Source organism: Neopsephotus bourkii, unplaced genomic scaffold (assembly GCF_033783945.1).
Source record: "Neopsephotus bourkii isolate Nb327-2 ecotype Australia unplaced genomic scaffold, CSIRO-AGI_Nbou_v1 NB_1589, whole genome shotgun sequence".
NCBI lineage: Eukaryota > Metazoa > Chordata > Aves > Psittaciformes > Psittacidae > Neopsephotus > Neopsephotus bourkii.
Genome location: NW_026902065.1, coordinates 3,098,919 through 3,310,503, shown reverse-complemented (window position 1 = coordinate 3,310,503; position 211,585 = coordinate 3,098,919). Strand labels below are relative to the sequence as shown.

Here is a 211,585-nt window from a genome sequence, read left to right as displayed (position 1 = left end):
GGGCTTTTTCTTTTAAGTGGAAAATGAAACATTTTTTAGTGACATGTTGGAGGTTACAGAAGATTTGCCTCTTCAGAGAGTTACTGTTAGCCTTGCAGTTTATGTGCTTTGTTTCCATTTTGGAGTCATTCTACTACAGCACACATGTTGCAAGGTGCATTTGTACTGTTGCTAAACAGTATTATTCATTTCTCCCCTAGCAGCACCATGAGCTGAATCAATGGCTCTAGCATGTGAAAATGACATTATCCAGCCTAACATATTTCAGCCAAGATACTTCTACTGCATGAGGATGCTCTTGTACAAGGCTGCCAAGGAGTCCCCATATATATGTGTCATGATGTGGTTGCCAACATCAACCTTCATGGACACAGAAGGATTATAATAATTGTCCCTGGAGGATGATTTGTACTGGAAACCACAAGCTCTGTTACCTATTGAGCTCACTACAGACAGGCTTTTGTGGAGAAAGGGTCTCTTCCCACTCACCTATTATTCAGTCTTTGGGGGTTCTTTTTGGTCCTTCTCCACAAAACCAAAAATAAGTGAAGTAGGTTAAGAATCAAAACCATGAGAAATTGTTAATGGGGAGCTGTGTTCTCCCCTCTTCCCCAGTACCCCAGAATAACTGTCTGAGGCCTGAAATTGCTCATTAAGCAGCTAGGTGCTCAATAATAAAAGAAGTGATGGAGTCAGAAAAGGGTCAACCCTTTTGGTGACAGAACTAATCTAACAGCCCATTTCATCTCCAGAGGAGGAGTGGGAACCTTCTTCTTTACGTTGGCTGGTGGAATTCCAGTACATCCCCATGTAATTTTAGTTTTAAGGAAGGTTTACTCTGTCTTCCAGTTCACAGTGGTTTGGAAGGAAACTGTTTAACACTAGTACTCTTTGCAGCTCCAGTATAGTATGGGTGTGCTGTATAGAGCCAGAATGACTGTGTCTCCATGGTCTGGTGACTCAGTAGCTGGTTTGAAGGCTTTTCAACACTCCATAAGCCATGAGTCTCTACCTCTGCACTGCTCTAACATAAAAACCAAATAGGAAATCTCCATCTGCAATCAGCACATCTATTGCAGGTTCTTGTTCTTGAGTGTTGGTTTCTTTACCCCTCACCTGGGGGACAAGGGGTGGTTTTCTTGCTGACTTGGAGTTACAGAGGTGGTGGCCCTGCCCCACAGCTTCAAAGAGATGGTGGTCGTGGTGGTGTTCACAGGAAGGGCTGGCCATCTTTGTTCTGGGACACTGGGCTGCAGGGCAGGCAACCACAACAGCAACTTCAGTAGTTCTCTGGATGTTGCAGGCTTCTGGAGGAAATTTCAACAGTTTGTTTCCTTGTGGCTTCTTATACTCATTAAGCCTAAAATCCCACAGATACAGTCTTGTGGTAGCATTTGGTCCTTTCTATGTGGTGGGTGGAAGTACAGAGATTTGTGGATTAGTGCTCAAGGGGATGGAGACAGAGAGAGACAAATCTTGCCCTTGAAGATCTTTGTTGTTAAACTTTAAGTAAAACTTCATCTGAATTTTACATTACATGGGAGAAAGAACCAGCTTTATCCACCTGGTCCATGACCATTCCTAATCACCAAACTTGACAGCAAATGCTCCAATGTCGTTTAGTAGAGCATCATACTGAGAGACTCAAGTTTTCTACAGCAAAATTGCTTTTAGCTTCAATGGTATAAAACTTACACAGTAGGGAGAGGGCTCCTCTCACACAGAGGCGAGTCAGAAGTGGAAAGCATTTAAACACAACAAGGATTTTGGATTATTTTTGTTACAATTCCAGTATTAGCCAAACCTCAAGCTGGATTGGCATACGATGGTACCAGTAGCAGTCCAACTTTCTAGGTCATCCTGAGCCCTGCTGGATTGGCATACGATGGTACCAGTAGCAGTCCAACTTTCTAGGTCATCCTGAGCCCTCTGCACAATGTGGAAACTGCAGATGCAAGTGTCGAAGAAACGTGATGAGGTCTCTTGCTGTCTGGAGATACTGGTGTCTTCCCATAGGTTATACCAGAAACCATCACTGCTACTGAAAATAAACACCTGCCTTTTAAATGGCTACGGTCAAGCCAAGACAAATACAAGACAAAGCCAAATAGGGTATGTGAAGCCTCAGCAGAACTGACTGTTCAGGACTGTGATATAATGATACATATTTCACTGGAGGTGGGTTTCTGTGCTCAGAGTGGAGATGAGCTGCCTCTATGGATCAGTTACTTAATCCTGTTAATATAAATAGAGATTTTTTTTTGTTGTGATGACACCAGTCTCATGCCAGCTGGCATTGAAAGCTGTCACTCTGGTGGGCAGACAAACCAAGTTAGGAACTGCTACAGGAATTGATTTACCTCTCATGTAGGGTAAAACTATGTGTCACAAGGAAGCATCATGCAGAATATCAAACTCCCTCTAAATTATACCTGCTTCTCAGCCTGGACAGTGTGTTCAGCCAGTGTGGCTTTACCACTGCTATCACCCAACACTGAGGCTCTCAAAGCTAACTTCAGCATCTCTGCTTGGCACTTCGCTGTGCTATGTTGTTTCAGAGCACAGGCAGAGATGGAACAGAGGAAGGCTGCAATGTGCTGCAAATAGGAAAACCACATCCTCGATCAGACAATACCGATTTTACTGTCAGCTACATCGAATGAGGGACCTGACTCCTGCTCAGTCCTGCCCTATGGTCAGTACCCAAGGCTGACCCTACATTGATTTCTTCCAGCCTTTCTTTCCAATCTTGTCTTCATAGGAGCGTTAGTTTGTTGTTGCTAGAATCTTTTAGAAGACTCTGAAGACCAAACAGTTTAAGCTCATGTGACTTGTTAAAGTCATAGACAAGTGTATAATTGTGCACAGCCACCCAAAAGGGGTGAGACTGTACTTGCCAGCCTGTGCAATTCAATCAATCACACCCATTAATAACCAACTTGCTTACAGAAAGCAGAGCAGTAGCACAGTTTTCAACTTTAATAAATCCTCACAGAAACTGTCTTTGGCTTTTTCTTCCCTTTCTCTTAACAAGCTACTCCAGGAGCACAGCAGAGCTGTCATTATTAACTTGCCTGAAAATTGCTGAACATTGCTCATAATACCCAAGCCTCTGGTGTATCTTTATATTGGTGTGTTTCCTACAAGAAATAACCAGTTTGGTATGAGTCCAGAGCATTTCTGGTTATGCAGCTTGGCATACAGACCAAGAGTTCTGGGAGTACATAGGCACTGGCTAACAAGGGCTCTTCCTCCAGGAGCTGTGTGAAATTAGAGCTTCATTTGCTTTTGCATGTCGAATTAGAGCTTTGGTTACAAAATCTGCGAAATAAGTGTTTGAGTTAACTTAGCAGAATGAAATCTTGTTTTACAGACACATCTCTGTTTTAAACAATGCTGCTTTTTCAAAGGACAAAAAATAGTGTTACTATTCAAAAGTGGGAAATGGCATTATTTTTCACAGTGGAAAATGTCACTGCTGTGCTGATAGCTGTTGACAGGTACTTGTCGCGGCTGTGTGCTGTGATGTGCTAATTATTCTGAAGTTCAATCAGGTGGCATTTTGTGTTTTCATTTCAACTGTAAAAACACAGTATTTGTGACATGTTGACAAGTGTGTCTTTAATTGCTCCATGGATATCTTCCAAGCTCATGTATTTTCCACTTACTTTGTGAAGAAAGTTGCGTAATTAAGCGCCAAAGCTACAGAATGCATTGCTCATTACTGTATTTTCATTTCCTCTGCAGTGATAGATGCAGAAAGCTGACAAATAAGGAACTCCATCTTACATGCTGAACCTTACCTCAACTGGATTGCAAAGGTGGAGAGGTCTGGCTGGTTTTGCAAATCAAGGTGATGAACTACCCATTATGACACCCGCTCTTTGTTCTCAACCTCTCTCTGCCTCACTTCCCAGCACATGTCTAGAGTACAAAGCAAAAGGATCCAAATTAATTATATATTAAATACATCACCTAATATGCATCTAAGGACGGACTTTCTCATTTGTACTGCCCCCAATTCTACCTGTTGTCTTCCTTTCTTATTTCTTTGTTTTTGTTCATCTCATCAGTGTCAGGGTTACGGTGTTTACTGCCGAAAGAAACCAAATGTTGCAGTTGCTGGAAGCAAATGAATTGGGCAGCTGTAACTAGAATTAGAGTTGGGCTGTCTCTAAGTCAAATGATGTTTTGCCCTGAACTCAAGGGGTTCTGGATCTAAACAATACAGCTATTGACTTTGCAGGTACAAAATGCATCATGTCCCTGGTAGGAGATGAGGATGATATATGAGCTGTTAGTCTGCAGCTGTATAGGCCTGGACTTGGTGACTCTGGAACTGTCTTCCATTCTTGCCTCTTATGGACCTGGCCAGTACTGTAAAGCATGGGAAGGAGGCAACTGACAGAAGGCTGAACCCAATGTGAAAGTTATTTACAGTAATTCCAGTTTTCAGTAGTGCTGAAAGCTGCAATATTTAATCTTAGCAAAGAGAGTTAGAATTCAGACCTACTGTAGACCTAGTATGGTAGACCTAGTAACCAGGATGAGATTCAGGAGAAAAAAGCATCAAGATTCAAGGCCAGGTTGTATGGGGCCTTGGGTAACATGGTCTAGTGGAAGGTATCCCTGCTCATGGCAGGGGAGTTGGAACTTTAATGTCCCTTCCAATCCAAACCATTCCATGATTCTACTATGTACCCTTTTTGCCTTGCAAGGATATTCTTCAGCTGTTCCTCAAATCAGGGATAAGATGGTGTCCTTTGGGTGCACACATGCATGATGTTGGCATCAATTTGGATTCATTACATGCAATTGTACAGAAACGATAATTGTGACACTCGGGTTTGTTTCTTATCTATTGGGTTTTTGTTTTGTTTTAAATACATTAGGTGGATTGTTTTAAAGACAGACACATCCATCTATTTCCTTAGGTAGCAAATAGTCTAAGTGTAAATTAGGTTACATTTTTGCTGCTGCATGGTTAGCAGAGCCCCTAAGCCATCCCTCCAGACCCAGGAGTATTCAGACTCATAGACACATGAGACCAGCCCCAAAGCTACCACTCTGCAACAGGGCTTGTTTTTGTCTTCTCAGAAACTGTCTATATCAGAAGCATCAATGCCCCTCACAGCATGATTCATATTTCCTGAGAACCTGTGACAGGGAGGAATGATGAGCTGGTGGTAAAAGTCATTGTTGTGGCCTTTTCTGCTTGATCTGGAAGAACCAGATGTGGTTATAACTCAAAGAGCTTTTTTCTGCTCTCCTTTCCTGTACTGCCTACTGAGTTGGCTTGATTAGCTGCTCTCTGGGATCAACTTGCCTGTCCCTCGTGGTGGTATATCAACATGCTCTATCAGAAGTAAGTTTAAACGTACCTGTTTGAAAGGGAGATAGTTAGCTATGCCAGTGTGAAGGTGGATGTGGGAGCTTGCCTTCTGTTTCTTCCATAGTGTTCAGTGATAGAGCATGAGGGCAATTTTTGGTGAAGGACAGTTCTACCTCATTAATTCACACTATGTTTAGAATTTAGAACAGCCAAAGTGTTTGAAGGTCCAGCTAATCAAGCGGTTCTCTTCTCCATCTTCCTGTTTAACCTTATAGTTCCCTGCTTTTTCTTGGCTAAACCACTTACACTTCAAGCAAGCTGGGAAGCAAAACAAGGTCTTATCTGAAAGGGACAAACTTTGGGCCTAAATTGCAGCATGCCTTTTCTGGAAGTTGAGCTGGCGGAGGAAAGAATTTGCTATTCAAGTTACAAAGTTATGCAACATCACACTGAGCTTGCCAGCATCCTCCAGGGAAGAATATGCAGCCAATGTTTAATATTTATAGCCTAAATAAAGTACAGGGGCAATAATCTAATTAAAAACAAAAAAACAAAAAAACAACAAAAAAAAAGCAACCAAAGAGGAAATTGGATATAATTCTCCTTTTCCATTCTTTCCTGCTGCAAGGACCAGCTACTCTGGTATGAGAGACATCCTCATCTGAGCCTTCTGTTTTTTCTTTTTAAATGACCATAAAGTTACTCTGTTCTCCTTTTCTGCCTCCTGCTGCTATTTCTTTAAAAGCTTTTCTCCTTGTAAAACTAAGTAAAATGGGTTTCATATGTAGGCTCTGACTGTGATACTTGAGGGAAAATGCATTAGAATCACAGAATCATAGAATAGTTAGGGTTGGAAAGGACCTTAAGATCATCTAGTTCCAACCCCCATGCCATAGGCAGAGACACCTCACACTAAACCATGCCACCCAGGGCTCTGTCCAACCTAGCCTTGAACACCACCAGGGATGCAGCATTCACAACTTCCTTGGACAACCCATTCCAGTGCCTCACCACCCTTACAGGAAAGAACTTCCTCCTTATATCCAATCTAAACTTCCCCTGTTTAAGTTTAAGCCTGTTACCCCTTGTCCTGTCACTGCAGTCCCTGATGAAAAGTCCCTCACTGGTATATTGGCAATGATCACATTATGATACACAAGCTATTCCCTGCTTCCCCCAGCACTGTGACAATTTTTTAGTATAATAGCCAGTGAAATGGGTATCTTGTGGTAGCATTAGGAAACATGAAAATACTTACCAGTGCAATTGCCGTGGCTCTCATGTAGCATGTGCTGTTTAATGTCTTTTGCTTGTTCAGAACTGTGGTACAGTCTTAGTACCCTGCATTATGCATTTCCCTGTATTTAATAGACAAACCAGAAAGTAACTGTTAACATGTCTACACAAGAATGTTTTCCATTCACTCCAGGTTGATGGAAAGGAGCCATTTCAGGAGTTGTGGACTTTTGAATCTCTCTAGTTTATGTTAGGTTTGTTTATTCATGTAATCTTGTCCACGTCCAATGTTCTTCTGAGCAGCGCTATGCATGAAAACAGACAGGCAAAGATCCTGAGGCTTCTACATACAAACACCTGGGCCCAGAGCAGGCAAACAAGCTTGGAGTTGATCATATTTTATCTCAAATATGCTGTAAGAGAAGAAAATATCACTGCTGTGTCAAGAGCACTTGGGGGGAGCTGCCATACTCTGGAGATGGTGGGACCACAGAAATAGACGAAGTTTGCATTGCATAGCTTGTACTATACCTGTTCTGCATATGAATGGAGGGCTTGAGTCCCTGCACTTATCATTTTGGCACCCTTCCTGCATTTAAATATTACTTTGTCAGGCCTTTCAGCTTTTAAAAATATAGTGATTGCTGTTCTTCAAATAGCTGAGGAATACAGAAGACATACCTCCTTCAACCAGTCCTTGTGCTGGTATTTTGAGGTAGTACTGGCATGAGCACTGATAAATATTTTCTCTTTCAAGTGGTCTGGCTGCTTGTGGACTTGTTCTCCTCCTTGCTGGAGTGTGTAGGAAGGAGCCAGTGAACCACCCTGCACCTCCATGGTGGTCTCTGGCCTTTGTGGTTATGACCTGGACTGGCTGCCTTCGTGTTGTGAGGTTTCAGCAGTCCAGCGATGCAGTGGATGCTTGCCAGCCCTGAAAAACATCACATCTCTTATGAATGACCCATACCAACCATCCAAATTGCGAGCTGTCTTTCTCAAAATACTGAAGATATACAGATATTGCCAATATTGTTGTCCATCATAAATTGATAATATTTGGTCTGTGGGTTTTATTGAAAGAGAAAGCACTTATACAGTTGGTCCTTGGCCCATATACAGTTCAGTGGAAATGCTTCTGGTGTGCCAAATCTGGCATATTTGAGTGATATTCTGCCCTGTAAATAATTGTTGTGTAGCAAGTTGGGGTAGTTATATATGTATGCTTTAAAGATTTACAGTATTTTCCTACAGAAGGTGGGGAGACCCTGCATATTTGTACTAAAGGCTGTAATATTTTCTATGCAAAGCAATTCAAGGTCCATCCTTGCTTTATCAAGGAACACTTGGTTTAGGGGGCTGGAAGATTATCTCACTGTGCAGATGTTGAAGCGGAAAGGTAAACTCTATAGTGGTGGTTGTGGTTTGTAGCAAAGGCAGCTACACACTTAAGGATTCACATCTGGATTGTCCCATCCCAAGTCCCTGCAATAGAGCAAACCATGTGCTTGCTTCAACACAATTGCAAATGGCAAAATCCAACCATAGCTGCAGTTGTGCCTGCAGAATAGTGGGAGATGTCTAGAAAATGTCAATGTTGCTGAGACACCCAGAGTGTTCTGCTGCAAACTTCAAGCATGGGTGAGAGCTGGGTGAAAGAAATGCAGTTAATCATGAGCCTAAGCATGGGCTTTCTCTGAGGGTCATTCAGCTGCTGTCAGTGAACCAACACCAGAACAGGTTTTAAAGTACTTGGATTAATTTAATTAGGATCCTATTTAGTGTTGCAATGTTCACAATGAATGTTTTCCAGTCTCATTTTTTAATAAAGATCTCGGCTGCAATTATGGTAATGGCAATATAACAGCTTGTTGGTTAGTGATATGAGGCCTCATTTATTTTTTTTCTACTTGCCTCATTTCATCAGCCAAAACCAAAACAAAGAATTGGGTACTAGGATACAAGGTTCTTTGCACAGATGTGAATTATTTGTCTGCATACAGTCAAAGTAAGGTATGTGAGAACAAGCCAGCCCAAAGCTGAATCAACGGCTGTAGTTACAAAGACACTGCTGTCTTAGTCTTCTTAAAAGGTTCAAACTGAATGGTAATAGTTTTACCAGTCAGGTTAAAATGTGAACTATTGTTAGTGAAGTTAGCTGGGATCCTTTCAGCCTCACCAGTTGTACCTGCTCAGAGTTAAAAGGTCAAAGACTTGTACTTCAGATGAGGATTCATCTCCTAATAATGTGCTTCTAATCAAGGGTAGGCATAAGGCTCCCTTCTGTAGCTGGTGTAGAAAAGATGAGTCACCTACAAAGGACAATTCTTCCCACTTTCCATAGACAGATGTCAGTGGATAAGGTGACTCCCCTTGTTCTGCTGATGCAGCCATAGGCAGCCTTTTGGAATCTGCCCCAGGTATAGACTTAAGTCTGATAAAAAGCTCAACTATATCATTAAGCAATCTCTGGACTTTCTCAGGCATGAGCAACATCCCAGCCTCTTGAGACAGGGTGACACTTGTGCTGATCTTGTACAAAGTCACTTCTGGCTGGTATTGGGTGTTGAATGCCTGGAACATCACTTTAGAGGTGGTTGGCCCCATCAGTGAGGGTCAGTAGCATGCCCACACTTCTGCATATTTAACCTTATTCAGGATGTGCAGAAGTGACAGCAAGGAAGGGAAGTCACGCACCCGCTCTCTGGTGTGAGAGCTGGGGAACCGAACCAGCTTGTGCCTTTTGCTTGCTTTCTTTTTTCTTTCCTTTTATTCTCATCTTCCCACCCTACACACCTGACTGGTGCTGAATACAGTCCAGCCCTTGGGGAATGTAACATTCAGTTTTAGTAGCAGGGAAATGATCACGCAATCATAAAAAATTGATGGCTGTCTGAAGCAGCAGTTAATCTTGCTGAGAACTGCATCATTAACCTACAGCACAACGTACACATTACAGACATATTTATAAATGGGAGAGAGTGTAGACTTCAGTTTCTAATTTCCTTCTTGTGGAGGCTCATAAAAATCACAGGGAAAACACTGCCTCTGACAGACTGCTGTGCCAGACTTCTCTGCTTCTGCTGCTCCTTTCAGGGGAAGGATGGTTCTCTGTGGCCGTGTTGGTGGACTGGGACAGAAGACGGACCTTTGTGCTCTTCCCTACTGACTGGGTGACATTGTGATCTCTGTAGGGAAGCAAGGCATTGTGCAGACATTTGACTCACCATGTGCAGCAGCCTAGAGCTGGGTGCAAGCCATCTCTTAGGTGCAGTGGTGCGAATAGTGGTGATCCCAGGCATGAAATGCTGAGCCTGTGAAGCATTGGTCTCCAGATGTCTTGGCTGGACCTGGACACCCTGAAAAATACTCTTTCTCATCCTGTTTCTGCAATGCTGTTCAACTGGGATGTTGAATTTCCTGTCTCACCCTCTCAACCCCAATAGAAGGCATTTGCCACCTCGACCCTCTCAGTCAAATAACTTTATGAGTGATACCCATGATGTGGCCTGAAACAGTAAGTGTGTCCTGAGCCTCACATGAGGTCACATCATTCAGCATAGGAACAGGAAGTGGGAAACGTCCAATAAATGTTGGGTTCTCCCTGCATTGCATTTACTATAAACAGTGGTTTAATATCTGCCCCCCCCCAGTAATGCCACACATGATGTCCTAATACAGTGGAGTTAGGGTTGCTTAAGAGGAATTTTGCAAGTTAAAGGAAGAAATGGGGAATATTCTGATCTGTGGCAAAAGAGAGGAGGGCTCCCAGTTTTACTGCAGCTGGGTATATTAAGCAATGCACTTCATTGTCTTCTTCCTGTTCTTCAAAGACAGTGACATTGGCTGGAACTGTAAAGAGTGAAAAGCAGTAGCTGAGAGCTTACTGTCAACAGCTGTGTGCATGTGTCATTACATATAACCTCAGAGGTTTTTCCTGATAAGATGCAATCTGTTTGCCATTCTCCAAGTTTAGCAACCATGGCAGCAGTACTCTGGTTATGCTGTGGCCTTATATAATTCTAAAACACACAAGGGAGTGGACCAAAAAAAATCACTTTCCAGGGTCTGTTGAGTTCTTGTAATTGAAATTCTTATTTCTCAAGCATACTCCTAAAATTTCCATTTCCCCTTGTACATTCACTATGGAAATTAATTTAGCACAGAAAAGTTATGCTTGGCAAAAGAGAGACCTGTCTTTGGGAAGTTTCATAGTGCAACCAGTCATTCAAACCAGACTTTGCTGTCTCAGCAGCATACTTGTAAACAAATGGGAGTGAATAGAGAGCTTAGAAATATCCCTCTTCCTAGTTTTTATTTTTTGTTTAGAAAACAAACAAAATGGAAAGATTTCTTTGCTCAGGGAAAGAGAGGACTGAAAGTTCTAGGGCGAGCTGAGCTTAGTGCAGGTAGGAAACATGTGCCTTACTGATGGCCTGTGTACCTGACGTACAGAAGCCTGCTATTCAGATGGACCACTCCTAAACTGTCAGATAAAAGTATTTTTCATCCACCCCAGCTTGTCCTCTTTAACCACTGACATATGTGTCTTAAGGGACTTACATATTAAAGAAAGAATTCTACAGGGCCGTGCCTGTCAGTAAACAGAAGGGAGGATGTTTTAGGCCACAGATCCACCCAAGCATCCTCACAAGCTCCGATGTTGCATTCAGGGTTTTGCTGGACCCACATGTCAGTGCTGGTGTGGTTTGGGGCTTGTTTCCTCTTTCATGTGAGACAGATCCTGCCATCTTTCAGCAGTAATACAAGTTCCACAGTCAGATCGTGATAGAACTCCTGTCTTGGTCAGATCTATGATAAATAGGAAGTTAGTGGGTCCTAACAGTCCAGCCTGATGGTTCTGTCCCGAGAGTGAGTAAATTTGCTGTTGGCAAGGGGGGTTTCTCTATTCCAGGCAAATATCTGCAAGAAACCAAACTGGGTCCAAGCCAAAAATAATTACTGGAGGTTTAAGAAAGTATGTCAGGATTTTGCCCTATGATCCTTAACAAGAAAGAGAAAACTCCTTTACCTTGCTCTAGATGGGAAGCTTATTTTTCTTGTAGCAAATTAAATTAAAATGACAGAAGAAAGTATAGGGAGCTATTAGAGATGGTAGCTCAGTCTGACCTTTTCCACTCCAAAATCTAATCCCAAAGCAGCAGGGTTCCTGGAAATCTAATCTTTCCTTTGAGGCTCCTTAATTATGTGATCATGCAAGTGTTGGCCAGCCAAACAGTTTACCCTTCCTGCATGGCTGCTGTTCCACTTAACAATGGAGCCTCAGAGAATAGTCAGTTTAGAATTTAAACTGAAAAGCTGTAGGGAATTTCACATATTATAACTGAATTCACTGCCACACCTGTTTCTTCAGCAAGCAAAAATAGGTGTCTGTATAAGCACAAAGAATCATCTAGCTTTTGGAGGGGTAGGGTATTACAAATAGCTACGTTGCTGGTGGTACAATAGCAATTTTGATGAGGTAGATATTTTTCATGGCAAGTATTGTATATTCGGTATCTACAACCACTCAAAATGTCTTGGTGGCAGGATGGTGAAGCCAAGTAGCTCCAAGAGCTGAAGGGAGAAGGCACTTTAGGCACAGGTCACTGTCAGGAGACCACTGCTATGGCTCTAACACAGGGTGAAATAAGGCAGAGCAGGAAGCTGGGGCCAGGGTAACCCCATGATGCTGGCAGGAGAAGCTACTCCTTCCACTGCTAAGGCTTCAGTCCTGACAGCAGTCCTTGCACCAGCCTTAAGGGCTCCTCTGCAAGGCAGCTGTACTGTGCAGGCAAGATGTGCTGCTGTGTGCTTGCACTCAGCCTGTCCTCCAAATGCACAGTGTTATGAAAACTGTATTATCTCCTCCTGAAAGTGGATGATACTGAATACAATGGCAATATTTTTTACTTGGCCTTATGGTTTTCTGTAGTGCCAATGGAAAAGTGCAGCGGTAGGTACAGCATTTGACATCCTTAGAGGTTTTGTGCCCAGAAATCTTAACAAGTGGAATTTGAAAATTTTGAGCATTTGGAGTTTTGCGATGCAGCCTTGTTGGATGCAAAACCATGCACCACTACTGGCCACACTACATATGTACCCTTATTTCTGTCTCAGGAATTGTGCTTGTGTATTTCCCTTGGAAATACTTGTCCCTGAATGATAGTGAAGCACTGGGGTAGATTATCCAGGAAGACTGTGTTATCCTCAGTGCTGGAAAGGTCTTTAAGAAACAGCTAAACAACTGTCCATTAAGCACAGCGTATACATAGTTCATCCCTGCAAGGGCCAGGTCCTTTCCTGCTCTGCATTTGTAAACTCTGTGTACAAAAAGTTCCTAGGGAAATGTGGAGATGCCCACTGTAGCATGGACATTTGCCTTGCAGCCTCCCTGCAAATAAAATCTTCCTTGACAAGAAATATCAGTCCTGGAAAAACCTCCTGCTCTTCAGAATAACCCTCTCTGTAGCCTGTCTCACATCCCTCTCAATGACATTTCTCTGTTTCTGCGGAGACAAGGGCTCATCTGTAATTCTCAGTAGAAGTCTGCATTATAAATACTATCTCTTCTCTGCCAAAAGGTGAAGGTGGGAACAGCAAACTGGTTAAGAAAGGTATTTTGTTAAAAGTGCATGTCTCTGTATGACAACGTGGTTTTGGAGAATATTCTGGTTATGAAGAGTGCTTTCTCTCTCTGCCAGGGAGATTAAAATACTCTGGTGTGGGCTTCTCCCTCACCCACTTGCCATATCCTAAAGCCACTATATATACTCAGTGTTGTCTGTTTCCCTGTCCTGCTCTGCTCTGGTTGTGGCTTATGGGCAAAGCTTTCTCATCTGCTCTGAGCTCAAGCTAATAGTAGCAGAGCATACAGCCCAAGCACAGACTGGGAACATTCCCTATCTTACACATCTCTTCCTGATCTCTGCAGTGTTCCCCTGAGAAAAAAGCAAAAAAAAAAGAAAACATTTTCAAAGGATTTGTTATGTCTGGGGCAGGAAATAATTTCAAACCGACCCACTCATCCCACCCATATTAAAGCTCCCAAAGGCCACGTGAGTGATCACATGTGAATTAGTAATATGAGAGAATGTTTACTCGGAAATCACAGGGAATACCTGCTAATTCCTTTCTCAAGCTGTACATATGGTAAAAGCTACTTACTTCTAAAGCAGTGTCACAGTGTCTGTTGAGGGGCTTGGTAAGTGCCTCGGGGTTTGTGGTATGGGGCAGTAGAAATGCCGTGGTGTTAGTGGTAGTTGGCTCACACCTACTCAGGTCAAGGCCTGGTTTTAAGATTAGGTGAGCATAAGATCACGGGTGCTGCAATAACTCTGAGATGCTTTGATGTGACAGCAAGGACCATCTGAGTGTATTTATCAATGTGAAATGGCAAAAAGAAGAGGCAGGCTAAAGGAAGCTTTGACTGTGAAGCTTTGTTTAGGCAGACACAGTCACCTTCAGACAGTATTGTTATACCACTGCTTTAGCAGCTTCAGCCATAGTCCAAGAGCAAAAAAGCCCTCAGCTCTTCACCATCTCAAAATACCCCTTAGGTAAAACAAGCAAAGCTCCTGTATCCCTGAAATAAGCTTCAGGTTGTAGATAGTTATTCATTATTCATTCTTTCATTCTTTTTGCCCAGCAGCTCAGGTTTCCGCAGGAACCTTCGAGTGAATTACACAGAATTACTTGCTCTTCTCTCCACTTCCTGGTGGGGCCAATGTGAGTTCATTGTGGAACAAGGCAGCAGTAGCACTCGACCACTGCCTCCGCTCACAGGCAGTTATCCCATGCCAGTGAGCATCAATGAGTGGAGGGTGCGCAGCACTCCCTTGCTGTGTGGTGTCTGTACCTTGAATCACCCTTGTGATGTGAGTAACCCCCCTTGTACCAAGGGCTTGGTGGAAGGGAGACCTGTCATGGTTGCATCTGCCTGCACCTCAGAGACCTGAACATCACAGATGATGTCTGTCCCCCACAGCCACAGCACACAGCCAAGACTAGTGATGGGACTCAGAATGGAAGCACAGAATCATTAGGGTTGGAAGGGACCTCTGGAGATCATTCAATCCAACCCCTCTGCCAACACAGGGCCACCTAGAGCAGCTTACACAGTGGGTTTTGAATGTCTGCAAAGAGGGAGATGTCAACAACCTCCCTGGGCAGCCTGCTTCAGTGCTCTGTCACCCTCAATGTAAAGAAGGTCTTCATGTTGAGGTGAAACTTGTTGTGTTTTAGTTTATGGCCTTTCTCCTCTTCCTGTCACTGGGCACCACTGAAAATAGCCTGGCACCACCCTCATGGCATCCACCTTTGAGATGTTGATCTCCGTTAATGAGATTCCCTCTCAGGCTGCTCTTCTCTAAACAGGCCCAGCTCCCCAACCTCTCCTCATAAGAGAGCTGTTCCAGACCCCTGATCATCCCTGTGGCCTCCACTGGTCCCTCTCCAGCAGCTCCTTGTCCTTCCTGTACTGAGGAGCCCAGAACTGGCCACTGTACACCAGGTGTGGCCTCACTAGGGTGGAGTAAAGGACAGAAACCCCAGCTTGTGTTTTTAGGTGACTTCCAAGTTCTGGATGGGGACTGAGGTGGCAGCAGGTCTGTTTCACTGGCACGCTCTGAGGTGGCGGCAGTTGGCCCTGAGGCGGGTGGCCTGTAGCTCCGCTTGACATCACTGTCCCTGACAGGTACCTGCAGCATTATTGCCGCCATTAAGCGGCGGGGCAAGGTGACTTCACACCCGAGCTCTGCAGCCGCAGGTGACCGGTAACCATCCTCCCGCCGGGACAGCGCGGTGAAGCCGGGGTGCGCAGGGCAGCACCATGCAGCTGTACCAGAGGGCGCCCGCCCTGCCCCGCCGTACCGCCAGGTGGCGCCACAACAGCGCGGCCCCGGCCCGGTGGTGCTCGCGGGTCTATCCCGGTGGCTGCTCCCCTCACAAGGGTTTCCAGCCGAGCCAAGGGTAGGGAAAGCCCGAAGGGATCGTTTGTGAGGGGTGAACATGGAGAGGAAAAGCCAAAGTGAAGCTGCACGGGAGGGAGGCAGGTGGTTAAAAGCATTAGAGGTGCCCACAGAACCTCTAAGGGTGGGAAAATGCGCTGTCCCCTCTGGGGTTCTGCACAGGAGCAGCTTGGGTTTGACTCTCTTCCTCCGGCTGCTCTTCTTAGGGCTGCACCATTCGGTTTTGTCTGTGCCTTGATCTGATCCTGCTGCCCTGTTGTCCCAAAGGAGTGGGAAGCTGCAGCTTAGCAAAAGGCCACCCAGTTAGCTCTGATCCTGGGCCTCCCTTCTGGGCACAGCACAGTGTAAGGGGAATTCCAGTCTCAGCGTATAAGGCTTTGTGTAGGTAAAAGGGCAAAACGAAACTAATTTTCAGGCCTGCATCCTTATTTTCTATTCTTTCACCCTCAGGGTCTCTGTTTTTCATTATATGGGGCAGGCCCTGGGAGCCTGCAAAATTCCCTAGTGCCTTAGGGGTATAGAAACACGAGGCTCTCCTTCCTTTGTGGGGATATCTTTAGTAAGCCAGATTTTGCTGCTGAAGCTCAGCACTGATTTCTCCCTCAGACTCAGAAGCAGCATTTAGAATTCCTCACCCCCAGTTTGTATCTGCCTGGGAGTGAATTGAAGCTGCTCCTTTGGTCATCAAGGGTTAAATGAAGGGGCAGCACAGCTCTGCTTACCTAATCTAGACCTAACATAGCATCCCTCATGCTCCATGTGTATTGCAGCCCTGCAGCTCACACTTTCCTCCCTGGTGGGGAGAGAAGAGCAGTCCTTTCTATCCTAGCAAGCTTTAATCCTAGGCGATGTGATGGAGCAGCTGCTGGTGCTGGAACTGCTGCAGCCTGTCTGCCCTGAGCTAAGCAGGCTGAGTTGGCACCAGCAGCATGCTAAGATGGTTCCTTAGGGGAAAGTCAAGATTAAAACTGTCCAGAGTGTTGTATGCAGCAGTCTGTGGCTGACACTCTGGAGAAGAAAGGAGGTTAACCAGTCACAAATGATGTCTGGAAGAGGAGGGGGAAGATCCAGTTGCCTAATCATCATCTTTTACCTGGAACTCTGCTCATGTATGTATTGACCCATGGTCACCTGCAGATTGTAAACCTTCTGGGAGAGGTGTTGTCTTTTTGGTAATTCATTTCTTTTTAATTGTGTCCAATACAAGACACTGTGGCAGCTTTTTTCACTGATTAGAGACCTGTAATGACACCATGGATAATAAGGTATGATGAACATTGATTGCTAAAGCAGAGAGTACAGAAGATAACAAGAAAGGTGTTCAGTTCAGCATCACTTGGAGAGTAGACGGGCCAGACCATAAAGAGCTTTTAAGGTGCTACTGACTGTGGGTGATACTGGAACAGTGCAAGGAGGCAGGTGACTACTGCTGTAGGAGGAATAGCCAAGGTTAACACAGGCAAGTTCATTGGGAAGCAGGCATTTAAATGCCGTATTCTGGCTTGATCTCCCACTTCTGGTTAGCCCACAAGTCTTTACTCTTTCCTGAAGCATTGGTCGTGCCTATGGCAATTCCCATTTTACCTGAACTTTGGGGGTGAAGGAGCTGAGGCACAGAAGGTAAAGCACTGACCTTACACAGCATCTTAGTAGCAGAGGTAGAAGCAGAATGAAAGTCTGCTGATGACATTACTAGCAATCTTGTCATGCTAATACTACTTCTGTAGGGAAGAAAAGACAGTATCTGAAGGGCATGATGGTGATATATCACTCTGTGTGAAGGATAGTGCTAGTCCAGAATCCCAAGATCCTTTTAGTGTGTACTGAACATAAATAATTTGCATGGAAGTCAGAGGAACAAAGAATTGCACCAACTAGCCTTTGAAAAATCGCCTTTATTAGACCAGTCTTGCTAAAATTGCTGGGAGTAACAGATTCTGAGATTGAGTTACTGAATTAGTCTCAAATGGAAACTATGACATCCAGCCTTAAAGTGGAGAAAATTGGATTTAAGAATTGGACCTTGGGCATAGCAGGATATCTAGGAAGTTGCTGTGCTATGGCGGATTAACTCATATGGAACATGGATTTCATGCTGGTGAACAGCAATGTAGTAAATGTTCCACAGAAACACTGCAAACCAAGGCTAGAGAAATTCCCTTTAAAGAGGTGACCCAGGTGAGAAAATGCTTTGTAGACAAGTAATCTGCTGCGAGCAAACTGCAGCCCTGGAGGGCCACGGTCACACACACAGCTGTGTGTGGTATCTTCCCAGTGCATGAAGGAGAAGGAAGGAAATGGTCTTTCAAACAGAGCAGTGAGGGTGGAACAGGCAAATTCCATGGGTTTATTAATGTCCTCCTAGTATCAGCTTGCTTTATTCACACATGAGAAAAAAAAATCCCTTATTATTGCCTAACTCACAAATAGTTTCTAATAGTTTCTAATCTCAAAGAATCCAATTCTGTAAGTATTTTACATGGAAGAAGGATCTCTTTGAGCAATACTTGTGATCACCTTTGCTTGTTGGGGTATAAAGGAGTGTAAGGATTCAAAAGACTAGTGCCTAAAAGACATTAAGGATAAGCAACAAAAAGAAACCCACCCTTAGAAACTCTAGAAAATACTTTTTCCAATGGACTTCCCTACTGATATGCTGTATAAAGAAATACAGCAGCTTTGTGGTATTAAACTAAAGGTTGTTGCTGGTTTCTTAGAGACCCATATTGCAGTTCTCCATCTGCCTACTGTTTTCCATATTTATATGTGGTATTAGGGCTCTCTCTAGAATGCAGTAGTCATTTTTGGCACTAGTTATCAATATATTCCTTAAAATAATCAAATGAGGTCAATGTGGGTTTTTAAATTCTGGAATATAAGATCATAGTTTCAGCATTTTGTAGTTGCTCCCTGTAGAGTCCACATCCGTTGGCAGAATCCTGGGCTAGCTGTCAGTTTTAGTGCAGACTTTGTACACATCTCAGCTGACTTGACTTGATCCATCTCCCTGTCTCAACTCCTTACCCACAAGATGGAGGTGATAACACTACCCCATATGGGTCACACAGGGATAAGTGTAATCAAGAGACTGTGCAGGTGTTATTGTATTAACAGCCACAAAATACCTAACATCTCTTATCAAAATATGAAGGTTAAGCAGGCGCTAATGCAATCACACCCTTGAAAGGTAGCTAGTTTGCATTCTTTTAGCTGATAAAAGGGAACAGTGCAGTGCTTTGTCCAGTTTCAGACCACTCATAAAGAATGCAGTTGTATATTATGAGACTTCTTGTCAGCTGCACAATGAATTGCAACAGACATAGCATGTGGGTATGTAATGCTATCTGAAACGCTAAGGATTGGATTTTCAACAGAGCTCCACACTCGAAATGGAGATTTGGCATTTTCTAAGGTGTTCATCTTCCATTGAGAACAAGAAGAGACTTTGGGAGCTTAAGTGCTTCTGGCCTCTTTACAGCAGCTGAGCTTTCTTAAGACTGAAAACATGGAGGAAGGCTGTGTGAAATCAAACTATAAAGGAGCTCAGAGCAGCAGCACCCTATGACCTGGCTGGCAAAAGGAATAGCATGAGTGTAACATGCACGGTGATGGTGAGAGGGAGAATTATCACAGAAAGAAGACACCTGGATTAGAGCTTCAGAAGGTTAATATGCTTGCACAAGATAGAAGTTGGTCTCTATGAACCGCAGTAGCTCTTCAAAGCTCTTCTGTTTGTTTTACCAGTGCTGTGTGCATCACTATTGGCTTTTTTTTAGCAGTATATGTGGCATTGAAGTCCTAATCCTGTTCTGGCTAGGGTCAAATTCAAAGGCTTTTCCCTGCCCCATCCCCTTGAGCTTCTGATATGGCTTTTATTGTGAGGCAGTCAGGCATTATACTGATTCCTGGGTATAAAAATGCACACCTACATTTTCTTGTTATGAGAGGCATCCTGCTTTGTTCACACACACTGACCACTCTTGTAGGAAGTTTTTTACTTTTGGTTGGAATGAAAAGCTTGGAAACTATCCAAATGATAATTTTTTTTTCTGTTTCTCAAGTCACTGCTCTTTTGCTGCTGTTCTGAAACTGCATCACAGATGTGCTGAAATACCAGCACACACTGAAGTGTAGCTGTTGTTCTTTTGGAGCACCCTCGCTTTGTAGGTCTGCATGCCAGAAACAACATGCCCACTCTCTTCTTCTAGGTGGTCTTCTGCAGAGGGAGCCAGATCTCACCAGTTAAAATTAGTGTGGTATATTATGCCTTCTATCAAACAATGGGTAACTGCGTCTGTTTCTATAGAATACAAGTTTTCAATAGACTTTGCTCTGAGTTCCTCTCAGGTCTGTATGGATCCTCCCTCCAGACACTGCCATGTTATGTGTCTCTTTACTCTTCAGAGGAACATTTGCCATTCTCTATGCTGCCATGCCGCCTTCTAGCTCTGTGTCTCACCTTGAAATTCTGACCTTCTAGGCTGTATAGTGTGTCAGTAGTAATGGTCACTGAGGAGTTTCAGTCATTGCTGTGTTCCTAGGTGAACTACCTGTCATGAATGGAGAAGGCCACCAAACACTTTCCTTGAGGAGATAATTCTGGTAGAGATTAAGCAGTGGTAATGGGTGGCTTTTTTATGTAGATGAAAACCTTAGCAAGGGCTTCACAAGGTGATTTGCAGCAGTAGCCACACAGTTCCTTTCCTCCATCCATGTCATCCCTGTGTGCAATCCCACTTTATACTGTACTCCTCAATGTCTATTTCACAGGCAATACCATGGATTAGACACCAAGCTATGAAGAGCTGATATATTCCTTCTGTGGTGCAGGCAAACCAGTTTTATCTGGAAGATCCAGTCCAGTGTGCATATGGGAATTCTGAATTCACTTCCTCCTCTTTGTAACTGAAAGGCTTTAAACTGAAATGCCAGACACCATTAAACTGACACTTATTTGCCTTCTGTCTAAGGTAACTGGTAGATCAATTATTTTGGTTGAGAATATATTTTATGCTAAATACAATATTTTGCAGGATAACTGGCTTGAAAACATAGGAGAGTTTAAATGTTTTTCTTTGCAGGTTTTATGTGCAATAAAATGATGACTGGTATCAAATAGGTGTAATTTAATTTTTATGTGACTGTTTCTTCCTCTCTGATTCTCAAATAAAGTGCTCAGTACCTTTTAAAAAGCCCACCTGCACTAAGAGACTGCATTTTGTTGGCCTCAAGAGCACTAGTTTTAATTTGCTAACAGCAAAAATATCTTTTGAAGGAGGATTATATAAGCTAAGAAACATTTTTAGAATGGGAGAAAGTGAAATAGCAGGCAGTGAGCTCCAGGAAATAAACTCAAGCATAGGACAAATGGGTGCAGCCTAATTGTGCATGCATCCTCTTTTGCAATGTATGTTCAAACTATCTGAATTGTGCTCCTTTTGCTTGCTGCACTAGGGAGGACTTCCAGCCTGATCATTCTGCTGACCCTGTGTTGCAGCTAGCAGGAAAAGCAGAGTTGCTACTGCTCTTTAAATGGTGTTTCAGCTTCTTTAAACCATTTGGTCCTGCTCTAAGGAATCTCTCTGGCAGACTGTGTTGCCTTGCTCTTCACTGAGGCCAGGGTGACCTTCCTCCCCTGTTTCTTTCATCAACATGCCCAAGACGCTGTGCAGAGAGTAGTCTAAATATATATATCTAGAAGTGTAGATGTGGGAATTGTAGTCTAAGCTCAGCAATGGGAACCTGGAGATTGGAGACTTCCCTTACTGTTGGTGCCCAGACCATGCATGAAGTCAAGCAAGGGGGGCAGGATGGTACACATGGATGAATGAGAAGCTTCAGACAAACCCCAAATGTAAGAAGGAAGAATACAAGAAGTGGGAGCATGGACAGGTGACCAGGAGACACTGTGTGTGCTGAAGCCCACCTGGATTTGAATCAGGTGAGGGTGATGAAGGGCAACAGGAAGAGATTCTACTAGTACATCTGTAGCAAAAGGAAGAATAGGCAAAATGTGGGCCTGCTGCTGAATGGGACAAAGGACATTGAAAAGACTGAGTTATGTACTGAACGCCTTTGCCTTGGTCTCTACTGGTTGGAGTTGCCTTCAGGAATCCCAGGCCCCTGGGACCAGAGGCAAAGTCTGGAGCAACACAGACATACGCTCAGCAGTGGAGGATCAGGTGAGGGAACATCTGATGTGTGTACATGAACCATGCATACATAAGTCCATGGGACCTGGTGAGGGAGCTGGCTTATGTCTCTCCAAAGCCACTCTCAGTTATGTTTGAAAGGTCATACTGATCAGCAAAGGTTCATGAAGACTGGAAGAAAGCAAATGTCACTATCTGCAAGAGGCGCAAGAAAGAGGATCCATGGAACTACAGGCTGGTCAGGCCTACCTCAATACCTGGGACACTAATGGAGCAGCTAATCTTGGAAACCATCTGCAAACATATGAAGGATAAGATGATCTGGGGTAGTCAGCATGGATTTATGAAGGGGAAAACATATGTAGCCAATCTGGTAGCCTTCTACAATGAGATGACTGGCATGGTGGGCAAGCAGGGCGTTGTTTATCATTACTTCAGTAAGACTGATAACACTATGTCCCACTGCATATCCTCCTCATAGACAAATTGATGAAGGGCTGAGACTTCCAACCCTGGTGTTGAGAGCTGACAGGTGTCCTTAACACCAGTCCTGGCTGCAGGGGTTGTTAATACCTACATTATTACTGGATAATCTACTTAGCTGTGGGCTCCAGGTGGACATAGCCACAAAATTAAGTAAGGAAAGAGACAAGATGTCAGATTGCAGTCTCCTCCACAACACCCTCTGAGGATGGCTTAGCACTGTATTCCTTGTCTTGAGCATCTCTCTATCCCCTGGGAGCATGAAGATCCCTCTGTAGGGATAAAATGCCTAATTCCTTTCACAGATTTATTCCCCAGAAGACCCTTGTACACAGCTGTGGTAGTGTTGTGTTACTTGTACATTACCTGGTTTTCCAACATGAGGGTTTGCTGAATTGAGTGTATTTCTCTGAACAGTAAAAACCTGGAAGCCATCTCCTTTATTCTCAAAGGATGCATGCCCATACAACTCTTACTAATATACATAAGGGTTCAAATAGTTAAGGGTTCCTGAACTGAGCTCATGGTGTACTACAAACAGTAAACCAAAAAATAATCCTACTTTTTTTGTTGCCATTTAAATGGCTCAGTTAGACCATCTGCTCCTGAAACAGCTCATGTATTTTTGGATTTGGTTATGAACTGACCACAGCATTGCAAACAGCACTCATCTGCAAAGATAGCTGTTTATAAACACAACATGCGACTGGCAAGGGAGATGTGACTAGTCAGTGTTTTAGAAGTCAGATGGGAATGATAATGACTTCAGATTGGCACAGTCACATCCTTGTCATTTCACTTCACTACCACCTAATTTGTGTAAAACAGGAAAAATCTTAAATGGCTGTTACCATAACAGGGGCATCCAGTGAATCCCTTATTTGTGGCAAAGGAAAGGAGTCCTTCTAAGGTGACTTCACTTAGCCTTCTGTGATTCACATGGGATGTAGAATTACAGCATTTGTTCTTAAGCAGAATTACAGATGAGACCAGAGACTAACTGACAGCTCCGTTATTTCTTCCTGATGTGTTTCATTAATAGCCCCTGCACCTCTCACCTCTATGAAATTGGCAACTAGTGAGGTGCCTGTAAGAGGCTAATTGCCTCCAGAGTCAATTGTCCTGGAGCCAATTGTTAATCTCCTGGTGTTAATTGCCAAAAGCAGGAGAAATCAAAGTAGGCAGGGGGCAGAGGAGGTGCATGCATAGTAGAGCTATGGAGCAAAATGCAGGTGTTCAGTTTTGTTCTGTGACAACACAGCAGAGCTTAGCAAGTGGAAACGTGATGAGGCAGTAGCTAAGTGTAAATCCTGAATGTTGTTCTGCATTTTTTTATTCACCTTCAGATTGCTGTCCTACTGGCGAGTTATAAAACAGGGGGGTGAAATCTGGGCCTTGAGGAGGTCAAATTAAAATGTTAGAGGCTTAACTGGGGTGCCTGTGCTACTTGATGTTGGGATGACATGAGCAGCATTGTGATGGGTTTGGAAAGGAAGAGAATGGAAGTGCAACAGCTGTATAATTTAATTCTTAGTTTTGCTGTGGCTTTTCAATTTTGTGTTTCCAGGCAGAACACTGAATTTAATCCTAGAGTGAAATGAATCTCCAAACTCTTCTAATAACTTCAGTTCAGTTGATCCTGTCTCCATCAAGGTGTATCTATAGTGTGTTTGGCTCGTGCTTTTGGATCTGGGTTCCTAATGTAACGTGCTTGAATGCCTTCCTGAGAAAGAAAGTGAGAAAACTGTTCTATTCTTCAGATAAACTAAGATGCATAAACAACTGTGAAATTATACATATTTTTTGGCCAAAAATCTCTCCTGTGTTTATTGTTTGTTGACAAGAGGGAGGTATTTTGGTAAGATGCCTATTTTACACATAATCTGTTGAAAAATTCCTGCTAGGCTCCTCTTTCAGCCTGTCAGACTGATGGCTTTTGAGCATCCCACTTTACAGCTTCTGTCTAGACTAGGGTTTGACCTTTTGTTCCTGGTGTCAGGTGGTGACTTCCAAGAGCTTGAGTGTGCTGCTGTTGGGCAGAGATGGAAGTGGGTGTTCCACTAACCTGAGCAGCTGGAACATCTGTTGGGGGGATAAAATGATCAGATTAGTCGCCTGTCTGGATGCTTGAGTGATAAGAGTTCAGCTGGGGGGCTCGTCAGTATGTGTGACAAATGTTTTGTCTCCCAGTTTACATATAATGATGTTTCTTTAAATATGTACAGATTACTTTAGAATAACTTCAGATCTATTTTTTTAATCCTTTTTTGTTTGCTTGTTTTGTTTAACCTGCACCTGGAGGAGAAGAAAATAGAAATCTTCTGCGACTACTGTGTATTGTAATGGATCTTTTGCAAACAAATAACAACAGTGATTAAGTGAGCTTACAAACTCTGGTTTGGAAACTGCCTGCGTAACTCAAGGGACTGAGAAACTGTTGGGGAGGGAATGAAAATTACAGTTTTTGTGATGCTAATAACATGAATGTTGGGGGGGGAGTAGAAGGAGGTAGGATTACTGCATTGGTAGCATTAGTATTAGTGAGCAGCATAACAATAATGGATTCAAAGAGCACCTCTGTAAAATACACTGTTTTGATTCAGATTTCAAGTTGGCTGCAAGCTGTACTTTTAACACAGTGTAGATATGCTGAAGAGCCATCTACAAAGCCCTGCCCTTCAGCGTCCTTTTTGCTCTGTGTAATAATAGTTGCTAACATGTATAGGAGCTGCGAAGGGGGGTGAGGGGAAGAGGAAATAAGCTTTGTGACCCAGTTTCATACACAAATTAGAAGACTTAATTTGAGGCACAATCATTTCATCAGGTGTGTGTCGCAACTTCAGCTGGCAGGATGATTGGGTCTCTTGAGAGAGAACTTCATTTTCATTTTTTTTTCCCTGCCCTAAATGCAAAGTGACTTGATGCTTGCTTTAGTACACACAGATTTAGCACCTGCTTTAGCACTGTGACAGGGGTAGTTACACAAATTATCAGAAATTCATAAATAAAGGAAGGAAAAGCACAACAGAAAAGGTTAAGCTAAAGGCAAAGTCTGCCACTGGGCTGCGTTATTAAGACAGAACCTGCCTTTTCTTTCTTCCCTGAGCCCTCTACCTTCTGGCAAGTCTGAAACTACCCAGTGTGACATCAAACAGAAGCAACAACGTTTCAGGTATTTTAGGAAACTCTCCCCTACGGAATTGAGAGATCTTCTAAGGGAGCTTTTCTTAACTGTCCTTGATAATGCAGTAGGGAGAAGTGCTGTAACCAGCCTTCACTTGTCACTTTACTCTTGCCTGCTACCAGAAGAGGAAAGGCAATCTCCTAGCATGCTGCAGGATTAGTTGCTCCCACTGAGGACCAAAGCACATGAGGTCAGCTGCCCTCGGAAGCACAGCGCTGGCTGCCTGTACCTGAGTACCTGTTAGTGTGTTATACCATAAAGGCTTGTACACCTTAAAGAGGACTCTGCTAGAAGAAACCTGTGGTTGGCTTTCAAAAGGAAGAGCTCTGATGGGAAGCAGCTAGGCTGAAAAAAAAAAAAAAAGCAGAAGCAATGATTGCTATTGCTTAGCCCTTCTGGAGGAAAGGATGGTGTGTGATTCACCAGCCTCATGTGGGATTTGTGCCAGTGGCATGGATTGCTGCTGGTTCAGTTCTGTAAAGCCTCAAATCTCATTTCAGTAAAACTTGTGTTAATGTGCTGTGCACACACGTCTAAAATCCACTTCCTTAAAGTGCTTTCTGGTCATGGTTTATGTTCTCTTTAGAATGAATCACAGATGGTTTGTTGTTTGGTTGTAGACTTTTCCCCACCCCCTTAATCCCATCAGTTACATGGTGGGCTAGCAGGCTGCGGTTTGAACTAGGTCTGTTTAATTTTGTACTTCACAAACTGGTGGTAATGTGGAAAAGGGGGTAGAGGGAAGTTTTGTAGCCCAAACACCCACAGGATGCTTATATCCACTTCTGCAGTGTATTGGACTTGTGTCCAAGTTTCGATAGCGGGAGGGCTGCAGGGGTGAGAAGAGACCAGGGCTTCCCGCATGCCAGATGCAGCTGGCTCCAAAGCAGACCCACTGCTGTCCAAAGCTGAGTCCGTCAGTGGAGCTAGTGATGCCTCTGTGTAAAACATGCTGTGTAGCAGCTGTGAAAGAGAGGAATGGGAAAAAATAAAACCCTGAGAAACACCGCTACAGACACCAAGGTGAGTGAAGAAAGAGGGGGAGGAGGTACTCCAAGCCCCAGAGCAGAGATTACACTGCAGCTTGTTGTGAAGCAGGTTGTCCCCCTGCAGCCCATGGAGGACCATGTCAGAGCAGATATCCACACTGCTGGCCATGGAGGACCCCACACTGGAGCAGGGGAACAGCATGAGGATGAAAGAGAGGCAGAGAGGAACTGTTACGGAGTGACAGGGTGGTACTTTCAGTATATCAATTCGATTTTCAATAGTCCAGATTTGAAGTTCTCTCACTCAAATGGGCACTACCAATAGTTGTTCTTTATCAAGTGATTCAAAGTCCTTTTTGGGTCATTGGAAAGGATAGTTTGCAGTTGCATTGACAGAAAACTTTCTTCTCAGGGTTAACTAAATGGTTTTGGTTTGTTGTTTGTTTTTTTCCAAAACCAGTATGTCTTTCAAGATGCATTTTCAACATTATTTGATTTTGAGATCACTGAAAATGGAATTAATGCAGGTTTGAAAATCATCGAAGTTGTGAACTTCTGCAGTCCAGACTACATATATGCACCCCCTATTAGTTTTACTTAAATATTGACTTCAAGAAAGTAATAAGGCAGCATGGAGCCCCCAGAAAGCAGGATACAATGAATCCTATATAGCAAATGGCCATTCTTCTTCCTGTGCAAGGCTAGACAGACAGCTTAATGGTATTCATTCCTCATCAGCCTTTGATAGATGTTGTAAAGTCAATATGGATATGTTATCCTAGCCCATCTCCAGGAAGAGATAAGCTTTGATAGAATTATGGCTCATGTTTTGTAAACCATATCTCAAACCATACCAGAATGGATGAAGAAAATGTGCTGTAGTTGCTGCTGTTGCTCTGTAAGGAATTGTTAACTTGCAGTTCAGAAGAAAGGTGACATAAATATCCCTTTTTTCCTTCTAGACTGCTGAAGGAAGACTTACCAAATTGCTTAAAACTTTAAGGCTGTCTAATTGTGCTGAGTTTTCTGAATATGGTTAAACTAGTAGTGAATGCAAAGCTTTTCCTTAGGTCACAATAAGCTTCACCATGTCAGCTGTGGTTTTCCATACTCAGCTATCAACAGGGTTTGTAGATTCTCTTTGCTGAAGCTGCGTCATGTTCTCCTTTGCAGAGACTTCATAGCGCAGCTGGAACTGTAACTCCTGTGTAGGCAGTTCATAGGAATGGGGAGCCACACCAGAGGGAAAGGTAACTCATTAGACAGATGCAGTACTGGTGGAGTGACGAATGTGTGAAGTGATTTGGAAAAACTGTCTTTACAGGTTGGATAATATTATTTCAACAGCTGCTGTGTGTGATTTATTATCTCTGTTCTCTCTCCTGTAATATCACCTAGACATCCTTTAAATAGAAAGAGTCCCTGAAGTCACACCTTTTAATTGAGGAGGGATGGTGAAAGAGAAAAAAGCCCTAGCATTTAATTAGCTCTAGAAAATGGTTTTCTTTTAGATGTGTTTCTAAACTCCTTATAATCCCATAGCGCTTTTCAGTTAAGCACCTCATAGCACTTCTCAAGCCTAAGGTCACTGTAGTGTAGACAGTGAGAAAAGTCCTACTTGTAAGTATGAGTTGCTACCTCTCCTGTTCAGTCTGATGATTTCCAGTATTGCAATTGTCCTTTGGGCACAAAAACTTCATTTTCAGCCTTGGATCTGTTTTTTACACCTGTACTTGTACTGACTTCTACTGGGAGATTTTTTTTTCTCCCAGTACAAATGTTAGAGGAAGGAGACGCAGGAAAAGCATAATAATGTAAGAAGTATGTAACTTTCCACTTAAGACTATGTTGACCTGCTGTTGATTTTGGAAAATCTTCAACATGTGCAAGTCCTAAGGACTTTAAGCATACCTTTAAATCAAATATGTGTGTGAGTTGAACATGTAGTTATGCATGTAAACTAGAATGAAAAAATTGCATACAACTTTTTTCACCACTGAAAAATGAAAAAAGGATTTTCTCAGTATTAATTGACTTCAGATGGTCTCTTGAACTAGTTCCAGGTAAAGGAGATATGTGTTTATCTTCAATTTTAGCATGAAAGGAGAAAAAGAAGAGAAAAACAGGATTTTCTGGCAATCATAATAGATTAAAATCTTACATGAAAGTACTGAGTATTAGGATAGGGTTAAAACTTTAATTGGGAAACATTTTATAAAGGAAAATGTTTATCTTTGCACCTAGTTGGATTTTTTTTGCTGTAGAAAAAGTACAAGGGAAGAGAGGGCATATTATTCACTTAAAACAACCTCTATGAAAATTAACATGCTCGAGTAACAATCAAGGATGTGACTCCCATTTTTGACTACAAGGTATTTTGTAAGGTAGGTGACAAGAAAAGTGGATATAGTGCTGAACATTGAGTAAGAAAAGATGAGATTTACCAGCATTTCCTTCAAAAGAAAAAGAGATATAGAAGGCTGTATGGGATTTGTTTCATCTAACTTTCCCCATGTGCAATACAGGTGTCTGTAGCAGAGCTAGATACCCAAGAGCTTTTCAGTTGATGGGCACATTTAGGATATGATTTATCTCATTGCACTTTAGATGTCTAAAACAGCTCAAATGAATTAGTTGTGTTATGTAAATGTGTATCCCTTTCTGTGGACTAACCATGTATCAGCATTTGACTAGCTGGAGACCAGCTGGGTGGAATATAAGAGTTGGTGAGATGGATCTACTCTAGAGTGACAATAGTAATGGTTTTGAAACAGACACTTCACAGAAAATACCAGCAATTTATTTATATAGTCAGAAATAATTAAAGACTGTTTCAGAAAAGCCAAACAATTACATAAGGCAGCTTTAAAATCCCTAAACAGAGGGGATCATTTTGGTTTTAATTAAAAAATAAACAGAATGGCAACAATGTAAGTAACTGCTTTGCAAGTTTCCTTTTACTTTTATGGGGTAGGGTAGATATTTTTATTGTGTCATTCCCCCCCCCCAAAGAAAAAAATTAAAATATTTCTTCTATGATTCTCTTCATGCCTTCTACAAAGATGCTTTTTCTTTTTCAAGTATGTGTTTATTCCTATTCAGATGGACTTTTCTCCTCCAGAATAACATCTAAGCCACTCCAACTCTTGCAGACAAATCAGTTTGCTCCTGAAAGTAGCTTGCTTGGATTTTAGCTGAGAAAGTGCTGCAGGGTGAATGGAGCAAGCATCCTTATGTTTTGTAAAGTGTATGCAGTTTGTACTGTGCTGGTGGTGTGGTGTCTCTGCTAGCCAACAGCTACTGCATCCTACCTTCCTGGCTACTAGATTTTATTCTGAGACCCTTGTGTCTAACGAGCAGCGTAGCAGGATGCCAGCAATATGTTCTGAAGAGCATGAGTAATCCCTGGTGTCTGAGAATAGAATTAGGATGAGCAACCCTAGGAAAAACCAGTAATTCCGTCTCTTTCAGCCTCTGTTCATTCTGAGTCACACTTCAGATGATGCCCCAAGGTCAGTTGAAAAAGAAATCTGAATTCCAGTGCAGCTTAAGGGTGCACTGCCATTGCTGGGAAAAGTATTTGTCCATTTAAAAGTCCTCTTAACAAAGGCAACTATCTCAATACATAGGAAATCTGCATGGGCAGAAGAGCTTGCCTTGCTTGGCCCTTACATTTGTTAAGTTCTACTCTGATAATTTCACTTCATAAAAAATGTCCTTAACTAGCAATGTGGAATACTGTAAAGGAAGTGCACACAGGGTGAAAAAACAACAAAGAGAGCCGAACTTCAGTGGAACTTGGCAAGTATTTCAGTTTCTGCTTTGCCCAGGAATTTGTGTTGGCTGCTTTGGTTGTAGCTGTGGTGACAGGACACATTGGAATTTCTCTTGGATTTGATTTTTGGGGGTGTTCCCCAAGTGCAGCCATATGCATTGCAGGACATAAGCCAAGCTCTAGCTAAAAAATGCCACAAGCAAATGTCAGTCTTTTGGCAGACGTGACCACTGCTACCTGTTGCAGGGCTTACTGGTGTTTTCTCTAAAGCCATTTATGTGGACCACTGGGTTTGATCCACTACAGCTGCTGATCACAGTGGGCAGAGGTGTAAGCATCCATCACCTCTAGAAATTGCATTCTACAAAGCAAAGCTTTAAAAATCACTTGCATGCCCACATCCTATGAGTCTTTTAATTACAAGCTTTGCAATTAATATCACAGTAATCCTGAATCAACCACAGATTCTGCTTGTAGGTCCTACTCATACATCATGTATTTCTTCTCCCAAGTGCTTCTCTTTATGAATTTAGTTAAGCAAAATGTATGCTTGTCCTTTCATGTAAGACTTAACCATGATCCTGTATTCTGCCACCTTTAAATCAAGCTAGTTCTACAACAGAAACTTTTGTCAATTGTGAAGTCATTTAAATCTACAGCATTGTTCTTGGTTTTAAGAGACACAAGCATGTTCATCTAATCTTGTCAGGAAACTGACTTGAGGAGCCCAGCTCAGTGTCCTGGCAAACCAGGTATGAACCCTTTATTAGAAAGAAATTCTGTACTTTTGAGGATGGTGAGGCCCTGGCACAGGTTGCCCAGAGAAGCTGTGGCTGCCCCATCCCTGGAAGTGTTCGAGGCCAGGCTGAACTGGGGCTTGGAGCAACCTGGTCTAGTGGAAGGTGTCCCTGCCCATGGCAGGGGGCTGGAACTGGTTGAGCTTTAAGATCTCTTTCAATCCAAACTATTCTGTGATTCTGTATGATTGTTCAGGTAATACACATTGCATTCTTAGAAATACTGCCTCTCATCAGGCTGGTTTGCATCACCTGGGGGTCATCCAATCCAAGAAGCCACAAACTTGATGATGAAATCCTCTCTGAGACAGGAGGAAGCCAGCTTGGGTAGCAGTGTGACATTAGAACAATGTATTTTAAAAGATGTGAGGGGAAAAAAAGCTAACCCTTATATTGCTGGAGAAGGACGCTGGAGATCTGCCTCTAACCAAGAGTTAGACACTGCAACATGGGCTTTCAGGTTGCACAGGGTATAAAGGCATTAAGGCATTACCTAAGTCATCACCATAGAAATTGCAAGATGCAGAACAAAGAATTTCCAAAATGCAACAGATTTTCCAGCTTTGGGGATATGTTAGGTAGGGGGCTTTCTTGTCTGGAGGGAAAAGGAAGAGGGCAAGAAATCTGCTTAGCTCCAGAAACGAGTATCTCTTAATTTTCTATGGTGGTAGCTTCCTGCAGGTGGGTGGCCTTTTATTCATGCGCACAGTGAATTGCTGACTAAGGATAAGCTTTGTCCTACTTCCACTGAAATCAGCTGGCGTAGGGAGGCTCTCAGTGACTTTTTTTAATGGGATCAGAATCACTATCTTAAAATACTGTTACCATATATTAACAGAATAACATTGCTAAATGCATTTTGACTGACAGGCAATCCTAGGTTGCAGTACAGGGCCCTACAAGGTATGAAGTAGGGGACTGCCTGACCACTACCATGGGGCTTCTTTTGTTTGACTTCCTACCTTCAAGACAGTGCAGTTTAGGGCAGCTGACCAAACGAAAGGACTACTGGCTGGTTGGAATCATTAGAGCTATGTGCTTTTACTGCAGGGGACAAAAACCAAGACCTGGTCTCTTTACAGTACTTTACAGTATAGATGGTTTAGGCAGAGGAAGTTAAAAACTATCCTCACAAGAATGTAACCATAAGACATGTCCAGAAGGTTTTCTGATCCACCTAACCAGACTGCTTCACCCTGTGGTGGCTAAGAGTTGTGATGGGACTGGTGTCAAATGGTCTAAGGACAGAGAGAGTCTGAAATTTGCTGGCTCAGTTTCAGACCTGAAGGCAGCTTGCATGCTTAAAAGCTTGTGCATATCCCTTCAATATTACTAGTTGCCCCCCTTGAAGACATTCTTTAAAGACGTCACCTTCTATTTTGAAAAGGATGGAGCTAATCAGTATAAACCAAAGTAATTTTCCTAGATTCTTTCATTACAGATGAATGGTTGCAGATGCCTATGTGTTTCTCACAGATACCTCTGTTTTCTGGTGGCTTTCTGTTTCATATTTCAACATCCTTTTCAATATTAGCCTGCTTACCATTTTTTGATAAATTGCACCCTGAGTTTACTACACACTGTATTTCCCTCTGTGCTGTTTTTCAGCTGTGGTTTTGTTATTTTTAGAGCTTTATCAATAAATAAGGACGTGGGTGTTTTATTTTTGTTTGGGCTTTTTTTGTAAAGCTCTTTTGTTACACAAAATAATTTGCAAAACACTGCCTGGACTCCTTTTGATGTCACTGGCATCTGGTTCTTAATCTTTTAAGTCTTTCTTTCCAGAAACCTCTTGGATGAGGAGACTATTTTTACTCAGAGATAGTGAGTGCTGGTTATTATCACAGGAATGGTAGGTGATCACACCTATAGTACTATCTGGACTCCCCATTGCTCTGCAGCTGCTGAAGTTCCCACTCAGAGGTATGCTTCAGAAGTGCCTGAGCTCTTCGTATACCTACTCTATAACTTGGCATCCATCTGGAAAGCCAACTGTGTTTCCTTGCATTTCCTCGATTATCCTCTTTTCTGTAGAGAAACCAAAGCACAACTGTCTCAGTCTCTAAAGAATAAGCTGCTGCATTTCATTGTCCTTACTCACCAGCCATCACAGAGGTTGTCATAGTTTGAAATCTGCAGAGATACTGCAAGTATGTGGGGGATTTTAAGTTTGTAATGTCCATAATTAAGGTACTACTTTATAATGTCTTTTTAATAGTAAATGACAATATAACTGGTAATTTTCTTCCTGCTGCTTTAAAATGCGCCATTATTCCGTCAGAGGATGATGCTCAGAAACAATAGAATAACTATTGTTAAGCCACACTGAGCAGCTGGTCACCTACCCTAGTAGCATAAAGCTCATGTGTTACTTGACTGACTATTGAGTTCTAAGCTTTTGTCTTTCTCCTTCGATGTCTTATTCAGATTTCTGGATACAGTCCCGTTCTTCCTGTTAAAATACTGCAGTTGCTATTGTGCTGCAGTGTACGTATTGACAGGTAGATGCTGAAATGCCAGGCTGCACTTCTGGTGGACTTCTGCTGACTGAATTAAAGATTTGCCACTTTGATGTGTTACATATTAGTACTTTACCTGTGTTCTACATAGAATGCTTTTGTGTTACATTTGAGGTTTGGATTTAAAAGAGAAAAATCAATTTCAAGTTTCCTTCACTTTTAGATTAGAAAATGGGCACTAAGTATCAAAACTGCTAAAAAAAAATCTACTGAAGTAAACAAAATTATTGTCTAACCTTAATGATGGAAATTTTTCTAATAAAAAGGAACTTTAGGCCATGCCTAAATAACCTACAAACCTCTACCTAATTATTGTTGTATCCTTGAGGTACAATCCTTTTAGCTGGCTTTGGGAAAGACTGAATGGAAAACCGTGATGACTTGACATGATTCTGTCACAATTACCCAAGAAGGAATACTCATACGTTTTGGTTTTGTTGGCTGAGGGCTTTATTGTTTTAGCTTAAAATCTGTTTCACCCCACTTGCTTCCCAGCTTTGGGCTGGGTCTCTTTTGGGCTATTTTAAAGTCCCCCTCCCCCAGCCACATAGGAAGAACAGGCAGAAAACTGAGAGGGAAAAAGAAATAAAATCCTTTTACACGTGAAGATGGTATCAGCATCAGCAAAATGATTTTCACCCTCGCAAAAAGAAAAGCAATAACAAACCAGTATTTGGGTGCATCAGAGGAACAAACAGAGCAGTTAACACAGCACAAGGATGAATGGTGTGTTACCAAGAGGTTGATTTCATTCAGCAGTGTACTTTCCAACATCATCTAGTCCTGAGCGAGTGGACAGTGCCAGTGTGGGAGCTCTACCGTGTGTTAATGCTAGAACCCTAGCTCAGGACCGAGCTGACCCGCAGTCGCTCAGGCAGCCCCAGCCGTCCCGAACCCCGATTCACCGTGGACAAGGCAGATGCCTTTTGTTCTGTTGCACCGAGCTCTTTTGCATTCCTCCCACGTACGGTGTCGTATCTCGCCGCTGGTGGCAGTTCCCCGACTACCGAGCGGTGGGCTTCGGAGGAGGGACCGCGGCGGGAAGGATCCTTTTTGTTTTCCACTGGCAAACGAGCAATCAGTTAATGCAGAAAACTTAAGTCTCGCACTTTAAACACAAACTCCCCTTTCTTTCATTCCTGGCATGCCAGGTGGCACTGTTTTGGTTAGGGATGATTCAGTGCTAGTGCAAGTCAGTGTTTATACCCAATATAAATATTAACAGCTACCGGCCGGGACAGCACAACACCGGGAAGAAGCGACGACAAGGACCGGCTGTGAAATAGCGCCTTGCATAATACCAAAGCGGGAGAAGAGCTGGGAGAAGGCATTTGTGGATTAACAGAGTGACAGGCACCACACACACATAAAAATAAAAGTGGGAGAATTGAATTTCTCTCACAAACGGGGCGCGGAGGAAGCCTCTGTCGCTGAACCCAGAACAGCCTCTTTCGCGCGGGGTGACTGCGGGCCGGGGCTGAGGGGTGCCCGCTCCTCACCGGCTGCCCCACAGCCCCTGAGGAGGACGAGGCTGACCGATAGGCGGCCAAGCTCACGGGCGGCGAGGCCGCAGCCCCCTCCTGCCGCGACAACCGGGGCCGGTCTGGACCCTCTCCTGCCGCCTCCCTCAGCACCGGCGACGCCCGTTGGCCCTCGCGGCGGCCGCACGCGCCCGGCACACCCCGCCCCGCGGCGGCAGCCCCTTGAGGCAGCCCAGCGCGTACCCGCCCGCTGCCGCCGCCGGGCGGGACCATCTCTCCCCTTAGAGAGGGGGGGGGCGCGCTCCGCCCCGGCTCCCCGCCTGGCCTTCCTCCCCCCCGCGCGGAGGCGAGCACCCCTCCGCCTGTCGCGCGGCGTGGTCACGCCCAGCGCAGGCATTAGCGCCCCCCGCTGCGGGGCGCGGGCGGCCGGGCATCCTCGGGCACGGCGGCCGGTGCTAGGAGCGCGGCGGGCGCGGAGCGGAGCGGCTCTGAGCTCCAGCCCTGCGCGCTCCGCCGCCCCTCTCTGCGCCGCCCGACCACGCCATGAAGCCGGCGGTGCTGGAAGTAATGAGGATGAACCGGGTGTGCAGAATGGTCCTGGTCACTTCCGTGGGCTCCTTCATCCTCGTCATCTTCTATTTCCAAAGTATGTTGCACCCAGGTAGGGCACCGCAACCGCACCGGTACCGCACCGGTCCCGCTCCCCGCCGGCGCAGGTGACAGGCACCCCGGCAGCCCCTCGCTGACCGGCTGCTCCTTCTCTCGCCTCCCGGCGTCGCTGCGGCAGACGCGGGGCTCGGCGGCAGGCGCAGCGCCCGCAGCCCTGTCCCGGTCACCGCCCGGGGCAGCCGCGGGAAGGTCGGCTCGCCCCCGCAGGAAACTTCCCGCGGGAGGGAGGAAAGTTGGTTTATTTTAATGTCTTATTTTTCTCTCTTGTACCTCGCGCGTTTGGGTACGGCACCGGCTGCCGACCCTGCTGCGGCGGAGAGCTGCACCGGCGGCCGACCGGGGATCCCCGGTCCCCTCCGTCCTCCGCCGGGGCTGCTGGCCCTTGGCTTCCCGGCTTTTAGGTTTTTGGGGGTGTCAGGGACCCTGCGGCCGGCCGGGGACACCCGCTACAGCCGGCGGGCAACTTGGCTCCGGCTCGACCGAGTTGGCTGGACCGGCGACCGCTCGTCCCGTCCCCGGCGGCAGCGGCAGGGGCGCTTCGGCCTCTCCTTGTCTTGTGTGCTTGGGCGTTTGGGGAGCTCCGGGGGTGTCCCTGGCTGGGGACGGGAACGGGGCGCTCCGGGGTGCTCCTGGCTGGGGATGGGAGTCCGCACCAGCCCAGGCTGCGGGGCGGCATACCGGAGTGTGATCAGCGCTGATCCAAACCCCTGAGTGCTTTAATCCAACAGTTTATGACTACGGTAGACACTAGGGATAGAGCTGAACCGGCGGTGGTGGGTACTGCCTCTCGTGGAAGTCACCCATGGGTCGGCTACTGATTTCACTCCAAGGGGGTTTGGGCCACGGAAACTTCATGCCGGTGTCTGCTGCACACACTGATGCATCCTGGATTGCAGTGGAACTGCTTTGTGCAGCTTGGCAGATAAATTTATCTAGCATGGCAAAAAGACCCCAAACCCACCTGATTTTGCCTGTCCATCTCTGTCTCTTTTCCCCCTTTCCTGCCTGAGAAATGAGGCGGAAATAGAGATTACACTGTCTCTTTGGAGAGACTTGACAGCTGAGCAGCTGAGTGAAGCTTGTTTAAGCGAGTGATGCCTCTTTAGCAGACCAGGAGCTGCGGTTGGTTGAGTGGCCACTTCTCGGCAGGATGAGTCTCTCAGCTATACCTGTAAAATTCTTCTGCCAGCTTTATAGTGTTGTGCCTACAGGCAGAGCCGTAGCAAATAAGGGGATTGGATTTGGGGGAAAAAGAAGGATGTATTCCGCTTTTCTTTCCTTCCCCACTTGTGGCCACCAACCCATGGTTGATGAAAAATTATTTTTCCTTGAAATTTTTGGAGTCGAGTGGTGTAGAGGCTCAGTGCTGTTGGGATTAGGAATCAGTAGATCTGCTGTTCTGTGGTGGAGCAAAGTGCCATTTGGTGTTTATCTGCCAGCTGTCTGCTCCTCCAAAGCTGGTATCATTTGCTTGATGAATGTGTTCTTGTATGGTGCCCATCTGTGTTAATACCTGCCAACTCCTTGGAAAAACTGGCGTATTTCTTCTTTCCTGCTGTGTCTGGTCTGGGCTGACTGGTTTCCCAAGAAGAGCTCAGCTCCTGGCAGTCCTGGGGAAGGCTTTAGTTCAGGTCTTCAGGGCACCGTGCAGAGCTGTTGGTTGTAACAGTGCTTCACCAGTTTAGTAAAAGTGCATCTTCATTGGTTGCATTCCACAGGTAATACACTTTGCACACATATTCAGAAAATTTGGCTGAGCGCTATTGTTTCCCCTTGTTTCAGGTGAATTATACTGCTGGAACAGTAACTCAGCATGCAGTAGCAGAAAGATGAAATAGTCTTCTGTAAATTTTTGAATGTAGAAAAATCATCTTTTAAGATTTCTCAGTATGCTCTATAGATAGAGATCATGGCTTTATATTCGTGCTATTGTGAAACTATAAATAGGTTGAGATTTTAGTACAATTCAAAGGATTTACCATAAACCCCAAAGAGGGAATGCGATTCTGTGAAATCACCAGGAGGATAATCTGCACCCGTTTTCTGTTTGGTGCATATTTAGGTTGTTAGTGTGAGTGGAGTAGATCTGGAAATAAATGTGATCACAATCTGTCCATCTTCATATTTGATCATAACCAGTTCTGCCTTTTGCTTATTTTTCCCTGTGGCTGTTTCTATAGTGGAAACTGCTAGAAACCTATCAGATTCTATTCTAGACCCACAGAGTGTGGCCATTCAGTTTATGTATGGTTCATAAGGCTCAGATGACTATTTTCACTAGGTATCTATTGTGTCATTGTATGTGTTTTCATCTTGTTGGTGCAAATGATAGGTTAATGTGGAGTTCTCGGAGCAGAAGAGAGGGAGATAGTAGACCTGCCAATGTGATATACCTCAGGTAGCAGATAGTTTTGAGCCTTTATATCCTTATTTTACAATATGTTGGTTACCCTTCCTGCTGCGTGTCTGAATTCGCCAGAGCCAGACACTGGCCAGAGTGCATGTCAGGTAGGATGGGGCTAGAGGTATTAAGAACCTTAAAAATCTTGGCTGATGCCCTTGTTGTGGGGGGTGTTATAAATTTTAGCTGCTCCCTGCTGGAGTACATGTTTTCTATGCCACCTGCTGCTGTTGCTGGTAGCTTACCGTGCTCTCTAAGATAGACACTTCACAATCAGAATTAGCGGCAAAATTCTCACCTGAACCTTTTGGATTGACAGTTCTTTGCAAGAAGTGTCTGCTCCTTATTCAAAATCTGACAGTTTCTTCCCCCCTCCTCCCTCTCCTAGTTCTCTTGGTGAATTTCAGGAGACTCTGCCTGCAGAACTTTCCAAACAGTTTTAGGTGTGAGACAGTGAAAATGAAAGATGCTGGAAGGCCACTAAATGAACAGTGCAACCCCCCCTTAAGGACACGACAACTCTTCATCTGTTAGATGAGCATTTTGCATTTTAGGAGTTCGGAATGTGGGTCTCTTGCTAGAAACATTAGAAAGACACATTTCTGCTGATTGGGTTGGTTTTTTTTTTTTCTTTGGGATAAATAAATAGGAAAATGACATAGTAAAAACAAACAATCCCTCCTAACAACAAGAAACACACCGAAGCCTGAAGGAGGGAAGGTGAGCTTAGCCTTGTCTTTGCAAAAGAATATGATTTTTGTGCCCCTTGCACTGTATCTCAAATACCAGCCTATTGGAAGGAGATCAGGTGCTTTTCACTCCTTGTTCTTTTTTGCTCCATACCTGTTCTTTATTGGGAATCCAGTGGCAAATGTGCTGTTCTGTTAATGCACCGTTGTCTGAATTCTGGTAGAGATTATTGATGTGCTGGGGAACCCACCTTCCCAAATTAGGTTCCCTGACCTAATGGGAATGTTCCCCACCACGCTTTGGTGGGGGCAGATGAAGAGCAGCAGTTCTCCAGTGCTCAGACGCATTTTAAGGAAAACTCTGGAGATGATTTTGGCATTTATGGCATACCTATGCAGTCGGGGGACTGCTTCTGAGGGAGGAAATGGCAGTGAGGACTTCAGTGTGTTTTCCTTTTGCCTGTCTAGCCTTTTCTGAAAAGAAAAAGACAATTCACAGTGTTTGCTATAGCTGGATATATAGCAGTATATGGCTGATTTCCCCCAGCTTTTTGCTCAGAATATTTCCTATCTTCACACTCCTGCCATGTGCTATCTGGATAACTGAGTGCAAGCTGGTTATTGCTCCATGCTCCTGGATTTTCTCTCTGTGTACAATGGGTCAGTCTTGGGATTTTATGAGACAGCCCATCATCGTTTTATCTGCTGCCTTTCCTGTGAAACCAGTTCTCTTGCTAGTCCTTAGCCTGCCTACGCTTTCACCGATGTTTTTGCTTTCTTCTATAGGCATTCCAGCTGTAGTGTGTGTGGGAACTGTGTGTCAGTAAGCGCAGGCAGGAGCTGTTCTGCTAGGCTGGGGTCACACTGGCGAGGTGTGGGACCCTTCAGGATGAAACATTGCACATAAACATAGAATAATTAATGCTCTATCTTACCTGAGACAGGTTTATGAAACTAACGGATTCTAAACCTTGTTTTCCCCCACTGCAGACCAGACTGTATTTGCCCCAGCTCTCATATCCTGTTTTAGACTTTTTCTCCTATTTATGGATGCTAACAAAGGTTAGATCCTCAGACTTGCCTCCTGTCCATGATCTTCTCAGTTACACATGCAGCATTGTGTGACTGATAGCTGCTTGTTGCTTACAGAAGGCTGTTGTCTATCTTTGCTCAAGTGTCAGAACAATTCCAATCACATGAGGTTTGTTTTTTTTTCCCTGATATCTGAAGACAAGCTCGCCATTGGTTTTGATGGAAGATTCTGTTTGAAAATCAATGCAGCAGTCTCCCATCTTGCAATTGATCCTTGCTTTCTCCCCTGCTTATAAAGGGGAATGAGATCTGCAAAGCAGTGGGTGTGTGGCATTCCTTTGATGGACCCCTATACTGGTTTTAAATTATTCTGTTTGGGATACAGAGAAATCAAGTTCATTTGACAGCCACAAGAACCTGGCCTTCATACAATTACGTGCAATGAAATCCATCTCCCAACTGTGGGCAGGAACCTTGCTGTGTGCCTGCGCGGGGGCTGTGCTGTACCTTTTTGTCAGTATCCCCATAAGCTTTTCATTGTTTTCCATGGGACCGCATTGTCAGTGTGAGCGAACTTGTCCCAGTCCCTCTTCTCAAAAGCACTGGTAGTCCAGAACTGCTTGAAGTTGGGACTTAAACTGCTTTTGTTTTCTGAAGATCTTCCTGGTTAGTGATTATTAAGCTTTTAAGAAGAGCAACTCTTTCTATTGCGATATGTATGAATGTAGCTTTCAGCAGCAACTGCTTACTGACCTTAAGAAATGAAAATCTGTTCCTTAATGTGTTCAAGCAAAAAATACCTGGCACTGTCCACAGTAGTGTTTTTGCTTTTTTAATCTATCAGAATATTTATTACTCTGCAGTTGACGTTTCTACAAGTGTAGACTTTTATAAGCTTTTACATTTCTTGTTACTGTGATTCAATATTGGGAAACAGTGCTGACTTTCGTAGCATTAACACTGTATTCACAGATGTAAAAGTGTCACGACTTGGCTAAAGTCTAACCTTTTCAGAGCTATCAATGTGAATGGAAACTGTTTTTCCTTTAGGGTAAACAAAAAAGGTATATAGGGCAGAAATGCCCCGTGCTTTTTATGAATAGTTGGTCAGGTGCAGCTAGGGTGTCAATTTTATCTCTGTATAGGGTAAGCATATTTCTGAATTCTTATGTTGTTTCCATTACTTGTCTGAAGTGACAGGTAGTTAATCTTGCACTGTACCATGGAACTAACTCTAAAACTGATTCAGAGCATTGGAAGGAATTAGATCCATGTTACTTTTCCCAAAGCCAGCACTACTGTATTTTGTTTGACTCTGTTGCCAGACGTACTGTATCAAATCCTGCCTGACAAAGCTGCTGCAGTTGTCCTTGTGTGAATGTCATTCCAGCACAGTTTTTTTCCTCTCAAGCCTTTTGGGCTTATGCGTATGTATTATGTATCAGCTCTAAGGTGATCCTGAGGGAATTAAGGGCAGGGTTGCAGGACACAGTGGTGTTTGAACCTGACGGTTTTTCCTGCAGATTGTTTCTGGTGCTCAAGGCAAGCATTTGGGTTCTGTGAGTGACTTGTTTAAGTGTCAGAACGTATAAAATCAGGCATGGATGCATGGGTGAAGGGTCCGGTTCAAATCATAGTGCAGGAGTTCTCCCTGTCACATAAGGAAATAAAATCAAGTTCTGGAATTTTGTACTTGTGTAGATCTGGTGTGTCTGGGAGAAAGATAAAGACATGTCTGGGGCGGTCATTTAGATTCAGCAGCCACCTACTGTATTAACAGTATAATGTTTCAAAGCATGTTCATGTTTTGTTGGGTGTTCCTGTTCCCTGTGGAGCCCATTCATCCAAGATCTTTGTGGACAAGGTAAGTATTTCGCAATAAGAATGATCACAATTCAAACTGTAGAGTTCAGATAATTCCTCTTTATTTGTGTTTCAGTATCCAGGTTATAGATAATGTCCTTTTGTTGTCGGCAGAATGCTTGCACGAGACAAAGTGGTGTTTCTGGCACAAGCCTCATGCTCTCACTAGAAGATGAGACCACCAGAGACTACAGTGAACCAATGAGAGAATTCAGTTCCTAATTATCTCTGGCTCATCCCCTCCAGACAGAGGGATTTTCTTGGATTCCAGTTTTGTGAATATAATCAGTGGAGGATGCAGCGTGTTCCCCCTTTCATGTAATTGTTTGGCACATGAGACGAAGGTTTCATGAATAAATCGAAATTCTACTGCATATATGCTTGGGCTCTGTGTCGCTTCTCTTACCTAATGCTGTTACCCCCCATTTTTCATTTGATGCCAAATTGATGAATGTGGTTTGTTGGCTTGCCGCCTCCACATGCTCCTTAGTAAGAAGTTACATGTTGGTGAAATTACTTGGATTAGATTCCTTCCCTCCAGTCAAACTGCAGTTGTAGGTTTTTGCGTGAATGGCCTGTGTTAATTTCGGCTCCCTCCTCACTGTCTTGGGTTGTTGCACCGGCTGTAGTATCACTATGAGGTACCTAACTGAAAGGCAACCAGTGCACAAATACTGTGCACTTGCACATCAACAACATGTGCATGGAGGGTGCTGACCATCCTGTTGCAGTGTCATCTGCTCTGCCCTGTGTGATGCCCGTTTCAGTCCCTGGGGGCTGGTGGGGAGCCCCTCACACAGGACATGAGAACTGCACATCTGTCTGTAGGAGATGGCTTGCTTTACCTGTTCCACTCTATGAATTGAAAAGCACAGTGCTGGCAAGTCTTAGAGAGCCAGGGTGGATGACAGGACTCTCATTTCTGTGTCATGCTAAGGGGACTTGGACTAAATAGCATGGTATAAATAAATCATAGAATATCTCAAGTTGGAACAGACGCATAAGAATCGTTGAGTCCAACTACCAAAGCCCCTCACAGGACTACCTAAAACTAAATCATGAGACTAAGAGTGTCATGTTCATCATGCTTTCAAAGTAGATAGGCTGAGAAAGTTGGGGCTTTTCAGCCTGGAGAAGAGAAGGCTGCGTGGAGACCTCATAGCAGCCTTCCAGTATCTGAAGGGGGACTATAGGGATGCTGGGGAAAGGCTCTTCATTAGGGACTGTAGTGATAGGACAAGGGGTAATGGGTTAAAACTTAAACAGGGGAAGTTTAGATTGGCTATAAGGAAGAAATTCTTTACTGTTAGGGTGGTGAGGCACTGGAAAAGGCTGTTCTAAGAAGTTGTGAATGCTCCATCCCTGGCGGTGTTCAAGGCCCAGATGGACAGAGTCTTGGGTAACGTGGTTTAGTGTGAGGTGTCCTTGCCCATGGCAGGGGGTTAGAACTTGATGATCTTAAGGTCCTTTCCAACTGTAACTATTCTATGATCTATGCTTCATGGCATCTTCCTTCTGTGCATACTGATAGACCTTGTGTCCACCTTCTGTTTTCCAGCCTGACACTGTTCAGGTAGGCTCAGCACAAGCATGTGTTAATCTGAAGCAAACTGATTTTGTGTCCATGTGAGTCAGAGAGGCTTCTCTGTATTAAAGATATTTCCCTGCTTTATTAATTTCACACTTTAATACCCAGTTTCTTTTTCTTTTAACTAATATGCTCTTTCTGGTTGCATTTTATACCTTGCTTAGTGTTGGCAATAAAAGTAAATGACAGCTTTGCTTTTGGCCTTATTAATTTTACACATTAGAAATGAGGTCCTAAATGAGGCATTAACATTTAGCTCGCAAGCGTCAGAAGGGAATGTTCTTTAAAAGAAATAAAATTAGATGGCTGCCACTGGAAAATTTTGAGGAAGATGTCATTAGAGCACACTGAGTGACGTTGAGGCTACAGCTGGAAAGTTAATATTGCTTTTTTTTTTTCCTCCTGACAGATTTAAATCTTGAAATAAAAAGCTGAGTGCGAGCACTTACAAAATGCTGACCTAAAAGAGGGCTGCGCACACAAATGCATATGGATGTGCACGTGTACCCAGCCATCTTTACACACCCTACAAAATCTGTAGTGGCAGCCCAGGTAATCCACACACGTTTATTTCTGAAGTGCAAACCTGTTTCTGCTAACAAGGCTGTTGTAAGGAATATGAAATTCTTTGGTATTAAGAGAAATCCCTGAAGTGCTATTTTACAAATTGTAGTATGAAACGTATTGACAGTGTGGTTTCTCATTTCTGTTATTTCTTCTAAACTTATACGTGTTTGGAAACATCTGGCTATAGAGGAGTAATGTTTTTTATGAACTCTTTCTAGGCTGTGGGAGGGCAGTGTATATCAGCTTAAACAGCAAGAGAGCGTCCTCAAGGTAGCCTTCATTTAGTTTGTGCCAGGCTGTAGACACTGAAGGATGGCTTCGCATCCGTCGCTATCAATCACTGCTGCAGTGGCTTCACACTCCTATGAAAAAACTTAAAAGAGGGTGCTGGGGGAAATGGAAAATACAAACAATGCAGCTGAGCAGAATTTCTCACTGCACTGTGATTCCAGGGGTCTGGGAGATGGTAACTCAATCCAACAAATGTCATGAAGGTAGGTGGACTGCACCATGGGAAAACAGGTGTGAAATGCTCACATCCTGTAAATGCTGTCTGCTCTTCGTTTTGCAGTGAGAAGTAGCCCTGATTTCAAGGGTGTGAGTAAAGTGAGCTGTGTGTGGTTTTGCAGGATCAGGTCCCCTTTCTCTAGTAGTTGAAAGAGGAGGATACAGACCTCAGCAGTGCTTAGTCTGCCGAGGAAATGCTGCTGCTTTGAATGTTGTCTCATGCTAAAAGATGCCATCCTTAGTAATCTTAATATCAAAAGTTTGTGTCCTGTTATGTCAGTTGGCTCGTGGTGGGAGATGACGGTTTTTAATTGCAGAGTCCTCGCATAATAATGTACAAGGAATAAAAGACTTTGGCTTTCAAACCACTTCTCAAAACACAGAGAGAAGAAAAGCAGAGAACTGTTTGTTGGAGGTTTTATGCTTTTCCTCTGGCTTGTTTTAGTTTAAAAGCCAACACTTTCTATTAATTTTTAAGACATTCTGACAATTCAAGATACAATTTGTGAATGTTACCCTCTGAGAGTAGTGCCTCCTGAGTTCACATAACAAATGACATTGTAGCTGGTCATTTTCATGCTTTTTTGGCTGATAAATGATTATGTAAGGGGATAAAAAAGTTTAAATGGATAACTTGTGGGGATTTTTGGATTAGGGAAGGTAGACATATAATTAATATGGTGGCTATAATTGGATCCCACGGATGATCTTTACTGTAATACCTTGTCTTAAAACAAAGAGCTTTAGGTAGCTAAAATCCTTTTAAAGGCTATTTGCGTTATTGTGCTTTAAAGTTGATTGGTATGTAGGCAGAACAAAAAACTCTGTATTATCTGAAGTGACCTGACATGGAATAGCACATTCTGCACCCACACTGGTAGATACCAGGAGCCAAATACATCCTTCTAGTAATCTGTATTTTTACAGCCTGTGTTGGAAGTGGTAGCGGAGAATTTATAGTAACTGAGGGGGAGGGAATTAACACTTTTTAAACAGTTGGTGATTAATAAAATGTTTCAGTTCAGGTCATAAATATAAAACGGATAAAGCCTGTCTTGATTATGTATTTTGGTCTTGATTAACTTCTAAAGTGTATCTTGAGCTTCCAGCTGGAGATAAATGCTTCATCTTTACGGTTGTGTATGAATGTGTGCATGTAATTATGAAGTCAATGTAACTGCTAATCAAGGGGGATGAATACACCAGAGAATTGGGGTGGCTGTTGACACCTGGCCTCTCCTCCCAAGCGTTGCTGTGTCCCACTGTGTTGGTTCAGTAATTGATACAGGATCAGTCAGCTGGATACTCTACAAAGCTCCTGCTGCCACTGCAATGGCAGTCCTATGGACCACCTTCCTTCCTTTCCTGAACCAGACTTGGTGGCCCTTTGAGGCAAGATTAGGGAAGCTCAAATAGGATGAATATGGCTGCCTGCTAGGCTGTGGGGTTTGGGGTTTTGTTTTGGGCAAGCCATAAGATTTTATGACTCCTTCTGAAATGAGTACATTGAGTGGTTTGAATTTGCTGGTGAATTGATTGCCTGAGGTCTGCATGATTGACTGGAGGAGTCAATGGCTGCTTTTCAGTTGATTTTAGTGAGTGCAGGGTCAGGTCTGCTCTGCCAGAGCAGAGATATTTTGAATTGCATTAAGGGCACACATCCCCTGTGGTTGTAGAAGTATAGGATTGCAGGCTTGGGTGAAGCTCTGATCTGTTTCTCCCCTCTAAATCTGGGTCACTGACTTGGTTATAACAATTCTGGAGCAAAGCTACTGTAACGAAAAGCAGAGTTTGTCCCTCTGTGTCTTCCTACAGAGTAATATACAATAGAATAACAGCTTTGCTTTTCTGCTTTCTTACTTCTTTGCCCTTCACAGAGTACTTCTGCATTCAAGTGAATGGTAACTTTTCCCCCTTCGAGATACATGCTTGCAGTATTGAAGGGGTTGCTGTCTATTTTCATTCATTTCAGTGGAAATGACATTGACAGATAAGCTATGTGTAACCATTAGCATGCAGGCCATCAATAGGATCGAAGTCTTCTGGTCCTGCAGTAGAGCTTCTCTATCCCACGCAGAAAAGGCTATTAATATTTTTGGTGTGAAAGCAAAAATGTAATTGCATTAAAGAAAAAAATGGGAAAAAGTTGGGGCTTCTGAAGCTGTTAACTGAGATGAAACTCTTTGAGGTACTAAATGAGCTGAAGTTGATAGCAGAAGACAGACATGGTTTAATTAAAATCTTCTTAATATTTGACTGTCTTGATCCAGCTTGTGTGTGGCTCCCCCCCTGCTCCCCAGAACACATCAGTGTTTCTGATGAGCCCTTTCTCATTCGGTTGCCTGTTTTTCTTCAGATCTTCCAGAGCAGGGAAAGGAGAATTTTTGCAGATAATGCCAGGACAGTTTGCAAAACAAGAATATACATGGGGGCTATTGTGTCTGAATGATTAGTATAATGTCAGTGACTTACAGCCTCATCCATCTCGAGGGTGCTGTAACCACTGTGGTAACGTGCTACTGAGAACTCTTTGTGCAATGAGGAATGTGCCTCATTCCCTCCAGCATGGTTGGGCACCAAGAGAAAAAAAAGCCATAATTCTTGCATGTCCGGGCTAGCTTGGGTTGTTGCCATTGCCAGTCTTTACATAGACTTTTCCCTCTCCCCTTAATTTTAGTTTTCTTTATACTCTTTAGAGCTCTTGCTTGTTTCTACATTGAATGTGATGTGACCAAGAGATTTATTTCATGTTTCCTTCCCAGCTGTGAGGGGATCTCTTGTAATCAGATTGTACCTCAACTACTCTTACCTTGCCAGAATGGTTTGTGCATGGTGTACTTCTCCAGCATACCAGGAGCCTGGAACCACTGCTGAATGTCCAGCAATGTGTGTTGTAAACTGGTTTATGGCAAGTGTGTGCCTTCCTGTTACCCATTGCAGTTGGAAGTTTTTGTTAGAAGCAAGCTAGGAGCAATATTTCTGGAAATCTTAGAGTTTGGGCCTCAGTACCATTTCTGTGGTAGTAATACTTTCCTTTAATCAAAAGGCTTAAAAATGTTTCATGAAGTGGGTCCGTGCTTTCTTTTTCACTGTACAGATAAGGAAACTGAGGCATGTCAGGAAGGATATGTGTGGGGGGGTTTGGTTAATGGTTTCCCCACCAGGTTAATGGCACATTCAGGAATAAAACTTCAGCTTAGGATGTTTTGTGGATCCTGACGCTTGCATGATCTAAGGGCTCCAATCCCGTGTAGGGTCAGTGTAGACCATAGCGCACATTAGATGTTAGGCCCAGCCAGAGTCCCGGTATGCAGCCCAAGGGACACCACTGCAGCCCCTTCCGGGGTTGCTCTAGGCTTGTCAGGATCTCTGTTGTGGCCAGCCTTGTGTGTCCTTTGTAGTGCTTCTGCCAGGAAAATCCTGTTGCAGATACATGGGGTTTTGAGAGCTCCTTTTGAGCTCTGCTGCACAAGGTGTTGCCTCCATGGGGCCACCAGTTGTGCTCCAGGGCATCCAAGTCCTGATGCTAAGCTACAGGCAATGCTCTGCTTGGTTGTACTACAGAACAGAGACACAGACAGTTCTTGCTTCTAAGTTTTCGCTGTGTTTTGCCTTTAGGTTTCTAAAATGTAAATCTTCCCTATGTATGTCCTGACAAGTGCTGAATGGCCTTTCTTTTCTTGATTAGAATTTGAAGGCATACTTGAAGGAAAAGCATCAAAGGCCCTCACTGTCTCTTGGGAGGTAATTCTAGTTAGTGGTTTCTAATACTTGGGCATTGTGCACCCAGTTTGAACTCAGGTTGCATAAGTGGAGCTTGGAAGCAAGCAGCAAAATATCCACCTTTCCAAACTGTGTACTGTGCAGTTTGCTACATTGGGAACATCTCATATCTCTGGTGTTTCCATTGCTTGAGAGATGCACATTGCTTGATTGACTAGAAGCATAGCATTGCCTAATGGAAGGTGGACACTGCAGCTCAGGAAACTGGGTTTCTCCTGCCAGTTCTTTCCTGCCCAGTGCAGGCAGCATTTCAAGTAGTTTACTCTTCAGCTACCTTCTCCTTTGCACTATCTAAACAACAGGCAGCCTTTTCCTCATCTGAAAAGGTTATCTTCTATCTAGTGTTCAACACAGAAAAGTGCTTGTCTAGGTGAAAGTGTCACGGCAATGCCACTAGACAAATGTCTGTGATGTTACGTTATGGTTTGGATGTAGACAAATTGAGATGGAGACTATGCCTGTGCTTAGAAATCTTTCTTCTGGAACAGCAAGCCTGTGATACTCTAGATAGCATTGTGCTTGGACAGCTTTTATCGGTGAAAGTTTTACTGTATTGATGATCAGTACAGGTGACAAAAAGGCCTGCCTCTTTCTCTTTTGTTTTCTTTTGGCTTTGTGTCCAGGTCTATGAGAGGTTTTGCTGGCCAATCTAAGTTTATTATTAAAAAAATAAAAATAAAAAGGAGAGAAGAGCACATGCAATATACCCAACCTTTTCTGTGGTCAGCTTTCCTATACTGGCTTTCTGCTTTCCTATGTCAGCAAAGCTGTTTAGTGTCTGTCGAGGCTGGTGTGCATGATCCATCCTGGATTTTCTCACACACCCATGATTAACATATCTGTGAATTAAAATACCGCCTCTCTGTAAAATATTTTGCCCTTGCACTTTGCTCATTCTTACTTTATTGCAGTTTTAAGGTCAAAGTTCCTATCACCATGACTAAAGGTAACGTTAGTGATGTGTGTGAGGGGCTGCAGCTGCTGGCTGCTGGCACCCCAGATCCTCACCTTTTAGATCAACATGTTCTCCGTAGTGGCTGTGGGACGTGGCTGGTATTTGTTCCTTTAAACAGAAATGTTGTATACAGAATTTAACGAATATTTGTTACTGCTTTGATTTACTGCTCAGAGAACAGTCTTAGGTTTAAACCTAACATCTTTTTCAGCTCCTCTGGAGGTCTGGGGCATCAGAAGTAATGCTTCATGCAGTGCTGTTCAAGGGGTGGGGGTAAACTGATGATACTTAATATGTTTAAAAGGGTGTTTTCTACCTCATTCCTGGAAGCATAAACAAAAAGCTTCCCATATATCTTGCTGAACATGTGTGACTGTTTCCCACAAGTGCGCAGAACTAACAGCTGTACTCTATGAGCTGCAGTAAGGCCTTTTGAAGAGGTACTGTCAGCACTTCAAGGCATGTAGGAATACTTCTCTTCCTGCTTTTTCCCTCCCCTGGTGATCTGTAAGGCTCTGTCCCCCTTTACAGTCAAACAAGCATAGGAAAAAAGTACCTGTGCCTGAAATTCTAGGGTTTGTTTGTGTCTTGCTCATCTTTCAGAGATTAATTTTGTGTTGAATTAGGGTAAGTGTTGTTGCTCGGTCACAAGTTGTGGCTGGTACTGGGTTGTGAGCACAGTATATCTGTGTTCTAATGTTCAAGAGAGGGTCTACTTTAAAACTTCAGTTTCAGCCTAAAAATACATGTGGAGTATATTTTCATGTTTAACTTCCTTGCTGGAAATAGCAGGGTTGTGTCATGTTTGTCGTCTTTTCTAGCTGTAGGCAGTTTTAAGCATGGCATAGTTATGTACCAAGCTGGAAAAACGTACTCCCATTGTCCTCAAGTGAAGGCATGTAGGAACGGCACTACCACCAGATCAAATACCGTGCAAATGGAAGCTAAAGGAGCTCATTTTTTGAGCAAACAACTGTTCACGTTTAATTTGTGTAGTAGCCCTTTCAGTTCCCATCTCTTCTTGTGCCCTTTGGTAAATGGGTTTGCTATTTCTTAACAAGAAAAGATGTCAAGTTCAGGGACCAGCAGGTCAAATGATGATTCTCCTTCCCCACTTTGCTCTTGTAAGACCCCTCCTGCAGTGCTGAGTTCAGCTCTGAGGACCCCAACAGAAGAGAGACATGGACCTGCTTGAGCAAGTCCAGAGGAAGTCATAAAGTTGTTCAAAGGGCTGGAGCACCCCTCCTATGGAGACAGGCTGACAGAGTTGGGCTTGTTCAGCCAGGAAGAGGCTCTGGGGAGACTTAGAACAACCTTCCAGTACCTAAAGGGGCTACAAGAAATCTGGACAGGGGCTTTTTACAAGGGCATGTAGAGATAGGGCAAGGGGGAATGGCTTTAAACTGAAAGAGGGGAAGAGTTAGATTAGACATTAGGAAGAAGTTCTTCACTGTGAGGGTGGTAAAGCACTGGAGCAGGTTGCCCAGAGAAGTTATGGCTAGCCCATTCCTCGAGGTGTTTGCTGGCTCTGGTGGTGCTGGCATGCAAACTATGCCAGTATACTGCTCCGTTCTGGGCTGTTCTTTACAGTTAATGTTGGTACGCCTCTCGAGCTGAACAGGAACTGATGGTGAAGCAGACAAAACCTGATCAAAGCACATGCCTAATTGGATTTTTAGATCGTGCTTTAAAAAGGTTGAATTTTCAAATACTGTAATTAATGAGGATTAGTAGATTAGAAATGTCACCAGGTAGTTTTTTTGGAGTCAGAGTTTAAGTATAATTAAAAAGAGATTATTGAACTTATTAAAATAAATGTTTTCATTAAATAAGAAACACCACTGGAACCTGTGGATGCATCACTGGACCCGTCATGTGCAGCTTGATGTTAAGGCAGGAGAAATGTTTTTTCAAGTATAGAATAAGGGGGCTGGTGCTCACTGGGACTTCCTTACTCTTGGCTGTGTGGAAGGTTGGTTTGTTTGGAGGGAATTGTAATTCCAGGGGAGTGAGCAGAAGAAGCGTATGTGGGTTCAGCCAAGAAGTGACACCTAACTAGAGCTGACTCTGTGGTTTGTATTGGAATAATAAACTGGAATCATAAATAATAAATTGGAATAATAAATATTAACTTACATTTTTATCCTCTTGCCATGTATCGTAGTTACTTTGTAAATGGATGTTCTTTTGCAATGTTGCCTGTCAGTCAGGTGCTTTTCACTCTGCCAGGCACCACCTTAGGGCTGGATTATCAGTGTTAACAAATACTTCAAATTAAATTGGGAGGTAACAGATAGAAGTGAGAGCCTTTTATCTCCAGTAGTAAGGGTGAGTTTCGCTAATTCTCGGTTGCAGCTCTCCATTTTATTAACCTTGTCTTATAAGCAATTTAGTATACTGCTTTTCCTGCTGTTAAAGATTTCATTTTTATGATGCATTATTGATTAATATTGTTAGTGTTTGTGGTTTACCACCAGGCATTCTTGGCTGTGATTTGTATTGTGCTTGACTACTTTTCCCTTTCTCCTTTGACTGAAATATGTTATTCAGGGGCAGTATCTTAAGGAAGACGTTTCCATCTGTGCATAGGACTGGGAAGTGTAAGTAATTATGTGTCAGAATGGCCAAAAAGATGTGAAAGCCGTAAGAGTTTCTTAGAACTTCTAGCAAAACTGACAAGTGATACTTGTTTTAATGTTTTAATTTTGATCTTTACGTCGTTGCTGTGGAGCAGCAGTAGCATAGGCAGTCATGCTGCTTGACTTTGCCAGTGACTGTTACAATGCTAGAAGTAAGCTGTGGGCTAGTGGGGTTGCCAGTTCTCTTATCTTGAAGAGAGGGAAGAAAACAGATACATCAGTGACATGAAAAAAAGATGCTTCTGGTTTTATTTTCATATAGTACCAAAAAAAAATTCTCCTGATTTAAGTTAGTCTGAAAGAGACAGATTTTATGGCATCAAAGAGCTTAGTCTTCAGCTTGGAGTTCTGGTGGAGCCAAACCTTAATTGGAGTTTCCACTTCCCACAGCCATGTCTGTAAGCACGTTTCCAAAGTGGAAAGTTTGTCAAGTGATCTGGCTGTAAAAAGTTAGGTCTTGGGAAAGAGAATTTAAATTTATGTCAATTTATACAGTGTTAATCTCTGCAGAGCAGATCTTAGTGCAAGATTGACAATTTGGGTCGTGTTTGAAATTGATTCAGAGATTGATCCTTGATCGTTTTAGATCCGGTTCCAAAGCTGACTTGTGAGTTGGGATTGTAGATCAAAGCCTAAACATCACTTCCTTTCAAGCCCGAGGGTCAGGCTGAAGAGACTTGTTTTAAAATGGGGTTTTGTTGAATACTGTAACTTGAAGTGCAAAGTACACCATTGTACTGAAAACCTCCGGTCTTTGAGGCTTAAAAGACTCCTTGAAGATGAAGGTGAAGCTGTTTGTGTACTTGTGAGCATTATAAGAAGAGACCTCAGTAAGACTAAGAAAGTGCAAGTGGCACAGATATCCAGCAAAAGGGAAACATTGCTGTGGAGATAAAAGATGAATGTTTGAAGCTGAAGACTTTTCCTGTGTTTGAAGTTGTAGCATTTGTGAGTAAGGACATGCTGCCCTCTCTCAAGGCTGGGCAGGATTTGTTAGGCTCAAGAGGATGGCAGCTTTGGGTGGATATAGTCACTTTTAGCTGCTGCATCCATGCATAGAGCTAATGTGCTTATGGCTAATGCAGTGAGGAAAAGCCAATGCAGTGAGGAAAAGCCAATGCAGAGAATGTTTTCAGAAGCATTTAGAAGCAACTGTAAGTTACACCTTAAAATCACCCTTACAGATACAGCTTTCAAAACTAAGTCATTGCCAGAGCTGAAAGGGAGATGGGAGTTTTCTGTTCTTCCTGGACACACGGAAAAACATTCATCACATATAATCATCATCTTGCCTTTCCTCACCCATGTGATGTACTACAGGTACTGCAATTTGGGTCTACAGTGTGACAGCCAGGAGGTGAGGACAAACAGAACGGTACTATCAGGAGGTCAGAAGTGGAGGGTGTAGGGAAATGCTGTGGAAAGAACTGAGGGTGAAACAACTAAATGTGCATGTGAAGACAGAGTCTGTTCATTTGCTTGAACTCTTTCTGTTTATGTTAGTTGTCTGTATATCATCTAGAGCATGTCATCTGCATGCAGTTGGCTTTGCCCAGGTTCTATCTGCTCCCACGTCAATGCTCTGCTAGCTCTGGCACTTGCCTGTTTGATGAGGCAATTCATCAGGTGTACACATGCATCCCAAGTAGTCATTACTGAGTTTAAGCCTTGGGCCAGTAGGCTGGTGTGATGAGCTGCTGGAGGGGTGCGGGCGAGAGCAAGTCACAGTTGCTGACACCATGCACAGTCACAGCCAGATATACCTCTCGGCTGTCAGTGTGGCCCTACCCCAACTCCATCAGAACTGATGAGCTTCAGTAAGAGCTAATAAGTTTCTTCCTTCTATTTTCCCTTTCCAGTAAGTCAGTTTTGTGGACTGTATCAGAGCCCATTAGAGATCAGTACAGTGAACGGGCACGTCTGTTTAGAAATTGCAAAGAAAGAAATATTTGGCAATAGCGGATGTGTCTTTTTCTTTTCTTTTTTTTTGGCAGGATCCAAAGAGCTCAGAAAGCAGTTTTTCTTCATTAGCGATCCAAATTTTATCACTGCTGCTGGGTTCTGGAACCTCTCTCAGCGAGGATGAGGTAGTGCAATTGCATAAATCCAAGACTCCATTTTTTTTTTTCATGAAGAACAGGAGCTTTGGATGTGGACTTTGGTGCTGGAACTGCTGGTTTTAAATTGCATCTCCCTTGGGCACAGGAAGCATTGAGACCTGAGAGGATCTCTGTTGGTCTGAGCTGCTTTAGATTCTTCTGTCAAGCAAGGGCTTCCAGGGAATGTTTTGTTACGTGGATGCAGATGAAATGGATTTTCTGTTTTTGTATGTTATTTTTCTTTCATCCCAAGCTCAGTGTAAGCTCTCAGCACCTCCAACATACTGCTGAAACATATGATTTTTGGTGGTTCTAGAGGAACACTTGGTTTTGTTTAAAACTGTCTCTGGTGGATTTGAACTAGCCCCAGAGTCTTAATTAAACATTTTCAGTCAGGCATGACTCCACGGTGAGTCAAATCCTTTGCCTTTTGGTGTTTCGTTTTATTTAATCACTAGGCTATTTCTCTGTATAAATCACTAGTATTCCCATTCAGCTTCCTCTGTTAGTGTTAGGATAGAGTCCATTGAAAATTACTTTAACTGACCTTTTTCTGTCTTACTCAACTTTTTGTTCTTAGTGACCTATTCTTTTCTGAATCTTACCTTTTTCCTATCTCCTGTTGCAGACTAGGTTGTTTTCAAAATAACATGTTGTTTTTCTGTTCTTTGTCTTTTCCCCTGAAACCTTACTTGTATTCACCCTCTCTGGCCTTGCTTTACGTAGATGTCAGCTCATGCTCAGCAGCTCATCAGTAGTTTTATCACAGCAGTACATGCGGGTAAAACCTCTTTGAAGAGTGAAATGTCGCACTGGCAAAAGCAGCTTTGGGGTCCCTATAAAATATTTCCTAATTCAGTTAGTAGCTTTATTTGAATATATAAAAATATCTGAACAAGATACATAGAGTGTGATTTGGAAGCATTGTTCTCCCTTCTCACAACATTAGATTTGCAAGCTCTGTGCTGACAACCCACACACTAGTTTGCTTGCTTAAGGAAATTGAGAATCCTGTCTGGTTTTACCCAACTGAGATGAGGAATTGGTGTTCCTCAGGTGGCTTCCAGTGAGGTAGAAGTCAGCTTGTGACTCAGCCCATGGCTGTGGGGTTGCTTGGAATTGGTGTCTTCTTTATCTTGCAGAGCTACTTGGCCAAGGCGGTCATCCAAAGTGGCTTTATATCCTGGTGGTTACACTGTTACTATCCAGCACACTTAATTACTACATTCAATTAACAGTTTAATAGTTTATTGCTTTTGTATCTACATTGTGCTGGAAAAAAAATCAGCAAAATGAGAGAGGAAAAAACTTCAAAACTTTTCTTTGGGTAAATGATGATAAACTCTTTGTTTAAGGACAAATCAAAAGATTTTTTTTTTTTGTCATGGTTTTGCCACTGAACTAAACCAATCTTTCTTTTTTTATACCATGGCTTTATGGGATCATTATCGGCTGGTTGACCTACAGGGTCTGAAATTGCCAGTTCTCCATGGGAAGTTCAGAGTGTTTGGCAGCTCAGTTCTGGGCTCTGCCTTTTGCTTCTTTTTTATTGTTATTAGCCTGGCCTGATTACACTTTTCAGGCTCCATGATTGTGATTGGAATGTGGCCCATTATCTGAGAAATCAGAGAATGTCATATATAAAATATTTACAAAAGGCCGATGCGTTCTTGTACTTCTAACTAAGTGGTAGTCATGTATTATTTACTTAACAGAAAACCCACCCTTCTGGTCTGACAACCAGTCCTATTCCCCAGGCACCCCTGTTTACTCATTTAGCTACATGAATCTTTAAAGATCACCCATTGAGTCATCCTGGTCCATGCTGAGTACTTCGCGACCCACCCGCTTATCTGCATCCTTTGCTGTTTGGTGTTGTGCTGCTGGGTGTAGCTGTTGGTTATATTAGGATCTCTGTGCAAGCCTGTGACCAAAGTGGGACCTAATTTGGACCTAATTTGAGCCTAATCTCTGATAAAAGTATGCAACCTTGAATTCAGGTCTTCTCTGCAAGCCAACCAGTTAGGTGCAAGATGCCTTCTTGTATGTTTTGTTGTAGATAGAAAAGATGTTGGGCTTGAATCATTAGAGTAACATTTGTTTTGTCATCTGGACCTCATCAGCATTGTCTGACAGTAGGCCTAGGAGGCTGTAAAAATAGTTTAAACTGCTGAGTATTCCCAGGATTACTGGATGAGGGCTTCATGCTGGAAAAATTTGCCTGTGTTGGTACATTTTGCGCAGTGTCACAATGAGTTTTTAATTTATTTTGTTCATAAGAAACCTCAAACTTCTGCTAATTTCATGTAAAAGAAATTACACTGATGTTGAGGTGAAGAACTAGGATGTAATCCATGTTAATTTTATTGGTGAATAGTGCATGCTACTTCTGTATCTAATATAAATGAACAACACTAAAATAGACCAGCACTTGCTCTATGTTGGCTGAGGGGCTGCAGGGCATTAATGCTGATTTGTGGCAATGAGTATGGGGTATTGGTTGACAGATGAGGGTGTTCCCTTTACAAACGTGATGTTTTAACATGTCATGGTTTTCCTCCTAAGGTGAAATTTAGGAGGTTATTTGAATATAGGTTAGTGCTAATGTAATGGGCTGGAGGCTTAATTCATGTTGTCCCCATTGTATTTAGGAATTTCCTCTTTTGCTCTTTCCCTACCCCTCTCCCTGGTATGTGATCATGGTGACCAATTTAAGTCATTCTTTTCATCCCTTAAGTTTCTATTGTGTAAGTTTTGGTTTTGAAGTAACTTGGCAATATTTGAGTTCAGTTGACGAATGTATCAACACCATGTGGGATCTACAGCAGTGTCTGGAAATAGCTGTTCATGCACAGTGGTTTCCAGCATTGCATTTGTATCTCCCTGAAGCTCTAGGCAACTTTGAAAGAGCCTAAAAAAAAAAGTGATTTAAAGTAAGCAAATTTGTATGTGCTGTTAGACCAAATCTGAAACTTCTGAAGGAGCTGCATCTCATTGGAAAACATCAAGGACTGCATATGGAAAAACCTGACATGCACTGGTGTTGGCACATTTACTCCTTTCCTCCATGCTGCAGGAACAGTGTGCTACTGAAGCAAGGAATTTCAGTTTTCCACAAATATTTTTTCCTCTACAGATTTCTAATAGTCTTATGGGTGTAAGTAAGGATGGTGAAAGGGAGAAAGGAATTTTCATAGAAGCTTTTTGCTCCTATGAGTTGTGGTTGTGTTTTGAGCGTTAAGTTTGATAGATCTTTGGCGATGCTCACCTTGTGTCAGTGTTGTATGGTCTTTCTTGCTCAGAAACAAGTGTTGCCGTTCTCCCAGACAGAGGTCCAAAGTGGCCGACTCTGCCTTAGCAGGTGGGTACTAGGATCCCAGAAAATGCTCTCTAAAGGAAAAGCACAGGAAGCTGGATTTTAGAGCAATAAGATGTAGCTGCACTAAAAAGCTGTGCAGGTGATTAAGAAAAAACAAGTAAGTGTAATTTTTGGAGAAGTGAAATGTTGGTGGCTAGGACCTGATAAAGTGATATAATTAAAAAAATCTATTTCATATCATGTATTTGGAGTGCTCTTTGCAAGCAGAAGTTTCCAGAAAGGAATTTTTCTATGCAGAGAAGCAGGAACCAGATTGGCCACTTTCAGAAATTCAGACTATCTCTCAAAGACGCTTGGCACATCTGTTAATTCTCTGTAGACAAGAGTTGTGGCCAGTGAAAATCTTGAAAATGAAAACTGAATGAAAGTTGAAACCCTGAAAGGTAGTGGAGAAACCAACAGGAAAAAGCTAATAGATGTTTTGCTTGGGTGGCAATTTAATGCTGAAATAAAGAGTGTATTTCAAATGCTACAAAGCAGAAAAGGCTGCTGGTGTATTTTCAGTCAGTACTGTAGGAATGATAGTTATAGTAAATGGTTTTTAGGTGTGCAGATCTTAGTACAGATAAGTGACGACTGTGTGGATGTGGGATAGAAAAAGAGAAATGAGCCAAACTAAACAGGACCTCCTTTAAAAGTCCTCAGAATAAGTAGCAGTAGAAAATCTGAATAAAGCACAAAGAAGCAGTAAATGGTGTGGGGGAAAGATGAGAAGAAGAATTGATAGTAATATCCCTAAAGTCGTTGCTGAAAGAGGTGCTGAAGTGCTTTACAGATTGGAAAGTTTATACTGGGTGGAGTGGTGAAGAAAGGCTTCATGGCAAGGAGCGATGACAGCCTGCCAGAGGTAGTTGCTGTAGTTCTGCTTAGACCAGCAGCAGCAGATGTTGAATCCAGATGTGGAGCTTGTAATGTCTCCTGTCATGGGGAAAATCCATATGGTAAGAGCTGATTCACCAAGGAACCTTGGGAGCCTTTTGTGGTGAAAGGCACAATCTCTGGCTGTGTGAGTTGGAGCAAATTAAGTGGCTAAAGATAATGCTGCCTAAGTGGAAGAGCAAGGTGAGTTCAAAGGTGTGTCAACCAAGTATGCACCCTCAGAGCACTGAATGGTTAAAAAAGGCAGCCCAAACCCAACCCTGTTCATGGTAGGCTTTGCAGTCTGGAATAAAACACATGATCTTTTTCGTTAGGGTTCAGTGTAGACCACCTGAAGGGCAATGGAACACAATAATTAACATCTTCAAGTCTAAATTTCAATGTGAAGCATATACCATTAAAATGGATGAAAGCTTGAGAGAATGGCTGAGACCGGTTTGTCAAACAAAGGTTCATTCTGTCAGATCTGCTGCGTATCTCTTTGCAAACAGATAACAAAGAAGGTAAATCAGGGCTCTTATGATGAAGAGATTTCAATTCTGATTTAAAAAATAATTCATTGACCAGTATTTGAATAAAGACCAAAACGTAATGGAGCATAACAAAAAAGGCTACATTACCTCTCTCTCCTTAGCTAATTATTAATGGCTGCCCCAACAGTTCCCAACTCATCCATTCCTTTATATGGTAGAAAACAAAGAAGGAATTTGAGTCACGTACCTGAAAGTTGCTGAGTGTGTTCAGTGGGGTGCAAGGTCACCTGGCTTTGTTTTCAGTTTTCAACTTGTGGCAGGGAACCGTTTGCAGAAGCCAAGTACAAAGCCATGGCTCAAAGTGGGTTCTTCACTTTATTCAAAACCTGTATGTATTGTTTGCCCTGAGAGTGCCTCATTTAGGATTGGAGTCCCAAAGTACTACACCTTACCTATCTATCATAAAATGTTGAGGTTTCCTCAGCGTAGAGAGGGAGGGTGGTTTCCAAAGCTTGGCATCTGTCTGTAAGAGGAACCTTCTGCACCAAGTGTGGCTAAGTGTGTTTTAAGCATGGTGCTGCAAATTGCCCATTTCTGTGTTCTAAGCAAAGCATCACTGATTACTTTTGGTTGTACATCTTTGAAGCACTTCAACAAAATTAAAATAGTTTGAAAACCTTTAAGTTAGAGAGTTGCTCTGTGTAAGACAGAGACAATCTGTTTGGTTTTTCATGTTGTTTTTTGTCAGGCTTTGTTAGGATGCAGTGATATGTGCCACTTATCTCTTGTTAGAAACAGACTGTTAGAAAGATGAGTTTTCATAACTCAGTAACTCAACTGCAGGTATTCTGTCCCTTCCAGTGGAAAGACAGATTTCTTTCATCAAGATTTCAGATTCACTGTTGCTTTTCTCATGTAACTTACAAGTGTAAATTTGCTTGTGGGCTTTTGAAGGTGGGAGCTGTCCTGAGTCCCAGGCTGCAGCAGGAAATGATGGCTTCAAAAGCCCTGTGGTGCAGCATGGGATCTGGCCTCCTTTGCTGCGGGCTGTGCGAGTGTGAGGAGGAGACTCCAGGGTGGTTTGTCATTTACCATCACAAGGCTTGAGCATCTGAAGCGGACTGACTCATTCCCTTCCTAGTGACTCACTGTGTGTTTTCTTTTTCTTGGGTGGAAAAATAACTCCTGTATTTCTAAGGGAAAGGCAAAGTGAGAGTCAGACCGTAGATACCAGTTTGTATTGGTAAAAGACAAATACATGCTTAGAAGTATTTCTATTGCAGGAGTCCTGGTATCCTAGGCAATGCGTGTTCATGTAGTTTGAGGCAAGAACCGAGTCAAAATGTGTGTTGTTTCATCTGTCAGAACTGAGGAAGGGTGCTCTGGCACAGAAGCAAACACATACCAGGATGCCCTGGCATACTCTCAGGTTATTTCAACCAAGTTTGTATTTTCTCTTGTTTAGTATAAGTGGATTTCTTTTTCTATGTTACCTGTGTTTGAGAGTTGCTTGTTTTTCATTTCTGATGGTCCAAAGAACTTCTTCCTGTGCCAGTTTCTCCCATTTACTCCATTATTCTAGTTAAAGGGCAAGAGTTTTCTCATAGAAGTTCATACACTGGTCCCCTACTTCATTAACAAGAAGGTCTGCTTCTACATGTTCTGCAGTGTGACACCACAGTCACAATCCTCCCTTCCTGATGCTTAGATGTTACATTCTCACATAACGTGTGTAAAAGAGGGTCTGATTCACCAATGTCTTCCTGTGCGTTTGCAGAGGCTTCAAATAGGGTTAATGAAGCTGAACTTTGTGTCAAACCAAAAAAATGCTGTCCTGTATCTTCACAGTTTTATCTTCTGATTTTAAATTCACTTTTCAGGCATATTTCTGCCTGTTATCTGAAAGTGTCAGTCCTGTACCACAGCTGTTTCTCTTTGAAAGAGCTGCTGCAGTGCTTTGACATTACCCTCTAATGTAAGCTTCCTGGTAAGACTACATGTACATATGCGCAACCCTCTTGCAGGGAAAGGCTGCGCATCACAGGAGCCCATTGCAGCTGCTGGATCTGTAGCTGAGATGGTAGGGTGGGAGCAGGGAGCTGACATGAGCCACTGCAGTTTCATAGACCAGCTAAAGTAGTTCAGCTTGTGAGCAAAAATAGAGGAGTAATTTTGTGGAAGAATGACGTTAAGAGTTCAGTTCCTTTACAATAACTCTGTTTCTTTTGGATAGCTCTAAAATAAAATCCTCCACTATTCCTGCTTGCTAAGACTCTGCAATCAGATCTGCATATATTGACTCCCCTTGCTTAGAGCTCATTAAATTCCTTATTTAGTATTTACATTGAGGCAACAGCGAGTGATAGAAACTCACTGTACTGGAAGTCTAAACGTGTATGTATGTAAATGTGAGGAAGTCATACTGACTAGCACCTGGAGCGTTGATAGCAGCTTGGTAAGTCTGTGCTCCAGGCTCTGTGTGCATCACTGAAGGTTGCGGGGTGTGTGTGTGTGTGTGTGATGATGGATTTAATCATAGTTTCTGAGTTTTCTGCTTACTTTCTGTTGCTGTAATTCATGTTTATTCCAGTTACCCTGGAAGAGCATTGCTAATCTTCATTTCCTACTAGCATTGCCATGGGTTACAACACAGTGCAAAGCTGTGGGGTGGGTCTTGCTGTGTCTCAGGGAAGACGCACCCACATCTGGTTTCCCAGCTTTACACTTGGACACTTGTATCTCAGGGAAGGAGTATTGATGTGGGTGGTTCTTTGCTGGTCAGACTGTTTTAGTCTGAATCTTGTTTTCTGTGGCCACTCATGAAATCTGTCTTCAGGGAGGCGTTTAGTGAGGCAGAAAAAAGACCATACCCTGAGCATTTTACTTGAAAACAGAAAATGTTTTAAACAGTCACGAATAATACAGATGCTGTCCATGCTCTCTTTGGCTAGTCAAGATAGCAGATTCAGATCTTTGTTTTATCAAAATGCATTGAGAGAAGGCTGGATTCAGGTTGTGAAGGATGATGTGCTCTGATCAGGAACTGAAACAAAAGTCTGTTTGAACCTTAACAGCTTTCTGCAAAGATGACACTTTACCAGGCTTGACACTGCCTCGTGGGGCTCCAGTATTTCGACTGAAGTGCCTCAAACTGTTCTCCAGCTCCTTTGTAACTTGAACAGCACTTCTCCCCCACGCATACATGACCTTCAAAAGTCAGTGTTTGTGGAATAAAGATAGATGACTTTCAGTTGCAACAGTTTTTTTTCTGTTTGCCTTGCCTGAATTGAATTTTCTTGGAATCGATAGCTGATGTATTTGAGGTTCACCCTCTGTCATTGACTTATTGGTGCTTTCCTGAGTGCACAGTTTATTAAGCGTTAGAGTACTCTTCACAAAATTTGCTGGTTTGTTTTGAATTTTCTTGCATTAAAACTTCCTTTCTTTTCCAAAACTTTTCAGAAAGTCATTAACAACCTTCAGCCTACAAAATTTCTATAAAGAAGTTTTTATTGCCTCTGAATTTGTTAAACCTACGTTAGTGTGCAATGTTACTTGTTTCTGAGACAGTTCTTGTGAATTCAGTTCAAAATGTTGTTCAGAAACATGAGGCAAGACTGTTTTCAACTTGCAAAGCGATGATTCAAGATACTCATATCATTCTAATGAATGATTGACAGAGATTGCTTAGAGTTCATCTAAGGAACCTTTCCCAACTAGCAAGTATGGAAATGTGACATATGAAGAAAACATATTTTATTTTTTTTAAGAAAGGTTTGGGCATTCGTTATTTCAGGATTTCAGCACTTGGATTTGAGGTTCTTATGTCCTCTCTTCCTTCTCTTTTCCAAATGCTCAGATTGGGTGTAGGTGGCTAAAAAGGGACTAGATTATTGAAAAACTCCATTATACAATTCATTTAACTGCTTTTGCAAGTCTGGCTTGCAGAGCCTAAATAAACTGCCCCAAGTCCTGGTACTCAACAATTTCTTTTCTTCTAGATGGCCCCAGGGTGCTTTGGATTGTGTTAGCTTGTTCTGATCTTGATAAGTAGCATTTACTGTCTTGTTGCAGTGAACAGAGGAGCTGCAGAGTAGCAAAGAAGCTTGCTCCTTTCAGAGAGCATCAGTGGGTAAAAAGGATAAACCTTAGACACCTTGACTCATAGGTGCATACTGTAACTGTTGAGGAAAAACATTCACTCAACATGTACTGAAATGGAAAGTTTCTATTTTTCTTTTCTAATCACTGCATCTGTCCTACAGACCCTCAGGGTGACAAAACATTGGCTTTGTTTTAGGCAACCCTTTCCAATAACCACTGGTGCAGAGACTACATGAACACGTAGGGTAGTCAGAAGAAATAACAGACCTTTTTTGTTGTTGTTTTGAGCCTCTTCAGGAATCACAGCAGAGGATAAAATCCTAGTTAATAACCCAGCATTTTTTGTTTGTTTGTTTTGAGTATGCCTTTTGAGTTGTTTTTCAGTTGCTGCTTAGCCCAGAGGAAGGCTGAAATGTGTGTCTGTTGTGTTGTGTCCCTTATTCTGCCTCCAGTGCAAACAGTGCTGTGATGACAGCTGACAGAGAGGCCTTGAGATGCTGGTTGGCTGTTTCATTTTCATCTAACAGTATCTGCTTATGGCATAGGTGTAGGAAGGGGAAAAGTGACATTACATTTAAGACCAAGCTGTATCCTATCAGTGTTTCCCCCTATTTTTCCTAAACTGGGTTTTTTTTTCCCCTTTCTCACACTCTTTCCCTGCTCCTTATCCCCCCTCACCCCCCCCCCCAGCTGGATGCTGAGGTGGGGATCTTTGTAATTGCTGGGTTTTCCCCAGTACCATTTGATGCTTTGGGCATGTGGCTGCAGGCAGTGTAGCCACAGCAGCTCCCTAACAGACGTGCTGCTGTGCTTGGGGCTGGCTGAATTTGTCTCCTGGTTTCCAAAGGATCATCTTTACCTCTGCACTGCTAATGTGGTTTTGAATAGTAGTTACTGCTAATCTTTTTTTTCCCTCCCCTGATAGCTTTTTCTGAGGCATCTGCATACAAGAATCTTTCCTTATCCACTGAGCAACTAAGGGTCTAAATAAATGTTTGGCTCTGAAGCCTTCAGGCTTTTCTCAAGCTGTATTTTCAAGCTTTCCCTCCATTGGTGTCTTCTCCTCTTCATACAACAGCTGGGGTCCCTGGGTTGCTGAGCAACATTGTGAGCTGGTGCTGGACAAAACACCACAGTATATTGAGAAGGGTGAGGAGAAAGTCTGCAACTCTCAGTGGGTGCTATGGGGTGCAAGGTGCACACCAGTGGGCTGGCATGTAGGCTTGGCTGAGCAGCTGGAGGCAAGGTTACACATGGAGCTTAGCCAGTTTCACTGCATGGTGTCTGCTTGGGGCCATCTTTCTCTTGCCACCCATCCTGTCCTGAGGCAGATGGGCTCTCTCAATCAGCATCCCATTCTGCTGCCTCTCAGCTCCTCCTTCTTCCTCAGGAAGAGAGGCTGGGGATGATGCTGTCACTTGGTGTTAGTGGGGACCAGGCTCAACAGCCCTGGACTGCTAGGGAAGATGGTTTCAGCCAGGCAGCAGTGGGGGGACTCCTGGAGGTTTGATTGCAGTTCCTTCAGTGCTCCTGTTTCTCTCAGCCATTGTCCCCTCTTCTGAGCCCCTGGCATCTCTGCTGGGAAACACTGTGGGTGAAATACTTGCAGCTGTCCAGAAATGGCACTAGAAGCTTTGGCAAGTGCTGTCTATGAGCAGGCTTGAGGCTTGCAGTGTTTACTCATTGATAGGTGGGGAAGGAAGCCTGGGAAGCTGCCTTTCAGATCTCTGGCTCTCCACACATCTGGCTCATGTGGCTCCCTGCAGATGTGATTGAGAAAAACCTGTGCCATGCAGGGGCTGCTGCAACCACCACATGGGCTCATCTGCAGCCTCAGGACAGCAGCTCTTGCTGGAGGGGCAGCTGCCTCCAGGAAGAGTGTTTGAATCCCCGGATGCCAGAGGAAGAGGAAGGACTGTAATTAGTTTAACCGGCCACAGGTGTGTAACAGGAGGAAGCTGGAGAGAAAACAAATTATAGGGCAGATTCTGGCCTTGCCTATTGCTTTAAACAAATGGATCCTGTGCTGCCCTTGGGGCTGGATGTGTCTCTGCTTTGGGGGTTGGTCTGTGGAGACAGATATTTAGTGATTCAGACTGTTGGAGGGCCATTGTGACAAGTAGAGATCGACCCCACAGATAAACCCCATCTTTCCAGTTAGGGCACTCCTCAGAGTCTAGCTCTCTTGCTTGCTCTCATTGCTGCCCGTGGATGAATGCACTGCCTTCGTCATCTTCCCTGTGATGACATGAGGGTGGCTGATGTCTGCCACGCTGCTTATGAGGTGGAAAACCTTTGTGTGAGTTTCCTAGGCTCCTTAAGCAGAAGGTATTGCATGCAACAGCTGGCCGAGAAGACCTTTGCTAAGCCTCCAGCCTCCTGAGGGCCTTCACATCTATGGAGGCTTTGAACAAAGGGAGTCAGAATATATCTCTGGCTAACATCTAGGGCTCTCCTGTTGCAGTGCTTCATTGTACTAAAGACATCCCTTAGCCCCTGTCCTAAGGGCTTTTACTACACTGATAGGGATGGGAAAGGGAAAGGTGGGAGAGGCAGCATCAGCATGCTGGGGAGTGCAGCTGGCTATAACAGATCCTAGGGATCTCTTCATCTTGAAGGACTCTCCTTCAAAAAACTATTAATCTGCTGCTGCTTTTTAAGCCTCTCATTGGGCTTGGCTCTTTTAAGAGCTAATGGTGGTTTTGAATTCCACGTGGAGGTTACTGTTGAATTACTTGACGTGTTATAGACTATCTCATAAGAACTTACAGGAAGCTTCATTGTGACTTCTCGTGTGTTTAATGCATTGCCATTTTAATTTTAATGGCTGTAAAGGAAATACCTTTGTGGAACACTAACCTTAACTGCCTTCCTTTTAAGAAGCCAAGTACAGAGCATAGTTTGCTACAGCTCAATTTTGATCTGTAAAAGATCATATTCAAGCAGAGATCTTGTCAGAATTTTGTCCCAGACTTGCAAAAAAAGCCTCTTTTGGGAGGGGGACAGAAGAGTGTGAAGGAGGGGGGAAACTAACAGAAAAGGTAAGTGTATTCTGAATCTAATGCGTGATTGGCACAGAGGTGGAAGTTTCCTTGACTTGGGAGTCTGTTATTACATCCTACCCCCAGTGCTTGAGTATATAAATGACTGAGTCTCCTATACAACCAAGGCACAAGACTACTGTGCATGGTGGGTAGCACTTTGCTTTGTGGGTAGTGCCATTAGCTTCTGTGAAATTACTTGTAGTGAAAGGTATTAAGCAGTGCAAGTAAGGGCATGGTTCATCAGCTGTTGTACTGGCACCAGCTAGGGGCTCTTCCTGCTTCTGCTTGTTATTTCTGCTGCCCCTCTGTCTTCTCTATCAAGCAGCCACCCTTGTCTAGTGAGTTATGATTTAACTGATTATGCTCTGTGAATGATTTGGTTTGGTTTTAACCCAGTTTATTTCATAGGACCAGACAAAGGCGCAGGCAGGCATATTTAGTGCTCTGCTCAGCTTTGCAAAGTTAACTCTGTCACTGACCATGCTGTCCTGCTCCTCCGCCTCAAGAGCTGATACCCCATGAGCAAGCAGCAAATTGCACACCACTGGTAGATCAGTGGTGGATGTGCCTGATGAGCAGAGCTGGATGGTAGCCCTGGGATCATGCACACAGTACTCAGGGCTCAGAGCAGTTCTGCCAGGGAGATGGCTCATCAGCTGCAGACCAGCCCTGCAGCCTACCCAGTGATGTGCTGTGTTAGCTCCTGCATTGTGAAAGATGGTCCTGGCAGAGCCAAATGACTGTACTGAATGCTTGCTGCAGTGGGCAGTGTCCTTGCCAGATCGTCTCATGTGAGCTTCTGCCTGGATGTCCTTGGATGTAAACTGTAGGGTACCAACAGTCTTTCACAATCCTTATGCTTTAATGACAATTATTTGTCACACTTCTGATTTTGTACTGCTAGCATACAGCACTGAGACCTCCTGCAAGGCTCAGATGGATATCTTAATTAAAAAAATAAAATCTGCTCTGCTGTGTATGGATACATTTAGAAGTAATTTAAGGGGCTTAGAAAGCTGCAGATCTCTGTAAGGGTATTCTATGTTTCAAAGAGATCACTGCTACTTATGGCAAGACATCTGTTATCTGAGCAGCCCTGCAAGGCACTGAACAATAGGCCTGTTCTTTGGCAGGCCTCCATAGTCACCAGCATCTAAGAATAGCATATGGAAGATCTCCACTCAATAGCAGTTGATGTTGATGCGTGCAAGCAGGTGCATATTTTAGTGGTTTTTGTCATATGGAGTCTAAGACTTCAGCTGGTACAGTTTCTACCTCAGGGCTACTCTGTTCATAGTCAGATCCTGGTACACCATTGGAGAAATAACTTTCATGTCTTTTCTATTCAGATGGATAAAAAGCTACTTGGAGCAGCAGAATCCACTTCCCCGCTACCAGTAGGTTTATGGGGAAGCTTGGTGATGCAGCTATAGATTTTGTGCTGGGAGTGCTGCCTCTTAACATATTTCATCTGTCAGCATCCCTTCCATGCAATTTTGAATCTCTGGTGTATAATGAGGGCTAAGACACGCAGCGGTTTTTTTCCTTAAGGGGAACACTGATAGTCTCTCTCTACTGCTGCTCATGCTCCCAAGACTTCCAGGAACTAGATGAACCTATGTCAGGTTTTGGTTTAAAGTTGCCCTAAACTTAATAGGAAGAGAAACACATGCAGAGCTAGGGCTACATCTGCAGAGAAATAAGGTCTTATGGTTGCAGCAAAAGAAGCTTATAGTTTACAAGGTATTTTTTCCAATGCCTATCTTCAGAGTTGGCAAGAACTGGCAGTTTCTGTTCCACTGGAAACATTGACCTTTGGGTGGAAAAACGTGAGACTGCTCCAATGCAAACTAGAGGCCAGAGACTTGAAGTCTTGCATGGGTTTCCATGATACTGCTGATTGCTCTGCAAGTATCTTCCTAATGCTTGGAAGCTTTGAGACCTGGAGCTTTGAGTTTAGGCTGGGTGTGCACAGGGAGAAAAGAGCTGTGTGCTATTTGACTAATACTTGTGATTTTCAAATTCCTTGCACCCCTAATTTAGTTGTTTTCTGGGAAGAAGTAGTCATCTGATTGTAGCCCAACACTAAGAGGTAAAAGAAATGCCATGCCTGGAGGCTCTTCTAGAGACCAGTGTGGTCCTTGGAAAGCACCAAAGCTGAGTATATTTTTGCTTAGGGACAAGGAATTGAGGGAGAAAGACAGAATGGGGGTGAAACTTAATTGATACAAGCTGATGTCATTTGTGATCAGGCTTTCAGTAGCAAGCCTGGTGTAGAACAGGCAAGATGCTGTACAGATGGTGTAAGAGAATGGACGAATAGGAGAAGCAAAAACTAACACAAACAGACAAGTATTTTCTTGTGCCCGCAGTTTGGGAGACTCCCGTTTGGGAGTATAGTTGCTTCTGAGTGTGTTTTCGCTACTCAATGGAATATTTTACAGCTCAAATCTGGTCTAGACAGTTTAGCCACAAAATTTTAACATTCTTTTGAGAGCATTAAAAAAAAAGCAACTTCCAGCACATTTGAACAAATGGCTTTTCATTGACTGCTCACCCTCGCTTCAGCCATAGGACTAAAACTAAAAGGTTCTTTTTCTCCCTGGTAATTTGGCTGCCAAGGAAGAGGAGAATTGTCCTGTGGACTAGATGTGGGGGAATGGGAGGAGGTATTTTCTTTTTGATTGCTGCTTGTTCATAAATTCTCAGCCCAGCAGCAAGCTGCAGGGGTTCAGGTTACAGCTTACTTTGCTTTGGGGCAGAATCTGCCCTTATTAGTTCCTGCATCAATCTCCACTAGTTCCAGCTGCCTCAACACTGATACTGATTTAGAAGTGCCTCTCCCAGAGCAGGTCAGGGATAAAGATTGCCTTTCTCTGTTTTGGTAATTGTCTGTCTTAATCCTTAGTAAAGGTAAGAATGAACAAATGGAAGTTGAGTTAAAAACAACCCCACAAAGCAAACACCAAACCAAAAACCCTACCAGTTAGCCTTACTTGTTTTCTGTTGCTTGTAGCAAAACGGTTGGTATGACTGAAAATAAGCATCCGTTTAAATACTTGTAGAATTTGAGCCAAGAAATGAATTTGAACTTCAGAAAAGAAGAATATTAAGTTAAATTTGCTTTCTTGTTTTCCCAGCCTCTCTTCTCTATAGTGGAGTTTGCATCAAGGACTGCAAGATTGCACGATAAATCCTTCTTGAACACTGTGCAGTGTTAGGTCTTAAAAACAAAACCAGGAAAAAAAAACCCTGCCCCATTGTGTCTGATGTCTATAGAATTGAACTTCCAAAGATAGTTGTAAGATGGAGGGTTATTCTGTATAGGTTTTTATAACCTTTTTGCTTTCATTCAGTTTCCAGGATCATTATGAAAACCATTCTTGGAAAAAAAACACAGCTAATTTTTTTTGTGTTGTCTCCAGAAAGCTGTTCCAGAGCGTTCAGGTCTGGACACATGAAGTTAGGCACCTGCTGGCAAGCTAGTTCGGTTGCGTTCCTCCCACATTGCTGTAGGGGAGTTATTGCTGCCATTATCAGTAGGAGTAGCAGGTACTTGGTGCTCTGCAAGATCAGGCTGCTTTTGCTTTATAAAGTAAAAAATGTGTGCTGGGAGCGTTAGTACGTATTGGAGTCCTGGAGTGCACTGTGGATATTTGTCCATATTGCGCTGCAGTGATTTGACAGGTTTTAAACCATTTGCAGATTTTTACTGTTGTTGCTGTCTCCATGCAAAGCTGAGATGGGGAGGATTCATTCCTGCTGCAGTTACCACTCATGGTTCTGCACATGGATCTGTAGCTGAGCCATGGTCTGTGAAACAGGGTACGGACTGACACCTGGGACTTGTGCATATATGCCATTTAGGCCCTTGTTCATATTTTAGCAGTGATGAAATACTGCTGTTCCTGTGCAAGCATTTGTTTTGTTTCCAAATTTTGTGGGTGCTATGATAGGCATCAGCAAGATCCCTGGCCAGGGAGGCATTTCACAGCCACTGGTCAAAGAATGAGTATGGACATGTCCAAGCTCAGCCACTCGAAGGAAACTAGACATTTGAATGTGAAGTGAAAAGAGAACTTGTGCATGATTCACCAAAAGAGTGTTCAGGCATTGGAACAGGCTGCTCAGGAAAGTGGTGGAATTGCTGTCCCTGGAAGTGTTCAAAAACCATGTGGACAAGGCCTTTAGTGGTGGCCTTGGCAGTGCTGGGATAATGGCTGGACTTGATCTTAAAGGTCTTTTCCAACCTAGCTGATTCTGTGAAGAAGAGGGGAAAAACCCACTTGAACCATTTGTTGATCTGTAGATTATGCAGAGATTGTGGAATCCCTTCGTCATAGAGAGTAAGGGTGGACAACCTTCCCTTAAAAGAAATTGGACCATCAGAAGATCCTTTTAAGGGAGGGAGTAGGGAAGGAATGTGCACAATGTGGGATAACTCTCCACCGCTGGGGGTTTGAAAGGGCTTGCTCTCTGAAAGAGATCAGGCCTAACTTAAAGAACTCAGGGTAAGGATCCCTGCATGAGGGCCACTGCTATGCAGGCAGGCAGCTTAGATGGTCCGTGTTCCAGTTTGTGTCTTACTTGTAGGAACTCTCTGTGACTCAAGCTTGGTTGGGTTTTCTCCCTTCTGTCCCGTTCTCTGGTGTCAGCTGCCTGCATGGTCTGTCCTCTGTTGATCACCCCTTTGATCACCTGTTGCTTCATGCAGACATTAAATAACTGCTGGTGATGAAAGCATTGCTTTGTTGTAACTGTCATTGTCATAAAATTTGTCACAAAAAAAGTAATTTACTCTTTCATGTCTCATTAACAGTGTAACTTTTATCCTGAGGCTTTCTTGTTAATATAATTTTGTTTCTTGTCTGGAGTAAAAGTATCAGAACCAGATACTAACATAGATGCTCAAAGCTTGGAAAAGCAGAGAGCTTATATGAAATGTTCTGACTACATTGTTGACTTTGCTTTACTCATCAAAGCAATTCCTCTTAAAGAGATTTAAAAAAAAAAAGGGGAAAAGATAATTAGGAAAGCTTGCAAAGTACAAGAGAAGTATTGTTTAATTAAGAACAAGATTCGTAGACCACTCTATATGGGGAATTAACTCCAGAGAATTTAGGAAAACATGTTTTTCTAATGAGAACTTCAACTAAGCAGATTGGCTCCTTCATAAAAAAGAATACATTTGATTGTAGGGTATAACTGACTCCACAAGGAGAATATCTCCCGTCCTGGGGTGTTCTTTGCTTCCTGTGGTTCTGTGTTAGTCAACAAAACCCGATCAAGGGGGGGAAAGGCGTATTGTTAACAGTGAGTGCAGTGAAGCAGTAGAGGTGATTATCAATGACATGATAAATCCTCAGTTGCTTGGAGTGTTTATGTAAATTGGATGAGATTCTGAATAATATGCTCTGTATTAGACAAAAGTTGTTGAGCAAAGAGTGCTGTAGTGAAAATGGAGGCTTGTTTTATGTAGATCAAACCCAATAGCCATCAGCCCATTTTACTTTTGTTACTTTTGATATCTGTCAAAAACTGGGCAAAGGCTGCAACCCATGTTTGTCTCTTGGTTGAAGCTCCCATGGGCTATATAAGACCTCTGTGATTTGGTTCTATTTTTGTTCCACAGCTGAAAGCCAAATGCAATTTTATGGGCTTGCAAAGATCTGGGTTCATGAATACTTCTGTTACGTTCGACACTAAAGCAAAAGACCTCTGGGTTGTCTATTTGAGATGGTTTTAGCAATGAGCTCACTGTAAAACTGAGATCAACCAGGCTATGATTCCTTGAAATGCAATGAGATCACTGTAAAATTGAGAGCAACCAGGTTATTATTCCTTGAAGTATCATGGAAAAACTTCCAGCTTCTGTGGAGTGACTTGCGGTGAGAGTTGCAGATGGTGAAAACATTTGTACCACATCTTTTCAATTTATTCTCCATTTCCAGGAGGCTTGGTATTAATTAGCAAGTGTCTTGGGAGTTTTGCATCGTAAGGCCAGAGGAGGAGTGACCCAGTCACTGTGGCTTCAGTATGAATTTGAACTCCAGTCCTGCAGTGTGCCCCTGATGGGGCCTACATTGCCCACATCCTCCAATCTGAGCAGGAGCTTCTCCTTAAAATCAATGGGTGGCAGCTGTTAGTCTGCCTTTGAATGCATCTTCATCATTCATCTCTCCCTGCATCAGCTGCTGTCTGTGGAGGAGCAGCTGAGAAGTGTTTCAAAACACCCCTGTAGGACACAGAGGGTGGATGGGGGGTGTGTCAGGATGCTTTCCCAAGAGATCCTGTCTCACTGGGGTATATGGACATGTGGTTCTCCAGCACGAGCAGGCCCATAGTTCTGCGCTGCACCTTATAGTTGAAGTTACTGTGTTAATGATTATGTGATAACTAATCTCCCCCCTGCCACAACCAGTGCCAAATTTGCCTTTGCAAGATTAAACTGTTATGCTTCCCATTAAAGCAAGGACACTATAAAATTAGAGAAAGCAAGCATGGTGTCTTTTCATAACACTTGCATGATTCACACTATTAATTTTTTGGAACTGCACTAATTCCTTTTATAAACAGGACAAGGTAATCATCACAGAAATTTTAGTAGTAAACTGAAGGGTTCTGTGAAGATGAAATGATTTTGATTCCTTGTGGCAGATTAAGTAGTTTAGTGTGGAACATTAATATTTATGAAGATTGCTGGTGATAGAATTGATTTTGATGACTAATCCTTGTAGCTCTGTAACCATTACAGATATAATTTGCTAGCTGTGTAAATATGTGATACCAGTGTATACACAAAATATTAACTCAGATAAAAAAGACCCAACTGTTCTTATGCTTTTACTGTTTATTCAGCCAACAGTTCTATTTATTTTGCTGTTGCAGAGCAGTTACCAAAATGGCCTTATCTTCTATATCTTCTATGTTTTATCCTATATATTCCAGTGGAAACTATTAGAAAAAATGTCAGTGACCTTTAACAGCAGCAAAATGTGTTCCAGTGCTAACACTTCCAAGTAACCTTTCTAAGGATAATAATGTATAGTTACACTGTGTCTGTCTTGACATTTAGTGGAACTTCCATCTCACCTTTTGAATTTACTATTTTAGAAAAAAAATACTAAAGGATGACTGAAGTTTTGAATTGCTTAAATTGAGTAATTTTTTTTATTTTTTAATAATGGTACCATGAAAATGGGGAAAGACGTGAAAAAAAAAATTAAAATCACAGCCTTTTAATATGTTGTTCTTCTAACAAAGGTATATATTCCTGATCTGGATGTACTTAACTTTGAAGCATCCTAAGCTTGTTGGTATGCAGGATCTGCAGTTTATTTCCCAGTGAACTTCAAGTTCAGAGACTCTATCAATTCAGTTCCATTGTGCATTTTGAATTTCTTTGGTATGTTAATGGTTTAATTTTTAATTAATCTAAGCTCGTGCAACTGACTTGTGGCCCATATTACATCTACTTTAGTTAAGATGCTTAGCCTCAGATACCTGCTAATAATTTGTCTATTTAGTTTTTTATAAAGGTGGATCTTTAGTGACTTCAGCATGTGAGCCCTCTTGAAAAATAATTGGAGATACTCTCCAGAGTCCTCTAGACCTTTCCAGTTCTCACCAAACTGTTAAATATTTCCTAGACAGACATGGTGTGTTGCAATAGCTCCTTCTTCATAGACATTTGAGAGCTGTTCAGAAGAAAATGTCCCCTTGAGGACCTTGAAAATATTTATTCTGATGCAGTAGCCAAATCTTAAGGAGAATAATTTGAAAGCCAAGTTGTTCCTACAGTGAGTTTCTCTGTGGTTTTAACTGAAACTTGTTTGTTTTGTTGTGCATTTACTTACTCATTTCAATCCAGAAATACAAGTTTGATTGTTACTGTGTGCAGGAGGCATCACTGAGCCACTGAACAACAAGCCAGCATGTGTGGAACAAAATGCACCCTGCTCTTCTGTCCCCTCTTGTTCTTCTGGTGGGCTCACAGCTCAAATTCTGGCAGCAGCAGCTGGAATAGAAAACTCCCATTTTATTTTCCCTCCTGCCCTGCAGCTCTCTGGGACGATGGGTATGTGGAATTTAGGCTAAGGGACACGCACACAAAATAGTTCTATGTTGCAGAGTAAGGGAAGTGTGGAACAAATTGTCAACATAAGATGTCGCTCATTTTTTTGTTTAAATTTTTTTCTTCCCCTTTATGCATAAATAAACGAAATACTGCCGGGAGAACAGGAGGCTTGGAGGATAAATTGGTAGAGATGAAAACTAGATTATAGCAACAGAGATTTTGTTTCTCTTCAACCTTATCTTGATAGGGTGGTTTCGGAGTCTTACATTAACAAAGATTGCATGTGGAGCTGTACATATGTTCCTCATTAACAGGCAAGGTAAAGGTTCTCCAACTGTGTCCTGTGTAATCTGACATGGGTTTTCTTGGATCTGGAGGTCCTAGGAACTATGTGGTGCAGTCTCGAGTGCTATCTATTGACATCTTTGCCTGCTGGCTAATTACAGGTGCGTAGACAGAGGGAACGTGAGCCAAAACCAGGGAAGGGAGGCCCCTGCACTGCTTAAGACTGAGCTGGGTCTTCTTGTCCCAGGTTAGTTGAAGGGTGCTGCAATGTGGCAGGGGCAGAGAGAGAAGGCAATGTCCTTGCCCTAGGCATCTCATTGTGGCTGTCCCTTCTCACCAGCCTGCCAGGACTTGCTTAGGAAAGACATGAAATGAGAACTGGTACTGGATGACCTTTGACGATGTTCACCATTGATCCCTCTATTTGTTTCTACGGTTTCATGGTTTTCTGATTTTGGAGAACCTCATCCTCGGTTATAACAATTTAGAGGTGAGGATGGATGCCAAATCCATGTTGTAAGCTAAAAAACCTTATTTTTCTGTTACGTAAATAAACGTAAAATTTTTATCTGGCTTTGATAAGGACGCAGTTTTTGACTCAACAGTGCTTACACTGCCAGTATACTAAGCTTTCAGAGCATCACCAATAGATTGCCTAGCTCTTTAGTGGCTGTTAAAGGAAGTTACAAAAGTAGGCTTTTCTTGGCTCTTTTCAGGATCACCATCCCCCTCCTATTTAGGCTTCATTTGTTTAAGTTCTTATCTGTTTGGGAGCATGACTTCCTCTTCTAAAAATTGGTATAACTTTCAGATGTACTTTAGACAAATAAAACCCATGTGTGTAGAAGGGGGTGAATGAACCAACAGCCTCACCCAGAGGATTGACATCCTGTGTATGGTGCATCTTGTGTGACTTGTTTGGAGGCCTAAAGAGGTGCTGTTCCCTTGCACTGCTGCCTTTGAGGGATGTGTGTGTGACGATACCAAGGCACCCCCCAGATGGTCCTAGAAGCAGGCCCTATGCTTCACAAAGGCAGCTGTGGGGGAATCCCAAAACAGTGCTGCCACATGTTGTGGTTCAATCACAGCTGGCAACTTGGCACCGTGCAGCCACTTGCTTGCTCCTCTCTGCTGGTGGGATGGGGGAGAGAACTGGAAGGGTAAAAGTGGGAAGACTCACAGTTTGAGTTGAAGACAGCTCAATAGGTAAAGCAAAAGCCACACAAGCAAGCAAAGCAAAGTGGGGAATTAACTGCTTCCCTTGGGCAGGCAGGTGTTCAGCCATCTCCAGGAAAGCAGGGCTACATCACGTGGAGTGTTTACGTGGGAAGATAAATGCCATCACTTCAGATGTCCCTCTCTTCATCCTTCTTCCAGCTTCATATGCTGAGCACAGTGCCATATGGCATGGAATACACTTCTGGTCAATTGGAGTCATCTGTCCCCTCTGTGTGCCCTCCCAGCTTCTTGTGCACCTGCAGCCTGCTCACTGGTTGAGGTGGTATGAGGAGCAGAAAAGGCCTTGATCTATAATAAGCACTGCTTATACAGCAGTAACTGAACATCCTTGTGTTATCAACAGTTTCCAGCACAAATCCGAACCATAGTCCCATACTATCTATTGTGAAGAAAATGAATTCAATCCCAGCCAAAACCAGCACACCATGCTAGGGAATGTAGTCTGAGCCAGGCATGGGCACGGAGGATATAGCCTGATCAGAGGATGTTCAATCCCTGTGTCGCCTGCCACAGTGCAGCTGCGCTCTGCCTCCATTGGAGCAGCTCTTGGGTGTCTCACCTTTTTAAGACAGATTTATGCTTTTGCTTAAGCCATAAAGCGTTCAGAAAGGACCATCTAGGGAAATTTACTGGTGATGGAACGATTCCTTTAAGATGTGTTCAACTTGCTTTCACAAACCTGATAGTTTGCCTCACTTTAGTCTTCACATTCTGTTGGGTGCAAATATAGATGCATTAACACTTGTAGAGTTTTTCCTCTCTTTTTTTTCCTGAACGCTAATGTTATTGAAGCCTTTTTACACAGAATCACTTCAGTAGCTGTAGGGCTTGTGTAACAACACAGCCTAAATTTAAAGAAGTGCTGGGGAGGCATCATTTTTGACAGCCTCTGAAGAGCTTAATGCTGTGTGTTTTGCTGCTTGTCTGGGTGAACAAGTACAAGCATTGTTGTGCACCATGAGTGTAAAGATAGGTGCAGGGTTTATTGCCTTTAAGCTGCTTTCTTTGGAGCTTGTTACAATTTTTCTCTCAAATGCTCTGACAAGATACTGGTGGAAATGATGGAGCTGTTTGGAATGGTGTAAGGAGGGAATGGTCTTGGAAAGTCAGCGAGGATAAAATAGGACAAAGGCATATCTACTAAAAATCTCTTTCTGTGTGTAGAGTTCATGTCAGTCTAATGGTGTAAACTAAAGTGACCAACTGATTGCTTGTAGGTGACAGTTTGGGGTACTCCTTTAGAGCTTTTTACTCACCATGGTCTTGAGAGCAAAATTGCTTGGGGTTCCTTGCTGATGAGTCTTTCCTCCTTTACCTCTCACTAGTCTCTTGGAAACAAGCATTTTTCCTTCAAACTGGCTGATTTTACTTACTAGTGCCGCCTTACTGTCTTTTTCTTTCCTGTTGAACCCTTCATCAAGATATTACAAATACCATGGTGCTTAGGGTGTGCTCTGTCCTCCTTGTATTGGACATTTGTTCTTTGCTACTCTGCCTTTCATCCAAGGTACTAAGAGGGGCAGTGGCTAAGGAAAGATGTAACCCAAGTACAAGATTCAAAGCTACTCTCAATACAAGTACAGGAGAGAAAAGCGTAGAGGAAAATCAGTCTGGGTGGCTTGATTAGATGGATACAGGTGTGTCTCAGCACTCACGAATTCAGACAGCCGGTTTAATGACAGGACTTTTCAGTCATCGCATTCAGAAGAAAATTGTTTCTTTAGCTTCTGAAAGCTCCTGTCTTCATTGCCATCTTTGTTTCCTTGCTTTTGTGCAGTACAGAGGTACATGACTCAGGTGAGCATATATGTTACCTAGCTGGAGGCAGTGGGATCAAAGGTGGGCAAAGTCCTGAGCTGAATGGGATGCAATTCTCAGTAATGAAATGGGAAGAACATTTACTTCCACAGGGAGGATCAGAGCCTTTTTGGAGCTCAAGTGATAATGATGGTGTTGGGTATTTCAGTGCCTGTGATGGTGTTAGTGAGGTGTTCAATGATGCAAACCAAGTTTTATGGTCATGCTGACACCGTTTAGTATTTCTTGTGAAAAATACCCTACTGAGGTGCACAGGCTGTTCCATGAAGTGCAGTTTGACAGCTGCAGGTGAGTTTGTGAGGTGCAGTGTGCATGCACGGTGCAGTGTGAGTGATGGCAATGTCAGCTCCTGGCAGAGGTAACTGGGTGGATTCCTGGGGCTGGGACACAGAGAAATGTTTCATTCCCACCCGCAGTAGCACTGAGTGAAATACTTCAACAATTGAAGTGATTTTACTACATGTTGCGTAATTAGGTATTTGACAATGTTTTATATAGAAGGAATGGATTTGGATGTTTCCTCCAGGAAGTCAAGATTTGTACGAGTTGGGTAAGGTAGGACAGGCTTTTAGGAAACACAGAAAGGGAAAAGTAAAGCGAATGTTGCTTCTCTTTTCTTACTAATTCCTTCATTTCAACAAAGAGGTATGGAAAACTTCTGAAGTTCTGAAGACGACTCCTGAAGAAACTAACACAGAGAAACTGGAAAGACTTGTAACAGGAAATTGACAATGATTATGAAGATACTTGCTATTTTACCATATTAGAACATGAATATTTATATTCTTTAATATAATGTTTGTTTCCCCTCATACCCCTAATGTCAAAAACTGGGCATATATAAGAACATATAACATGTACAACTTGAAAGCAAAGAAGAAAACACAACAAAAACTACTGGAATATGTTGGATAAATACTCAGTTATCTTAAGTGGGTCTTGTGGATGTTTATCAATTTCCTTGTTTTTGTGGTGTTGAGGAAATACGCCTTTTGGTTTATGCGGCTCATTCTGTAATATCCTGTGGAAGCATCCTCTACCAGTTGTTTCCAGCTGTAACAACCTGTGTTCTGTGCCCTGGTTAGGAGCTGTAGGAAACCTCTGTTGGCTTTCAGACAACTGCAAGGTAACTTCGTTGCCTGATAAAGGCAGCAGCAGAACTAAGTCCTTTCAAGAGTACAGATTCATTATGAATTTTAAGAAATGCCCTTTCTTCCTAACAAAAATAAGTTTACGCTTGAGAAAGCAGTGTGTGCCAGAACTGTAATGTTTGAGGACAGGCTTGCTGACTTCTCCTTGCTAAGCTGCATGGAAGCTGTAAATGATCCCTTTCTGTTTTAGGGAAATTGTGATCTCTTCTGTGATCTGGGTTTGGTAAGATAATTCCTTATCTGTCCTGTGCTATATGCCCGGGCAGCATTTTATGAAAACCTGGCTCTGCGCCTACCAGTCCTACTTGCCAAACAACAAAAGGGGTGACAGATGAATGATGAAATAAAAGCCTGAGCAACCCCATCCTTTGTCTGAGAGAGACAGCGCTGAAAGAATCAGGTGTGCACATACAGGGATGCTTAGTTATCCAGGATCTGCTCTGTCAGGGCAGAAATAGGCAGGTGAGGAAGGAGCATGGATGTGTTATTTAGGTTTGAGGAAAAGTGTTGTAAATCTGTCTGCCGTAGACTGTGAGTGTGCTATCAGTTGCCATTGTTCAACGTCATAGCAGGACACTGTTTGTTGTAAATGTTGTCAAAGGAGTTGCTCTTGCTTTACGGAAAGTGGCATCCACAATCTGCTAACCACCTCTTCCTGGTGCTTTCTGTACAAGGCATCCAACAGCCCAGGTGAAGGGTAACTTCCTTCTTTTCTTCCATAGACTGAAGTTTTTATAACTGCTCTGAGCTGCCATAAACAACCCATCTCCCCAAAACAAGCAAGAAGAGTAAACAGCTGGCCAGGGTGCCAGATGAGTTCCCTGGTACGCCTGCAATGATAGGCAGAAAGCCGGCTGCCTTGGGCTCTCTGTGACAAGGCAGAATGTAAATGATTTGTCTCAGATTACCAGTGTCTGAAATGGAGAGGCTCCAAATACATTCACTTGCTTTGAGAGAGGGTGACAGAGTAAGTGAGGAGGCACTGCCCATTCCCTGGCTTGGTCAGTGTGTTTTAAAACTTCCTTTTCTTGGTAAAGTCACCTGTTACCCTGGGAGTGCCTTCTCTGGGGAATGTTGTGTATCAATGGGGATGTGCAGGAAAAGCTACTAGGCACTTGCGTGAAAGGTACTGTCCAATATCAGTGCAAATGGAGACTATAGCTCCACAGTATGCACATAATTCAGTAGGACGAAGTAGTTTAGTTATAGAACACCAACATAACTCTTCTGCCTTTTCTGACAGTTTCAGGAAATCTTGTTTTATGTCCTGTCTTTCACCTAAGACAAGTAGGTTAGCCAAGGGAAAGGAAAATCCTCTTTTTCTTTTATTTGAACGATCTCAAGTTATCGACACTTAAAATTTTATGCATCCAATATCAAACCATAGCAAAAAGCCAGAACAAAGTGACTTTAGTATTCCAGTCTCATGTTGTAGCAAAAATAACAAAATAACTGGAAGGAGACTATTCTAGTTATTTATGTGATGTCCTTATATCCGTAAGACTGTTGCAGTGCTTCACAGCTGCAAAGAGCTGCATTAGAAAGTTTGGAAATAGCAGAGTTTTGCTAAGGGTTAGCAAATCCCTCAAGTGTAAGCATGTTCAACCTCCTTTCTAAGTGATGTTTTCAAAACCATTATAATTCATCTAATTGACTAGCATATTCTTTCTATGCTTTTCTGTCAGTGAGTGCGGTATCCAGATTGGCAGGCAAGGTGGAATAAAGTCAATTTAGTACGTCACCCAGAGGATAAAGATAGCTTGAGAGTCTCATTGGGCAAGGTTGCTAAGACCGACTCTGTTTTATGGACCATACAACAATTTATTTGCTTATGCTCTTCCTTATGTGCTCCAAATTAAAATCTCTTACTGCAGAAACATAGCAAGTCTATGAAATAATAGCCATTCTTGTTTTCTTTCACTCCAAAAGAAAGGTTAACAAAGTCTGTGCAATTGCTTGAACCAGATGCTGAAAGCTGAACTGCGGGAACATGTACAAAGTGGTGAGAAAATGTTTTTGAGAAGTTAAATCTTTCCTATGCAATGTCTTTCCTTGCCCTGATCAGACAGTGGCTGCATGTCCTGCAGTTGTACGTCCAGCACAGAACCATAGTCTGTTCTTAATTCCCTTAAAACTGAAGAGTATGTCTCACTTTATCATAGACTCATAGAATAGGTTGGGTTGGAAGAGGCTGTCAAAGGTCATCTAGTCCAACAGTCCTGCAAACAAATGTGTAATAAAGGTGGTTGACTGTGAGTGTGTTAACACCTGTGTTATTCCTCCCACTAAGCATGCCCCAAGTGCTGGCCCTATGAGAGGAAAAAAAAAAAACCTACCCAAAGGCAACCTAAGTAAGTGATTAGTCTGGCTTTGCTTGGCATTTGATTACTTCTGTAATAAATATTTATGTGCTTCTCCAATACACACATATCATCTTTACATTGTATTAAGTGGCAAGACAATCAATATTTAATTTTATGCAAGCCCTAAGCAAAACATGAAGTTAATGAAGTTTACATTCTTGCCAGATAGCCCTTAGGGATTAGTGTTTGTATTTTAGCCAGTGTAATGAATTGGTATCTTGTAGACATGATTAGTTTCTAACGATTTGCTGCAGTTTAAGCAGCTCTTGAAGATGGAGGGACATGTTTTATGGTCCTTTATATACAGAAGCACAAGAAATCTAGGGGAAGTTTACACTTGTTATTATTTATCATTGGAAGATACATATTTTTTTGAAGCAGACTCAGTGTGTGTTCTTCTGAAAATGATGATTTCTTTTTTTTTCCAGAGGATGTATGCTGCCTCCTCTCCTCTTCCACCCAAATGCATAACAATGTCACTTATTAATATGCATCCAATATCAAACCATAGCAAAAAGCCAGAACAAAGTGACTTTAGTATTCCAGTCTCATGTTGTAGCAAAAATAACAAAATAACTGGAAGGAGACTATTCTAGTGGAACAGGGAAGCTAAGCCTTGGTGATCTTCGGGACAGGGTTTAATCCGTTAATAGACTCCACCTAATCCCGTTTGTTGTAATTCCAGCAGGCGAGCCTACCTTCTGTGTTTACCTTGCCCCCTCCTGATGGGAGCATCCTGCTGACCACCTGCAGAAATCATGCTGGGTGCAGCAGCCCCCCTTTCCCAGTGGGGACTTCCTCTGCTCCCTGTCTTTTGCCCTTGGAGGTTGCAGGGGGGGCAAAAAGGGATCCCATTGTAGATACAGGTGCCCTGTGGGGTGCAAGGCTTCCAGGTCTGTGTCACTGGTTTCTGCTGTGCAGCTAACAAGCCCTCTGCATGTGTGAAGAGGGTTCCCAAAAACCATGGGGCAATGCAGAAATGCTGTACCACACCAACTGGAGGTCATTTGTTTTTCATAGAGGCCCTTTGCCTTTCTTTCTTGTGTCATTTAAGTTGGATAACATAGAAGTCAGTGTAGGATAGGCCACAAGTACAAAAGAGCTGGATGTAAGGATTGAAGGAAGACAAGAAAATGGAGAGAACTGAAATAATGTGGCAGCTATGGGAGCTGTAAAGGAAAGGTGGTTGAGCTTCTTAAGAGTGATGGGAGAGGGGTATGCTCAGTGTCCAGTGGAGCAGGAGGTGATTGAAAACCAGCTTTTGCTTTCCTCTTCTTATGGAAAGATAATTAGAAATGGGCTTGACTTGACATAATTATAGTCATGGCTAAGATGGTATTTATTACGAAGAAATTGCATCTGTAATCATTGAATAATTAGGGAAAGAAAGCAAAAAATTTTCACTGCAGTTCAGCTGTCTAGGCTGGAAAACTCAAGCAAGAAAAGCTGAAGCTGTATCCTTACGTGCTATGCTATTTCTCACAGACAAAGTATTGTAGTGTTTTTAAGGTTGTGTTTCTTCAAACGTGCTCCTCAGAGCTGAGCTGCATCCCTGCCATGTGCCAGTTCCTGAAGGGTGTGAGCAGTTCTGTTCAGCCAGGTTCTGCAAGGTTTCCTTTAATTCACAAGGAATGTTCTGAAAATGTTAACAAACTGGTAAATAAAGTTGACCTGGAGGCTATAACTAATTTAGATATTCAAAATTGAAACCTCCCTTAAAAGAAGCTATTATGGAAAATAAATAACCACAGGGGAAGAAAGCAATTTAGCTAGAAACTGGGAACTGGTTTTGTGATAAGTGCAGTAGAGAGCCAGTGTGAGCACAAAGTCCTTGAGATGTTAAAGGTGTTACTGGAGGTGGGTCATCCACGGCCAGGGCTGACACAGCCTGATCTGAGACAGATCTGGAAGGATCTCTCTGGAAGTGACTAGGATATATGGCTGAGCAAGAGTGTGTAACTGATCAGTGTGTGCATGGTGTGGAATAGAAAAGCAGGGATATCTTCAGTAAAAGAGGAATGGGGGGATAAAAAACCCCATTCTTCAGTCTCACCAGTCATAGTGTTACTTCTGTCTAAGTGAAACTAAAATACCATATAGAAGTTAGAATCATAGAATCATAGAATAGTTAGGGTTGGAAAGGACCTTAAGATCATCTAGTACCAACCCCCTGCCATGGGCAGGGACACCTCACACTAAACCATGCCACCCAAGGCTTTGTCCAACCTGGTCTTGAACACTGCCAGGGATGGAGTATTCACAACCTCCCTGGGCAACCTATTCCAGTGCCTCACCACCCTAACAGGAAAGAATTTCCTCCTTATATCCAATCTAAACTTCCCCTGTTTAAGTTTTAACCCATTACCCCTTGTCCTATCACTACGGTCCCTAATGAAGAGTCCGTCCCCAGCATCCCTATAGGCCCCCTTCAGATACTGGAAAGCTGCTATGAGGTCTCCACGCAGCCTTCTCTTCTCCAGGCTGAACAGCCCCAGCTTTCTCAGCCTGTCTTCATACAGGAGGTGCTCCAGTCCCTGGATCATCCTCGTGGCCCTTCTCTGGACTTGTTCAACAGTTCCATGTCCTTTTTATGTTGAGGACACTGGAACTGCACACAATACTCCAAATGAGGTCTCACGAGAGCAGAGTAGAGGGGCAGGATCACCTCCTTTGACCTGCTGGCCACACTCCTTTTGATGCAGCCCAGGATACGGTTGGCTTTCTGGGCTGCAAGCGCACACTGAAGCCGGCTCATGTTCATTTTCTCATCAACCGGCACCCCCAAGTCCTTCTCTGCAGGGCTGCTCTGAATCTCTTCTCTGCCCAGCCTGTAGCTGTGTCTGGGATTGCTCCGACCCAGGTGTAGGACCTTGCACTTGGCATGGTTAAACTTCATGAGGTTGGCATCAGCCCACCTCACAAGCGTGTCAAGGTGCCTCTGGATGGCATTCCTTCCTTCCAGCATATCAACTGAACCACACAGCTTGGTGTCATCGGCAAACTTGCTGAGGGCGCACTCAATCCCCCTGTCCATGTCAGAGACGAAGATGTTAAACAAGACCGGTCCCAACACTGATCCCTGAGGGACACCACTCGTTACTGGTCTCCAGCTGGACATTGAGCCATTGACCACAACTCTTTGTGTGTGGCCATCCAGCCAGTTCTTTATCCGCCGAGTGGTCCATTCATCAAATTGATGTCTCTCCAATTTAGAGACAAGGATGTCGTGTGGAGCAGTGTCCAATGCTTTGCACAAGTCCAGGTAGATGATGTCATCTCCTCAACTCCTCTACCCCTCTCTATCAGTTCTGTATCCCCATCACAGAAGGCCACCAAACTGGTCAGGCAGGATTTCCCCTTAGTGAAGCCATGCTGGCTGTCACCAAGCACCTTGTTGATTTCCATGTGCCTTAGCATGCCTTCCAGGAGAATCTGCTCTAAGATTTTGCCAGGCACAGAGGTGAGACTGACTGGTCTGTAATTGCCCGGGTCATCCATTTTCCCTTTCTTGAAAATGGGGGTTATATTTCCCTTTTTCCAGTCATCGGGAACTTCACCTGACTGCCATGATTTTTCAAATATGATAGCCAGTGACTTAGCAACTTCATTTGCCAGCTGCTTCAGGACCTGCAGATGGATTTCATCAGGACCCATGGACTTGTGCACGTTCAGTTTTTTAAGATGGTCTCGAACCAGATCTCCTCCTACAGTGTGCCCAAGGTCTCCATTCTCACAGTCCCTGCATCTGCCTTCCAAGACTTGGGTGATGCGGTCAGAGCCTTTGCTAGAGAAGACCAAGGCAAAGAAGTCATTCAGAACCTCAGCCTTCTCCAAATCCTGTGTAGCTAGTTCACCCGAGAGCTTCCTGAGGGGGCCTACATTCTCCCTAATCTGTTTTTTATTTGCTACGTACCTGTAAAATCCCTTCCTGTTATCTTTCACATCCCTTGCCAAGTTTAATTCTAACTGGGCCTTGGCTTTCCTAACCTAGTCCCTAGCTTCCCGGACAACATCCCTGTACTCTTCCCAGGCCGCCTGTCCCTGCTTCCACTTTCTGTAAGACTCTCTTATCCATCCAAGGAGGTCTCCTGGCCCTCCTGCTGCACTTCCTTCTAGTTGGGATGCAACACTCCTGAGCTTGTAGCAGGTGATCCTTGAAGATCAACCAAGAGTCTTGGGCCCCCCTGCCCTCTAGGGCTATATCCCATGGAACCTTACTAAGTAGGCTCCTGAAGAGGCCAAAGTCTGCTCTCTTGAAGTCCAGGGCAGTGAGCTTGCTGCACGCTCTTCTCACTGTCCTGAGGATCTCAAATTCGACCATCTTGTGATCGCTGCATCCAAGGCTGCCCTGGAGCATCACATTTCCAACAAGCCCTTCCTTGTTGGTGAGCACAAGGTCAAGCATGGCACCTCTCCTTGTTGGTTCCTCTATTACTTGCAGAAGGAAATTGTCTTCCACACAATTGAGTAACCTCCTGGATTGTTCGTGCTGGGCCGTACCGTCATTCCAACAGATGGCAGGGTGGTTGAAGTCACCATGAGAACAAGGGCCTGTGAGCGTGAGGCTTTTCCTATCTGTCTATAGAGTGCTTCATCCACAGGTTCTCCTTGATCAGGCGGTCTGTAACAGATCCCCACAGTAATGTCTCCCGTCGCTGTTCTGCCTTTAACCCTGACCCACAAACTCTCTGTTATCTGCTCACCTGTCCCCACACAGAGTTCCATACTCTCCAGCCTATCTATAACATAAAGGGCAACTCCCCCTCCCTGCCTGCAGGGCCTGTCTTTTCTAAAGAGCCTGTAACCTTCCATTCCAACACTCCAGTCATAGGAGCCATCCCACCGTGTTTCTGCGATGCCTATTATATCATACCCCCGTAGACTTGCACACATCTCTAATTCCTCTTGTTTGTTCCCCATGCTACGGGCATTTGTATACAGGCATCTGAGCTGAACTCCAAATGAAGCTGGCTCATTGGCTGGAGTGGGTGGAGTATCTCTACATTGCTCCGAGTATTTATTATAGGTGCTGGCAACTGACTGGGTGTGTTGGGATGGGATGATGCCCCCCTCCTCCAACACATCTAATTTAAAGCCTCCTTGACCAGGCTGGCAAACCTTCTACCAAAACTGCTTTTAGACCAGCCCTACCAGCCCCCAGTAGACCTGGCCTACAAACTTGGGTCCTGTGTTCAAGACACCCAAACCCCTGACTGTGACACCACCCTTCTAAACATTTATTAACCTGGCCAATCCTCCTAGCTTGTTTTAGGTCCTCCACTGTATCCTGGAGAATTGACAAAAAGACTATCTGAGCTCCAGAGACCCTAACCACCTCTCCCAGGGCTCTGTAGTCCTTCTTTATGTTCCCCAGGCTACTACTGTCTATATCCCTAGCACCCTCACGTATCACTAGAAGTGGGTAATAGTCTGTGGGACTTAATAGAGCAAGCAGCCTCTCTGCAACATCCCTGATCCATGCTCCTGGTTGGCAACACGCCTCCCTTGAGACCTGGTCAGGCTGACAGATGAGTGCTTCTGTCCCTTTCAAAGTAGAGTCATAGTTGTTTGAATTGACAAAGTCAAAGTTGTTTGAATTCAGAAGTGTGAGATCTGATCTGGTATTCTTCCGCACAGCAAGTTCCCTGGTCAAATATCTAAACCTTAGGTTGGTTGTGGTAATGGTATGATCTCCACTAACGCTGCATTGGTGTAGGCTGTGAGATAATAACCTTAACTGAAGCTCATGACTTGAAAGACCGTGGTGGGTGTTCGGAAGTAATTTTCTGTTTTGTGTTCAGCCCAGAACCAGATGCTTAATTGGATATTTCTGCTTTCTGTAAAAGCATAGATGGGGCTGCAGGGAGTTGCAGGATACAGTTAGGTGGATTCATTAGCTGCTACAGCAAATTTCATATTCCTATCCGAAGTTTTGCCTGTGTTATGTGTTCTTGTGTAGGTCTCCTGCCCAGATTATGATGTGAATCCACATCTTCCACTTGATTTTTATTTTCCCTTCTCGGAAAGCTTTTTTTTTTCAAAGGGATTTTAGATCACTAAAATGTTCTCCTTTATTTCTCCTTTTTAGCTTCTGCCCTGATATATGCTATCAGGTTTCCCAGACCACTTTGGCTTTGTACTTCGGCAGTGCTGCTCCCTGTCTTCTTTTCATCAGTGAATCCAGCCCGTGCTTCCTCCAGTGTTTTGTCCCAACATGTCTTGTCATTCCTTTGTAATGACACTTGCTTTTTTTCTGTGTTTATTGCTGCATGGGATCTCAGTTCATATCCTTCAGTTTGCTGCGGAAAGCTTTGCTCACCTTGCAAAAGTCCTGGTGTGTTAGCTAGCTGGTTTTCCTCTCTTGTTTTCCCTGCCTGCCGTCTACTTTTCTTTGTTCTGGCCATGTAAGTCAAGAAAATGATCTCTTGTGTCTCCTATGGCCTTATCACAGATTCCTGTGTAGTAGTTGAAGGTAAAAAGTCTGAATTTGCAAACTGCAGCGTTTTAAGTACTGTAATTGTTGATTATTTCTTTAAACAAAGACCACGGTAGAGATTACTATTTTTGTTAGTACTTCATGTCTGTCAGTTCTTGGTTACTTGTATTTCCTGTAGAGTAGCTTAAGCCAGCTCAGTTTGTGTGCTGAAGGCAGAATCCTGTATCTTTTCATTTCACAGCTTGTGGTGCTTCAGGTTTTAATGAGGCAAATTAGAAAAATCAAGTGTTGAGGCTGGGGTAGTTTTCTTAAGTTTAGAAATTTAGTAAAGAATTTTAAAATCCCTGTTACCTTTTTATGCTGTTACTTGTTTTATTTTTATTATGCAGAGAAAGATGTGTCAGTATTTCTCCAGTTATGCCCTGAATTAGGAGAGGAGACAGAACTCAACCCATTGAGCGCATTTTTAAATGTATCCTATTTTAAAGCTGTGGTCAGTTCCATTTCAGATCTTGTGGGTGTCCCTAGCTTGGTTGTGTAGACTGCAGGAGATGGTGCTGCCAAAAAAGGAAAATAATACTTTTCACCTTTTTTTTTGGGTGTAGATTTGGGAGGAATTAGATTCACATTTTCTATATATGGTTTTGAATTGTAAGGATCCCTTTAATCATATCTACATATATAGATGTGTATGGCTTCTGCTTGGGTTACTTTTGACAGTATCTGTGGTTGTTTATGGCCTGTGTTAAATACAGCCACAGTGACCTAGCTGTCATTTTCTTTGAGTCTTGGATCAGGACCCTATGTGGGAAGAAGCCCAAACCCTTCCCTGTTGGAATGGAAGTGCAGTTACCTTGTGGTTCAGTTTCCAACTTGATGGCAGGAGCTGGCTGTGATGTGGGGTGCTGGGTCTTTCTCTGGTTACCCCAAAACCCCAAGGCAGGGTGTTTCTGTAGGGGTTTCTGTGCCAGCAGGCTTCACTGTGCTGTCCGAATAACATCCCACTGCACTTTACCTCCTTGCTCCATGGAGCTCCAATATTTGCCTTGGCAGACCTCACAGTTGCTCATGTCAGAGAGGGTTTTGCTCTAACACATCCTGCATGCACTTGTACATGTGCAACCTTATTGATTCACACTTGTTTCTGATGCTGTATCCTGGTAAAAATATTATTTATATTGTCTCAGTGTGGCTGGGTTATATAGGGAAGGTGTAGTTAGATGTTTTACAACACGTCCCTTGGAGGCTTTACTACTGTCAGGTTTTTGGTGCTGTTTTGGGGTCTTTGTGCTATTTCTGGTGGCTTTTCAATTACTGTGGGAATTCTATTTTGGAATTAACTAGATGTTTCACCAGTTTGTGGGATTTCAAAGAAAAAATATATTATCTTTTTTTTTTTTTGTATCATATGTTTTTCCTGCAATTGTGGTTTCATAGTCTTCCAAATTAGTTATATATGGATTTTACAGAAGTTCTGTTTTTAGAGAAGTTGTACGTTCTGGCTACTCTCTGTAGTACGTTGCTATCCCATAGCAGTAATGAGTTTTGAGGGACTTGACGTGACTGATATTTAAGCTAAATAGCTCAGTATCTTTTGCCTAAATATTCTGTTCTTATATGACACTATTGTTTTGTCTGCTATGGGTCTCTCGACAGAACTTAAGCACAATGACTGCTTGAGTACAGTAATGGGAGGTAGCTACAGGAGTCAGCAGTCAGTAGTTGCTATTATTTTAAGTAGGCATATAGTTCTTTCTGTTAAATTTGAGAAAACCACATGCTTGGTTTTGCCCGTGTGAGTAGAAAGCCAAGTCAGTACTTTCAGTTTTATCAGGGGCAGTCAGCAGGTTTTTGAATAGCAACCAAAATTTAGGGTATTACTGGTTTTTATTTGTAATTGTTAAGACTTTGGAGCCGAAATCTCAGTTGCTTGAGATTCAGGTAGTGTTACCAAAGTCAGTGGATTTGCTGAGATTTGTACCAGCTGTAGATGTGGCTTTGTATCTTTTGATAGCATTGGAAATCATTAAAAAGAACAAGGAAGAAGCCATGTTTTTTCCCCACAGATACCAGCAGTTTTGTCAATTTGAGAGAAACCTCTGCCTGTTGGTTCCCAGAGCTAGCATGTGTGCACAATGATCTATCTCAGACTGTTCCTTGCTTTCTTCAGTGAAGAGTTTAATTGCCCTCCCAGTGCGATACTTCATTGCACTGTTTAATGAGCTGGTCAGGAGGGAGTTAGCAAAAGAGCTGCTGAAAGAGTTGGGTAGTTGCACAGGTTTCTCAGTCAAGCTCTGCTCAGTAAGAGGTTGATCAAACAAACCTTAATTATTCAGCAGCTTGCTAATCTCACACCAGTTTTCTACCCCTCACTTAGAAATTCAGTGAGAAGGGTGAAGGAGTGGAAACCCACCAGAATTTACTATTTGTGTGAATGTCTTGTGCTAGTTAGAGCTGGAAAGGACATGAGTTAGGGCAGGTTGAGAGGTTATTTCTATGGTAGGCTTATGCAGTACATACGCATAACCATGACAAGTGTGAATTACTGTTTATTGTAGTATGGCTTTGATACCTGTGTTCTGTCCATGTGGCATCAATCTCTCCAACTGTATCCTTGATAAGCAATTCTGTAGGATGGGCGAGAGGATTTAAAGTTAGGGCATGTTTAAATGACAGGCTAAAACTCTTGAAAAGCATTGTTTTACCTAGGCTTGTTGGCCTGCAACTGGTCCTTAGAGAGGTCTGATGAGTTTATCTGAGGGGTTTCATGAAGTGTTCCAGGAAGACCCAAATAGTGGTTAGTCTGTTGTGTTGAAGAGGCAACCTAGTGTTGCTATTCATGCTTCTTTGCTGATGACCTGTGCCATAGCTCTGCTTCATGTTCATCATGCATGTTACCAATATAATGGGCATGGCCATAGTGCTTGCAGCATTTTGATAGCTGAGATTTTAATGAAGTTTTGTTAAAAATCCCCAAACACAACTCTCTAAATCCCACAATGTGGCAGTTGTCATCCTATGACAGTGCCCTTCACCTTGTCTACCCTCTTTATGGGAAGTCTACTGACCCGTGGAGTCGTTGTGTAGGTACTGCTGGCAATGATTTATCCTGTCATATAGACAGTGAGGAATTCATCATCAGAAATGTGGACTCTTACATATTTGTGAAATGTCAGTTTGACAGCAGTACTGACAGCTGGCGTCCTTCCAACAGACCAGTAATTGCTTAACTGTGAAAAATGACAGAGGATAGACAAATGCATTGGAAAAAAGATCTATAAAATATAGAAGTGGTGCTAATGTGATATAATTCATAACTGGTTGCTGTTACAAGAGTCACCTTCAAGCATTCGGGTCTGTTCTCCTTTCTTCTCTGGCAAGTGATTTACTTGATAACAGGTACCTCAGGAAAGCTATCTGAAATCGGATGGTTTCTCATTTGGTCTTAGGCTACCTTCTCTTGCCTATGTTTTGAGAGCACAATGGGGCTGTCTGGATGCATTTTACAAATACTTTTGTCAGGTTACAGAAGAGCAGATATTAAACATTAATTTCTACTGAGGCTGAAGTGAGATTTTAAATATTTAAAGGAGTAATTTATGTAAAGGGAATTCCTACCACTTCCTAAAATGATCATTTCTTATAATTGGGGTTTGGATATCCACATTCACTTAAATCTAAAATTTCTATTCCTTTAGTCTTGCTCCCTTCACATTAGCTCTTTATATTACAGTGTGTTCCCAATACATGCCAGCAGGCCTATATTTTAAGCTAATTGTGATTGTCATCCTCATCATACTTGATTACTTTTTCCCAAGGACAGAAATTGTTGGGCAAGTGGCATGGGGATGGAAATCAGAGCTCTGAGCCAACAAGTGTAGCGGTGACAGAACTGGGACACATTACCTGATCACTAGAATGATTCAGACCACTTGCAGATGAATTGTTTCCCTTGTTAATTCATGCAAACGTGGCCTGGAGGTTAAATGAATTGATCTTGAGATCGGGAGGTCTCTCTTTTATTTCCAGCTCTGTCACCAGTTTGTTTTCTGACCTTCAGCGAGTCATGAATGCATCAATATACTTCCATTGATTTTCAACTCATATGCATGATGTGAAGCAAGTACTTCAGTATACTGCTGAATTTGGGCTGAAATGGTACCCCCAAGGTTACACAGGAGGACTGTGAGGGAACCAAAACCAGTCCAGAAATAAACTCCAGTGAGAGGTATAAACTGCGGGGCACCTTCACTTCCTGGGCAAGAATTTTGGCCGAGGTCTCAAAACCCACCGCCTTACAGAAGCGCACGTTCAGAATTGAGAACCAGGGCATGAGCATGTTGTCATAATGTGGGGGGGAAACTGTAATAGGAATAGGCATTTCTCAAGCTGTGTGCAGAGTGGCAGGGGAAACTAGGTGGGTGTCGGTGTGACCCATGTCTGTGCTCTCCTTGCCCAGGGCTGTGGTTGGCAGGCTGTGTCTGCCTGCATGGGACCTCAGTCACTCATCAGCACAGCTTCTCTGCCTTCAGCTGGGTGCTTCTTTCACACTGCGGGGCACGGGCGGCAGCTTGCATCAGTATAGGTGGATGGTTTATGCAAGTACTGTGCTTTATTTTTATCCAGTGTAGCCAAGGCATTGGTAATGTAACTCAACAGAACAACCTAATAATAAACCCATGCTTGCATTCAAAATCAGAGTGTTCATGCTTGGCAGTCTCGTCTTGCTGCAGTGCTTTCTAGTTTGAAGCTGTTTGGATAGGCATGGCTTGGTCACGCATTTGGCTACAGTTAGTAAGGTGGTACCAGCAATTTTAGGAAACAGCCATAATTCAGGAAAGCTGTTGTGTTCCGTGCTGGACTGTGTAATTTGTATTTTTAATAACCTCCTGGTTGTGACGCCGTGTAAATTCAGTAACACTGGTGCCTGTATAGTGACAGCAGTGAATTACAGAATCAGGTGAGAAAGTGGGTAAATCTTTCCTGGAAAGGCTGTCATTGCAAAGAGAAAGGTAGTAGAGTCTGGTTAGGTTGTTTTTTTTTAAAGGAATTTTTGTTTTTTGGAAACTTTAAATATTTTTTTTATTTCTTCCAAATAGTGCATCTTTTTACAAATCTTACTTTTGTGTTGTCCTTTTCTACCCAAATTTTTCAGTTTTTTAAAACTAAATTTTACTGCAGAGGAGGAAGGTCATGGGAAGGGGAAAGAAGAGATTTAGGGAGGAACATGTGTTTGTCACTGCTGTGTTCTGCACTTCTCCAGTCAAACAGTAATGCTGATTGCTGCGATGTCATATCTGTTAGAAATAAATTGCATCATTAGTGACCATCACGGGTGGCCTGCAGTTCATCCCTTGCCTCCTCTCTGTGATTTTGGGAGCAAGATGTGTTTAAATGCTTGCTTGAATCATTAGCCCGTAGACAGTGATTTTGCTAAGTGACAAGTGGCTGGCTGTCACCCTGTGTGTGTTTAGCTTGGCCATGGCCTTAGTGACTGCTTTTAATGGCTGCTTTTTTCTGAGCAAAATGGTCTTCCTTTGGCTTTTATCATTCCCATCTCACAATTTGTATTTGATGTGGCCAGTGAAAGACCTTTGTGTTTCAGACATTTGCTCCCCTCTTTAATTCTGACCTAAGCTTTGCTTTGAGGAGGAGAAATTGTGTTGCTGGGAGGGAACTGCTGCCATGGAAGGAGATTGCAGTGCCCGGGTGACTGGTGTGACCCTGTTGTGTCTAGATGGTGGGGAAGAAAAATGGTGTTTGGGTTTAGGAGAACCAGGTTGGCCGCTTGCTTCTCAAAGTCTGAGTATCTTAATCTCTAGTTTAAAGGGAGGGAAGAAGCCTGTGTTTTGCTTTGTCTGTGGTGGGCAAACAGATGCTATTTGAAAAACATGGGAGAAAGGAAATGAAGTCTTGTGGTTTCTTCCTTCAGTGTTGTCCTTGCAATAAAAATCTACTGTGTAGCTTGTTGACTTTTGATTAGACAAATAGCCCTGGGAAATCCCTGGTGCTGGAAACCCTTAGTTATGTGCATAGCTTAACTCTCTGTTTTGGCTGTAGGAAGAGCGAACAGATGAAGGAGAGAAGCCCTTATGCTTGGCTGGGACTCGTTGTGCTTTGTTTTGTTTCCCCTGTTCTCTCCCTGCCTTTTGTGTTTTATTTGGAATTGACTTGAGGATAGGGATGACTTGAATGCCAGCTTTTTTTTGGGATGAGCACGGTGGGATGAACCTCAACCTGCCCCCAGCCCTCAAAACCATCCAGAGGGAGATTAGAAGATTCGGCTTCTGCCTGGCCATAAGGAGGATTGTCCGAGGCTTCTTTATGTTGAATAGGGTAGGAATGGAACCCTATTCCATGCAATAATGCCTCGATGCAAAGAACCAGCTCCAGCAGGGACTTTTGAAGCAAAGCAGGTTGTTGTGCTAGCAAGAGATGGTTGATGTTTTGTTGTCCAGCTGAAGACTGATGTTTAGCTGTAGCTGTTGTGGGGGTTGTATTTGGAAAACTGGCTGATGCCATCAGGGTGTTTTGAAGAAAGCTTCAAGTGAAAGCTTATGGAGGAGCTCACACTAAGTCCTCAAGCACGTACTCTTCCTAAGAGCTTGAACTTTATCCTAAGACACTTTATTTGAATTCCAGTACTTGGTAGCATTACTAGAATGGCAAGAGGACAGCAAAGAGAGCCTCCTCTTAGGGAGGACATTCCTCAGTGAGACTGGAATTAACTGAGGTCCTCAGTGCTGGGCCTGGAGTGTGTTGATGGGAGGCATAGGCGTTAGGCTGTTGTCCTCTCTTTGAAAGGGAAGTAGCACAGCTGCAACAGAAACAGTTAAATTACACAGAGTATACAGGAAACCACCCTGTATTTCGATTTCCCCATAGAATAAGGAGGACACAAATGAAGATCTGCAGAGTGTGGAATTAATCCTGTTCATGTGGGAGGATCTAAATAAAATCACTGGTTACCTTCATCCTTCACTCTTTTTTTATATTGCAGTTACCTGAGAGTGATTAGAAGCTCTGATTATTTTTTTTTTTCAGGTTCACTCATACATTCATACATTCATACACTCATTTACAGCTTTGGTATCTGTTGTTATTTTGTGGGCAAGGCAAAACAACAACAAAAAACACAGCTAAGGGTCTTGAGCAGCAAAATGAGTTGGTGCCAGTGGTTTGGATTTGTATTTTTAAATACACAGATTCAGCTCTCCTTTGAAATGAGCACACATTTGGTGGTAGTCACAATCGCAATACAGCAAGTGCACTTTCCGCAAGGTTAATGACAGCAGGGTTATCAACTTGGGGTCTTCTCATTTTCATTTCTGTTCAGGGTTCCCATTTCAAGGAAACATTCATAGCTGAGGCAGAAGCAATAGGCAGTCTTAATTTCTAGGGCTGTTTGTACTTGCCTGAAATCTTTGATTTTTCAACACTGATTTTAGCTGGAGTGAAGCCTGGATGGGAAGAGTAAATTTCTGATGCATCTTGTCATAATGTAACACATCAAGTCTCGGACTGTTTTAAAGTCTCATGGCCTTTAATTTTTTGAGAGGATGACTGCTCTTTGTTTAAACATTTAGGATGCAGACCTGAAAGCGAGTGTGTAAAACAGAAAGGAGAAACTGCCATTTGTTGAAAAAGGAAAGGGAAAACACTTGGCAGCATGGCTTCTGAGCCTCTCCTCTGATCTTGCCTTTGTGTGCCTGTGACAACACTCCCGACCTTGAACTCTGTCATTTCTTAACTGCTTTAACTGCAAGAATAACAAAGCATTGGGTAAAGACTATAAATAAAACCAGGCATGCCTCATGGTCATCCTCTGCTGTAGCTCCTGGCCTTGTAATTTGCCTGCCTCTCAAGCCTCTTGTTCATTATTTTGCATTTTGTTTGTTTTAGCTAATGCTCTGGGTGGATGGGATCTTCTGGGAATGGAGGAGGGGAAGTGCATGTGTAGTAACAGCCCTCAGCTGGGAGAGTGGCACTGGGATAGCGAACAACCGCTGCCACGCTCAGAGATGGGATTAGAGCCCCAGAAACCTAGTGGGACACGTGGGAGAAGGCTGTTCTCTGGTTCCTCTTAAGCAACTGAAACCAAGTCTCCATGCATTCATCACCTCCTTTCCCCATGACACCCTACTCCCTTTGCCACCCTTTGGGTGAGTGGGACCCAGGATCCTGGCATGGTGGCTGGGTTAGGGAGCAGGTTGGGATTTGTCTTGTCTTGTTGCTTTGGGAGTATGGTGGGATGGAACTGGATGGTGGTGGAAGACTAAAGAGGTGAGGGAAGAGAAATGGTTGTCAGGGAATGAGCCTAAAAGGTTGGTAGGGATGTGTAGGAGCAGCAACAGAGTGACAAAGGGAGTAGTTGGGGAGGAGGAGAAGAAGGTCAGGGAAGAGAGAGCGTAAAGATTTCAGAGAAATAGAATAGGTTTTGACAGGAAAATATTATGTCAAGTGCATGATTAAATAGAATAATTGAAGAGTGACATGTTCTGGAAAAAAACAGATTTATCTAATGAGAGGCTACTATTAGATGAGAAATTCACATTGCCGTTTTTTGTGAATATTACTGAAGCTTTCACCCTGGAAACACTGTAATGAAACAGAAAGGAACAAAATGTAGAGAATAGAAAGGAGAAACCCAAATAAACCGCCATTTAATGGTTGGATTTGGACAGTAAAACGTGATACAGCCTGTTACAAGTCTTGAAAATGAAGTAATTACAAAATAAAACAATACCAGCATCTGGGGGTGGATAAACCACTGGTGTGCTATGTCAACATCAGTAATGCATGTATGTAATCACTCATGTATGTATATAATATAGTTATTCATATCATACCTGCATGATAAAGCTCCACATACACATGCAAATGGTATCCTCAGCTGAATAAAATGCTTTGACAGCTTTGCCTTCTAAGGCCTCAAGAAGTTGATTGTAGTAAATATCCTTTCACTGTACACAGTTCAGGTGTAATTCCCAGCCATGTAGGAGGACAAGGGATCTGTCTGATTGCATGGAGCTCAGTTGATTAATCATAGCTTAGAAAGGGGTAATATGTGACAACCCCTTATGGTAAATTTGAAATAAAATCATGGGATTTTTTTTTTTTCACGTACTGGCTACTATTACTTAACATGCTTTTACATATACCTCCTTGGTGATAATGTCTGGTTAATATGTAATGAAGACAAATGGAGTTTTCAGCATCAGCCTTCTGAGATTGTTCCCTCCAGGCCAGTCCTATCTGCCATTCAACTCTGTGGCTTGAGAGAGCATCACTTAAACAGTAGTCTTTATTCTGCTTTGAAATTTTTCAGCTGAAAGTATAAAGTATTTTCAATTAAAATGCAGTTTTGCTGTTTCAGCTTTCAAAAGCTTGTGATAAAATTAACCCATGCAGAGTTGAGAGGAAAACAAGACTGTAAAGCATCTCAAAAGCCTTCTCTGCAGCCTTGGAAGGAGAAAGACAGACAACTAACCTAAATGTTTTTCACAAATACATGCTTTACATTTGTTTCCAAGTTGATGACCTTCTTTGTTGTAACGATATGGTATTTGAAGGTCAAAATTACTCCTGCACAGGTGCATATGGGAATGAATAAACCAAAAGTTAAATCACCAAGTGAATGCATATCAAGCTGGCACGCATAATACTGACTTAAAAAAATGTTTGACAGTGTGTAAAAATAGCTGTAACTGGGAAGTCATCTCTAAGCAGATACATTTCCCATGTGATCCGTGGGGGAGCAGATTTTCGGCTGGTGCTTGTTAAATGTTCTAATTTGTGATCCAGAACAAAACATAGTCATTTATTAATCAGGTTTCCAGAGGATGCAAAAGTTAGGGCAATGGTAAATGAAGAAAAACTGAGAGTTATTAATACAGTCTTGGGAATGCGTAGTGACTTGGGTGGCAACCCAGTTTTAGTCATTTTAGTAAGGGTGAATGTGTAGAGGCATAAAAACTAAGCAATGCTTAGCAGGTAGAGGACCCTCTTCTGTTGAAAGGTGGGTCTGAAAAGGGTTTGAGGATGATGGTTCACCAGCTGCAATCTGGGCCACAGGAGAGCTCATGCTGCCAGGGCACATGTAAAGGTGGAGTACAGCACTGGAGGTTGTACTTGCTCGTCATATGGGTTCTGCTGTGGCCTTTGCTGCAGTGCTGTGGGGACACCCTGATTTCAGCAACCTGTAGTGTTACCTTTGAGTGTGTTCAGAAGAAAGAAAGAAGAATGAGGAAGTGCCTGGAAAACTTGCTGCAGAACGATGGGAAGTTAAAGGGTGCCTTGACCATACATACAGAGAAGAGACCTATGGTCATAAGGAGCAGGCATGTACCACAAGATCCAGTGGCTTGAAGGTGAGGATAGGTGAATTCAGCTTAGCAAAAGTTTGGCATCAAATCAGTTTCCCAAGGTGGATTTTTCTGGCAAATTTATAAACAGTGATGATTCTGTGAGTTGTCTTTCTGCAAGATGGACTATAGATTAATTGGCATTATTTTAGGGAAGCCTGTAAAGGATGCTCTCCTTTTTTACCTGTCCTGCTATTTCTGTCCCTTTACCAGTGGAAGAACAGCATTTGTTTCCTGTGGAAGAACTTTTAAGTTCATGGCTCTGTCTAGCAGTTTTGTTGCCTGTCTCCTTCAGATTCATATTGTTAGAGTGATCCTGTATTTTAGATACTTATTGGTCACCAGCTGCAGCATTAATAGAAATCGCACAATGCAATTGGCAGACTATTAGTGACTGAAACCAAAGCTTATTATTTTCCATGCTGATTATGAAATATTATTACCAGTAAAGGTCTCATAGGTATCCAGTATTCTAGAGCCTCAGAAATTGAACCTCCAAATACTGTGTGATTTCTTCATTCCTGTTTAATGCAGAAGAAGGCTACTTAGATAGTGGCCTCGTGCCATATAAGTGTATCTGTAGAGCGTTTGTCCTGCACTGCACAGCATATCTATAATATTTGAAGGAAGAGTCTCAGTCAATTTAAAATCTTTAGTCTGTTGTACTTGGTAGTAATACTAGAATATGTATTTTTTGCAACTTCTGCTTGCTTTGATTCCTCTTTAAGTGCTATCATTGAAAATAAAATCATAAAAAGATCTTTCCTCATTCACTCATTTTTCCTCTTGGAGAGGCATGGCTGCATTTCTTCCCTGTAGACAAAGTGCATCAGAAGGTTTTAACTGAACTCATTGAAATGATGGGAGCAATAGAAGGAGATATAGGAAAGGAGTAAAATTGCTGAAAGATAAGCAGGCACTGAAAGCTCATACATTCACTGCTCCAAATGGTTTTCTTGTGTTTGGGAATTTCTCCTTAGAGAAAGACAGATCCAGCATGCTCAGTATGTCACCCAAGGTTGGTTGTGAAGCCAGGCTCTATAATGGAAATACAGATTATGCTAATTGAGATGAAGTTTTATAGTGCTAATGTGTGTTTTACTCTTCTGTGTGGTGAAGTGCTGCTTGGGTCTGAGGGAACTGACAATATCCTATTCATATGTAAAACGTTTTGAAGGATCTGTGGTTTGGAATATTTCAAAACTGCTGCATGAGGGGATTCTTGCATCTGAAAGCAATATTATCTGTGTACAGCTTGTTGCTAACAGAGAGGGAAGAGTGTGATCTTCCCAGTCTCCATGTACAATGTACAGACCCTGCTGGAAGAAGGCAGGAGTGCTGAAGAACTTCTGTGGTCCAATGGGGCTGGGCATGGCCCAACAGTGTTCTGCAGACCTTGACCTGCCCTGATCCTGGTCAGCTGAGGTGAAAACCAGCTGCTGGAAAAGTAAAAGACCTTGCAAAGAAGCCGATTGCATATCTGTGCTTTGGAATTACTTAGAGTTTAGAAGTATTAAACAGAACAATCTCTTGGAATAAGACAGTAAAGCCCAGCTGTGTGTTAATTATTAGTCTGGACATTTGGCAAATTGCAGAATCGGGCCTTTACTCTCTGTGGTACTTTTTCTTTTTTAATATCAGCGTTTGGCCTTTGCATTGCCAAGGAAGTAGCATCCTTAATTTGTAAGAGCTCATCTCCTTATCCAGCAAGCTGCAGTCATAATCCTCTTTCCCATAATGAATGACTGCTCTGGAAGCGATTACTGCAGGATTTCATACTTTCCTTCCCGCTTATTGAATTGTTTAGTGCTGCTTCTTTGTAAAGAAAGTCATTGTTCATAAATCACAGTGAAGTCTCGGGAGAATGTAATTGCGCTAAAAATATGAGGGGCACTACTTCAGAGGTGGTAAATCTTGGTCCATCTGGACATACCGCTAGGACAGAAATGACTTGTGTCCCTTAATTTCTGTTTGCGTCAGGTCAGGTATGCATATGTGTGTGTGCAATACTTCTGCCTGGAGTTCAGAGACTAAAACTTTGAGCCTTTCATTACTCCAGGTTAAAGTGACTGCTGCAGCTCTATTTTCTGTTCTGCTTGGCTTGTGAGAAGACTTGCTGTGTATTTGAGTATATCTGTAGCAAATACAATTTTGTGTTTCATCTTCAATGCACATCTGTTGAAGAACAGCAAAGAAACAGTAGCTGAAATAGACTGCAGCTGCAGCAGCCGTCGTATTCATTTTGACCATGATTCAAGATAAATGCTTTTAAAATTACAGCTTTCTAAAGAAACCTTCCTCCTTTAAAGGTTTTTCTCTCCCTCTTGCTTTTTGGGCGAGCTCATACATCATGTTTGTTAAGTAGGCTGGTACTGACAGTGTAATGGAAGTAGTGGGGAATACAGAAAAAGAAATGTAGCTTCTCATTTTTTTTAGGACAATGCAAATGTAGCTTTTTTCCCCTGGACCTACATTTACACAGTTTTCCTTTGAACTTGCATCAGAGAGATGGGGTATAGCCAACTATCTACAGGCTTGAAAACTAGGCTGATAAGAAGAACAGAGTGGAACATTCAGCTCTTTGCTATAAAGAGAATGCAGCAGTGGATGTGCCTGCTGATTTTGTTACAGTGAGTATCTAGAAACTGGAGGGAGGCATGTTTGGAAATGTGTAAGCTTCTTAAGTTGATGTGGGTGGTAAAAAAATATTTCTTAAAATTTATGTATGGAAACTTACAAATAGTTCTAGGAGAAAAGAAGTAGACCATTTTGATCCACATCTTGGGACATCTGGCTTTGCTAATGGATGGTATAAACCAGGGCTTATACAAAGGTGAGCCCGCAGTTGAGGTGGTCACTGATCCATCCAGAATTGACCTGTAGAACTGTACTGTGATGCTCCTGAATCTGCACGTCATGGCTGAGAAAAGAAGGCTGTATCAGAAAAGTTCTGACCAAGTCGAGTATAGTTCTTAGTTTGTGCACACAAAAACTTCCTGTATTAAAAGCAGTGTGTGACAGAGATAAACAAGACTGAGTTCTCCTCGTGTGAGAAGTAAAGGCTCTGGAAAATTCTCTTGAGCTGGTTTGTGGATAATATCTTGAGACTTCTAAAGAAATTCTGTGTGCATTAACATATAAAAAAAATATCTACTGGAAAAAAAGTTGCACATTGTTCATTAACAGAAAGGATGTTGTGCTAATTTATGCCACATGCAATGTCCGTAGGGTGGCCAAGGATCTAAGTCTCTGCATAAATTCACCCAAGGATATTAACTTCCCCACTGTGCCCAATTAAATCCATCCCCATGCTAATCCGAGAACAAACAGGATAAAATGCGAATTTATTTCTGGAAATTTGTTTAAAGCAAAAAGTAATTAAATCTCTCTCTATTCTTTGGAGGGCATTTACAACCTTTGTAATTAGTGATTAGAAACAAACCTGAAGATTAATTTCCTTGCCATGCCAGGATTTATTTCATGTAACTTCAACCACCAACCCATCTAGGGTTGCTGGTCAGTAGAAAGGAAGGGAGCCACCACCAGAGGCACATGGGGAGACCCATCTCTGCAGCTGCAGTTCCCTTAATTGTAGAGGCTTAAATGGGCAGCTTAGAATAGACCTCTTGCTTCTTAAAATGAATCTGATCTGTAGCAAGGAATTTGCTTTGTGGAAGTTTTTAACTTCTTTGCCTCTGTTTTTTCTGATCTGTGAACTGAGGACTGTTTGCTGTTCCCTGGTCCTGTAATTAAATGGCTTTGGTGCTCTTCTCCACTGTAATTATTTTACTATGGTGTGACCTCTTCTTTATTTTTCGTCCTTCACTTTTGTTGTATCCATCCATCGACATTCTTACCTGAGCAAGTCCCATTGGTACACGAGTGTGAGTGGAAACATCAGAGAAGGGTAGGATGGACATGTTGAATCAATGAACCAGTATTGCTAAACTAAAATACAGCATCCCTGTTCCTCAGATGGGGATCTAAAATATTGAGCTTTCAGGACTGTTCCCTTGTTATGTACATAGAGCACCCAGCTCAGTAAGGTCTCTGGTTTGTCCATGAAGCACAGTGCTGTTACATGGGGTAAGGTCATCTGGTCACAGATTTTTCTTGTTTCTTACACTGAATAAAACCCTGTGTTTCTGGTTACTGTCTGGTGTAAGGCAAAAATATAGTTCTTCATTAATGCAGAAAATAAGAATTATCTCATTCTCTGCATTTAAGACTTTGGCATGCTCATATACAATAGTTAATCTGACTTTTGCTTTCTAAAAGTAGATCTCCCAAGCTCTCCAGCAAAGAAAGCTGCAAGTTTTCCCTTAAGAAAATGAAAGAGGCCAGACAAGAGTTCAGTCATAAATCCTTGTACCTGTGGTCTCCAGATGAAGGACTGATAATTTAGTCTAAAGACTTGAGCTGAATGCAGCAAAGCATAAGGCCCCAGATGTCACAAGATGTTGCTATCAATCCATTGATCTTTGTGAACCGCTGCTGAAGGATTAGTGTTTGTAAATCATTGCTGAGAGAGCGATCTTAAAGTACCCTTACTCAGGCTCTGGAGCCAGGGCTGGGTGACAGCATTTGCATTCACTCCTTATGCTCCTAGTTGCTGATTAAAAATTAACCCTTACATACCATTTGGTGTCCTTAACCTGATTAGTTTGCAGAAGGGAGCACAGGAATTTTAATGAAGTTCAACACGAGGTAGTCTTTTTGTTGCTGAGTTTCCGATTTTGCCTGCAGTTTGGACTTGGCTGAAGTCTTGCAGAACAGATTGTTGTAAATTATCATGGAAGGTTTGTTTTCCTGAAGCAGGACGAGCTGGTTACGAATGATGAGCTTGTTCAGCATGATTTTAGCTAAGTGTCTGAAAGGTATGTGGACAGGATGTTCCACATTGCAAAAAAACCTCAGTCCAAGAGCCTCTGTTGAACTCTGGGAAAGGGCTGCTTCCTCAGGTCACTGACTTCAACTTTGCCCTGAGTATTTTCAATGCTTCAAGAGTGTTGAGTCTTCAAAATACCATTGTATTGAGCCTCGCTTAGTTTGTATTTGGAGTGACCGATTTGCCCTGCACATAATTCTGATTGTTGCTGGTACAGGTGGAGCAGTAGTTTTATAACATCATTTACAAGCATATGCTTATGATTATGGATGTCTCAGTGTCTCCAAGAAGGTGTTTAGTGTATTATTTGAATGTCTATTTCAGTGCCTCATCCTATATACCCAACAGAAAATGCTTTCTCTGCTGCTTTGGGGTCATAGCAGAAGACTGTTCAAGAGTTTGGAATGCAAACCATGTCCAAAGAGAATCTCTAAACTTTCAGTGTGGGTATAATTAATTATTCTTGCTTTGCTCTAAGAATGAGGAAATTTGAGGATAGTAGCTTATTTAAACATGGCTAGAGACAGCAAAGATGTAAGTAACTGTTTTGATGCTGCTATCTTGCATGGGCCAAGGGGCACTGATTTTTATGTCTCAGTTGGGTAGGAAATGTTTAGGTGAATCTTCAGCCATAACCTAGTTGCTCTACAGCTCTAGGAGAAGATGCTAGGTTATGTACCTGCTCTTTACTGTTAGTAGGATGATCCATGGAAACCATTAACCCTTGCCTGAAATCAGGGGCAGTTGAACAGTAATTGTTAGCTGGAAAACAATGTACTGCAGCCAAAAGAGGCAGTCTGATTGCTGTCGATTTTCACCTTTTCCTACAGAAATGGGACCAAAAAAGAAAATAAACCAGACAAAAAAAAAATAAATCGACTTTTTTCTTTAGAACAAGAGCAGGATCCCATCTTCAACCAAAGTCTCATGACATTGTTGCCAAGGTATACTTTTTTCTTTGTGAGACAACTTGCATCCCCAATAGGTGGAATAAATTATATATATCAGCTTTAAGTAATGCTGTATTAGGAATTTTGTCTTTGTACTTTAGACCAAAGTAATGAGAAGTTAAATATTAATGTGTCCTCAGAACTTTTCTCAAATATTTGTAATATGGGACAGTTAATTTAAGAGGCAGTGAACAGAGGTGAAGTTTTTACATTTGGCTTTTGTTATCATGCAAATAATTAGAGCGGTCCAAACAATGTAAATTAAATGTTACCAAGTACTCAAAAAAGTTGCTAGGTAGCAGTTGGAGGACTTTTATTCTTCAGAAGTCTTGGAAATGGGAGCCTCCGACATTTACAGGGTTGTAGGATGGTAGTGATATAGGTGGCTGTCGAATGCACACATGCCGCATTTGAAATGTCACTTGTCTCTGTAAGTCCACTGGAACAAGTGACAATTATTTTGTGTGTCTCTTCCAGCAGAGTCTTCTCTGTGAGTTGATCCCACATAGGCTTGTGAGAAATGATTTAATTTGCTCTTCTGACACTTGGTGAGAAGGCGACCTCTGTAGATTTAAGTCTCCAGGAGTCTTGGTTCCCATGACTTCCCTCCCCCCCCCTTCTTTTCTGTGTAGATAGTCCCAGTTTTCACATACCTTTTCAGGCCAGTAATCTCCTAAGAGGAGTGCCACCATGTCCCCTCTCAGCTTCTCTGTAGCTCCTGATAGGGAGAGGCAGACATTACATTTATGGCGCCTCTTGTTTTTTAGTATTTTCTCATGTCACCGTTTACCCTGCGGAAATACCAGAGGTCCTCCATTCTGGGACAGGGTTACTCAATGCATTAGAAGTGCCTTCTGCCAAGTAGAGGCAACAACTTCAGCCCTGCCTGCATGTTTCCACATGAGTGATCTTCAGTCTCTGAAATATCACACAAAAAATTAAGGCTTTATACCGTACCTGCTTGCCTGTATATTCCCCCTCCATACCCGGGCACAGTTATTCTAGCCACTGTTCTCTTGCATTTTTGCCTAGATGAAACCCAGCGCTGATATCCTCTCATAGATGCCAAGATTGAGTAGGTGCCTTGCCTTGTGAATTTACTCTGTCACTTGCAACCTTGTGTAGCTGGCACCTGGGGGACTTGAGAGGAGATGCTTGTAAACCCATTGATTGTTGGACCATGGCAGGAGGTGTGAAAAAGCTACGTCCTGGATAATGACCTGTAAGCTCTCAGTATGCTCCCAGACTGTACCTTTCCAAAGGGTGTTTTTCATTTGAGGGACCTACATTTTCATTTGTAGTCACCAGATGGATCAAGACTGTGGCCAAATCTCTGCACTTCTCTTCTGCACAGACACCAGAAGAAGGTTTGACTGAGGAGTGCTGTGTTCTCATGCTGAGTGCATTGTAATTAACAGGACAAATTCCTGCTCTTGGTATTAGTGGGTCTGAATAGCTTTTTCTAGAAGCTGTGCATGAATACTTCTGTTTTGAGTTAATGCAAGGCCTGCATATGTAGTTTCCTTCTATCTGGGTATATATACACAGATGATTATTATGTTAATAAGCTTTAAATTCAGTGGGACTGTTTACCCTTTTCTCTTGGGAAACTGAAATGTGGTGCTTAGATAACACGCTCTCCAGATTTGCTGTTGAATTAATGACTAGTGATTCCACAGATTTCAACAAGATGGGCCAAGGTTGCATTTTGGGCAGATCATTTCTGGAGATGGAAGAAAGGTTTTGTTCTTACAGCTCTTGTATTTAAGTAATAAACTACCAATTTATTCAGTTGCTCACAGTCCTGGCTAAATTAAGGGGATTGCTGATGCTGTTGCAGTTGCAGTATTAACGTTACTCTTAAATCATTACAGGCATTGAATTCTGCTGATCTCAAAGGTCTTTTCCAACCTAAACAATTCTGTGATTCTTTGTCAGCTGCTTTACGCACTTCACGTGCATGATCGTGATCTTATAATCAATTCTTGGAGCCATGCATATGCAGTGCTTATCATTAGGTTATAATTAACTGTAATTATGTACGGAGATCAGTCCAAGCCATAAAATGCGAATTCTGATATTTACTGTGCTAATAGGAAGATTTGGTGAAGATAAAGGCCTTGATTTTCATTTATTTTTTAATTTTCACTGCCACAGTAGTGAGACAGATTCTTAGCAAAAGTTTTGTTAAAATTAGTATTGCTGCAGTTGACGTCCATATTATGGCTTTCTTATTGCAAACTGTTGTAGATGAGATTCAGGCCCAAAAGGTCATGTCATTCACATGATGAAATACTGCCTCAGAGAAGCTGAGACAATAGAAAACAAGTTGCAGGAGCCCTGGGAGGTGAGTTTGTCCACAGGCATGCCAGCAAGTGTTTTGAACTATATATAAACATTCCTAGTAGTTACTCACCTAAGGACAAGTTTGCAAAAGGTGCAGTGGGATTTCTGCTGAGGAAAGGGGAGGATTCCCCTTTGTTTCAATGCTGCAGTGAAGTTCCAGGTGTGTGCAGATGTGCAGTGTACAGAGCATGCTGTCCCTGACACCGATGAGCAGGAAACAGACTGCTCCATTGAGCTGCTGTGTTGCTATGCTAACTCTGCAGTCTTACTCTAAATGCATTATTGAAAAAACAAACCAATTAAGTAATGTTGGGAATGATAAAAAAGATTTAATGGCTTCTGTGACTAAGGTTCTGCATTAGTATTTAGCTTTTGCTGGGGAGACGGTTGCTTTTTTGGTTGGTTTGTTTACATCTGGGAATCAAATCTTGCATGTTGTGCAAATAATTTAATCTTTATGGCTGTTGGTGCTGCATATAAAGTGTTGCTGTGTTGATACCTGCTGGCTTAGTGAAGCAGGAAGGGATATATTTATGCATGTTACTGTTTACTGTATTTAATGGAAATGAAAAGTGAAGTAATAAATTAGGGAACACCTCATTGGAATTCTTCCTTATTTTGGAACAAAGCATCCGTGTTTCAGGATCCAGGTTAATCACAGCCTGATGACCTGGATACACTGAAACTCCTCTCCCTTTCCCCCTGATGTGGTGCTTTAAATGGATATGATATGGTTTGCTGTGGACTGGAAGGCTCCATTTTGGAAACATTTCTTGTAATGGTGAGGGAGCTACAAAATGATTTTCAAAGCATCCCTGGGTGTAGATCCTGATACAAGAGTATGGAGTGGGATGATGGACGGGGATGGGATGGACAGGAGCTCTGTAGTTAGAAGAACTGCTGGATGTCTCATACCTTCACTTGGTGTTTTCTTCCTAAAACCACTTCCAGGCGCTGGAAGCTGCCTGGGTCGGGCTGGGTATTGGTCTGCGGGTGATGAGCAATTGTATTGTGCATCACTTGTCGCTCTTTTTTCCCCTTTTCCCTTTTAGTTTTATATTCTCTCTCCTTGTTTTTTTCCCTTCTTGTTATTATTATGTCTAGTAGTAGTATTATATTGTATTTCAGTTATTATTGTTCTCTCAACCCATGGGGTTTATATTCTTTCAGTTGTCCTCCCCATCCCACCTGGAGTTGGGGAAGAAAAAGGGGTGAACAAATGACTGTGTGGTTCTGAGTTAACAGCTGGGTTTAAACCATGACAGTCCTTTTTTATGCTTTATCCTTTTATTTTATGCAAAATCTTTTAAAAAATTTAACTGTTTTAACCACTTCTTAATTTAACTATGTGAAAGGCACATTAGCACAAAACCAAAGGAACTGCAATACCTGGCTACATGACTAACAGTGCTCAAAAGATAATCAGATATTTAAACATCTAAGTTAAAATTGTATCCTCTAATAACATTACTGTCCTAGTTGTGAAGAAAATCAAAACATTTAGCCAGTTTGTTTGCTAATCATATACGTCTGATTCCTGCCAGTGGACCCATGGAATCTTTCTTTGCTCAGGGGAAGAGTGACATGGCACTTACAAGATAATAACTTTCCATTGAAAAACAGATATGAAGTGAGCAAAGGAATCTGTTACGTTTCCAGATTGGAACTGTATACAGTTTTCTGTGGTTTGGTCTACTTGATGCATCAATTATGGTTGCGTGTTAGCCCTCTGTATTAACATATTACATGACTGTATTCTCTACCTCTTGGCTTAAAGCCTGCAACATCATGTTTGCAAGTGGTACAGCTTGGAACTGTTGCTATAGGACACTTCAGTAGTTTCTGGTTACAAAACATGGCAAGCAGTGGTAAAAGCATGTCTGACGCTGCTTAATGCCTTTGGATTCCCAGCAGGAACATGTCTTCTTTCCTTTTGGTTGTGTCTTAATTAAACCTTGACAAGACATCCCTTGCTGTGATGCCTGATGTGGGCATCTGATTGCCTGATGCTTCCTAGCAGAGCAAGCTGGGGACTGAGGAGTGTTTGCAGAAGATGATGTGAGATTAGATAGGCAAGCTCTTGTTTTCCTTGTGGCTGTACAGGATGGTTGGAGTGGAATGGCTTCTTATGTAGACTTTCATGGCCACAAAAGTCTAACTTGAAACTAATGATCTCTGCGCCTGCTGGGGCTCAGATCAGTGTCTCTCCTGAAAAGTCTTTACCATTCAAAATGCTCCTTCATAAGACCTTTAACAAAGCCTTTGGTTTGAAAACCTGCTGGTCTCCAACTTAGATGACATGGCATTTGTTTGTTTCTGGATCACCCAAATATTCGGTTGCAGTATGTAGAGCAGAATACAGTTTGGAACAAGAAGTGCAGCAATGTTTGACTGTGTGTGCTGTGTATTGCTGGGTGCCTGTTCTGGCAGAAACTGAAGTGTTCGACCAAAAGCTTTAAAATCAGATATTTTAATATTAGTTTCTTGTGTACTTCTGTATTTAGGCTGAGAGAGGCTTAACTGTTGCAGAGGTGCTGATTATAGGAATCCATCCGGGATGATCAGAGAAACAAGTACCTAGCACGGCTGGAAATTGTGTTGCTTTGGTTCCTGTGCTTGAGTTTTTGTGCACCCAAGCTGGAAGCTGTTAGATAACGGTTTTTGTAGGAAGGGAACCAGAGAGCTTTTTCATTACTAACTTCCACAATAGAGAAAGGATTTAGCTCTCGGACAGTTTCTAGGGAGAGTAAATTTTAGGAGTTGAGACATAACACTGTCTAAAATCCTGTGATCTGTCAGAAAATCTCTTTGCTGTAGCTATTGCAGTAGGCTACAGCTAACAAATGTTGCTAACCTGTATTAATTTATATTTCTCCTTGCAGTAATGCGTAGAAATCCATTTGGGATGGACATTTGCTGCCGGAAAGGATCCAGGAGCCCACTCCAGGAACTGTATAATCCCACCCAGGTGAGTGTTTCATGGCTGTGATGGAACTTTCCAAGCCCAGCGTACAAATACAGTCTCTCTTGAAGGTATTTTGGTCCCTTTTTTCTTATTAATATGTAATAGCTGCCTTCAGCTTAGAGAGCTGGTCCTGGGATCTGCAGAATTTAGCCATAAAGTTCCACAGTTTAAGATGAGGGCCCGATTTTTAAGGGGTTTTAATCTTCTGGTGATGTGAACTCCTCCATTGTTGTTTTTTTTTTTCTCAGGTACCTAAAAGCTTTTAAAGGAGTACTTTTAGTACTAGGTAGAAGCTTGTAGCATTGTAGTTTGGTCTATCAACACACAGAGTGGCAGGGTGGAGTGAGAGAATGTGATATGATATGCATGAAACAAGGAATGTGGTAAGACTGTATATCACAATAATAATGCATGAATATAATTTATATGGCTTTCAGGTAGCCAGCTGCCCTTCCTGTGCTGGTTCATTGCTTGTATGGAGTCTAGACAAACAGAGTAGCTCATATTTGCCCTTACACTGTGTGCTATTTAACACCTGAGAGTCTTGATGGAGCTTAAGATAATCTCAGCTAGAGTTCCTCTTGTGACAAGCAGCACAGGGAAGCTACCTGAAATTCATGCTCCCGTTTGCTCCTCTAGATCAATTTATTCCCTCCATGTAGGCTGAATTGGCACATTCAGAAGCAGCATTTCCTGTTGGCAGTCGAGAGGAAGTGCTGCCATTGAGAGAAAATGCCAGCTGACTATTAAACATATTTATTAAAGTTTAACAACTGCCTATTATATATTTAACCATCAATGAATACATTGAGTTTTACTAAATTGGCTATTAAGGAAAGAGACTATCCCAATAAATCTAACTTGTTAGATTTAACAAGGCAGTAAATGTTTTAAATAATATTTGATTATGAAGAGGCTCACTGTATCACATGCAAAATTAAGTCTAAGGGATTTGAAGTATTTATATGAAGAATTGACAACAACCCAAAGATGTGATATCTGCTGTGTAGTGTAGTAAAGCTCCATTTGCTCAATAGTGTTATTTTTATGGACATAGGGTGACTTTCTGATTCAATCTGAATGCTCTGCATGGCTGGGAACATGAGTTTATCATGCTAATATACTAGCCTTTATTGGCCATTATGGGACTTAGCACTGGGTAAAGGGAAAGTGCATGTAAAAGCCCTGAAGAGGAACATTCCAGTGCTACAAAGGAAAAAATATTAGCATTTGCAGACTAAACGTGAAGACTCTTTGCAGATGCTCAAGAAGGGTGGGTAAGGGAAAAGAGGTTGTCTGAGTAATTAGTCTCTCTGGGGCTGCTGTGTGTCATCCGCAACTGCCTGGCCCTTTAACATCGTTAAAGGCCATCCCATGAGAAACAAACATCCCCATCCACTGAAGGGCCATAATCCCAGAACCCTTGAAAATTTGGTTAGCTGAAAAGGTTTCCTGAACTTCCTGAAGCAGGGACGCAGCTGGCAGCTCCTTCGCTGCCTCTGCTTCCTTTCTACATGCCCTGACCAAGCAATCCTTTATCATCCCTTTCTGGCCTCGCCTATGAGCCAGCCAGAGAAGCTGACGTTTGAGGAAGCATGGAAGTTCTTGTAGCCGTTGTTGACCTAAGCAGATGATGTTTTTTTATGCCGAAGTGTTTCCATCAGCTCATTGACATCCGTTCTTATCAAGTTGTTGAGTTTCATTTCTTTCTTTGCTCCTAATTGGTGTTTACTTTTTGGATGGGGCTTTGCATGCCACACTCAGTTCTAGAGGGACTGGCAATGGCAAACAATCGCGTGCATACACTTTGGGAAAACAGTAGCAAGAAAAAGCAGTAAGTAGAGTTTGCAATAGAAGACAACAGGCTGGCAATGACCCGTAGAATATTTCTCAAAATATATGTTTTACCTTTATTTTTCCACTTTTTTTCCCAAAGAAATGACTGCCTCACCTTTCTTAAGACAGCAGATTAGAGACTGGTCTGCATTCTGACAGTAGGATGCTTGTTCCTTAAGTATTTGTGAGGGTGGGGGGATGGAGGTTGGACCCCTAATCTTTCCTTGCTGAAGCAGTCATGATCAGCCATTTGTAAAGTCAGTTCAGAAGTCAATGTACATAAATATATGAGAAGATAAGGTCACACTGGATGGGGCTTTGAGCAACCTGGTCTAGTGGAAGGTGTCCCTGCCCATAGCAAGGTGTTTGAACTGGATGATCTTTAAGGTCCCTTCCAACCCAAACCATTCTGTGATTCTGTGAAGACATTTTTGGCCAACATCTCTCTCTTACTGATCTGGATAATGAAAACACTGGTTAGATCTTTAACCCTTGACCATCAGAACTTGATGGACTCCTGATGTTTTGAACCCACACTTTTCTCCGTGGTACTGACAGCTGTGTGCCATCAGAGGAATTCTTTGGCACTTAGTTTAGCTGCCTCAGAGTAATGGTGGAACTGATAGAGCAGATATTTGTAGTTCTCCTTGTAGTTCAAAGGAATCTGTATAATTCAAACATCAGACTTGGGCTGCTGAAAAATGCCCTGCAGCTATGGTTTTGGATTACTACAAGCGAGGCACAGTTGTGGTTTAATGATAGGAAACTTTAAATATTTAAGATCTCTGTGTGCATGTTTTTTACATGATATAACAGGAGAACCCAACTATGGCTTGCCATCCTCTGCTATAGAGAGCACAGTGTATTCCACGTTTCAGTTTTCCTCGTGTATGCAGCAATGCACAACCATGGCTGCTGCTGCTGTTCCTGGGAATGTCTCCAGGACCCCTGAGAGAGGTGGGAAAGGGAGGAGGCTCCCTCTTTGAGGTGTTATTAAGGGCCCATACATCCTCAGAAGCAGTGTGCTCCTGGCTGTTTCCTATCAGGGGAGATGAGGGTTTTGCCATCAATTAAAATACGTGCCAGATAGGGTCAATACTCTCTACTATTTAAAATGTCATAGTTTAACATGAATAAGGTTTTTCTACTGTGTGTTCAGCATTAGAATGCACTTCCCTTGTAAAACCAGATGGAGACAGGTTGATTTACACCAGCTGACAATTTGACTGTGGGTATTTACTGTGTTGACATATAACCGCCTCTCTGATCCTGTGCTGCTTTGTTTCCTTCTATGCAGTTGTTTGAGTTGTTTGCAGATGCCATCATTGGTCACTTGAATCTCTTTTTGGCTTGGTAAGTGATTGCGAAAAGGAAAGGGAAAGGAAGAAATAAAAGAAGAAAAGAAGAAAGGAAGAGAAAAAAAAGAAAAGCAACAACAACCCAGGGAGATTTGGCTTGAGTGAATTTAAATGTAGGAATGATCTGGAGGTTACTGAAAGGTTGGGAGCTTATGGGAGCTGAATGTTAGGGGTTACAATCAATTTTTCGGTGGACTGATCATAATTATTCATACTTCTGGTGGAGGAGAGAATAAATGGGTGCAGATAGCACTAAATTAGTTCTAGAGAGTGTCCATGACAAAGCCAGAGCCTGTATGTTATTTATGTCTTGATTGTCTGTCCTTGTGATTATTGCAAGAAGTAGGAAATGTCAATTTTGCTCTTTTGCCTGTTGTAACAGAGCAGAATATGGGAAGCGTGTTTGTCTGTGGACAAAAGGTTTCTTTTCTAGGGCTTTCACTGCAAGATTTTTCATAAGCACTAATATACCATGAGGGAAAAAAAAGTCAATATGACTGATCTGGATTTAATCCACTGAGTAAGTGGATTTCCAGGCTGTGGTCTCTGCGTACATGGCAGGCAGTGTGCAACATGTCTTTTAGACCTTATTTTCTCTTTTTTCTTTTATTTTCAGGTGGAGGTTTAGTAAAAAAGTGAAGAGGTACCTGTGGCAGATTTTGAGGGCTGACATGGACCATTTCTTTAATGCATTTATTAAAAAGCCAGTTTGGATCTGTGTTAAGCAGAACTGTTTTCCTTCACATGCAGTTTATAAACAGAAAGAAAAAGAGGATTCAACACACAGCAAGTAGCAAAGGATAAAATTTAGATGTAACTGAACACAGATGAAGAGCCTTTCAGGAATCTGGCAGAAGTTTGCATTGTATATTGGGTGGGTTTTTGTGTTTTGAGGGGGTTTGGTTTTGGTTTGGTATACGGAACTCCAGGAATTCAAGAATATGGGTAAACAAATATTTGCAAGACATATTCTTAGAAGTCAGTGTATATAACAGTGTCTTATAATTTTCATGATTGTGTACAGCCCCTGCTGCTACAAAAATAACAGTAACTGTGGATCAGCCCATGAGCTGGAGTCACCAGAAGTTCAGAATAGTTGAGGCTTGCACACTTTAGTGGTTAGCATTGATCTGTTTGGTGCAATGAATGTGCTACTGATTTACAAGAAATTGCAAACCAGAATAGACCGAATGTTGAAGGAACGGGATCTTGAGGCAATGAGCACTGTGCAGTTTGTCTGTGTGCTACGGCTTCTCATTCTTAGAAACAGAACCAAAGCGCAGATCACTGAGTAGGATGAAAGGTCTTGTTCACCTGGTGTTTTGTCTGCAGCAACAAGTGAGCAGACTACAAGAAGGATAAAGGACTCAACATACTCTGCCAGTGCACAAAAACCTCATGAACTTCCTGAGCCAGACATGTCTTCATCAGCTACATCATGCAATATAATAATGTTAGGCAATTACTATATCAATTAGACGTGTGTGTGCGTGTGTAAACATAGTTCTCACAAGTTACTTGCCAATTTCAATAAGACAAAAGACTACACTAACACCATACACCAATGCTATGTGCTATTTTTTCTCTCATTTTCACATATATATGTGCTGGATGCCAAATTTTCTCCTAGGGACAGCAATACAGATATCTCAATGTGAGCATTAGAGTATGAGAAACAGCACAGTTTGTCTAAAGAACAATACATAAGAATTTATTGATGCTTTGCAACTGAGATGGTTAGAAATATGTATGTGTACTCCTTGAGGGAAAGAAGTGCCTCAAAAGTTTTATCAATACTGAAAACATGTTATGAGATTGATGCTGATCTTTGTAGGTAAATCTGTGCAGATAATAGGAGCATGGTAAGTGCGGCTCATAATCAGTTATTTGATTATAGATTAAAAACTCTTTAATGGAAAAGATGCAGAATGGAGACATAGGGAATTAAAGTCAATGCAATGGCAAACTTTGGGTACATACTCCTGTTGGTAAACAACTTTATATGTAATCAGCCTTGCTTGCTGCAGCAGAATGCCTGCTGATGAAAGAGGAGCTAATTGATTTACTCCACGGATGACTTTTTGACATTACTTACTGTTGTGCTTGGAAGTCGTAAAACAGCAGCTGGCCTGGGATGAAATATGGCATTAACCTTAGCAGAAAAATTGCACTAGTGAGAATGCTTTGTTATTAATTACTGATTACAAATGATAGGAGTCTGTTTTAGATGCTGGGGAAATGACTTAGGGAGGGAGGGTTTCAGGTACAGGGTGCTTCATAGATCATTTGTTGTGATATGATGGATGACTTTTTAAGTCAAGAGGAATTAATCAGACAAGTATGTACTGACTACCAGCACTGAAGGCCAGAATTATCCCCAGGACATGCTCATTCAAGCTACTGCAATGCACTGGGATGAATTTTTGGACACCTGTGTTTAGTAAGACTTGTTACCTGTATGAAATGAACAAATACAGTCATCACTCAAAATAGCTCAGATTTCCCTGATAGAAAAAGAAGCAGCAGAGGCACCTCTAATTTCTCCAGCCCTTGACTCATATTTTATTATTTTGAGAGCATATGAGTTTAGATATACTTTCTGGAGGCATAAAAGTCTAAGAAGAATGATTTAATAATACAAGAGATGTGGCCAAAACCAAAAGGTTTCATGTGTTGGAGGGGAAAGAGGATTACACAGCTTTCAAAATGGGTAACTGTATGCAATGTGTGAGCTCCCTGTTAGACAAGCACTTGGGCAGCTCTGTGGAGAGAAGACCTGGCCTTCAGACCTCTGACCTGGTGCCATTCAGTGGCTTTTTGTGTTTAGTTGTCTCTAAATTGGGCCTCTGATGACCAGAATCATGGTGTTTAAGTCAAATGTTTGCTCTGAACTGAGTAATGCTCAAATGGGGCACCTACCTCTTTCTCTGCATAAAGTTCCTTTTTTTCCCTCTCTTCACATGGAAGTTATATACCAGTAAACCTGGACAATCATACCTCAAAATGCAGAAGGATGTGTTGGCTTGGATGATTAGGAAGCAGAAGACAGTGGGAGAATATCAGTCTTGTAAATAAGTGTAATGAGCACAGATTTCTGCCACTGGCTCCTGGGGAGGCAGAATGCATCCTTCCTGTCTGTGCTTCAGCAGGCACTCCAGCATCCCTGGCTAAGTAGCTGTAACCCAGTATTCTTAGCCTAGACCTTGTAATCTGTAGCCTCACTTGCTTATTTCTGGTGCAAGTAGGTTTTGGGCAGCTTTCTTCATTGTGTGAAGGGTAGCAACTGTGTGTATTTAAACATCTGCCTTTTTATGGTTTTGGGTTTCCCCTGTGTCCCTGTGTTGTTTTTTTTTTTCCTGTTATCAAATATGTTTCTTAACCCTGTGCAGCAGAATTGTAGCCCACTTGCAACAAGGCCAGATGATGTCTTCAAATCCAGAGAGCCCAGCTGCAACCTCTCTCTCCTTGAGGGACTGTAATATATCCAAATAGACATAATTATGAAAATGAGAGAATACAGACATAAAATCTGTCTACTGGTACTTGTAATTCTCATTTACTATCTAGCTTTAATATCAAGGAGGGACAGAGAAAGTTCTTAAGTTTGTAATTATTTTAAATGGATTAGATCCCCCAGTCCTGTTTTACAGACTTAATTGTATCTGATGTAGCACCACAAGTCCTACAAACTGACCTGTAATAGTCATTGATATTGTATGTAGTACTGATATGTACAGTTCATTCACTTTTTAGCTCCAATATAAATGAACCTCAGTAAAGTAACCAGCTGCACCTTGCCACAGCTTCTTTCAGTAAAAGTGCAATAATCTGTGTGTCCATCTATGCAGAGACATTCAGGAATGTTTCTTTGTAATTAACACAGACAAAGCAGGATTGAAATATGGCCTGTTAAAAGACATGGCTGTGGAAGCCAGCATGCCTTCTGGGACTAGTGTGCTAAGGAAGTTCATGATACCATTGGAATGCAGCCTGTAGAATTTTTCTATAAGCGTGTAGATAATTAAATCAAGCACAGATTATTTAAGGACAAGTTTTCTTGTTGCTGAAGTTTGTGGGGAGGTGTAAGGCGGGTCAAACTAGGTGCTGCAGTCTAATCCATACCGCTCGCTCAGCACACTGCTTCTCCTGTGGTGCTGCACCTCATGGTTATGGACAGGGCTGAGCAAAAACACCGGCTGGAAAATACAGTTAGGGGTATATTTGGGGGTGGTTGAAACTAGCTGTGAATTTAGGCTGAATTCTTCTGGTAGTAGTCGCTGAGAAACACTTGGGTTGACTTGGGGTTAATTTCAGAGGTGTATCGTGGGGTAACGGTGGACCTCTGACTTGAAGTGCTTTGAATTGTGCATCCCACTCTTGGCAGTAGGGTGCTCAAATCATATGCATGGGTGATAGAGTGCTATGAGTGACTCCAGTATCTCCTGTCGATGCTGTCTTGCATTTCAAAACTAAATAAGCAGCAGAATTTCAGGCTAACAGTCTTTTCATTTAGCCTTTTCTCATGATGATTTGAGGCTGCATTAGAGTAAGAGCCATGGCCATTTTAAGATATGTTCTGGCCTGTTGGTCTAGTAAAAAAAGAGAAAATTGTGCCTTCTTCTGTCAACCTAATTTGTCTGATACTGTCAGAAACTCATGATGGCAGTAATTAACAGTTCACTGAATCCAAAGTATGAACTGGAGGGGCCCAGGCTATCCCTGTCAATAGTCAGGGCACTCTCCCAGAACCAGAGAACTGGGAGCTGAATCCCTGCAAGTAGAGGGCTTGTGCTCCACACATAGGAAACATCCTAATTGCTGGTTATTTGAGTTGTTCTCATGTTTGCTTGTTTAATCATCAAGCTGAAAGATTGGTTGTTTCAGTAATCATCGCCTGGGCCAGCCACACTTAAACTGCTTTTACTGCTAAGAACTCACTAGTTCTCAGACCTTGCTTCTTACTCATATGGAATAAGTGTGGAAAGAAAAGGACGAAAAAGTATTTCTACAAGTTAATAGCTCTATAGCATTTGAAGAGAGCAAACCTAGTGTTTATAGTGCGTATGCCTTTTTTTTCTTCTATAAAAATAACATCGTAGCGATCGGACTCAGGCCACTCAAGTAAATCTCTGTTGCTCAACCAATCTGTAGCCGTTGTATATCCTGGTGTGGATGTAGTCTAATTTTTGAACCATCCCTACATTCATGAGTCAATGGCAAGATGTGGGGGAGAGGAGGGGAAATGAAACCAACATTTTATTTCCTTCACACTAACGCTATTGCGTAGCTGTATGGGAGGGGTGAGTGGCTTTGTATTCCAGGTTTTCCAGCATGCTGTCAGTGTAGATGTTTCTGTCCATTCATAACCTTGGGAGAAAAGTGAAACCTCATCTCTTGAGAACTGATGACAAATCTCCCAAGTCTAGGGACCAAACTTGTAGTTAAAATATCCGATCCAGAAGATCAGAAGGGAGCTGTGATTGCAACCATTGTTTTACCTGCCTTTTCACCATTTCCACATTCTATTGCGGTAGAAAATACTGAAGAGTGTAAGTCAAGTTTGATGCTAAAAAAACTCACACCCCATCCCCCCCCCCCCCCAGTAGTGACATATTAACTATAGCCAAACCAAAGAGGGTTGGCAAATACAGAATGCACTGAAGTTTAAATATATTTCTGGTGCCTGGAAAACCCAGGAAGGAGTATTCCTTTCTTTCCGATTTTAAATCACATCTGAACAGTATTCTGAATGTGGTTCCAGCATAGGGTTAAAAGCAAAATGTTACCTCCAAGCTTTGGAAGAACATTAAAAAATTCACAATATTCCTGCAGTCAGATTGCTTGGCTGCACTGCAAATTAGCAAACCTCTGTAGCTATCAAACTGATGCCCTAATATAAATCTTTTATGCCTGTAAACGTGGGCTGTGTCTTAGATCATTTCAGACAAGCAGCTGGGGATTAGTAAAAGGAAGTGAATATTAATTCAATTAGAGGACAGAAGATGAACGTGCAAGCTGGTGCCGGGGAATTGACATCAGGAGCCGAAGTAACAAAGACATCTCTAGCTGGGAGAAGACAGTTTCATCTATTCAAGTCAGACTTGGCTTTTGCCTTGCATATATTTTACTTATGAAATGGTAGTTGAAGGAGTTGTATTTACATAGCAATATAGTTAATGTCATATTTTATGAACTAAGCCTTGATGTCAATAGATGGATGGAGAGCTGCAGAGCAGATGCACAGTGGTAGCTTTCAGTTCATTTTGATATGTTAAATATCTGTAGTAATCTCAGCTGAAAAAGAAAATAAATGTTTCATTGAGCTGGTAAGGAGAAGCTGAAATTGTTGGTACTTCTCCAAAGCGTAATGTCTTACTTAATGTAAATTGAATGAAGGTTCCTGTGGTGAAGATGAGATGCAATACTAGGTACTTCCACAATTGCTGCTTTCTTTCTGTAAGAGATTGTTGTGCCAGTGACATCACTCTATAAGGTAATAGCCAAGAATGACTATTCTGAGCAATTTGTGTAGGCACAGCAGAGGCTTTCCCTTCTTTCTTTTCTTTTTTTTCCATAGCTTTGGACCTACAAAAACCTTTGTATGGTCTTTCGTACATTTAAATGCTACATATTTACAGCCTGGAAACAAATGCTTCCACCCTGTGCTTCCCAGGCAAGGGCACACTGGTACTAAGTGGGCAAGTCCCGTATCTGTAGGCTTCTCCCAGCCCCGCTGCACATGCTTCCACTCACGCATGGTTTTCTGCTAACCTGAGTGGGCCTCCATCTGAAGAACAATGGCGCCTTGTTCAGCCATGCATCAGGCAGAGAGCTGAGCAAGGCACCCTTGCATTTCTGCGCAGTTGCTAGCCCAAGCAGGGCTTGGTTTCCAGCAAGGGCTTAGGGTACCACCAGAAACTAATGCAGTGTGCATGTACAAATATATGGTTGTGTATGCTTGGGAGTAAGTTTTACCCCATAGAAAGCTTTGCAATGACAGTAAGGTGGTGGAGTGTGATGCACATAGCTGAGTCATGTCCAGCTCCCAGGTAGCCTCACAGGGCTTGGTTATGTAGTATGCAGGGTGTCTAGCTGTAGGGATAGGTGTGATCCTGCTGCTTTCTCTGCAGCTGTTTTTATCTTCTTTACTTCATGTAAACTTGAGTTAATAAACTGTTGCTGAATTTGCAGCTGTGTGCAGGGGGGTAAGGTTGTCTCCTTGCCAAGATCTAATTCTCTGTTCTTGCCCTTCTTCCTCCTCATCTCCTCCAGCCCTGAAGTCTCCTTCTCAGCTTGATGTCTTCAGCTCTTTTCAAATTCCTTCTCTCATTCCTCCTTTTATCTTACAAAAACAAGAATATTTTTACATGAGTTACTGTGCAGGTTTATGGTCACAGCTTTATCAGAAAGTGATGGAGGCAGATAGTGAGAGAACAGGGGTGGGATGGCAAAGCAGATAGAGTGGAGAGACTTGTTCCTCTGAAAATAATACTCTCATTTATGTTTGGTTTTAGTTGACTAGTGCAAAAACAGTCAAGCAAAAGAAAAGTTTTATCTGTCTGTTGGAAAAGAGAGCTCAGTGGCCTCTTTTGAGTTTATGAAAAGCAGCATTGCTTCTACTGGGAATGTAGAAAAAAAGATCTTTTGTGTGAAGAAGGCAAGGACAGGCAGGCCAGGTCTTGTGTTTATTACAAATTAAGGGAGCTAGGAAACAGGGAGATAGATGGTGTCACTTCCAACAACCTCTAAAGAAGTCATGGGATGTACTGACATGTAAAGCATCAAAGGGCTTTGTGACAAATTGCTCCATGCATCCTGCTTATGATCCACACATTACACGGCTGCTGATACGTAGCTGATTGATTGGTGGACTTTTCAAGTATCACCTTTATGCCTTGCACAGAGTTATCATGGCCTTGTTCTCTTTGACAGACCCACTTCAGTTTTCACTTGGACTGTTAAGTGAGTTACTGTATAAAATATTGACACTGAAGGAAGAAAACTGCTTTTTTACTCAAGTGTAAATGATCTTGAAACAAAATACATGGGATAAAAGAATGTTTTCTTAGAGAGGTTTAATGAATAACTGATTTCTGCTTCTCATGACATTATAAGCGTAATTAAATCGGTAGCTAAAGAAGTAAGTCAGAAGGTATCATCTGCTAAGACACTGACTCTCTCTATCTGGCCATTGGCAAAGTATTACCATCTGTTATTAAAGGTTGTCCTGCAGTCCTGTGGGTTCAAGATCTGTCTTGTCACTAACAGCCCAGTCTTGTGTAAGTACCAATATGATAAAAATCCATGTATACAATCAGTTATATGCATCTAAAAATAACCTAAATAAGCTTTCTCCCTTCCCTGTCAAACCTGCTTCTGCCTTTGGAAGCTGTACATTGAAACTATTCTTGCTTTGTACAGCTCAGCTTTGCACAGCGTATGTTGGTATTGGCATGTGTTTCCAGTGGATCTATTACAGAGCTAATGGTGGTCACTCACCAAGACCTTGAAGATGGTTGCTGTTGTGATTCCTGTTGCTCCATTAAGAAGTATGTTGAAAAATCAGAGAGGCCTGGGGAATAAGAATAGGGGATAGGAAACCACTCTGGACACAGCTGGGCTTGGCCAGAGAGTATATCTTTAGAAAACATAGGGTACTGTTGTTTCTTCACATGGGTTCTGTGTTGGAGAAATAGGGCATGGGGGCAATTGCAGAGGCCACGCAGAGATAAAACTGAAGGGGAGACCTCAACCTGCAGTAACTGTAGTAAACTGCTCATTTAGAAATCACTTACAAATTTGTTACAATTAACAGCTACTGTAGCTTTAGTTTGCAAAGTTAATTCTGACAAGCAGCTTCTGACTTTCCTTGAAGTAACATCTCTTGGACACTGCATGGGACTCTTAGAATAACACACTCCCTTGTGTGTCCTCATGCAAAGCTGCACGTCTGCATGGAGTAGGAAATCGAAACACTGTAGTGCTTGGTAGGTTAGTGTGAAGTTGATGAAAGTCTCTGATGTCTTTTGAAAGTCAACAGAGAGCTTTTTGTGGGCTCTTGCAGATGTTGGTGCAGTCTCTTGTAGCATGTGTAAGAGGAGTCTCTTCCAGTGGCTACTGAAGTCAGCAGAAAGACTTCCCCATTGCTTACTTCACCCTGGGGTCAGTCCCTTAGTTGCACAGGCTTAAGGAAATGCTCCATTCATATTGTTAGCAGCTCTGACCGTGTTATAAATACTACGTGGAGCAACTGGTCCCGGAGAACTTATGTCTGTCCAGTGATACTCAGCCATGAATACTGTAGTCTGTGTCTCTGACTGTGGGAACATTAATGCTTTTGTTGGATCACCATAATGGTAATACAATAATCATCACCACATCAAAGTTGTAGTATTGGTGAACTGGCAAAGCACAGGTCTTGCATCCCACTTTGCTGCAGCTATGTTCAACCAATGCCATTGTCTCAGCTAGTTTGCACAGTGAGCACACCCTACATTTTAATAGTGGTTTTACCATTAGTATTTTTTGTCATCGGATCATTATGTCTCCAATTCTACACTTGTAAAATGAGTTATGGCTGTTTATCTATTTCTCAGGGGCATATTGGTGGCATAATTATTGTCTGCATATTGTTTTGATTGTAGAAAATGACAAGTAAAATTACCAGTTACAAGTTAAATTGTGCATCTACCAAAACTACACAGCTGCCATGAGATGTATCTCTTAAATTCCTCACTTACTTGAAGGCAAGCCAAGTATTTGCTCCTAACTACAATTAATTTAAATCAAGATGCACCCGTTTGTTTTTCTGGCATATAACATTGTCACTGCACCATCTACCAATACATTCTGAATTTGAAATGTTCATTCATCAGGGGCTGTAATGATAGGACAAGGAGTGATGGGTTAAAACTTAAATGGGAGATTTAGATTAGATGTAAGGAAGAAATCTTTACTGTAAGAGTGGTGAGGCACTGGAACAAGTTGGCCCAAGGAAGTTGTAACTGCTCCATCCCTGGCAGTGTTGGGATCTAGGTCCAAAGGCCAGATTGGAAGGTGCTTTAAGCAACCTGGTGTAGTGGAAGGTAACCCTGCCCATGGCAGGGGTGTTGTAACTAGATTATCTTAAGGCCCTTTCTAACCATAACCATTCTATGATCTAAATGACATCAGGAAGAGCCAATGATTGTGTGGAGGCCTTTATATACCAAGAACCAACTGCTTTCTTGTTCACAAATATGAACATGCATATGTTCATACTCCAGCTGCTGCTGAAATCTGTGAATTAGGGATGTCCTCAGTCCTGCCAACAGGTTTTTTATCAGTTTTGAAAAGTGACGTTTTTGTACATCTAAGGCTTTATTATGCATACAAAATATATATTAGTAAACCTGAATTTTGATTGCATACTAGGTGTTTGCATGACTGGCTATGGCTGTCTTTCTGTACTCCAGCTGCTGAGCTTTGAGCTGAAACAAGTAATTCTCAATGGAAAGAGTAATTGTTTCAGCTCAGAATTAAGTGGCTAATCATTAGGAATTCAATTGGCATGAACTGCACATTAATCATGATACACTAATGTGTCATTGATGTGGACATAGTCTGTGCTTCACTAATTCGCTAATTAATATATGTGGGTTTTCTTGGAAAGGGTTAATGTGTGCTCTGTTGTTAAGCAGAATAAGGAGTGTCACACCAGGGAGTCAAGGGGTTTTAGAGAAACTGTCCTGCTGTTCAGAGCCCTTGTTACTGAGGGCTGAAGCCCTTAATAAGGTACATTTTTACTGAAATCTGGTGCTAAAGTTGACACTAAAGATGTAGCAGGAACCAAGTGGTGTACGTGCTCAAAATGTCCCTTATGCCATGACAAGGGAGTCCGAACTTGTACCAGGACAGCAGCTGGGTTGCATGGAGCTGGGACATCTTAAGCAGGGGACAGACACTTGTGCTTGAGGTAGATCTGTTCCACTGTGGAGGGGGAGACATTGCCACCTGCCTGACTGCTTTCACCAGCAACCTCAGCCACCAGAGGCATGGACCAGCTGTAGTCTACATCCCAATGGGCTGCAGCGGACCTCAGCATCACAGTCCTGATGCTAAGGAGGCAGAGTCCTGCACCTGGGGCTGTCTCTGCATGTTCTTGCTATCGTCTGTGTTACCCTGAAATGCTTTTGATCTCTGTTCTGAAACTACTGAAAATATGATACTATAATGTAATGAATGATGATGAATATTAAACTGAATAGCATCTGGCTTCTTCTAAATAAGTTCATATAAAATTTCCCTGAATTGTGGAAAATTCCCTACTTGCTAACCAGCAGTTACTGCATGTCGCTGAAACAAAATTATTCATTGTATTCGTTTGCTTTGCAGCCATGCAAACTCCCATGTTGAGAATTAAAAAGTCTCCTATGTTTAATGCCTGAGGGCACAAATGTATCCTGTTTAAATATCATTCTTCAATTATCCTTTGAATCACCTGCCTTCCAACTCTTCCCAGACTCCGTAAAATACCCTTCTGACTACCTATCAAAAAAAATTGTACATCTGTTCTTCAGTTCATTTCCCTAAACCGTAATCAAGCACTGTCTGTGTAATAAAAATGAAACGAAATGTCTAGCTGCAACAGCATTCTTCACTTTTGTTGTTGAAAAATGCATTAACACCCCCTTATCAAATACATCCATTTAACAAATCATTCAATTCCCTTCCATCTTCAGCTTTTTAAAATAATAATAATAATAGAAAAGTAAAAGGCACAGAGAGCCGTTTTTTCCTGATCATAAAAGCCAAGCTTGATTTGTTTCTCATGCTGTAATTTCATGAAAGCTAAAACTGGATTATGGCAAATAGCCTGATATTCTCTCTCTTGTTTAAACATATCTAAAAGGTTATAGGCCCTTTCTGTATCAAGTCTAAGTTGCCATTTATTTTAAAGCAGTATAGCACAGGCTGTTAGTGGAAATTATATTTAGGCGTAGGATAAAAGCTCATGTGTCTTGGATTGATGTCGATTTCCAGCCTGGCTTTGGCAATTAGAAGAGTGAGTGATTCATTCAGGTTGCTGGTGGTTAAGTCTTGGGGACAAGCACTCAAGCACTTTCAAAACTGCTTTTTTTTCCCTATGCCTATTTAGAGGAAAAGAAATGGAAGGAGCATGTTGACTGCTCAACTGCGATGCTGGGTGGTTTTTCCATTTGTTGTAGGGACTTTAAGAAGTTCCTTGAGTTGATAAAGGGATGCAGACCAGGTCTCTCAGTCTGCCAAATCCAAACAGTTTCGTTCTGAACACTAGGTTCAGGGCAGTGCAGGGTTGGCCTGAAGCAGCCACAGCCAAGTAGGTGGCTCCTTGTGGGTCCTTGCAAGGCAGCAATGATATCTAGACATGCATCTGAGCAAGATTTACTTTCAGGCAGATTCCAGCTACATCTGAACGGTGATCTGAAACAGTGCTCTGTGGTCCAGCTCTCTAAGGTATGAAGAAAGATGGTGACCACCTAACTTGCCCAGTAGCAAAAACAGGGTGCCCAGTGCTCTGTTCCGATACTGGGTGAGTTAATGCTCAGGAGCTGCTGGTGTTCTGCACCAAAGGGAGCTGAACAGACCAAATGGACCAAAGGATCTCCTTCAGTGTGGCTCAGAGCAATTAAAAAAGCTGTGTACAATGCCCTGGGCTCTTTTTAGCTCAGGAAGAGGGGCAAAATGTTTTGGTTTTAAGAACTGCAATTAGAGATAGTAGCTTGGTGGTGGTTTTCCCTAAAGACAGAGCTCTATGGATTTTCTGAGGTTCCCAAGTGCCTACAATGTGGGCACTTTGAAAATCTCACTTAGGGACTCCAGAAAGCAGTTAAATCACCAGTGATAGTTGTGGTGTTATTGAAATATCAATATCAAAATTGATACCCCAGCAATATCAAAAGCTAGACCTGGGGTTTAGAGCAATCAGCATCTTCCAGGGTATAAAAGGCCCATCAGCAGCAGAGCTGTTGTGTGCTAGCCCGTGAGATGGTTCTTCACATCAGGGCAGAAGCGAACCACTTGGCTCCTGCTCAGTCATAGCGTCTATACTTTCAATACAGTGAGCACAGTTGTATGTGTGTGTTCAAGGCATTATTGTCTTTATGCAGTTTTTGGATCTAGTAGTTATCAGCATCGGGGTGTTCTTACAAGTGGTGAAATCCTGAGGAAAACTCAAGGACTTACTCTGCTTCCCCCGGCACACAGATAGCACACAGTGTGCAATGCTAGGATTTCCAAGCTGTTTTGTTTAATCTTGGAACATCACATGTTTACTTATTTGTCTGTTAAAATAGTAATAGTAATAATAATAAAAGCACACAGAAAGACAACAATTGTGGGAAAAATAATACTGTGAGGGAGTAATAGGGGGTTTTGGGCCACTACCTTCTGGCAAAATTTAAAATCAGTGATTATTTTGTAGCTAAGGAAAATAAAACCATAGCAGAAAAAGAAAAAAATCCTACTGATATGCCCTTTAGAAGAGAGCTACTGTCAGTAATTCTTGCTCTGTGCATGAAGTTTTAATGTGTAGACAGGCACTTTGTGCATAGCAGGGTGTCTGTGGACTCATCAGTGAGAGCTAATAAATGCCTGTCATACGGAGAATGTGTTACAGAAAGAGCCAAGATAAGTGAATCATTTAGGCATCATTAGTCATTTTTCATTAGTATTTGTAACTGTAGTATTATCCACTATGCATTAGGTAGGATAGAGGGGATAACGCCCGTGTTGTGCTTTAGCCTGAAAACTAAGGTTTCTTCCAGAGTGTGTGGTGATGGTGGGGATAAGGATGAATGTTTCAGCTGTGATCTCACTAGTGTTCTGGTCTATTATTTAAGGCTCTAGAAACCCAGATGGGAAGGAAATAATTTTGTCATATGGTTTGGCATTAACCAGCACTCACCATTTACATTAATGGCAATTGAATGGTAGTAGCTGTGCTGGACATGGAATATCCACAAGCATGTTTAATACTGGGTATTAAAAATAGCATCTAGAAAGGAATTTCCACCATAGCAAATGCATTTTTCCAATCTGACCTGTCCCATTTTGGTATATGCATCTGCTGCTGTGATCTTCTTCAGCTCTAACCTTTGAAGCACAACCAAACTGGAACCAGTGGGGACAGAGGTGAGAGAGTACTGGGAAATGGGCTATGACCCTGCAGGTACCACTGTGGTCTTGAGTCGCTGCTTGGCAAGACTCCCTTTGGTGACATGTCACAGACTAGAGGGCTGGATGTAGGTGGGTTCGTGATGGTCTGTTGGCATGAAAGAGTTAAAAGTTTAAACATATTTTACCTTATGCTGATAAATTTTTCCCCAGAATAATGTTCCCCAGCAAGCTTACACTTTTTCCTTTTAAGTTGTTATTTCTTTATCACTTTCTATTCTAAACTCTTAGATACTGAATTATGTATCCCAAAATAATGGCGTGGTTGGGCATACATGTGAAGATATATCCTTCCCAAGATGCTAAGCAGTAAACAGCTGGAGTAAAAGGTATACGCTTCATTTGTATGATAGAAAAGCTTTTTAGCATGGATTTAGGATTAGTCTCAACTTTGCATCATTCTTGACTTACGTCAATACTGTTCCACTTATAAAACTACTCTCCAGTAACCACAGAGGCTCCAAGGAGAGAGGGAAGAAATTAAAACACAATTTTAGAGGCTCTTACAAATTACTTTACAGGGTTTTTTTTCTTAACTGTAACAATATCAAAAACAAAAGTTTGATGGCTCAGTATCTGTAGAAGCTAGAGGGACATTGTAATTTTCTTTGGAAAAATGAGACATTGCCTTTTAAAGCATCAAAAGCTTCAGTCTCTGCTTTTGATGAGTTTTGAAATATCAGCTCCAAAACATGTAATTGTCTTGGAACTAAAATTTGCACATACTCCAATTCAGGCTAATATTATCCAGTGGGAAATGAATTCAACTGTAGGAGGAAATATATGTAATTTTTCTTTCTTTGTGAAGCAAATCACCCTTGCTACTACTATCTATGTAAAGTGTCCCAAATTATTTTATTATTTATGTTCCAAAAGTAATTTACTCTTATGTGTGGACATGAATTTTTTATTCTGCAAAGGATGCTGAACTGTCAAGATGTGGATTTAACCACAAATCAGATATGTTACAGCTTCTGCTGCTGTTCTCGGGGGGACAGTCACCCGGGCAAAACGAACAGTATCCAGCCATCAGTTCCTTGCACCATTTTCTGTGCTTGCCAAGTAATGCTGTGCTGTGAGGATCAGGACGTGTGTCTGCAGTGATTAGGGCTGCAGTCACCATGTTTGTTTCTATGCACCACTGAATGGCTCCTAAATTTTAATACTGTATCTGGTATAGAAATAACTCTTGTCTTTAGTGCTTGATTTTAGAGTAAGGTTCATGGCGGTGACCCAGACAACCCCAGTCATCTACTGGGATGTCTTATGAGCACTGTGGCCCTGTGGTGCTGAGCAGTGATTAGCTGTAAATCTTTGGGGGAAATAAATTTAAGGGATGCTACCAAGCTGTAGACAATTTGCATACCAGATGAATCTCAGGAAAAGTGATTGGGGCACATAAATATTCCACCTTTCTGGGCTTTGTCTGTATGCTGATTATCTAGCACCAATAGCTTCTTTAATGAGTAAGAATATTTCACTGTTTCACATTCTCCTGGGCTTAATTTTTGTAAGCGAACTGCTGATTCAGTTTTACCCCACAAACTAGCTCAGTTTGGCAATGATTCAAGGCTAAAAATGTGAGCTGTAACTGCTTGATATTTATCAAACAAGCAATTACATGGAACAGTGCATCATTCCTTCGAACAATGTTTAAATTCTTCTAGTTGCGTTTTATCAAGTTATGTCTCCTGGTTTTGCTTTTGTTACTCAGCAGCTCCCAATACTCTGGCTGTAGGCAGCCCGGGATTCATCAGAAACTTCTGGCAGCCCATTGTGATGGCTCTTTGTAATAGGTTTTTCTCCCAGCCTCTGCAGGTTTTGCAGGGTCAGGGTTGGTGAAGAAATGCTAATGTGTTTTTGTTGCTACTGAGCCTATTGATCCTGTAGCTAGATTGAATCATCCAGCTGGGTCTTGATCCGCTTTCTGTGCCCTTTCCCTTCACTCAGCAGCCACTTGGCACCAAGTGTTTTGCTTGAGTATTGCTAGCACAAGGTCCTTTGTATATCACATTCAGGCATCATCTATATATCATCTGTACTTCAGACCTTACTAAGAGAGCTGCAGGGATTTACACTAGAGTTTTGATTTTTGACCTTCAGGCTTGAATAGGCCGCTCTGTCCTCAGAGACCACTTTAGCATCTGTATACCTTAAATTTATAAAGGCTAGCATGTCTTCATTCTGCCCTATCTTCTGGTCGTGCTGATTTTATTTGCTGTATTCATTTAGCCAAGCCTGCCCTCCTCTTAGTTCTGATAAGGTAAGCAGGCTGCTGAGTTAATCAGTGTTTGGATAGGATCATGGTGCTGTGGAGGTGGCATGAGGACCATGTGTTTCCCTCATATGCTCATTTCTGAAGCTGTGGTCCCAAGGCAGAGGTGGAGGTGTGCTTTCTAGGATTGTTGAAAATAGTGCTCCAGGCAGCCAGCCCCGTGGAGAATTTGGAAGCATAACTCTGGCATAAAATAGCTGCTGTATAAAAATGTTAAACACATGGGCCATGGGCTCTCAGTTGATGCTGGGCAGGGCTTCTCAAGTTTTTCCTTGTGAATCTCTGCTTGGGCTCTGAAAATTGGACAAATTTTTATCTCCCCCCTCTCCCCATGTAATAAGAAACAAATGTTCAGCAGCCCAAATAACATCCAAAGGGAGGCTGGTGCACGCAGGCATGGTAGTTTCCAGTTTGGCCTCTTTTTGTCCCTATTGCCAGTGTCTCAGAGGATGAATCCAATAACCTGCTGAACTCCTTGCCTTTAGTATGGCAGCAATTACGAGTCTGAAATACTCTCAACAGGGTTGTTTGATGGTGGAAAAGGAGAAACAGTGTGTAAGCTGGGCTTTTAATTATCAGCACTGATTCTGGAGGTTTGCAAGCAGTAAAATCCTTCAAGAAATTTGGGTGGTGGGGCCTGGGTTCTATTTTTCATCACTTAGCATTGTGTGTGAATAAGCAGATCTGTGGAGCAGCGTGGTGCTGTTTTTGCATTAGTGCTTTTCAAAGCTAAGGCATGTTTCAGAGGAAGGAAATTCTGCTTGTTTTTAGCTTCTGTAAATGCCTCAATGTGGTTTTGTGATTTGGATGGATGTACCATGATCACCACTTGGAAAGTTGATCATTTACTACCAATTTAAGGCTAAACCCTGAATTTGGAGTACGTAATGCTTCTGTCAGTTGAGACACTGTGATCTGATAAACAATGATCCCTGTGGATAGCCGTATAAATTAATATCATGTAGAAAGTCTGTCTTTCATAGATAATTATCTTTTCAATAAAAGCCTTGGAGAACACTGGCAGAATACCATTTCTTCTGTTTGGTTATTTTCCCCAGTATTGCAGTCTTCCTAGCAAACCCAAAATTGAAGTCCTAAAAATTGCATTATACTGTCAACCGCTGTCACAAGAGTGCAATAGTTGTTTTATCATTGACAGCTGTTACTGTAAGTAATGGCTTCTAAGCTATACCCCTAAATTTGAATAGTGTGCAGTAAGTCATATATCCTAAAACAGTTTGAAATGGAACAGAGACGAGATTCCAGCCTGTTAACATGAGACTAGAAAGGGATTAATAAAACCTAAAAAAAGAAGTCCATTATGGCTGCTGCAGCCATAAATAAGCTTTATAGTTATGTCTCGCCACCAAATGTCAAGGAACCTCTGGTACTGCAATGTAGTAATTTTCAGTCTTTTTCCTTCACATTAGAGAGATGGAATTGGATTTGCCAGGTGTTGTTCCTGCTGTCTGCTTCCTGAACTCTCTCTTTTGGCCCCTTTTTTGGATGTGTTGGCTGCTTGTAAGACACCTGGTAATTACTGTTTGTTAAAGAGGCTGGGCTCACATTAACAGGTTAGGAGCCTCGGTGACATATCAATGGCCAATTATATGGGTGGGGTGCACTAAATATTGTGATATAAGGAAGAATTAAGTGAAAACCAACAAAGAAGCTTCTAATTTCTTAGCAACACAGAGCACATTTTAATGTATTCTTCAGTACTTGAAAGGGCTGGGCTCATCACCAAGGTGCTCTTCACCTGTGAAGCTCTCCGTGCTGTATTGAGTGAAGCTTACATATAGTGTTTTAAGATTTTTTTCTTGCACCCTATACCATAATTTTGGGCTCTGCTGCCTTCTGTGTTCCCCTGGCTCTGTGTGGTGCTGCATGCTGAGACCTTCGTTCAGCAGCGTTCTTAGGCAAATGTGGAGCTTCAAGAGTGAACTTGAATAAATTGCCAAATTGAGGCTTGCATGGGGAATGCTGTGTTACTAAATCTACATCCTTTTTATGTAAGGTATTAGCTGCGGTTGCCATCTGCCAATCCTGCTGTGTGGGTGAATACTGAAGAGGCAGTGATTAGGGAAACTGAACTATGTAGTGGTTCTTCTTTAGATTTCTTCGTTATTCATAAATTCATAGTTAATGCCTCTGTAGTTTATAATTCTCTATACTTCTGTACAGCCTCCAATCAGAGGATCTCTAGTGCTGTGTGAACATCAATAAATTAGCATCCTCTCACCTTGCTGTGGGCATTTTTAATCCTGGTGCAATGTCTTGTCCAGCATGCAAGTGTGCTCTTTGCTGGCCTTGGAACACTTGGGTTTTAATTTTTAAGATCATTACACCAGTGTACTTAAAAGCAGCCGTCTAACCTTAAAGTCAAACTCATGAGCTAGTGTATAATTTAGACTTGTTTCTTACTACTTTATGGGTCCATTTAGTAGCCAAATCCAAAGGAATATATATATATTTATGTATTTTATAAACCAAAGATTTGAAGAGCGGAACAGAACTCAAGTTTTAAATAATTGCAAAGCAAAAAAGGAAATTTGAGTTAAATCTTTAATGTACACTCTCTTTACCACTCAGTGTCTAAATTACATCAGTTCGAATCCTCTTTGGGCTGTGTGGTCCAGCAGAGATGATTTATTAGAAGAAACACTCACTTTGCTTTGTCGGATGCTGTTTGAGACTTGCATGGACTCTGCCTGTTGTACTTCCCTGCTTCTCCCCAGTCCAGCTGGCTGAAAGGGTTATGGGAGTGTTTGCTAATTTGCTGCAGGCATTGTTAGCTGGGGATTAGGTTAAGGTGGTGATGAAGGTAGGAGAGGAAAGTCTTCTCTCCTTGCCTGAGGGGGCTTAGAGACACCAACCCGCCAGGGTTGTTGGAGCTTCTGGCTGGTGCAGGCGGGAGCGAACAGTGCTGTTGCTGTGTCTGTGCTTTGGAAGTAAAACCCAGTGACTTTTTGTTCTGTATATTACATGGCGCATTTACCAACAAAACTTGCTGTCAGAGTTATAGTTACAACACTGGCAAAAGTACGAAGGATGTAGTATCAAGTTTGTGACTTAGGGCACTAGTTTTTGGAGTCAAGGCACCTTAGAACTTCTTTCTACTGGAATAGATGTTAACTATTTGTACAAAATTATACTGACCACAGAGACTGAGCAGGCTACAACCACATTGCCTGATAGCTAAGCCATAAGTATGAGTGAGATAGAGAGATAGTACCATGCATTGTCCCACATATTGCTCTCTGCCTTTTGGAGTGAAATGGCAGCTTTCACTTTCATGACTGCTTTGATTTTCTCACACATGACCAGAATGGTTTAGTTGAAAACTTCACATTTTGTACTGAGCAGCAATTTGCATATTCCTACAGATGTGTTTGAACAACTCTGGGTGTTTGTTATGGATGTAGTGTTATAAATAAAGCAAAGGGTGTTTGGAACAAATGTAGCAGAAATGTTTTGTCTAAGAGACTGAAATAAATGAAGTGTTGCTTAGGAGAAAATGAACATATTGCACCGAGTATCCTTAAATTCATAGAAACCTTCATTCTGGGTTTGCCTCTGGTCTCCAGATTCAATCAGTATCCCAGCAGCCTTCCTAATGAAGTTATGTCTTATCTAATAAGCCTTCTAGGCTTATGAGGCAACACCTAAGTTTTAACATAAAGATTTGCAGCTAATAAGGAGAAAACTAACCATTAGAAATCTCTCCAACAAAGTGGGTGAGTTTTCTGTAGCACAGAGCAGACTCACAGTTGGCAGGATTTGAAGTGGTCACAGTATTAAACACCACAAATTGCACTTTGCAAGGGAGGATCAATTTAGTCATTGCTTAGAGAGGGGCTATGATGACAGTTTTGGCTGTCTTAATTTCCATCATCAGCTTTAGAGGTCTTTCACTTCTCCCTCACATTTGATTTTCTTCATCAGCCTTTGCCCAGTGCCCTTTAGTGGGATTGTTTAAATGCTGCTCTAACATGAACCTACGCATGCCTTCATCAAGTAAGGTGTTTCTGATGTCATGTTCATTGAAATCTGTCCCCATTTGCCAGATCTTGATTGCACTCGGTACGCAAGGTGATGTGTTATGTGATTCATTGAATGCCTGATACACCCTAGGCCTTTTCAGGATTAACAAAATAGGCATGAGGAAAAGGTCAGTAATCTTTCTCCTAAATGCCAGTCATTTTCTTATCAGCACGCTTCTGTATAGCTGTTGTGTTTCGGTTTTTTCGCTTTCTTCCTGCTCACCTTTCATAACATAAGAGTTCCAGCAGCAGCTAGATGTAAGTCTGCTGTTTTCACCCTGGATATTAGAGCATCACAGGATCTTTTCTCTCTTCTCTGCTTCTTGTTCCCTCTTTCCTCTTTCTCTCCCTGTCTCTTTCAGTGCAGCTGGGAGCTAAATGCTACTGGGTCAACAGGGTTTTGTGTACAAAGAGATGGAAGGACAGGACGGCTGAGGTCAGAATCTCTTCTGTACTGAAACATGCCTGCTGAAGTTTGCTGCACCCTCTGTCTTGAGACCATGGGGTTTACACAGCGAGAGTCAACTATTGCAATGGTTTGGCACAGAAGACATGACTGCTGTAGGAACTGCACACCCTGGTTTTCTGTCTCCTAACCAGTCCTTTGTGTAAAAGGAAAAAGCATAATAGCTGAAATAAAATGTACTGGTAACCCCTTCAGGGTTCTGAAGGAAAAAGCAATAACATTTGGTGACAAACCTTAATGTAAAATGTGCTGTTCAAGGGAGTCTTCCTTTCAGATCATCAACTTTGCATAAATCTGTTACTAAGAAAAACATGCAGGTGGCATAAAATGACTATTAATAAAAGCTCCAAAGGTAGCGTGTAGATTTTTACAGTAAAAGCAGACAGTGCCTGGAGGGATATAATTATTCTTTTTGTACATATGCATTGGTTTTCTTTAAAATATTAAGTTTATGTTAGAATGGAGACAGAGCTAGTCTTCCCTTTGCATGGGCTTTAGAGTCAGTGCTATGGCCTGACTTTAAAGAGTCAGTGAAGCATTTATGGGAGAGCAGAACCAGACCCCTTGTGTTTTAGGCTTCTAACTAAACTAATAGGTATTTGTCCAGAGATGTGTATTCAAGGCACCGATTCTTCCCGAAATAGAGCATGCTGCTGTAACTGCAATAAGTGTCGGTGACACCTGCAATGTTTAATGTTGTGTTATCTGTCATCAATGCATGGCAGACTGGAATTTTACAGAGGTGGAAACCTGTGACTACAAAGTAAGTTTCTTGTTCCTGTATTTATGTCATGTTCACCCTGTTAATGCCTTTAGCAGTTTGGAGAGCAAGGAGGAGAGACATGGCTACCACACTGGGGAGACACAGGGACTCCTTCCATGCTCCCCTCCTGCTTCCTTCATAGCCTGCCATATTTTACTGCTGGTTCAGGTTGGGGAGGGGGAAAAAAAAGCTGCTTTCTAGAAAAGGATCCAGAAATATGTTTTCAGACTGGGTTTATCTGAAAGGTGGTAATGTTTTTAGTTATTACTCCAGGCATAGCTTTGGAATGGGCAGGTTGCATGAAGGGGACATTGGAGCTGAAGGCTTCTCCCTTGCTTGGGCTGTAGCTAAAGACAGTGAGGCTACTCTTAGTTGGACAGGGACAGAGTAAGTTGGTATTATTTAGGCTTGAAATGTAAAGGGAAGTGTAAGAGAAGTGACAGCTTGAGTTAAAAAAACCCTAGCTTATTAGGCTAGGTTGAATGTATCAGCTCATTATGGCTCTAGTGCTTTACCTGTAACAGCCACAGTTACTGGGTTGCTCCAGCAGACTCCTGGCTCCCCATTTGTCAGGATTATGGACATCCTGCTTGGAAACACCATTGCTGAACATGCTTCCCCCTTTGGCTTATTAGGACCTGCAAAAGCTCCTCCAAATGTAGTCTCAAACTTGTTTGGTCTTGCTGGTGTTTAGGTAACGTACTCCACGGTTAATTTTCCAAATTGGTATTAAAATGAGAAAAATACCAGGATGGTCCTGGGAAAAGGAATCTTTATTTCCTTTTTCCTTCCCGTGTCCTATTAAAAAAAAATAAAAAAGTCATACTTTATAAAGTCAGGACTCCACATTGTGGGGTTCAACTTAGTTTGCCTCTTAATAAACCTCAGAATACGACATACATCTCTAGTCAGCATTTTGCTTGTACAATGTCACTTTTCTCTTTTGCCTCATCCCACTTGAGTTTTTACTCTGTCAACAGCAAGCTTCATCTCTTCTGCACCTGAAGAGAAGATGGAGAAATTAAGACCTCCCAGCTTAGCTTGTATGCTTTAACCCGTCTCCAGCATGATCAATTCCTGTAAAATAAGGAAAATTATATTAGGCAAACATTGCCAGCTTATTTCAATTGGGTGATAAAAGTATTAAGAACAAAAAGTCATATATTAGCTGACATAAATAGACATAATAGTACTGAATGCTTCTACATATTATAGTTGATACAGAAATGGACCTCTGCTTTTATGTTAATATTTGCATATCTCCTGCTGTTTCTGGGAAGATAAGTTACCTTCTTCTAGTCCTGTAATTGAAGTCTTATCATTATCTGCCTACCCAATTATTGTTATTATTGTTAATAATATGCACTTAAGGTGCAGATTGGGTAAAAACTGTGTTTAGTCAAGATGACCTCTGTATTGCTCTAATGGATCAGAGATGAAATTTCACAGTCAGCTGAGACAAGCAAGCAGCAGTGGAGCCTCTTTGACTTTCAATTTAAACTATTCCTCCGAACTTGATATTTGCATGAAATATTTAATCCAGACACATGACTTTGGGTTTAAAATGATAGCTGTTTCCTTTTAATTCTCACAGAGGTATTGCAAAAAAACACAGGAATTTCTGTAATGAACTTTTCAAGTCCCAGATCTCCTGGTGAGGATAACAGCTATTGCCCTTCAGTATTACTGTGTAAGAAAACCAGGTGACAACACTACCCAGAGAGAAAATTTATGATTTAGTCTAAACCACACACTCTAAGGAAAGGTTGCTTTTAGGTTCTCCACTCTTGCATTTAAACTCTTGTTTAGGAGCCTCCAGAGCTGAGGTCTGCAGTCATTCCCTGGCTGGACGCACACTGCTGGCATCCTCCTGGGAAGGTAAGCAGCCATTCCCATTCTCCTGGGAAGGGAAGCATGGGGCTGTTGGCCCCCAGCCCCACAGCCCATGAGGGTCCTCTTGGGGACTTCAGGGGTACCAAAATGGGGCTGTTGTGATCAAATAGGCTGCAGACCTGAGGTGTAAACTGGCTTAGGGAATGGATGTGATACTTCTTGTCTGGCTTCCCATTGCCATGTTTGTAGTCTTCTGCTCCCTCTGCAATAATGGTGGATTTGCCAAGTTGCTGCTGTGCAATAGCTGTGCCACTGCTAGAGGTACCTGTGAGGAAACTGTGTTGATCAGAAGGCTTTGGTTTGCCCTATGTCTTTGTTAAACCACACATATAATTACAGGAGCACTTGGGAGTCAATTGAAATCATGGCCTGTTCTACAAGGATCTCATCTCATAGGTTGGTGATATGGATGAGAGGTTCCCATCCTGGCTTTGCAGGTGGGGAAATGAAGCGTAGAGAGATTACATCATGTGGTAGGGATCACAGAGGAAGCCAAGAGGAGAATAACGATTGAATGAAGGTCTCAGGAAGGCTGTTCTTTGCCTTTAATTAATCTGTCAGAAACATGCCATAGCTTCTTATACAGTGTATCAGTAATTACAAAAGCATACACAGCAGCCTGTGTTTGGAGGGATGCCCAGACAGGAAAACAACACTGTTTGTTGAGCGAGTAATGGGATTTGTATGAAGGCATAATAAATGAAATTTATTTTAAGGTAGCTTAGAAGATAGACATTGGTGTGGGGAGGCAAGGGGTACTCTGTACAGTGCGAAAATGCAGTAGTTATCATTTTATTAAATTACAGCCTGAACATCCCTACTAATTTATTAACAAGTCTTTTAGTGGTTTTCTGTGTCTGGAAACATAATTAATGTTGCTGGCAACAAATACCACATATGGCAGCAGAGAAGAATGTAGCACCCGTTATTACTGCGTTCAAGCAAAAGTGGAGCTTGCTGCTTGTGGCTTTTCTGCACGGGGATGTGCAGAGCAGTAGGTAGTGTCTGTCCCCAGGGATGAGCCCATCTCACCCTTCTGGGGCAAAAAGCCCATTCAGAAGCAAAGATCCTATACAGATCTTGCACTCTCTGGTCAGGAGAGCAATAAGAATTTTGGCTGGTACTTGCTCCTCTTGGTGCCTTAGATGCCTGAGAAGAGTCTTATTTCTGTCAGTCCCCTAGAGGGGATTGTCTGACTGGAGCTCTGAATTGGCAGCATTATTTAGTACTCTGTATTTGGAAAGATGATCCCATAAAAGGTGAGGGAGACCAGCTGATGGCTTTTTGGTGTTTCTGTATGGCGAACAGTAACGATTTTAGTAGATACAACGAATGTCTGAATAGTTTGTTTACTAATGATGGCAATGACAGACCTGTCCAGGTGATCAGAAGGATGTACTGAAGTGTGGGTGGGTTGGAGCTAGTCTCCTTAACCTGTCCCTTTCCATGTCGCTGATAAATCTTGCCACAAGGACAATTCCGGAGTAACAAGGCTGAGCTCTTGGCTTTCCCATCTGTTAGCAGGGCTGTGTTGTAGCTCTGCTCAGTGAAATTGGAAAAAGAAATGTTGCAGGACCTCTGTGCAGATCTGAGCCTTCTCTTAGCTACAGGGAGAAGTTGGCTTTGGTGCAGTCTGCTGAGGGTTTTCAATAGAAATGTTCTGAGAGTTCTCTGAAAGCCATTTACCCATTCAGTGTCATTTCCCTACGTGACAGCAGCCTTTTCTGAAAGAACACCCTGAATTGCTAGGAAAGCTGACTCATCTGTTGCCTTACTGAAGAATAATCTTTAATTCATGATCTGTTCTCAGTGGACTGGGTGCTACTTAGCTGTGGATTTGAGGGGGAGTTTGGCTTCTTTAAAGGCTTCAGTATTAAGCCCACTGGGTTTATTTGAGTCTTTCTTGGCACAAAAAAAGCTTGGAAGGCTGATAAGGTGCACAAGTTCTGTTATTAATGGATTAATTCTTCTAGAACTTACTTTTGTATGTGATGCATTTGTTGGAGAATAAAAGCAGGTTAGAAGAATAACCAGGAGAAAGAAAACTAGAGATGAGCTACGAGCTACTTTATGCCTCCCTAGAGATTGCTGGCATTTTGCAAAGTCAGACACTTAAAGGATTAAACAGTAAATAGACAGCTGATGATAAGAAGCAGGGCTTGTTTTAAATCATTATTAATGTCAATAGCAGTAATTCTGTTTGACTTCAGGGGTGGACTGGATCTGACTGTACGCTCCTGATTGAAGACAATGTATGTATTTGAAGTAACCAGACTGGACAGTCCTATATGTGGGTTGCCTACTGCTGACAGCAAAAAGTGCTGGAACATCACTTGGAGAATTTCTCCATTGCTCAGGAGGATGATGGATGCAGCCTGAAAGGCTGGAGGCAAAATGTTACTTTCTCTAGTAAAAGCTCTCAAACTAGTCAAAACTGTCTCTCCAGTTTGTACTGTAACTTCCTGGACTGCTTGTTTTGCAGAAAATAATACTGAGAAACTTCTCATATGTCTTGTTTCACTGTATTTCTTCCTTCCTAGGCCTACAGTCCTAGAGAAAGTTGTTATTGATAATGCATTCCAGCAGCTTTGGAGGCTGCACCACAATAGGCTTACAGAAATCTTTCATGTCATTAAATCTCCATGTAAAATCACAAATTGGATTAAAAAAATCCAGTTTAATCAAATGCTCACATTGTTGATATAAACTTTTTTTTTTTTTTAATCCTTTGTAGTGTGTGGTAGTTCAGAATCTTTCTACCAAGTGAACAAAAATGAACTTTACCAAGAATTTAAACAAACATATTTTCATTATTTTCCCTCCTACTTTTACATCCGATTAGAACTCTGCAAGGGACAAAGAGAATTCTCATGATCTCATCCTCTGTGGGATGCCTCAGGAAGTGATGTAGCCCTCGTCTGGATAAAAAGGAAGGGATGAGAGTGTCTGCAGAAGAGCGTACGTCCAAGTCTGTGTCCTGTAACTGTATCTCATACATCTGGCTTTTGTAGCAGCAGGGTGAATACCTGCATATGAAGCAGCTGGGAAGTTCAGGCCTCTGTCCTAAACCTAGATTTGGATTCATTAAGTCACTCTCCTTCCACTATATCCTGGGGAATTGCCTAAAATACACTGGGCCTCACCAAAGCCAAATTTAGGGGTTTTATGATCACTGCAAGACCACCCAGTGCCAAACGCGGCACCGCTGAGATGAGTGGCTGTTTGTTCAGCCAACAGGCTAAAAGAGAAAACAAATTCTCCTGGATGAAACCTCAGATCTCGCTTCATCCTGAACAGCTCAACAGGGGCAGGAAAATTTCCTTTTTTATTATGGCTGTGGTGAAATGTGCTGTTAAAACCAATTTCCCCAGAACCAGCACAGTTTAATGGTGATTTATACAGTGAAGCAGGTCTGGCATTTAGATCCATATTTAGTTCTTATGTTATCACCCAGGCCACCTCTAAATTCAGGGGAAAATGGCTTTTTGACTAAAAGTAAATTTTGGAAAGGTATTTCATTTTTCATTAGTGATATTTAGAGTTTATTAAAAACAAAATAGTCAAAACATGTAGATGAGTTCCTTAGTGACATGGTTTAGTGGTGGGCATGGCAGTCCTGGGGTGACAGTTGGACTTGATGATGTTAAAGGTCTTTTCCAACCTGGTTGATTCTGTGACTCTGAATTAAAAATCCTCAGCCCAACACAGCAGTCAGACAGTGAAAGACAGAAGTGTGCATTTGTAAGGCTTTATGTTTTCAGCCCTGGAAAATATAAACAGCAAGGAAAGCACAGCATGCTTCTGTTCGTGCAGCAACTTCACATTTGGGTGGTGGTAATAATAAGTCTTGGACCAGGTCCATTTATTCTGCCAGCAGCAGGGAATATGTTTTAGATATACCCATAACTGAGACCTATCAGAACAACTGTAATATTGAAGAGAAATGGGAAGAGAAAGCTGTATACTGATAAAACAAATTCCAACAGGATATGCCAAGCACCTCCTTTGGGTGTCCAAATTGCTAGTGCTAAGCCTTGAAAAGTTGCCCCAAGAAAGAAAGGATCTTTGAGATGAAATGGAAAAGACTACAGAGATGGTGTTTGGTTAAGCAGTTGGATGCTGTGGAAATTATTAGCATCAGTACATTCAACTCCTAGTGTCCTTGGCAATTTTCAGTCACCCAGCACATGACAATGTGAAACATTGGTATAAATGTGTTAACAGTGAGAGCTGAGTATAATAGCAGGCATTGTATTCTCATCATGCATTCAGCAACACGCTGTAAAAATTACCAGAGGAATATGTCAGCAGGATGTAGGCATTTGCTAGTCATCTGTCTTTTGGGATTTCAGCCTGGGAAAGGCCCTCAGTGCCATATCTTCTTACTTCCCAGTATCAATACAACAAGCATTTGAGTATTTCCATATAATTTGTTCCTAGGGGAATACAGAGGATGTGAAAAGGGGAAAAGAGTCTGAGATTCCTGTTTTGCTCGGAGTAATTTTTTTTCCTCCCCTCTCTATTAGTAAATTGAAAACCACCATCAGTTTTGGGGAATGTTTGATATGAAACAAGTAGTGGAGATGTCACCACAGTGTTTTTCCTCTTTAGAGCTCTGCCCACGGGGGCCCATAAGCACCAGTGTAGAGGAATGCTGGCTTCTTTGCTTTGCTGTCTTATGTCAGCCGCTTTTTTAAGGGAATTTTTGACAATGGTTTCAACACCTGGTTCACAACCCACTGCCGAAGAATGGAAGTGAGATCCTGGTGTATCATGAAACACCACCTGAAGACACGTCCCTGTCTTCTGACTGAGAGGGGTTTAATATTGGTGAACATGGGGCAGAGCTCCCAGCACAGATAGTGTATTGTGCAGTCTCAGGCAATGAACTCCGTAATCAGGGAGTCCGTCTCCATCTCATGCTGCTATGAACAGTGTGTTAAAGACACCATTCAGTGCTCCAGCATGGCTTTGTTGCTGCCCCTCGCAGCACATGCCAGGCTCCTTGAGACAGCATCTGCCAATAATAAACACAGAGCTAATACGGAATTATCTCACTAAGGTCCTCAGTGATCTGTTGATGGAAGAAAGTTACCTCCAGTGCTCTTAAATGAAGAGTAGTTTTTTGTAACCCAGGACGTCTCAGGGAGAGGAGAAACAGCAGTGTTTGAGATCGGATGGTCTCTTGACCCTGTATTGTTCGCTCAAGTTTGGAAACTTGGCAGCCTCGAGCTTTCATTAAATTTTGATCTGTGTGTATTTAGAAAAGGCTACAGGAAGAGGTACAGCAGTTTGGCAGTTTTCAGGCTGATTACTAACTGCAAATGTTAATGTGCTTTACATTATTTGTAAGGTAGGAAAACTTAGTAGCTCTTCTTTGCCCCTAAGTCTTTTGCTTTCCATATCCATTCAGGCTGCTGTCGAGGTTGTTCACATTGAAGCAGGTTTTGCCTTGAAGAGTACATGCTGCAGCATTGCAAATGGGCAGTGGGCTCAAACTCTCACCAATGTTTCAGGGAAGAGATAAATGTTTTAAGTTAGGTGCCATAGTGATCCTTAACTGACACTTGGCCCTTGTGTCAGTCCTTGTTGTGTGGAAAGAAGCCTTGGCAGCTTTGCAGGCCATAAGCAACTCAGCAGCTGCTCTGTTCAGATACTCTGATTTTGAATACACACACTTCTCTGTACCATTTCTCACCTTGGAAAGTATCTTTTCCTAGTTTCCACTGTGCCAGATTCTTGATTACCTGTTGTGTACCTTAATGTTTTCCTTGACTGCTAGTGAATTCCCACTTCATTGAGAGTCGTCTTGTCCCAGAAAGCTGTCAGCTGTCTTTACCTTCCCAGGCAGGCTTTGCAAGTAAGAAGCAGTAGATAGAAAGAAATTGAAGTGAGGTCACTCAATTTTGCCTTCTCATTCATTCCTCTGGTTCCCTCACACTTTAATAGTCACAAGGGGTAACATATTTTTGTTGAGACCAACCATAATGAGATTTTTTAGGAATCTCTGCAACTGGATGTTTATATTGGCACCAAGGTATGCTTAGTGCATATTTTACAGACCAGAGAGCTACTTTTGAGAATCCGTTAGCAGCATTTGAATGCCCCATTATAATGCCTGCATTTGTAAATTGAGGCTTTAAGTAGAGTTTGGTTTAAAAGCTGAGGGAATTAGATGATCTTTAGACCAATGCTGCAAGTTTAGGCCTTAATACAAAGTCAGTGGAAAATCAATTTGTCTTTCCATTTGCCTTAATGGACTTTTGGATCAAACCCATATTCTTAAAAGCATTTGAGTGCATGAATAGTGTCAGGTTTTTAGACAGGTTTTTAATTAGCAAGGCTGAATGGTTGCTAGTGGAACCCCAGGTATGTAGACATCTGCAGATAAGGGACTTATGCCTCAAACTGACTGAATCAGTGCTTTTGTATACTGTATCAGAAAAAAAAAGGATGCCCTCTTCAGCCTGATCTAAAAATCAGAGGCTTTTCTTTTCTAGGTAGTTTATTAAAGAAATTGTGCTTTAGAAATAATAATGTAAAAAGACAATCCACCCTCCTTCTTCCTTAAGGAAAGCTGGAAGTTTGGGGGAAACGCATTTCCCCTCTTTGGTGGTTCAGTGCTCTGCAGGTCTAGCTGCGAGAGAGTGCTCCAAACCTATCACTGCAGCTTCCAGTTACCGGAGTGCCACAGAAGCTGAAACAGCATGAGCAGAGCCCTGTAACAGACAACAGTAAGTTTCCCTGTGTTAAAAAAAAACAACCCAAATCTAAAAATCAACAGAAGCACTACTAATCTACATCATTATGCTATAGATCCTTCAAATGCAAATGGTTTATTACTTTGCCTGTACAATAAATTCACTGCAAAAACAACTCCTCACATTCCTTATGTTTTTAACCTTGGCCTTAACTGCTGAAAATGTTCTTTATTTAATGCTTCAGCATTCCTACTGCTTGGCAAGCTTGTGGTTCAGCACATAAGGGGAATTTGATTGAAAGGCTGTGCCACACCTCGGATCAAATTCTCAGTGGCCAATTCACTAAGGGTGCAGCACAGCTCAGTGAAGGAACTGCTAAGGTTGGTGGAAACTGAGGCTCATTCTGCTGAAAAGTAGTCTTTTCAGTCAGTGCAGATTGGCAGAAGCCTTCTCCAGCAGGTGCCTTGTTGATCTTGTCCTCTGCTTGTGTGAAACTGTCTCCAGGAGTGGTGGTGCCTCCCAGACATGCCAAGAAGCTTTGAGGAGCTGGGATCTGCCATAAAGTGTGGGAGGGCAGCTTTACGCGCCACATCTTGCACCTCCTCTATATGGATCAAGGCAAATACGAGAAAATACAGTTTGCAAAAATGTCATAGAAGATTTGGTGCCCTCCACAGTGCATGTGTGCCTACCCACGATGTAAGCAACTGCCAATAAAATACTTTGTAAAGGGGCTTCTGAGGTGGGATCTTACATGTAAGATTGGTTAAGTCCAGGCTGACTGCTCCTGCATAGTTGATGCCTTTTTTGTTTTGCAGCGTTTCCCCCCTCATTTGTATGAGCTTTATGTCAGAAATCAGAAGTAATGAAACAAAAGGAGATAAGATAGATGCATGAAGAGAGTCAAGGCCATCTGAAGCTTCTTGCATGACTTTTGTATCTCCTTTTGTTGCACTGACTGTTTGACTTGAGGCAGGAAAGGGAGGTAGGGAATTTGCATGGAGATGGAATTACTTCTACTCTTTCCTCTTTGAATTTACATGGGCTACTCAATTTTTTACTGAGGCCTAAGGCGTAATTTCATCAAGGTCTACTCAGGCAGGAGACAGCACATGGGATCAGCCTTCCAGATGCTGCGTGTGGATTTGTGCCGCACTGGGCAAGGACACTAAAAAATCCAATGCGCGCCTACACAAATGCAAGAGATGTTTGCTGGGACTTTTACAAGGTCCTGGCAAAATGTGATTGCAGTCTGGCTGCTGAGGAGGGTCCCTTGGATAGCCTAAAGGAAGCCTGAGGCAGTCTTGGGAGGCTTCTCACTTCTGCCATGATGAAATACTATCTTGGCGCCCATCCTGGAGTGCTTACATGCTTTGCCAAATTTGAGCTATAAGCGATTAATGAACCTGTATCACAGGCATGTCCCTTATCTTTAATCATTCATGTGTATAAAGAGCTTTGGTATTATTTGGATGGAAAGTTCCAGCTGTAAAGAGCAATCCTTACTCTTATCAGTAGAGTATTTGCAAATCCTGTCAAACTTTTCATTTCAGGGTAGTTTGAAAATACCTCACTGTCCGTGTTTGAAATCTGAAGAAACAAAGTGTTCCAGCACTTTTGAAACTGCATTGCTGGACACTGAAATACCTATGAACTTCCAGCTGGCTGCTTAAGTCTATACAAAAAGTTAGTGGTAGAATAAGGAACTTCACCAGGTTTTTCCCCATCCCAAATTATGTCCAGAGAGCTGCATTACCCTGGCTGTAACTGTACAGCCCCTGGGACGGAAACAGCAAGCCCTGTGTAAACTGCTATTTTTAAAACAACCTGTAACCTTTCACAATTACACAGTTACTTCTTTTCAAGTTAGTAAATACCTTAATTTTGAGTAAAAACAAGGGCCCAGGGAAAGGTGCACAGGGAGCTTGATGGGCAAATTACCTTGAAATTCAGTAGAAACTGGGTACTTGAACTCCTTCCGTTTCTCCTGAAAATCTCAGCCTTAACCCCTCCATAGCAGTGGGCTTTTCTGCACTCTGGTGAAAAATTGTTCCCTTTTAGAGCTAAGTAAATCCTAATGATTTAAATCCATCTTTTACATGTGTTTTGGGGCAGGGGGGATGTTTGTTTATTTATCATAGGATACACTAGCTAGCTGTCGGGCTTCCACTGGCACAGAGAAACGCAATGAGAGACCCTATTCAAAAACCTGCATTAGCTGTGGATCAAGGCTGCAGGGAGCAGCCTGCAGATTGCATAAAATACAGAAAGAAAGGCTGCCCGTATTACCCTTCCCTACTCTTTTCTTTTCATACACCTTCAATGTAATTTTGAGCAATTAAATACATTTTTGGTTTGATTTTATTCATTTTCCTTTTTCCTGCAAGGTACTGGCTTTGCTTCAGAGCAGAGGATTAAGAAGTTTGCCAACACAGTGCACCAAGACTGAACATTGAGGACAAATCTGGGTTTTAAAGAGCAGCTTCATTTTGTCTTGCCTTCAGCCAAATTGTATCTGGGTCGTTACAAGAAAAAAAACTGAAAGATCACCAGCAGCACCCTAAAGTTAACATTTAGCCAATGTTAAATTCACTCGATTTTTGTATATTTCACTTTGCTGCCCAGCTTACTTGTGATAAAAGCTTTCTGTGATGAGTTGTGTGGCCACCCTGTTGTACAGTCCGTGTCCAGCTTGCATAGCTTTATACAAATTCTTTGGAAAAGCCATGGCTTGATTAGGGATTTTCCTCCACTTTTTTTTCTTAAAAGCTATTTAATCTTGAAGAAAGCCTTCGGTTTAGCTGTGACAATTAAGACAGAGTTCAAGACCACTTCTGAAACAGCTTTTGGCTTACTTTGATGTATTATGTCACTGCAGAGAAAGTGAGAGCAAGTCCTGCTGGGCACAGCAGCACTCATAGGCCATTAGGATCCAGCACTGGGGCTGCCTGTTGCAATCAGTGCACCACAGCCCCAGCCATGAAGGACTGACACAGCTTTAAGCCATCTTTCCATCTTGCTGTTCTTGGATAAGTTGACTACTGACCAGCATATGTCAGCCTTCCCAGGTGGAATTGCTGGGAGCTGCTGTAGGGCAAAGACAGAAAATTAGGGAACAGTTTGTCTGTATGGATTAATACAGACTTGTCACATCTCATTTGCTTGCTTCTTGCTCCTTCACGCAGCATGATGCCTGGCTGTGCCATCTCACTGCGCTGGGGGCACAGTGTCTCTCAGGTGGCAGAGTGATGTGCTGCTGAATCCATGCCAGGGCCCAAGGTTCACACAAGCTCGTGTTCCCAAAACCAGTCTTCCTGCCACGTGGTCCTGCATACAACTACAACATGCCCTTAATAGTCTTAATGTCACTTGATTTCATTCATTCAAGTTTTGAGTAGGCTGTAAGTGAACTCTGCAGGGCTTCTTCCTTCACTGTTGGTAGCTTTTATTTTCCTTCCCGAAATTACAAGTAACTCAGCACCACTTTTTTCTTATCTCAGTCACTTTCTCCAGCAAAAGTCAGGGGACAGCCCCTTTGGATGGAGAAAGCAGCGCTGAGGTCTGCAAAGCTAGGGGCAGTGCCACGTTGTTTCTTTGAGGTCGGCTCACCTCCCTCCTGCCCTCTGGCCCCCAGGGGGGAATCTTTGCACATTGCAATTCCCATCAAAACCTCTCTGCTTCTGCTTCCATTTTAACCATTTCTATACAAAAACTGTTTTTTCAGGAAAACCTGCAGGATGTGCCCTGAGCGCACCTACGTAGCTTTAAAGAGCTTTTAGCCGATTCCCCTGGTGTGAATGACGAGATTGTTCAGGGAAATACAGACCTGTTAAAACAGAGAAGTAAGAGGTCACTCATTACCCTATACCACTGCTTGGTTTCCAGCTATGAAGAATACATGAGATACAGGGCTGTTGGAAGAGGACACACAATCCTTAATTTTATACTAATGTAGACTCTAGCCCATGTAATTTAACAGTGTCCTAAAAGTCCTGCTTATATTTTACAGGCTTCTGCTTTGAAGCGTGATACTGTTAGCACTCAAGATACAGTGGGCATTAAATTTCAGTGCTTGTTAAATTACAAATAATTGTCTCCACACAGCTCAGTTTTGTGTAAGGGAAGAGCTGAGCAAGATTTCCACATTAACCACCTCAACTCGGTTGTGCTGTGACTGTCGAGTAGCAGAACGTACTCAAATTCCCCACTATATTTCCACTGCTTCTTTGGATTTGTAGATATTTATTCCCAAGTAAGGAATTTTGAGGACTTCAGGGTAACCTGTTAGAAATGTGTGGGAATGTCTCTCAATAAGCAATCTGTGACTGCTTTGGCTTAAGGTAAAATTTAGCATCCAGGGGAGCCTGTAGAGGAATAAAGGCATGCTTTCTTTCCCCCTGTGGCATGTGGAGCCGGAGCTGGGAGGTGAGAGTGGAACAACACTGACAGTGTTCCCGGACACCCGGCTGCCTCCCCTGCTGTAGTTTTCCACAGTGGCAGAGGCAAGGCAAGCCTTTAAAGGAAAATTATGTGCATAGAGAAAAAGAAAATAAGGCAGGGTAGTGACTCCCAAGCCGGCATCTTTGCTGCATGCCTTCAGACAGTCTCCAAGCAACCAGCAACGTAATAAGGACACAATGAGTCAGACTCAAACAGTGCTGTTTCTGCACCTTCACATAAAGGTCTGTATATATTCAGTGTCTATGAGCCCAATCTTAGCTTCCTTATCCATGCTCATTTATTAAACATAACCTGGTGGGCAACTGGCCACCCTGCACACTCAGTGCAGCCACATCTCCAGCTGGAGAGGGTGGGCTGCAGGTCATCATCCCCACTTACGCCAGGCCTCCCTGCAGCCGTCCTCAAAGCCTACAGCTTATTTCCCAAAGACTCCTTTAATTTTGCAGCTTTTCCAAGGCTTTCTGCCAAGCCCAGTAGTCTTCCTCCTGTAGATTTGCAGCTTTCCAGGGTTTCCAAAGATGAATGTGCATGGAGATGGGTAATGACTCTGCTGTGAAAAGAGGTCCCTGAACTTTAGAGTGTGCACGGGGGTTATAGGCAGGAGATGCACAGCATGCTTGGATTTACTGGCCCCATCTTGGCGGCGATGTTGGCAGTACCTGTGCTTGGCACAGGTAAGCGCTTTGCTGAATGCCGGGTCTTGATGCCGGCGCTGCTGCCACAGACAGCACAGCTTGCCGTTCGGTGGTAGGAAAACACACTGGGGTAGTTTCATCTATTTTAGGTGCGTCATTGGAACCAGCTCAACGCAGATATAATAAAAGCACACTTTATAGCAGAGAGGAAACTACTGAAAGAGAATACTGTTGCAAAAAAAGCATGAAGGAAATTTCCAGAAGCCCAGCTAGGTATGGCCTCCAGTGGTATTTTCTTCAGTTATTACTACTATTCTTTGAGAAAAAGCCAGTATTTATGTTTTTTTTTACAATCAGGACACTTTGCAGGTGATAAATGTAAGAAATGAGAAGTACCATTTACATTGTTGTGTGTCTGACTAACGTTTAATGGGCTCGACTACAGCCACCAATGTTCCTGAGCTGAGATTGAGCAGGAAGGCCACCAGATATGGGGGCTCTCCACATCTTCTCAAGTCTGGTTCTTGGCTCAGCCACCGCTAGGTCTTCACATAGAGGTCTGTACATATTCAGTGGGCCCCCAGTTCCATCACAAAGCTCCAGCAAAAAAGAGGGAAAAAAAGAAAATCATAAAGCAGGGTTTGTTGTTTGCTTTGACTCATTAGCCCTTTTCTGTTGGCAGTTGTGGTAGCCTAGTAGCGAAAGCCAACCCAAACCAACACCGCTGTGGGACTGGTGATTTTTAATAAAGACGTCAGTCCAAGCACTTGGGATCCCTGCAGTATTTTTACTGTAAAAAAAATGTTCCTCTTCACAGTAAGTGTTGGCCCTCAGCTAATGAATGGGTGGACTCAAGAAGCCCAGCAGAGAGCCCTCCCCTGCCAGCCATACAGGCAGTGCCCACTTCATGGCATCTTCCCAAGGGTGTCTTGGTGGAAAAACCGTGTGAAGGCTCAGGCTCCCATTCTGAGGCAGGAATACCTTGACAAAAACTTGGGATTTTGGCATGGGTAAAACCCAAGCTCTTGCAATAAGTGTGGTGGTGTGTGGCTTCTCCTTGCCCGTGCCGAACCGCTATGACCGTTACAGCATATCACCCCTTCCCAAAGAGACGTGCCCCCTTTTTACCATGGATGGTAGCAACTGAGACACTGGTCATAACTTAGGCAACCCCTAGGTTCATGTGTGTGTGTTATGTTTTCAGCCATTCCCGACCAAGATTTGTAGTTTTCTGTTACTGAATGAGGCAAACTTCTTTTTGAGTGCCAGTAAAAAAAAAAAAAAAGGCTTTTTTTGGGGGGGGAGGGAAAGTTTATGTACTAAAATAGAAACTTTTACTTACTGTAAAACACCCGTCTGTGAGGTTGACTCAGAATAGATTTGTTAACCACACAGTCTTGTTCCAGACCAAAAGATTACACTTCATGGAGAAAGATTCACATTTACTTTGTAAATTGCGGTACAGGTTCTTTTAGTCTGATGGGAAAAAAAGGAAGAAAATCACTCATTTATTTTACCATTTCACTACTTCTTTTGCTCTCCCCCACTTTTTTTACGTTCACCTTCAGTCTCCATGATCTATTAAAATAACCCTAATTCTCTTCTGCTCGGGGCATACCAGTAGCTATTATAAACTAGAAGAAAAAGCCCTTTTCATATTATTGATATTGGATGTTTGTTTAATTTCAGTAGGGCTTTCTAAAGGTGTAATGCAAGTAGAGTTTATTACTAGTGGAGTCTTTAATTGCTGTAGTAATATTTTTTTACAGCTCCTTATTTTAATGTTTACGGGTCCCCAGACACTTAGATTTATTGCCATTGGTGAATGATTGATAAATGATTGAGGTTAAATAGGAAAACTGAAGGCATTGTATGAAATAGAAATGGTGCCAGACTGACCGTACAGGACCCACCAGTATATTTAATGTGATGCATACTACACAGCTGCTACAATCTACAACCAAAGCTACCACAAATATCAACTGTTCCCTGGGAAGGGACTAAAAATGTAATAACAATAAGAGTGGGTTTTTCCCTGCTAATCAGGAGAACTGTGGTTTGTTCTGTTGCAGTTTAGCTTTTCATTTCAGTGTCTCGGGTTGTTTATTTCTGGAATATCATAACCACACGAAAAAAAAGGAAAGGTTACAGGCAGGGTTTTCACAGGCGCCTAAAGCAGTTAGGCACCTAATTTCTGTGATGTTTCAATGGGAATTGGTTATTTTTATCTCTTATGCTCCTTTGAAATAGCAAACAAGGGTTTCTGTTTCAGGCATGTTGAGCACACACAACTTCCACTGCCACTGGTTGCTATTCTGTTTACAGTCAGAATTTGGGCTTAGGTGCCTGCTAAAACCTATATTTTTATATTACTGTATTATTAATCTAAATTCTGAACAGTTTACACTTAGCAGAGTAAGAAGTAACAGGTATTTATTCCTGGGTGAACGCAAAAGACGAGGTTATTTTCCAAAATGCTTCTGCTGGTAGCACTCTCCACACCTAAGACAGCACGCATCAAGTCATTTCATGTTGCTTTTCTTTCTTGATGTCATATAATACATTGAAAAGTTGGTGCTTTAGGAGGAAAAGCATAGCGAAAAGTGCACAATGCTTGAGTTGAACACCTCAAAAGCTGAATAGTGAGCATTTATTGTGAACTTTTCGTGTGCCCTTGGCTTGTTACTAAATTCCTGACTTTCAAAGCTCCTGATAGCCTTTCCTCCAGTGTGTTAAACATAGACAGGCGATAGCTCCTGGAGTAGGTGGTGGCTGCTTCTGCAAGGCTGAGCCCCCAGTATGGTGCAGGGACACCCCCAGTGAATTTGAGATCATGGCAGGGTTTAATGGAGACATGCAGATAACTGGGAACGGGCTGTCCCCATCAGTGCTTGTGTCCGATCTATGAGCAGATCTGATTGAGGCAATGCTGGTCAGGGCAGAGAAACCAGGACTACCTGCTTCAGCCAGAGTTCCCTGTAAAATCGAATGAAGCGTGACACAGAGCTGCACCCTGGCAGGCACCAGCTGACTTCAGCTGGGATCTGGAGCAAGCCCAGCTATGGCATATGTTCGCAATCAGAAAGTCATTAAAAATTCACATTGACAAGTTACTCGGCTTGGAGCCTGTTGGTGGAACTGCAATCAGGCCGATGCAGTAGCTCAGGCTCGATGTAGTAATCTTTCCTAATCCTGTGGATCTGCAGGAGCTGGGAGAAGGGTACTTGCTCTGGTTGGATTTTCATTTTCTTAATCTTTAGAGCATGATTTCCCTTTCACCAGGCTTGGCACAGATGTCTTCTGAAACGCTTAGATCTGAACATCATCTTTCTTGGCACGCATTCTGATGAAATTTGGTGTGGAAAAAAGAAAGAAAAGAGTAATCAATTTTGTCCCTAAGTTAATTGTGTGGGCCAGTGTAGTTGTTGGGTTTGGACTCTGATTTTGGCTGATAAATATGAAAGTCATTAAAAGGGTTCTGTGTGAGCCCCTCCCCTACCTGGGGATGCATCTGTAGGAAATCCATCAGAATTAGGTCATCTGTAGGCACCTCAGAAATAGAGCAAGGTGCACAGTAACATGCGATGAGTTAGATCAAAACAAGTTTATTATGGGTTTATACAGCACTCTGGCAGTGAAAAATAATTTGATACTGAAAAAGCAGCAAATTGGAGGATGCGGTAATTTGCTGTTGGCAGCCACACTTTGCACTTGGGTGCGGAGTGATTGACAGGTATTGGGAGCTTTCCATGAATGCTGGTGCCACTTGAAAGCACGGTGGGCTTCACCCTCCTCTGTGGGAACTCGACATTTCCCGTTGAATATTGCTCTTGGTCCTTCCCTTCTCTTACAGAGCGTGTCACCGGCACCTGCTTCCTGAGGGATTGGTCTCTCTCTGGTGTTCCCTCGTAACAGATCAGTAGGGATTCCCTGCTGGTTTCCTACACGGCAGCTTTCACTGAAAGTGGAGCTGTAACTGATGTTTGTGCTGTCCTACTTAAAATCTCTGTGCCACACTTCTGTCACTGCTCTTCCAAAGGTGCAGGCAGTCCTGGAAGGAAGCAGAGCTGAGAAGTGGGAGAAGATCACCGAGAAGTCCACTTTTATTGCACCCCAGGCAGAAACCCAGCCCTGGAGCAGTTATTTAAGAAACCAAATTCTTAGCAACTTCTCTGTGGTATGACAGTCTTTGGAAAAAATGAAAATCATTAAGCAGTCAGTCCTTGCTCAGAATCGAGCTTTGGATAAATTAGCAATTCTTCAAGGCACAATTTTGTTAATCGCCAACAATTACATACTCTGTTTTTACATTAGGCCAGCTGTGCTGAAAGTTCCTGTGCCTCTGGTGCGTTTTCCATTTTTTAATGGGCTTGGTATTAAACCTCGGACAATCAGGAGCTTGTTTTTATGTTGGAAAAAGTTTCATGTGTGATCTTTAAAATTAACTGGGTAATTTTAGCTCTTCAGTATTATTTGCAGAGTTTTGTTTGTTTGTTTATGAATCCCTTCTTCCCTCATTTTGGTTATTCAAGTACAGTCTTTTTGAGGTTATTTTTACGTGACAAGCACTTGATCCCAAAAAGAGATGCTTCTAGTTAGCTTTAATGCAGGTCTGGAGAGCTTGGCTACATACTTCTGGAATATTAAACAGTTTGATAAGGTGTGAAAATACGGGTTTTTATGTTTATTTACAGATCAGTTAAATGCCATGTAAACCAATTTCTGAGTTTATTTACTCTCATGCAGTTCACTCCAGCATGCAGACTAACCTCACTTCTGGGATGTGGGACAAGGACAAACACAGGACTGTGTAAATGAAATGGGTGTGTTTGCCACAGCTGAACATGTGGTTCCCAAGGCTCGGGATGTGTAAAAATACAGGGTAAAAACACTGATGGCCTGTGCCAGGCAGACAGTGCCTCTGCAGGGTGGGGCACTGGCTACACTAAATGCCTGTGTAGCACTTAGATTTCTTTCTTTTCTTTTTCCTCTTTAGAAAGGTGAATCAGTACAAAAGGAAAACTCTCCTCTCCCCTGAAGTAAAGCGAAGGCATGCAGCAGCCAAGGGCACCATGGTTGTAAGGTGCAGGTCGCTCTCTGGAGGGAGTTTGGTATTGCCAACTCAAAGCACTGATACTGGGCTCTCTGGGGGTAAAATGCAGAGAGGTCCCCAGCACAACTTAATGTCAAGCCCATAGTGACCAAGTGTCCACATTGCACGTGGAGGACTGAAGTCAACTGAAGTCCCCATGTGCCAGACCAGAGTGCCTGGGTGGAAGTGGGGAGAGCAAGTGTCCCTGTATATTCCAGGCATGCTGGGCTGTTGCTTGGACCTCAGCACACCTCACTTGAGTCTGATCAGCCTATCTGTGTTTCAGGAGGTGTGAAAAGCGTGGGTAATTCTTCAAAGTACTGGAGTGAGCAGATGCAGGAAAGGGCATCCAGGGGCTCTCTTAGCCTATGTTGGCTATGGGAAGTTGACTGAGGCTGGTCATGGTTGGACTGACTCATCCTGTGGAGCGGTCACCAGCACAGATGTGCTGACATGCATAAAGTGAGTTTGGATGCCAGTTGCTACCACAGCCCTGCTATGTGGCACCTTTGCCAGCTCAGCAAGCACAGAGCTTGCTGAGGTTAGTATCTTCTGTACCGTGAGGGTGTTGAGGCCCTGGCACAGGTTGCCCAGAGAAGCTGTGGCTGCCCCATCCCTGGCAGTGTTCAAGGACAGGTTGGACAGGGCTTGGAGCAACCTGGTCTAGTGGAAGGTGTCCTTGCCTATGGCAGGGGGTTGGAACTGAATGAGCTTTAGGGTCCCTTTCAACCCAAACCAGTCTGTGATATCAATCTGATAGTGGCAGGAGAGAGCATGGAGGGACACTGCCATGCTTTCTGTCCCTGCCTCCTTACCCTAGCAGCTCTCAAAAAAACCCAAACACAAGCCAGAGTTAAAATAAGTGCCCTGTTGAAAGGGGAGCTGACTGTATTGCAACAGTGAGGCTTTACTCCTCACCAGAATAACTCTTCTTTCTTTCTAATACCCACTGCAGGAAGTTGGTGCTCTTATATCTGAGTAATAAATTTATGGTTTGCTGAGACCCTCCATAAAATGAAACCTGCTGTGGATCTGGTCCAAAGCCCATTTGAGTGAATCACATGGACTCCCATGGATTTGTCAGAGTTTATGAATCAAGCCCTGTAGCTTTCAGTATATTACAAACAGAAAACTGTGTGTTACTATTTTTGGTGAGTCACTTGCTCTTAGATAGCTCTTAATGGGGGACCGGCGCCTTCACTCAGCGCTCTTCCCTGAGGAATTGCCTCTCTGCCCCTTCAGAAAATCAACTTTTGTTCTTTGGAGCATAATTTCATTTTTGTAGTTGCCGTAGTTAACCGTTGAATGGAAACACACGTTAACCTTGTTCTTCTTTCATAATACAGGGTCAGCCCCCATTTACCCAAACAGCTCAGAAGCTTGGCCTCTGGAGGCCAAGACTGTGCTTAGCCCTTGCACCCCTTACCCATCCCGTACTGCTGTAACCTCTTTGCTGCCAGCTGCTGCACAGGGTCATTTTACCCGTGTGTGCTGAAGGGACATCTCTCAATTGATAGAAGCTGGAGGTTGAGGTTGTCCCGTCTTTTTTCCAAAGGGAACTGGTGGCTGATGGGGCTTCTGCCTCTACTGGCATCCAGAGACTTGGCAAGATGGAGGGACCGTCTCCCCCAGAATTCATCCTCAGCCCAGCCGTGTCCTCAGGTGCTACTCTGTCATGAGGGCAGGTGGGACAGATTCTCTCTTTATCCAGTCTTGTGTGCTGAGTACAGTCTTTCAAAGGGCAGTAATGGGAAAGTGATTTTGCCTCTGCTGAGGCTCTCTGAGGGTGATTGAAATACATAGATTGTCACTTGCCCCCTAAAACTCGTAGTCCCCAAGGGCCACATTTCCCAGCCACCCCTGGCTCCCATATAGTAAAAAAAATAATGAATTATGTGATTTAAAATCAAACCAGCTAAAGAGGTGTTTGCTTTTATTTTCTGTTTATTTTTTAAGTCTGAGGATGTGATTTTACATCTGTGTGACTGCAGGCATCAGGGAAGTGTCCTGCTTTCCCCCACCTTGGATGGCCGTGAAAGTCTCATTTAGGTATGTCAGTTAAGTAGGTATGTCATGTAGGTAGCCTAATCCTTTATCCCGATAATGAAGGCTGTAAGAACATACCGATATTATGAAGCTGGCTATATAATTGAAGCAGCTGGCAGCAAGACATTCCCACATCCTGGGTCTTCAAAATGCCGTCTGTGTCTGAAAAGTTGAAATTAAGTCAAACCAAAATTTTGTTAAACTTCAGGAGCACGTATAAACCAGCTCTGACAGAACCATTGCTCCTTTGTAAATTGAATTCTTGGAGGTTCACATAGCTCTGGAGGTTGAATTATAATCAAGTACAGCTCTTATGCACAATCCATCTTTGATAACACCAGTGTATTCATAAAAGCTAGTTAGGGGGTAGGGGTTTTTTTTCTTCCAATCTTATTTTTATCTGGTTTGGCTGCAGGACAGACTGACCATTTTGAAATGGATGAATACCTGAGTAATTCCTAAGGTATCAAACAGAATCTGCAAACATCCATTAAATTGACGAAGCAGCACAAGTTTTGCACAATGCACAGGGAAGTCTGCAGCAGGTTTGCTCATCCAGACCTTGATCATTCAATATTACCAGCACGAACGGAAGCCTTCACAGACTTAGGATGTGCAGACAGCGCAGGTGGCATAGTCAACCCTGTAATAAGCTGCAAACTGTTTTGCAGTGGGACATTGGAGCATGACTGCTCTGCAAGAGGGCTTGGAGCTAAACTCCCCGGAGCAGCGTTTGGCTGGTCAACTGGATTGAGACAAATGGCACATTGAAATTACCCCGCCCCACCCCTGCAAGACTTCAGTCAGTCCTACTTTTATTTTTGTTTGTTTGTTTATTCGTGTATTTGAAAGACGAAGGTATTTCAGTGCTCATGAAAAGCCAGTACCCAGCAGGACTGAGAACAGACTGAAACGATGCTGGCAAGCACTGGGCATTTCCTTCACCCCGCAAAAGCACCCCAGGCTTTCCTGACAATAACCCTATTCCTCTCCTGTGCCACTCCAGAGCAGTGGTTGAAAACTGCACCTCTGTGTTGATTTCTTGTTGTTGTTTTTTAAATATATAGCATATACGTGTTTTAGTCTTTATTAGCTGCCATTAAAAAGTAAATGAAACAAGCAACAACAAATGAAGCTTTTATTTCAAGCAGAGCTGGGTTAAACAGATGATCAGTCCTTCATCTGGAGGAGTGAATATAGCGGTTACAAAAAGCAGACCAGAAAATATACAGAACTGCTTTAGAAAAAGAAGAGGGGAAAAAAAACCAGGACAACGAGAAACAAGGAGTTATTCAGTTGGTCAAGTGATAGACACAAATGAGGGGACAAGGGGTGCAAGACCTTGTGAAGAACAGCATTTAATTTTAAATATCCCAGCTTAAGCCTGTTCACTGAAAGGGAGTTTATACTGAAAAAAGGCAGGATATATTACTGTGCCTATCAGCAGTGAAAGGGCATAAAGAGCAGCAGTGTTTGATCAGGCTTTCACAGGTAATGTAATGTTTCCACTAGGAATTAAGCGTAAAACTTATTTAGGTTTTATAATGCGGGGCTGGGGGGTGTGTGTGGGGGGGAACTTGTAACAAACAATACTTTAGTGGATGTTTGCAGCTCAAACCAGCACACTAAAAAGATACGTAATAGTGTTACTGCTTTATAGAGGTAAGGCAAACCCTGCATCCATGCACAGAGCTCTGTGATCTGGGCCAGTGTGCAGCAGCCCAGGACACAGGGCTGTCATAATTTTCAGAGCTTAAAAGACAACTGTAAATGTTCAAATGCAAACCATAGTAATGGTAATCTTAGTATGACTTCGTTGTTTGTATTTGTGTGCCTCAATGAAGATGAGGGCATACAACGTCCACACTGAGGATGAAGAGGTGTCTCTCCCATGGATTGTATCAATTAGAGGCTGCTCAGAGTCTGAAGAGGTTTGCAGAACACAGCTTTTCTGTCTTAGTGTTCCCTCCTTCATAAAGGCAGGAAAAAAGCAAGGACCTGAAAAGCATTTTTTAAAATACATGTATGATATCAGATTTTCAAGGTGAGGGGCAGCAAGAGTTGAGGAGTGAATTTTCTTTAATTAAAATGTTGTTTACATAGCCCATATGAAGTCAGTGCCAGGTTGGCTTCAATATTTTACATATTTTAAAATGGTGGATGCCCTTAGACCAGAACGTTTTCTCAAGTGGTGATTGCATGATGGGAGACTGAGCTGAGTGACGTGCAAGAGAGGAAGAACCGTGAGTCCATCCCTGCCTTTGAGTCTTCCCCTGCCTGCAGATTAGCAAATAGCCAAACCACATGGCTTACCCTCTCTCAAGGTTTTGTTATGCAGTAGAGTGCAGGGATCTCTTGAGATAGCCAGGCTAGCTCTGAAAATCTAGGAGTCATTTTATGACATGCAAGATTATGACATTATGACATTTTATGACATGCAAGATTATTTATGACAAGCAAAGATTTTTGCACAGGCATCATTGCTTCTAGTGTCTAGGTTGCCAGTCTACTCGCCTCTGCATGGTGCTGTGTTGTATTATGGAAAGGTCACAATGTCTCTAGAGGTCCTGGAGATGGAGACATGCTAGGGGATATGGCCTTTCTAGAGCTGCATTTGGATATCCACAAATTGTCCCTCCTTGCATTGGGAGTCTTGGCCCTGAGGAGCCACCAGCTTCCCCATGAAAGTTTCTGCTTGAGCAAAGGATGCACAGACTACCTTCTGCCCTAACCATCACAAGCCATGAAATATGTGTCACCACTATGGATTTATATCTGTAAGGGAAGAGACGGAAGCATGGTGACTGCAGAAAAATAGCCTCCACCTCAAAAACGGATGGTAGTATCCAGCTGTAGTAGTTCAGAGAAGAGATGTGAGGCTCAAGGAAGAAATGCCAGGAGAACCTGGACTCTTTGGGGTTGTTTTTTTCCATGATTGCTAAGCTGGCTTCTGGATCGCCAGAAGTGTTCTCTGGCACTCGTGTTAAACTTTCTAAGTTTAATGCTGAATTATTTGAGCTGGCATTTGACTTTCCAGTGAAGTATATTTAAAGAATTTCTTTGGCTAATCAAAATCATATGCTAAAAAGAAGGATACAGCTAAAATACACAGTGAGGGCTGGAGGATAGAACGGCAGACCAAAATAGAGTGAAATCCAACAAACTGTATTAAAGCTTGGTTTTAGGAATGTAAATAGTATTACTGACTTCAGCTGAGCTGTTGTCATGATGGCAGCTAGCTCACACTGGAGCTTAATGGGTTTGTCATCCAGATGAAGACAGAAGAGATCCCAAAGGTGGACATGTCTGGTGAAGGTGAAGAAGCTAAAAGTTTTTTGCTCCAAAACAGAGTCAAAACTGTGCAATAGGCATATGTGAAAATTCTGTCCCAAAATAAGTCATTAGCAACTCTTACAAGGTACAAATTATGCTTTTTAGAAAACTCAACTTACATTTCTCTTTGCCTTTTTAAAATAAGGTACAGACTGACTCTTTCCTAGTCTAAAAAAGACCAGTGTATTTCCCCTAGGTATGTCCCTACTTTGTAAAGATTTCCATTTATAGTTTTTAACATATTGGCAAGTATACAGAAGATGTAGGCTGTGCTATTGCAAAACCCAGCACATGTCAGCACCAAGCAATTGCCATACAGGAACACTAAATCAGAACTGTAACTGGCTTGGTAGTAGTTGAGCTCAATACTTGATTTCTTCAACTGGTTGGCCAGTACAACAAGATACCAGAAAAATGTATCTGACCTGAAGAAAAGAAAAGGGTTTCCCAAATAAAGTTAAATTCAAAATGAAGGGGGTTTAATTGTTTGGGGTTTTGTAATTCCTCAGGCCAAACTGAATGCCTTTTTTTATGGAATAGAAAAACAATTTCTTTTGCATGTTAGTTTTATTTTTCCCATCAGTGATTTTAAAATGTTTTTATTGATTAACCATTTTTACTTCTTACCCACTAAAAATATGCCTTCTTTGATTGAAAGAGTTTGTTGAATTTGTTGACAGATTTGTTTGGCCTCAGGTATTTTTAAGGAAAAAGAATTGCAGCAGGAAATTTGCCCTGCTTGCTAGCATGTCTACAGTCCTTTCTGCTTCCCTGGACACTAATTATTTGTCTCCACTTTATTTTCTTTAGAGAGAAGATGGAGGTGATTCAAGTCTTTTTAATACAATAATTATGATTTTATGCAATGAGCAAAATGATTTGGTGTGTTGCTGTGTTTGGGTGCTTAAACTCTCGTGTATATTGCTGGACAGGCTAGGTCCTGGCACTAGCTTCTGGAGTCACCTTCTGTAAAATTGGGCCAAGTTTCCATGAGATCACCTTAGGGCTGTTAAGATTTCCAACGTGTGCTATCATATGATGAACCTGCACTCATTTATTTAGATTAGAAGCTTCAGCACAGCAGCATATTCCCATCACCAACACAAAAAGTTGATACTCTGATAAACTGATGTTTCAATGAATTGTTCTTGTTTGTGCAGGCTACAAATGAAGGCACCGCAATCCATGCAGGTACATAATAGCAGCTCTCATAAAAGAGAATTTCTAGAAATGCTTGTTTGTTACTGTTTCCACAACTTGAAAGCAGAAAGAGGGCATGCAATTTAATACAAAAATAAAACCTAAGAAGAGTAAGTATGTGTGTACATATATAATGAGAGTAAATATGTAAATATGAAAGTGTGCCAGGTGAAAGAACTATTTGGGAGTTCTTTGTCTTTCATTGTCTTAATTTCTCGCTTTAGTGGTTGGACAAGTGGTAATGGGTTAAAACTTTAATAGGGGAGATTTAAGTTAGATATAAGGAAGAAATTCTTCCCTGCGAGGGTGCTGAGGCACTGGCACAGGCTGCCCTGAGAAGCTGTGGCTGCCCCATCCCTGGCAGTGTTCAAGACCAGTTTGGACGGGGCTTTGAGCAACCTGGTCTAGTGTGAGGCATCCCTTCCTGTAGCAGGGGGGTTGAAACTAGATGATCTTGAGGTCCTTTCCAACCTAAACCATTCTATGATTCTATGCTTCACTACAGCCTGCCTAGACATAATTAATGTTGAAAAGTGCTTGGTTTTCTTCTAGAATATGAAGTGCCTAACAGAAGTGGAAAGGAGAATTTCTGTGAGAGTGTTGTCCTGTTTTCAGCTGTGCTTCAATGAAGATCTATTGTCATGTGTCAGACACTGGGGTTAGTTCATTAGCTTCTTGGTCAGTAAATACAGTTTTGGTATGAAGGACGTGTGGCATTATATAGCCTATGTTTCAAAACAATGTTTTAGCTGCTCAGGAAACAGCAGATACTTTATTCTTTGATTTTTTAATAGCACTCCATAATCTATTTAAGTTGTTTTACTGCACTTGTGACTATGGTTACTTAAGATGAACAAGCTTTATGCAATTTGATACAAAATCTGTGCCAGGGTAATAGGTCGTTTAAATTTGAGAGCAAAACTAGTATTTTCCAAACTTCAGTTACCATGAGTTAGATGTCTGGTATCTTAAAACTGCAGCTCTGAGCAAAAGATGACATTATTAAGAAGGGCCTGACAGAGCTGTGGAGCTGGGATAGGATGAGAGGCTCAGGAGTGCTCCCAAATCCCACCCAAGGACAGCTGCCAGGGATGGCTGCCGGGAGGATGGCTGCTGGAATGGCTGGTGCACAAGGATGGTGTCTTTGCCAAGATACTGCGCTCAGTGCAGCTTGGAAGGATGGAGGGGAAGGAGGGTAGAGAAAACCATGGGATTCAGGAACTGTTTTCAGACCTCGAAAGCAGACCACAGTTTCAGACAATATTGTTAGTCAGCAGTGTGAATAGGAAACTGTTCCTGCCTTTGTACAGATCTGTACCCCCACTGCACTGGTGCTGCATGTCAGAGCAAGTGATGGTTGGCCAGGACCTTACATTTCATTTCATGACAACCTCACAGTGCTGTAGAGATGTTATGATTTGGAGGCTGAAGTAGCATCTTGATGTAAAACCCTCTGCAGAAGGCCCTCAGGGTGCCACAAGCAGACCAGAACCAGTGAGTGGGGCTCACACTGTGCCTTCTCAGGAGTTTTAGCAGTGCAAAGCGCACCATTTGTGCCTGGCTGAGAGTCACACAGACACTTGCATCAGCAGACCTGGCTGCATGCTGGCAGGGGTGTGTTGTGTGACTGGGTATCTCTATTTGCTTGTCTTGTGGCACTGCTTTGGGGTTCTCACCCTGGTTGTGTAATCCCATGTCCCCCAAACCGTTCTTCAACCCCTTAGAGCTTAAAAACCTGTGACTTTGCTGTAATGTAGAGATGTTGTCTGCATTTGATGAGGGAATAGAGAAGTATACTGAAATAGTTGACCAGTTCAATGTCTCGTGTGAATGTGGTCATAGTCAGTAGGTGCAGTGTCTATTTAACTTGCTAGCAGTAGAAGCAGAGGGCTCATTTGGCTCTCATATCTGCGTGCGCATAATCAGCTTCTGCTTGTAGGCTGCCTGATTAGGCATGATCTTAAGCCATTACAATGTTCATTTAGTGCTTCTGAATCAAAGCTCTATGGACATGTGCAGCAATCTCAGTCTTCTGTATTCACTGGATAAATATATATTTAACCTCTCTGAATGCAGAACGTGCTGTGCCAGGGACACTTAGTGGCACTTGCTCCACAAGTGGCCTTCCCAATGCACTTTTCATAGAATCATAGAATGGTTGGGCTGGAAGGGACCATAAGTTCATTCCAACCCCTTGCCGTGAGCACGGATGCCTCCCACTAGACCGTGTCATCCAAGGCTCTGTTCATCCTGGCCTTGAACACTGCCAGGAATGGATCATTCACAGCTTCCTTGGGCAACCCATTCCAGTGCCTCACCACCCTCACAGTAAAGAACTTCTTCCTTGTATCTAACCTGAACTTCCCCTGTTTAAGTTTGAACCCGTTACCTCTTGTCCATCCACAGTGGCACAGAGCAGCTCCTGGTGCAGGCTGGTTGTTGTGTGATTGCACTGATGGGACAACCTAAGTAGGAGCATCCCGGTGAGAGAGATACCTGCTGCTGGGCTGCAACTGCGCTATAGGCATGGTGTAATGGAGGAAAGGCTGAGATTTGGGAAGCTGCCAGTAATAGGTGAGGGACAGGCAAAGGAGGCGGCTGCAACCACCAGCTCCAGCCTTGGAGAAGTGAGGGTCTTCAGCCTCGCTCCAACTGTTCCCACTTATCCCCTTTCCCCATCAGTGTTTTTTTCAGGTGCTGAAAATGTATTTGTTCTACCTTTTGTCTTTACCAGTGGTTGTTGGGAGAGGGAGGCTGGTATTTTGTTTTTAATTCCTCCAGGAGCTCTGTCCTCATTGATATTTGCCAGGTCTGAGCTGTTAAAGCAGAGACGTTTTGAGCTGAGTGCAGAAATGTCTGCGGGGGGGAAAACAGAGCTGGTTGGTTTTGCTTTAAAAATAAAATAAAGGTCCTGCTAGAATTCACCCGTGGGCCAAGGAACAAACGTGATAAATTGCAGCCCAGAGGGCAATTCTTCAGAAAGGTAAAATCATCTAAAAATAGCACCTTAGAATGAAAGTGCTTCATTGACAATAACTACAGTGTTGCTACGGTGATGCTGGAAAAAAATGATCGCTGATACTTAGACTGCCACAGAACTGCTCCCCCGCCCTCCTGTGGCATGAATCAACTGCTAGGATTAAAATTGCAGACAAATTTTGTGTTATATTTCAATTTTTTTTTCCTCGTCTGAATGCTTTTCTGTTCTATTGCACGTCCCACAGACAAATGAAACACCATCAGTGAAAGGCACTGAAACAAAGTTTATTGGTCAGCTCAGTGTGATCTATCTACGTTTTGTCTCAATTGCAACTCAGTGATATTTCTTTTTATAAGAGAAGCGTGCTTCAAGAGCAGGGAGCTGGCAGTCAGAATGAGACCCAAAGATAATGGCTTGATGGGACTGCTCACAGCTGGGTTTTTTTAGCCTGCAGCAAGTAAAAGACATAGAATTGGTGAAATGTGGAGCCTTTTGTTTCAACAAGTTTCAAGTTAAACACCTCCCAAGGTACATGCTATCCTGCTTTGTAAGGATTATGAGAGATGAGAAAGTTGAAGCTCCACATTTCTTTTAAGTAAACACAGTTTGGGAATAAAGAGTTTATCTTTCAGCATACATACCAACAACAGAAAGGCTGGGTAATACCTTTTGATATACTCAGCCCATTCAGACCCAATTTGGGGGATTTGAAATGCAACACAGCTTCAGAATGGTTTGTGGCTTTGCAGAGACTATATTTGCAGACAAGTAAAGCTTCACAATCTTTTGTGTAGCAGCTGAAACCTACTTAACCGTCTGCCTTAGGTAAAACTGGTAAATGGCTCTGTTTATACAGCAGCTGCATCTCAAATGTGATCCATACAGCTGGCGGCAGACCAGTTGCAATGTAGATGATATTTTAATTTCCCCTTCAAATGCTGCCTGTAATTTGTGGGGCTTTCCTTAGACAAGTGAAGCGATATTAAAACACACAGTGGGTACTTTATGATATTTTCTGGCTTCGTTGAACAGCCCAGAGTATGCCATTTACACTGTAGACAATGTTGTATGAATGTGAAAGAAAAATATATCCATGTGTTCTTAAAATTAAGTTTAATTTCTGGCTGCATATAGAGTCTCTGACTTTCTCCATGTTGATGTTGGGCTAGAGCCATCAGTATGCAAAAAGTCACTTCTCTATGGCACCTACCCTTACCTAAAGAAGATACAGCGTCAAAGTCAGTCTCATGGGTTCAAGGAATTATATAATTACACTTCCAGAAGATCTGTAGCCCTCTGAAGCTAGGAATTACATTTTGTGAAGGGTAATTGTGAGAGTGGTTGACAGGCAGTGTGGGAGGATGGAGTGTTAGATGGCAAAGGAGGATGGTTTTATTAACTGGCTTTCTCTGCTCTTGCTCTAGGACGGTTATTGGGCCAAGCTGCATTGAGTTCAGAGGAGATGGAGACATCCAAGACTCTGTCATGTTATATAATCTTTTGAAAGAGTGACTCAAACTCTGGCTTTGCTAACTGGAAGGTTTATGCTCACCTTTGTAGCTGGTATTCCAGTAGTGAGGAAGAATAAGAAAGTACAGGGAAGTGAGGCTAGGTTTAGTTTTCCGTGCTGTATGCAGGAAGATAATGATGGGTTCTTATGTGATGAGGTGCTGAGTGAAAGGCTTCAATTCACAAGAGCATTATAGGAAACTTATGAGGAATTTTACCATTCCTTCCTCCACATGTTGATACATCGCATGTTGCTTTTGTTCAGCTTCTCCCAGTGTTTGGGAATCAAAGGCTGTGTTTAGAAGGCATTGTGAAAAAGGTTTAAAGTGATGCTGATCCATGCTTGCTGAAAATAATGGAAGACTTCCTCTAGCTTCAGAAAGCTTCAGATCGGGCTTACTGGCAGGAAGCTCAGACCTCCCTCACACAGCCTAATGCTCCGACATAGCTTTCCCCAGCCGATAGCACTGGTAACAGAGAGCAGATCTGCTTTTCTGCTTGCTTATACATGGAGAGAAACAGCATGCCATGGGACAGGAAAATTTGGCACAGCTGCCAAGATGGAATGCAGAAGGAGGGAGCCATCATGTCCTGTCCAAGGAAATGGTTTCCTCTTCAGACTGGGCCTGAAATTCAGGTGGAGTCTGGGTAGCATGGTGCCGCTTTGAGAGGCAGCTTCTCCCAGCCACCATCGAGGTCCTACTGGTCTGTGCAGCCCCTGATTTGGGAAGGGGGAAAGCATGTCTATCACTCTTCTGTGATGCACCCTTCTTTGTAGCTCTGAAATAAAATTGGATCAATAACTTTGAGAACTGAAAATCAGCATTTTAAAGAGCTGTTAATTCTGGAAGAGCAGATCACTTACACAGAGATATAAAGGTATCTTCTGTGGTGGACAAAACTACATCCTCTGTGTCGAAACTGGACAGATTATGAGACTTACAAAAGTTTGCAAGTTTGTTGAGTGTTGTGAGTACATCAAAAGAAAGGTCATGGTGGAAACTTTTCCTAGCTGGAAGCTTAGTTCCTATTAGAGATCTTGCTGGTGGGAGGTAACATTTACATGCTGGTGAAATCAGATTCCTGAACCCGCTTCAGGTGGGGTTAACCAATCCAGCTCATTGCTTGCAATCCTTTTTACAGGTTCTGGTTTTTCAGTGTACAGGTAATATGAGATAGTCTGTCAATTTTACAAAGAGGCCACAGTTACAGTCTCCTGGAATCATTGTCTTAATGTGGGTTAGAGTTGCTGAATAATTTGTGTGTGTGTGTGAAAAAGAAGCAGGTTCTACAAATAAATCATTTGAGCTTTCTCTTCTGGAGAAAGCACATGCTTAAGGAAGAGTAGGTATCTAGGATCTGCTTATTTTACCTCTGGCAGAGCAGTCAGTGTGAATACATGCTGTGTAGTATTCAATCCCCTGGGGACCCCTTCAAAGTCTGTTAAACACCATCTATATATTTCTCCTCCTTCACTTAATGACTTATTGACTTTTATCAATGTATAACATTCCTTTCTCTTATCCTTTGATGATAAGTGAGTTTGCTTAGCAAATGACTGCCCTATGATGGCCTCTTTGTTCTCCTTACTGGTGCTGTGGTGTTAGCTCAAAGGTTGAAAAGCTTCACCCATCCTTGGATGAATATGTCTAAAGCAACTCATAGAGGTCTTGATCTGATTGCCTCCAGGAAACAGAGACCCTTTGTGAGTACAAGCCACTAAAAAGTTAACTCTAAGCTTTGATAGAGTACAGGCAAAGTTTTATTCTAAGTAGAGCTAGAGGCTAAAATCAGTGTCAGATACTTGAAGACACCAGGAAATAACATGTGAAATTCATTTCTCCATGGAAAGCTAGCACATTATCTGTGTCTTCTTTTAAGACCTATAGAAATCCTTTTTGCTAGCATGCTGCCTTTTCTGAGAGCTTTTCCCTGTTTTGTAGGCTCAGTGATTGCAGCCCTTAGAAAAGCACATGCTTATACATACAAAACATGTGCATGAGACAGAGCCATGTGCTCACTCCGAAGTCCCTGTGTGGAGTCATGTTCTTAGAGCAAACAGCAAAGACCCCATTGCATACAGTGGGTTATACCAGTACCTGCTCCACCAGAACACTTCCCCAGTGTAGCTTGAGAGGCAGCCTGAGCTTTTCCACCCACTTCAAAGCAGCACCTGGTCATGGAGCAGCCCTGGTGCAGGCAGGGGAACAGGAACAAAATGGTTGAGCACCTCTCACCAGAATTGATGGATCTCAGCATTAGCGAGCGTACCTACCTGCGTTTCTTTGTCTATGTTATTTTCCACCCTTCTTAGTTATTTCAAATAACGGCAGGTTGACAGCATGTAAGGGGCAATGAAGGCATGACTTAGCCTCCCTCTGCCCTGAGGTTTCTGGGCTTCTTCCCTTGAAAGACCCTCACAGGCCCTGTGTTTCTTACTTCCTACAGTAATTACCATGGCTGATGTTAAGGGGCTCTAATATCCAGTGTGTAAATTGCTGTGGCAGAATCATGGCATTGTATATCCACTAGGATGAAACTAATCTGTTGTGTTATGCTGAGAGCTCAAAAATTAAGAGGGACGCTTTCATACATTTCAGCATCATTTAGTAGAGGTTATCTAAAACTTGTTTCTGAATCTTGCTCTACACTGTTACAAAGTAATGAAAATGATGCGTTGGTCTGCGATATATTCATGTGATGGACTGGCTTCTGCTGCGGTTAGTGGACATTGAGGAAAGTGTAAACAGATGTCCTTGGAATGGTCTCAGCCTTGGCCTGAAAAACAGTGACTTCTCATAGGGTGAGTTATGCTTATGTTAATTGCTGGTCTTTTAACAGCTCCAGCCACCATGCTAGATAATTCCCAGGTGTGTGAAATATCATCCTTGTGTCTTGTGTTTCAGCATTTGAGTTCATGTAACAGCTTCAGGTGGGCTGCAGGCTGAGATTTTACCTTCCCTGCAGCATCAGTGCAGACAGTTTTGGGTCCTAGATCACACACAGATCCTGCTCTTATGGATGTAGTGGTGTTCAGGAGATGGGGCATCAGGCCCACCTGATAATATACTTAGGCACTCCTTTGCTTCCAGATGCTTACCAACCCTACCTGCAGCAAGAGTCCTGTAAAGACCATCCCCTTCTCAAGCAATAATATTATTCTCATACTGCCTCAGCTATTCGTCGTTGAGTGTGCCAGAAAGACAAACAGGACCTCACCCTATTGACTGCTAAAGAGATACTTCGGGCAGCCCAGGAGTTCAGGTGATTTTGCCCTAGCAGGCTTTGCTGTGCCTGGTGCTCTGTGTGATGTAGCCATGAGGATGTACTATCTCAAGTAGTTTTGTAGGATAGCAACTCAAAACCAGCAAGGCAACCAATCACCTGAGCTAACTCAGTAGCAGAGGCTTATTTTTAGTGATCAAATCCAGTGCAGACTTCTGAATGTAGCTTTTGGTCAATAACAACACTGAACAGGAATATAAATATAGCTCAGGCTTTCAGTTAGAACTTTGTGATTCTGTGTAAATCTCTGAAAGTCTTATGCTCTGGCTGAGGTCCTGACAATTCAATACGGCTACAAGCTCTTAAGCTCATGGTCAAGACAGAATAGTTTTGCTTTGATCCTTCTTTGGTGTATGTATGACATTTTCTAGCTGATTGCACAAGTAACAGAGGCCATCTGCCCTCTTGGGTTAGGTTCTAGCTCTGAGTTTGGTGTCTTCTCAGTATCACTGCTTTCAGCCTTGAGACTGGCTATGCCACTGGAGACAGGTTTTCTAACCATAATCATCTTAGCTACTTCCCAGAGAACAAAAGCGGCTTTCCCCAGATCCCTTTCTCTGTCATTCTGTCTCAATGAAACTGACCTTATTCAAGCTTTTGGAGACCACAGATCCACAGTTCAGAGCCCCAGGGCAGACACAGTACAGTTAAATACCTGATCGTTGTGCAAAACTGACAGTGGATAATCCCCAATCAGTCAAGACATTAGCTGGTCTCAGGTTGGTTTCATGTCCCTTAAATATCAAGAGATATAATGGTCTGGTGTTGGGCTGCCAGAGGTGAACTTCATCTGAAAGAGTTTCCCTTGAGCAGTAACTCATTTCCTACAGTTGAGCTATATATGGGAACATGTTGATCTTGATTTGACTGACGGGTTTGTGAACCAATTTCGTGAGTTCAGCTTAGGAAATAAGTGTGTTTGGTTCCAAGTGCTCTGTTGTTGCTCATGACACTAGACCTGCTGTCCCCACTCAAGTAATTGACCACAGTAGTCAGCATCCTGAAGATCATGCATTTTTGAGCCTGTTATTGTTCTTGCAGAGGGAAAACCTTTTTGTGTTCTGTAAGTGTTTAAGGTGTTTGTATGTGTTTGTGTTCGTAGAGTGCTTAAGGGGATCAGCAAAAGATCTTTTGTCATGTGTAGCTGGCTAAAGGAAATGCTTCTAGGAAGTAACCATCTCAATCTTTGTCATTTGCCTTTTATTGACACTTCTCTTTTTTTTTTTTTTTCAAAAATAATGGAATTTACAAGATTTTTCTTAGCACATTGAGGATGTCTTGTTTTCTCTTTGGAGCCACTCCTGTTGCCTTACACAAATGCTCCCTTTACTCTTCTTGGTTCCATTGCTATTACGAGTCATGGTCATCACTAACTTTTAAGTTAAACAGGGCTGCATGTGAGAATGTATGGGAAAAAGTCAGTCTCTCAGAACTTAGGAAAGAGTAGGATTAGAAATGCCTGGTAACCTCAACACAGTCCCTCTGGGTGTTATAAAACAGAACTTGATTGTGTAGTTATATTTGGCCCAAGGGCTTTTCTAGCTTGAGCCAAACTAATGCATAGCTCAAGATGATAGCCAGTGTGACTTGTGCTTCAGCTTTCCTTCCTTGTTGCTCCCAGCACCCTTTCTTTACACAAGTATGAGCCCTGTTTGGCTACCATTCTACACAAGGAAGCATTTGCTACCATGCCATCGTCTTCCCAGCAGGTTATAAGGGGAGGTTTCCTCCCATGATGCACATTTGCAGACATTAGACTGCAAATACATACAGCAGAATATGGCATTATAATTTCTTTCTTGTCTACCATGTGGGCAGTATGGGCTGTAATTGAAGCATAGCGCAAACCTAACATTTTGGGAGAGCTGTAGCTAACTATCAGTAACTGAAGGACAATGCTATACTTATCCATCCCTAGCATTATTTTTAAGGGCCTAGAAACAGGCAAAGAAAAAGTTGAAGAAAAAGTTAAAGGCTAGTCTTGAATCCCTCTGAAATGTCTATTTGAGGCTAGTGCTTGCATATGAAGGATGTGAATGCTTGCTCAGCACAAGTTATGAGAAGACTTGATTTTGCTGTCACTCCTTGCCAATGTGGAATGGACCTTACATGAGGGAGAAATGGGCAACATGAGTGTTCTCAGCTGTGCCTCACAGCAGATCCGGTGCTGGAGACGGGCAGTGTTGGTGGCTAACAGGACGTTTGGCACAGAAAGGCTAGTCAGATGGTGCTGGCTTTCCTTACTCTTGCATCTGGCTGTCAAAAACCACTCCATAAAGGAGCAGTACGTGGACTACTGCCCAAGTATGTGTTTGCTCCAGAATCAGAGGATGTTGTTTTCTGTTTGCTCGTGGAAGTGAATGTTGTACATATCACAGTGCAGGAAAAGCTGATCCTGTGCACCAGAGGTTGGAGCTAAAGCTGTGATGAATCTGACCAAACCAGAGTATTTGTTGTTGTCCTGAACTTCAGTTGACTTAAGTGATTGATTCCATTGACTATCACCTCAAGCAAGTCCTCAAACACATCAGCAGCCAATTTCAGCAAAACTTCCTCAAGGAAGGTGGATGCTTCACAAATACGTAATTCTCCATCCTCACTGCCTAGTCAGGAGCTAAGAATTTGTGTGTCTGTAGTGCAGCACTATCCCTTGGTCTCCATCCCTGGTTTGTGATGACACTTTGGATGACAAAGCTTTCCTCAATCATTTCTTCAACTTTTAAGGGAGTAACAACAGAGGAGGATGGTAGTCTGGGAGCTACTGCTTTTTATGTGACATCAAGTGGCACATACCACACGGCAAGATTCCCTGGAATCACACGTTTACTCTCAAAACGTGGAAATAATTGCACCCTTGTGTGCTGAGAAGCTGTAGCAGTGATGTAAAGAAATGATCATCATGGTGATGTTTTTGTAAGGGACTCAAAGATACTTAGCATACTATGAAGGAGTAAGTAACGTTTTCACTTACTTTTTGCAGCTATTTCTTAAAAAGCAGAAGGCACAGTTCTGCAAAGTGGCAGATCAGCTGCTTGATTTTCACAACTAAGCATAGGCTTCATGTTAAATGCACACTTAAGTGCATAGCTGCATCGAGATGATGAACTAAGCTGATGTCTGATATTTTCTCAAAAATGTGTGCAAATAAGAAGACCTTTAATATGTGATCTGTTCAGGCCACTAACTAAATCAGCTGAATGGCACTTCTTGGATGTGTGCTCTGAAGTAGACAGTGCCTGTAATGTCCATCCATACAAACAGCTCCCTTCTCTCTCCTGAATGAAAGGAGAAGCTTATTTCAGCATACAGGGTGATGCCAATTGCAGTACTGAATGTCCAAAATGGGTCTGTGTTACTGCCCATGTCTCTGATTTGCCTCTAAATCAGTTGTGATGAGAAGAATTTACCTTTATAAGAAAGACTAAATGAAAATCTGCAATTGCGCTTTGTGAGTGAGATTGAAAAGAAAGCCCAGAATAGCCAAGGGCTGCATCTCTCTATGAAATGGTCTGGATAAATGGGTCTTTAGTATTTAATTTTTGGAAATATGCTGGTAGCATTGAAAGAGAAGAGAAACTATACTATGTTTAGACTTGGTATAATCTGCTAATGATAATTTCCCAGAAAGGAAAAACTATAGCTATGCAAAATTCAGCAGGAATTGCTGTTTCCATGGTTAGTTTTGTTGCCAAAAGTCCAGTTTGATCAGGGACTCTGTACACACGCTCCTGTACCAGACTCACAGTATGGCAATTTACATAGAGTACTTTTGTTCCTTAAGCTTTAGGCAGTGGATTTCTAATTCTCTCATTAATTAAAGTGAGAAGAATTTCTCTGAAGCTGCAGAGCTGCTATACTGCAGGACAAATAGTGCTTCTTTCTCTCTAGGGAGAGGAGGACCCTGTGCAGGCATAACGTGGTGATGGGTGAGGGAAGGTAAGTTGGTGGGGTAGGAGGTTTGCACTGTCTGACACAGATCTCAGCTCCTCGGGGCTCCTGGCAGGACGTTTTGAAGGTGTGGAGGAATGTTCCTGGGATCACTGGCTGTATCCTGAGCTGCTCTGTAGCCAGCACTGTAGCTGGCAGGATTGGCTGTGCTGGCCCAGCAGCCTTGCAGCTGGCGATGGAGACCTCTTGGCAGAGCTCAGGAAGATGTCTTATCATGGGATCCAGGGTTCCACCCTCTCCAAATCCCATGGTATATCTTCCCGTGGCACCATGGATGATCCCTTCTCAGGGGACCCATCAAACTCACAAACAGTGAATAAGCCATTACAGAGAAGTAGTGGGTTAGATCTTTTTTAGCTTTCTGTAGGGGGATTTTAAAGCTCTGATCCACAGCTTAGCAGTTTCTGGTGGTATCATGGAATTTGTTGTGCTTTAGATGCTGCACGTTGCAGCTTTTCAAATGTACCATGCTAGCATCCTGCAGTTCCTTCTGCACAGTAAAGGACAATGCACTGTTGTGGGCAGTGATAACACCAGGCTGTAAAGAGCACTCAGAAAGCAGTCAGCAAGCACTGCTTTGCTGTCAAGAACTGCTAGAGATGATCTTCAGAGACATTGGGCCGTTGTTAAAATGAGAGAGGACAGAGGAGCACGAGCCAAACCAGTGGCTCCTGTGGAGCCTGAGTCTGTGCATTGGCTGTCTGACAGTTGCTCCCCAGGAGTAGGGGTTAGGTAACAAGAACGGTGCTGTTAATGTCTTGTGGATGCGTATGTGAGGGAGGTCATGCAAGTTGCATGAGAAGTCTAGCTCAGATAAGGTATCATTACAGCAGGCTGTTGCCACAGTGTGAAACAGGCTCTTGACTACTGTGAAACAAGATTCTTTTTAAAGGTTTAGCATCTAAAGCCTAATATTACAATGGCATCCAAGTGAGTAAATGGACTGTATCTAGCATGAAGGCTTACCTGCACTGAACTAATTACAGGATCAATATTAAAACATGAATCACAGTTTTGTGTGATTTCTATCAAGAGTAACAGAAATAAATCAAACAGCATAGAGTATTTAATCTTCTAAGTGCTGGGGAAATGCGTATTATTCTCTATGTCAAGCAGCAGTAGGAATTGCCAACTGCATTTTGTAGGAGGGGAAAACTGTGGCTAAGGGTTAATATTCTGCTGGAAAAGCTGCAAAAGGAGTTAGTCAAAGTGGCAGTATTCCAAGTACATTTTTATTTTTTTTAATTAAAATCCTGGTTTTCTCCTGAAATGTGCTTATCATCTGCCGGTTCTGACCTTGGTGGGAGGCAAAAAAGACTTTCCTTTTCTACCAACAGCGCTAGGGTGCACTCCATCCCAGTACCTGGATGTAAACAGGGAGCGTGCCTCTAAGTTGTTAGTTGTGCTCATTTGGTTTCTTTGTCTTTGAGTTCACATGGTTCCCTTACTTTTGTTTAATTTATTTATTTGCCTTTAACTGTCCATATAATGGTGGCTCCTGCCATCTAGTCCTTGGCATCCCATGTGGCATCTCCTGCTGGAGAATCTTACCCTGAGAGTTCCTCTTGCATAGGTTCTCCAAAACCTGATGTGGAGGCAAAAAAAGAAAAGCTGATTCCACTTGCTTAACTTCTCAGAGGACATGTTTACCAGATACTGAGTTACGTGCTCCATGCATCTTCAGCCTGGAGGAGAAACCTGCATTCCAAGCAATGTTCCATGAGCTCCTCTTTCAAAACTATTCATGGGAACTTCTGAAGCTCAGTGTGTCAGACAGTGATATTAGTAGGGTCTCAGTTATCGGGTCCCCTCTGAGCAGGACTGGTTGTTAGAAGGGAGGCATGCTCCCTGTTTACATCCAGATGCTGGGATGGAGGGCACCCCAGTGCTGTTGGTAGAAAAGGAAAGTCTCTTTTGGCTCCCACCAAGGTCAGAATGGTCAGATGGTACGCACATTTCAGGAGAAAACCAGGTTGCATGTATTTTGGACTTCTGTGCTTATATCAAGTTGCTTCTAATTACACAAACAAGAAGACATGGAAGTTACTGGCAATATTGGCTAGACAAGAGTTAATTAAAAGGGATGTAAGGTACTAATTTCTCAGGTTGAAAGGAGATTGGGATGGAGGGGCATCCCTAAAGCAGTGCTGTTTATCTAATGTCAGCTATGTGAGACAAATTCTTCCATTGGGGATTGTACTTCATACTCATCATTTGCCTAAGTATTCTTGAAGGCAAAGACTTGGTAAATTGACTTTGAATAATAAACCACTGGGTTTTGCAACCTATGGAATGCCAGGATTAAGTGGCTGGAACTGAGGAAGTACCTCCATCCTTTTCTGTGACTTTCCTGCCATCATTTATAGCAGTGTGATTGGCACTGACTTACAATATGGATTACTCACGTGCTGTTCCTATCTTCAATTCCTCACTAGTCTTCCAAGAATATGTCCCAGACTCTTCCACCACTGACTTCCGCAGCGACTGAAATACCTGGGCATAGCAGTGGAAACCACTCATGCATTCCTGCCGCATCAAGGTCTTCCCAGGACTGCTGGGTAGACTTGCTAGCTGGAGAGAGGTTATCACAGCATAAAGGCAGCCTTCAAACTGAGTTATTGTGAGACTAAGTTAATAATTTTTTTGTATGTGAGGAAGGTTTATGTGTAGTCAGCTAAAGTCTTTGAGCTATTTCTCTGCAGGTTCCATGGGCCAGCCACACTGCAGATCATTTCATCACTAATCCTAATGACTTGCCGAGAGCATTATGCCTTCTGAATATTGCTTTGGGCAAATAACTCCACCATACCAGAAAATTTAGTGCATTACAATGCATTAGATTTATAATTTAACTTATAAAAGTTAAAATGATGGACAATATCGATTATTTTTTACTGAAAACCCAAAGATCAAAAAGGCTTTTAAACAAAAAGCATTATCAGAGTATAAAACAAAACATTCTGCCTTTTAACGCAGAGAGAGAAAAGCTTGGGATTTAACAGTGGGCAGAGAGCCAGACTCCGCTGTCTGGCCCAGAGATGAACGTCTGTAGCACAGATTGCTTTCCTGCAGCTCACCCGCCTCACCTCCAGACCAGGATGACCGTATCCAAACTGTCCAGATGGCCCGGGTCAGGGCAAACCCTTGGACCATGCCCAGGAACTGCCTGGGAGAGGACTACAAAATACTGACCATAGGGATGGACAGCACAGACCAGCACTCAGGTGCAGGGATGAGTTTGTCCAGCCTGATCGATATATGAAGTAACTTTGGACTTGAAGTGCTTTCAGCTGAAAAAGGCTGGCATATTAATGCACTGAATTAGGTAGCTTCATCAAGTGGTCTTGGTACATAGCCCATTTTACTATGACTGTACAGTATATGGCACATCAGTGGCAAAGTAACCTTTCCACCACTACTTTAGAAGAAGAAAGGGCAGGGCAGGATAAACCTTTCCAATTACACCAAGTCTTGCTATGTTATTGGATTATTTTAATTTAAGAAACTCATCCTGTCAGACAGCTGAAAGCATAGGGGTAATAACAAGCAAATCACAAAGGAGCATTTGACATAGCTGCTAAATGAATAAAACCTAACATGGAATCGCCATTACAAGAGGTGAAGCATAGTGAATGTCTGGTTTAATTACAGCAGTCAAATATGGTGGTAATGGACAACCTTATAAATCTCTCTAAGAGTTAGATTTTTCATTATGTTCTTAATGAAATACTGATTACCCTGTGCTAATTGACACAAGCCCCGAGCAGACAGAGCAAATGAAAACAATCTGGCAACTGGCTGCTAACAGCATGCATTGGTACGTCCTGTCCTTCCTCACTGCTCACAGAATGCAGGCTGGTGGGACGCCAGGGATGAAGCAAGGTGGTGGCAGGATTACAGGATCTGTTCCATGGATTTCACTATTTAAGGTGTCTCATCTTTTTCCTTTCTTTCTCTTGTGTTTGCCAATCAATTGAATTCATTTCTAGTACCTGCTTTACTCCAGATTTTTGTTTGCTGACTTGTCTGGCAAGCAATGGTTTTAGGCAGCCAAGTAAAATAGAGTTGTCCTGAAGTCAACTGTTGGTGAATAGAGTTTGTATGTAGCTTGGTGGGTTTTCATGAGAGTTTTTCAAGCTCAGTTCCTGTTTATATGTATAGGAGTTCTCTGCTTGCTTCCAGGAACAGGATTTTGTGCAAACTTAACATTTTTGTTTAAGATAATCAGTCTATTGTATTTCTGGTATGTCTGTAGCCAAAATGTAAGTACTGGATGAGATATTTCTATCTAATTCTGAGGGTAGGCGCCTGACAGCTTTGGCAAGATTAACCTTTCAATTGGACCCCTAGTCCGTAGGATTGACCGTTAATTAAGTGGTTGCTTTGGTTTTAAATGAAGATTTTCATCCTAGGCATATAAACCCAGGTTTCATTTTGAATCATCTTAACCTGACTTTCAGAAAGTCAGGTTAAAAGCTCAGTGCTTGCTGAAAATTAGGCTACTTTTAATTTATCTAAACTTGATTTTGGATGGTTTGTTACCCACTTTAAAATATATAGGCCATTATCTCTTGCAGTGTAAACACTGTGGAAAATGTCGCATTTAATAAAAACTGTGACCTCATTCGCAGCCTTATTTTAAATGAGTTTCATTATTTTACTCAATATATTATTTATTCATGTATTCAAATGTATTTATTCAGGGAAGGCAGAGATATTTTGATTAATTCAAAGACTAAATGCTCTGTACTTCTCATGCAAATTGCCAACCAAAAAAAAAGGTGGGGGGAAAGGGGAAGGTAAAACTCTCTTTGTACTCTGAGGGCAAAATGCATCATCAGAACGTAATGAATGTCTCTGCTTGTGCGCAGTCAAGTGAGGATTCATGTTAACATGAATCTTTCTGTATGGCTTTTATTATCATAACAAAAATAAAATTCAGCATATGGGTTACATATCTGTTCAGTGCTTATTTATAGACCCCATTTGAATGGGGACTGGCCAGTTACTCAGATATTGCAAGATGACTCCAGTATTATTTTTCTATTATTTCTATAATTCTACCAGTTTTCTCAACTGAAACTTAATAATTAAAAAACCCCACGAAACAAACTGCAAAGTGAGAGAGATGGGAATTTTCCAAAAGCACTTGCCATTATATTAGTTTCCCACTGAAGTGGGGAGTTAATCTCATTGAGCTGACGTTGGTAGCTCAGGCCGATACTCAGAACTATTTAACATGCAGAGCAGCAACATGCTGTAAAATTGGCACAGCTTGGCAGTATATGCAGGCTCTGTGAATTTTAGCAGGGCAAGATACTAAAGGGGTTTCGGACCAGGCCTGTTATTTTTAACTAAAATCGCTCACAGAATGTCCATAGATTTGATTTAGCTTAGGAAAAAAAAGCTGGGTGAATTGGCTTCTTTTGGATTTAGTAGATACTTAGGGCAATACATGTGTCTTCTATACTTAGGGCAATATGTGTACCTTCTGTGTCCTCCGTGCTGCAGCTGAGAGTTGACCCAAACCAGGGCATTCACTGGCCCCTTTGCATGGGTCCCAGACAGAAACCAGATTTGCCATGATCAACCATGTGCCAATTGCCACTGATCAATTTTACCATGATCAGTGTGCCCAGCTGCATCTGGTGATGAGGGTGACAACAAGGGTCTAGCAACCCTGAGCTCTTCTCCAGCTTATGTACACTCAAGATCTGGGTGTCCAGGGGCCAGAAAATCTTTTTTTGCACCACGCCAACCCCGCTGCTTCCCCCATTTGTCCTGTGGTTCCTGATTGAAAGGGGAAGCTGGTATCACATTGCCAAGAAATTTTGTTGTGTGATCCCCCATCTGGTGGACCTGACCTACGTACCATGTCTGTAGGATGTACACTGAATACTTTCACACAGCCTGCTATGATTCAGGTTGCCATTCACATCTCTGATACAAGGCCCAGTTGCGTACAGGCTTGCCTGCCCGAAAGGCTGGCAGTTTGGATTAAACCCTTTCCACAGGTATGGCTGGAAAATGGTTCAAGGTAGTGGAAAAAGACTGAGAGAGGCATGAGCCAGGAATTTTCCTGAGCACCTTCCAAAAACAGCCTTTCCAACTACAGGGTGAAAATTAGGCTCTCAGATCTCTGTACCCATCTTTCTCTCTCATCTTGTGTTTGGTCCCCAGGAGGGAATTCCATTGACAGTAACTGATCCTCTGTGCGTTGTGGATCTGAAAGCAGAAATTTTGAGCTCAGATTGCCAGACTGCAGGCAAAAAAAATGACAGCTTGCTGCAACCTTGTACGAATTGCTGAAACAGGGGGGGTTTGTTCTGGTTTTCCATAGATCAGACCTTAAGCACCATTCTGAGGGTCCCACAGCCTCGCGTGCATCACGAGGCAATGTTCTGTTTCATAGAAAATGTTCTATCTTGTACCAAAACATGGAAATCGATGTAATTATGTAATGTGGAAATTTCCAGCAGAGGTGCCTCTTCCCCTTACCGCGTGGTAAGGCCTCCCTAGTCCTACCATTATTACACACATGCTGCAATTCATCTGAACCATGGAGTGCAAAGGAGCTGGTTTTTTTGATCAAGGTCTAAATTAGAATATTGCAGTAAGAGCATTTCTCTTTCACCTAAAATATGTGTATTTCTGCATTGCATTAACCAGATTCTGTGTTAAACTAATAGTCCTTAACAAATGAAGCGTGACAAGGCAGTGACTGTCTATGTATCTAATAATAGATTCCATAAGCTATATCAGTAAGTTGAAAGTATCCATCTGTCTACTAAGGCATTTGCCCAAAATAAGAACTTCCTGTTTGACAAATCTGGTTACAGAAATTGGATTGTTACTGAGAACGTGAAATACTGCCTTGGCATGAACTTCCCATTAACTCCTGGTGACTGAAGAGGCAGAAAACATACCCTGCAAGGTTGGGAAAATGTCTTCAGGTCATAACTTCCCAAACCTCCATGTCTCTATTATGGTCTTCAAAGCTTAAACACCAGCACTGCAGGAGGTACCTGCAAAGCACTGTAAGTCTGTTGATTCAGACATCCCATTCTTCTCATCTGTTTGCAGTCCTCAGTCACATCACCATGTAAACTCTCAGGACTCGACTCATGCTTAAGATATCGAAATTGTTGCCCTCGTCTTTTTTTTAATTCCTCCTGTGTGAAAATTTTGGTGTGAAACTTAATAATAAAACCTGTGGGCAGCTCCCCTAATAATATAAATCTCTCTCATATTAGCAGGTCATCTGCCGAGTCTTCAGCAGGGTGCATTGCATTCTCAGAGATTCTCATAACTTTCTCAGGTAGATAATTACATGACAGCTACTGGACAATTCCCATCACTTGAGACTGATGAAACAGAGCAGCCTCATAGAGGCATATTGGTTAGAAAAGTTTGTAGTTATATTTCTGTTTTTTTACGAAAGTCTGCTGTGCGTTCCCTCATTCTAAAAAGTGTTGGCCTTTCTCTGAAACTGCTGTTGATGTACTAGCCCTTAGGCATCTGAAAGAAAACCTCTTATACCTGCCTTTGCAATGGAAAGAACGGTGCCATTGAGAGGCAAAGCATGTTAAAATTCTTTGTCTATATTCTCACTGTTGCTCATTTTCTTTGCCTTTTAATTTGGGTCTGCTCAGTTTCTCTATTGCTTCTATTAATTATTGGAACAGCACTTGGTGGTCTCAGCTAGTAATCAGCTCTTCCTGGCTTGGGACGTTGCACAGACACAGCAGAGGAAATACTGAAATCCTTGAAGTCACTGACAAGCTTGACATTAATTTTCATAAGTTCCATGATCCAAACCGCAGTCGTCTTCCAGTGAAATGTGGACATGGTGAAACATTGTGCTGTTCTTAATTCCAGCCTTGTCAATGGCAAATGGATTTTTCATTGAGCGTATTGGACTCAATGAGAAAATTGAAAAGTGTGGTGCAGAAGGGGAAATGTTGGACTAGAAACTGAGAAACCTTTATTTTTATCGTGTTTTTACTTTGGTAGATTTACTTCTTGCAGAAGCTGGTGTTAATGACAGAAGACCAGGACAGTGGTGGGTGTCAGTGTTGGCTCTGCCAGACTCACCATGTCAGCATGACCAAGTTTCATGTTTATTGACCAGTGATAATGTTTATGTGCTTCACAGTGGGACTGAGAGTTTGTAATTGTGGGGACCACATATGCTCCTACACATATATAAGCTGTTTGTTCACAGATATCCCAAATTAAAGGCTGCTGCTTTATGTTTAGATGACAGATGCTTTAGGTCTAGTTACGTTTTTGTTGGCCTTCACCTATTCAGTGTACAACACTGAGAGCATTGGTGAGTGCTGTTCTTTATTCTCTATCTGCAGGTCTTGCTAGGTTAGATATAAAAGATAGGTTAGTGTGACTAACCGTCGTGTAAATTACTGTTGTGTACATTTAGACTTTTAAGACCTGAGTCTGAGTCTGGGAATGGTCTGTGGATTCTCTACTTTGTTGAGCTGCAGAGGGAGCAAGCTTGCATCGTGCCTGATGACTACAACCAGAGCTAGTTGAGTGGATCCTCTGATATAATTAGAGCTTGGTTTTAGTTTTAATCACTTGCTATTTAAAGGTCCGGGAGAGGAGCTGATTTGCAAGTCCTCTCAAACTTTGCATAAGATTCAGGAAGGCCATTGAATGCACAGAAAGCAGGGCCATTAAAAAAGCAAAATGAGAGTATTGGCATGTGCATTTTAAAAACACACCTATAAATTTTCCATCCAACTTGTATTTGTTATTCTCCACAGTAGCTGTATAGCTGTGAGCTGCCCACTGAATGACTCTAGCGTCCTTGAACATTAAATTTTGTGTTGTAAATCATTTCAGAAAACGTTTTCTTATGGTGCTAGTGAATCTTTTTAATTATCCTGTCTCTACCCACCCTGTCTGATCTCAGCTGCAGAGCTTTTTAAATCTCTGTGAAGCGGTATGTTTTGTCCCTAGCTGCATTCCCATATTTTCACATATCCACTCACTGGTTTTGTTAATTTGGATGCAAACCTATCAGATTGGCCAGTTCTGGGAAACCGGAGGGGTAGAAATGCTCAGGGGTCCATGGGTCACAAAGCACTAGGCCTGGTTTGCCACAGACACGTTTATGAGTTTGGCTTTTCCAGTGCAACCAACCTCAGAAGACTGATCACTGCTCCTGCCCCCCTCAGCTTTGGGGCTCAATGGAGGCCAGGTCAACCACAGCTTCAGTCATGCCTGCTGGCTGGTTGGGCTGAGTGAGCTTGGAGGAATGAAGGTACCCATCCCTGCTCTTTTCTCATGGCACAACAGGAGTTCCTCTGTGGACTCTTCCTCTGCTGCAGCACCTTGTGAGGGGTGAGGGACAGCCCAGAGGCCTCCTCCAGCTGTACATCCTGCGCCCATCAATAGCAGCACTGGATAAGGGCGTTCATAAGCCAGTGCCACAGAAAATTGTCAGGAGTCGAGCACAGTTTGTGGATTTTCTATAAAACACTAATTATAGACTTTATTGCTGAGTGTCAAATCCATTTCCTCTCTTCTGGGAGCCATTCAATAAACTTTATGTTCTGAGGTAGAACAGAACTGCTGTAGTTTAATGCAGTGTTTTATGTATCTTCCCTGCACTCCGACACCTGATTTTTGCTAATAGCCCAGTGTGGATTTTCTTTTTCTTTTTAAATTATATTAATAGCCATGAAATACCCTGTGACCTGGCATTTCCCTCCAGAGGCTCGCTCTTTCTTCCTTGGGAAGAAAGTGATATTTCCAGGAGCAGTTGTCTGCACAGATTTGTTACTCAGATGGCCATAGGCTCCAGTGGGATCAGGCCAGGTGGCATCCCCACTGTACTGTCATGCCCATGCAAACTAAAGCGACAAGGGTGTGTTAGCATCACCCTTGCTCTGCCACCCCTGTGGAACACCGTGTCCCCCACCCTGACAGTGCTGAGGACCCTGTGGGACCCTGCATAGTCTTGACCTAGTGTTTCATTGTTGGTAAGCATTGCTCTTCAAGTCAGTGCTGGATGCTGAGGGCTGCTCCCATGAAGAGGGGCTAAGCAGAGGGTCTGCTGTATGCTGTGAGTACCCTGGGGTAAGGACATGCTCACTCCTTGCTGGGGCAAATGCTCTTTCAGTCTTGATCTTTTGTGAGGAAGGGACACCACAGCTTACATAGGGTCTGTAACTAAGCCTGGGGATGCAGGTTGCAGTTACACCATCTAAAGGCCTTGATCTGAGAAGCACTATTGAAGAAAAGAAATAGTGCAGAAAGTAAGATTTTCAAATGATTAGCATCTATGCTTATACTGCCTTCACAAAACCGTAGGACTTTGTTAGTGCAAGTTCTTGGTCATAAACCAGAGCAAACCGCTCCTGGAAATTAAAAACAAGCCTACCTAAAATGAAAACCCCATCCAAAAAATGAGCCCACAGAGAAACAAACTCAGAATTGAGGTTGTCACAGTGGTGGTCATTCAGCCTTTTTTAACTGACCCATTTCTACATTCATGATCTTCTGGCCATGGGTATATTTAAAAAAAAGGAAACATAAACTATCAGAAGAAATGAATACTTCTCAGCAGAGTTGAACTAAGATTATAAAACATTTTCCTTCCCCAAAGCAAAGGGGCTTAAAAAACTCTACTAGACAGCACTTTGAATATGGCACGCTATGATAGTCCATGGCAGGAGGAAGGTGTCTGGATGAAAACATCTTTTCTAGCTCGTACCTGCAATGGGAAGATTTTCAGAGGCTTTAAGAAGCCATTGATGCAGTAACTCCCATATGCAGTTTCAAAAATAATCATCTCCATACCACTTCAGGTAATACCCCCCACTGCCCCACGACAGGATTTAGGATGCACCATTGTCCTCTACTGAGCAAAGGAGCTGTGCACTTCTGGCAGTCACCCTTCAGGTCTACAGCCATTGGGTGAGCAATAGGATTTCTTTAGGGGGTGATAGTGGTGGTAACAGCAGCAGCAATTCCCAAAGAGTCAAACCAAAAGCTTTTTGAAATCAAGAGGAAGTTTTTTATTGACTTCACTGGATTCTGTACCAGGTCTGTAAGTGGGGGGTTTTGTTTTGACATTGCCTTAGAGAATTGGTTTCTTGATGGTGCAGCGTGGGATTGCAGGCTCTGCATCTTTTTGTTTTTTGTTTTTTTAAATTCAGAACAACTCTGCTTTTATTAGGCTTGTGTTATCTCTTATTTTGCTACAACCTTTTTTTGCATTTCATAAATATTAATTCCCCAGACAGTCTCTTTTGTTGAGTAGTTTTCATCTATCACAGGCTTTTCTGTTTTCCTTTCCTCTCTTGTCCCAGAGAGATGTCATCCTCTGCCATTAAAAGCAAGAGGTTCTCAAAGGAAGCTCTTCAGCCCGGAGATGTAGGAGCAGTATTTCTACTACGTATCATTTTTGTTTCCTTCTCTGTGTTCTTTCCCCTTCACTTTCTAATGCCAGAGCCAGGTTCTGATTTCACCTGCTTCCTTGGAGGGGGCTGTAATGCTTCAAAATCCTGTTCACCAGCTTTCCTCCTGTCATCCATGGGCAAACATTTTAGACCATTCATTCATCTTTGTACTGATGTCGAGGTACCACACTGCGTTACCAGATGCCATTCAAACCCAGAGAGGTGTTCCCAGGCTGCCTGTGGTTTTGTTACTAGTTTGTTATTTTTCATGGAATCACTCAAACTACTTGTTTTCCTTCATGTTTTCCTTTACCTTCTCTGCTGTGTTTATAGTTGATTTTAATGCAGGTCAGTTATGATGTGGTAGGCTGAAGCAAGCAGGCAGGGTACTTCATTTAAGCTATACCCATAACCAACTTCTTCATGCTACATCTCCAGATTGGACTGATTTGGCTTAATACTGTTCAGCTATTCTATATAAACTGTATGCTTCTCATGCTTCTCTTTCTTGCACTGAGCCCAATACTTTTACGGAAAACGAATGCTGCCTTTAACTTCTGTCCTGGGTTCAGCAGTAGCAGTAATTTTTCTCCTTCTTAGTAGCTGGTGCAGTGCTGTGTTTTTGACTGTCAGCCTGGGAACAGCGCTGATAACACCGATGTTTTCAGTTGTTGCTCAGTAATGTTTACTCTGACCAAGGACTTTGTGAGTCTCATGCTCTGCCAGGGAGGAGGGGAAGCTGGGAGGAAGCAGAGACAGGACACCTGACCCAAACTAACCAAAGAGGTATTCCATACCACAGCACGTCATGCCCACTGTATAAACTGGGGGCAGTTACCTGGAAGGGCGAGATCACTGCTCGCGTCAGGCTGGATATCAGTCAGTGGGTGGTGAGCGGTTGTATTCTCTTCCCTTGTTATTTCCCTTATCATTATTATAATTACTGGTGGTAGCAGTAGTGGTCTGTGTTATACCTTAGTTACTAGACTGCTCTTATCTCAGCCCATGGGAGTTACATTCTTTTGATTCTCCTCCCCATCCCTCCAGGAGTGGGGTAGGGAGTGAGAGAGCAACTGCGTGGCTGATTTTACGGCTGGGCTTAAACCACTACAACTTCTCACCATGACCTTTATAGATCCATGAACTTTAGGGTTTTTTCAGTAACAGGTTGATTTTCAGGGGTGCTGCAAACATGTATTATCAAATTAAGAAACAGCCCAACACATTTAACCCTCCTTTTTTGTACTTCAAGTGATTATTTTTAATTCTGGTACAACATCTTGGAATACACTGACTACACTGGACTTTGATGACTTTCCATTAGATCTCAGTGGCATATGAGATAGTTGTTTTGGTAAGCGGAAAACTGTGTGAGTTGCTGCAGTACATGCTATGCATTTTCACAACACACAGTGCCAAATGTCTGCTATTAATCTCTCATAGAGACACCAACTTGATATAGAAGTTACACCCAATATTGAATCTCACAAGTGTTGTTCAGGAAAGAAACAGCAAAGAGGGAAACATCTAAGTCTAAACCAAACACTGAATACCTGTGTTCTGCTGATAACAACATTCTTTACTGCCACAATTTCTCAACCTGATTTTTGAGACTCCAGTTTAATCCATTTACTTCATCTTTATGTAACTGGGAGGACCAGAAACTTCAGGGAGGGCAGATACTCAAGAAGATATTTTGTTCTTAAATTTTCCCAGAGAAGTACCAGGAACCAGGCTTGGAAAATGAACCCTGTCCCCCATCTGAAAATACAAGCAGAATCATAGAAAACTGAAAGTGCTGGTAGCATTGGGTTGCCTTGCTTTGGACCTGTCAGAGTTGCACTTGGGCAGGGAAGAGATGTTGGGAGAGGACAAGGTTCAGCTAGTGAAGATGGTATTAAACTGCAGAAACACTGCACCGGTTCTTTGTGGCTTGCTTCTCACATCTGGAAAGCAGGGATGATGCATTATGCTTTGAAGTTTACAGATGGAAAAAGACCAGATAAGTACTGAGTGTTATTTTTATCCCAAACCTCAGTCTGCAATAGGAGCTCCAGATGCAGCTTCAGGAGAATTATCCATCCTGCCAGCACCTGCAAATCCCTCTGCAGTTTATCTGAGGTTTATTTAGGAACCAGTATTTATTCCCATTGAGTGTGTACATCTGTTGCCTTCAGTCCCTAACAAGGCAGGTCATAGCTAAAATATGCCCATATTTTAGTGTATTCAGGACTTCACTACCTTGCCATAGGGAGCTGAGAGATCTCATAGTACTTCCAACAGGCTGTAATTTTAGGCTGTATTTGAGCTCTTAAGATTTGTGGATCAACTGTGATCAGTTGATCCACAGAAACTAAGTGGGGAGGGAAGGACAAGAAGGGCCCAATCCCATCTGCAATGTTGGGGCGGGTGAAGAGGGAACACAATGTATAATTAAGCTGACGTGTAGGCTCTGCAGAGCCTAGCTGGCTGTTCAGCAGCTCAGTTCTTCCCAGCTGATCTTGGCAAGTGTTTCCTCCTCCTGCAAATGGTGTAAGGGAACCTGTGGTTTATCTCTGCTCAGGTGGTCCTTCTCTCTCTGGAGCTGCAGACAAGGGAACATGAATCATTAAAGTGAAACAGGAGCAGATGTTCTGCATCAGGTTTAAACTGCTAGTGTTTGGTAGCTGCTTTATCTCAGCCTCCTAAGTACTATGTGTTTTGGAGCAGCCTCTTACTCATCCTGTTTAACATTCATGTCTTCCTTTGAAAATGTTTGCATCTACTCCCTCTGCTCCCAGCCCTCTATGGGTCTGAAAGTTCAACTTGAGTTCTAGCAGTACAGAGTGCAACTTGCAAAAGGGATGCTGGAGGGGTTAAATGGAGAGCAGCTGAGGAGAGTGAGGAGAGATCAGAGAGAAGCACAAGTGAAAAAGACTTTCAGGCAGAATAAGAGTTATGGGTAACCTTAAAATAAATGGATTGCTTTGGACCCTGTATTGCATTACCCAGGGGCTGAGAGAACACGGTGGTGTTAATAAGGCAAGTTATGGAACCTAGAGCAGTTCTGAAGACCACTGGGAAGACAGACTGAAGCTGGGGGCTTACCCTTCAACGTGCATAAAGAGAGGTGGTGGCAAGCTGGAAGAATGGAGCACCAAGGGAGATGGAGAAGTTGAATGAAATTACAGTTTGTTCCTGGAAGCAGTGAATCCCACATACTGCTTTCCCCTGTGAGCAAAGCTTATTTTTAAACAAACAAAGCCAGAGATAAAGTTAGGTTGTGAAGCAGGAATAGAAGGTCACTAAAAACAGTAGAAGTTGGGAAGAGGCTCTGTGAGACTTCGTGCTCTTTCTAGCTGGGGTACACAGCAGCTGGAAGATACACATGGGGATGGATTACAGGAATGGATGTAGGGTTGCAGACACCTGATCAAAAGCATTTTAAATGTGGTCCTTGCTAATGGACCTTTACATGTTGACCTGCTCCAGCTAGTATCCTAAATCCACAAGGGATTTAGAGACAAAAGGATAAGCAGACTTTCATGAAATCAGTTTTATATTTGAAATGCAGACCTAAAAGGGTTGTGAGCAGTTGGAGGCTGTTGTTAATCTCTAAGTCAGCTGTGCTTATGCATCTCGTAAAAGGCAGGATACATTCAAAGAGGAAAATCCACTGTTAATTATCAGCATATCCGTGGGAAGCATTTGTGCTGTGGAAGCCCCCCTCCTTGGGGTGAAGGGTAGGGTAGCACTTGGCAGCTCTCCCTGCCTTGCAAAAATGGATCCTGCAGCAGCAGCGCTGTGGGTTGGAGAGGAAAATGTTAACTCTTCATTCATGGATCCAGTGGGTGGAATTTACTGCATAGAGAATCTAAAATGACAGCTCTCTTAGCTGGAAACTGTATTTCAGGTTTACTTCTCATGTTAGGAATGTCCTTTCCTGCACTGTGCGAACTTGTCACTTTTTCCTGCTCCCAAATCCATTGTCAGCTGGAAACTTTGGAGAAGGGCAATCTCTGTTTAGTATGCTAAAACAGCATCACCTCCCAGCTTTTCTGGGGAGCCATTAGGTGCCTCTGCTGTCTTGACTGAAATCATCAGAGAGGTGACAGCAGTTCCAGTCACTGACTGGCTGTGGGCACCACAGGATGCTTCTCAGACCACACAACTAAGTAAGGTCAGCAACAGCGCATGCTTTCTCTCCACTGTGCTGCTGAATTTTTTCAGTCCTACCTACTTACATACGTGAATGGCTTTCAGTGCCTCAGTACTGCCTGGAAGGACCCATGCACCCTGCTCTGTGACCCCCATAAGCCAGTGTGCCATCTGGGTGCTTACCACTGGGATTTGGGCAGGGATGTGTATATGCTTATGTGTGCATATGTATATAGGGAGATGTATGCATTCCCACTCAGCTTACTAGCATTATTTGTTAATCAAAGAGAAAATATAAGCAGCTTATAAAAATAAAAAGCCCTGAGAACAGTAACAGGCTGGTCAGGATAGGCAAGCAGAAGCCAGTGGTAGTTGGAGGGGTTGATAGCCAAGCAGTCAGTTCACCCACAAGTACATTTCCAGGGCTGGAATACCAAGAAGTGGCACAATGTGCGTAGGCTGCCAGGCTCTACATTTTACCTGTGCTGAGGGGAAGCCGCCCATGCAGCGGCTTAAGGTGAAGCACATCTCTGTGCTGTGTGAGGAGCACTGGGGAAAGAGGAACAGCGTTGCCTCTGTGTGCAGGACACAGCCATCCTGTTCCCCGCTGCATCGGAGAGGGCACATTTCCATTGAGTGCATGTTCTTGGCTCCCATCTCCTGTGCAGCTGAATGCCTCGACTCACTCCTGACTCAGGCTGTGTCCCTTTGGGCCGGAGGTCTGCGGGTTGGCACCTCTCACCCCGCTGCTCAGGGAAAAGGGGATTTCTTCCCAATCTTTCAGTGCCCTCTCATTCACAAATGGCATGAGCGCCTGCCTAACGCCGCAGTCAGCTCATGGACAGCAAGGACCCACTTTGGGGGATTCTGCATGAGAGCAAGAGTAAGATGAAAACTCAGCTCTCCTGATCTTTGCTGGCATTGCTTGAGCTGCAGGTGGGATAAAGCGGATGACAAGGATATGAGAGCAGTGCAGAGGGAGCCAGCCCTTTCACCAGATAGAGACGGAACTCATGAGAGGCTGGCACACATTCAGCATCTATGAGAGGAGAGAGCAAGGAGACAGCACTTGGCTGCAGCCAGAGAAGGATCCCGAAAGCAGGAGCTCAGAGGAGCATTTTCTGCTTATTTTCTTTGGGAAGTTTAAAAAAGAATTAGAACATTTTAAAAAGGGAGGAAGAAAATATGATAAAAAAGATGATGTGCAGTTTCTGACAGGGTGTAGTTGAGGGAAGTTTCAAAAAAAAATGCTGCCATTTAAAAGAAACACGAAGATTTTGTTCTTCTGTTGTAAGTTTACATTTAGTATGCAGTCCCTAAATGGATCTGTTATTAGATGAGACAGAGAAGCCTTAGAAATCACAGTAAACACAGCTGTAGAGATGAGGAAAATCAACAAGACATCGTGCTAATAATTGTACCTTCCAGTTGTCTTAAGTTGCAGATGCAAATTACTTTTAACATTGCCCTCATGCTCCCACATAAAAAAGCTTAATGTAGCAATTCAGATACTTACAAGTACAACCAAGACACTTTTAGGTTTGACGGGATTTAAAGACGATTACCTGGGCATGTTTTCTGTTCTTTTATTGCTGTGCTGAGGTCTCCCCTGCTGCAACCCAGGGAGATGGGAAGTTTCCAGCAAGAGCCTGGTGGTCAGATCCTCAGAATGATGGATGTTACCGTCTTTGTAGAGCTTGCACAGTGGATGGAGCGTGCTGGTATTTGGAAAGAGGTGTTGGTGGCCAAGAGAGAGGGAAGCCTTATGTAGATGCTCTTTGCTTCCCAGAGAAGCCTGTGGTGGAGTCGTTCGTGGTCAGCTACTGGCAGTGGGTTTCTTTCAATGCACAAAGTCTGAAACACCCTTTTATTTTTTAACAAAATCAGAAAACACTGAAAAGCAAACAAATCCCTTTGCTGTGTACAGATCAGTCCTTTGCTTTATCTCTCTTTGGACCAATCCTGGCAGTGTTAGGGTTGAACCAAATGACTGCTGCTGGCTTGTTCAGAGCTGAGCATCCCTCAGGGTTGGTGTCATTGGTATTTATTTCAAGGCAGAAGAAATCAGATCTGGGAATCTATTGATGAAACAGGCTTTCCATGTTAACCCAGTATCTTACTTCTGTATTACTCCATTCTGAGGCAGGAAGCCTGTTGTAATAAAGATGATAAATGAGTGCTAACATTTTAATAGAAAAGGCCTTTTGTCTTTTTAAGCAGGGGGTCATCTTAGTTCTTTTTTGCACAGCAGCACAAAGGTGAAGAGTTTCTGCTTAGCTGTAATTAAGGCTGTGGAGAATGAGCAACCCTGGTTAGTCACCCTCTGTGAACATTAGTGAGCAGCACAGGACAAATGTGCCAGGGAAAGTTACCTTGGAACAGCAAGGTTTGGTCTGAACAAAATATAACCTCACCAAGGGAAAGTAAACAAAACTCAACGTTAATTTGTAATAGTTTAGTTGAGAAGAAGAAAATACATTATCCAAAGGGTTTAGATATTTTGCCAGTCTGTGTCCAGATTATTCAACTCCTTACAAGAAAAAGCAGAGTCCTACTGAGATAGGAGATGAAATCAGTTCTTGTTTGTGCGACCAAACTGCTGGGGGCATGAGATCAGCTCCCTGTTCCCATCTCCTCTGGACCTTTGCACCATCCAGTTACACAGTGAGTCTCATGGGGAGAGCTTACAGCAGGGTTAAATACTGCCAGGACTGATCACTCCTTTTTCCAGCGTCAAACCTTAAAACACCAGCACAGCATTTCTTGGTGGGGCCTGAGCCAGTATATGTAGCTAGTAGAAACAGCATTCACCTGAACTGCTCAGGGATGTCAGAATGGGACATCCCGCAGTGTCCCATACAAAGTGCCTGCCCTGATTGAGGGGGACAGGGACACAGCACAGCTGAACATGTAATTATGGGCTTCTCCTCTCCTTGAGCAGGTTGCTACAGCTTGTGAATTGTACGTAAAGAAACCAGCTATGCATCAACTAGCTTCTGGTTTTCCTATTTGGGTTTCAAAAGCTTTGGAGTAATATCAGTGCAGTGCATGCTGAGTTAAAAATTGGAAACGTATTACCCTGATTTAGCATGGGACTGAGTAAATTGTATTCAGTTAAAATAGCAGATATCCTACAGAGAAGAAAATAAGTATTTCTACTTGACTGTGTGACACCTAAGCTGCAACCCAGAGGTACAGGAGGAGGATTTGTGTTACTGAGAAATCCATTAACATCAGCTGCAGGTCAGAGCTGCCGAGGTGAGTGGGCCACATATGTGCCTCCCCCATGTCCTCTACCATGTCCTGTGCAGGGTTTCACAGGGTGTCTGTCGTGGAGCTCCTGTCTGCTCTCTGCCCAAGACGTAGTTTAATGTTGTTGCCTTTTCCTGAGGGAGGTTTTGTTCAAAGAACCACCTAGCCTCTGCCTGTGTGGCTCTGCAGCATTTGCTGAAAGCCTTGCTCCTGAAGCATGTGAAATACCTAGGTTTGCAACAGTGAGCTTAGCTTCCAGAAGCCGCCATCCCAGGTTTGTGAAGCTTGAAGGACCTGCCTGCCTGCATGGTAAGATCATTTGGGTCCCTCTGACACATTCTTGGGCAGGGGAAGGTTCCCAGTACTGGAGATTCCTCACCCTATTTCAGTACAGGCATATACTTTCTGCTGGGATTTTTCCTACACCTAAGCTGAGTCTCTCTTTTTTAGCTTTATTTTTACTTGTCCTAACCACAGTGAGTCCAGACAGTAGGTTATTCCCTTCCTCCTTGTGGAATTTCTTATGTATTTTTGTATTTACGTATCTACTTCATCCTCTTTCCTCCTTCCACCCAGTATATCTCATCCCTACTACCAGAACTTCATGCAACAGGGAAATAAATGTCAGTTTTTCCATTGTCTCCTAGATGCCAGCTACGTTAAAATGCAGTTTCTTACTCTGTTTTTTAAGGGCTACTCCCAGCTCCACCCTGGCTGACTCCATGCATCCACAGCCCAGTGCTCCTCCTGGTGCACCATTTGCAGATGTCCACGGCATGCCTTTTCCTAACGAGCTCTCAAACCTGTCCTTGAAAACCTCATCTACAGCTCCCATAGTAAACACGTAATAGTAGAGGACAGCAGCTACAGGTCACTCCCTTGGCTTTGAGCTTCCCGACACATGTGCTTGTCACCAGGCTTGGGTTTCCCAGTCTGTGATTCATCTATGTCTTGACTGCAGCCTGGGAGTCATGAGATAAATAGCATAAGTCCTTTTGATAGTCCATGGTGACTTGTAGGCAGTTCTGCATGCCCAGTCCTTTCCCAAACCCATTAATATGATTAAGTCCATCAAAGGTGATGATAGGTGGGAGCTCCTAAGGACTACTTGAGGCAGCTTTGCGTGGCCAGTGATTGCAGTGTAGAGGTGAATGCACCATGCTTGTGGACCAGGAAGGGTTAGAAAGACCATGGTTGTGTCCCCATGTGTTACAGGTTACGTGGACCGGTGCAGAGAGTGTGTGCTAACCTCCAGCATGTGTGCTATCAGCAGCCATGTGTTGGAGGGAAAAAGCCAGAATTTTTTCATCTTAAAATTAAATTCAGAGGATAGCCAGACCTTTCAGCTTTTTAATACGGGCAGTGATTTATGGCTGTGCTTAAAGCATGAGCCAGGATTGGACAAATTCATCATGCTCCATCCTTTTCTGTCAGTGTGGTGATGCAGGGCAGTCACACTCCTGGCAGCAGAGCCTTCACCATGGGCAGGCAGCACAGCTCCATCACCATGGCAAGCTGAGGTCCCAGCCCAGGGTTTTGTCTGCTTCTTTTTGCTGTAAGGAAGAAAAAAAGGGATTGGCCATCTGCTGAATTCCCCTTCTCCTCCTCCCTTCCAACAGCCGGCATCAGCTGCTGGAAAGATGATGCAAAGTGTTCTTTGTACGTGCAACACAAGGCTCCAAACTTGCCTTCTATAAATTACATCACAAGAAACCCACTGACATGAAGAAGTTTTTGCTTTAATTATTCCCAGCTCGAGGCTCCTCTGGCCTTCCTGATGATTTTCTTACCCTTCGAGTGCATTGCACTTGAACTTGGTCACTTTGATTTTGCCTGGCCCTGTAAGATGACCCCAAGCTTCAGAACAGGAACATGTGCAGCAGTATGTCTTTGACCTCCTGTATGGCCAGGCCAAAGGTCTTTCTGCCTGATCTTTCAGCCTCTCCATCTCCTTGTTCAGAGGAGACATTTAACCCCAAAGCCTATATATTGTGTGAGCACTGACACCGAATAGTTTCTAGCAGGAAGAATGGGAATGGACAGGCTTTCAAAGGTGTTTAGGATTATACAGGAGAAGGTGGCATTTAGAAGGGGGCTTGCTCTTTTCTTCCTGAATCCATATCTTATTGTGTGTTGGAGTCTTAGGCTAATTAAAAGGCTGGATTTAACATACAGCTGGTGTCACTTTGTGTCAGGCTGTGATGTTTCAAGGAGATTTTTGCATCGTTTCAGCTCACTGGTACTTTACTTTCTCTCCAAGACAAAAAGGCCAGTATTTAATGGCCTAGTTGTGAAGTTTTCCCAGGAAAGGATCAGCGTCTGCGGCTGGCTGTTTGTGTGTCTGCTGCCGTATTTTGACTGGTTTAGTGTTGTGTCTTTTCTAGCACCCAAATCGTGTATCTGGACCAAGAAGTGTAAACATCAAAGTTGATGCAGATTTGGGGTGTGACGTTATTCAAATAATTGTAGCCTCTGGACCCAAAGTAATGCAACTATTGAATTATTTCACCTTTCCCTTCTCCATGCATGCACATGGATGCACGTGGATGAAGTTGAGGATGTGCTTAGGAAGAAAAAAGAAGGAAATGCATGAAACAATTTAGGATTTGTGACAGTACAGTGCTAGCAGCTACTGTGTATGACTGACTGACTCTCTACAGCCTTGATCATCCTTTTCTTAGCCCTGGTGCATTCTGTACAGTGGAAACTGAAAATGGTATGATTATCTTGGGTTGCTATACAGAGAACTGAAAAATGCATATTCAGCCTTCTCTTCTCTGTGGGGCAGTAAGTTCAGTGCCTGAAATGGAGAAAAGAAAGCATCTTTGTAGTATTTCAAGAGTTCCCTTCAGAGGATAATAATTTGTCTCTAAAATGTTCTTGCTTAGTAAAAATGCTCCTAAGTTAATATTAGTTTTATTATCTTCTCTTATCCAGCCACTCTGTAGAGACATTTTCATAGCAGATTTGTATTCCAGTTTTTCTGTCTGTAAGTTGTCAAGGAAGATGTTAAGCATTTCCATCCCCAGTACACATGATGTGCTTTCTAGTCTGCCTTATTGGATTCTGAGCAAATATTAATTGAAGTTTTGATGGGGTTCTCTTTAAGTGCTGGAGATTTTTGAAGAAGTTAAGTCAAGAATAAGATGCTATGAAATGTGAAACAAACAAAGTATGAAACACTGCAAAGCTATTACTTAAAAAAATGTGTGCAGTCCAGGTCAGTTTAATAAAATCCCTTTATCTAAAATTCAGTTCCTTTAGATCTGGTGTTTTGATTCACATAGCTGGTTCACATTGTCTGACTGTCATCTGCAGAAATCTGCAGAGTGATAATTATTTGTGATGATTTGAGAAATGCTTATGCTTGGACTGTCAAGAATGAAAAATTGCTAGTTCCCCTTTATTGTAAAATGCTGAATGTTTTTAGGAAAGCCTAGGATTTGGTCTATAGAATAGATATGCACTAAATAGGGTAGTTATGGATACGAATTGTAAAAGCCAAGTATTACAGTAGTCTAAAATATGCTTGTAATTTTAAGGCTGTCCATCAAAGTTGCAAGAATCTTATTCACGCTTTTTATGTGAAATCAGGATTGGAAACGTGCTTGTGTATAACCTTATACTCAAAAACACCCCTCAAACCTTAAGCATTTGGGAAAATATAAATAATACTGAGAAACGTTTTGCATACTGAATAGCAAACACCTCCTAGAACTCAGATGGTGTGGTTGATGGGCTGGGGGAAGGATAGATCGGAATACCTGAGAGATTTTAGTTAACTGAAATACTAGTTTCTCTCTATGCCACATAACTAGGACTGTTAGTGCCACCTATAGTTAGTCTGTCTGACACTTTTAACTTTAAGACCTTGTTTTCAATGGATTAGGAGCCTGCTGCCTTCTAAACAAATACTGTTAGGAAGAATTTGGTGGAGACGAGCTGTGGTTTATGCTGAGCTTAACAGTGCTACTGGATACACCGAGCTGGGTGTTCAGCAAGGATGCAGCTGATTTTAATTGATAGCTGCTTGGACCACAGATAAGGGGAAAACCACTGCAGCTTACATAGTTCTAGCTTAGAACAGAAGCTGAACCTCCAACACAAGTGCAACTGAAGAATTAAAGGCAGATACAAAGTCTTTGTTAATGCAAACTGAAGAGAAAAAATAATTTAACAGAGCATGAGACTGCAAACCCATTCACAATATTTATTCTCCTTACTCCACAGTCCACCAGTTTGCTAAATTTTGCATTATTTTGCCATGCCCAAATGTCGTGTTATCACTCCCAGCATAGGTTGATTGTGAGCCTGGTCACAGTAATGTGCAGAACTAGCAGCAGCTGCAGGCAGCACAATAGAAATAAATAAAACCCTGCCTTACAAGTGTGGCAGATGCTTCTTTGCACACTAATTTTTTGTAGAGAGACAAAATATAATTAATGGAGTTTTTTGAATGACACTTAGATATTTCCATCCTTCTATTAAAAAAGTGCTTTCACGGCAGGTACCTGTGAACTGGATTGATCCCTGCTCCTAGTTTGTAGTACATTAGTATATTAAGAAAAAGAACCCTAAACCATTAATTAAAAATGTCCTCTTTTTAAGTCTGAACTTGCTGTTTGGCCAACAAGCTTGCAAAGTCCCTCAAAGATTATTTTATCCTGCTGTGCCTAAGTAACCAGAGGAAAATGACCATTTCATTACTGTGATTTACCTGGAATAACCTGTGCATGTCGTGGGTTGATGACTGTCAGCTGGTCAGCATATATATATATGTTTCTGGTTAGTATATTCTCAAGACCACTGTGCTCAAAGCCCCCTCCCCGTACTCTACAGAAGACATCCACACAATCAGAATATACTAGATGTAGCTTTCCTCCCTCGTTGTTAGTTCGGGACTGATGGACATGAGAAGCTTCTGGGATCAGTGTCCCCAGACTGCTTTTTTTTTCACTCCTTTAGATGTCTCTGTGCTTCAGAGTCTCCTGCTGTTCATGTTGCCTCCCTGTTCAACTCAGTGGCTGCATCAGAAAAGGAAGAAAGAATTTTGATCTTTACGTGCCCTTATTCTCTGTCCCCCTTTACAACTTCTGCAGGAAAATAAAAACCTGTGATCAAGTGCATCTATGGTGTTGTCAGTCCTTTCAGGGAAGAGCAGATTCTTTTATGAGATGTCTTTCTTTAATGCCCAGCTGAAGTCCAAACTGAGCTGTCACAGGACAGATCCAACATTGGCTTTATCACCATCCCCATGCTGCTCTCAGAGTAACCTGCACACGTGCTTGAAAGTGTCCTTTTCCAAAGTGGGGTGGATTGAGGCCACAACTTATTGTGACTTCTTGAACTGAGGGGTCAGCAGGGACCTCTGCTAATGAGCATAGATGCAGCAGCTGCGTTGTCACATCTCTGCTGTAGCCACATCACTAACAGCTTTGGGGGAAGAGTACATAGTCCTAATTGTTTGAACTGCCCTTTGCCATGGGTTTAAGATATCTGTCCCTTGGATCTTATCTCTGTGGCTGCTTCAATCTGTAGGGTGTATTTTCCTCATTAGTTGCGAGCACAGTTTCAGTGTCTAAGCAGACCTCTAGTTTAAATGAATGTAGTCTCAGTCTCTTGTAATCCTACTCTTTTCCCAGTTCCCTTCACCAGCTTTAGGAATAAAATTACTATGTGACTTAAAAGCCTTGCTTGTAACTCAAAATAGGGGGGAACCATCTTAGCATCAGATAACTCAATATATAATTTCAAAATACCAATTGAAAAATGCTGTTATGCCTGAGTGTCTTTCATATCACCCACTCCTTCAGTGAGAGCCCGCAGGACTCTTTGCTTCTCTGGAGGAAGCAGGTGGGTCAGCTCTTCCATTGGGTGTATTACTCAGCTGCAGAAGAAAACAGGTTTTGGTACAGTTGGCATCATTCTAGGTCAGTCATTAAACTGGCCTTTTTCTTTCAATAAGCTGAAGGTAATAGGAATAAAAAAAAATGGAAGCAGAGCTTTCAAAATTGTGTTTCATCCATGGTCCTTCACCCATCAGCCATGCCAAATGGTACTGTAGTTTATGAGAACAGGGCGATACACTTTTAGTATTACATTGATATTTAATACGTGTTCTGTGTGCCACCAGGCGGGTCACAGCATGTGCGGAGATGAATCAGTGTTGTTGTATACTTAGTAAATGTAGCTGACCAAACTTGTGTGCCATTTCCTCATACTCCTTCAATTTTGAAAAGAGTGGGGGACAAGTAGCACTTCAAAATGCCCAAGTATCATCTTTTAAATGAATTTAATGTAGTGCAATCTCATTTGCAATTGCAAATACTAAGGCTGCATTTTTCCCCTCTACTCCAAAGTCCTGAAAATCTCATTAATGTTAATGTATGGGGAAGAAGTGCTTAGCCTATTGATGTAGGAATGAAATCAGGAGCAAAGCACAGCTCTATGAAGATTCATCTGAAGATTAGGGTCTGAAGCTGCCATTAGATTATCAAATTTAACCTTCTTTCTAATACAGGCCATAGAATCTCATCCACTTAATTCTGTATTTATCCCAAGAACAGTACCAGAGAAGTGAATACAGTGCATTAGCATATTGTAATGTAGCAGTATATTCAGACATTTCTTCTTTTTTAATTCTAAAACCAGAGACACACAGCAGTACTGTGCTATATGATAAGGATAAAAATAAGGTCTGCAGGAGGAGAGATTTCAGCATTTTATCTGTCTGCAGAGGAGAATTTGTCCAAATGCTTCATTGCAGGGTCGGGTGATTCATGTTAACTTGACTAGAAGGTATCAGATAAACACTTTCAGAAGACTCAGCATACAAAGAAGGCCTCTTTGCTTATCAGATAGGAAGGTCAGTGCTTGCCTTAATACTTGGCTTTAAAGCTAAACTAATTATTGAGCATAAGGCTCTTTGAAATCCACAGGGAAGTGGTGTTAAGTAAGTGTAAATAAAATTACCAAAACCTTCCCCCTGTTGCTTTGATGCAGTTTATTAGAAATATGTAAAAGTGTGTTTGTAGCAATGAGGATAGGGCTGCATAGCAAAACACTCTGCCATGCAGAAACACTTCAGGTGGCTCTGGATAACCAAACACAGGAGCCCTGTGTCCTTTGCTTGAGCTAATATTCTTCATTTCCCAAAGGAGCTCATTACCTGCCTTAGCAGAAGCTCTTGCTGTTGTTGCTGGACACAGTGTGGACAGGAGGTGAGAGAGTCGCCATCTCTGTGCAGCTGCTGTTTAGGTCCCCCCTCCAAGACAGATTACAACCTCTCTAAAGCATCCAGTAGCAGTAATAGCAGAAAGTTAGGGTGCTATTAAAAAAACAATAAAGGGCTATGGGTGAATGTGGTGCTGTGTATGTTAGAAGGCCACATACACTTTCTTTCTCTGTCAATATGGCTTTAACAGAGAAGTAAAATTATAGTTAATGTTCTCCTTGGTTCTCAAGAAATCACATCTGAGTGAATGTTCCCCTTGTCGAGTAGCAGGAATATCCATGGCCTTCATTTCTTCTACCAAGGTCATAGTCAAGAAGCAAGCAATGACTAGCATAAAAGACATCAGCAAGAAGAGCACACACTATTTTCATTTTGACAAGTTTTCCAATTCTGGTGTCTTCATACCTCAGCAGCAAAAGGGGAGGCCAGGTCCAGCACTGCTGTAGCCTTGTGATGGATTGCAGAGTGGAGGGAAGGTGTGTTTTCCTGGACTATGAAAAGCAGTGACCACATGTCAGGATGAGGGTGCTGTAAATACACTTCCCACCAGGCTGTGTGAGCACTTATGCTCCTTTTGTGTTGGCTTCAGCGCAAAGCCATGGACACTCTGTAAACAGCATTTAAGCAGCACTCATCAAGAAGTTTGGAGACAAAAAGAGTTTGTCTTAGAGCATAGGAACAATGTTTTTAGCCACAAAATGTACTGTTCTATACAGGCAGTAACCTACTTTTCTATGAATTTGCATAATAAGCAGAAAGGCAGTAAGAGTTTCCCAGACACGACTCACTGGCACCTGTGCTTCCTTTGCAGTTGTCCAACACAGCAATTCTTCATCAGATTAGACGAGACCAAGTGACAGACACATGCCGAGCAAACAGTGTGTCTAGCAGGAAGCGCCGCGTGCTGACGCCCAATGACCTCAAACATCTGGTCGTGGATGAGGATCATGAAATGATCTATTGCTATGTTCCCAAAGTGGCCTGCACAAACTGGAAGAGAGTCATGATGGTTTTGACGGGAAGAGGCAAGTACAGCGATCCAATGGAAATCCCAGCCAATGAAGCCCACGTGTCTTCAAACCTGAAGACCCTCAACCAGTACAGCATCCCAGAGATCAACCACCGCTTGAAAAACTACATGAAGTTCCTCTTTGTCCGCGAGCCTTTCGAGAGACTGGTGTCAGCCTACAGGAACAAGTTCACCCAGAAGTACAACACCTCCTTCCACAAGCGCTACGGCACCAAAATCGTGAGGCGCCAGAGGAAAAACGCAACCCAGGAAGCTCTGCGTAAAGGCGACGACGTGAAATTCGAAGAGTTTGTGGCGTATCTCATCGACCCTCACACCCAAAGAGAAGAGCCCTTCAATGAGCACTGGCAGACTGTGTACTCCCTCTGCCACCCTTGCCACATCCACTACGACCTCATAGGAAAATATGAAACGCTGGAAGAGGATTCCAATTACATCCTCCAGCTGGCAGGAGTAGGCAGCTACCTGAAGTTCCCCACCTATGCAAAGTCTACGAGAACTACTGACGAAATGACCACAGAGTTCTTCCAGAACATCAGCTCTGAGCACCAAACGCAGCTCTATGAAGTCTACAAACTTGATTTTTTAATGTTCAATTACTCAGTGCCAAGCTACCTGAAATTGGAATGAGGGATGGGTTGGGGGGAGAGAGGGGAGAGAAAGCCTGTTTTATTTAAGATTTTTATTTGTCATAATAAATATGGAGAATGGGTTATTTTGTAAATTAATATTTTCTTTTTTTTTGTTTGTTTTTGAATGATGCTGCGAGCAGCACAGTCAAAATTATTTAAATCAATTGTAAGAAAGGACAGCTCTCTTTGCAGGGTAACAGGATTGTGACGATCTAGCTGTAGAAATGAATAATACTGCTACACTGTTTAAAAACCAAGATGCTAATTGTGTTCTGGTGAATTTCATTGATCTTGCATTCCTCCAATTCTAATTAATGTTATTTATACTTATTTAAAACGTGGTCTCTTGGTAGGTGTCACTTCAGCAGCAGAGATAACGTGGACAATAGGAGACTGGTTTTGTGCTTTCCTTAGTTGAGCTTGTCTCTGGGTAATAATATTCTTCCATTAGCTATTGATGCAAGTAAGTACAGAAGTGGTTCTTGATACTAAACACTTTGAGAAGAGTGGTGAAAACAATCTCTTCAGAAAGTGATACTGCACTCAGGCATACTAAAAAAATTCCTTCTAGCTGTGAAAAGGAAAAGTAAAACAGATTTTGATAGATACACGATATCTAAAACCCGTAACTGAAATAAATGTGAATGTATTCGTTGGGAAGAGAAACTATGAACCTTTTATAAGTCTGGACTTAATGAGTTTATCAAGAATATGACCAGTCCTGTTTTCTCTTAATTTGAAGCCTGCCAGCCCAAATTATTACAGATTTGCAGAAAAAAAACCCCAGCGTTTTGAGAGTCACTGCAGATATTTTTGAATGCCCAAAGCAATTGGTATTGATTTAATTCATATCCAGGATGGGGCTGTGGGAAGCTTAGTCCTATGCAAGTCATGCCCAACTGATCTTAAGATGGACAACCAAAATTGGTTCAGGACAACCTATTGGTTCACCAGTTACAATGTGTTGCTCTAGAGGATATGGGCATCTAATCTGAAAAGTCAGAAAGTCATCTTTGTGTTGATCTCTAAACATGCAAGGCAATAAAAAAGGTCTCATCTTCCTACATGCTGGTTTCATGGCTTTTCCATGGGGGAAGAGGGTGTCTTCTTTTTTTAGTTGATGCCTAAATACTATTGTCAGGGATGTTTATAATTTCCAGTGGGTTAGTATTTCATCTAAGTCAGTTCTAGTATGAGCCCATAACCTTTTACTTAAGGTGAATGTCTCAATAGCAGTTTGTTGGGATTGGGCAGATTGTACCAGGCATAGTTTACTGAGCAATTGTTTTGGGCAAGCAAGTAGTAATCTATTCATGGGAAATAAATAATGAAAAATGAGATTTCAGTGTGGATCTGTAAGCAAGCTGGTGCGCAGAAGTACAGGTTTCTCCAGGTGTTTGATGCAGGTGAGGTGTACGGCCAAGGTGACCTGCCTGGGGAATGGTCTAGCCACCCCGAGCTGTGCCATCCTTGGGTGACAGCGTCTGAATTCAGCTCATGGGCAAAAAAGAGGTGGAGACTTCAATCAAGACAATTGTGGGAATCTAACATCAGTTTTAAAGTTGACTGATGGTTAAAATGGGGTTTTAATTTGCCTGCTTGTCAATCTTATGATCAAACCGCAACCCCTCCCAAAAATTAGTGAAGCTTTAAATAAACCCAGCTGAAGGCAGAGCTGTTCTAACAGTATCAGAGCCAGATCCTGAAAATGGTGTATCGTGCAATAGCCAGTAATATCCACTGAATTACATTAGTCTCCAGGACACATACGTGGTTAAAGAAGAAAAATAGGTTCCATCTTATTTTATAAAAACAAGCCGCTGAATAAATCTCAGTGAAGAACAAATTAACATAACAAACAGCAGCTGAAGTCCTTTTGCGATTGGATTTGGTCTTAGTCATGATTCAGATCCTTTCTTTTCTTTTATCATACCCTACAAATAAATCTCTCATCCATTCTGGAACAGCCACAGTTTTCATAACCCAGGTCCTATTTATAACCCGGAGCACTGACCCAGTGGCTAGTGAAGAGCTGGCTGGCTGTGCCTGACAGCTCTGAACTCCTGAGCGGCTGCTGACGCTGGCAGGCTGGTGTTCTACTTGAAAGCAGTTTTGCCTCATTTAGAGTACACGGAGCTGTTGCAAGTGCCTATCACAGTGTGCCCTGGCTTTCTGTTGTTTGTAGTTCAATAGTTGTTATGTTTGTTTAAGAAAAAACACCCTGTCTGAGGGTAGATCTCCCTCTTCCCCTCCCTCACAGTATTTCCTGCAAGCTGTTTGTGTGCTTGTTTGGTCCTGTATCCGACAGTGTTCATATTTTGGTCTGATTTTCTCTTCACTTTTAGCTGTTAATCAATCCAATAGAATGTGATGTGAATTTTTTCATTTAAGAAAGAAGTTGATGCAGAAACTAAATATTTTTTAAATGGAGTGTGCTTCCCCCTTTCTTTTCTACTTCACTCTGGCATCGCCATGGTTTTATCTATTCTAAAATACTCTTTTTAGTTTCATTGCTTTTGAGAAACAAAAACACTACCTGACAGCTATTACAGAAAAGCTTTAGGTGAAAAACGTGTTCAGGAGATCTAAGGGGTGAGCACTGCTCCAGCTGGGATTTTTAGCAGCAGCTTTGGGTTTGACTACCCAAGTTCTGCCTCTCCATAGAGGGCCACCCTATGGGCGGATGCTCAGCACTGACATAGCTTTTATGTGGACTTAAGTAAGTACTTAAAAGTCACTTGCTTTTTAAAAACCAGATCCCAAACTACTACAAACCATCCATTTGGTGTGCTACATCTATTTTGGGGTGCTGTGAATGCGCTGCAGTTCTGTGTTTAAAATGAACAGCTGATGTGCTGGATGTGATCACATCCTGCGCAGTGAGCATGAAGCCCTCACCAGCTCAGAGGAGGACCACAGATGTTAAGGAATAGCCTGGTTTTGGTCAGCTGGGTGTGTTGTTTTGTCTAAGCCAAAAAAAATCTCTCTTTCACCACAGCCACACAGGAGGATGTTCAGGGTCGAGCCTCCTTATCTCAGTGAGCTGGTGGCCACCACCTGCAGTGCAGGGGTAGCCGGGGAACCAGGTTGGTGTTACCCCAACCTCTTCACTGGGTTTGTTAGCTGGAGGACAGTGGGCTGCTCCCGAGCTCTGTCTCCCTCCCAAGTTCATTTCTGCTGTGGCCACAAACAGGCAAAGCTGCAGCCACAGCAAAATGTGAAGTACAGATGTACCCGTGGGACTGTGAGGTCCGCCTGGGGAGCTCCTGTTTTAGAAGGATGTGTGTTAGTTATGGTGAAGCAATGGTGAGCACAGAGGACCCAGTGGGGAAGGTCTCTATGTCCCTCAAAGCCACTGGGCTGGAGGAGCAGCAATCCCCGCATCTGAGTATCCGATGCCTCCATGTCATCCCAGCAGTGCCTATGGCTCCTTACCCAGCACAATGCCCACAGCTGAGGGCTCTTTCTCCCAAGATGGCCCCAAGCACCTTAACCTGGAGCCCGGGCTGGATTTAGCTCATCTGAACATGATGGTGACTCTTGGCCTGTACAAGGTCCCCCCAAACCTGACTTGGTCCATGCGTTAGCCTCTTTGTAAACCATGTCCATTATGATCACAGAAACGTGCAAACTGCCTGGACCATGCGCTGTGTAAGACAAGTGAAATAAATAATCCACAAGCAGAACTGCTTTTAGAATTAAGTTGACCCCAGATGTTTTAGGATTTCACTGTAGTCTGCTGCACTTTTCAGGTACAAAAAGGGACTGTCCTTACTATTACTCTTGTTACAGAGAGTGTTATTTTCTTACATGCATGCACAATACAATGTGTACGAATAATTTAACATCGATGTGGGGTTGGATTTTTTTTTTTAACCTATTTGTATGCAGTAGAAGGCTTGTTGTAGAAAAGTATCTCCTCATACCTAAATATACTGTTAATAAAGAGAAAAAGCTAAATTATACATTGCCAACACAAGTGTGGACTGCTCATGAATCCTTCCTTAAAAAAAGCCATTCAAGCCTGATTATTTTTCTAAGTAACTTCAATTAAATTGAAGAAAGAAAGTTTGTCTCTGTGTGCTTTATTTCTGGCTCATGTTTTCAGGGTGGGCTTTCAGGGTGGGATATTTAGAATCATAGAATAGTTAGGGTTGGAAAGGACCTTAAGATCATCAAGTTCCAACACCCCTGCCATGGGCAGGGACACCTCACACTAAACCATATCACCCAAGGCCTCATCCAACCTGGCCTTGAACACTGCCAGGGATGGAGCATTCACAACCTCCCTGGGCAACCTATTCCAGTGCCTCACCACCCTAAAAGGAAAGAATTTCCTCCTTATATCCAATCTAAACTTCCCCTGTTTAAGTTTTAACCCATTACCCCTTGTCCTATCACTACAGTCCCTAATGAAGAGTCCCTCCCCAGCATCCCTATAGGCCCCCTTCAGATACTGGAAGGCTGCTATGAGGTCTCCATGCAGCCTTCTCTTCTCCAGGCTGAACAGCCCCAGCTTTCTCAGCCTGTCTTCATACGGGAGGTGCTGCAGTCCCCTGATCATCCTCGTGGCCCTCCTCTGGACATGTTCCAACAGTTCCATGTCCTTTTTATGTTGAGGACACCAGAACTGCACACAATACTCCAGGTGAGGTCTCACAAGAACAGAGGGGCAGGATCACCTCCTTCGACCTGCTGGTCACGCTCCTTTTGATGCAGCCCAGGATACGGTTGGCTTTCTGGGCTGCAAGCGCACACTGAAGCCGGCTCATGCTCATTTTCTCATCATCTGTCTGCATAGCTTTGCTTTGTCACAAGGGTTATTGTGGCAGGACAAGCAGAAGACAAAATTATCTGCTGCTGTGAAGCAAGAAAGTTAAACTCATCTAACAACACCATTCTTGCTCCTTCCTTCTCAAGTTCCAGCCAGCAAGGATGAGAGCTGTCAGTTTAAGACTAGTTGCATGCCCGTAAACATCATCCCACCTCAAGCAAGGGTGTTTAGTCAGATGATGTGAACTCCAGCTGTCTGATGAGCTTTAGGCCACATGCTTGACCACCTTCATGTGCATTCACTGCAAATGGATTCAAGGTAAACATTTCCAGCAGTCCCCAAGCCTGCATGGTCTCATCTGTGGTTTTCACTGAGGCCACATCTAACCCCAAAGCAGAAACTTCCAACTGGACTTTGAACAAACTTGCAAGGAAATCAGCATGCTAAATTATACTTGGGAAAAGGATATATTTAGGCAACTGCTCCCATCATGACTGTGCTGTTGGAAGGACCCTGGAGGCCAGCTGGGCCACCCTACTGCTGAAGGTCACCAAGACCATATTGGCAATGGTTTTGATTAGCTCAATACCTCTGCGGATGACGGGCTCAGAGCCTCTTTGAGTTCCTGTTCCAGTGCCAGACTACCCACCTAGCAGAGATGTTTTTTTCCTAGTGGCCTTTTAACTTGTGCCCATCATTTACTACTGCTGGGAGAAGAATTTGGGTTCACTTTCTTGCAAAGTCCCCTTGAAGTATCTGTAAACAGGTGTAGCTAGACGTGCCATCACCAGACAAAGTAAGGCCAGATCCTTCAACATAGAATCAACATCTCCTTGTCAGTGATACACTTTAGGTCACTGAACATCTTGGTATCCTAACAATGTAATCCCCCCAGCAACATAACATCCCTCTTGAACTGGAGAGGGTCCTAAAACCAAATGTCGTTCTGGGTGCAGCACTGCCAGTGGCAAACAGACCACTTAATCTGCCAGGCCCACAAGGCAAACATTGTCCACAATGAGAGCTGGGACAAACAGAAATAGGAAATGCGCTGAGTAGGTATCACAGCACATGGTGAGCCACTTGCTGCCTTTACAGCCCCAGCCTGTTCCTACCTCAAAGGCCCCACCACTCTGCCCTCCCTAATTGATAGGTGGAACTGCAGCATAGTTTCCTGAAATGACAGCATGGCTGTGCAGTATTATGACAAAACTGTCACATTTCAAAACATTGGTGATTTGAGTCCTCTACAATCACAGAGAGAGAGAGATAAAGAAGATCTCAAGAAGGACGCAATCTAAGTAAGCAATTAGCCAAGCTCTGGCTGGTGTGCTGATTGCTATGCCTCCTGTGGCAGGGCATGGATTATATAGGCTTTCAAGTGTTGCAGTCCTGGTCTAAGCAGGCCACTACCCTGACCTGAGTCCATCAGCTTCAGTGGCATCTGCATGCAGAAAGATGAAGTGTGGTGTCACAGAGGAACAAGGACCAGGAGTACTGGGGCCAGATGGGGCAGGGGACTGAGCCCAAGCCCATCTGCACAGCTCAGCCTGGGAGGGGGTGAGCTGGGACGCTTTAGAAGGTTGAAGTTACATGACACAAATCAGAAACTTGATGAAAATACATTTCATTTAATTCTTCCATAATAATAATAATTAAAAAAAAAGTTTTAAAACGTGGGCATTTGGAAGAGAGGAAAAAATCTAAGAAATGCAGCCAGCAGAATGGAAATTAGAGCATATGCTTCCTGACCAGAAGTGCCTCGCTCTGATCAGTAGCTGTGTCACACATCATCACCTACAAGACTCCTGATGCCACACAGAAGTATCTTCCTTTTCCTCATGCACTTACAACTTTGCCAGAAAATTAGAGCATGGTTTTATTCTTTGGTATGATAAAGGACAACGTCCCCAAAAGGGACCTCCCCAAACTGCATGCAAATCAGTTTTCAAAAGATCTGTGCTAAAAAAGTCAACTTTATTTTCCTTACCTGCATGACCAACAGCTGACCTGTTCCCCTGTTACTTGAAATGTCACTCTACTGCAGCACTGAAGCCTCTGGACTATGAGGTTCAACTCACGGTCAATAAATGGTTTCTGCTGGCTAAGTCAGTGGCATTTAGGACTGAGAGTAGTGAATTATTCATGGTGGAAAAAAATAAACAATATTTTTATTCATTTATACATTGTTTAAAAATGGATTTTGGCAATGTTTTAAAAACTTTACTGACTTTGACATTGAAATTGATTCCTATTTTCTGAGTAAATGCAGGCCTGAGATAACATTTCTTTAGGTGTTTAGTAGTATATGCCCTATCAGTGTACCAAATGGACAGTTTGTATTGGAACACGCAGCATAGCATTTCAAGTAAAAATATGTGGGTTTGAAAATCTCATTTCAGTCAGAGTTTTTAATTAAGACACAAACAAACAGCAAAGCTGATTTCCTCAGTAAGAGAAAAATCAATCCAAAGTTTATGCCCTCATTTCTGTTTTTTCACTGATGCATACAGCTTTATGGTAACATTCAGCTGAAGAATAACAGTTAAGCTATTAAGCTTCAGTGTATTCTAAAAGTAGAATTATACTGTGGCAATTCGTGACTCCTTAGCTAGCAAGAGGTCTCTGTGTTGTCAGCAGGTATTTGCAGGGCTACATTAAGTCAAAACCTAAAGCTCGCAATGGGCCCGTTTCCTGTCAAATCTTCCGCAAAACCAGGTTTGAGGCATTGCCTAAGCCTTTCTTAGGCTGAGTTTAGTCAGATTTATCCTAGCAGGTAACTATTATAGCTAAACCAGGTTTAGTTTTATGTGTAAAGTAGAGGCGTTGGGGTCTTTCTTGAAGTGATTGTTTGCTCTGTTAATGCAATCAATCACTGCATGTATTTTTTTACCATTTTTTTGAACTTGAAAGAGATTAATGTAGGAAAAAGGTCAAATGAGAGTAAGCAGCCACGCAATGGAGAGGCAAGCACTGTTTGCAGAGGTGTGCAGGTAAATGCTGAGACACTCATTCAAGAAAAACAAAATATTCTCCTTCCTGGGATTATAGCTAGATGTGATTTACTAAGAAATTTGCCATCGGTGGTATGGAAAGACATAACAATTCAGCTGTTTTGTATTAATTTTATAATGGATTGTGCTGTTCTAGCATTACAGTGTTATTGCTGTGTATGCAGTAGGGTTTTATGTGCAGTATGTATCATTCCTGCAGCAGATGCTTTGAAAGCCCCCTTTTTTCACTTCAGAAAATTTCAAAACCTAAATCCACAATTATTTTTTCATGAAAAAAAGAAGAAACCCTCCAACCTTGAAGTCAATGGTGCAAGGATTAAAAGGAGGCACAGCTGAGTGCAGTTCAGGTGAGAAGTCTGTTTAACTACGGAGAAGGAATGCAAGCTGGGAGGCAATTTAAGATGGAAAGTCTGTGTTTGGGGAGTCTCCTTGTGAGACACTGAGAATTAAATTAGAGGAAAGTACCTGAGAACACGGTGAGGTGAGTAATCTGCTTTGCTTATTGTAGTATGTTTAAGGTTACCTGGCAAATCTTTGCAGGTCCATTGGAAGCTGATTAAAAAAACTACAAAGGACTCATATAGAACACTCATTGAGTATTTCCGTGCTGAGACATGCAGCCAGAGGAGGGTATGTAGGCTCTGTCCCAGTTCCTAAGCAAGGAGTTACTCAGTTTGCAGTGTCTGGATTTTTCACACATGTAAAGATGTCACATGGAAAGCATTTGGGGAACACTTCTGAAACGGGTTTCAGGCTCAAGACATTTTGTGCTTGTCGTAGGCTCCATCTGAAGCCTCTAGGAACCGTGTGCCCTCCATACCTTGAACCAGGATAAGGCTGCAGTCAGCCTTTTTCTCACAGGTGCTGTCATAGTCCCAGTTACTGTTAATTGCTTCTTTATTATCAAATTACAGTAAAAAATGAGCTTTTGAGGTGTGCAGATTTCCAGCTGGAGACAGAGATGTTAGCTTTCCCTCTAGCAGGACATTTCCGTAGATGTATTCAACCAGGTGTGCTCCTGCTTTCCAGTGAGGTAATTTTTCTTTGGATCAAACAAAAAGCCTCAGGATAATTAGCTGAAGAGGTGATGGTAATAGCCAATGGTTTCCTTCCGCACCAGAGATCTTGCTGGTACGATCTGGACATACATCATGAGAGATACAAACTGAATGGAGCTGCATGCTGCATTCCCAGATGCTGCATCCCCAGCAGAGAAGCGTCCTAACCCTGTGCATCCTATCCCCTGCCACTCACAGAGGTTCTTTCCTGTCAAGTGACCGTGAGTCTTCCATGCAGATCAGACATAACTCCTTGTACGTTTTGTGGTGAACTTCAGAGTTTTGTATGAAGACAATTAAATTTGTTGTGTTGACCAATGACCCTGGGCCGTATCTCCCACTTCACGAGGGAGATTAAACTGCTGTCAGGGCTGTAACAAAGCTGTCTCTGCTCTACAGCCACTGGCACACCCCAGTAGCCCTGAGAGGCAAGGAAGCAGTCCCCTTCCTAATTCTTCTTCCTGTGGACTTCTGTTAGAATAGCGACTCCAGATTACCTAGGGGCTTTCAGAGGATGCCTGCGAACAGGACACAGCTGCCCTCAGAGTGTACAAAGGGTGCACGGATCTCAGGTAGTCTGTGGAGCTGTGAGCCTACCCTCCTAAGCACAGGAGAAATGGGAAAGAAACCCAAACCCTTCTCCTACTGTGTGACAGGAGCTTTCCACATAGGTATGAACAGGACTAGATGGATTACAAGATGTAGGCTTACCCAGCAGAAGACTTTAACAGGAACATGTGAGGGAGACACACAACCTGACATGGTTGTGTGGGCATCTGCAGCAGGGTATCTGCAGGTGTGCAGTGGCTCTGAAAAAACATCAGGCAACTAAAAACGAACCTACACTGAGCACCTCAGTTCCACAATATGACAGAAAACTGGGTGCAATGTTGTTAGGGTTGAATTAGAATCAGCAATCAGAAAGGTGAATGGTTACCAGTTTTGTCTCATGAATACATGCTGTGACAGGAATGTTGTGCCTCTCAACATGTATTCATGAGACAAAACTGGTAAGTACTTCTTGTAATGAGTGATAAAAATGCTCAGGTTTGTTTCTACTAGTGCCGGTCTGAAAGCTGTACATATTCCAGAGGTATGTATGCATTAATCAGCACTTTAAGTGCAGCTTCTGTATCTATGAAACTTTTATGTAAGGCAATAATCTCAAGTTGGAAGGACTTTAAAATATTTAGAGTCCTTAATAAATTTTTAAAGTGCATTTTTTGCAGCACACAGCAGAACTGGACTTCCTTTAATCTGATGGCTATTTCTGCATCTTCTATGTCTCTAGTAAGGTATGAAAATACAGAGGACATGGATTGCAGAGGTATCTGCATGTTCCCATCCCATAAGAAGTCAAAAAGGTAAAGGAGAACCTAAGCACATGGTTTAAACACTTTGCATGGAGCGAAGGCTCATAGAGCAGGGGGGGAGTAGCTCAGTAAATACATTTGGATGGGTCAGAGTAACTGTTGCATGGACAGCTTTTTCCTTCCCCATTTTCAGCCAAGTCTTACCATGTACCAGAAACACAGCGGGTGTCTTGGTGGTGGCTCTTCCAGCCACAGAGGTCTCTGAGGTGAAGAAGCCTGCACAGCCAGTACTACACATTCAGCACAGTGCCAATCCTGCATAGTACCGTATTTTATTTAATGCCAAGATCGTATAGTCAGGCTTTGCTCAAAGCAAGACATTTGGTTCTCTCCAAGGGGAGAACGTAGTATTAGCTCATGTCAGTCTCATGCACAGAGCACATAACCAGATGTGGTATCTAACAGAGCCACGTTTCATGCACTTTGGCATAGTAACCTTGCAGTGCTTTAAAAGCATCTTCCAAAAAATGAATTGCCTTTCTAATGTGGGAATAGAGCAAAGGCCAGCTGGAAATGAAACCTAGGAATGAGTGTGTCTTTTTGTGTATGAATTCACAACATTTTAGCCCTTTCATTTTGCACAAATGACATGCAGGTTTTGTGAGGGTTTATTTTCAAAGGCCTTAATATGTTCTGTTACAGAGGGTGACCACAGTTTCCATATGTATGTGATACCCTTACACTACCATATTTCTTAGTGGCCTTAACGAATTGGGTCTAAAGAAGCAGCAATGGCAATCTCAAAACATTAAATGGAAATGAATGAAACAGAAAAGAGTGGTCAGCCAACCTTCATGTATTTGATAAATACAGAGCTTGCTTACACCTCCAATTCATTTCCATTTTAGTCCACAAAGTCAGAGGATCTTGGTACCTGAGCTTAATGTGGCCAAGCTTAACGAGCTAACTTCTATTTTGGAAGTGCTCCAAACTGTGGAGGTACTCTTCTACTCTAAGTGAAAAGGTACAATTCATCTCCCTAGAACTAGAATTAATCAGACATGTCTAAATTTTCTTATGTAATGAGTAAAAACTGGTTCAGTTGTCAGAACAGTTGAGATGAAGCATGTCTGGATGCTACTCCAGAATCTTGGATACTGTAAGAGAATAAAATAATCATCTGTGTCAGCCCAGGCAAAAAACACCTGCTTCAAACAAAGAGGGGGAAAAAAGATCTTTATATCTTTGGAAGATATAAAGCTAACTATAGTATGAGGAGTCATAGGAAAGCAGTGGATGATTGCTTCCCAAGTGTAAAATTAGTATTGCTCATAATTTTTGGAAAACCATTTATAATGTCAGATTGATTAAAATGCTGTTCTACTGTAGAGAGGACATGGCAACAACTTCATTGATCAAAACCAGGAGATGACAGAAAAAAATTGGTAAACAGACAAAATCCTTTTTAGATCCTGTTCACAGTAAAACTTGGAATTGAAATCTGAGAACGTAGAGATATTAAATCTCCCAAAGATGTCTACCATATAATTCATTCAGGACCCTATTTCTCTTGCAAGAAGCAGATCTAAAATTACTCAAGGAAAGCAATTCTTTGACCCCTCAAGACTTCTAGTTAGTCTTGAGGAGAAAGCAATCTCCCAAAAGAGCAAGTTGTAGAATGCTAAGTAAAGGAAGAAGCAAACTTCAAGTATAGTTTGAACTGAGAAATAAAAGCATAAATAAAGCAGATGATGAACTATCCTGAAAATTAAATAAACAACTAGCAGGACTTGAAATCAAATTCAGTTTTTAGCGGCAGAGAACACAAGGCCCATCCAGCTCTGCCAATGCTCAGTGACGAAGGAGTACACTGCTGCTCTTTGGTACCCACCCAGAACACTGCAACGATGTATACTTATTAAACATGTTGGTTCTTAGCTCTGATTATGAATTATTCATGTTTTGTTAATAGTCGATTCCCCAGAATATCCATGCAGAGCATGCATGATCACTGAATCATTTTCATTGAATTTACCAGAAAGACTTTCCTTCATGACTATCAGAATGAGACTTTAATGACAAAACATGCCTCTTTACTAGTTCTTCCTCCCCACTTCTAAATACAGAGAGTTGATTTTTAACTTTGCGTATGTTTGGGAAAACGATAATCCAAAAGGTAACAGAACAACAGACTGATTTGATTAGGAATGGGCTAGAGAACACAACTGAAACAATGTATTATATCACAGGAAACCTAGCCCAAAATGAAAGAAAAATCCCACTAAGAGACTTCACATTGCTTCCAATACCTCTGGTACTGTTTCCAAACATCATCTTACTCTTTTTAAAGCAGGTTATAATTCAATTACCATATTCTATTGCAATTTTCTGTACCTCTAAAGAGACTATTTCCTTTGCACTAGCAATTTTACTATTACAACAATAATAAGGAATTTCAAATATTTCATTTTACAGAGTGCTTATACTACTATTTCCCAATATGTATTCCGGATTATTCTTGGACTTGAGAGCTTTTCATGATGTTCAGAACTGAAGTAGCAAATCCATTAAAAAGACGATAGGTCTTATTTTGAGTCCTCATTCTGCAAACTATTCTGCATTTATAAAGCTTTAATCCTCAGGCTGTTTTAACCTTTGTATGAGAAAAGTCTAATTTAGTAGGCAAATCATAATAAGAAGTGAAATTAATTTGCTGCTCACCAGTTTCTCATCAGCATTCTAAAAGACCTAGTGAAATAATATATTAAACATGGGAGTAGAAGAGGATATTGCAAATATAAACATCACAGATTAAGACAATATGTACAGTAATTCTGTAAAACTCAAAATATTGATCAAAATGTGTTAAAAGAAGAAGCCTCCCCTGTATCAAGCAGCGTAATAAAGCTGTGGAACTATCTGCTATGTAATCACTCTGAAAATAAGCTGGAGTCATTCAGTAACTCACTAGAATGCAAAAATCATTTCAAAGCATTACACAAAATGAAGAAAATAAAACACCTGTGGTATGAAATGCTTCCGACTCCAAATCTTAAAGCTGTATCTAGTTGTAGTTTAGTGAACAAGATTCTCCCCTTTCACACATACTCTCAGAACAATAGAGATGGCCATAAAATCCTTCAGAATGGCAAATGATACACACTTCAAATAACCTGCCACTACTTCTATTTACTCTACAGATATTTCTGAAGTAGAGAAGGAAAGAGTAGA

The 211,585-nt window shown here is 42.5% G+C and overlaps 1 protein-coding gene across 2 annotated transcripts; it reads left to right on the top strand.

Moving 5' to 3' along the window:
* Nucleotides 1-35,281: 35,281 nt before the first annotated feature.
* On the top strand, nucleotides 35,282-202,266 carry CHST11 (carbohydrate sulfotransferase 11). 2 transcript variants are annotated; one of them, XM_061371862.1, is made up of 3 exons: nucleotides 35,282-35,575; nucleotides 108,385-108,470; nucleotides 197,345-202,266. In XM_061371862.1, exons 1-3 carry the CDS (start codon nucleotides 35,458-35,460, stop codon nucleotides 198,191-198,193), a joined length of 1,053 nt encoding a protein of 350 aa, XP_061227846.1. In that variant the 5' UTR covers nucleotides 35,282-35,457; the 3' UTR covers nucleotides 198,194-202,266. The 2 variants fall into 2 exon arrangements, with proteins under 2 accessions (XP_061227846.1, XP_061227847.1); XM_061371863.1 differs by having other exon boundaries at nucleotides 35,283-35,560.
* Nucleotides 202,267-211,585: the final 9,319 nt, after the last annotated feature.

What these genes read in the sequence shown, in the direction of transcription:
- CHST11 (XM_061371862.1), top strand. Translation starts at nt 35,458, where the DNA reads ATGAAGCCGGCGGTGCTGGAAGTAATGAGGATGAACCGGGTGTGCAGA. An exon ending in CCAAAGTATGTTGCACCCAG is followed by an intron (nt 35,576 to 108,384) that starts GTAGGGCACCGC and finishes TTCTCCTTGCAG; the next exon opens with TAATGCGTAGAAATCCATTT. An exon ending in AACTGTATAATCCCACCCAG is followed by an intron (nt 108,471 to 197,344) that starts GTGAGTGTTTCA and finishes CTTCCTTTGCAG; the next exon opens with TTGTCCAACACAGCAATTCT.